Source organism: Puma concolor, chromosome C1 (assembly GCF_028749965.1).
Source record: "Puma concolor isolate L17-30 chromosome C1, mPumCon1.1.hap2, whole genome shotgun sequence".
Classification (NCBI taxonomy): domain Eukaryota; kingdom Metazoa; phylum Chordata; class Mammalia; order Carnivora; family Felidae; genus Puma; species Puma concolor.
Genome location: NC_141674.1, coordinates 31,936,921 through 32,225,278, shown reverse-complemented (window position 1 = coordinate 32,225,278; position 288,358 = coordinate 31,936,921). Strand labels below are relative to the sequence as shown.

Here is a 288,358-nt window from a genome sequence, read left to right as displayed (position 1 = left end):
TGGCTGTGTTTGGTGACAGGGCCTTTAAAGAAGTAATTAAGGTTGAATGATGTCATATGGGTGGGCCCTAATCCAATCTGACTGGTTCCCTTATAAGAAGAAGAAATTTGGACACACAAAGAGACAGGAAAAGACACACAGAGGAAAGGCCATGTGTCTGCAAGCCAAGGAGAGAGGCCTCAGAGAAACCAAACCTGCCAACACTTTTTATTGATCTTGGACTTCTAGCCTCCAGAACCGTGAGGAAATAAATTTCCATTGTTTAAGCCCCCAGCCTGTGGGCTTTGTTATGGTAGCCTGAGCCAGACCGGTGCAGGTAGCAAGACGTACTCTGGAATTTCCGGCCAGTCTGCCTTGTTCGTCTGCAAGGTATGAGGCAGGAGTGACAGGTCCCTGTACAGGACAGTTACAAGCACAGCATGCAGTTTCGTGGAAATAAAAATAGCTTATGTTTCCTGAGTATCTATTATGCTGGACATTGTGCTCTGTTCCTTACAGGCATTCACCGGTTAAAATCTCCCTACAACCCTGGGGCGCCTGGGTGGCTCAGTCGGTTGAGTGTCCCACTCTTGACTTTGGCTCAAGTCATCTTGAGAACTCACGATCTCATGGCTCGTGAGTTCAAGCCCACAGCCGCTCTCTGCGCTGACAGTGCGGAACCTGCTTGGGATTCTCTCTCTTCTTCCCTCTCCGCCCCTCCCTCACTCTCTAAAAATAAATAAATAAACATAAAAAAATCTCACCACAATCCTCTAAGTGCCATTCTCCTTCCCTCAGTAAAGAAAACTGAGGCACAGAGAGGTTAAGTGACTTCCCCAGGATCACCCAGCTGACAAGTGATGGAGCTGGGATCGGAATCCACAGCCGTCTGATTGCAACCCTGAGGAGGAAGGATACTCAGGATCTGGCACCTGCTGGAAGTGGTGGTGGAGGGGACGCTGAGGTTTTGAGCCCAAAAGCCTGGCCCGTGCTGGTGCCACAACTTCCGAGACCTAGCAGGGGTGGGCTTGAGGCGTGGGCAGCAGTGTGACACGAGTTGGTCAGTACCCGAGGCTTGAAGCCGAGCCCTGGGTTCAGATCCCGGCGCTGGTTCTGTGTGAGGCTTTGGACAAGTACCTTTGCCTTTTTGAAACTTGATTTCCTCATGCAGGAGTAATACCGTATTTCTCTCAAAATACTCAACAAATGATAAACTAATACTAGTATTTTCCTGAAAACTACCATCTCAGGGAGGGGGTGGGAGGTGACGTGCTCTTTCGGAGGTGCATTTGACCCCCAAACGTACTTGCTGGCCCTTCCTGGAACTCTTCCCCCAACTCCGACCCCTCCCTGTGGCAAACCTGTGTTCCAGGGCCGCCAGCTTCCTCCCGGAAGCCCTCCCCACGGCTGCTGTTCTGGGTCTTCTGATCCTTGTAGAGCATGTCTCTGAATAACTGGCCTGCCCCCACAGGGTGGTTGATGCAGGGGACAGGAGAGACTCCATTTACCTCCATGGTTTTCCTCCCTCCGCCCTCTTCCCTCCCCCTCCTTCCTGTCACTGTTCCTCTAGAAATCCTTGCAGTGTTACCACCGGGGTGACAAGAGACCCCGGTGCTCACTTCCAAGCACCTTCACTTACCTGAGACCCAAACAGGAGTGGGATAAAGCAATGGGCCAAAGAAGGGGCCTCTGAGGCCTCGGGTGAGTCTAATGGCACCTTAGCCGTTTTGGCTCAGCTCAGACAGCTGCAGCCACTCCTTCCTTTGTTTGTGAGGCCTGGCTTCTGACCCATGGGGCTTCTCCTCCCCTTCATGTGACATTTACAGAGTAAGGACCAGGCTGAACCAATGCACAGACGTTTCCAAGGGCCTGCCTCGCCCTCTATGGAAGAATAGGGGTTGGTTAAGCACAGTGCTAAGCACAGTGGGAGGGAACACAAGAACCAGGCAGTCGTCAGCCCATCCCTGGGAAGAGCTGAGGACGGGACAGGGAGCCGGGCTGGACCCCAGGGAATAGCCTCTTCCCTCCTGCTGCCGGCCTCCATATGGTGACGGGCCCGAGGCCCGCTTCACACCTGCCTGGGTGGCCCTGCTGGGGCACAGTGCACGAGGACTCCAGCCACCCGCCCTCTGCGCCCCTCTCTCACCCTCTCACACGCTGTCACACTTACTAAATGAGATAATCTGAGCGAAGCACTTAGCGTCCTGCCTGACTAACAGTGGGCGCTTGATAAATGTGAGCTTGTACTCACAGCCCCTCCCCCCCCCCACACACTTTCACACACAGTCTTGTCTTGCACACACTCACACATCAGCGCTGCCAGGGGCGCTCTGACACGGGCATGCCATTTGCTCACGGATACACCTGTCATGCTCCAACTTACACAGACACACACTCTCGGGGTACCCTCATCACCGCCCAGACACAACCGCCCACCCTGCCCCACTTTTTCTCTCTGCTGAACTCCCCCTAGCAGGCTCCTGGACGTGGGCCAAGAGGCCAAGTGGCAAAGGCAAGGCACTGAGGGGAAGCCTGCTCTCCATGACCCAGCCCCATCAGAGAGGCCTGACTCAGGAGAAACCTGCAAGAGGGGACCTGAGGCAGGGGGGAGGTGGGCATTGAGGAGGGCGGCCAGGCTGACCTGGGTCTGCTCACAGGGACAGTGAGCTGAGCCATCTGGAGCCCAAGACCAGCCTCGGAGGGAGACACCGAGGAGGGGGGTGGGGGCGTTGCAGACAGGCAAACTGAGCCTCTACCGACCGAGCCAGGCTGGGAGCAGGGCTCTGGAAAGGCCACCCCTGCCCCACAGGGCCTCTCCTGCCCCCGCACTCCAGCTGGAGTGCTCTCAAGGCTGACAAGGACATGGGTTCAAGGACTTGCCCTCCCCCAGCTCCACCTTCAAGTATCATGCGTAAGAAATAGGCACATGTGGGGCGCCTGGTTGGCTCAGTCGGTTAAGTGTCCGAATTCGGCTCAGGTCACGATCTCCCGGTTCATGAGCTCGAGCCCGCGTCAGGCTCTGTGCTGACAGCTCAGAGCCTGGAGCCCGCTTTGGATTCTGTGTCTCCTTCTCTCTCTGCCCCTTCCCTGCCCATGCTCTGTCTCTCTCAAAGATAAATAAACATCAAAAAATCTTAAAAAAAAAAAAAAAAGGGAAAAAATAAACACACATTATGTAGGGTGCAAATGCACAAACACACAGACACGCAAGATCTCAGGGACACACACACTCACAGGCACACTTGTGCCCAGACATGCAGCCTCTGCTCCCCCAACTTGGATAGTCCTGGGGTTCTCCTTCCTTTTCTCCCCACTGCCTTTCCTGGTTTCTCTCTCCATCCTGTGTGTCTCTTCACCTATTAGGCCAGGCCCCTCTGGTCCTTAACGCTGTCCTCTTCCGGGACTCCTTTCTTCACCAAGGATTTGTGCGCATGCACGCATGCGCGCGCGCGCACGTATCCCGCACAGTCATGGGATGCCCTGGGGCGCAGGCTCAGGCCAGAGGGACTTCCCCTTTTTCACTTTGGTCCTTTGAAAGGTTGAGGGCGGGGATTTCAGCGTGGTGACCACCCCACCCCAGTACTTGGCCTCTGCTCCCTTGTTCAGACTCACTGCAAACCCCTCTCCTCAGGTGTCCCTGCTACTCTTGCTACTTGTTTGCGGTTCCAGAATACACTGTGCTTTTCCCTGCACCTTTGTGTTTGCACATGCAGGTCTCTCTGCCAAGAATGCCCTCTCCACGCCAGCTGTCAGTGGTTCTCATAGTTTTGAATTTCATTAACCAGTTAAAAGCTTCAAAAGAAAGTTCGGAGAATGAAAGAAGGTTGCCACGTTTTCATTTCATCGGGAACAATATTTAAAATATAACTACCACTCTCTATCCACCGTGGTTTCACAAAAAGAATCCTTTAATACCAACGAAGTAGGAAGGACATAATCTCAAGAGAAAGTGTAATCCTTTCTTGCCTGGGTGGCTCAGTCGGTTAAGCGTCCTACTCTTGATCTTGGCTCAGGTCATGATCTCACAGGTTCGTGAGTTCCAGCCCTGCATCAGGCTCCGCGCTGACCTTGCAGAGCTTGCTTGGGATTCTCTCACCCTCTCTCTCTCTGCCCCTCCCCTGCATTCTCGCGTGCCTGCGTGAGCGCTCTCTCAAAAATAAATAAACAAACATTAAACAAAGAGAGCAATCCTTTACATTGGAACACATTTGGCGTTACGTAAAACCTATTGCATTGTCCTTTTTCTCATTTGGCCCAGGAGCCACTGGAAACTTCATCACAGACCAGTGTTTGGAACCGCGGAGTCCTCAGCTCACACTACATCTTCTCCAAGAAGCCTGGAGCCCGTCACAACCTTCCCCCGCACCCTTCCCCCGGCAGTGGTCTCACTGACCATAGGACTCCTCTGTGCTCTGCACATACAGCCGCAGTCATCACTGTTGAGCAAGGGCTAAACAAGCACTACCAGGTGCTTAACACAGATTATCTCATTTTATCCTCATAACCCCGAAAGATGAACAATCTACAGACAAGGAACCCTTAAGCGCCTTCCCCTAGTCTTGCACCCCCTGCTGGAGGCACCGGGAGAAGGTAGCAGCTTGGGGTTGGTAGAAAGAACTGCAAAGCCAGGTCTGGCTGCAGAGCCGGGCTCCCTGCTTCCTGCTTATAAGACTGGGACAAGTCAGTTCATCAATCTGAGTCTCAGGAACAATAATACCTACTGCACAAGGTTGTCCTGAGGCAGCGCACGTGAAGGTCCCAAGCCAGTGCCTGGCACATGGAAGATACGGAGCAATGTGAGTTATTCCCCTCCCATGTCTCTCATCTCCCCTCTCCGATCCCCGTGACTTTCCCTGCATCACATTCTCCTGATTGTCCTCCCACCTTTCTTTCCAGACTCCTGAGTTAGGCCTTACTGCTTCTCTTCCCTCTGAAGGTGAGAGTGCTCCAGGGAATAATCTTTGGCCCTCCCTCCTCTTCCTTCTGTCTACTTCCCCAGGCTAGGTGATCTCACCCAGGCCCATATGTATCATCTCTACACTGACTCCAAAATTTATATTTCCAGTTCTTGATCTCTCCCCAGAACTCCAAACCTATATATTTAACAGCCTGTTTGAAACCTCCCCGTATAGGCCTCCTGGGTCTTTCGGACTTAATACACATGGAACAGAGACTCAACACTTCTCCTATTCCATCTCTCTCCACCACTTTTCCCATCTCATTAAGTCACACCATTAGGACCCAGTTGCTCAAGCAAAAATTACATTTAGTTCTTCTCTTTCCATCACTCCTCACTTACAATCATCTACAGATCTCACTGTGCTGCCTCCATCTCCAAAATATAGCTCCAAATTTCCATTTCTCTCCATCGCCTTTACTCTCGCCAGAGTCCCAGTTCCTGTCATCTCTCATCCGGTCCACACCAATAACCCAAAGTGGGTTATGTATAAACTATTTCTTTAGATCAGCTAGGGTGAGTCCTTAAACTTTTTCAAAATTATCTTGGCTATTTAATTCCTGTGAATGTTCCCATAAATTTTAGAATAATCTTGTCATCTTAACAGCAACAAAAAACCGTACTGGGCTTTGACTGAGATTGCCGTGAGCATATAGGTCAATTTAGGCACAACGAACATCTTACTAATATTGAGCTTTTCAATCCATAAACATAGTCTACCAGTCCATTTATTTAGGTCTTCTTCAACACTGATTTATAGTATTTAGTTTAGAGATTTTTGCATGATTTTTCCTATTTTTCCCAGTATTTTGTGCTTTTTATGCTATTATAAGTTTTTTTTTAATTTTCCCTTTTCCAGCTGCTTACTGTTAATATATAGAAATGCAATTAATTTTTGCATATTGACTTTGTATCTTGCAAATATGTCAAATTCTTTTATGAGCTTGGTAGTTGTTTTAAGGATCCCTTATTACAAATAAAAGCAGTTTTACTTCTTCCTTTCCAATCCTTATGCCTTTTATTTCCTTTTCTTGCCTTATTGCACTGGCTATCTAGAATTTCCAGTACAATGTTGAATAGAAGCAATGAAAGCAAGCATCTTTGCCTTGTTCCTAAAGTGGAGAAAAGCATTCATTTTTTTTTCACTAGTAAGTATGGTATTAACTGTAAGTTCAGTATAGATATACTTTATCCCTTCTATTCCTAGTTTGCTAAGAGTTTTTTTTTTTTTTATCATAAATGGGTGTTGGATTTTGTCAAATGTACTTCTACTGCATCTATTGAGACAATGTTATGGTTTTTCCTCTTTATTCTGTTAATGTGGTGAATTAAATGGATTTTTTAAATGTTTATTTTCTTTATTTTGAGAGAGAGAGAGAGAGAGAGAGAGAGAGAGTGAGTGGGTGAGGGGCAGAGAGAGGCAGAGAGAGTATCCCAAGCAGGCTCCACACTGTCAGCACAGAGCCCAATGAGGGGCTCAATCCCACTAACCATGAGATCATGGCCTGAGCTGAAATCAAGAGTTGGACATTTAACCCACTAAGCCACCCAGGCACCCCAAATGGATTGATTTTTTTGTAATGTTAAACTTACATTCCTAGAATAAACCACACTTAGTAATAATGTTTTCTCTTTTATATATGTTGTTGGACTTGATTGGTAATATTTTCTTAAAGAGTTTTACATTTTTTTATGAGTAATATTGCACAATAATTTCCTTCTCTTGTAATGTCTTTGTCAGGTTTTGGCATCAGAGGTGTGTTAGGTTAAAGACTGCCACAAATTGTTTGCTACTTTCCATTGAGAGGTGGAGCCTAATTCTCTTCTTTTTGAATTTGTGCTGACTTGAGCACTTGCTTGACCAACAGAGGTGTCCTTCCAAAGCTAGGTCCTAAGAAGCTTTGCAACTTCTTCCGTTCTTCTTGGAATGCTCACAGCTAGAGCCCCAGTCTGCCATGCAGGAAATGAGACCACCATGCTGTAAGGGGACCCACGCTAACCAAGAGGCCATATGGAGAGAGAGAGAAACATTGCTAAGCTAGCTTCCAGTTGTTATAATCCCTAGACATTTGAGTCATCTCAGCCCAGCTGAGGCCCAGATATTGTGGAGCACAGACAAGCCAACCCCACTGTGTGGCCTGTCTAAATCATGAGATATAATAATAATAAAGTATTGTTTTAAGCCACTACATTTAGGGATAGTTGTGCAGAAATAAATAACCAATAGGAGAATTGGGGTATGTTCTTTTTTTGTCTAGTTTCTGAAAGAGTTTGTGTACAATTGGTATTATTTATTCCTTAAATATTTGATAGAATTTACCAGTGAAACCATCTGGGTGGGAAATTTTTATATTATAAATTCAATTTCTTTAATAGATATAGAGCTACCAAAAAAAGATATAGAGCTATCCAGATTTTCTTTTTTTTTTTTTCTTACAGAATGATCTATTAAAATGTCAATAAATCATCTCACTCCCCTTATGAAAACATCCAACGACTTCTTGCACTAAGAATAAAATCCGAAATCCCCTCCATAACTTATGTGGCTTTTTGTGACCTGGCTTCTTCCTGCTTTTCAGATCTTACTTGGAACCACATTTTTTTTTTTTTTGGATATTTACAAAGATGATTTCTTATTTATTTATTTAATCTCTGCACCCAATGTGGGACTCGAACTCACACACAACACAGATTAAGAGTCACATGCTCCACCGACTGAGTCAGCCAGGGTGCCCACAAGGATGATTTCTTAGTGTTATTTAGATTTTAGCCCAGGTGTCCCCTCCTTAGGAAGGTCTGTTTGACTAACAAGTAAAAACAGTCTCCTCAATTGCTCTACATCATATTATCCATTAAAAAATTTTATAGCATTTATCACTATCTGACATTATCTTCATTATTAGTTGACTCGTTATTTCTAAGTGGTTGCCACACTTTTCTAGAATTTGGGGTCTTTGTGGCTGTGACCTGTTGGTCTTATTCATAATTATGTCCCTAGACCCGATATAACACCTTGTCATAGAAGGAAGTAAATACATATTTACTTAGCTGGAGACTGGTCCTGGAACCCTCAGCCCTCACCTGGGTGTATGTGTTGAGAAACTGCTGTGAAGGGGGACTTAGGAGTCTTGGCCTCGGCTCTGATTGGTCCCCGGAAATGGCCAGCATCAGGTACAAGAATAGTCAGTTTCCAGTGGCCACACCAGACCACAGGGTTTTTTCCTCCTATGAGGATCTGACTCCTACCTGGTGCTCTCTTCCATCACCAGCACCCGGGAGGTAGCTTAGAGTCCATTTAGGAGCAAGGATCCAGGTATAGCACCTGTGAGCAGAGATGTGGTTATGCTGCGTAGTTTTGGTTCCCAAGCCCCTCAGTCTATGTGTGTCTTTGAAAATAAATCGCTTCCTCCCTCTGGCTCTTACCTGGCGCACTGTAGATGCTCGATCATTCTTGAATGAAGGCCCATTCCATGCCTGCATTTCTACGATTCTATCATACCCCCATACGATGGTTACAGATGAGGAAACTGAGACACCGAGAGGCCGAGTGACTCCACCAGTGCCACAGAGTAAGTTACTGGAGGCGCTGGAGCTCATAGATTTTTCCCCTCGATTTATGATCCTACCAACAAGGGCATCAATTTCAGAGATTAACAGCTGCAAATGATGGCTTCAAGTCGGCTGCCCCAGCAGCTCTCTAAAGTGCATCTCCAATTCAGGTTTATCTTCATTAAGCAAGTAATTCATTACCGGGCGGTAAGCATTCGCATCAGAGCAAGAATATTAAAAAAGTAATTATATTTTTCACAGTGCAGCTTTCCGGGTAAATTGTATGCAAATTGCTGTCTAAATCAGGCTGGCAGATCCCATGCAGGTCTTGGCGCTATTCGGGAGGGATATTTTGGAGGCTGGATTGTCACCCTCCCCTCATCTCAGTGAGTGTCCAGCACAGGGTCTTGCATTCAGTCAAGAAAGGCTCAAAAGTATGAGCAATTATTGTCTCTTAACTCCTTCGAGCCTCAGCTTTCTCATCTGTAAAATGGGCTCCCACCAGGATTAAATAAGGGAATGGGAAGAAGAGTCTCGAGCACAGCACCTGCCTGGCATGGACATGCCAGGCATATGACTTCAGGAAATGGCAAGACAGCTTCGGGGAGGCCCATGAGGTTGTGTCAAGAAGTCATTGACACCTATAGGCCCAGAGAGTCCCGGGAGCAGCTCTGGGGTGCAGTGAGGGGGCGTTGGTGAGGAGTCAGGAGGCCTAGCTTCCTTCTCATCCTGATATTGCCACCCGTTCACTGTGTGACCCCAAGTTCACAGCTGTCCCCTCTGGGCTATGCTTAATACTCACCCATAATTAAGCTTTGAATAGTGATCACCCAACAGGTGCACACGACCTCCCAGATTGTACTGACCTCCAGCCTCTAGGACTGATCATGGACCATGCTAGAACAGGGCACTTAAAAAGCAAACCCATCAAGTCTCTCAGTTTATAGGTGAGAAAAAGAAGCTCAGAGAAGGGTATGAATGATCTAAGGTCACATATTAGGTGTGGAGTCAGGACCAGAATTCCAGGCCAGAACAGTTCTAATACCCACTGTTAATACCCATCTGTCAAATGGGCACGTTAAAGCCTGTGTTGGAAACTGTGAAATGCGGTTTCCACATTTGGTATTCTCAGCTTTGTCTCAAGTTTGGAACATAATCCTGGGGTTTGATCTGGGGCAGGTTACTTCCTGTCTGAACCTCAGTTTCTCCATTTGCCAAATGAGGCCATCGGAGGAGATAGCTCTATGACCCCTCCCCGTGAGACCTAGTAGGGAGGGTTAGTGACATCTTTGCCCTTCTCTCCATCTGAGAAAAGCCGTGGAAGGGCCCAGGGACCTAAGGGCAGAAGAGTCTGGGCCTGCCCAAGGTGGTCTTGGTGTTGATTCCCTGCCCATGCGCTGGAAACCAGCTGATGGTGATGGTTTAGGAAGACACACAGTGTCTTGTGATGGAGGGGCTGCCTAGCTACAGAGCCCCAGCAGCCCAGAGCCCTAGGCCATAGGGCCAAGGTTACCTCAGAGACAGTCGCAAATAGGGCCACACAATTCCACACAAATGTGGCTACGAGGGGGCACAGAGCTATGTTAGGGGCCATGGCTATGCCTAGAGCTGTATTCACTAAACACACAGCTGCTTCCAAGTACACACCAGACTAGGGAGGTCAGACAGGAACAGGTGTCCAACCAGCCTGACCAGATATGGCCGCATGGCTGCACCTGCTAACACCTTCACACAGGGACACCCAACCATACTTGGCCACAGCTAAGCCCGGGGGAGTGGTCACCTAGCAGGGCACACCAAGGCGTATGGTGGCTCCACAGTCACACTAGAATACCAGTTACATCCAGACACAGATTCCTCGGGGAGAACCCGCACCTCCTCTCTGACCCAGCTCTTGTTCACAGCCTCCATCTGTGCAGACCCTTGACTCCACTCTTCGGGGCTCTGCAGAGTCTTACCGCTGCCCCCGGACTGCAGGTTCTGGGCAGCACATGTGAGCACCTGCTTCTGTCCACGCCCGGACTCACACACTGCTGCTCCGCTTGTATCTGCGAGGTCCTTCTGTTCTCACGTCTCCCTCAGGTGTCATTTCAGAGCCTGCAGGGCATCCAGGATTTTATTTTTTTTTTTTTAATTTTTTTTTCAACGTTTTATTTATTTTTGGGACAGAGAGAGACAGAGCATGAACGGGGGAGGGGCAGAGAGAGAGGGAGACACAGAATCGGAAACAGGCTCCAGGCTCTGAGCCATCAGCCCAGAGCCTGACGCGGGGCTCGAACTCACGGACCGCGAGATCGTGACCTGGCTGAAGTCGGACGCTTAACCGACTGCGCCACCCAGGCGCCCCAATCCAGGATTTTAGAGAACAGCCAGGCCATAGCTCCTGCTCTCTCCCCATCTTGACATCCCTGACATGAATCTCCTCTCTGGCCAGACTTTCTTTAACTCCTCTTTCTAGAAGAAGCTCAAGGCTCCCCCGGAAGCCTTTTATGGCCGGGCCTGGCAGCCCTGCCCTCTGGGTACCGATGTGGTCAAGCCTTGACCCGGGAGCCCATGTTCATGATCTTGACTCCTGTGCTAACAAACAGAGTGACCCTGGGCCTCTCTCTTCTTCTCTAGCGGCCTTGGTTTCTCCTTCTGCCCCACGAGGGGATGGGGTGAGGTAGGATGGGGAGGATAGTACTGAAGAGAGCTCAGGAGGCCCCTCCAGTCTGTGATTTCTCCACCTCTGCTTTCCCCACGGCAGGGCTGGCGACTGAAGCATACCGAACCAGGCCCCAGTCCCCTGACACCTTCTCTAGCTCTCCCGCCCTCCCCACTCTGGGCTGCCATCCCCAAGCCCCCAGCCAGGGCAGAGCGGAGCAGTGGAAAGAGCAGGGACATCTGAAGGAGAGGGAGCTGTGGGCAGGCATTGTGCTTCTCAAGGGCAGAGACTGCGGTTCGGATCTGCGGCTTTTTCTCCAGGGTCTGCCATGCAGGGGCCACTTCACAAGCATTTGCCAAATCCAATCTGATCCACCCCTTCCTGGTCAGGTAGCCCTGGGCTGGCAACTCCATGTCTCTGAGCTTCTCTAGCATCCCCTGTGAGGCGGGGCTAACCACTCGCTCCTGGTCACAGGTCGTCATGAGGACAGACTGGCAGGGCCCCTGACCCGGGGTGAGCCCCGCCGGTGGGCATCCCCACCCCCTTCCCCTGCCAGCCTCCACTCTCGCTGAAAAGTGGGACTGTCCAGCTTGGGGAGGAAGAGCCCCGGCCGCAGGAGCAGAGCAGGGGCTGCACAATCTAGCATCCTGACAAAGAACTTGGGCTGAGGGGAGCAGCTTTGCTTCTTATTCTTGCCACACTGAGGGCACTACAAAGCCCTGACAGTAAAACAAGGAGAGAAACACACTCAGTGGCTCGCCCACAGATACAGGGAATCCTAGCCCCAGAGGCCATTAGTTGTAAGGTGTCCCCCAGGGGAAGGAATGCCCTCTGCACGAGCCCTGGCAGCCTTTGCTAGGGACGAGTTGCTCACTGGCTCCCTGGGCGGTCTATACTGTGGCCCGGCATGAGTCCCTCCACCGGTCCCAGCCCTGCCCTCCAAGACTGCATGAGCGCGTCTGCTCCCATGAACCAACCCCGTGCCCCACCCCCACGCTTCACCTTCTAGACCTTCTTTACAGGCCAGACAGCAATTCAGCTGTTGCTTCTACAACATGGATCCGAATCTTCTCACCTGTTCAGACCTGTCCCTGTGTATCTAGGCACATGCTCACACAAGCACACACACACATGCACTCATGGCGGCCCCCCCCCCCCCCCCCCCCCCAGGATCCAGTCCATCCCAGAGGGCACATCAACCCTCTCCTACACAGAAGCTGTTTTGCCCTCTCCCACTGCTGCTGGAGCTGCCCCGGGAGATGAGGAGCAGGGAAAGGTGGAGGGACCTGAGAGGACTTGTCTCCCACTGGGAGCCCTTCCTCCTCCCCCACCCCCCTGCCTTCTGCCACTTTCCTATGTCAGGGCCACGCTGATGACACCAGAGAATCCATCAAATGCCACCCCCGTGTCAGGTCATGTCACAACATAATTAAAGCATTAGATCTTCGTGATGAAGCCGTTGCCATCAATTCTGAGAGTGACTGATCCAATCTACAGAAAGGGGAAATTTCTCTCCGCCCGCCACAACTGCTGCCACTGCCTTCCCCTCCCCGAGGAGGGAGACAACATCGCTTGTGCTATTTAGGCCTCTGGACCTCAGGCTGAGCCCAAGGGAGAAGGGCCTGGCCTTGGGGTGTGGGCCCCCCCACTGGCTCTGGGTTAGCTGGGGACCCCTCTGGGCTCAGTCACTGAGTCTGTGACCCTGGGAAAGACACTCCCCACCTCTGGATTTCAGGGCTCCCTTCTAGAAGTGTGATACAGGGCTGAGAGGGAAGAGAGGAGGGTGACTTGATCTCTAAGGACGCTAGAGGTGGAAGAAGCAGGAGCCCTGGGGTCAGAAGACTTGGGTTCAAATTTTGACTAGCTGTGTGGCTGTGGTCAAGCAGGTTCTCTTTTCTCCTGCCCCCCCTCCCCAGAGGAAGGGGAAATTACTCCTGCCTCCCAGGATCACCTGGAGATTAAAGGAGATGGGGGAACATAAGGGCTTTGCACCAAAGAAACGTTCCAACCTCTCAGGGGCCCCGTCCTGATGTTAGGTCCAAGGTGTTGGTCAAGAGACTGGACTGAGGCCTGGTCTTCTTTGCTCAAGACCGCTAAGCACGGGCACTAAGAATGTAGGGACTGAGGTGATAGAGGGCCAACGGAAAAGAGGGGGCAGGAGCACAAGTGTCCTCTCTGTTGCTTCTCAGATGATGTCAGCACCCGGAAATTCGAATAGGAGGAACAGGAGCCAGGCTCTTGGCAACAAAGAGTTGGGGATGACACAAGGGACAGGGTGAGGTGCGGCGGGGTCAGAGGGGTAGGTAAGAACCCAGCAGGGGGCCAGCACCTCGGGTGGGGACAAGGGCAGAAGCAGGGAGAGCAGTCTGAGGCCACTGCAGTGATCCAGGCAAGAGATGAGGGCAGTTCATAGCGAGTCTGAGCAGGAGTTGAGAGATGACCCCAAGGTCTTGGGGCTGAGTGACTGGAAGAGTTACCATTAGTGGAGTTACTATGTATCAAGTTCGAGTAGACTATGGGGACAGAAGGTTGGAGGTGGTAATCAGGAGTTTGTTTAAAGTTTGAGGCTAACAGACATCCGGGTGGAAATGTTGAGCAAGCAGGTAGGGTTCAGGGCAGAGATGTGGGCTGAAGAAACACACCTGAGGCTTGATAGTGGTCAGCACATAAAGGGGTTTTAAAGCCTTGAGCTTGGAGCAGGTCCCTTGGGAAGTGAGGGCAGGCAAAAAGAAGAGGTAAGAGGACAGCACTTGGAGCAATGCATCACTAAGAAGCTGGGGAGATGGTGGGGGTAACTAACGACGGACCCCGAGCAGAGGAAGAGACGAGTCAAGCCAGGGTGGTGCCCTAGAAGGTAAATAAAGAAAGTGTTTCAGAAGGAGGATGTGATCACTGGTTTTAGAGTAATGTCAGCTCTGGGGAGATGAAGACTGGGGACAGCTGGCCACTGGCGACGGGGAGTAAATGTTGGTTGGGTGAATAAACAGGGAATACGCTGAAATTCCATCTAGAACTGTGATGTCAGATGGGTTCTGGGATACGATCTGGCCTCATGAACAGCAAATGAGATGATGCCAGTTAAGCGAAGCCAACACAACTTGGGCTCAAGCAGCCAAAGGCCAAATTGGAGGCTCTAGATCCTTCCAGCTTCAGGTCGGGCAGGATTGTTCCTGGGAACTAGAAGGAGACCCACTGCAGGTAAATCAGGTGGTAGCAGCTATGTGTGGCCTGGAGGTCAAGTCCAGACCCCAGATTCAGAAGCAGAGGCAAAACTGAAATGTCACCGGGAATGTGTTACGTGCCAGGCACTATGCAAAGCCAGAGGGGAGAACGCGAAGACATAAGACGTGGTCTTTCCTGGGGAGGTTCCCCATCTAATAGGAGAGAGACACAAGTGGATGGATGGCCCAGATGCAGAATAGTTAGAGGTAAGTGCTGACATTTTGTGGCTCCTTTAAATACCCAGACAAGCTCCTGGGATACAGATTTTACCAGGCTCCATAAAAAGATTACCTTACTGGGGCGCCTGGGTGGCTCAGTCGGTTAAACATCCGACTTCGGCTCAGGTCACGATCTCGCGGTCTGTGAGTTCGAGCCCCGCGTTGGGCTCTGGGCTGATGGCTCGGAGCCTAGAGCCTGCTTCCGATTCTGTGTCTCCCTCTCTTTCTGCCCCTCCCCCGTTCATGCTCTGTCTCTCTCTGTCCCAAAAATAAATAAACGTTAAAAAAAAAAAAAAAAAAGATTACCTTACTTCTGAAGGGCTCCTCCAGGCCATCTTGGTTTGGGTTTCTGGTACTGACCACGGCTCTTAATTCTCTTGTTTGGGGTATCACCCTATGGATATGACCCTTGGGTTCTGCTTAAGCTCTGACTCTTCAAGGCAGCCATCCATACAGGCTCCTAAAGGTGGGATGCAGACCCCAATAGAGCCCCTGGCCAGAATCCCAGACACCTCTAGCTTAATCTGACCCTGTTCCCATGCCAGTCCTGCTGCGGTCCTTAGTCCTTTGTATGAGGTGTCTCTGGGCCATATGACAAACTCCTCTACTTGAAGCAACTTGACCCACCAGACCCCAGTGTAGCCAGCCCCTTCAGGCTCAGTTCCCATGCCCCAATCACACCATAGTTGAACCTGAGAGTTGTTTTCCCAACTATGCCCTTGGCTCTATCTACACTTTGAGGGACTAGTTCCCCTTCCTGGCTCCTGGGCCTGTCCAGTCAGATCCTGCCCCACCCCCTTGAGCAGCAGGAGCCCTCTGCCTAACCCCGCCCCTTGAGCAGAAGACAGATGGTACACGTCCTCGCAGAGAAAACCAATGACTGTGGGAGGAAGAATGGGGAAAGGATTGATTCTAGCCCAGGGCTCCTGAGGCTGCATGGTGCCTGCAGGGTGGGTGGGTGGGTTTTGAACAAATGCAGGTATCGCTGGGAGCAAGGGGGGAAGGCATCCCACGGTTGGGGGGGTGGCGGTGTGCTTGGGGAGAAAGGTATAGGGAGATGCCCTCCCCCCCCCGCCAGGGTGGAGATGGGTGCCTGGGGAGAGGACGCTGGGCAGGTGGTGAGTTGTGGCCACCGGCTGCAGCCCAGTGGAAGTCCTCATATGCTTTCAAAGCCTGGCCCTGGGACTGATCAGCTGCCTAGTAAAGATCCTTCTGGCTGCCCAGTTCTGGTGACCTAGTGCCTTTCAATCAGGAGATGCCCAGGTCAGTCTCCAAAGGCCCTGCCAGGTCTCTCGGAATAAGGTAGAAGTTGAGTCCCTGAATAACTGCTGGCTTAACTACACCTGTCTCTGCCCCTGGGCCTAGAGTTCGGGTCTCAGACATTTAGGGACAGAGATGGAAAGAAAGCATCAACTGAAAGATGATCTTGGAAGAAATCATGTAAAGGGAGAAGTGGAAGGTCAAGACTGCTGGCTTCTCCTATCTGAAGAGTGGGGTGAAGAAGGGAGTCGTTTAATGGGGCAGGGGTGTGAAAAGAGGACACAAAGGACGTCGGGGCACAGGATGGGGATTGGAATGGACCTGCAGGGCATCGAGTTCACCCCTGTGCCATGCAGGAGTCCCTCTTCATCACCCTTACCAAGTGGCTGTCCAGCCTCCATGGGCATACCTCCACTGACGGAGCGCACACTCCTTCCTGAAGCAGCCATTTCTGCTTGCACAGCTCTGAGTTTTCCTACGTCTAAATCTGCAGGTCCACTCAAGGTCAAGTTCTATGCTGTGAGACTCCACGGAAACAGTTCCATCTCCCCCGTGGTGAGACAGCGTTGCAGGGACTGGAAAATGGAGACCCTGATACCTGGCCCCTGAGGATTTTCTCGGGAGGCCTCCGAACCGTCTCAGAGGCCATCCCTTGAGCTCGTAGTTGAGTCTTGCCTCTTGGGTCACTCTCTGAAGGGGCGTGCAGAGGGGTGCCTAGGGCTGCGTGTGTGCCCGGATGTATCTGTGAATTATACTGCATGCTCACGGCTGGGGGTTGGCAGGGATGCAGACCAGCCCTGTATGTGTAAGGAAAAGCATCACTTCCTTCCCTATGTGCCTGGGCTGTGGTCACGTGTCAGCGTGACCATGTGTGCATGTCTCTGACAGTGACTGCATGTGGGTAGCAGTGCTCCTGATGGCCTGCCAATGAAGGGCTGTGTGTGTGGGACTAACCGTGATCACAAGTGTGAATCTGCACACGAACGGCTTGCTAGGGCTGTACATGACCTGCCAGGTATGTGTGCGTCCTGTGACTCTGGTCAGGTTGTCTCCGAGTGTCTGGTTGTGACCGAAGAGTGTGTGTGTGACAGGTTGCCATCTCACGCATATATGAGACCGTGTTGGTGACAGATCATAATGATGATGTGCATGTCAGAGACTGGCTGAGGCGGTGAGTGTGTGCGAGGTGGTCACATGTGTGCCTATGCACGAGGATGTGGTTGTGTTTGCGTGCGTGGATGCATCAGTGTGGCTGCGTGTCAGCGCTGATGGCTGTGTGTGTGTGGCTGCGGCTCTGTGTGTGACGCAACGTGTGTTTGTGACTCTGTTCTGAGGGGTGTGTGTGTGTGTGTGTGTGTGTGTGTGTGTGTGTGTGCGAGCGTGTGTGTGAATGGCTGTGGCTGAGTGCAAATGAAGGTGCCCGTGTGTGGAGGTGGAGGTGGAAAGGGTGAGGACAAGGCAGGATGAAAAGGGGACTTGCTCGGAAAGGTCTCCCCAACCCCATTTTAATCAGAAACGGAGCAGCTGTTAGTCTGAATAGACACTGCACAACGGCAGACGTCTTAATCTCTTCTGCATTGTGATTCACTCGGCGAAGCCCTATTACTCAGCTTTTGATAGGAGCTTACTTGTCTCAAGTGTTTTCATTATTGCCCTAATACTATCTATTAACATACTGGAGGGAGCTCGCTGCTGTCTGGAGCTGGCATCACTGGGCTTTTAAAGATTATGGGCCTTGCAAATACATAACATTTTACTGCCTTGCAGACGTAATTCATTGGGAAAAAAAAGGCTCACGTAAATAGATAGGTAAATAGATAACTGAGTAGGGGAGAGAGGGCGCTGGAGGGAGAAGGAGAATCTATGATCCAAACGCGGCTGTCATCTCCAGCTCAAATGATTGCCTTTTGGGAGGAAGGGCCAGACAGACATCTGTCTCATTTGGGGCACCTATAGCCCCAAATCCTTCATCTCTGGGTATCCTGGGGTGGGGGTACTGCCTGGTCTCGTGGCTGACAGTAAGACCCTGGGCTTCTCTGAGGGACGCTCCGAGGTGCAGACGGGGGTGAGATGCAGGGAAGCACGTGGTGGAAAGACCGCGGGATTCTGTGGCAGGAGGCACGGGTTTGAACCCCAGTTGTGCTGCTGATGTGTGGGGTGACCTTTGTTCCCATCTCTGTGCCTTGTTTCCGAAACTGCAAACCGAGGAGTCTGAACTAGATTCACTAAAAGGCCAGTTTCAAAGGCCATCCGAGACCCAGATGGCGCTTGAACAAAAATGGTCAGCGGTAACTCATCAACCTGGATTCCCGAGGAAGAAGAGTGCCAGCAAGGCCACCATCTCAGAACTGGCAAACTGCAAGACTGTCCTCTGGTCTAACCACCACCCCTCTTCCGCGTTCCTGCCACACGGGTGCACCCCTACCTACCGGGACAGGAATCCCACTATGTTCTTTTCCTCTTACTAAAAGGATAAACTTTAAACTCTTTTGCTTTTTCCGTGTGCTTCGAGATGATGTTTGAAATACATACAAACCCTTCCCTTCATCAAATTTCGCTGAAATAATAGAAAGGCACATAAAAAGAATATATTCATATCTGCCCAAGAAAATGAGAAATCATGGCTCCAGGAGAACAGAGAAATTTGAAGACTTTCTAGAAGACAAAAAGCAGATAGAATCCAATTTATGGAGAAAACCAGAGTGGTTAAATCAGCATGGAGAAATTGACTAAGGAGATGTAAGCTGTTCTCTCCAACAGAATCTTGGGGAGACTCCCAGTTTAGGGAGCAGGGAGCAGGCCATGGTGTAGACACCAGGCAAAGAACTATTGAATAAACAGGCAGCAGTCTCTTTCTCTCCCGATGTGTACAGAATGATTGGCTGTGGCTTTTGCTCCTGACACAGAAGCCTGGTGGACTGCCTTCTAAACAACATGAAAGATCTACCTTAGGAGGTATGGTAAACTGACACATTGGTGTCAATGAACAACCCCTCTCAGTAGTCAGATCCTTGTGGGATTCCCTACACACTGGGTTTGGACTTGACATTGTAACCTGTTTTGGCCAATGGGACATTAGCAAGTCTGCTGAAATTACTGGGGCTTGTCTGCTTAGAACACTCCCCCTTAGAATGGGACCACCATTCTGTAAGAAAGTCCACCCTATTCTGGAGAAAGAGGTTCTGGAGGATAAAAATCCATGTGGAGAAAGAGCCCACCTGCTGGAGAACCTAGATGTTTTTCTTGTTTTTTTCTTGTTTTTTCTTTTTAATGTTTACTTATTTTTGAGAGACAGAGAGAGTGAGAGAGAGAGGGAGAGCACATGAGCAGGGGACGGGCAGAGAGAGAGGGACACACAGAATCCAAAGCAGGCTCCAGGCTCTGAGCTGTCAGCACAGAGCCTGATGCGGGGCTCAAACTCACAAACCGTGAGATCATGACCTGAGCCAAAGTTGGACACTCAACCTACTGAGCCACCCAGGTGCCCCGAGAAACTAGATGTTTTAGCAGATAGCCAGCACCAAGGCCCCAGACATGAAAGTGAAGCCTTCTGGGCCTTCCAATACAGCCCAGCTGCCCGCCGAGTGCAGCAACATGAGTGGATCTAATCAATACCACATGGAGTAAAAGAATGAGCCCAGGAAACCCATAGAATCACAAGAAATAACAAATTGTTGTTTTAAGACATGAAGCTGTGGGGTGTTTTGTTATGTGGCACTAGATAACTGATACAAGAGAAATGACTATGTAGGGGTTGAGTGAAGCAGAACAGAACTAAATCTTTGCAATGCTCATGGGAAGGGGAAAAGAAAGAAAAGACAATGAGGTAGGCCTGCTCAGCAAAGAAACATATTAAAATACTTCATACACAGAATAAAGTCTACCTTACTTCAGCAGTCATGAGAGTCCCCAGCCTGCCTATGTATGGTCCCCTCATTCTTTCTAACAGGACCCCCCTACAGTGAGCAACCCCTCCTGCTGTCTCACTGACACAGAGCTGCCGACAGCCTCCTTTCCAGGGGAAGGTCCATTTTGTTTTTGTTTTTTTGTTTTTTGTTTGTTTGTTTGTTTGTTTTCAATGTTTATTTATTTTTGGGACAGAGAGAGACAGAGCATGAACGGGGGAGGGGCAGAGAGAGAGGGAGACACAGAATCGGAAACAGGCTCCAGGCTCTGAGCCATCAGCCCAGAGCCTGACGCGGGGCTCGAACTCACGGACCGCGAGATCGTGACCTGGCTGAAGTCGGTCGCTTAACCGACTGCGCCACCCAGGCACCCCGGGAAGGTCCATTTTGGATGCACACCTACACAGCCATGAAAGAAACTCATACCAGTCTCCTGAATATATTAGGCTACCTAATTTTAAATGTATAAATCTGAAATGATCATCATGGATCACCTTTGAGGCAAACCAAAAAGTATGAGAAAGAGTAAGATAAAAAGCCAAAACAACTCATCCTGGAGGAAAGTGAGAGAATGTAGGAACAGAGAGGAACTTTAAAAGAATTCTACGGGCGCCTGGGTGGCGCAGTCGGTTAAGCTTCCGACTTCAGCCAGGTCACGATCTTGCGGTCCGTGAGTTCGAGCCCCGCGTCAGGCTCTGGGCTGATGGCTCAGAGCCTGGAGCCTGTTTCCGATTCTCTGTCTCCCTCTCTCTCTGACCCTCCCCCGTTCATGCTCTGTCTCTCCCTGTCCCAAAAATAAATAAACGTTGAAAAAAAAAATTTAAAAAAAATAAAAAATAAAAAATAAAAAAAATAAATAAATAAATAAAAGAATTCTAGATTGTATCCTCAGAGAGATCCAAAAGAAATTTGCTTTCATAAAATAAGAGTAGATTTCTATTGAAAAGAAGCAATCAAATAAAAAGAAATTATCCTTGAAAATTAAAAACATGAAGATAAAATCAAAGAAATCCCCTAGAAAATAGAGTGGAAACACAAAGAGATACAAAATATGAGAAAATACATGACCTAATACTTATAAACACTCTAGACTAGATAAAAGAGGCAATAGAGGAAATGAAATAATTAAAGATATAATTTCAAAATATTTTCCAGAGCTACAGAAGGACCTGAGTCCTCAAACTATAAAAAGACCCACCCAGTAGTAAGCAGAAAACACAAAAAAATACACATCCTTGTGGCATTTCTAAATTACAAAATGAAAACAGAATTCTCAATGTTTCTGGATTGCTTCAAACCTAAAATTCTACATCAGCCAAACTATCAAGTATGAAAACAAATCCAAGATGTTTTCTGATAAGGAAGAACAAAGAAAATTTACTATTATTCATTCACCCCTTCTGAAGAAATAATTATGTACTATAGGAAAACCAAAATAGAATTCAAAAAGGAGAATGTCATGGATTTTTAAATGTTTTATTTTTATTTTTTTATTTTTTATTTTTTGCATTTTAAAATGTTTTAAAGAAAAGAAACCAGTAAATGTTTAAGAGTCTAAATAATGAATGAAAATGCATCTATAAAACTTTAATTTTAAAGAAATGATTTATTTTAAAAATATGGAAATAAAATAATAACACTTGGAACCAAAGTTTCAACAAAATATGAAACATAGGAAGAGGTCTAAGATACTTGAAAGAAAAAGTGCTTGAATAAGTTTATTAAAAATTTAGAGGGGTGCTGGATGGCTTAGTCAGTTGGACATTCGACTCTTGGTTTCCGCTGGGGTGATGATCTCACAGTTCTGGGTTCAGGCCCTATGTTGGACTCTGTGCTGACAGTGCAGAGTCTGCTGGGGGTTCTCTCTTTCTCTCTCTCTCTCTCTCTCTCTCAAAACAAATGAACTTAAAAAAATAGAGCATTAGAAAAATAGAAATAATACACATAACTTGCCAAAAAATACAGAAAAATAAAAATAAAGAAAACTTGATCAATTGAACAGAAGGTGGGGAGACATCCAAACATACCAAAATCACAATAATTGTAAATGGGTTAAACTCTCTTATTAAATGACAGAGACTTTCAGAATGGGTGAAAGAAATCTCAACAACATATACACATGTCCACACATAATACAATTATTTTGAAGAGTTGCATTTAAAACAATGTACTACAAAAAGGAAGAAAAATAGAAGAATGGAAAAATGAATATATGCTAACAAAACAAAACAAAACGAAAGCATGAAAATATTAGTATAAGATTTAATAGAATTCAAAATAAAGCACCTATAAAAGATACAATGTACCAAGGAATTATGACAATGAAATACATTTTATACTTAAACAACAAAGTATCAAAATATAAAAGAAATAGAACTACAAAGAGAAATTGTCAAACTTGTAATGACACTTCATTCATCCGTGCCTTTCAAAAGCTGATAGATCTGGTAAAGAAAAAGAAGTCAGTTTGATTTGAGATTTATATAAGAAGATTTACTGAACTGAGAATATACATTTACATGTTGTTTTTTAATATCTACGATACAAACAAAAATTGACCATCCATTAAAGTTGGCTTGAAGAAAAATCTTAATTCCAAAAAGTAGACATCATATAGGCTACATTTTCTGACTACAATGTTAAAAAAAAAAAAAACTAGAATCAAAGATGAAAGAGTAGCAAAACAATGTAACAAATACTCAGCAACCTGAAATTTTAAACATTTAAAAAAATTTTTAACGTTTATTTTTTGAGAGAGAGAGAGAGAGAGAGAGAGAGAGACAGAGTGTGAGCAGGGGAGGGGCAGAAAGAGAGAATGAGACACAGAATCCGAGGCAGACTCCAGGCTCTGAGCTGTCAGCACAGAGCCCACACAGAGCCCAACACGGGGCTCAAACTCACAAGCTGTGAGACCATGACCTGAGCTGAAGTCAGACACTTAACTGACTGAGCCACCCATGTGCCCCTCAGCAACCTGAAATTTTAAAACGCTATTCTATATAACTCTCAGGTTAAAGACAAACTCAAAACTGAAATGATTATTTATAAATTAATGACACTGAGAGCACCATATAATGAATTCAATTGTTAAGGCCAATGCAGTATTTACAGAAAAATGTATAGCCTGAACACATTTATTAGAAAACAGGAAAGAGAGTTGAATGCAAGCAATTGGGAATAGGAAAATTAGAGGGGGGGGGACCTTTATAAAAATAAGGAATTAATAGAGATAAAAGCAGAAATTAATGAAATGAGAAACAAATGTTGACTTGGTAAATGAAACCAAATGCTGCTTCTTTAATTTATTTATTCCCCTGGATGGCTCAAGAAGAGGTAAAAAATGCTAACATACACAGAAGAAATTAGATCATCAAAGTATGCTTCTAAAAACAGCATCAGGCCCAAAATGGTTTTAACAGTGAGTTATAGCAAACCTTCAAGGAACCAATAACTTCTGCTATTTAAATAGCTACAAAGCAGAGAACAAAGACGGAAAACTTCCCCAATCCAGTCTGTTGGGCTAGCACTGGAGTGGGCATCTGTGGTTTTTCTCCTCAGTGTTCATTCATCCTTCTAGTAACCACACCCTGATTACCCTCAGCGGGAGCCGTCTCCCTCTCCACCCTGGTCTGTGTCTCTACTTCCAGAGGAGGTGACGCCATCCCTCGTTCCAGGGCTGGGCACATAAACCTCGTTCAGCTTTCCTTTCTCCTGACCACTGTGAATGGTTCAGGAATGGGCATGTGATCCTGTTAAGAACAAATTTTTCAGTGGCTTCTGGGCTATAGATCCTGGAGCCACCATTTGCCTGCTGTGTGGAGCCCTAGACGAAAGCAGACACAAGGGAAAAGCAGAACCAGGACAGAGAGAGAGAACGAGCATTGATTACAGTATCTGAGCCCTGAATGGAGCCCTGCCTCCAGGTATGCCCTACCCCCACCCCGTACCCTCCAGCTCTCAGAACCACTGTTTATTTTTTTTTTTTTTTTAATTTTTTTTTTCAACGTTTATTTATTTTTGGGACAGAGAGAGACAGAGCATGAATGGGGGAGGGGCAGAGAGAGAGGGAGACACAGAATCGGAAACAGGCTCCAGGCTCCGAGCCATCAGCCCAGAGCCCGACGCGGGGCTCGAACTCACGGACCGCGAGATCGTGACCTGGCTGAAGTCGGACGCTTAACCGACTGCGCCACCCAGGCGCCCCAGAACCACTGTTTAAAACAAGCTCAAGTTGAATTTTCTGTCATTTTCAATGGAAGCCACTAACCCCAACAGACCAAAACTGAACTGAGACAACACACACAAGGAAGTGGCCCAATCAAAATTACACTGATGCAAAACTCATAAATAAAATGGTAGCAAATTTAATCTAGCTATGTATTATAAGACCAATAAATCACGAGCAAATAGGTTTCATCCCAAGAATCAAACATAGATTCTAACATTACAAACCAATCTTTATTTTTAAATTCTCTATAGTGATACATTAAAGGAAGAAAACTAAATGGCCGTCTCTAACAAGATGATAAGAATTTGTAATCCGCTTCCTTAACCTGATAAAGGGTCAGTTTTATGTGTCTAATTGGTGAGGCCACAGTCCCCAGTTATGCAAACACTCATCTAGGCATTACTGTGACCATATTTTGTAGTATGATTAAAGTCCATAATCAGGTGACTCTAGTTAAGGGAGATTATCCTGGATAATCTGGGTGTGCCCTGATTCAACGACATGAAAGGCTTTAGGAGCAGAACTGAGACTTTGCAGAAGAAGAAATTCCACCTGTGGGCCACAGCTTCAGCTCTTGTCTGTGAGTTCCACCCACCCTTCCCGACAGCCTGCCGTATGGATTTTGGACCTGCCTAGCCAGCCCCCACAATTGCAATAAAGCTGTTCATATATATTTCCTAGCAGTTCTATTTCTCTGGTAGTGCCCTGACTGATACAGGTTTCTAACTGCAGAAAACATCATACATACCTGTGGACCACAGGAAACATTTCCTCTCAGGCAGGGACGAGACAAGATCCCCACTACTTCCAACGTTTTAAAAGGATGATGGGGACGCGCCTGGGTGGCTCAGTTGATTGAGCGTCCAACTTCGGCTCGGGTCATGATCTCAAAGTTCATGGGTTCAAGCCCCACATAGGGCTCTCTGCTGTCAGCACAGAACCTGCTTCAGATCCTCTGTCTCCCTCTCTCTCTGCCCCTCCCCCTCTCAAGCATGTTCTCTCTCTCTTTCTCAAAAATAAATAAACATTTAAAAACAACAAAAGGATGATAGGGGAGGGTCTTACCAGGAAGATGCAGTAGGCAGAAGAATGCCCCTTCCCCCTAAAGATGTGGGTGATGGGCACTGAGGAGGGCATCTGTTGGGATGAGCACTGGATGTTGTATGGAAACCAATTTGACGATAAATTATATATATATATATATGTGTGTGTATACACACATATATATACACACACACACATATATATGACATATATATCATATATAAAAGATATATAAAAGATCTTTTATATATAGATATATATATGATATATATGATATATATGATATATATCATATATATGGTATATATATATAAAAGATGTTCAGGTCCTACTTCCAGAACCTGTGAATATGTTAGGTTATAGGGCAAAAGGGACTTAGCTGGGATGAGCTGGGATGATTAAATTCAGGATCTTGAGGGAGGAGATGATTCTGGATTTTCCATGTGGGTCCAATGTAATCATAAGGATCCTTATGAGGGGGGTAAAAAAAAAAAAAAAAAAAAGAGGCAGGAGTTTCGGAGTCGGAAGAGAGGTGAGAGACGCAGCTGTGGGCCAGGGAACATGGGCGGCCTCTGGAAACTGGAAAAGGAAAGAAAATGGATTCTTCCTTAGTGCCTGCAGAGGGAATGAAGCCCTGCCAGCCCATTTTGGAATTCTGATCTGCAGAATGATAAGATAATAAATCTGTGTTGTTTTAAGCCACTAAGTTTGTGGTCATTTGTTACAGTCACAATAGGAAGCACATACAGCAGGTGATATTTGAATAAGAACCTGGGGGAAGAGAAGATATAAGATAAGCATCTATCTGGGAGAATTGAGTTTTAGATAGAGGGGAAAGCCAGAGCAAAGGCCCTGTGGTAGGAATGCTAGAGTAAGAGCAAAAGGCCAGGGTGTGTTGAACAGCAGGAGCCAGAGGGAGGGGACCAGAAGGTGGGGTCCGGGAGGAGTGGTGGGGCACCACAGGTGATTGTAAGGATTCGATTTTTTAGGCCTTCTGAGCACATAGAGCAGAGGGGTCCACAATTCAACTTACACTTTGTTAAGGACCACTCTGTCTCTTGTAGGTGTCTACCCACTTCATCCTGAAGAACTCTGCACTTGCCCGGCCCCTTCCAAGTTTCCAACAATGCATTTGTGCGGTCATACACTTTATAAAACTTGCAAAAGCATGATACTATAACCACAATTGGTTAGGACCAGCTGATCTCTTTCTTGATTTTTCTACCATATCAGCTCTCAGTGCTGGAATGGCCACAGGCATTTTTGGGGTCCAGCTGGGGAAAATTGAGCTGGGGTACTTCCAGTGTGAGTTCAGTTTGAGTTCAGGGATATATTCGTGTGGTTCACAGTTCTTCCTATGTTTTTAGAAATTATTGCCGGCTGTCCTGGAGCACGAATGGCTTTTAGGAACCCGCCTACCACCCACCGTGTCGCTGCCCGGGACTGTGATGTGAGAGCTTTACCCGAGTGCTGTCAACTCACAGAATTCTTAAAAAATTAGTCACTTCACAAGAAAACTTGAAAGGCCCAGAAATCTTGCAGTTCACATATGAAAGAAACTTGACACAGCTTTCCCAAACTTGACAGTTCTAAAAATTTACCGTAACCAGTTGGGTAAATGGAGGAAGCTTTTTTAAACCATTAATTAAAAAGAAGGCAATCAAGTGCAATAAAGAACACTTCTGTACTCTTTCTATGAAATGACTTTGTCATGGGAAAAGGTATGACAAAGAATATGAAGCCAAAAAATACAAGGGAGAAAGTAACGTAGAGGGGTGCCTGCGTGGCTCAGTCAGTTGAGCGACAGACTTCGGCTCAGGTCATGATCTCACAGCTTGTGAGTTCGAGCCCCATGTCAGGCTCTGTGCTGACAGCTCGGAGCCTGGAGCCTGCTTCGGATTCTGCGTCTCCCTGTCTCTCTGCCCCTCCCCAGCTCATTCTCTGTCTCTCTCTCTCTCTCAGTCAAAAATAAATAAAACATTAAAAAAAAAAAAAAAAAACTACTTCAGGGGCACCTGAGTGGCTTAGCCTAAGTGTCCGACTTCGGCTCAGGTCATGATCTTGCAGTTTGTGAATTCGAGCCCTGTGTCAGTCTCTGTGCTGACAGCTCAGAGCCTGGAACCTGCATCAGAGTCCGTGTCTCCCTCTCTCTCTGCCCCTCCCCCCACTCATACATTGTCTTTCTCTCAAAAATAAATAAACATTAAAAAAAGAAAAAAAGAAAAGAAAGTAATGTAGAGGTAGGCCAGGCAATCAATTGATAAAAGAGATTGTTATTTTCCCGATCGATGTCATCCGTTTGTGGTATTTATTGGCCTGTTACAACTCTGTGTTTTGCCGTGATTTGTGTTTTCATCTAAATATTTACTTTCATTCCTAACTTAGTATTTCTCGTCTTTTAATTTCTTCCTTACGAGGGCTCCGCAAATTGCATACGCTTCAGGCCCCACGAGACCTGGATCTCCCAGGGATGAATGGACAATGGGGGCTACAGTGAGCTAGTCCTTGGCATCTTTGCCTCAGACTCATTTTTCCATGTCCCCCCTGCCCTGGTCTCTGGCGGGGGAGTGACCCTGCAGGCCATGTCCAGGGATCCTGCGTCAGCTGCCTTCTGGCAGGACCCTGTCAATGAGAAGGCCCGGTGGGAGACAAGAGGCCTGGAAGGAGGGAGAAGCCAGTCCTTCCCACATCACTAACCACCCCTCTGTGCTCCTAGCTCCAGCCCAACAGGCCTATGTTGCTCACAACTTCTTTCAAAGTAACTCTGGCCCCTGGGTGAAGGTAACGCCACCTTTTCCTGTCATGCATACGGTCTACAGGTGGTCACAGCTTCTTGCTGTTGGCAATATGGGGGCTGCCTCCCGGTGTCCTAGTTGCCTTCTCAGCTGTCACTGTGTAGCCGGTGTCAGTATTACCTTCCCTCGTGGACCGCTCTCTGTTGTCATGGGCAGATCCTGCCTGAAAGAAGGAGGTAAGGGCAGAAACGCGGAGGCCTGTTGGGTAGGGGGCTCGTGGAAGCGCCCAGTGGAGGAATGAAGGTGACTTGCTCCAGAGTCATAGTTTTAGACGTAATGAAAAGTGATGGAGACGCGGGTGAGTTTTGCTTGGAGACAGATTGGGCGAAGTGAGGGAAGAAGAGAAGTTGAAGATTAGTGTGGGCTGTGGGACCTTAGCACCTGGAAGAACAGGCCATGGCTGCGGGAGGAGGTGCACCCTGAGGGGATGGGAGGAGGCGAGGAGTCTGGGGGATGTGTTAAGTTTGAGACGCCCATTAAACACCCAAGCAAATTTATCAAGGTGGCGATTGGCGATTGGCGATATGAGGCCTCTCAGGAAAGAGATCCAGGCTGCAGACATAAATTTGGGAATCATGAGTATATAGGTAAAAAAAAAAAAAAAAAAAAAAAAAAAAGCTGAGAAACTCATCAACATACCAGCCAGAGAGTATAGATAAAGAAGGGCCTTGAACTAAACCCTGGAGCACTCCAATGTTTACACAAGAGATGAGGGGCTAGCCCAGGAGTCCAAGATGACTGTCAGAAACCGGGAGAGTGGTGTCCTGGGAGTCAGGTGAAGACAGTTTGCCTAAGAGAAGGGTCATATGTGTTGAATTTGGCTGACAGGTCAAGTTCAATGAGGCCTGAGATTGACCATTGCATTTTGCAATATGGATGTCATTGGTGACACTCACAAGAGCGATTTCAGCAGAACGTTGAGGACAGAAAAACTTGGGAGATCATAAACATGAACAATTTTTTTTTTTTTTTTTTTTTTAGTTTTGCTGTGAAGTGAAGAAGAGAAACAGTATAACAGCTGGAAATAAAAGTGAGGTCAAGAGAGGAATACAAATATATATATATATATATTTATATATACTTATCTATGCATACATACATACACACACATGCGCGCATACATAACAACTTTCCATTATGATATGACATTCGTAGAGAGGACTGCACAAATCATGAGCTTCAAGTCGGTAGGTTTTCACAAGTTCATGTATCCATGTAAATCCTACCTAGATCAGGAAAGAGAGTACTACCAGCACCCCAGAAGGTCCCTCATGCCCAGTCATTATCCAGTTCTTCCTCCCCAAGGTAGCCACTATTCTAACCATAAATTAATTCCGTTGTTTTTGAAACTTGTGTGGTAGAATCATACAATGCGACTTCTTTTGCTCAACATTATTTGTGAGATGTTGAATATAGCAATAGCCCATTCATTTTCATCACCACATAGCATGCCCTTTATGACTATTCCACAAATTCTGCATCCATTCTATTCTTACGGATGGGCACTTAGATTGTTTACTGTCTGTGTATTATACTTAATGTTACCTGAACATGCTTGCATGTATCTTTTGGTACACAAGCATATGCCTTTGTGTTTGGTATATACGGTAGGTGTGGGATAGCTGGATAAGAGGGTAAGCATATATTCAGCTTTAGTAGATATTACCAAGTAGTTTTTCAAAGTGGTTATACCAATCTACACTCCCACCAGCATGGCAATCAGTTGTTCTGCAATCCTTATCAATACCTGGTACTCTCCTAGGTCTTTTTAATTTCAGCCGATCTGAGGCAGGTGTCATGGTGCCCCACCAAGCTTTTCATTTCCATTCTCTTGGTGACTGATAAGGTTGAGCACACTTTCACACAGTCAATGCCCATTTGGATACTTGCTTTTATGAAGTCGCTGTTCAAGTCTTTTGAGGAAATATGAGAAGGTGTTAAATGAGAGAGTAGGAGAGCAAATGACCCAGGATACTTGCCCTCACCTGCAATACCAAGAGTCCACTTGAGCTTCATGGCCATGAATTTAACATGAGATTGGTCAGCATGTCATGTTTTCCCTCAGACCCAGGATCATATGGAGAACGGGGCCTAGTGAGGGTTGAGAGCTTCCCTGATGAGTGAGGAACAAGGAAGTTGAGGGGGTTAGGGTGAGGAACCAAGGGCTCTGGACCGGGCAGGGTACAGAGTAAGGATAGTGAAACTATAGAAGCACCAACAGATTGTAGGTCCTGGTGGGCTAAAGAATTGTTGGAGTAGAAGAACAGAATGAATGAGCTGGAAAGGTTACCAGTGGTGCTCAGAGAGGTGAATTGCTTAAACTGGGCTATGGGGATGTCAGAGTTATTGGTCATGATTCGGTCTGTGGCAGGAGCATGGTCATGAGTGGATGAGAAACCAGATCTTAATAGAAATCAAGTAACTGAGAGACCAGGGTATAGGGAAAATGACCTATTTGAATGTGGACATCACCAAGAATTATGATGGGGTTATTGTTAGAGAGAAGTTATTCTAATTCATCAGTATTAGCAAAAAAAAAAATAAATAAATAAATGAATACATAGAGCAAAGGGCCCAATTACTATAGAGAAACAGACCTGTTTATACATGGAAAGTTACTATGTAGGTCAGAAGGTAATTTCAAATTAGTGCAGAAAGGATAGGTCATGCCATAAATAGTGTCAGGACAACTGTCTATTCCCAGGGAAAATAACATCATTTTACCCCTGCCTCACACCATCTATAAGTGTAACTTTCAAATGGATTAAAAGACTAAACATTCAAAACTAGAAGAAAATAAAGGAGAATATTCTTATAATATTGGGATAGAGGTTTACCTAAAGTAAGATCTGAGATCCCAAGCAATGATAATAGTTAATCTTTATTGTGTGATGCCCTGCAGTGGTTACCAATCTAAGACCTTTTCATGTGTATTAATCCATTTAATCTTCACAACAACCCTATGCAGAGGTACTCAAGGCCTCATTTTACAAATGAAAACTGAGGCACAGAAAGGTTAGGTAATTTGCCTAAGTCACACAGCTAAGATAACTCCAGACCGGAATATAAATAATTGACACGTTAAACTCCTGTATGACAAAAAAGAAGTAAATAAAGTTTAAAGAAAAAGGACAACCGGGAGCAAATATATTACTAACTATGTACTTTCTCTTTTAAACAGCTTTATCGAGGTATGATTGACATACAATAAACGGCACATATTTAAAGTGTACAATTTGATGAGTTTTGACATAAGTATACACCTGTGAAACCATCACCACAATCAAGAATGAACATATCCATCACCCCCAAAAGTTATTTATAACTTTCAAACTGATTATTTCCATATCATACATACACAAGGAGTTCCTACAAATCAGTTAAGACAAAAACATACAACCCCATAAAAACGGGCAAAAGGTAAAACTAGGAATTCACCGTGCAAAACATACAAATAGCTAATAATCGCATGAAAATATGCACAGCCTCAGGGCACAGCCTGGGTCAGTCGGTTAAGCGTTGGACTTTGACTCAGGTCATGATCCCACAGTTGGTGAGTTTGAGCCCCGCATAGGGCTCTCTGCTGTCAGCACAGAGCCCGCTTCTGATCCTCTGTCCCTCTCTCCCTGTCCCTCCCCCAAATGCGTTCACACATGCATTCTCTCTCTCAAAAATAAATGAACATTAAAAAAGAAGACAATATGCCAAGCCTCAGTAATAATGCAGGAAATGCAAATGTAAATGATGAGATAGCATTTTAGCCTGAGTGGTGAAAATTGGCAAGGTTGATTCGCTATCCAGAATTGGTGAGGGTGTGGACACATGGGCTCTCTCATAGAGTGTGGTGACAATATGAATTTGCATACATCTTTTTGGAATAGGATAGATATTCTCTACATCTAAAATACATATAACTTCTTTTCTAACAGCTCAAATTTCTAGAAATCCATCCCTCAGCAATACTCACACATATGTGCCTATGTATAATGCAGCATTTTAAATAAGGAAACACTGAAATATGAGGGGAGGGGGAATCCCTAAATGGCCACTAATGATTAACTCATGTTGAAAATAGTAGAACTGCACTCTGGAATATTACATAGCTATTAAAAAGAATGAGTGAGACTTCTGGGTACCAACAAGAAAAGGCAGAACCTTATTTCTACTTTTAAAATGTGTGCGTGCATGACTTTTACCTTGTACTGTATGTACTTTCAAATCATTTCAATTCTTAACTAGTTTAAAAGTACAAAAAAAAGAAAGAAAGAAGAAAGTGGTGCATCCTTATAAAAAAACAAATTCATGCAGTACGGAACATCCTCCCCACGTTTCTTAATTCATGAAATGTGCCAAGTGCGAACTATGCAGAGATGAACAAAACATCCCCACTGTCCGCACGGAGCTTACTTTCTACAGAAGAAGGAAGAACAAGTTAAAAGGGGATACCGAATTTATATTGGAGAGGGAGAAAAGGCTCTCTGGGAAGTGAGAGTTAGCTGGAAGCCTGAAGGATAGATTAGGAGCTCTCCAGGCGATAAGAGAGGGAGAAGAGTGACCAGGAAAAGACGCAGGGGTGGGGATATGATGTGCTTCGTGTGCAGGTGCACTGGAAACCGGAAACAGCACAGGAGAGAGAAGAGGCTCTGCATATTCAAACTGTTAGCCTCAGGACTGCATGATTTGTGTTCAGGAAAACCCGCCCTTTTTAGGTACACAGTTTGACAGATTTTCACAAACACGTCCAGCCGTGTAACCACCCCCTGGCCGTCGAGTCATAGCACACCTCCATCACCCCACACAGTTCCCTTGTGCCCCTTTGGACTCGACTCCTTCCCCTCCTGCCAGCCCCTGGCAACCACTGATCTGCTTTCTGTCACTATAGCCTTGCCTTTTCCACATTATCATAATGGAATCATGCCATAGATAGCCTTCTACACATAATGCTGTTGACATTCATCCATGAAGTTCTGCGTATCAGCAGTTCATTCTGTTTTATTACTGATTGTATGGATGTGCCACAGTTAGTTTATTCGATCACTAATTGGTGAACATTTGGGTTTGGGTTTTTTTTTTTTTTCTTTTTCTGGCTGTTATGAATAAAGTTTCTGGGAATATTCGTGTACAGGTCTGCGTGAAGGTATCTTTTTATTTCTCTAGGGTAGATACCTGCGAGTGGAATTGCTGGATGCATAGCAATGTCTGCACTTCCTAAGAAACTGCCAAACTCTTTTCCAAAGCGTCTGTAACATTTTGCATTCTCACCAGCAATGAGTGTGAATTCCAGCTGTTCTCATTCTTGCCAGAAGTTGATACTATCAGTTTTTCAAACTTGTTATTATTATTTTAGCCATTCCAGTAGGTGTGTGGTAATATCTCATTGTGGTTTTTTGTGCATTTCCCTAATGATTGACATTGTTGGACATATTTTCATACGCTTATTCGACATCTGTATCTCTTCTCTGTTGAAGTGAGCCTCAGAACTTTTAATTCACATTCTATTCTTTGTGAAAGTCCAAAATATTAAATAAATAAATAAATAAATAAATAAATAAATAAATAAATATTAAATATTAAAATTGGGGGGCTTCAGCAGTTTCACTGCTCCTCCTGTGTCCCAAGCCCTGACCTTTGAGAGGGCTCCTCAGAGCAATGATTCAATCCAGACTATGTTCTTGCTAGCTAGTCTCCAAAGATGGCTCCCAAAGGAACCATGCCTTCCAGGAGCCAGGTCCTTGTGCACTCCCCTACCACACCAAATCTGGGCCATCCCTGTCACCAATAAAATGCAACAACAGTGCCTTCTAACTTCTGTGGCTGGATCAGAAGAAGCCACAAAGCTCCCACCTCAGCCTGGGAGAAGCCAGCTGCCATGTAAAATGGCTAGATACGCTCAAACCCCTAGCTATGAGAAAGCCCCCTCTAGCCATGTAGAGAGGGAGAGAGCATGGAGAGAGATGCCTGGCCAGCTACCAGCTATTCTAGCCATTCCAATCCAGGCACCAGACACGTGAGTAAAGGAAGCCATTTTAGACGTCTCATCCAGGCAAGCCTTTGGATGATTCCAGCCACAGCTGCCCTCTGACTACAACCCTACCAGAGCCCCTGAGTTAGGACTACCTACCCAAGTCAACCCTCAGAACCATGAAAGGTAATAATAGCCTGCTGTTTTAAGACACTAAGTACTGAAGTGGTTTGTTACACAGCCTTAGCTAACTGGAACATGAATGATGCCCAGATTTGGGGTCTGAGAAAGGTGGTGGGGTCATCCCCAAGTAGAGGAATGAGAGAGAGAGAGCTGCTGGTTGTTGTCACGTTTCTTCCTTTTTCTTCTACATTCTCGTTCCCTGGATGTCATCTTATATCCTTAAGCTGTCAGTGCCAGAAACGTGGGTGGCTACAAGAAAACGGAGACTGAGCAAGAAACAGGAACTGGGAAAGTCGGAGCAGATGCCAGGCCCAGGAACGAGCCCAACTCCAACGAAATAATAAGAACAGTGATTCCTTACAGTCCTTTACAGTTTCTAAAGCACCCTACAATGTGTTATCTTATTTGACCCTCACGCCAGCTAGGTGAGGGGGGCACTATGACTCCCATTTCACTGGAAGAAGAAACAGAAGCTCAGAAAGGGTAAGCGTGGTAGAGTACAGCCCCACTGCATCCACACGGGGAGTTTTTGTTGGGGCGAGAAAGAGAACTGGGACGAATTCAGAACTGGCTTGGAATGAGGAATAGGGGCAGTAAATCATTCAGTGTAAGAAGTTGGTAAAGGCAAAGTCAAGGCTTAATTATTTACTGAGACACTAGACTAAGTTCTTGACACGGCTCATCTCATATACCCTTTCTGATGGGAAATAAAATCACCATTCTCACTGTGTGCCAGGTCTCTGGCACCACCACTCAGAGCCATTGCTCCCAACACTCAGCCATTCTAATCCATCTTGTTTCTACAATATCATGGCCAATTCACAAGACACGGTTCCGTGGCTGGAACCTTGTGCCTGGATGATGAGCACAGGGTCCTCAGGGGCCTTCTTACCCATCCTGTGCACACTGGTGTCCTCACTGCCCTTGAGCCCATGGTGGGCATGCCCTTTTTGTGCTTAGAAACCACCAGGGGCTTCCAGTAGAACAGGTTCTTCATTAATCTATCCATTGTCCTGGCCCAAGGCTTAGGTCCACATCTGTTCCTAAGTGTAGGGATTCATTTATTCATACATTCAAAAAAATATTTTCAAATGCCTACTATGTGCCAAGCACTGCGTTAGGAAGGAGTGCATAGTGTACAATAAGATAGATACCTTCCTTGACTGCAAGGAGACTGTAATCTAGCCAGGTAAATAGACAAGTTCCCTGAAGGTACCAAACAGACTTGTAGAGAGCCATGGAATATACTGAAGAAGGAGTGACCTGACTTAAGAGTGAGGGGAAGAAGTAGGTGAATGAAAAAGGGAAAAATTGAGCGAAAGCAGCGTAAGCAAAGGCCCCGAGGCAGAAAGGAGCACTGTATATGAAAGGAGAGGAGAAGAACTCCAAATGGGGCTTTAAAAGCAGACTAGATCATGTAGGATTTTGTAGGGTTTGTGAGGGATTCCAGTTTTGAAGTGGGCATAGGACATGTTGGAGCAGAGATGGCGATAAACGAGTTTTTTAATTAGTAGTTTGACCTGTCTGCTGATTCCACTGGGACGTAGGGCCTCATCTCAAATAACCGGTTCCTAGATTTGGTCTCCCAATATGGAGCTTTTGCAACAACTTCCTGCAGATCTGTCTTGCACCCATCTCTCTGGCACTGGTGGAGGCCTGGTGGAACAGAGATAATTCATTGTCTACCCAACATCCACCTCCTCGTTCCTAAAAGAAGTCTGGTTGTGTGCAGGGGTCCTCCTTCCTCTTTGGGACATATGTTTCAGAGAAGCAGACCCAGCCCTAGGGAAGACTCTTGGCTGACACAAGTTAGTATTGGTCAATGATCAGGAGAGGCAAAGGCATGTAAGGAGGAGCCCAATGGGAGGCTTGGGGGAAAGGTTTCTCACTCAAGAACACCCAGAGGAGAGGGTCTTTTCTTTTACTGGACACTGTGGTGTCTGGATAGGGTGACTGACTCTGGGGCAGCCATTTTGTGACCCCGAGGGAAGCCATTCTGAGGACAAAATCAATACACTCAGTGTAGCAGCAAAAGACAAAGAACCTGGGTCCTTGATGGCATCATTGAGCCACAGCATGGGAGCTTATCTTCCCTTTCTGGAGGGAGCTCCTATTATGTGAGATAATGCATGTTTTTTTTTTTTTTTCACCATTTCAGGCTGCCAAGTTTGAGGTCTTCTGTTACTTCTGGTCCCAGGCAGCCCCTGCTCACAGCCTGTGCCACTGAGGCTGACCTCTTTCTATATCCACCTGTGCAGACCTCAGACTCTGAGAGCCTCTACTTTACCTTTACCTACCGGGACACTCAAGTTGTTCATGATCCGGGTGTGGCACCATAGGCCTCCTTCCCTGTAGCCCCCAGAAATCCGGTTTTAGACCTCTTAGCATGTCTTGGACCTTGGATCCCTCAAATATAACTTGTACCTTTTTGCACTGCATCCATGCCCTGATAGCAGAGGATAAACACGGTCTTCTCAAGTCCTGGGTGTTCTCTAGCTGAGCCTTCCTTTGGTGCCCTGGCGTATTCAGCAAGCGATCAGACAGAAGGCTGCTCCACCCACTGAGCTTGGCAAGTTCGTGATCAGGAAAGTGAGTCAAGGTCACACAGAGGTTGGGAAGATCAGGAGGCAATGTGGCGAGGGGGATTGCAAGGTGATGGTTTCAAACCAACAGCTCTGGAGGCAAGTCATGGAGGAAGCGAATGGGTAGAGCACTGTCTGGGTTTTAAAAATGGAACACGGTATGGCAGATCTGCCGGGCTGAAGGAGCTGGGCAGGGCTGGGCACCCCCTTTAAGTACCTAGCATCCCCATCCCCTCTCCCGTCAGTCCCTACCCAGTGCCTTGTGTCAATTTCAAAGTTCCCCTTCAGTAAACTACCTGGACTCTCTCTAGGTATAGTGGTTCAGACGTTGACTCTGGGTCAACTCAACATCCAGACCACCTACTCCCGCACAAGGTGTTTGAAATGCCATGATGTGTAGTCAACAGCCCCAGCCTCCTAGGGGCTCATTGTCATCAAAATCGTTTGCTCTCCTCGCACCAAATGTTGTGGAATCTATCCCCATGTCCAATCCCTAATGCCAGGGCATTTATCCTTCTCCCTCTGCATTCTCTTCTCCTTATGATTCTGCTGAATAATCACCTCTGCCAGGAAGTTTTCCCTGACTCTCACTATTGGGCACAACTTATGCCATCCCAACAACCCTTGGAAATTTCCTATTGAACTCTGTCCAGCTGGGATTAACACAGCATGTATCCTTTCAGCTTTCAGAGGGGTGTGTGTGTGTGTGTGTGTGTGTGTGTGTGTGTGTGTGTGTTTTGTTCATTCTAGCCAAGCGCCGCATCCCCCAGTGCATTGTCATCTGAATGCATTTGGAAGGCAGCCTGAACCGAGGCCCTCCTGCCCTTCACTCTCCCTTAAGCCCAGCCCTGCCTTTCTAGATGTGTCCCCTCAATGTTCTGCCAAGACCTCAGACTCATCACACCCAAAACTGTCCTTCCCAAACTACTTTCCCTCCTAGTCTGCTATTCTTGGTTGGAGCTACATCAGCTACCCAGACATCCCAAGTTCAGCCCCTCCCTGACCCACTCTCCAACGGACACACACACAAAAAACTCTTGGACTTCCCAGCTCCACGAGATCTTCACCCTGTAAACAGCTCACTGGGTCATATAACACAAAGCCCACACTCCTGCAAAGCTCATGCATGGTCAGCCATGCAAAAATAAAATCAGAAGCACACAGAGAGCTATGCAGAAACTTACCATCCTGCACAGCCACAGCAAGTCATGTATAATGATAAATACATTACACGCTCACACATACACAGTCCTAGGCAGCAAGCTCTTCCCCAGGAACATTCTGGGGAAATGAAACATGGTAAAGTCCAATCATCTTGAACCCAGACCCAGGCCCTGAACCCATAAATCCAACTGGGGGAGGAGGGCAGGCGTTGCCTTTCCCCCGTTCCTGACAGCCCATGATTTGTGCCTGCTCTGTGGACCCTGGTGCCATAATTCACCCGCAGCACCCACGAGATGACTGTCCGGCCTGGTGTTTTGCCTGCCTTAAGCTCCAGGCTGCCTGTGCCTGTCCTCCTGGCCCCAGATCCAAGCTGTGTCAATAAGCTGGGGATGAGAGTGGCGGATAGAGATCACATAAGCCTCTGTCTCCCAGGAAAGAGACCACAAGCTGTATCTACCACTCCCAGCATCTTCCAGGATCCCCTACTTGGCCAGGAACTTCAGGACAAACTCCTCTCTGTGCCCAGACCCAGACCTCAGTCAAAATCCAAGCTGCCTTAAACAAATTGGCAAAGAGGATGCCAGCAGCCAGAATGTGAGTGTAAGCACCGATGGTGAGAATCCAGGCTTCTTGCTGCACAGGCAACCTGGGAGCTACTGCTCTCATCACCTTGTCCTCCCTTTTTCCCACCTCCAAACACACACACAGACTGCCCTAGCTTTGGGGCTGCCATCCAGAGGACAGGATGACGCTCACCGCTAGGGCAGTGGCAGTGTGGATGAAGAAGATGGGATGAATTACTTCTATATTAATGTGGTAGTGTGGAGAGTCTGGGTGAGCGGCCGGAGTGGGTGACGGCAGGGAGGGAACAGGAGAGTAGGCTGACAAAGATCCCAAGTTACATGGCAATTTACTATTAACTCCAAAACAAGAAGGTCAGATTTTCTTCTTAATTGCTGAGAGCTAAGAGCAAGGCTGCACATGTAGAGCTTTCCGGAAAGGGCTCCAATAATAATGCGGGTCTGCCTCAACCCTGTAACATCCTGCCTCTGCCCATTAAGGGCGAGCGGGACCACAGTGAAGAGAGATTCCACAGGGATTCACTGCTAGCAGACTGGGGAATCTTGTCTGAACTGTTCTTTTGACCTATTGGCATCCCTTTCTGTCTTGGAACCTTGTTTATTTACCCTTTTCCCCTCTCTAGTCCTCACTGGGGGAAAGATCGAATAATCAAATTTGTTGTTGAGATAATTGACCAACCGTTTGGAAAACAATAAAGCTGGAGCCTTTACACAGAAATACATTCAAAAGGGTAAAAACATAAAGTGTAAAAAGATGAAACCACACAAGTACTAAAGCAAAGTGTAAATATTGGTATTGTTTAAAGGAAAAGCAGTCTCTCTAAGCATGATATGAAATACAAAAGTTCTAAAGGAAAAGCTTGGCAGACTTGACCACATAAAAATCAAGTATTTATGAAAGACAAAAAATAAATAAGATGGAAGATCAAGATGAAGTAGAAAACCATAAGGAATATTATCTCTAATATGTAAAAAAGGTCCCACAAATAGGAAAAAAAAAAGATAAATATTCCAGTAGAGAAATGGACAAAGAACGTGATCAGACAATTCAAAAATGACATGCGAACGCCCATTAAGAACTGAGTATATGTTCCAGTTCAATAGTGATCAAAGAAATGCAAAGGAAAAGAAGTATCAGTTGTCACCTATCAGGTGGACAAAAGTTTTTTTTTAACTGATAAGGGTGTCTGTCATTGGCAACAGTGTGAGGAAAGGGGCGCTCTCTTCCCAGCGTGTTCATGGATTAGAAGACTCACTAATTGTTAAGATGTCAATACTACCCAAAGCAATCTACAGAGTCAGTGTGATCCCTATCAAAATCCCAATGATCTTTTTTTTTTTTTTTTGTAGAGAAACAGAAAAAGCCATCCTAAAATTCATGTGGAATCTCAAGAGACCCTGAATAGCCAAAACCATCTGGAAAAAGAACAAAGCCAGAGGACTCGTACTTACTGATTCCAAAACATATTAAAAAGCTATAGTACTCAAAACAGTGTGGTAGTAGCATAGAGACAGACGTATGGACCAATGGAATAGAAGAGAGAGCCCAGAAATAAATCCTCAAGTACACGGTCAAATAATTTTTGACAAGGGTGTCAAGACCATTCAGTGCGGAAAGGACAGTTTTTCCAAATATGGAGCTGGGAAAGCTGGATATCCACATGCAGAAGATGAAGTTGGGTCCTTACTCAACACTATGTATTCAAAAGTTAACTCAAAATGCGTCAAAGACCTCAAGGCAAGACTTAAAAAAGAATAAAGCTCTTAGAAGAAAGCACAGGGCAAAAACTTTACATTGGATCCAGCACATTATTTCTCAGGACACCAAAAGCACAAGTGAAGAAAGAAAAATTAGATAAATTGGACTTCATGAAAATTTAAACATTTTGTACTTCAAATGACACCATAAACAGAGTAAAAAGGCCACTCACAGATTGAGACAATATATTTGCAAAGTTTATATCCTCTAAGGGGTTAATGTCTGAACTACGTAAAGAACTCCTACAACTCAATAGGAACAACAAAACAACCAAGTTAAGAAAATGGGCAAAGAACTTGAATAAACGTTTCTCCAAATAATACCCACAGATGGCCAGCAAGCGCATGAAAAGATGTTCAACAGTCATCATTAGGGAAATGCAAATCAAAACCACAATGAGATATGACCTTACACCCTTTAGAATGGCTACTATCAAAACACAACACAACAAAACAAAACAGAAAATAGCAAGTGTTGGTGAGGATGTGGAGAAATTGGAACCCTGGTACACTGTTGAGGAAATGTAAAATGGTGCTGCCACTACAGAAAACAGTGAAGCATTTCCTCAAAAAAATTAAAAATAGAATTACCATACGATCCAGCAATTCCACTTCTGGGTATATATCCAAAAGAATTGAAAGCAAGATCTGGAAAAAATATTTGTACACCCACATTTGTAGTAGCGTTATTTACAATAGCTAAAATGTGAAAGCAACCCGTGTCCGTGGACAGACAGATGCATAAACAAAATATGGGCTATGCATACAATGAAATATTAGCTTTAAAAAGGAAGGAAATTCTGGGGCGCCTAGGTGGCTCCGTCAGTTAAGCATCCAACTCTTGATTTCGGCTCAGGTCATGATCTCACGGTTCATGGGTTCAAGCCCGCATCAGGCTGTGCATGGACAGTGAGGAGCCTGCGTAGGATTCTCTCTGCTGCTCCCCTACTTGCTCTCTCTCTCTCTCTCTCTCTCTCTCTCAAAAATAAATAAACATTTAAAAAGGAAGGAAATTCTGACACAGGCTACAAAATGGATGAGCCTTAAGGGCATTATGCTAAGTGTAATAAACCAGTGAGAAAAAGACAAATATATGACCCCACTCCTATGAGGTAGTTAGCACCGTCAGAAACATAGAGGCAGGAATGAGAATGGCCATTGCAGGGGCTGGGGGGGGGGGGGGGGGAGGGGAAATGGGAGTTAGTGTTTAATGGATACAGAGTTTCAGCTTTACAAGATGAAAGGATTTCTGGAGTTGAATGATAATGGTGGCTGCCCAAGAACTATGCGCTTAAAAATGGTTAATATGGTAAATTTTGTATGTTATATATTTTACCATAATAAAAAAAAATTGAGGGAGAAAAGCTAAAAAAACCCAAAAAACAGAACAAAAAAAACAACAACAAAACCCGAACAACACCTGGCCAGGGTGTCTATTGTTGGCAGTGGTGTAAGGAAAGGGACAATGGGGACAGGTTCAGTGTCTCTGGAGGCCAGTGGGCCAACATACCCACCGCAGTCACTAATACACTCACTCCTTGTTACTCCTCGTTGTAAGTGCTCAGCATGTCATAATCCAAACAGTAATCCCACAAACTAAATCTTATTATTCTCTCCATTTTACAGATGAGGAAACTGAAGCCCAGAGCGGTTCAGTAATTTGCCGAAGGTCCCTTTGCTAGGAAATAGCAGATCGGGTATTGAATCCCAGGCATCCAACTCTGCTTTGCCACATTATACCAAAATGTTAGTTGTGCAAACCCTTTGTCCTAGAAATTCCACTCCTGGGAATCCATCTTAAGGAGTTAATTAGGCAAGTGCGCAGAGATATATACATATACATGGATGTGCTTCTTCATGTCAAATATATCAGCAGGAAAATGGGAACATTATAAATGTCCGTCAGTAGGAGACCCATCGACTGAATTATGATAGGTCCATGAAACAGAATGCTATGTTACCATTAAAAGAGTATGAGTATATTTATATTCACTGATACAGAAAGATCTCAACAACATATTGTTGAGTGGAAAAGCAGGTTGCAAAACAGCATGCGTAGTAAGATCCCATTTAGGTAAAATTATATGTATATCACTCAAGATCTGAGAGGGTGCTCAACAAACGCTAAAGGTTATTATCCTGAGATGGTGGGAATTTCGGGGAATTTTTATGTTCTCCTTTTCTCCTTTCTTGTATTGTTTGGATTTTGTACAGTGAGCATATATTATCTTTGTAAACAGAAAAGGCAATTTAAGAAAAATGTGCCTCCTGGAATTGGCGTCTCTTTCTTTGTATCTCTCCACGCTTCATTCAGCCAACCTGCACTGAGCACCTACTATGTGTTAGGCCTCACACTGGGAGGAAAAACAGAGAAATGGACCCCGAGAAGGTTATCAGGGGCAGAGACAAGGGCACCTTGGGAAACATGGGGGAGAGAGGTGCATACACTCTACTTGGCTGAGGCAGAAACCAGTCCAGAAGCGGAAAGGCACCAAGAAGATGAACCAGTGAGGGGGAAGGATGAGAAGGTGCAGACACAGGTACTTGGTATGGGCGCCCTGTCTCACTCCCAGGTTGGCTAATGCTGTCCTGTTAATGAAGTGAGTGATTAATAGCCAAGGGGATAGAGAGCTGGTATATGAGATTAATCCCAGTTAATGAATCCATTGTTAACGGCATTAAAAAGCAACGGGGGATGGGAAGGCAGCCTCCTCTCAGCACATCCAGGCCCGGCTGCCTCTGCAGGCAGCAGAGAGGAAGGCTTTGGCTTGCTTGATGGGGAGTAGTGAGGACAGGAAGAGACGAACGCAGACCGCATACCTACTGTAGGGCTGGTGCCTTTTTATAGGCATTTCCTGCCAGTGCCCACTGAGCCTTAGGTGGGCAGCGTCAGTACCCACACCTCCCTGGGCCGTGGAAACGACAGCTTGCCCCGGTCCCCGGCTGCCGTGCCCTCGTCGGCCTGACTCCAGGCCAGGCCACACTCCCTTTCAGGGGCGGCTCACCGCCAAGGTCAGGGGAAGGGGGTGGAGGGTGAGAAGTAGCCACTGGTCACCAGGGGCAGGAAGAGATGAAAATCTGCAAGAGTCAGGGCAGGAGGGGCCCTTCGTGGGGCCAGAGAAAACACGGATGGCAGAAGGTGTTTGGAGGACAGCGGGGACCAGGGCTGAGGTTGCCTTTCAGCGCACTGCCTCTTCCCGAGGGACCCAGGTCTCAGGACTGCCCCAGGGGCAGATCATCAAAATGTCTATGTCTTGCTCTCCAGGCCGCCTCTCCCCTGCTTCCAGCTGACCGCCTAGAGCCGCGTGGGTGAATGGAGCCCCAGGGCTTCCCAGGGTGTAGAGATAACATGTCCTGAACCCCAGCTTGTCTAGGACCCATGCTGGAAGCAGAGAAGAGGCTCATCTGTCTGGCCCTCACAATAACCCTGAGTAATGGGTGTTCTTATTCCCGTTTTACAGATAAGGACACTAAGGTTCAAGGATGGGCACTGTCTTGCCCAAGACCACACAGCAAGTTAGTGGCAGAGGCTGGATTTGAAATCAGTTCTACCTGGCTCCAAAATCTATGCCCTCACGGCAACTCTTCCTTCCCCGAGACCAGTAGTTCTCAAAGTACAGTGTCTACACCAGCAGCTGCGGTGGCAGTGGCACCCGGCAGCTCCTGGGACCCACCCTTGACCCACCCAAGTGGGCCCAGCGTGTGTGTTTTAACAACCATGAATGACTCCGGGGGGATGCCGGTGAACCTTCTGAGTCCCCCGCCCTTCTAGCCCTACAAATGCTGAAGCACTCAGGGACCCTTCTCTCTGTCTACACTCTCTCTCTGGGTGATCTCATCCTATCCCCCGGCTTTAAACATTTATATGCTGACAACTTCCCAATTTATATCTTCAGTCCTGACATCGCCCGTGAACTCCCATAGCATACATCCAGCTACCTACCTGACATCTCCATTTGGACGTCTCCGGGATCTCAAAATTAAAGTGAATCCTGATTGTCCCCAACACAGCTCCTCCCCCATCTCCCTCTTCTCAGAAAATGGCATCAACACTGACCCAGCTGCTCAGGCCCAAAGCTTTGGAGTCTTCCTTGACTCCTCTCTTAATCTCATGGCTTCTTGCATCTAATCCAATAGGAAATCCTGTTGGGTCTCTTTTTAAAATATATTTCAGATCTGACTCTGTTTACCACCTCTGCATCTGCCACTATGGTCCACACCGTCTTTCTCCTCTCACCAGGACTAGTATGGCCACATCCTAATTGACCCCCATACTCTCACTCATTCCCCCTACAGTCTTATCTATTCTCAGTGGCCAGAGCGATCCTTTTAAGGCATAAATCTGAGATTAGGCCACTTTTCTGGTCAAACCCCTCTAGTTCTCAACACGTGTAGAATTAAATCCATAGTCCTTGCTTGACCTCCAAAGTCTTATCCAATCTACACCCCTGTATCCCTCAATCCCCTCCATCCTCATCCACTCTCTCATCATACCTGCCCACCACACCACAACCACACCTGCTTCTTGTCCCACCTTGATTACCCCAAACATGTCCCCACCTCAGGGCCTTTGCACCAGCTATTGCTCAGGTGTTCTTATGATTGCTTTATTCAGTCCTCTGCTTGAAGACAGAGCCACCTGCCTACCACTTCCTGTTGCTTACTCAGCTTTGTTTCCTGCACAGCACTCATTATCACCTGACATCATATCATAGATTTGTTTGCTTTGACGTCCATCTCTCCTAACCAGGCTGTAAGCTCCGTGAGGACCGGGACTTTCCATTCGTTTGGCAACTAGAACATTGGATGGGAGCTGCTCAATCAGTGTTTGCTGAATGAATGAATTTCTCTGAACTTCTATTTCCCCACCTGTAAAAATGGGCATACTCACCCCATAAAGTACCTCTGAAGATTGAGTAAATATGTAAAATACATAGCTCATGATTGGCATAATGTGGATCCTAAATAAAGATTTCTTGTCATTTTTGGATCTTACCTTCCTTCCCATGCTTAAGAAGTCCTGCTGGCTCTGTATTTCCTATCACCTCGAGTGTGAGTGTTTCCCAGCTCAGGCTGGTCAAGGGTTGACCATGGCTTGCCAAGGTACTGCAACCCAATATGCCTTCTCCCTGAGACCTGGAAGAAACTGACAATAAATTCCCATCTATCTGCTACTTTACAGTTTGCTCCAAACTGAGGTCAGTCTTCATATCCATCCACTGAGGTCCGTACCACTCTGCCCATTTATAGATGGGGACACTGAACCTATAAGTGATTTGCCCAGGGTGCTAGGTAGCTCCAGGACATGGCCAAGATGAGACTCGCCCCAGTCATAAAAGGCCAATTCTCCTGCTATTTCTCCTACTTCAAGATTCCTCTCCGGTGGCACATGCCCTCGCCTCTGACCTTTCCCTTGTGCCTGGACTGCCCTCTCTCTGCTCCAAATCCAGGGGTCCACTCTTGCTCTGAGATCCAGCTGGCCTTCCTCTTCCTCCTCCTCCTCCTCCTGGAAGCTCTCCTGACTTTTGTTCTCTCCTCCAAGCTTCTCAAGTACGGGATTCTGTACTTTCTTGCCCTCTTCGTTGAGCGTCTCTGGGGTGTTTTCTCTCTTCAACCATAACAATAGTGACACCTAATTTTTGAATTACATTTGCCGTAAAGACAGATCAGAGAGACATAGAAGAAAAAGTCGAAGTTCTCCTTCACTGGCCCCGGCCCAGTCTCATTCCTCCATGTGGGGTAACCACTGCCAACGGTCGGGCCTGACTGCTCCCAGTCCCCCTCCAGACATTTACACACCTACGCTTGCCCCCATGCCAATAGCTGGGTCATATGGCAACCTGTTCTTCAACTGCATTTTTTGACTTAGCAATATGTCTTAGTGATTGTGCCATATCAGCACACGTACTCCCTTCGGAAGAGCTGTAAGGCGGTGGATGGGCCGTGATTCATTTCACCACGTCTCTCTTGCTGGACGTTGGGGTTGTTTCCAGGTTTGCATGGTCACAGAGCCCCCTGCCCCCAGCAGTGTCATGTGCACCGCCCGGAGCACGCCGGCATTTCCGTGGGAGGGAGAGCCAAGGGTGGGGTTGCAGGGGAGAGGCTGCCCCGTTCCAAGAGCCGGTGCCCCCCCCGACCCACCCTGGCGGCCCACGCCCAACCCCGTGCTCGGCACCCACAAAACCCTTCCACAGCTTCCATGGCACTATTTTATTTCTGCTCACGAGAGCCCTGAGAGGTAGTGACATTAGTACCATTTTACAGGCAAGGACTGGAATTCAGCCCATCCTGTCACTCTCCAGAGCTCGTGCTCAGCTCTGGGCCTGTGCCGACAAGACAGGTCCACACACCCCAGGAGTGGTGATGGAGCGCGCACTCCAGGAGTCCCAGTGGGGTCGCGGGTGCCCGAGGAGCAAGGGGGTCGGGGTGCAGAGGTGAGGCGCTTGGTGGGGGCTCAACAGCCTGAGGAGGGGCTTTCTTCCCACCTCCTTCTGTGGCTCAGAGGAGCCTGGGCTCAGGCTGAGAAGCAGGGCTGCTAGGTTGCCATGGAAACGGAGGGTTCCTCTCTCCCTCACAGCAGGAATCACGGTGATTGGGGGTGGGGGGTGGGAGGAGGATGTTTCCCTGGCAGCACCGTGGGTTGGGGCTAGGAGGCCGGTCACTCCTCCCCTCCTCCTCCCTCCTTTGCCCCTCCCCACCCACTGTTGAGGCCAGCAGCCAGCAGGGGAGGCCAATGGGGGTGCTGGCCTAGACCAGGAAAGAAGACTGTCAGTTGATGGTGGTGGGGTGAGGTGAGGAGTCAGGGGATCCTGAAGGAAGCTACAGATGGACCCTCCTTTTAGACACCGCCTCACCTACCAGGGCCCCCTACCCAGGTGTTCTTACAGGACAGAGCCAGGGCTCCTCTCACACCCAGAGAGTCACAGGTCAACCCCACTCACCAGCCCAGCCCGCGCTGACCCCAGGCACACGTGCACATGAACTCTTTACACACACACACACACACACACACACACACACACACACACACCCCAAACCACACACATGCAGAGTCATGCACTGATAACGCTCATACGTTGACAGGTTCTCATGCACACTCATTCACACACAGTCACACCCACACATGCAAACCACATGCACCTGCTACCTGATGAACGCATGTGATCACATATTCAAGCACGCATGCAAATACGCATCCTCTCTCTGCCTCTGTGACTGATTGTCAGTCTTGGAAGCGCCTTCCCTCCTTCGTCACATCTTCTCCTGCTCACTACCCCCCTCTGCTAGGTCTCTCCCCGTCTCCCCCAACCCTCAGCCTGTCCTTGGCAGGAGCCCTGCCCTCTGGGCTCAGCCCTGGAAGGAGACGCTGTCATTTCCAAGGGAGCAGATTCTCAGACACAGACAGCACGCAGCCTTGAAAAAGCAGGAAGGGTTGGGGGAAGGGGGTGTGCAATGTCAAGTTTGATACCCCACCTACCTCCCTCTCCTTCCAGATGATACTCCTGCCTTATCCTGGCTGGATTTAAGAGCAGCAAAATTTACCCCCCTCCCTAAACAAAATAAACAAAACCTCCTACAGGCTTGCCACAGGAAGTAAAATTGTGAATATCCGAATAACCACGGTTAATAATAATAGGCAGCTAAGTGGCTATTGAGGGCTTGAGTACTAAGCACTGTGCTAGGTTCAGGGTCGCACTTATTCCTCATATCAACCTCTCAGGCAGGGGAGAGTATTTCCCTTTCGCAGAGAAGGAAACTAAAGCTTAGAGAGCCCCTGTAACTTGCAGGTGACGGAGATAGGTCTGCCAGACTCCAAGCATTCCCGACCAAGGGACCACTCCCCTTGTATCACCAGGGCTCCGTGCACTGAGGTGCTGCCCTGTGCAAGGGCACTTGGGCAGGAGGTCCAGGCTGTCAGCTGGGTGACTGGCACAGAGAGCAGACACCTGCTGGTCGGAACTAAATACTAGACACCCTTCTCCTTAGGGTCCTTTGGTCCTTCTCTGTCTTCCACTCAGGAAACTTGCAGAGTTGTCTCCAGGCCCTGGAACCACTGCTCTGTGTCCAGACTCTTTTCAGTCTCTCCTCTTTAAGTCACTAGCTTGCTCATCCCCCCCCCTCCCCCCCCCAAGCTGCAAATCAGTTCTTTTGCAGACAGTTCTTCTAGTTCCGTTTCCCCTCTGGTCTGCTCCAGCCAGGCCCACAGAACTGTTAGGCATGAATACAATGGCTCATCAAGGTGTTAGGCTAAACACAACTTAGTTAATTTGTAAGAGGAATTCTGTTCTCAGTTGCAATTTTTCTCTCCCTGCTACACTGTGATTATATCCCCCTAGCTTTTTAAAGGTAAAATGTTGCTTTAAGTACACTTACTTGACAAAATTTTAAGTCGCCAAATTCTATGAGTTCCCCAATTTTTGTTTAAATAAAGGGGTCTGGGAACTACGGATTGCCTACTGATCTAATCCAACCCCTTATTTTCAGATTGGAAGAAAATGAATCCAAGAAAAAAGGCGTGACATGTCAAAAAATTGTCTGTGAGCTGCACAGACTCTGGGGTCAAAAGATCTGGTTTAAAGCCAACCCAGCCACTGTGTGAGCACACATGGGGAAGTCAGTAGACCTAAGAGAGCTTCAGTTTCCTCATCTGTATAATGGGCTGATCTGAATCAAATAAGACACTACAAGATTCATCAGGTTGAGACTATAAAATGCTATCTGGCATTAACCATCACATAACATCCAAAACTGGAGCCAGAATCCAGGCTTCCTGACCCGTGTTCTGTTATTCCTCCCTGCCGTGGGATGTTCAAGTGGGACAAGGACAGGCTTGGATTCAGAGACCTGGGTCAAACCTCAGCTCCTCCATTCACTAGCTCTGCAGTGGTCCTTCATCTGAAAACAGGGCATTATAATACTTCATCCTTGGGTGACAGGGTTAACAGGGTTAATATTCAGGAGGGGGCCCCTGTAGTGCCTAGCATGTGGCTGCCTGACAATGAGTGTTTTCTCCCCTCCCCCTCGGATTTTCCTCCAGCTGTCATTCTCTGAATTTCTTCAGTGGTGACCAATCTCTTGCTTCCTTTGAAGGAACATTTGATTTTGGAAAGAGCCCAAGGTCACTAAGAGGCTCGTCTGGCTGGGGAGTCAGACAGTTAGTAATTCAGCCCAGGAGGGAACACCCTTTGGATGTGCAGATGGGTTTCAGCTCTGCGGGGAAGGAAGGCTTTCTCCTTCAGAGCCTGTGGAAGGAGGCCAGTCTTGCTGAGGGGCCTGCCTTTCCACTTTGCGGGGCCTCTTCTGGAGGCCGTGGAAGGAAGCAGGTCTGCACCTCCCAGAGAGCAGCCATCATGTATTGGCAGCTCAGAGGGGGTGGCTGTGGCCTCTGGGACTGCCTCTCATCCTTGCCAAGCAGATGTCAGAGCCAGAATGACACATCATCTAGTCCACTCCCCGTGTTTTTAAATGAAAGACCTGAAACCCTCTCCTCCCCTCCCCTACCTGTACTCTGATGGACAGAAGTGAAGCTTCAAGTGCAACTCAGAAGGTCCGAGCTACAAACTGACCTTGGTGATACCCAGCCCACCCCTCTCTTTCTTTTCCCACTGCACTTTACGGATAAGGACACGGAAGGCAGGGAGAAAAGAGCCATGTGCCCTGGGCACATGTTCCTAAGGTAATGACAAAGCTGCTGGAACACCCAGTGTACCCTTTAGCCTGTGTTCTTCTGCTGCTCAGAGAACCACTCTTCATATGAGGAGCTAATGACTGCTCTCCCAGCCTTTCCTGAGAGCATCCAGTGAAGCGGAGGAGGAGGGCCAACCCAGGAAGAAATGCTGAGAGGCAAGGAGGCCACCCAAAGGGGTGGCACTTCATGCTGTCATCAAGTGCTCTGTATTTAATCAGCAGAGGGACCAGCTGGGCAGCAGTTCCATCCCTGAGTCCCAGGGTGACCAAGCAAGCCTCCTCCTCTCCACCCTGCAGCTCCCTCATCTGGAAAAGAAAATAGATGCTGCCTGTATACACCTTGGCCCTTCATTCCATGACCCCAAGGACCACAGCCCGTAAGTTTCCACAGTAGGGTCTGATAGAGGGGCCTGGGTGCCCTGCTCTACTAACTCCCATGGCGCCCACTGGAGGATAAGCAGGGTCACCGGCTGCAGAATTCAACCTCAAACACCCACTTTACTGATTTCCAGTATCATCTTTACCCCGCAGTGTCCCCCAAATCTTCTGACCCCTTTTGGCAGCAGCTGCTGGGTTCAGCCTAGGAAAACTGCGCCACCTAGGGGCACATGGCCTCCACTGCAGCTTGGTAGGAAGGAAGATTAGATCTAGGGGTTCCTTCCCCTGCCAGAGCGGGCTCCTGACCCTCTCTGTCCTCACTACAACCTTGAGAATGGCAGGTCAGGAATTTCAAAGAGGAGGGAACTGAGAAGGTCAAGCAGCAACAACGTGGCAGAATCCAAACCAGAGTTCAGGCCTCCAGATTCTAGCACCTTTTTCTGCCTTTTCCTCCCCTGTTTCAAGGTTCTCTCTTCGTGGAGTGATACCTAACACTTAAGAGATGAGTAAGTCTTCAACAACCACTCTTTAGTGGGGCAGAAATAATCTTAAATTGCTGTGAAATGTATTTTTTGTCTGTTTCAACAAGGGTTTGGGGGGACATGGGGACTTGCTATGGGCTGTGGAGTGGCCCTAGCAGAAATACCAGGGGCTGGGACAGACTGGGGGTCAAGTCCTGGCTCTACCAAAGGCTCAGCTGGGCCATTCCCATCCCCCATCTGAGAGAAGTCTCTGAACTACGTGAAAAGCAGGATTGACTTTTTTTTTTTTAATGTTTACTTATTTTTGAGAGAGAGAGAAAGAGAGAGAGAGCAGGGGAGGGGCAGAGAGAGAGGAGACACAGAATCTGAAGTGGGCTCCAGGCTGTCAGCATAGAGCCCAATGTGGGGCTCGAACTCACAAACCACGAGATCATGACCTGAGCCGAAGCATATGCTTAACCGACTGAGCCACCCAGGAGCCCCCAGGATTGACTTTTTTATATTGGGTTCTTGGGAGAACAAAGTATGAGAAATACGTGGCCAGTCTCAGCAAGTCAGTCAGAGCAACCCTGTCCCTCCTGCATCCAGAACCCACCACTGGCCTCTGGACCCAAAGGAAGAGCCAAAGTCCCTAGGGTGGCCTTGAAGTCACTGGGAGTTGCCTCCCCCACCTCCCTTACCATGCTCCCCCTTCTCCACCCCCAACTTCACTTCCCCACCCTGCCGCCAGCCCCCTACCCTGGCCTCCTCCCTGTTCCTAAACATCTGGGTATGGTGTTTGCTGTTCCCCAGTTTGGAGTAACATTGGCATCAGTGCCTTTGAGTTTTTACTCAAATGTCAGCTTCCAGAGGGGGTCTTCCCTTCAACACACACCCCCCGCCCCACAACCTGCACGGTTTTGGTTTCTCTCCTTTCACATTTGTTACCATCTAACATACTATCTATAGGTACCTCACTTCTCTTGTTTATTGTCTCTCTCCTGTTCTGTGTGTTCACTGCTGAGTTCTTGGCACAGAGTCAGGGCTCAATAAATATTTGTTACATGTGCGGTGACAATTCAAATAATACTTTTCAAAGGAAAGAAAAAGCCAGAACACCAACCCTCGAGGTCCCTTGGCAACTCAGAAAATCATTAACATGCATGAGACTTCTGTCTATAAAATTGTCTCCTGTGACGTTTGAGCGTTATCCCTAGGACGCTATGAGGAGCGGGGCAAATGGTGGCCATGCCTACACTGAGGATCAGGAAGCAGAGACCCTGCAGGAGGGCAGCCTTGTGTCGGGGTCACACAGCTGCTGAAGGGTAGAGCTGGGGGAACCCCATCTCCAGGCCCAGAGGCTGCAGAGTTTTGTCCTTCCCACGTTTCAGCGGCTTCTGTGGAGCAGGGAACCTGGAAATGCTTACACTAGAGCACTTGGTTGAAGGATTGTTCTTAGCATAAGCACAGTACTTAAGTGGCCACCCAGCCAGCTTTCAGAGGGCCATCCCAAGGGAAGAGCAGAGCCTTTCTTAACATGCGTGAAAGCTTATTGGGCACCAACTCTACGGCAAGGCCGTGAGACCAGCCCCGGGTAGAGAAAGCCAGATTGCTCAAACCAGTGTGGCTAGCTTCCTAGAGCAGAAGCCACTTCTGGCAGGGGAGTCAGGGGAGTGGACGGATTTGGAGAGCAGCAGTCAGTGTCCAGGAGGGAAGCACTGGGGCAGGGCACAAGGATTCTGAGCTGGAATCCCAACTCCACTGGGAACTTGCCGTACAACCGTGGCCTTGCCACCGTCGGGTCCAGCTTCCCAGAAGCCTCTCCTGTGTTCTGTCCCCCCCATGCTCACCTCGGGCATGGCCTGCAGCCCACTGCACTGATGTGTCAGCCTAAGCCAGAGGTTCTTAACCAGGGGGAGTTTGTCCCCCAGTGGGACATTTGGCAATGTCTGGAGACATGGTCTGGTTGTCATGATTGAGGGGATGTTACTGGCAATTAGCAGGGAGAGAGCAGCAATGCTGCTACATATCCCCCCTATAATGCATAGCCTCCCTAGAGAATCATCTGGCCCCAAGTGTCAAGAGAGCCAGGGTGGACAAACCTTGCTCTAGACTGTGAGTTCTCAGAGGGGTAATTAATGTCAGATTCTTCTCTGCAGGCCCAGGGCACAGTGTGGCATGTATAAGGCCACCTGTTTGCTGACCAATGGGGGCCGGACCAGAGACCTCTGTGTCCCCATGACTCTACCCTGCCGGCACCCCCCATCCCTGCCTTCTCATTGGCAGGGCTGATGGAGCTGGGGTTGGAGGTCAGAAGGAGTCCCCAGGAGAAGGGGGCCAGTTCAAAGGTTCACAGACCCCCAGCTCTGCCCCAGTCATACCTGTCTTAGAACCAGCACCGGGTTTCAGAGTCAGACCAGCTCAGGTTTAAGTCTTAGCTTCCTACGCACTCCCTGTGCCTTTGGGTGAGTCACCTGCCCCCTCTCCCTCGCCTGGAAACCAGGAGCACAGACTCTGACCTGCCCCTGCCAGACTTTTGTGAATATATGCAAGGTGCTGGACTGGCATGAAAAGAGAGTTTCCTGTTGAAGGTGACAAGTTGGCTGGTTTCAGTTGGGAGAATCATGGGTTTCAAGGGCCCAGCTAGAAACGACACTTCCTGGAGAATCTCCGCTTACCACGGCCCCAGTCAACTAGACCATCTGGGTTACCAGAGAAGCAGGATCGAGCCTACATCAGCAACAAGCCAGCCCCAACATGATGACTAGAGATGACATGTGGGGTACCGAAGCAGCCCCTTGAGAACAGGGCCATGTCTACGGTGTTCAAGGGCACATGCCTGGTGCTCACCATCATACGATGTCTGGCGCCTTGTAGAGCAGATGCATAGTCATGTTACTCCTGATGGAGCCCCTACTGTGTCTGGGCCCTGTCCTGGCCTTGTATGTAATCCCATTTAATCTCCTTAACAGCCCTGCCAGGGGGGACTATATCCCACATTCATAGAGGAGCTGAGGTCCACAGGTGAAGCATCATGCCCAGGGTCACATAGCTCACAGGTGGCATCTCTGGGATTTGAGCCCAGGTCAGCCTCTTACCAAAGCCCACCACCTTTCTGCCAAATCACCCTATATCCCCTCTTTCCAGGGGTCAGAAGCTCTTTTGAGAAGCAGTTCCTATGGCCCAAAGGGACTCCATTTTGCCCTGTGGAGAGAAACCAGGAGCCAGCTAGGATTCTTTTTCTTCCATCCCCACCCTCAGTCCTAGCCAGTATGGGGGAGTCACTGGAGCTGGGAGAGACTTCAGCAAGCACCTATCACCATTCTGGGCATAGCCTCTGGAATCAAGGTCCAGGAACTTTCCCTTCTCATCAGCAACCTCTGAACCCTATTCCAGAACCTCGGGGATGCACATAACAATGTGTTCAAGGCCGTGCACCTCCATCTGACAGTCCCTATCCTGTCTCCTGCCAGTGTCTTTAAATACCTAGCGTTCCACCTCCCAGGACAACATGCTCTTGCTAGAACCCGCTGGCACCCTCAGGCCTCTGTGTCTGTGCATACGCTGCTCTCTCTACCTGGGAATGCCTTTCCCGGTCCTGTCAGCCAAGCAAATTCTTCTCAGTCTGGGCTGGTTTACCCAAAAGACATAGCAGGAATCAGGCTGCAGGCCTGAAACACTTTTAGGGACCCATGAAAATGTTTTCATTTCTTTTAAAATCAGAAGAAGAAAAAATAAACTTTCAGGTCAAAGAAAATGTTTTAATATGTAACGTCAATAATTTGCCTTTATACTAGTGTGGCTGCAAAATATATTTTCATGTATATTTCTGTTGTTTTTTTAAATATACTTTAGAGGCACCTGGGTGGCTCAGTCTGTTAAGGGTCTGACTTTGGCTCAGGTCATGATCTCACAGCTAGTGGGTTCGAGCCCCGCATCAGGCTCTGCACTGGCAACATGGAGCCTGCTTAGGATTCTGTCTCCCTCTCTCTGTCTCTGCCCTCCCCAACTCACGCTGTCTCAGTCTTTCTCAAAATAAATAAATAAACTTTACATATACTTTAAAATTTCCTCCGTGTGCATCATTTGCACACCTAATTTTAACAATGTACGTGTGCATGCATGCATTTGTGCATGCACGTGCATGTGTGTGTGTGTGTGTGTGTGTGTGTGTGTGTGTGTGTGTGTAGGAAGGGGCCCATAAAGGCAAAAGTATCTAGGACCACAAAAGTCATAATATAGGCCTGTCCTCCACCTTCAAACCCAGCTGTTGAGTCACTTCCTCTAAGAAATTGTACCACGAGCACACCCCCAACAAAACTGTCTCTCCTCTGTGTCCCCTCTATCCGTTTGCCCTGCTTAGCAGATGGTATTAGGATCATTTGCTAACCTGTTTTTCCATTAGGTGATGAGCTTCATAAGGGAAGGGTCCAGCACATCGTAGGTCTCGGCAAAGGTTACCGAGTACCTTGAGTTCAGCTCAAGTTCCTTCGATACCAGTAAGGAACAGGGGCCTCACGTCCTTGGGTCCCCGACAATGTACATAGCCAAGCTGCCTCTAACCATGTATTCATTCAGATAGGGCCATTACCTTCAGGACACTGTCCCAGGCAGCAGTAAAGAAAACAATTACGGTTCTGCCCTCGTAGGCCTTATATCTGACAGCCCCTCCCCCACCAGTCTCTATCCCTGAAACTCTGCCACCATTTCCCCATCCTGCCCCACGATGCTCCCCTTGGCGGAGGGGCAGGGAGAGAAAACACTGATACCGCAGCCCTCGTCCCCCACCTGCCCCAGCCCCTCAGGGCCCACCACCTTTCCCAAGAGACTGCATCCCTCCTTCTGGGCCCTCCTGGAAGGTGACTACCCCAGCTCCTGCGTGCTCATTAATTTCACGCTCTGTCTCCTGCGTGACTGACCTACTTTCTGCTCTTTCCCCACGTGGCTGCCCAGTAGTGCTGGGTCTCTCCACACCTGGGGCTGGGTTTCCCTCGGCCTCTCCCCCTCCCTGCAGCCGGGTGTCCCCTCCCGAGGCCCCGACCCTCCTTACCCCCACCCCAGAGCAAAGCCATCCCCCCACCCCGGGGAAGGCAGGAGCTGGGGTCTACTGCACAGACAGCACTGGATTCAGACCTTAGCTCTGTCCCTCCCAGTCTCAGGGTCCTGAGCCTAGCCTTGTTTCCTCCTCTATATGCGAATCCACCGGCAGGGTGGTTGTGACAAGACAGCAGCTGCAAATGTACGCTCATCACAACAGCAGACTCAAACCTAGCCTTTGTCCCAGCCCCCTCTGCGGACCCCCGTCCCAGCTGGAACTCCAACCTTTCTAAAGGCGCCCGCTACATCACCCTCTGCTGGCAGAGGCACCCCAGGCTTCCTGGCCAAGCCCCTTTCTCTGCTCCCAGCCTCCTTGGAGGCCAAGCCGGCTGTGCTCCCTGGCCTCCCCACCCCCCACGCTCCCCCCCACACTGAGGCCTGTATTTCTTCATACTCCACTCAGAAGCGGATTTCAGGCAGGGCTTTTAATTGGTAATCCTCATTTGGCATTCATCACAGAGACTTACATCTGGGCTTTTCTGGGAGAGCCCCAATGTCAAGAATCCTGCTTTCCCATTCCCATGACCGCACGGTGGAATAATAAGAATAATGGCTAACATTCACTGTGGACCGCTCCAAGACAGGCCCTGCTCTCAGGACTCAACATGAGTACACTTCTTTACTCCTCACGATGATTCTGTAAAGTAGGTGCCTCCATTTTGCAGTCGAGGGAACTGAGGCACAGAGACGGGAAGAAACTTGCCCAGGGTGGTGGGGCTGGGATTAGAACCAAGGCAGACTGGCCCCAGAGCCCAGCCCTAAGCCATTACTGGAGTAGCCAGACTGAAGACTATCGCTTGCACTTGGAACTGGCTTGAAAATCCCTTGGTCAAAAAAATGTCCCCCAGACACTGTTTGTGACTTTCTGTACTGCAAATGGGACGGTTCTCTTCTCCCAGGGAGGAGTTAATGGCAGAATCGAAGCTTCTAGAAGTCTGTGCTCGTTCTAATACATTGGGCTGGAACCAGGGAGCTGTGAGTTCCATGCATACGTCTGGAAGCCCTGTGCCTATGCCAGTGTCCAGGTGGTCAGACCGCATGGTGGCCTTGCATGAAGGATGTGTGCTGAGTGCATGGGGTACACGGGGCCCATCTAATCCACTTGGAAGCCGTGAGGATGGTCAAGGGCACTGCATCAGGAGAGTGGGGCTGTCCCTGGCTTCAGAAGTGTAGTGCAGGGATGCACATGTCAGGCAGGACCTGCCCACTCTGCTGCAAACTCCCTTTAAAAACACATGGGAGGGGCGCCTGGGTGGCGCAGTCAGTTAAGCGTCCGACTTCAGCCAGGTCACGATCTTGCGGTCCGTGAGTTCGAGCCCTGCGTCAGGCTCTGGGCTGATGGTTTGGAGCCTGGAGCCTGTTTCCGATTCTGTGTCTCCCTCTCTCTCTGCCCCTCCCCCGTTCATGCTCTGTCTCGCTCTGTCTCGCTCTGTCCCAAAAATAAATAAAAAAACGTTGAAAATAAAATTAAAAAAAAAAAAACAAAAACAAAAAAACAAAAACACATGGGAAGTGGGGCACCTGGGTGACTCAGTCAGGTAAGCATTCAACTTTGGTCCAGGTCATGATCTTGAGACTTGTGGGTTCAAGCCCCTATGCTGTCAAGCTCTATGCTGACAGCTTGGAGCCTGGAGCCTGCTTCAGATTCTGTGTCTCCATCACTCTCTGCCCCTCCCCTACTTGCACTCTGTCTCTCTCTTTTTCTCTCTCTCAATAATAAATAAACATTAAACACACACACACACACACACACACACACACACACACACACACACGGAGGAGGAGGGTGGGGACAGGGCAGGCACCACCTGGCCCAGCAGCAGGGACTTGAGCTCAGAGGAAGGTGCCTGGACAAGGGTCCACCATCCCTGGGGAGGGGAGATGCTCTATAACACCACTTGAGCAGAAGGCTATAGAAGTGACTTTTTATCCAGCAGGCTTCATTTAGTGTTAATAATGCATATTTGTTTCTGATTATAAAGATAAAACGTGCTTATTGCCAACATTAAGAACAAATTTAAGTCACCTGTAATCCCACAATCTAGAAATATAAGAACTGTTAGCACTTTGGTGCCTTTTCTCTAAGCCATTTTTCCATACTGAGGTATTTTTACACCATTGGGATTCTAACAGTATACCAGGCATCCTTTCCCATTCTGAAAACTCTCCAAACCATGATTTTTAGTGACTTTTAAATGTTTGATCTCATAGGACATCTCACAATGTGTTTAACTGTTCCCTTCTTGTTGGTATTTAGGTTCTTTTCTCTCAACCGCATTTCAAAACTGCAATGGCCATTGGAGCAAAAAGCCAGACTTTTCCAGTTGTGTATGACTGAAAGCATAAATGAATGAATAGGGGCGGTCCACATGTTCAAGGCTCTGAAGAGCCGGAGGAGGGGGGGTGGGCAGTTCGGCCCCACCGCCACGGTCACCAGCGGTGTGGAGGGTCCTGAGCTGACCATCAGAAGGCTGTGTGGACTCTTCTAAGGCAGGTGCTGACGTCAAGCCTTGGCCTTCTCGCGGGCTGGTAAAGGGGCACTCGCATCGCCCGGGACTGGCCTGGGGGACAAAGCGCTGCAGGAACCCCGGGGAACTTGCCAACCAAGCCTCCCTGGTGGCGCAGGGCTGAAAGAGGCACTCGCTCTACTTTTCACAACATTCAAAGGCAGAACTGTCAAAAGCTGGCCCCCAAATGCTCATATTATGTGGGAGAAAGTCTTGGGGAGAAAATGAGGAAGGAGGGGAATTATGCAATTGAAAACATGTACGGATCCAGACAGAATAATGAAGCACAGACACAAGATTTTGCACTCAATGGAAATTGCATTTAGCCATGTTTTGTGGTTTGAGAAAAAGAGAGACTGACTCAGAGAGACAGATGGAGACACACGGGGCGAGGAGAAAGAGAGGGGAAAAAAGAAAAGAGGGATGCAAAGAGAGAGTCCCAGCAGCCAGCTGGAGTCCCACAGAGGGGAGGAGAGGGAGGAGCAGGGCCTGGGGCCCACAGCTTTGTCTTCTGTCTGGCTCTCCTCTCCCGACTTTGCACCTGGGTTCACAGCCAGGTCCTAGGGCCTAAAACGGGCCTCACCTGGGCAAGGAGGAAATCAGGAGACCTCCCTCCTCCAATCTGGGGGCTTGGGATTTTTTTCCCTATGGTTTTCTGTATATTGTCTGTAATTCTAAGTTTTTAAAAAAACTGACCCCCCCACCCCAATAGCATACTCCTTAACAATAAAAAAGAACCAGCTGTTGATATAGGCAACAACCTGGATGGTGCTCAACAGCATTATCCTGAGTGAAAGAGGTCAATCTCAAAACATTACATACCGTGTGATTCCATTTATATGACATTCTAGGCATGAAAAAAATTATAGAAATGGGAGAAGATTAGTGACTGCCAGGAGTTAGGGAGTGGGAGGAAAGTCCGTGGAAGTGAGGATCAAGGACAGCACGAGGGAGTTTTGTGGGGATAGAATGTTCTGTATCTTGATTACAGTGGTGGTTACACAAACCTAGACATGTGATAAAATGACAGAACTGTGCACACACATTGTATGAATATGGATTTCCTGGTTTTGATATGGTACTATTAGGGGAAACTGGATGAAAGGTCATGGGACCTCTCTGTACTATTTTAGCAACTTCCTGTGTATCTGTAATTATTTTAAAATAAAAAGTTACCCCCAAAAAAGTTAGCAAAGAACAGACTGTACATTACACTCGTAATCAGAAAGGTATCCCCAAATGTTAAGTGCCACACAGGTGAGAGCTAAAATTTGTAACAATGTGTCATCACCTAAGGGTTATAATCCACATAGAAATTCTTGCTTAAGCAGAAACCCTCCCTGAGAAAAGGCGGCCAAACAGAGACCAACTGCAGGATTTGGACAGAATATGGCTGAGAGAGCAAGGCGCTCTGCCTCTTCTTGGCTGTGTGACTTTGGGTAAGTCACTGCACGTCTCTGGGCCCAGATACCTCATCTGTAAAATGGGTCCCAGGATAGATGAAAAGGACAGCACTTGTGAGGGACACAGCACTCAATAAATATGATTCTCTTCCTTCTTCAAGGCAGCCACCAGCAATGACAGGTGCACTGGTCTGCAAGGATCCTGCCGTCACCTGCTGGGGCCAGGAAGGGAGGTGAGCAGTGAAAGGGCCCTTAAGAGAATCCATTCTATGCCACCAGTCATGCTACAAAAACTCTAATATGTTGCCAATCATGCTATTAGCCCTACCAAAATTGGGAGAAAAAATACCCATTTTTCCCTGAGACTCTTTCTGAGGTTATATTTCTCTCTTTGAGTAAATTTTAAGGGCATCGCAAATGTGAGAGCAATGGAAGAAAAATGCTATCGCTTTAAAACACAGACCAAACCAGTAATGCCATTCCTATTTTTAAAGTGTAAAAGATGGCAGCACCTGGGTGGCTTAGTCAATCGAGCATCTGACTTTGGCTCACGTCATGATCTTGAAGTAGTGAGTTGGAGCCCTGTGTTGGGCTCTGTGCTGACAGCTTCCGATTCTGTGTCTCCCTCTCTCTCTGCCCCTCCTCCACTCACACTCTGTCTCTCTCTCTCAAAAATAAATATTAAAAAAAAAATTTTTTTAATTGTAAAAGATGAAGATAAATCTTACCGCTATGGTAACTGTGACACATGAAAGATCATACAGGTTTTGGGGGGACAGTAGCACTGGCAGGTGGGATCACCTCTTCAGAATGGGTCACACAGATGGGAGAACATGGGTGGGGTAGACTGAGGGGGCTGAGCTCTGGGAAGCAGCGGGGAGGCCTCTCATGGCCTGGACTCTGAGATCTGCTGGTGGAGACTCTCAGAATCACCGGGATTGAGTCCAATCCTTTCCTTCACAGGTGAGACCCCAAGAAGGTGAACTACGCGCTCAATTTTCAGGGTGGCAGCGTAGGATATGCTTTTGGAAACGCATCAGTGTGGGGAGTGCGCTGGCTTCAGAACAGTAAGAACATTTTAGTGACGCTTTTCAATGTACAGATGCTTTTGTGGAGTTGTTTCCCTTGCTGCTCCCAGAACCCTCCCTCTTGCTTCAAGACTCCCTCCATCCAGTGCAAGGTCAGCCGTCCACCGCTTGAGTTCCTCCAGTGACAGCAGCCCACACCTTGTTGGACAGCTCCTGTCGTCAGAAAGCTCTTCCCGCCAGCCAGGTGTGATGTCTCTGACCCAGCCAATCGACCCCAAACACCGCCTGTCATCCCGCCATTTGAATTCCATTCCTGTACATTTTAAAGATGAAAACATCTTTATGAGTCCCTTGTTGAAATTCAAATATGGCCATGAACACCTGAAGCCCCACGTCAGTGAAGACCTTTGAGGTGGAGTGTTGGCAGGAAGCCCTGTGATGGAGTGACTTGGGAGAGTCAGGGAGCAATGAACCAGGGGGCCGGGGGGCCAGGAGGCCCAAAGATGCTTTATTTGGGGTGTGGGGGGGGCCTCTTTGGATCCTCCAGGGCCTGCATCTCCTTGGAGAAGGAAACAGAAGCATCCAGAAGGGCAGATTCCTTCCTTTCCCATATCTGCATGCCTGGTTGCTGGAAACAGTCTTACAACAGGCAGGGTGTCTCCACCCTGGGGAGATCCGAAGTGTCCAGAGACTTCTGGTCAAGATGGTACTGTAAGTTTGTGTTCTGAATCCCACCTCCACGCACTAAACTCATAGCAAGGATTTAAAACACACGCGGGCGCGCGCGCGCACACACACACACGCACACACCAGGTAAATTCAAGACAGGAAAAGCCCTGCTCAAATCCAGGATAGACATTTTCGTGGACCAGAAATGGAATAGTCATGCAAAGGGCTCGATAAAACGGAAGCTAGGGATGTGTGTACAGAAGCAGGGAGGACAGCCAGGAATTTGACTCCCTCGGGGTGTAGGGGGCTCAAGGAGCCCCAGTGAGGCCTGAGTCCACTCAGGTTCAGCGACTGGATGTGTGAAACCCCCACCAGCATCACAGGATGAGAGCCTTGAGGCATCAGCATAAAATCTGGTTCTGGATGAGGTCCCAGGAAGCCGGGGTGTCTTTGCAGTAGCTTTTATGTTTTCTCTTTATCCTCGATATGCTGTCGTTTCACTACAGTGCATCTGGGTGTGAATTTACTTTTATTTGCTCTGTTCAGCATTGAGTATGCACTTTGAATTTGAGCTCTCATGTCTGTCTTTAATTCTGGAAAATTCTCAGCCCTTATTTCTTTAATCTTGCTTCTTCTACACTCCCTATGTGCTCTCCTGGAACCCCTATATGGGATCCTGTCAACCTATACTCCACGTTTCTTAACTGCTTGGGGCATAAAATGCTAGTTGTTTCCCAGTATCTATTTTCCCCTTTTCCTTAGAAACAGAATCTCTGACTTTTAATTAGGCACGTGGCTGCTGGGAATAAAGACTCTACTTCTCTGTCTTCCCTTTACCTACATACAGATAAATAACTGAGTTCTGCACAGTGGACACAAACATGAGTCATATGGAACTTCCTTGGAATGTCTTTAACGCAGAGGAATGTGCTATTTGACTTGTCTTTCTTCCTGCTATCTGGAAAATGCACGGGATGGCTGGAGTGGTGGAGCCACCTCAGACCATAAAGTAGAATTGAGATGCCTGGGCGGCTCAACCAGTTAAGCATCCGATTTCAGATCCAGTCATGCTCTCACGGTTCGTGAATTCGAGCCCCGAGTTGGGCTCTGAGCTATCAGCTCAAAGCCTGGAGCCTGCTTCAGATTCTATGTCTCCCTCTCTCTCTCTCCCCCTCCCCAGCTCGCACTCTGTCACACTCAAAAATAAACATTTAAAATATGCTGAATTCTAAAAAAGAAAGGAAGAAAGAAAGAAAGAAAGAAAGAAAGAAAGAAAGAAAGAAAGAATTGAGATAGAAGGAGCTTAGGTCTCAGTGACTTTATAAGGTTGTTCTAAGCTTCCTAAAGATGAACCACTATGAGAGAGAAATGGACTTGTATCTTGTGTAAGCCATGGTTATTTTCCTGTCTTAGTTTCGGTTTCCCAAAAACAGATCCTGAGACAAGGACCTGGATGCAAGTACAGTAAAACCTTGGATGGTGAGTAACTTGTTCTATGGGTGTTCCTCAAGAAGAGCAAACATTTCTCATAAACTTTAACTTGATAAATGAGTGATGCCTTACAATACGAGTAGTACGTGATGCTAAACGTCACATGATCACAACTGAGCCGATGTTTTTTTTTCTCTCTCACTGCACGATTGTAGGTGATCGTCAATGCAATGTGGCATTTCCACAAAATCCTCAAAAGGAGGCAAAAGCAAGTGTCATTGGATAGGTTCCTTGTTAAAGTTGCATGAAAAGAAAAAGATTCCGTTGAGCCAATAGGTAGCCGTGATACCGTGAGTGATAGTGAAAGTCGTCCGACACAATAACCCTCCTCTCTCGTGTCTCCTTCAGTCCGACACAATAACCCTCCTCTCTCGTGTCTCCTTCACACCAGCCACGAAGGTTTTCAAGGTAAGTGCAGGTTAATTTGTTTATTTTTCACTCTGCTTTTGTATTTTCTCTATTATTTTGTCTTATATTACAGTGCTGTAATCATTTTTATATGAGTATTTTTGGGTGTGGAGCAAATCATCTGAGTTTCTGTTATTTCTTGTGGGGAAATTTGCTTTGATATATAAGTGCTTGGGATTACAAGTATGCTTCTGGAATGAATCGTGCTCGCAAAGCAAGGTTTTACTGTGGTTTATTTGGGAAATGATGCCAGGGAGCACAGTGAAGAAGTAGGGAAATGAGTCAGGGAAGAGACAAAAGATTTGATCAGGAGCAGTTCCTGTTGGGGGTGATTGAGGCTCTATCCCACTGTGGGAAACGGAATGTGTAATTGTCCCACCAAGGCGCAAGGAAGGTGGAGCATTTAGCCATGAACTATTGCTTGAGGGTCTTTCCTGGGGCTAACTCCCCCAGTACTCTGCCTGCCCCTTGTACAAACTGAGCACGCTCCGGCAGCCAGAGCATGCCCTCACGTCAACATGCAGGAAGCTGTTGTCCTGTACAGAGCTGTCTTCAGGTGAGTGCTGGGATCAGCCAAGGGAATGTGAGCAGCCATCAACCCTATCTGCAACCTCTCTATGCCTTACAGCTTCTCCGGCTTCTCCACTGCTCTTTATCTCGTCGCATCCTGAGTGAGATCCCTAATTCTCTCTTCCAAATAATTAATTCTATCTTCTACTGTGTCCAATCCAGATATATTCTGTCTCCTCAGTTTATTTCGATGACCTTATTTCTCATCTCCAGAGTTTATAAATGGTTTTCATTTCTGCCTGTATTAAATTTATAATTTGTTTTTCTCTTTTTCTGGGTGGATGTTATTTGGAGAGCTTCAACATTGATTTTGAAGTCGTTTTTAGATAATGATATTATTTTGCTTTTGTCTGTAGGGGAGTCATTCTGCCAGTTACTGATTTTGTTGGCATTACCAGCTTCAGCTTTCCTCATGTATTTTGGGATTTTAGTCTGTAGGCTTTTCTTAAGTGGGATTAATTTTTCTGTACTTAACCACCTTGCCTCATGGTTTCTCCCTAGACCTCAGGGGCCTTATCCAGCAGCAGGTTTCACACTGATGACTCAAGATTCTCATCCTGTGACATCTCATCAGTGACGCCCAGTCACTGAACCTGAGTGGGACGTAGCCCTGGCCTCATATGGGGCTCCTTCCAGGTAGATGAAAGACAGTTATTCATTTATTAATTCAGTAACTATATATTGAGTGCATTCTTTGAGCCCTGTCTTTTCTAGGGGGTGGGAATACAATAAGGACCTAGACAGATAAGTATAAAAAAGTCTATCATTTATTATCAGTTAGTGACGAGTGCCAGTAGAGAAACATAAAGCAGAGTAAGGGAGTAAAAGTGATGGAGGGAGGGGGTTCATATATATTAGGTTAAGTTGCTCGGGGAAGGCCTCTCAGTAACATTTGAGCAGAGAACTGGTCCAGCAAGTTATTCACAGACATGGGGGAAGAGCATCCCAAACCGAGAGAAGCACAAGTGCAAAGGCCCTGAGGTAGAAGTGTGCTTGCTACATTCAAGAAACAGCGAGAAGTTCAGGGATCCGGCAGAGTGGGCAGGGGGAGAGGGATAAGCAGTTCTTCTTGAGAAGTGGTCTGGGGCCAGTTCCTACATATGGGGCCTTGGCACAGCAGTGTCTGGAGCCAACTCAGACTGGCTCTGGAGCACTTATTGTTTAAGCGATGTCATGTTGGAAGCTTGGAATTGGCCTTGGAGGGAGAATGCACACTACCATTAGCAAATGCTACAAATCAGGGCTCCCCACCCCTGAGAACCTATCGTTAAGTATTTACCAGCACACTGCTACTTGTAGGCTCGGTGATAAATTTGTTCTAATTGGCATAAGAAGCCATTGGAGGGTTTTGAACGGGGGAATAATGTGATGTGGCTTTGTTTTAATAAAATCACTTGGAGAACAGGCTGTAAGGGTGTAAGAACAGAAGCAAGGAAATAGATTAGGAAGCTATTGCAGAAGACCAGGTGAAAAAGGATGGGGAATTTATGCAGAAAGGTCACAGGGGAGGAAGCAGTTTTAATTCTGTTTTCTATTTTCTGGTGTTACCTCCCCCAACATCCTGTTTAGCCTGTCGATAAAGTGGGATGCCACTGGCTGGTAGCAACATATTTTCCTAGAAAGAGGATGGGCTTTGCAATCAGTGGGGCTGGATTCACATCTGGGATCCACTTCTTAATAGTATCTCTTGGGGAAATTATTTAATTTCTCTGAGTCACAGTGCCTTATGCGTAAAACTGAGAGAACACGTGGCAGAGTGGCTGTTAATGAGTGAGAAGTTCCTGTTTATCCTTCTTTCCTGGGGCACAGCACCCTGCCCCTCAGCACAGCACGCATTGTCCCTCTCTCTGTTGGCCAACGTCCTAGCAGCCACCAGAAGGAAACCGGGTCACCGGGTTCTCTGCTACCTGCTGGGTTCTCCCAGTTCCCAAGTGGGCCGCCAGTGCCACCTAGTGTCGAGTCAGGTTCCTGCAGGCCAGCCTTTTCCGTAGCATCTCTTCATTGCGCCTTAGCTCAAGGTTAAAGACTCCTTTGCCAGACAGAGTCAACAGCCGGTTAATTGTCCTAAAATACATTGTCTGGCCTGACAAACAAGCCTACTCTCTGCTGTCCCCCAACCCTCCTTGCATGTTAGTCTTGCTTCCATATCCAGATTGTGAAGGGCAGGACCTGCGTCTTCAGAATCCATTCCTGTTTCTTGAGCAATTACTTTGTGCTAAGCATTCTACTTTAATCCTTAAGGTGCTTATATCTTTGTTCCTTATCTGGAGAAATTGAGGCTGAGATGTAAATTGACTTGCTCAAGGTCCCTGGGTAAGCAGCTGAGGTAAGATTTGATTCCCGGGCGTCTCTCTGTTAAGTCAAGGTTTTTTTCCACCAAAGTATCCAGCACAAGTTGGGCAACCAGAAGATGCTCAGGGGTCATTTTAATTATTCACTCCTTTATTTTTTTTACGTTTATTTTTGAGAGCGAGAAAGAGAGAGTGAGCAAAAGCGGGGGAGTTAGACACTTGACTGACTGAGGCACCCAGGCACCCCCATTGTCTCTTTTAAAGTAGTAAAGCAAAGAGAACATCGAACAGGAGTCAGGAGACCCACAGGTTCAAAGTCTGTCACAAAAAGCTTTCTAAGTAGCCGTGGGCAGATCAATGCCCCTCTGTGGTCTTCGGCATCCCCATGATCATTGTACATAAGCGATGAATCACAGGAATCTACCCCCAAAACCAAGAGCACACTGTATACACTGTATGTTAGCCAAACGACAATAAATTATATTTAAAAAATAAAATAAAGAAATGGATTGGACTGGATGGTCCAGTAGCCTCCCTCAAGTCCTCATATTCAGCACTGGCAGGTTGAGAGGGCTGGTTAACATTCTGGACACTGAGGCCACTGCCTGTATGAGACCCAGCTCAACCGCTCAATAGTTGCGGAGTCTTGGGCAAGTCCGTATTCCTGTCTCCATCCCCTTGTGTGCAGAGTGACGATAACGAGCCTGCTCACCCCCTGCCTCACAGGCTGTTATCTATTAGACCCTCTCAAACACTGCTTGGTACAGAGTAGGCAGGAAATTCCTATTCTTAAAAAAAAAAAAATTGATTCTACCTGCTACTGAATTCTTTCTATTAAACCGTGGAACCAGATCACATGAAAGTCTTGTGCGTTGCAAACAGGGTTTTCCATTATTCAGTTCCTGCTAGCCCCAGCCCACATTCACACATGCGGCCCCAGATAAGGCAACACTAGAGGTCACACATCTGACAGTTTCCTCCTAAGATCACTTGGATTACAACTTAAACAAAACTTAGGCGCTTAGGACAAAATGAGGCCCTTGGACCATCGATGTGCCCTAAATCCCATCGTTCAAGATAGCTTGAAATCTGGAGATCTGAGTCCTAAACAAGGCCGCTATGGGCTTCAGCTTCCCCAGGAGGAAACTGGGAGGTGGTCTAGTTGAACATTTATGGGCCAGGTACTGTGATAGGTTTTCCCACAGGTAAACCAGAAAATAGTGTACATTGACTGAGGGGCAAAGAACCCTTGCCCTCTCAGCCAGGTCATCGTGTGACAGGAGCCAGGCTGGCAGTGGAATGGCATGTCCTCTCTATCCCATTCTTTGGGATCTCCTCCTGAACGGGCAGGTGAGGAGGCTGGAGAGTTTGCTCTGTGACAGGAAAAATTCCCTTCCCTTCTCCGAACCCAGAGGCCTCTGGAGCAGCACTGCCCAATAGAACTTTCTGGGATGATGGAAGTATTCAATATCTGTGCTGTCCAATACAGTGACCACTAGCCACAGGTGCCTTTGAAGGGCTTGAAATGTGGCTAGTGCAATGGAGGAACTGAATTTTAAATTTTATTTAATTTTAATGAATTTAAATTGAAATAGTGCCTTGTGGCTAGTGGTTACCATATTGGACAGAGCAGCTTTACGACTACACAGCCTTTGGGCCTCTTCCTGGAGAGACGAGGAGGTAATTGAGACACAGGGAGACTAAGCAATTTGCTTTAAAGGCATCCGGCAACTCCATGGCAGGACTGAAATCAGAACCTAAGTTTTTTCTTATTCTAGGACCATTTTTTTCTGCATCACCACTGCGTACTTGGGGACTCCTGCCATGCTTTTCAATGGCTCATGACTTCCTACGGGTTAAGTAGCCACCCCTGACTGCAATGCTCTTCTGCCCTACATCGGCTCTCTGCCTGGGAAACTCCTACCCATTCTTCAAGATCCAGTGCAAATGTCATGACCTTCTCTCCATCCCTAGCAGTCCCTTGGTCCCTCCCCATCTTCCTGCAGCATTCTGTCTACCTAGTTTCCAGAGCACTCATAGCGTGATTAGCTATTTATTTGTCTCCTCACTTGACTAGAATTCCCTAGAGGCACAGACAGTGTTTTATTCTTCTCCTCGTCTCCAGAATCCAGCACAGGAGACTGGTCAACAAACATGTGTGGAATCAACATACTGAATGGACTACAACCGGCAGCCTTCAAATGAAAACAGACCTTTCCCAGGAGATAAGGATGTAGGACTAGGAATCAGGATGCTTGGGTTCTTTTTTTCTTTTTAATTTTTTTTGTTGTGAATTTATTTTTGAGAGAGAGAGAAAGACAGAGTATGAGTTGGGGGAGGGGCAGAGAGAGTGGGAGACACAGAATCCGAAGCAGGCTCCAGGCTCTGAGCTGTCAGCACAGAGCCCGACGCGGGGCTCGAACTCGCGGACCGTGAGATCATGACCTGAGCCGAAGTCGGACGCTTAGCCGACGGAGCCTCCCAGGTGTCCCAGGATGCCTGGGTTCTGTTTGTGATGGGCTCAGTTGCTATGTGACCATGTGTAAACACTGCCCCCTCTCTGGGCCTGAGGTGGGTGGATCTGGTCATTTCTAAGGCAGGACACAGCCCCTTCTCAGAGTCTGAGGGTGAGCAGACCTGGAGGGGGTTTGCAGGAAGCAGTGTTTGGGGGTGGCTGCAGATTGGCAGGAGCAGCTGGAAATGAGGGCTGAGGTCACTGAGACTGAGGGGCTGCCAGGAGACGTCACCACGTCAGCAGCCACTGCTGGACCACTGGGCTGGGAGAGTACGTGGGAGCCCCGGACACGGAGGAGGGAGGCCTGGGACGGGAGCAGAGGTTGGAACCATACAAACCAGAAAGAGGAGAAAGACGGAACAAAACAAAATACTGACTGTAGAAAATCAATTTCTGGTCAGCCTCCCATTCATTCATTCATTCATTCATTCATTCATTTCACACATTCACTCACTGTTTATTCACAGATTTCCTGAGTTCAGGGGCTCTTAGATCATTAGAGAGGTTGAGGCCCAAAGTCAGGAGATGACTGACTCCAGGTCACATGGGGAGTTACTGGCAGGTCTAGAACAAACAGCCCAAGCGCCTGCCTTCTCAGTTATGCCAAACTGCTGTGCAACTGACAGCCAGTTGTGTGCCTCGCTGGCTGGCCCAGCACCCCCTCTGCGCTGTCACCTCCTTGGCGGGGGACCTGGAAAGCCCAGCAGTCCTGCCAGGAACAGCGATCTCTTTCAGGTAGCAAAAGAGCACTAGGGTGATCCTCAGCCGTGTCAGAACCTGGCTCCTTGTGGAGTGGGTTGATTGGATGAGCCTCGGACTCGGAGAAGATGGTTCTGAATTCAAGTCCCTAGAGACTATCTTTTTTTTTTTTTTTTCCCGGATGAATTTAGAAAGTCATTCATCTTTCAGAGTCTGTTTCCTCATCCATAAAATGGAGATAGATAATTATCCCTCACAGGATGATGTGGTGAGGTTTAGATGAGATGATATGTGTGATCATGCATAAAAGGCATCAGTAACTGTCTTGTGAATAAATAAGATGGGACGTAAAATAGCAGCCCTGTCAGCGGCCGGCTGGCCTGGCACTCACAGCTAGGCCATGGCATTCTCCGAGCGAACATGAACGTCAACACTAGACAAGGTCGCAGTAACCGTGACACGGCAAGACAAAGATATACCACTCCACAATCACGCCTGAATACAGACAAAATCGTAAAAATGACCAACATCCTCCTCTCTCGGGAACACGAGTGATGAGGCGGCTTCTTTACCAATTATAGACTTAGTTCTCCATTCTTCCCTGTCTTAGATAAAAAGATACCTAATCACGGGATTGCCTCTGCCTTCCGACAGCACTTGGGGAGAGCCAAACTCCTGCTTGCAACCAGCCCCTGTCAGCACCCTCTGACCCACCCCAAGCTGCCACAAGGGGCTCCATGTCCTTCAAGCAGCAAGTAATACAAATCCAACTTTGCTTGATTACAGATGTGCTCCTAGTGGTCTTTTGCTATGGGGCATTAACAAAGATTTAAATAATGGGAGTTCAGCCCCCATGATAGAACAGCGGAGGAACACTCACACACACACACACACACACACACACACACACACACACACACACACCATGTATGTATCTGTATATGCATATGCATATACATTAAATATATTTTAGCTTTTGGTCTGAAGGATCTTTCCCTCAAATCATACAGTATGGGTGACTTACTACTCTGTTTATAAGTGAAATTGGCCATTTGGTCTCACAAGGCTCTGGTAAAATTTGGAAAATAACCATCATAGGCAAGGAATGGAGACACGGGAGTCAATATTTATGGAAATTTTACCATGTGCCAGACTTCATCTCATTTAGTCCTTACAGCCATTCTGTGTGTGTGCGTGTTGGGGCGGGGGGGGGGAGGTACAGTATTGTTCCCTGCAGTTTACAGATCGGGAAACTGAGGCTTGCAGAAGCTCGGTAAATGTTTGGCCAGGATTTGAAGCCCATGCTCCTTACACCCAGCCAGTGAGCTCCTCTACCCTCCCAAGGAAAAAGGGATGAGCAGAGCTGGGCCCACTCTGGCCCCCTGTCTCTGCATGCCCTGGCAACCAGGCCCCCTAAACCTCACTTTTCTCAACCCAGAGACCCCACAGTCAGGCCTAATAATTAGTCTAAGTAAAGCATAATCCATTAGCGATCAGAAGCCCTTAGTGCATTCTCATTTTATTAGTGGGGAAACTGAGGCCCAGGGAAGTAAGTCCCCTCCCCTACCTGGGCTTCCTCTGGCGGTTGCCATAGGGACAATGCCACATGTCCCCTCCCAACTCAGTTTTCAGTGATATCCCTTTGGTAGCTTGACATCATCGATGGTATGAGTATTTACACCGTGGATATTGGAAAATGCTATAAATCAGGGTTTTTGTTTGTTTGTTTTTATTCCTTCTGAAGAGAGCCAGTTAAGACATTTACTAGCACACCACCGGCTTCCTCCTTTCTATAAGGAAAAGGAATCGTAAACATGAGTGGGGATCTGTTTGGGAACAGCTCCCATCAGACTGCAGGTGAACTGAACCTCAGCCTGGCATGGCTGTGATCTTATCACTAACATCCATATGCTTTGTGATTTATTTGTGTCAGAACGATCTGAGGGTCTTGATGAAAATGCTTCCTGGGCACCACTGAATCAGGCGCTCTGGAGGTAGGGCTCCAGAATCTGCGTTTCAACAGGTCTCCTCAGGTGACTTACTGGCTCCTGAGTTTGAGTACCACAGCTCCACATCCCCACTGCCATATCACATGATGCCTCAGACACAGAGGGCAGAGTTTACGCCCACAAAAATATGCAGTTCAGCCTCTGTACTTGAATGCTCACCATGTGCTAGCTGAGGGCGCGTGAAGACAGTCCCAGGTCTTCTTCCGGCTTCCCTGTCTCTGAGGCGATGTAGACAGCGCATGGGTGCATTGACACTGGAATCGGGCAGAATTCCAGCCATGTCACCTCCCAGAGACTTCCACGTAAGTTTGCTGGAAAGTTCCAGTAGAATCTATTAATACATAGAAAATGTATAGCTAATTGTTAATCATCCCAACGATTTGAAGCAGAAGAATTGAGTTACAGTCCTGGATATGGTCTCCACTAGATGTGTGATCTAAGGCAAGTCCCTTCACCTCTCTGATGTACAGCATCTTTCCTAGAGGTTTGTAAGACTCAAAGGAAATAACACTGGGAAAATGGACTCATTTAAATAATGCTAGATACACATTTATTTCCTTAGCTCCCTCACCTTTGCAGGTGTGCTTGGGACTGTCTCCGTCACCAGCCTTTGAGCACCTCAGAGCGAGCCCTGGGCTCACCCATCTGTCTGTGTCCCACACATAATAAGTATTTCCCACAGGTCTGTGACTGAATATGAAGGTATGACCTACAGATTGATATAGACAGATAAAGCCTCTCTCACACAGATGCACATCGATACTGGTATACAATTATTCATAAAGAGGTGACATGGAATTATAAATAGAGCACAGGGCTTGAGGTCAGGAGTTTCGAGTACTAGGGTGGGAAACTGTATCTACCACTGCATAATAAATTATCACAAATTTAGGGGCTTAAAACAATACATATTTACGATCTCACAGATCCTGTAGAGCAGGAATCCGACTGTAGCTTAGTTGAGCCCTCTACCTAGGGTCTCACAAATCTGCAGTCAAGGAGTTATCCAGGGCTGCCATTTCATCTGAGGCTCAACTGGGGAAGGATCTGTTTCCTCACTCACTCATTCATTAACAGAATTCAGTTCCCTGCAGCTGTAACACCGAGAGCTTCACCTTCTTGCTATCAGTCAAAGGCTGCCCTCAGCAACTGGACTTGCCTGCAGTTCCTTGCCATGTGGGCCTCCCAACATAGGCATCCCACAAGACGGCGGCTTGTTTCTTCAAAGCCAGCCGGGGACTTAGAAGAGACAGACTCCAGTGAGATGGGTGCTACAGTTTTTAAGTCATGTAACCGTGTAGCCACTCGTGATAATGTATATTCCATCCTTTCCATCACCTTTGCTATATTCTTTCAGTTAGAAGCAAGTCCCAGACCCTGCCCACACTCAGGCGGGGGGAATTACACAAAGCCGTGAATGCCAGCAGGTCCCTCCGCCACAGGAATTCAGATGAACCTTATGAAGGATCTTCCTTGTAAAGCTGGCAGACAGTAGAAGTCTGAGAAACCTTCTAACCATTTCACTTTCCAAAGGAGAGAATGGAAGCCCAGAGAGACTGAGTCACCAATAAGTACACAGCAGAATCAGACTGGAATCTAGACCCCCTGACTGCCAATGTCCACTATACTGCTTCTCTCCCTGCTTATTGTCAGGACTTTGGGGCCAACAGACAAAAATTTACGATGCTTTGAAGATGTAGCTCAGTGGACATTGGAATGTCATGGAACACCTACAGAATAAATCCAAATTCTTAGCATGACATTCAAGATCTTTGGACTACCTGGCCCCACAAAGCTTTCTCATCTCACCTTTTACTATCCCCCCTGGTATGTTCCATCACAGAACTATTTGCAGCTTTTCTACCCAGAATGCCATTCTCTTTCTATGCCTGGAAAACAAACAAACAAACAAACAATGAATAAGTAAACCTAGAGTCCCAGCTCAAATGCCACCTTCTCTGTGAAACCCTCCTCAATTCTTGTAGGCAGAATTAACCACTCCCTCCAATCCGCTCTCTTAGGATTTTGTTCAGGCTCCTGTGCACCCCTTTGCATAGGTATGAAAGTTGCTTTGAGTTCTATTTTCTCCTGTGAAACTAGGATCATAGAGAAGGGTGATTAGAAAGATGTGAAACAAATGTGGTTAAACGAATCTATCCTGCCAGCTGGCCTTGTCAAGAGACCACCACAGCCTGTCCTGCCGAAACACCACCAAGGCTAATGAGAGTATTTATTTCAAAGTAGATGTCTCCAGAAGCTCACTGCAAGTCAAGAAAAGGCTAGCTAGATCCCCACCCAATTACATTTTCCTCGGTAGTTCTCTTAGCCCTGTGCTCTGATGGGTAAAGCTTTACTGACTGATTGAACAGAATTGGGCAGAATTCAACAGTTGTACTTGATGTATACCAAAGGCTAGCCTATTGTAAGAGTTCAGGTTACAGAGACAAATAAGACAAGAAGAGGGCATGGAAAATCTAAAGCACATGGGCTTTAGAATCAAAAAAGTTTGATTCATCTCAGTTCTATGACCTGGAGCAAGTAATTTAACTTCTCTGACCTTAGTTTCCACAGCTAAACAGGGGATAACAATGTATACTTCCTAAACAGTGCTGTGTGGATTACATGAAAGGATATATATGCCTGGCACATGGCCGGTGCAGTGCCCCTGACCCATCCACAGGGAATCACTAGCTACACGGCAATGCTTCTCATCGGCTATGATGAACGCTGATAGGAAGTGCTGGGAGAGCAGAGTGAATTGAGCGACTCATTCTACTGTGCAGAAAAGGAGGGAGGGGCACCTGGGTGGCTCACTGGCTTAAGCTTCCCGCTCTTGATTCCGGCTCAGGTCATGGTCTCACAGTTGGTGAGATTGAGCCTGTGTGGGGCTCTGTGCTGTCAGCACACAGCTCGCATGGGATTCTCCCTCTCCCTCTCTCTCTCTCTGCCCCTCCAACTCGTGCATGCTCTCTCTCTCTCTCTCTCTCTCTCTCTCAGAATAAATAAATAAACTTTAAAAAAAAAAAAAAAAAAAAAAGGAGGAAGAGGCTTCAAACAGGATGAGCAGGAATGACCAGGAGGACATTCCAGGCAAAAGGCACAGCGAGCACAGAAGCAGGCTGTCCTAATACCCAGTCTTGGTTTTGTCTGCTTCCAGATTAGGCAGCCTCTAGACCCTGAAGTTAACAGAGAGGTAAGACAGCATCTTCCTTCTGTGACAGATGACTGACATTTTTATTTCTTTGCCATACCGGGGAAAGTGCCTTCTCTCTCAACCAGAAATATGAGATAATCCAATTTGCAGCTAACTTAATGCTGAGAATTGAAATGCACTGAATTCTAAAGTTCTGATTCTAAGAAGAATGTCAAATGAGGCTCACTCCCAGTGCCTGCGATACAATTTTAAAATATATTTTACGGACTGTGATGCCATTAAATTGAGACATATTAGAACCTGTGTGTGATCGAGTTGCTGTGGGAATGCTTAGAACCTTCCAACATTTTACATCCATAATTGCATGACCTTAATCTCTTACACCCCCAGAATTGTAGAATGTTAGCTATGGAAGACCCCACTGAAGTTCGACCTCCACATCTTCCTGATGGAGAAACCCGGGCCAAGACATGGGGAATGAAACTGCCTCAGACCATACAGCAAAATCCTTAATCTCTGACACTGGAATGTAGGCCTCTCATCATTAAGCCCAGAGCTCTTTCTCCTGCATGATCATGGTTACCTACTCCAGAGGGGCTGTTAAAAGTTTAGGGTGGGTCTTTTCAAGTTGTGTATTTCAGTATGTTTTGAAAAGGTTTCATTTCCTTTGGGTCCAATTGGCTGTTTTTAACAAGGTCGATACTAAAAAGGTTTTATCATACCTCAGGCTCTTGACCATATCCTTAGTACTTAGGTCCTGAAGGTGATAGAATCTTAAAGTAGAAAGGGATTTTAGAGGTTTATCTTGTTGTCTCCCCTTCCACCAGAGAAATAGCCTTCTTGAGCACTTCCTGTAGTATGTTCAGTTCTCCCAAGGAAATTTATCCTGTCGTGTGGCCAGGACTCCATGTTTCAGCGAGAACTCTGTTTCTCTGTCTACTCTGCCCAGAAGAGAAAGAGAAGGAAGGAGAGGGTGCTTACTTACTAAGCACTGTTTGGGTACCAGGCATATGTATGGGGGGCTTAAATATATCACCTCATTTAGTTCTTAAAACATCTCTGTAAAGTAGATGTGATCATCCCAATACATGAATGGGAAAAAAAAAAACAACTCAGTGAGTTTAAATAATGTGCTCAAGTTCATCCACAGTAAGTGGAAGAGCCAAGCCCATATGTAACTCTTTGGAATGTCCCGTCTCCCCTGCCTTCTGTCTCTCTTCCATAAAGCCTTTCAGCACGCCACACTACAACATCCTTTCATAAAAAAAAAAAACAAAAAAACAAAAACAACAACAACAACAACAAAAAAACCCTGCTTAAATGCCTTTGATGGCTCTTCAATACCCACTCGAGGTAAATCGTCCGAGCTCTTTAGCTTAACATCCAAGGCCCTTGACGATCTGGCTCCAGCTGGACTTTGCAGGCTCGCTTCCCTCCGCTCTGCCAGCACATCCAAGGTTTTCCTTGAGGATGCCTTTCTGCCTGCACATGTCGCGCTCGCTGCCTGCCTGCCCTTCCCTTCTTCCTCTGCCTAAAGCTCCACTCAGCTGTCCCCTCCCTGGTGAGGCCTTCCAGGCTCTCTGCAGCATTATTCTTCTCCGCTTTCCCCCAGCACGGCATACACACCCCTTTCACACCATTCTGGTCCTGCAGGGGCGGGGACTGTATTTTACTTTGCTTTGCATTCTCTGCTCTTGACATGTGATGGTAAATACTACAGATATTCATGGAACCGAACTGAGGCTTAATCCTTTCCCGGATGTGAGTCCTTCAGTTACTTGATGACCTCTCTAAAGCCTGCCCATGCCATTTTTTTCCTAGTTATTTCTTCTCCAGGCCAAATATTTCCAGCTCCTCCAGCTGTTTCTTATAAAGTCTGATTTCCAGATTCTTATCATAGTGGTCATTTGCTTCTGGGTGACAATGTCAACATCCCTGTTTTAAAATGTGATGCCTATGGGGCACCTGGGTAGTTCAGTCGATTAAGCATCTGACTTCAGCTCAGCTCATGATCTCACAGTATGTGGTTTGAGCCCTACATGGGGCTCTGTGCTGACAGCTCAGAGCCTGGAGCCTGCTTCGGGTTCTGTGTCCCCTCTCTCTCTCTGCTCCTCATGTTCTGTCTCTCTGTCTCTCAAGAATGAATAAACATTAAAAAAAAATTTTTTTTTTAAATGTGATGCCTAGGACAAAACTTAGAAGCCTGGATGAAGTCTGGTTACAGCAGAACAAGGTAAGAGGATTCCACCCTCTGATTTAGATGTAACATTTCTTTAACCATTACTGTGTGCCAGGAACCTCTCCCTAGTTTATTTTCTTGCACTCCTGCAATGATGTGACAAGGTGAGTGCTATTTTTCGTGTCTTATAGATGAGGATACTAGCCGTCTGGTAAGGTACTTTGAAAGCACATTAACTTAAAGTCACAAGCCCAGAGCACAAAGTGAGCTTGTGGCCAACTGATACCTTTAGCTCATTTTTATGTCTACTGTGGGCAAGTTTTTTGTTTTTGTTTTTGTTTTTTCTTTTTTTTTTTTAATTTTTTTTTCAACGTTTTTTACTTATTTTTGGGACAGAGAGAGACAGAGCATGAACGGGGGAGGGGCAGAGAGAGAGGGAGACACAGAATCGGAAACAGCCTCCAGGCTCCGAGCCATCAGCCCAGAGCCCGATGCGGGGCTCGAACTCACGGACCGCGAGATCGTGACCTGGCTGAGGTTGGACGCTTAACCGACTGCGCCACCCAGGCGCCCCTGTTTTTGTTTTTTCTAGTTGTAACCAGCTAGTAACAGGCTTAAGAGCAACTGAGGACAGAAAGAACCAGTACCTCTAGAAGGCTGTGGAATCAAGCACAGAGAAAAGACAGGTTGGATTAATGACCAACTTCCTAACAATAACAGCCTTTATCTAGGAGCTCAGACAGAGCCTGGAATTTCTCAGCACGTAACTTCCTGGAACCATTTTTATTTGGTATTTAACGGAAGGAAAAAGAGAAGAAGTGTCTTACTAAACAGTGAGATTTGGGTTCAGCACTCTTCCGCAAAGCCCTGAGACCACCAGAATCGGAGCGGCCAGCCTGGTTGGGGCCCTGTGAGTTACAGAGGAGGCAGTAAGGAGGCTGGTCTACGGCCTGGGCCTGTGAGGACCCCACTGCACACATCATTCCATAAATGTCTACTGAGAATTCCTGTGTTCCAGGTATGGTGAGGGGCTGGGCATGAAATGAAGAATGCAGAGTCAGTTCCAACCTTCTGGAGCTTATCATCAGGGAAGACAGGCACAGAAGCAGATGTGCACACGAGGTGGTAAGTATAACGAGGAAAGGATGTGCCCAGGCCACAAGGGGAGCACAAGGAGGGACATTTAACCTGTCCTGGGTGAGGGTGGAAGACAAGGGATCAGGGAAACTGTGGCTTAACTGATGAGCAGGAGTTAACCTGGTGAGGCAGGAGGAGGAGTCAGAAGAAGTTCCAGGCATGAGCAGAGGCAGATGCATAAAGTTCCCATAAAGTGGAAAATATTACAAGTAGTTTCGTGTTTAATTACACTTCAAGAGGCTGGGGAGTATCCGGGATTATTAGGTGTATGTTGTGTGTTAGACACTCCAATAAAACACTCACATACCAAACACATTATTTCAGATCATTAACTCACTGTGTGACCTTGAGTGAGTGAATGCCCTTCTCTGGGCCTCACTAGTAAAATGAAGACTAGATGAATTCCAAGGTGCCATCTCATCTCGGGTCTGGCATGACCTGAGGGGCAGGCATTCTAATCTATGGTCTGTCTGCCATGTTTACAGAAACGCTAGTCGGGTTAATGGAGCACAATGGCCCGGCTTTCCCAAGCTACAGGCAGCATATTCAGCAGGAAGTAAATTCTGTTCGTCTTGAAAATGTTTACCAAGCATCTAATGTGTGCAGGATTCAGAAAAGACAAAGATTAAACTTGCTGTCTGGCAGGGTGGGCTACGATAAATGCCATTGGCAAGGGTCAGATGGTGAGCTGTAGGGAGCTCAGGGTTGGGAGAGATCAGAGCCAGCTTGGCTTCCTGGAGGAGAAGGCATTTGTGATGGGCCCAGGGTGCACAGATTGTCAGGGAAGAGGCTGAGCAGAGGCATTCCAGGCAAGGGAAGCCGCAAGAGCCTGACAAGCCAATCAACAACAGTACTTCCGCATCCCCCACCAACTGCCCCACTCCCCCCTGCGTGTCCTCTGCTCACCCCACCCTACCCACTCTCAGGATTCTTAACTGACAGTTGAGACTCTCCAGAACAAAGCCTCCTTCTCTCTGTCCAGCTCACTGACCCATTTTGCTCCTACGTAAACCTCTGCTCCAGCCACACAAAGCTACCTGCCATTTCTTAAATGCTCCCTCAGTTTTCTGTCCCTATCTCACTCTGCATTTCCAGACAAAGCCCCTTCCCCAATACTCTCTCCTCTGCCTCTCACTTTCCTACCCATCATTCAAGGTCCACCTAGAATACCACCTCCTCTATAAATCTGCAAGTCTATAAATCTACAAAGCCTCCCTGAATCTCTTCCAAACACTGCAACATTTTGACTGCATTTCCCTCCTGGCACTGAGCCCTTCCTGCCTTGTACTGTAATACCTTTCCTTGTGAACCGTAAGCTCTGTGAGGGGAATGCCATGCCATGTGGGTGTCTCTCCCAAGGGTCTTGCACAGGGGCACTCAGTGACAGACCAGATGGGCAGCTCCCCGGCACACGCACAGGCCGTGAACAAAGTGGTCAGAGGGAGAGGTTAAACAAACCTGCGCTTTGACCGGCATTTAAGGGGACCCGGAGTTCTGTCACCATTGGCTATCCAGCCAGCATCATTGCCCTAGACTTAGGTGAGGCATGGAGCTTGCCAACAGCCCCCGCAGCTCGCTCTATTATCCGGTCCTCGTAATTGCTTCCAGGACGTTCAGGGCTCCTGGTGAGTCTGATCAGAAAATTTCCAACCATTCTTCTGATGCCAAACTTAGTATGCAGATGAAATCTGTGTAAAGTGCCCATTTAATGATCTTAGGCGGCCTCGAAGCCGAAAAGGAGTCACAAAGGGCCAACAACCAAAAGAAGGTTTGAAAGGGAAAACATCCACATCGAGAAGGAGACGAAGAGTCTGACGCGTCTCAGTACCCCCCACCCCAGCCCACCCCCACTTTCTTTAAGCACCAGAAGCCATCTCTTCCCTTTCCTTCACCAACTCTCCCTTGGGGCCGCTGTCCTCCCAACAGTGAAAATAAAATGTCAGACTGTGAAAGTAGACAACTGTTCCCTTGATTGTCAGTCCTGAAACAAGCATTCTTTCCTGCGGTCCCTTATGGAGGGCTCTGCCAGGTTCATTCCTTAATGTAATATATAAAACAGCAGGCTTGGGGTTTGCTAGCATTCCTTCTTAAAAAAAATTTTTTTTTTTTTTGCCGATTTTCTTCCCTCTCTGTTACTGCTGCACCTTTGGCCTTCTGCCCCTGTGAGACCTTTTCCAAGGGTGTCCTCACAGCCCAAACCTACTGTCCATCTGCCTCTTGGTTTGAAAACTCCTTAGATCTCCTTTTTTGAAATTCCAACTTGAAACAATGAAACCTGTGATGCGCTGTGCCCTGGGGCACTGAGTGGAATAAACGGGAAGTGTTCCCCTAAGGTGCTACAATGTGATATACTTCATACAGAGATAGTCAGCAAGTGCCAGCACAGAGGAGGCAGCAATGAACTCTTCCTGGAAAGTTTCAGAGAAGTTTTGACCTGGAGATAAATAGAAGCAGGAATCCAAGAGATGATAGATGCCCTTTTTTTTTTTTATTTTCTTGACAAACATGCAGGGAGAGCTCCCTCCGAAGAAGTCTTGTCTGGGACATTGGAGCTACAGGTGTGAATAAGGTTCCTAATCCCAAGAAACTTTCAGCCTAGAAAAGGAATTTCGAAATGTACCCTAATAACGGCAAGACCACCACGTATCATGCCATGGAGTTACGGAACAAACCGTCAGCGGAGTTCACAGAGACTGTTTAAGAGAACGTTTCTCCCTGGATGGAGCACGCAGAATTCTAAGATGGCCCCCAAGACTCCCAGCCCCTGGTCCATGCATCCTGCATAATCAGAGACAGAGCATCTGATAAATTTTACTCCTGAGGTTAGGTTTATGTAATGTGGCACGGTTGCCCTCGGTTAGGGAGGCTACCTGGGCTGGCCTGACCTAATGACAAGTTTTGTAAAAGCTCAGAGTTTTCTCTGACTGTTGAAGAATCAGAGAGATTGAAAGAGTGAGCAGGATTCAATGTGAAAGAGATTCTCTGTTGATGAGATAGAAGGGGGGCCATGTGGCAAGGACCTGAAAACAGTCCCCAGTTGACAGCCAGCAAGGCAATGGGGACCTCAGTCCTACAACCATAGAGAAAGGAATTCTGTCAAGGAGCTGAAGGCACTTGTGGCACACACTTCCTTAGTCAAGCCTCCACATAACAAGGTAACCGGCCAACGCTTTGACTTTAGCCATCCGGTACTCTGAGCAGAGAACCCGGCCACACCACTCCACTCCAGGCTTCAGACCCACAGAACTGTGAGCTAATCAATGGTGGTGTTTTAAACTAAGTTTGTGGTAATTTGCTATGAAGCAATAGGCACTTTCAGGACTGTCCTCTTGTTGGCTGTTTACATCCCAGCTTCCCAAACTGTGGGCTCTTTGGATTCAGGCCGTTATCTAATTATCCTTGTAAACTTAGGCTACTGATAAGACGGGTACTCCTTAAAATTCCATCAAATGAATGTTTAAAGGAGACTCCGGGATGCAGATCAGGATCTGAATACACTCTGTGCATTCCCTCCTCCCAGAGATGGGGAGACTGATCCCAAGCCCAATGCTCAGACGAGCGGGACCCGAAAGTTACCATGTTTTAAGTAATACCCACACCCTTCTCCGCAGGGCTCTTGGGATTTATATTTCACCAAAGATCTTAGCTATAGGTGAAAGCCAAATATATTTCAAGTCCTTGAACCTCATCTATTCATTTCCTGTGAAACATTGTTTTTAATATGAGATTAAAAAATAACACGATGAACACTTGTATACCCTCCACCTAGCTAGCAAATAGTCAAAACTCCCTGCTTACTCTCCCTGATGGCTTTCCCAACCCCAGGCCCCTAGAGATCACCACTCCCTGGAATTTGTTACTGTTTCCGCGGTTGTCTTTATATTCTCCTACATGTGTATGTGTGTCCCTCAACAAAATTGATCCCGTTTTGCTTATTTTTAAACTTTATATAAATGGCAACATACTGCTTATCCTTTTTTTGTTATGCTATTTCTAAGCTGTTTTCATGTTATTACATGTAGCTCTAGATCAGGGGGTTGGCAAATTTTTCTATGAATGGCCAGAGAGTCAGTATTTTAGGCTTTGCAGGCCATAAGCCCACTGTAGCACAAAAGCAGCCCATAGATAACCTGACTGGGTTCCAATAGACTTTTATTTTCATATAAGTTGCATGTGTCATGAAAATATTAGTCTTCTTTTGATTTTTTTTCAACCATTTGAAAATGTAAAAATCATTCTCACTTTCTGGGTCATACACAAAGAGAAGATCAGGCCAGATTTGGCCTAAGGACCAAAGATTGTTTGTCAATCTTGCTTTAGATCATTCATTCTTTTTTTTTTTTTTTAAGTTTACTCATTTATTTTTTGAGAGAGAGTGAAAGAGAGTGCTCATGAATGCACATAATGGAGGGGCAGACAGAGAATCCCAAGCAGGCTCCACACTGTCAGCACGGAGCCTGACGTGGGCTTCAATCTCACGAACTGTGAGATCATGACCTGAGCCGAAATCAACAGTCAGATGTTCAACCGACTGAGTCCAGGTGCCCCTAGATCATTCATTCTTATTGCTATAGAATATTCTGTTGATTTTACACCCATTAAAAAAATTACCAAATATTTACCAGGCTCAAGAAATATAGTAGGCACTGTTTTAGAGCAGACATTGGTCCTGCTCCTAAGAAATTTACCGTGTAAGTAGGCAAGATAAGACTTGTTAACTGATAATGAGGTAGAAAGTGAGAAAGACCCTAATAGAGGTTTGAATGGCCTGCCACGAGAGCCAACAGGAATGGAAGCAGGAGAGCTCATTTCATATATGACCAGTGGTTGAGAAAATGGGCTCTAGAGACAGGCGACCTGGGTTCCCATCCTGACTCCACAATTTCCTAGCTGTGTGACCTTGGACAAGTTTCTTTACCTTTCTGTGCCTCAGTTTTCTCACCTGTGAGATGCAAATTATAGTCATGTTTACTGCGTAGGTTAGGAAAATTAAATTGTCACAAGAATTAAGACAGTACATGTAAAGCATGTGGAAAAGTGCCTGATTCACAGTAAATATTACATAAATGTTATTTTTTTATTATTCAAGCTGGAAGATCATGGAAGGTTTTGTGGAGACTGTATTAAATTAAAAGATGGGTAGAATAAGGACATAGAGAAATGGAGAGGGAGGCATTTTAGAAGACAGGGCAGTACATGGAAAAGCCCAGAATAGCAAAGGACAAGTGTAGAAAACTACCAGTGAACCATATAAAGGAGAATGGAGACAAATGGATTTAGAAAGGAAAGTTGTGGCCAGATGATGGAGAGTCCTGAGTTCAAGGTTAAGGCGTTGGACTTGTCCTGTAAGTACTGAGGACTTACTAAGTTTTAGGATCTGGGGACTGACATGATGCTTCCCGTTCCTGGCAGCTGCAGGAGACAGGTTTGAGAGAAGAGTCAGAATTACATTACAATTCAGGTTGCCTGGGTGGCTCAGTCTGGTGGGCATCCGACTTTGGCTCAGGTCATGATCTCATGGTTCATGAGTTCGAGCCCTGTGTTGGTCTCTGTGCTGATAGCTCAGAGCCTGGAGCCTGTTTCAGATTCTGTATGTCCCTCTCTCTCTGCCTCTCCCCCGCTCATGCTCTGTTTCTCTCAAAAATAAACAAACATTAAAAAAAAAAAAATTAAAAAAATAAGAATTACGTTACCACTCCAACAGTCCAGAGAATGAGGCCTTGACTAGGGAAGGTAAGGGTACTTTGGAAATGGATTGGATATGGAGGACAGGGAGGCATTTTAAAAAGTATTACCATGATGGGGCACCTGGGTGGCTCAGTCGGTTGAGCGCCTGTCTCTTTATTTTGGCTCAGGTCGTGATTCCAGGGTCTTGGGATCAAGCCCCATGTCAGGCTCTGTGCTGAGAGTGTGGAGCCTGCGTGGGATTCTCTCTCTCTCTCTCTCTCTCTCTCTCTCGGGATTCTCTCTCTCACCCTCTGCACCTCCCCTTCTCACATGTATGCTCTCCCTCTCAAAAAAAATTTTTTTGAACTAAAAAAGAAAAAGCACTACCATGGCTTTAAGACTGGGTAATTGGGAGGATGGCCATGCCATTGTCTGAAACAGGGGACACAGATAGAAAAGGTTTAGGATGGAGAGTCATGATTTTGGTTTGTAACCCATGAAGTTTAAGGACTCCATATGGAATTGACTAAAGGAACTGGGGCTGAGAACAAAAAGTGTTGGGGGAGAGGGCTGATGATCTAGACTAAAAGCTTTGGGTTAATCCTTCCAACAACTTGACGTGATTGGTACGTGATTATCCCCCCTTCTATTCTACAGAGGAAGAGACTGAAACCAGAGAAGTTAAGGCTAACCCCACAGTTCATAATCAACCACCCCACTCTACTGCCACTGCAGCTGGCTTCTCAGGGCTTCACCCTAGGACAGTCCCCCAGGGCCTTACTCAGAGACTATATGATGCAATTCCAGGAAGCCTGGACTATCTACCTTCCTGACTTTAGCAAATGAGAAGCAGGTATGAAGGGGATGGACATAATGACAGCAAGATAAGTGGCAGCTAAAACCCAGAAACTTTAAGAAACCATCTTGAGAACCCGGAAAGCATAGCATTCTGGGGCCATTTGTTAAGGTCCTTCACTCTTCAAAGAGTCCTTCACTCTTCAATAGTCCAAGAGGATTTCTAAATAATAAAGCCTGATACTGCTACCAATTCATGTTCATAATGAATCAAGAAAATAATTTTTTTTCTGTATACTTAGGATGGCTAAGAGGTTTCTAATACACCTTTAAAAGATTTTCATCTGGTATGGATACTTTTTGCTTTTTCTTTTCTTTTTTTCTTTTCTTTTCTTTCGAGAGGGAGAGAGAGAGAACACGACTGGGGAAGAGGGGCAGAGGGAGAGAGAGAGAGAGAAAATTCTGAGCAGGATTTACACTCAGCGTGGAGCCTGATGCCGGGCTCGTGACCCAGGATCATGACCCCAGCCAAAATCAAGAGTCTGACACTCAACTGACTGAGCCACCCAGGTGCCCCACTTTCCTTTTCTAATGTTAAAGGAACAGACTCTCAGCACTCTGGGGGAACTTCTCTTCAAAAGCAGCTTTGCTGACAGCAGAGGTTTTGAGGTTTTGATTCGATTGTTTCTCCTCTCACTGTCTAAAGAACTCCACAAGTATGTGAAGGATACCCTTTAGAGGACCCTCTGCCAGGATTCCCAGGCCTACTCAGTCTGTCATAGGAACTCCTTCCCTTCCTCTCATCTTCCTCCCTGACTTGCTTCTCAGAAAATAGGCAATAAGAGGTACCAGCGTGCTGGGGTCAGAAGGAGTGGTAGCATCCACAGCAAACATGAGCAAAATCCTCGGGACACAGGGCCCGGTGGAAATAAAGGAATAAAACACTTGCCGTCAGGTGGTGAGGCGATACCAAATTAGGAATAAAAAGACCAGAGTCATCTGTGTCCCAGCGCTGCTGCTTAGCTGCCCTGCACGCTCCTGTTATTATACCTCTGCCTGGAATGCCAGTGCCTTGTGAACATACCCCTCAAGGCCTGGCTTGGGTCTTGAGAGCTCCTTCTGAACCGCAAATCTGATTAAGTTACTCCCCTCTTTAACACTTTAATAACTTCTCAGTGCCTGTAGCAGGGGTATTTGTGAACCTTGTGGTCTCAAGACCCCTTTCCACTCTGAAAAATTATTGAGGACCTCTAAGGGGCTTTTTTATGTGCAGTTTGTTGCTTCCATCAATATTTACCATATTAGAAATTAAAACTGAGAAATTTCTAAATCTGTAATTAATTTAAAAATTACAATAATCAACCCATTACGTTAACATAAACACACTTTTTACAAGTGTTTATTTCTTTTTGAGAGAGAGAGAGAGAGACAGAGCGTGAGCACGGGAGGGGCAGAGAGACAGACACAGAGTCCGAAGCAGGCTCCAGGTTCTGAGCTGTCAGCACAGAGCCCGATGTGGGGCTTAAACTCACAAACCATTAGATCATGACCTGAGCGGAAGTCAGAGGGTTAACTGACTGAGCCACCCAGGCATCCCATCATAAACACATTTTTAATGAAAATTATATTTTCTGCAAAAAAAAAAAATATTAATGAGAAGAGTAGAATCTTACATTCATGCAAATCTCTTTAACGCCTGGCTTAAAAGAAGACATCTGGATCCTAAAGTCTGGTTCTGCATTTAAGTTGTTGCAATATCGTATGTCCTATATTCTATGGAATACTTCTCTGTACACTCGTGAGAGAATGGGTGGAAAAAGCAAACTACATTTAGCATTATTCTGGAAGTAATTGGGAGCTCACGGACCTGGGAAAGGATCTGAGGGACACCCAGGGGTGCCAGGACCAGACGATGAAAACCACTGGCCTACAAGGTAAATTCTAAGGTCGACATACAAGGACATCCAGTGTCATTCTAGATCGACAAGACCTCGTCCCAGGTTCTGGCTTCCTCTACCTGTCTAGCTTCAGCTGCATCATCACCATTCCCGCGTGTCTCCCACACTCCTGTCACACCACTCACACCAGCCAGTCATACGGTGTCATGTCTTTATGCCTTTGCATACAACCTTCTCTCCGCCCGAAATTAGCTTTCCCCTTGCAGGCTCTTTCAAAAGCCAACTTGGATGTGTCGCGCCTCCTGTGACCCACCAGGAACAGAGCTGACCGCTCCCTGCAGGCAGAGCACAGGCTTCGATCAATGTCCACGACTGAGTCATTCACTGGCTGGGTGACCTTGGACAAGTGGTTTCACCTCACTCTAGGTATTATCCGGGCCGGATGCGGCTGTTAACCCAGAGGAGTGTAGCAGAGGGCTAGTGGGCACTGAAAGAATGACCTGGCTCAATGCGGGCTTGTTGAATGGGTGAGCCATGAGGGGACAGTGGGAGCTTATACTTAACTAAGCATCTACTTACCAGGTCCCTGCACTGTCCCGTGGGCTTTACAAGCATGAACCTCAAGCCAGCCCCCCTGGATGAGAGATGAGAACCCTGGGGGAGAGGAGCGAGGTCACTCGCTCAAGGTCATCCATCACACAGCGGGTCAGCAGCAGAGCGGGGACTCGAGCCCCGGGGCGCCTCCTCTGCGCCAGAGGCGGCGCCCTGCGTTAGCAGGGCTTCGGGGACGAGACCTGGCGGCTCTTGGGCCCACCGTGCCGCCCACGGGCGCCTGCGCCGCCTCGGAGCCGGTGACCGGCGGCGGAAGGACTCGAACCCGAGCACTCAGCCTTCGCTGGGCCTCAGTTTACCCGTCCGGGAGATGCGGCGCGGAGAGACGGGCCCGGCGCGGGCCGGGCCCCCGGGCGGAGGGCGGGAGGCGGCCGGGACTAGCGGGGCCGGGCCGCTCGGTGGCGCCCTCCCCGCGCAGCCCCGCCCCGCCCCCCGCGCGCGGGCCCAACGGCCGCGGCGCGCGCCACCCCGCGACGGGAGGGGAGGGGCGGAAGCGGGGGGCGGGGCCGGGGAGCCGCCGCCGCCGCCGCCGCCGCCGCCGCCGTCGTCGCCGCAGCCGCCGCTGCGGTCAAGCCCCCCGCCGCCAGCCCGCCGGCCCGCCCGCCCGCCGCCCTCCGGAGCCGCCCCCGCCCGCCCCCTTCGCGCGTCGGCTCGGGCTCCCTGCGCAGCGGAAACATGGCGGCGGGAAGGGAGTGAGCCGCCCCGCGCCGCCGCTGCGCCCGCAGGTAAGCGCCTCGGCCGCCGCCTCCGCTCCCCGGGCCAGTCCGCGCGCCCTCGGGGGCCTGGGCCGGCGGGGGCCGCCCCCGGCGAGGAGGCGGCGGCGGGACCTGCCCGGCCGCCGCCCCCGCCCCTCGGGGCCCGCCGGCCGGCCGGCCGGCTGCTGGCTGTCGGGCCGGGGGCCTGTCTGCGGTCCGAGCGCGGCCGCGGCCCTTCGCGGCCGTGTCAGCCCGGCCCCCCGCGGCCCCGGCGGCCCGCTGCGCCTGGGCGGCCGGCCGGGCGGGGCCCGGTGACCGGCCGCGGGCCTGACGCCGTAGGACGGGGACACGTCTGGAGGATCCGAGCGGCGGCCGCTCTGTCCGGGCCGGCGGGGTCGCGGGGGGCGGGGGAAGGGGGCCGGGGGTGCTGTCAGTGCGCGGCGGCGGGTCAGAGGCTCCGCTCGGCCGCGAGAGCGGGGGGATGCCTGGGGGTCGGGGCCGGCTCGGACCCTGGGCGGCGGGCGTGCGCGGGCCCGAACTGTCAGCCGCGGCGCTCGGGCTGGCTCCGGCGGGGCGGCCGGAGCTGCGCCGGGACCGCTCACGTGGGCCGCCGGAAGCGGGCGGGGAAAGCCGGCTTGGAACCTCGGGGCCGCGGGGCACCGCGGAGGGCCGGCGGCCGGGCGGGCTGGGACGCCGGCCCCGGGACGGGCGCGAGGGGTTTCCGGGGGACGGGTGGACCCCGGAACACCTCCAGGCTGGAAGGGAATTTGAAAGTCTTCTAGGGCTCCTTTCTCCCGTCGCATGCCGAAGTCCCTTTGAAAATCCCTAAATCCACCCTGATCGTTTGGCCACCTCCTCCAGTGATGACAAACCCCGTTTCTCCCCATTCCGTTCCTGGACGGCTTTGATTTTTAGAAATTTTTTTTTTTTTTTTTTTTTGGTTGAAAGAAATCGCTGCCTCCCATTCTTCCTTGTTCTTCTCCCTTATGGGCAGCTGTTGAGTGATGAGAAGATAGTAGTCCTTCCTCGGAGGCTCGTCTTCTCGTCGCTTGTTTTAGTTCCTTCAGTTGTTTCTCGTACACTGAGGTTCTCTGATCCCTTCTCTGAAAGAGGTGGCCCATATCCTTTTTAAAGGAGAGAGCTTCTTAGTATGAGGACACAAAACCTGTTAAGTTTCTCCAAGAAGATGCCTTGGCTTCAAGGATTGACCTGCTTAAATAAAAAGTATTACCTTCCTCATTTCTGTGCTGCGTTTTGAACTTAAAAAACAAAACAAAACAAAAAAACAGTCCAGTACTGTGTTCAAACGACCTAAAAGAGATCCTATTTTGTGAAAACGTTTAGATTTCCTCTCATTAAAAAAAAAGTCTATAAACACTTTATCAGCTGAGTTGATATATCAAAGTGTGGCAATGCACTATGCAAAGAGGAAAGCTTATTATTTCTACTCTGAAAAAGGATTGAGACCTAATTTGGGGCTAGACTGCAATTTAATATTTAGTTGGAGAGGGAAATGCTTATTACATTGAACTCTTTGTGTCTAACTGCCAGAAGGCCCAAAATTACTATGAAAAAGAACATTTTTTGTTGTTCACTTACCAGCATTATTTTTTTTGCCAGCTTTTTCATCACTTAGCCTTGGTATGTGGGGGTTAAGTTTTTCAAAAGTGCCTGTTACCAATGTCCTAAATAACCCAAAGCAACCCTGCAGGTTAGAAACTTTTCAAGTCCAGCAGAGATACCATGGCCTTGTGGATAAAATGCCAAGCTCTTGTATCTGGGACCCTGTTCCAATTCTAACCAAAGTTTCACTGTTTTTAGAACATAGACAAGCACGTACCAGCAGTCAGAATTGGCTATCTTTGTTCTTATGTCTTTATTTTTTAAATTGGTCAGTGGTTTTGAAGTTTGTAGCACACTTGTCAAGTTTTGACTTCTGGTTTGTTTGTGCACATGCTATTTCCCTTTTATGTAAGTTGGGTAAAAATTTGTATAGGGCCGTTCTTTGTAGAACTGTACAGGCTCAGGAACGGCTCTGGTCCCTTCCCCTCAAAGAACTTGAAGTTAATGGTAGGGAATACTGAAAACTCTGAGAAGGAACTGGTGTGAATATCCCGCTGCAAATTTAAACTCAAGTTCCAAACTTTAAGCCTGTGTATCTACTATGTATCAGGCACTTTGGTATGCACTGTTACAAAGACGAATAAGATACATTTTCAGTTCCTGTGGGGCTGGTAAATTAGATGCCCAAATAGGTCAGAATAAAAGGTGAGAGGGTTGGATGATGTTGTGGCTGCCCCAAGGTGGGTGTGTGACTAGGGGAATGGTGGTGCCATTAACCGAGACAGGAAACAATGGATGATAAGTTTGGTTTCAGACTTGAAGATTTTTCAGTAGCTTGAGTTAAATCAATGAACAAACGTGGTAGAAGTAAACTAGAAAAAAGGGAGGTTGTGGTCCGAAAGTGGAATATTGGTGTTAACTTGTCTGATGTGGAGCTCCTCCAGGTGACAGCTAGGTCTCTCTGTGGGTATCTGAGGTGCACTAGAGCTGAAGGTCAGCGAAGCGGAGTGTGACAGGAGCTGCGAGGCTGTTGTATTGGATGGGTCATCTGTGTCGAGAATGAAGTGATTTAGGATGCTGGGGTGTGGGGAGGAGAGGATGTGACCCAGGTGCAGTGAATAGAGGGGATTAATCGGGAGGGTGGCAGATGACAGATGAGGAGGAGGGGTAGAAAGTGATGTAGCCAGATGGTGAACACCTCAAAGGAGGAGGAGGTTTTAAACAGAGAGTGGAAAAGTAGTGGTTTTTTACTTTTCCTTCTTGGGAGCAGGGTTCTGAACTCTCCAGCCTTATTCAGGACTCATATTCTTTTTGTTCTGAAGAGTTTGTTCTTAGTCTTGGAAAGTAAGAGGGCAAGCCTTGGAAAGTAGGAGGGCAAGAAAAGATATCGAATCTTTTCTGCTGATGCTTAATGACAAAGAGCAATCGAGGAGGGTTCCCCGCTGGTGATTAGTAGGCGGAGAGGAGACAGATAAAGCAGCGAGGCTGCACCCATGGTTTCTGGGAAGAGCCTCCATTCTGAATTAGAAAGACCAGGGTTCAAATCTAGGCTCCGTCACTTGCTAACCTTAGGACTGTAAGCAAATTGTCTGGCCTCTGTGACTTTCAGTGTCCTTACCTGTAAACAAATACATTCCTACTTCATAGGGTGTCACAAAGATTACATGGAATTATGTGTATAAAATCACTAGAAAAGCAGTTGGTGCTTCCTAGATGCAAAGGAATCGTTAGTTCTCTTTCAGCTACCTTTAAGGGACTTAAGCCCTGCATGCTGACCTTTTTTCAGGTTTACCTAAATTATGAGGCAAGACGTACTCTAAGAGAAAGCCAAGGGATATAGGAGTTCAGAGGAGAGAACCATCATTTCTCAAAATTTGGAAACAAGGTTAGGCTTCACATTCAAAATAAATTTCATTTGGGCCTTGGTGAACAGATTTCAATAGATTAAATAATTTAGGTGGAGATACAAAGAGGGGAAAGTGTAAGGTATGTTTGTTAAAAATTGATAGTTTTTTTTTTTGTTGTTTTTTTTTTTTTGGTGCAAGACTGTAGTTCTCTTCCTGCCTCAGCCATGGAAGCCCATACAGAAACAGGGGCCAGAAACTCAAAGTTGTCTGGAATACTGAGCCCCCCACATGGAGTGCAGCTGTTCTGGATGGACTTCACAGGAATGACAAATAAACTTTTGTTAAACCACCAAAAAAAAAAAAAAAATTAGTTGCCACAGGTTTGAGTATTGTGTAAGTCAGAAGTGAGCCATATGGCTGGAGAGATGGCCTGGGGCCATAGTATTAAAGACCTGGAACTATGGGGGGGGGCACCTGGGTGTCTCAGGTAAGCATCAGACTCTTGGTTTTGGCTCAGGTCATGATCTCACTGTTGGTGGGTTCGAGCTGTGTCCAGCTCTGCTGACAGAGCAGAGTCTGCTTGGGATTCTCTCTCTCCCTCTCTCTCTCTGCCCCTCCCCTGCTCACTCTGTCTCTCTCTCAAAATAGATAAATAAATAAACTTAAAAATTTTTAATGGAAAAAAAAAAAAAGACCTGGAACTATGGAGTTTGGACTTGATTCTAGGTAGACTAGGGAGCCATAGCTTGTACATGCTCTCTCCCCACCTCAGTTTCCTGTCTATAAAATTTGTAGTTTCAGAAACTTTGGATTTTTGTTTGAAGTAAACCAAGTAAGAAATTCCACATTTGGAAACAAGTTCCTACATAGGCCAGTTTTAGTTATAGATTTATAGTTGTAGTTTGATCTCTGCAATAGCCTTGTTTGGTAGATAGGCTTAGTGGAGTTAAGAAACATAGGTGATCTTACAGAAAGTGACTAGGGATGCTCCGATTTTAAGTTTTGTCTTTTCTATACTAAATGTCACCAGTTATTAATTATACAATCCTGGGCTCGTCACTTTACCTCTCTGGTCCTCAGTTCCCTCATTTTTGTTAGGTGTAGGTTTAACTAAGATAGTAAGTGTAAAGCACTTTGCATAATGTCAGTTGTATAACCATCCCTCCGATGTTGTCCTTCCCCTCACACCGTTGCCAAGGCCTTAGTGCTAACTCCCTAGCCAGCAGGAACTGCTAGAGCTAATTATTTTGATAACCTTATGGCCACATAAAGCAGCTAGTCTTATCATCTGTTATCTTTGTCCTGTCTTCTCCAGTCACTGTCTTCCAAACTGCTTTTCCTGTGCTGACTCAGCTTCCTCCTCCTGTCTCCCAACCCTGCTTGTTTGTTCCCTCATACCTTTCCATAGGCTCTCTGAAACCCGTTTCCTACCCTGCTAACCATTTTACTAGATTTGTGTGTGTGTTATGGAGAGCACCTATAGGTGTCTGCTCTGTAGTTCTTTTGAATGGGTGCAGCGCATTCTCCCACGCCCTATGCACAACGAGGAAGATAAGGATGTTTGTAGTTTTCTGTGCACCACTGTTTTGTCCATCTTCTTGAAATCGGTGTGCTCTGTGGTACAAGGGCTACTCTTGTCTTCTTGTGTATAGATCTTCTCCATCATTTAGGACCTGACATGTACGGTCTTCCTTTCCACCGCAATTTCCGTCCTCACCCTGAGTAACTGCAGTTTTCACACAGATGATTGTTTCCCCGAACAATTGCGCCTTCAACTCAAGCGATCATCCTTTTAGCTTATCAACTCCCATAGTCACACCATGGACCTTGTTATCACCCCGAGATGGCCTGCCTCTGCAATTATAAACGAAGACTTGCAGCTTTATTCAAAATGTCTCCGACTTGACCTTCGACAGCTCTGTTGTTTGATCTCTTTGAAGCCTGCCTTCACGTCCTTCCCTATCCAGGAAGGATGATTAATTTTCTTAGTCTGCCGTTTATTCGGTTTGCTTTCTTGCCGTCCTCCTCCATTCCCTTGCTCTGCTGTTCTTCTGCCCTTGTCTGGGCAAAATCTCGAACCTCGTTGGATCAGACCTCTCTTTTGGCAGTCGTAGCCCAGAGCCCTGCTGGAGATCACACGCTTCTCTGCAGATTGCTGCCGTTGTGCCTTGAGTACCTAGTCATTTCTTTGCCCTAGTCTTCATGAGGTCTTATGTCACATGTTTCTCAAAATCCTATCTGTATTTTCTTGCTTCCTCCTCTTTCTCAAGACTAAATCTCTGACTCTTGTCAACCTCTTTCTCTCTTCTGACTCCTTTTCTTTTATTTAAATCTGCTTAGAAATCTCCCATCTTGAAGTAAATCTTGTAAATAAAATCTTAAATGCATGTCTCCCTCCAGGCACCACCTAGTCTCCTACCTATCTCCTTTACTCGAACTTGTTGAGTTGTATACATTTAATATGTAAACTTTCTCACTCTTACCTCTTCGTTGCATTCTGGTTTTAGTCTCCATCACTGAATAAGCTTCAGTTTCCTTATCTGAAGATGAGGCTAATGGTAGCTATTAAGTACTATAATACCTTAAGATTTTTGTGATTTTAGGTGAGGTAATCTATATGAAAGAGCCCTGCACAGTGACTAGCACATTGTAGCAATGCTATATATGTTACATTCATGTGTTCCTTTTGTTATTATTGCTACTTATTTAATCTTCAAAAGACTCATGAGGGGATAAGCCTCCTTATTTTGCAATAAGGGAAACAGACTTAAAGTTTTAGAAATTTGCCCAGATCTTACAGAGTCTCTGAACTGCTCTGAGCGGGGTCACCAGCCTTGTCCTTATTGGTAACAACAGGGGGAGGCAGGCAATTTTAAGGCCTCAGCAGCAGCATTTCACATTTATGATTATCCCCTCTTCTCAAAACTTTCTTTTCCCCCTTTGGCTGTGGTGCCTGTCAGCGTGTTAGTTCCTCCTTGGCCACTTTACCCCAAGTGTTTTTTGGATGAGAACCTCCCTTCTCTTGCCTGTCTTTGGTCCTAAGCCTTCTTCTGTACATTCCCTTAGCAATCTCAGCCACTCACTTGGCTTACGGTAATGACTGTTAGCTCATGACTCAAATTTCTATCTGTAGTCAAGATAATCTCCACTGAGTGTTAGAGCTGTGTACTTAGCTCCCTGTAGTCAGCTTCACAAACAGCTATGTATCATATCTGCTTTAAAGTCAATATGGCCCATCACCATAGGTCCTAGCGTGCCGTGTGAAAACCTTCTGAAATTGAAACGGACCTAATAAAAAGTTGTCTTGAGTTTTGTTTTGTTTTGTTTTGTTTGAGAGAGAGAGCATGCATGCACAAGAGTGATCCTGGGAGGGCAGAGAAAGAGGGAGAGAGAGAATCTTAGGCAGGGCTCAATCTCACCACTGTGAGATCATGACCTGAGCCGAAATCAGGAGTCGGATGCTTAACTGACTGAGCCACCCAGGCTCCCCAAGAGATATTTCTTAAAATAAAGTCAGCGTGTCCCAAATTGAACCTAACATCCTTGCCACTTTTCCTGCCCCTCCTTCTTCATTTAAGAAAAGTTGTTTTCCTCACGAGTGATTCTGGTTTAGAGAAATTTCTGTTTATTCAGTAAATAGTTATTGTTGATCACTTAGAGATATTTAAGGCATAGTTGTTTCTCTCAGGGAGCTCACTGTTTATGAGGGGAAGGTAAGACACGTACTTAACTAATTCGTATACATAACTCTAAAAACTCCAGAAATTCAGAGGTGGAAGGCGAGGTCACTGACTTCTGGGGTGGTCTTGTAAAATCTCCAGGTTCATTGCTTAAGGAAAGCTCGACATAGGTGATTTGAGAGTAGAGGCTGAGGGTGCCCGGGGGGTTCAGTTAAGAGAGTAGAGGCTGAGATGGAAAGGATGAGAATCTGGGAACAGAATTGCTTTTGGAAAGCTAAAAGTGAAAATTTTGTCCTTTCTCTTAAACCCTTGGAATATTACACACTTCATTAAAACCAAAATTCTTGTAGGATGGTTTTAATTGTTCTTTGACAAAAAGTGTCATAGGCTCAGTTAGCAGTTTGTTGGAGCATTGTATTGAACATATACTCTTGTTAGACACTTGGAAGATACAGATTAATAGGAAATATTCAGTGCTGTGTAGGCATTTGTAGCCTGCTAGTGAAGACACTAGTGATAATTATATTACAGTGTAGTAAGTGCTGTAGCAGTGGTAGGTGCAGTATGGTAGGATTGCTATATATTGCTAAGGGCTGAATTATGTCTCTTGCCTGCCCTCAAAATTGGTATGTTGAAGTCCTAACCTCCAGTATTTCAGAATATTTCAGTATCTCCCATTTGGAGATAGGGCCTTTAAAAAGGTAATTAAGCTAGAATGAGGTCGTATGGATGGGCCCTCATCCAATATGACTTGTGTCATAGTATAAGAAGAGGTTAGGACACCTACGAAGGAAAGACCATATGAAGAGAGGGAGAAAACAGCCATCTATATAAGCCTAGGTGAGAGGCCTGGGAAGAAATCAACCCTGTTGACACCTTGATCTTGAACTTCTAGCCTGTGTAACTGTGAGGAAACACATTTCTGTTGTTTCAGCCACCCAGTCTGTGGTTGGTCTTTGTTATGGCAGCCCAGCAAACAAATACAATAACCATTCCAGAGGACTTTGTATCTAGTTCTGCCTCAGAGTTTCAGGGATGATGTAAATGACACTGGGGCGATGGGAAGGTGAGAAGGAATATATAATTATAGTTGGGTATTATTGAAGGATGCCACATACATTTTCTTATTTAATTTGAAACATCTTACCCATGGGGTAGGATGCCAGGTCATTATACACTCCATGACTGATAAGGAACTGAGGTGCGGGTGGAATAAATGATGTACCCGATATCAAACGGCTAATAAATGTCAGAACAACAACTCAGAACCAGGTCTTCTTACTCCACATTTTGTGCTTTGTCCAGAATGATTCATTCCCTCCTGTGACCTCCTTTTTAAGACCCTGTGCTGTCTGAACTTCCTGCTGTTTCTGTTGCAAGTAATCATGTATTAATTTCTGTATATTTTGAAACATATAAAGGCTTCTGTCTTATTTTTTTCCTCTGATTTGTTGTAAATGTTACAGTTGTTAGCTTTTAAAATGAAAGCATATGCATATTGTATATTCATTTTAATTGCTATGTCTATTGCTCATTGGCATATTATAGCATATTTCCAAGTGTTTTGTTATTTATTATAATTGCTTTACACTCATGCTTATGTAGACTTTCCTCAGGGGCATTCAAACATGATGGAAATAAAGGCTATTTTTGTTATCATGTCTTGTAAAGTATAATAGAAAACATGAGAGCCAGTATACTTGTTCTTGGAGATATTTAACAAGAGAGCAGACAACCATTTGTCTTAGATGATTTAGAATATTAGACTCCCAACCTTGATTTTTTTGGTTCTGTCTTATCTCCACAGTTACTTCGAGAGACTGCCAGAAACTCTTCAAACTAGATTAAATTTTTTAAAAAATAAATGAATTTTTTGGGCACATGGGTGACTCAGTCACTTAAGCGTTTGACTTGGGCTCAGGTCATGATCTCACAGTTCGGGAGTTCAAGCCCTACGTTGGGCTCTGTGCTGACAGCTCAGAGCCTGGAGCCTGCCTCAGATTCTGTGTCTCCCTCTCTCTCCGCCTCTCCCCTGCTCAAGCTCGCTCGCTCTCTCTCCCTCTCTCTCTCAAAAATAAATAAATATTAAAAAATAAAAATAAATGAATTTTAAAGGTGAATTTGGTAGTATAAAAGTTTATAAAGACTAATAGGCATAGAGAGTCATAATTCCAAATGAAGGGAATGCAGGAGTTTAAAAATGTCTAATTTCTTTATGTGTATTTGTTCAGTTTTTCATTCATTCATTCAACAAATATTTAATTATGTCTACTAACTGCCAGACAGTGTGCTATGTGCAGTGACAAAAAAGAATGCCATAATTTTTAAAATGCAAAGACAAGCCACAGAGTTAAAGAATATATATGTGGTACATGTATCAGCCAAATATCACAATCTGTAATAATAAAGGATTTCTACAAATAGATTAGAAAAAGACAAATTCATAGAAAAATGACAAGGCATAAATGAGGCAACCTAAATATTTATTACCCATTGACCAATAATTAAAGGCAAATTAAAGCTCTAATGAGATGTCTTTTCATACCTATTAGATTATCAAAAATTAAGAAGTCTGGTAATACCAAATATTGTCAGGATGTGGAGTTAAGGGAACTCTTGGACACTCTTGATGGGAATAGAAATTGTACAACCATGGTAAAGAATAATTTGTCAGTGTCTAGTAAAACTAAAGTACATATAACCTGTAGTCCAACAGTTCTGCTCCTAGGTCAGTACCCTTTAGAAACTCTCGAATGTATGCATGAAGAGATACACAAAAATATTCATGCAAGGGGCACCTGGGTGGCTCAGTAAGCTGGGCCTCCGACTTTGGCCCAGGTCATGATCTCACGTTTTGTGGGTTTGAGCCCCATGTACGGCTTTGTGCTGACAGCATGGAGCCTGCTTTGAATTCTGTCTCCTTCTCTCTGTGTCCCTCCCCCACTCATGTGCACACGTGTGCACCTGTGCTCACTCTTTGAAAAGTAAACATTTAGAAAAATCTTTTAAAAAATTAATGCGTTATTATAGCAAAAATTTCAAACTACTCCAAATGTCTATCAATAAAAGAATGAAAATATTACAGTACATTTATCTAATGGAATTCTATACAATAACGAACGTGGACTAGAACTATCTAGTAACTTGAGTGAATCTGAAAAAGAAAAGGTTGAGTGAATAAAGCAAGTGACAGAACACGTTTACATAAAATTTAACATGTATGTATTATTTAGGGAAGTATACTTAAGCAATAATTGTTTAAGCAATTGCATGGTTATAATAAACATCAAATTAAGGATAGTGGGTTTCTCTGAATGTCAGGGCAGGGAGAACAGACCGGAAGGATGCTGGGAAGAGCACACGGGGGAGCTTACATTGTACAGTAGTCCTCCCTTAACTCCTGTTTTGGTTACCCATGGTCAACCACAGTCAGAAAGCTGATTGAGGACCCTCCTTCTGATGGATGTATGGTCAGATCAGTAGTAGCCTAAAGCTCTATCACAATGCCTCCATCATGCTCCTCACTTCATCTCGTCACACAGGGATTTTATCATCTCACACTGCAAAGAAGGGTGAATGCAGTACAATAAGATAATTTGAGAGAGGAAGGGACCACATTCACATAACTTTTCTATAGTTTACTTATTTATTTTGAGAGAGAGAGGGAGAAAGACAGTGTGAGTGGGGGAGGGGCAGAGAGAGAAAGAGAGAGAATCCAGCACTTAGAGCGCAGAGCCTGATGCGGGGCTCCAACTCACGAACCATGAGATCATGCCCTGAGCTGAAATCAAGAGTCAGATGCTTAACCGACTGAGCCACCTGGGTGCCCCTCACATAACTGTCATTACAGTATAATTTTTCTGTTTTATTAGTTACTATTGTTAATCTCTTGTGCCTAATTTTTAAATTAAACTTTATCATAGGTATGTATGTACAGGAAAAGACAGTATATATAGGTTTTGGTACTATCCACAGTTTTAGGCATCCACTGGGGGTCTTAGAACACATCCCCCACAGCTAAGGGAGACTACTGTATTAGTAGCTATCTTTTTCAACTAGGTTGTGGTTATATGGTTATGTGGTATATTCTTATACCTTTGTATCTATCTGAAATATTATATGGGTATTTTTAAAGAATAATAGATGTAGCCCTCATTATGAGTGTAATGCAGGGAGGGAGGGAGTAGCAGAAATATAAAGAGATGTTATTATGATGAATCATGTAAAATTGCTGTTTTTATAGGTCTTAAATGGTCTAATACGAGCAATTTCAAGTGGCTCCACCTCATTCAGTCTAATGTAAATTGTGCTCTCACTTGGATACATTCAGAGGACTGTGGGAACACAAGGGTAAGGACAGCTGAGTGCTGAGGCAGGAGGAGCAGGATGATCTTTGGAAAGTCTTCAGATATTGAGAATGGCATTGAAACTGCATCTTAGAAGCTGAGAAGGAATTCACTAGGTAGAGAGGAGAAAAAAGAGGGCCTTCCAGATAGAAGTCAAGCCCCTTGGAGTGAATTGAATCCCTCAGGAGGAATATGTGGAGGTCAAAGAAATGCAAGGAGGGGGAGACTAAGAAGAGGGACAACATGTGCAACTACGTGGATGGAACTGGAGGGTATTATGCTAAGGGAAATTAGTCAGAGAAAGATAAATATCGTATGACTTCACTCATATGAGGACTTCAAGAGACAAAACAGGTGAACACAAAGGAAGGGAAGCAAAAAGAAAAACAGGGAGGGGGACAAAACAGAAGAGACTCTTAAACATGGAGAACAAAGAGGGTGACTGGAGGGGTTGTGGGAGGGGGGATGGGCTAAATGGGTAAGGGGCACTAAGGAATCTACTCCTGAAATCATTGTTGCACTGTATGCTAACTAATTTGGATGTAAATTAAAAAAAAATAAAATTAAAAAAAAAGAGGGACAACATAATAGCAAATATCTGTATAGTGTTTACTATGCATTTTAATATGCATATAAACTCATGTGATCTTCCCAGATGGGGAAACAGGCACATAAAAGTTAGTAACCTGACCAAGGTCATGGGGCTAACGACTGGTGCAACTAGGATTTGAACTCTGGCAGTCCAAGTCCAGAGTCTGTGCTCTTGGCCAGTACGCTATACTGACTCACTACACTATAAGCACTTCACACACACACACAGATATACATATTATACATATATATATATAATATATATATGTACAGCATATATATAATATAGTACATGTATATATGCATATATATAATATATATATGTGTGTGTGTATATATATATATATATATATACAGCATATATATATATATGTATATATATAATATATATATATAGCATTGTCCTCTAAGGTAGAGTAAGGGATAGCAAGATAACAGAGATGTGACTAACTCAGAAGAGTAGTGATTCTACTAGTTCTGTGTGCCAGTAATTATAATTCCATTTAATAATGAAAAAGATGGAGTCAGGGAGACTATTGAAAATCGATCCTAAGTATTTGATGTATCAACATAATTGAAAATTTTAATCCTCTGCTGTCTGTATCATAGTCTCTCTAACATGCTGACTGGGATTAATATGGACAGTTTTGTTTATTCTTCTTTATTTTCTGGTTTTAATAAAGGTAGAACGAAGGATATTGTTGATTTAGTGGATTTCCAGAAATGGATGATATTCTAAAGATCAGTACTTCAGTCTTCAATATTTCATAGACAGGAAGGTAAAAGAGACCATATGGTTTGTGGAAAGAATTGTGGCTTGGTGGTCGAGATTCCCAGTCAAGTCCCAGTCTGCACCTCACTCTGTGATTTAGGCAAGGGGGTGCAGTCGGTGATCTCTAAGATTTCTTCCAGTGCATAGGTTCCAGGACTATTAGGTTAAATATTCAATGAAGAAATTGAGGCTTAAGGAAGGGATGTGGTTTATCCAGCTCATAAAACTGGAATTTCATTCTCTTGACTTTTGGTCCAAAAAACCTAGTGGAAGAATCACCATTTGTGTGGCTTCTTTATGTCAGGCACATATTAACTACCTAAAAAAACATAAAGGCATGTGAAATTGTTTCAGAATTTATTTATCCAATATAAAAGTAACAACATAGCATCTCCTATGTTTATTTATACATATCTTGCTTTTTTCCAGAATGTATTTAAAGCATACTTACTTTGTGTAACATACCATACTAAGAAAGGGAATAACTTGAGTATTTTTCAGATACATTGCAACATGCAGATATATATTATTTGCACCTACCTGCATATAGGTATCATTAACTCCACTTTATACATAAACAAACGGAGACTTAAAGATACCTGACCAAAATCGTAAAATGTGTAAGTGATAGAACTCAATTTCAAACTAAGACCAGCCTGACTTCAACCATAGAGCCCTTTGTGTTTCACCTGTACACTCCCCCAAGCAGTGTTACAGACACTGTACAGGAGGCAAGACAAAAGCATTGACTCTCTTTTTTCTCTAAGTTTATTTATTGATTTTGAGAGAGAGAAGGGGAGGGGCAGAGAGAGAGAGGGAGAGAGAATCACAAGCAGACTCCATCTGCATTGCCAGCGCAGAGCCGGACATGGGGCTTGAACTCACAACCTGTGAGATTATGACCTGAGCTGAAATCAACAGTCAGACGCTTAATTGCCTGAGCCACCCATTCACCCCTCCTTTTCGTTTTCTTCTTTTTAACTGAAACCACGACTAAGGGAGGTCTGCTGTGCAGTGTAATCCCTCTGTGTGCTCTTCCTGGCAGTATTTCCAGTCTTCTCCCCACCTTGCTGGTCAGAGATACCCACTATCCATGTAAACTCTTTTCACCTCAGTGCCTTCCACCTGTAGATGACAAAAATACACCAAATTCTATTCTCGACAGAGAGGACTCAGACAAATGTAAAAGGTTCTTCCCACATGATATTGCCTGTTAATTGAAAGCACCATACCATTATTTGGTAGGATTTTTGTAGCTGAGTTCCCATATTTGCTTCTGAACAAAAGTGATTCTGTTCGTATAGGAATGGTATTTTATTTGAGCTGTTTGTGCAGCACTAAAATAGTGCTAATGCCTGTTGCCATTATATATGAGTTGCGTAGTTATTTTTTCTACAAATGCTTTGAAAGGTTGATATGACTCTTGGAGTGATATTAATTTAGAAATCCGGGATTTAAGTGCTCGCTTCAGCAGCACATACACTAGAAGTCTTGGATTTCGTTTCTCAAGAATAAACTTTGCGATAAGTCTATTAATCACAGAGTTTATAGGTCTTCTACTAAGTATATTTTCATCATCAGTTGTAGTTGTGCCTACATTTAAAGGAAACCATTTAGGGGTGCCTGGGCGGCTCAGTCGGTCAAGCATCTGACTCGGTTTCGGCTCAGGTCATGAGCTCACAGTTTGTGAGTTTGAGCCCCGCATTGGGCTCATGCTGACAGTGCAGAGCCTGCTTGGAATTCTCTCTCTCCCTTTCTTTGCCCCTCCCCTGCTTGCTTTCTCTGTCTCTGTCTCAAAATAAATAAATACACTTTAAAAAAATAGAAATAAAGGAAACCATTTATAGAAATTGATCTTCAAGGAAGCATTCTGTAAATAGTTATTATTGACCCTAGATATCCTCTTTCTATAGAAAGCTTAGAAAATATTACTAAACAAATACCAGTAGAGCCAGAAATTCTCTTGCTTCTTTCTTGCTCCAGAATTTACTCTCCAAATGATCCAACTATGTTCCCTCAGATTTCCACAACTCCAACTTAATTACTTAATGCAATTTAGTGACTAAACAAGGATTGGTTGTTTGGCCTGAATTCTATTAGCTGCCTTAACAGTGAATAGATTTTGTTTTTTATGCTAACCTGGACACTTAAGTGTCAAAGTTGTCTTTTTAAGAACTGCTGTTTGAATTTGGTAAAATATTTTTGTTAACTTCCTTATTTTCAACACTAACAATTTTCTTTTGATATGTTAAAATCCTTAATGATGGTATTTAAATAAACCATTAGGCTGAAAAGAGAAATGTCAGTTCAGACAATTTACTAATTTGCTGGTGTTTCTGATTATTAGTTATCAATGAAAACCTGTATTTAGGTGCCTCATATAGTAAATGTTTACATAGTAAGTGCTCAAATACATGTTGATTAAATCCAAATTTGAATTAATGGACTATTTTCATTGCACATATTTTTTTTTTCTTTTTTGTGCTCCTTTGTGTTGTATTAAGAGGGAAATGTATTTTACACTGACCATATTTTGGAAATAGATTTGTTGTTTGATGGGTAGGGGGTTTAAATCCCACGTCTTTTACCCCTAAGCTACCAAAAAGATACTTTATTCTATTTATCAGACAGGTTTAGCAATCCCTGGTGTATTTGTAGGTCTTGCCTTTTTTAGGAATTAAAGGTCACAAGACCTGGTAGGCAAGGCAGCGTCTCACACTTTTCCTGCCCCTTTGTATGCATACTATGGTAGATTCTGGTAAGGTGGTGGGCTCGTAAATGTCATTATAACGTTTTTTTCTCTGTATTACTGGGAAATAACAATTACCATTTCATCAGTATGGAAGGAGACAGCCAGACTTTTGTTTCCCCAATTTGCTAGATCATCTGGAACACACATTAAGAATATAGATACCTTGGGGCGCCTTGGTGGCTCTGTCGGTTGGGCATCCGACTTCGGCTCAGGTCATGATCTTTAAGTTTGTGAGTTCGAGCCCTGCGTTGGGCTCTGTGCTGAAAGCTTAGAGCCTGGAGCCTGCTTCGGATTCTGTGTCTCCCTCTCTCTCTGCCTCTCCCCTGCTCATGCTCTCTCTCTCTCTCAAAAATAAACATTTAAAAAAATAATAAAAAAAGAATACAGATACCTTGACTTAGAGATTCTGTTTCAGTAGATTTGGGGTAGTGCCTCTGGTGATCCTTTTGGGGAAAAAAAAAATCAGTGCTCTAATTTTTTAAAATGTTGGTACTACATTTATACTTCTTGGTTATAAAGAACAGAAACTCAATATAAATGGATTGAAGCAAAAAAGGAATTTATTGGCTCATTTAATTTGAAATAAAACCTGGTGAAGGGAGTTATTAATAAACTTCTTCTTGCTTCTAGATTGTTTCCCAACTTTATCAGGCAAGGAATGCATAACAGAGGTGCTTGAAAGGACCATAGGGGAATCAAGACTCTGGTATGTCTCAGTCTCATCCATAGTTGTAGGTCCTGCCTTTCTGCCTTTACTTGTTCCATGTTTAGCCCTGTGTAATTTTCCAACTCAGCAAGGCTCCTGTGCTGGCCCTGGGCAGAGTGAAACTTTTTTAGAAAAGCCCTGTTTTATACCCAGTGTTTTCAGATTGACCAGCTTAACTCAGGATTCATGTTCTCCATTATGCACTGGTATGGCCATACAGGCTATTCAGGATTTTGAGTATCTCCCCTGTTTCATATTAAGCAATTTTTTTTAATGTTTGTTTATTTTTGAGAGAGAGAGAGAGAGAGAGACAGAACATGAGTCGGGGAGGGGCAGAGAGAAAGGAAGACAGAATCTGAAGCAGGCTCCAGGCTCTGAGCTGTCAACACAGAGCCCGATGCAAGGCTCAAACCCACAAACCGTGAGACCATGACCTGAGCCTAAGTCAAATGTTTAACTGACTCACCCGGGTGCCCCAGCAATTTCTTTTTTGTAGGAACTGATTAAAGGCTACCTATGTGGCCAATACACATCACATCCTGCGTTTTCCCTACTACATCTCTTTGCAATGTACCTCAGTAGTAGTGAGTCCTGATACAAAACAGACCACAGTGGGATCACCTTTCTCATACCACATAGGGATGGCCAACCTCTTGGCATGAAATAGAGGTCTGTACTGTTCTGTTCCTAACCATAATCCAGTCAGTTCTACATTTTAGGGACCCCTCTACCACATACTGGTTTCTGTATCGTAAGGGTACATGGGATGGCAAGCAATAGAAACCAACTCTGGTTAACTGTGTCTACAGCGGTGATTCCCAAACCTTGCTGACTACCTGGAAAGGTTTTTAAGTTAAAAATCCCCATGTACACCACCCCACCTCAAAAAAAAAAAAAAAAAAAAAGATTGAATTAGGATTTCCAAGGAAATGGAACATAGGAATTCGTATTTTTTTTTTTAATTTTTTTTTAACGTTTATTTATTTTTTTGGGACAGAGAGAGACAGAGCATGAACGGGGGAGGGGCAGAGAGAGAGGGAGACACAGAATCAGAAACAGGCTCCAGGCTCTGAGCCATCAGCCCAGAGCCCGACGCGGGGCTCGAACTCACGGACCGCGAGATCGTGACCTGGCTGAAGTCGGACGCTTAACCGACTGCGCCACCCAGGCGCCCCTGGAATTCGTATTTTTAAAAAGCTCTCTAGATGATTGTGATGCTTGCCCATTGTTGCCTATTTCAGTGAATATCCTCCAAACTCATCTGTTTGCCTTGGCCTAAACACTGGCACTCATTTCTGAAACGACTTTTTCTCCATTTACAGTTCATTGCTAATACCCATTAGGTCTGTATCCTAAATATCTTATGAGTCTTTCCAGCTGTATCTTTTGTTCTAGTGTTGGGCACCATAATTCTTTGGGACCATCATATTAACCCCGTAAGTAGTTTTCATGCTTCTACTTTTACATGTCCCCCCACCTCCATCAATATAGTCACCACAGATCATGCCGTCTCTTCACCTAAGATCTTTCGGTGGCTTCCCATTGAGCTGAAAATACAAACAATATTTTCCCTGCAATCTACATGATACAGAGGCTACTTTCTTAGCCAGACTCACCTGGTGCTACCATCCCCTAGCTAAATTCCAGTCACACTGGCACCTTTTTTGGTCCTTAAATATTTGAAGCTCTTTCCTATCTCTGAGACTTTTTGCACATGCTGTTTTCTCTGTCTGGGAAGTCTTCCCCTGATGCTTGGTTAGTTCTTTCTCAGCGTGAAACCACATCCCCAGAGATAGCCTCCCTGACTTCCCTTCCACAGTCACTGTTTATTTCTGTTTTAGCACTTAATAACAAAAGGTAATTATTTATTTGTTTGTTTATAAGTTCCACGGGTGTGGGATCTTGCCAGTCCTATATTTAACGTCTATCACAGTGCATGGCATATAATGGCATACATTAAATATTTGTTGAATGAATGAGTGACTCTTCATTGCCACCATCTTGGTCCAAGCTTCTGCCCTCTTTCCCCTGAATTACTACAATTGTAACCTAACTACTCTGCCTAAACTGTTCTGGCTCCCGTTAATCCTTTAAACATTAAACAATCCCGTTAAACATTTTCCATGTTGTTTCCAGGGTTAATGTTTTAAAGACTTGAAATCATAAAAATAAAAACTTGAAGTCTGATAATTATACTGTATTTAAATTATTTTTTTTAATGTTTATTCATTTGAGAGAGAGTGTGCGAGCAAGCAGGGGAGGGTCAGAAAGAGACAGTGTCAGAGGATCCAAAGCAGGCTCTGCTCTGACAGCACAGAGCCCAATGTGGGGCTCAAACCCACGAACCGTGAGATCATGACCTGAGTCGAAGTCAGCCACTCGACTGACTGAGCCACCCAGGTGCCCCAACAATATTTAAATTCTTCACATGCTTCCCGTTGATCTTAATGTAGCTTATAGAACTTTTAAAAAATAACTTTTTAAAATTATGGTAAAATATATGTAACAATTTATCATTTTTACCATTTTTAATTGTACAATTCATTGGCATTATGTATATTCACGTTGTGCAACCTTCAGCACCATCCATATCCAGAACTTTTTTGATCTTGCAAAACTGAAACCCTGTACTCACTAAACAGTAACTGCCCATTTCTCTCTCCCTCCATCCCCTCCAACCACCATCCTACTTTCTGTCCCTATGACAGAGTACGTATTTTGCCTGTTCCAGGTACCTCATATGAGCGGAATCATACAGTATTTGTCCTTTATGACTGACTTATTTCATTTAGCATGATGTCTTCAAGATTCCTCTGTGTTGTCGTTTATAGAACTTGTAATGATTTAGCCCATCTACCTCTGTGACCTCTTTTCACCTTGCTTTGCTTTCTGTATATTAGTTCTACTTTCTTTGTTTCTATTCTGTGCACTGTCGATGCCCCGTCTCACCTCGCATGTTTTTCTCATGCCTGTTCCCTCTGCCTAGAATGCTCTTTCCCCTTCTTTTCCGGTTAATTTCCATGTGTTCTTCAGATTTCAACTAAGACATCACTTCTTTAGGGTATACTGCTTTCATTTCCCAGAATCTGCTTAGTCTCCATGGTACCATGTGACTTTCTTTTGTAGTACTTGTTTTAGTTCCAAATGACACCTCTATCTGTATTTTTTTTGGTGGACTAGTATTTGTCATGATGGCAGGGGTCACACCTTATGTTCAGTATTGCATCCCCAGTACCTAATATGGAGTAGGTGTTTCAGCAAATAACACTTCATGTGTAATAAATAATACTAAAATCTGTTGACTTAATGAATTTAGGTCTGGAAATTGATGGTTTAAGGTCTTTCTCTGAAAATCTCCTACCATGTCTGAGACTTCTTGACTACTTTAGCTTGTAGAGATCTTCCTTTTCTGTGAATTTAAATGTCCTTATTTATTTGCCAGATGTTTAACATTTACGCAGGTAATTCTTAGGTCATCTGAAATGTTCTATTTTGTAATATTATTTATGCTTTATATTTGCCAATTGGTCTTCCTCCTCTAAACAGTCACTAGAATTATTGTTCTAACTTTCTAAATTACAAATCTTATCATTTTGGAACCTCTAGGGCAGCGCTTCTTATTAAAGTACATGTGTTGAAGGAGCTGTATTTTTTTTTTTTTTTATGTTTTTATTTATTTTTGAGAGACACACACAGCATGAGCAGGGGAGGGGCAGAGAGAGAGGGAGACACAGAATCCGAAGCAGGCTCCAGGCTCCGAGCTGTCAGCACAGAGCCCGGACATGGGCGGGTCTCGAACCCATGAACCACGAGATCACAACCTGAGCCAAAGTCAGACGCTTAACTGACTGAAGCCACCCAGGCGCCCCTCAACTCCTTTAAGCAAAATTGGTCTCCACTTTTCACGTACCTATAATAGCTACATATTACATTCTGTTGTAATGTGTTTGCTTATCTGTCTCCACATCTAAATTAACATGGTTTACGTCCTATTCACCCTTATATCTCTAGCCCAGGGACTGACACATAGAGTATTCAATAAGTATTGATTGGATAAATTGGGAAAGTCATCAATATTTGGCACATATGTCAGAGAAGCTTTTAATTTGGTCTTGGACAAGCTGGATGATTTTTGCCTCACTAGCGAACCAATTCCTGGATGTCGAATATGATGTATAGAATAAGGGTTGATATGTGTCTTAGAAAATACAAATAATGAGCCTCCTGGCCAGATACCTTATGTGGACATGCTTTGAAGCTCTGAGGCAGAGGGTGGGAGGTATACAGAGAAGGAGGTTAAAATTGAATTAGCCTCGAAACAGGTTTAATTGAAAAGTTTGGAATCTGACTTTTTAAATAGCACTTTTTTTTTGTTTTCTCTTCATTGCATTTGTTCTTTCAGTTTTATGAGTGACCTTTCAGTGATCTCTTATTGGCAAGAAAGACTATTTGGCCTATGGAAAAAGTACAAGATTTGAAGCCACATAATCTAAATATTCTAATCCTGGATCTAGCACTTACTAGCTGTATAACCATCATCAGTTATTTAAACTCTCCGAGTCTCATTTTCTTCATTTGTAATGCATGGATACTAGTGTTTGCCATTTGTACCTCCCAAGCTCATGAGAACCAAATGAAGTAGAAAATGTAGTAGGAAAGTGCAGGTGAACCCCAGAAAAATTTTTATCAGCTATTTGTCATCAGCTTCTTGACTTCAGAGGAGTTAAAAATCTTTGTACCTCAGCTTAGTCCCCTCTGAAATGGGAAGAATGATAATACTGGTATCATTAGGTTTATTGTGCAAATTAAAATAATTCATAAGAAAGTACCTAATATACAGTTGTGTGGCATTAAGTACGTTCATTTGTTGGGCAACTATCACCACTATCCATCTGCGGAACTTTTTCGACTTCCCCAACTGAAACTCTGTACCCAGAAAAAATAACTCCCCACACCTCTTCCTTGCCTGTCCCCAGAAACTACCATTTTACTTTCTGCCTCTAGGAATTTAAACTCTGGGAACCTCATATAAGAGGAATCAAGCAATATATGTCCTTTTGTAGCTGCATGGCCTGTTGAATTTTGAAATAACGGTATTGATGATGATAATTCTAATGATTACCATTTATTTAGTACTGTGAGGAAGGGTAGGCACATTGTTTATTTAATCTGCAGTGTTGGCCAACAAATGACCTTATCCATCCTCATGTGACAGTTGAAGAAGGTGAGGGTAAGGAGATTAATTTACCTAAGGCCACAGGTCTGTGAAGCATCAGATGCAGAATTTACTCCATGTTTGTCTTGACAAGGCTGCAGGTATGCCTACTACACCAAAAGTTGATGAAGTAGGCCTGACTCCAGCCCATGTTGAGATGGCATCAGAAAGGGAATGACTGTGTTTCATGGCCTCCTTTTCTTCTTACATACCAGTTTACTTTGTTCAGATTTCCAAAAAAATAGCGCAAAGAAAGTTCCAGTAAGAAGACATGAACTTTTATTTTGGACTCCTTTAAATTATGAGCTCTTATCAAAAATGACCATCTTTTCTTCTTGTATTCCTAGCCTCTAATACGAGCTTGGCATTTAGAAGTCACATGAACATTTGTTAACAAATTGTATGCCCTCAACCTGCCCCTTTTTTCATATCCAAGTAAGCTGGGCTTTGAGATGGAGACAGCTATATAGTTCCTGCTTTCACAGAGCTTAGAGTCTAGTTTGAAAGGACACATATAAAAAATTACCACCACCAAAATAGATTCTTACTTGAATCAGTTATGGCACATGTTGACTTTAAATTGGCTCATTTAAAGTCACGTTGTATTTTAATTATTTATAAGGCTTAATTAGTTCATATAAAAACATTTGGGGGGGGAATTAACTATTGTTATTTCATGAGTTGAGTTGGAAGCAGTCCCTCCAAACACATGTACACACCCCCTTGCGACATCCCCCAGCTGCTGCCTGTCCACGACCCGGTGGTGCCTGCCACTCTGTGAGGTCAGTGAGGAGTGACTGAGTCGGGCAAGGAGTCCTCCAGCTGAGGACTGTGTCGTTGCCTTGCATGAGCAAATGAGCCTCAATCCCCAGATACCTAGCAAATGCCCCAATGCTTCCCTCGTGGACATGCCTTTCTTTACACATTAGCTCAAAATCAGTATTTCTCAAGTGAAATAATGAAAAGCCTGATTTTGCATATGAGAAAAAGCTTAAGAGTGTTGATTGATATATAATGTATGAAGGAATAATATATGAAAGTCAAATAGCTAAAAGATCAAATGACTTCTTATATAGCATATTTTCTGTTTTCTGTCACTGGTCACTGTCGGGTATACCAGGCCACCATAGGATTCAGTTATGGTGTTCTGTTTTAACCCAACTGTTCTGACACCACGTGGTATAATCTAATTCAGTTCTGACGCTAACCACCCGGAGTTAGTGTTAGATTGCGTAGACTTAAGGGAACATGGTTCCCGACAAGACTGCCCCCACTTCAGATCCAACCTCAGGTGAGGGTCCTCAGGCCACCAACACTTCTAACCAACAGGCTGCAAATCTGATGGTTCCTGTGACCTCCCTCTCAGGTTCAGTAGTTCACTAGAGCAACTCAGAACTCAGGAAAGGGCCATACTTATGATTATAGGCCTATTATAAAAGATACAAATCAGGTATAGCCAAACGAAGAGACCTGTAGGGTGAGGTCTGGAAGAATCCCAAACAGAGCTTCCATGCCCTCTCTCCAGGGAATCAGGGCATCCTCCTGGCACATTGATGTGTTTACCAGTTAGCAAGTTCTGCTGAGCATCAGTGTTCACAGTGTTGATTGGGGCTTTTTTATATAGACCCTGAAGGTGGGCTGGTCCACAGCCCCAGTCCTCTAATCCGGTGATTGATCTTTCTGGCACCCAGCCCCCATCCTGAGTCATCTCATTAGCACACACTCATGTGTGATCCAAGGGGCTTATGAATAACAAAGATATCCCTGTCACTTGGAAAATTCCAGGGGTTTTAGAAGTTCTATGCCAATATTCTGGTTTCTCTTCAGATCGCATAAATCTTTCGCCTTTTACTAGAAGTTCTATGCCAAGAACTTAGGACAAAGATCAAATTATTATACAGCATATGGTACCTGAGAGAAAGTTTAGTATAATGGTTAAGAGTAGTGTATAGAAAGTTATTTTATTTCTTTTCCTCATGAGGTACAAGACACTTAACACAGTACCTTGTATATAGTAAGTCTTGAATATAAGTTAGTTCTAAGTATCTTCAGTTTCTTAGGACTGCTGTAACAAAATACCACAAAAGGGTGATTTATAACAATGGAAATTTATTGTCTCACAGTCTGGAGGGTAGAACTCTAAAATCAAGGTGTCAGCTGGGCCATGCTCCCTCTGAGACTGAATACAGTCTCTTCCTAGCTTGCGGTGGCTGTCGATCCTTGACATTCCTTGACTTGCAGCTCCATCACCCCAATCTCTGCCTGTCATCATGTGGTGTTCTCCCTGCGTGTGTCTGTCTCCACATGTTGTTTTCCTCTTCTTATAGGGACACCAGTCCTATTGGATGAGGGCTTACCCTGTGACCTCATTTAGCTTAACTATATCTACAATTTCCACATATTGTCATATTCAGAGGTACCAAGAGTACATAATTTTGGTGAATCCAACCCATAACATGAACGGTGAATTTAACACATAACAGTCCACCCTCTGGCCCCTCAAAGTTCATGACCTTCCATTGTGCAGGATGCATTCGCTCCATCCCAATATCCTTCCAAAGTTTTAACCCATTTCAGCAATAACTCTTAAGTCCAGAATCTCATATAAATACAGTCAACTCAAAGTCCCAAATCACATTTTCTAAATCAGGTACATGCGAGACCCTGGTATGGTCCATCCTGATGCGAAATTCTCCATCTGTGTACCTGTGAAACATAGAAAACAAGTTACCTGCTTCCAAGATACAAGGTAGGACAACTGTAGGAAAGATACTTCCATTACAAAGGGGAGCAAATAGAGGGAATAAAAGGGTCACTGGTCTAATTCACAATCAGGGCAGATTCCATTAGATTTCGAGGCCTGACAATAATCCTCCGTGACCAGGTGCTCTGTCCTCTGGCCTAATAGGGCAGCCCCACCCTTTCACACCTCGAGGGTTCCATTGGCCCAGGCCTCTGCATCTGTGGCTTTGCCCTTGGTGTCATTCATTTTGTTCAGTCTTTGTTCCCTTCCATCCAGACTGGTATATTCTGCTGGTATAAATTCTCAAAAACCTTGTCAGGCTTTCATGCAGTTCATGAGGATTCACACCATCTGATAAGAGAGTCCAAATCTTTCCTGGATAACCATATCTCTGTTCCTAGCTATGGAATAGCTAGATGGTTGATTGTATCTATGAGTCACAGGCAAAGGATTGTCCAGCCACACCACACCCTTGGCCCTATTTCCAGAGCATGTAGTCTGGTTAGGCAGAGAATTTTCCAAATCATCAAGTGCTGGTTCCTTCTTGCTTAACAGTTCATTCCTCAATTTATCTTTGCTCATATTTTACTATAAGCACCAAGGAGAAACTAGGCCACACTTCAACACTTCGCAAATTTTCTCGGCTAAATATCCAGGTTTATCACTTACAAGAGTTTACCCAATGACTAAACGCAATTCAGACAAGTTTTCTGCCACTTTGTAACAAGAATTGCTTTTCCTCCAATGTCCAATCATATGTTCATCATTTCTAGCACCTCACCAGAAGTATCTTTAATGTTCATATTTCTACTAAACATCTCCAAGGCAAACTAGGTTGTTGTTTTTTTTTTTCTATTAAGCCTCTATCCATTACCCAATTCCAAAGCCACTTTCTCATTTCTAACTATTTGTTAGAGCAGGACCCCCCTCCTGTCAGGACCCAAATCTGTTAGTTTTCTGAGGCTACCAGAAGCTGAAAGAGGCAAGGAGGTATCTTTACTTGCAGGCTTCAGCGAGAGCATTGACTCTGCCAACACCCAACACCCTGATTTCAGACATTTAGCCTCTAGAACTGTGAGAGAATAAATTTCTTTTGCTTATTACATCCAGTTGGTGTACTTTGTTATGGTAGCCCGAAGATGTCCAGTCGGGGTTCCGTGGAAAGACTAGACTCACCAGTGAAAGATGGTGTGTGTGTAGTATCTGCCTGTATCCGCGGGGTTTCTTGCTACTTCCGTTTATCTTTTCTTTTTTCAATTGTTTTTAACGTTTATTTATTTTTGAGAGAGGGAGAGAGACAGAGACAGCGTGAGTTGGGGAGCGGCAGAGAGAGAGGGAGAGAGAGGGAGAGTCCCAAGCAGGCTCTGCACCGTCGGGGCAGAGCCCCACACGGGGCCTGAACTCATGCACAGTTGAGATCATGACCTGAGCTGAAAGCAAGAGGCAGATGCTTAACTGACTGAGCCACCCAGGCTCTTTATCTTTTTGAAACCATATTTATATCTAGTTGCACTTAAAGTTTACTCTTATATGTTAACAGCTTATGATTTGCCTTTGTTTTATCTCAGGAGAGCAACTTGAAACCATTGGTAGGAATGCTGTGGTACCAAAAAGCCTTCAAACTTTTGGAGGGGTGGTGGCTTTAGTTTTCAGAACCTTCCTTCTGCCAGAATGCCCAATACTGGTTCTTGGTTTCTTTCTCATGCACACTGCCTCCGTCAGGGTGAAGCACGAGCAACCCCAGTGGTACTTCAATTAGCTCTTAGAGAGGTAATTGACCCATAAATGATGAATTACATGAGTCCTTTACCATCACTTCTAATGGATATCTATGTTTTTCAGTTTTGAGTTATTTTTCGAGAACACATTCTTTTCTTATCCTAATGAGGACCTACACTTTTTTGGATTCCCCTTAGTGCCAACCACAGTGTTTGTAGGTCTCTTAGAAGATACTCTGTAAATATTGTTTTGCATTGAAGAAGGCTTATCCATGGCCCTGCTAGTGAGAGACTAGCTCTAGTGATAAATAAGAGATGTTAGCTGCCAGGACTGTCATTTCAATTTGTCTTGCTTGTGTTGAGCTCATTAATAAATTGCCACAGTGATAATATGAAAGTAATGAACCTTCTGGAGGCCCAGCTGGGGCACAGAGTACTAGCAGGGACCTTCAGGGCAGTTGCCATTGTTATGCACAATTCTGTTACAGAATTTAAGGCTTATTTTTTTCCCCTTTATTTATATTTTGCAAAATCCAAATCCTGTGTTACCATTTGTGTCCTTCCTAAGTGAGTTTATTTGAATTCAGCTCAACAAACATGTATGTATCTGATGCCTGCTACTGTCAGGCACTGTATTAGACCCTAGGGATGTAAAGGTGACTAAGACATCCCTTAGGGATTCTCCATCAAATAGGCAGGAAAGGTATGTACAAATAATTGTACAAATAACTGTAATACAGCATTTAAACGCTGCAAATACAAGCCAGATATAAACATAGAAGAGAAAGGAAAATGATCATCTAGGGAAAAGAGCTAAGAGGACTGAGGAAGAAGAGAGTCATTGATTGCTGAGTTAAATTTTGAAGGATGGTTTGTTAAGTTGACAAGTTGTGTGTATAATGGGAAAAGGGACTTGCAGATGAGTTGAGGGACCGCAGGTCATTTAGAATAACTTAAGGGAAGAAGGTAAAGGGAAGGAGAAGATGGTTAGATGAAGCTAGAGAAGTAGTCAGAGGCCAAATCTTAAAGAATTTAGGATTTGAAAGGCTGTGTATGCAATGCCAAGGACTTTGGTGCTTTTCATTCTACAGGCTACATGGCTCCATTGAAGGATTTCAAGCAGAGAAGCAACATGATGAAATTCTTATAAAAAACTTTTTTTTAAGGTTTATTCATTTCTCAGAGACAGAGAGACAGAGTGTGAGTGGGGGAGGGGCAGAGAGAGAGAGAGAGGGAGACACAGAATCTGAAACAGGCTTCAGGCTCTGAGCTGTCAGCACAGATCCTGATGTGGGGCTTGAACTCATGGACTGCGAGATCATGACCTGAGCCGAAGTCGGACGCTTAACCGACTGAGCCACCTAGGTGCCCCGATGGAATTCTTATTTTAAAGGGATTACGCCAGTTGCCACGCACATGACAGAGTGGAGGTAGAGAGAGACCAGTTAGAAAGCTATTGACTGGTTTTGTGCAAGCAAGCAACAACATAGTATACTGCAAAGAGCATGACCTAGGTTGTTTCAGATCCCTGTTCAGTCACCTGCTAACTCTCTAACTCTGAAATTTCCTCATCCATGAAGTGGGAGTAATAATAATCTTTTCACTGTGTATTATGGAAAGTCATATGAAATAACACGTATACATAGAATTGCCCCAAAGAGCTGAGTATAAATGTTAGCTGTTATATATCAACTTCTGGTTTTGTTGAGTTTTAGGTAACTTATAACCAAGTTTAGAATTTTCAAGAAGCACTTTCGTTTTGTTTCTATCATGGTCCTAATAAAGAAATCAAGAGGTTTACAAACCTTTTTTACTTACATTAGGATCCATCTTTCAGCATTTCTCAGCACTTAAAAAATAACATAACTAAAGCTTTTTCCTTTGGACATCCTGCCAGACTCCGAGTTGGAGAATCAGGTTTAATGTCTTTTTTGAGTCATTGGTGCAGTAGGAAAAGACTGGAACCCTAGTTCAAAAAAGGAGCTTTTTAGCTAAAACATAGGATCAGAGTTTACTCTGCCTCTGTTTCTTCAAGTGTTTAATAAGAATAATGTGAACAGGTGTCCTAGTCACCTTGCATATCTTTTGTGAAGATCACATTGTTTCCTTAAGTAAACATTCACTAAACTACCATTCAAAGTATTATTATAAAAAATGTAGAAATGAGGGGCGCCCGGGTGGCTCAGTCGGTTAAGCATCCGACTTCGGCTCAGGTCATGATCTCACGGTCCGTGAGTTCGAGCCCCGCGTCAGGCTCTGTGCTGACAGCTCGGAGCCTGGAGCCTGTTTCCGATTCTGTGTCTCCCTCTCTCTCTGCCCCTCCCCCGTTCATGCTCTGTCTCTCTGTCTCAAAAATAAATAAACGTTGAAAAAAAAAATTAAAAAAAAAAAAATGTAGAAATGAATCAGATATGGATCCTAATTTCAAGGGAATTACAGCATTAAAAGAACTGTAAAAGATGTACACAAATAATGTAATACAAATAAGATAGTGTGTCGGTCAGTTAGCATTGAAAGTTATAAAGAACTTTGGGGGTGCCTGGGTGGCTCATTTGATTAAGTGTTTGACTCTTGATTTTCGCTCAAGTCATGATCTCAGGGTTGTGAGATCAAGCCCCACATTGGGCTTCTCACTGGGTGTGGAGCCTGCTTAAGATTCTCTCTCTCTCCCTTTCCCTCTACCCCTTCCCTGCGCTCCTGTGCACACACTCTCTCTCTCTTTAAAAAAAAAAAAAAATTATAAAGGACTTTGAAACTGGAAGTCCATTATATTTTGTATAATGTCTTGTAAAAACATTGTTTTAAAAAGTATATTTCAGGGGCGCCTGGGTGGCGCAGTCGGTTAAGCGTCCGACTTCAGCCAGGTCACGATCTCGCGGTCCGTGAGTTCGAGCCCCGCGTCGGGCTCTGGGCTGATGGCTCAGAGCCTGGAGCCTGTTTCTGATTCTGTGTCTCCCTCTCTCTCTGCCCCTCCCCCGTTCATGCTCTGTCTCTCTCTGTCCCAAAAATAAATAAACGTTGAAAAAAAATTTAAAAAAAAATAAAATAAAAAGTATATTTCACATGTTCTCATTATTTTTAAAGTGCTTCACTGTCTTGGATATCTGTGGAAAATAAATAATAAAGATGGATTAAGATTTTAGGTAGATTTTTTTTTTTAACCAACTGAGCCACCCAGGCGCCCCTTGGTAGATTTTTTTTTTAATGTTTACTTTTGAGAGAGAGAGAGACAGAGCGTGAGTGGGGGAGGGACAGAGAAAGAAGACACAGAATCTGAAGCAGGTTCCAGGCTCTGAGCTGTCAGCACAGAGCCCGATGTGGGGCTCAAACCCACCAACCACGAGATCATGACCTGAGCTGAATACAGACATTTGACTGACTGAGCCACCCAGGCGCCCCAAGATTTTAGGTAGATTTTTAAGTGTATATGAATATTTTGATCCCAGGCTTAATATTCACTGATATCCAAGTTGACTTTGTTAAAGTACTCTTTGAGCCTCGTGTGTGTGTGTACGTGTGTGTGTACGTGCGCGTGCACACGCACGTGGTATAGTGTAGGGTATGTAATGAAGATAATGCCACATATCCCTCAGGTTTGTTGTGATGAATGGTCATTATATGTAGAAGTACTAAAAACCAATGTTCATTCTTTCTATAACACCACCTACCTTTTCACTATTGCCTCATGTTAAGCTTTGAGACAGCAGCTTCTTTGAGATATTTTCAAGTTTATTTTTACTTACAAAAAATGTTAAGCATACAACAAAGTTGAAAAGGCTTTGTGGTAAAAACCCTTATGTCCGCCACCTAAATTTTACCATTACTTGTAAATGTGACTTTCCTATTTATCTGTCCCTCTACCCACCCAGCTACATTGAAATTTTTCGGATAATTCTTTAGGAGTTTTCTGAATCAGGTTTTTTTTTTTTTTTTTTTTTTTTTTTTTTTTTTTTTTTTTTTAATTTTTTTTCAACGTTTATTTATTTTTGGGACAGAGAGAGACAGAGCATGAACGGGGGAGGGGCAGAGAGAGAGGGAGACACAGAATCGGAAACAGGCTCCAGGCTCCGAGCCATCAGCCCAGAGCCCGACGTGGGGCTCGAACTCACGGACCGCGAGATCGTGACCTGGCTGAAGTCGGACGCTTAACCGACTGCGCCACCCAGGCGCCCCCTGAATCAGGTTTTTTAAAACGAATTTGGAAACCAGGAGTGCAAATACATTTCAAATATTTGTAATTAAATTACAGTTTTCTTATTTACAGTTCTTTGTACCCATGAAAAATTTTTTACTGAGTTATTCATTATTTGAATCTGTTTTTGCTCCTTCTGTTTGCACTATTTGTGCTCCTACATTATTGTTCCCAACCTTAAATCATCCCATTGCATTTTCCTGAGAATGCCTTCAGTTAGTCTTTTTTCAGTGTCACATTTAGAGTAGGCATTTATAGTCATCCTTATTGTCTCTTTCTCTTTTGAAAGTATCTTTAAAATTAAATCAGAAACGATAGTGTACATTCTGTGCTTGTTAGCGAACACTGCAGCCAGAAGCTTTGTTTGCCCGGAGCAGGGGTGCCCGCGGCGATCCTCAGAGCCCAGGTGTGTCAGCACTTCCATCAACACCCATGTTTTGTTTCTGAGTGCCGGTTTTTCCCCAGGACAGTGGCCTACTTAGTATGCCCTGCCGGTAAATTTAGTATGCCCTCCCCGTTACCTTTGTTTGGCTACAGCGTCTCAGCGTTGATTGATTTTCTCCATTACATAGCCACGTTTAGATTATATGTTACAGAAATTCTGCAACGATTCTGCAGCCCTTCCCTATTTTCCAGGGCTGTGCCAAGTGTCAGGTGGATTTCCTTAATGAGCTGTGCGGACTGTATTCAGAAAAGTCTTTGAGAAGCTAAGGTATAGTCATAATTATGTGTCTCAACCCCCTTCACCCTCTCATTTCCTGTTGGTAATGATCCTGTCAGATTTGAGACTGACTTATATATACTAAAGGACCCAGCTTGTTTTGTTTCATTTTGAGAGATTGGCCTTAAACTGTTTCCCTCATAAATCACCTATAAGTTCTACTTACAAACCATCCAAATGTTTTTTTAAATTCAGAAAGCAGTCACTGTGTTCCGGTTATGTAATTTTAAAATTTTATGTTTTTGTTTTTTCTTAATGATTAGCACTCATTCATTTCATTCAAAAATACTTAACTGAGTGCCTCCTCTATACCAGGCGCTATTCCAAGTGCTGGGATGTAGTGCTGAATGGATAACACAGATAAAGCCCCAGTGGAGCAGACAAATAAATAGACAAAGAAATATTAAATGGTGCTGACTGCTGCGGAGAACTAAGAGTGGTATGATAGAGGGAGTCTGGGTGACTACTTTATTTGTTTTTTAAATGTTTATTTATTTTTGAGAGCCAGAGAGAGAGACAGAGTGTGAACAGGGAGAGGCAGAGAGAGAGGGAGAATTGAAGCAGGCTCCAAGCTTTCAACACAGACCCTGACTCAGGGCTAGAACCCATGAACAGCAAGATCCTGACCTGAGCCAAAGTTGGATGATTAACCGACTGAGCCACCCAGATGCCCGTACTCTCTCTCTCTCTCTCTCTCTCTCTCTCTCTCTCTATCAGAGAGAGAGAGAGAGAGAGAGAGAGAGAGAGAATGTGTGTGTGTACAGAGGATCTGAAGCGGGCTCCGTGCTAACAGTAGAAATCCCGATGCAGGGCTTGAACTCATGAACTGCGAGATCATGGCCTGAGCCAAAGTCGGACACTTAACTGACTGAGCCACCCAGACGTCCCTGGGTGACTACTTTAGATAAAGTGGTCAGGGAAGAGATGACATTTAAGCGGAGACTTAAGTGGTAAGAAGCCAGCCTTATGAATACGGGGTAGAGCATTCCAGGTAGTGCAGAGGCCCTCAGATAGTGAGGAGTTTGGCCTGAATCTGGAGCAGAGGAGGATGGTGTGGCTGGAGCAGTGGTAAGGATGAGCGCTTTAAGAGAGGAGGGCTGGGGGGGGGGGGGGGGGGTCAGGTCATGTAGGATGATGATGTGGGTCAGGGTAAAGGACTTGGATTTAAGTGCTAGGAGGAGCATTTGGGAGGTTTTAAGCAGAGGCGTGACATGATCTAACCTACATTAGCAAATAACCAGGATAGGGCCATATGATGGAGAAAATCAGCCAGTGTTGAGAGCCTCTAACCTGAGACAGAAGATTGCACTTATGCCTGAGGCATATAAATAGTCTAGTTTTCCTGGAAAACCCCGAGCCTTAGAGACAAGAAATTGGCTAAGTTACCTTGCTTTGAATCCCAGCTCCACCATTTACTGTGTAATTTTGGGCAAATTGTGAGACATCTCTCTGGATTTTCTCATCAATAAAATGAAGATAATAATACCTACCTTATTGGATTGTGAGAATTGAACAACTTATTGCAAGTAAAGTGCTTAGAACATATTAAGTACTTAATATTTAAGTTAATAATGTACGCCTTCTAAACATGGGTGGTCTAATATGATAGCCACATGGTTAGTGGGACTGAAGTACTGAATTGTAAATTTTATTTAACTTTAATTATTTGTAAGTTTACAAACTGATTCTCAATACGGTTGTTGGGAAATTTTAAAGTATGTTTTGAATATCTTGGGTATGTGAATCTTCTATTTCAACTTTAAATTTTATGAAATTTAAATTCAAATCAAATAATTCTGATGAAAATTTAGCATCTGAATTGAGATAATCTATAATTGTAAATACACACTAGATTTTGAAGACTTAATAGAAGAATATAAAGCATTTTAATTGATTTTTATAATGATTACTGGCTGAAAAAAATTTATGATAATTACTGGCTGAAATGATAATAGTTCAGTATACTGGGTTAAATAAAATACATTATTAAAATTATTTCCATCTCTTTTTTTTTCTGTTTTTACTTTTTAAAATGTGACTACTAGAAGCTTAAAATGACATAAATATCTTGAATTATATTTCTTTTGGGTGGCCCTGCTTAAGACCCTGGGTCAGGGGCAGGGCAGTGGAAGAAGCCCTTAGACTGAGGGAGGTGTTTTTCCCAATTACACAAATATCCTTGGAGATTCCAAACACCTTCAGTGAAGCCTCTCTTCCCATCAAATAAGTGCTGCCTTCTACTCTCTTGCCCAAAATCAGTGCCTTTACTGAGCCTGCTGTCACTGATAAGAGGGTTTTGTACTCTTCAGGTATGTCAGGGTGGGAAAAAAAAGTTACAAGTCACCGCTCTGTGTTAGAGTATTGCCCGGGTTTTACACCCATCAGTAATCTTGATGAAATAAATCTCTGGGGCTCTCTGAACTAGTACCACCATATAAGACTGTTCTCTGACATAAAATCTGCCACTAGTCCTGGCCCAGTGAACCCCAGGGACTCAAAATAAAGAAAAATTAGATTTTAATTAAGGAATGAATTGCTGGGTCAAAAGCTGAGGAAGTTGAGAAAGGCATCTTGTGTCCTAAAAGCTAAATTTCTAAGATTAAAAAAAAAAAAAAAAAAACACTCAAAAAGCTAAGCTATCACTAACTTTTATCTCTGAAGTGAAACTGGACATGCATATTTTTCTTCTCATGCCTCTTGGTTCCTGCTGGCTCTGTGGTTCTATGGAAAGGTTTTCTGACTTGGTAGAGTGAAGAAAGTTCCTAGTAAAAAGAGAATGACTGTTAGTTAGCAAATGGCACCACTCTTCTGCCTTTGCTGTGTGGAATGTTTGTATATATATTCTTTATCATCCCCAAATGTTTTTTAAATGTTTACTTACTTATTTTGAGAGAGAGAGAGTGAGACAGTATGTGCACATGTGAGCACAGGCAGGGGAGGAGCAGAGAGAGGGGGAGAGAGAGAGTCCCAAGCAGGCTCCTTGCTGCCTCCTTGCTGTCAGCACAGAGCACAACACAGGGCTCCATCCCATGAACCATGAGATCTTGACTTGAGCTGAAATCAAGAGTCTAACGCTTAACAGACTGAGCCACCCAGGTGCCCCATCCCCAAATATTTTTTTTTTTAACTTACCATACGCCTTAGCTTAATACTACATCTCAAAGATTATTGCATGCCCTTTCAGTCAAGTTTGCTTTCTAGGGGAAGAGAGCCCTTTCCTGAGATTGCTGTACTGTTTGACTCATATAAGACACATTCCATTGGAAGCCCCTTTGTAGTCTCTGGCCTTACTGATGCAGGGAAGAAAGAGGTAGTCTCAAAGATTCCCAGCCAGAAATGGGTGTTGGGACAGTTGCCTGAGGAGCTCACAGGAAGACAACTGATATCACTTGATAAATTTCCCATATTTCAGTAACATTAGGATTTTCTATGAAGCCATAAAATCAGACGCTTGTAGAGGTGGTTGATGGGGAAACAAGCATGTAGCTTGTTTATGGTAAATATGGGACCTGCCTGGGAATGCAGTGTAGAGTTGTAACCCCCTGGTTTTCTGGTGAAGAATTTGAAGCCCAGTGGAAGTGACTCCTTGGTGACATGGAATGAACCAGGCCAAGTTTGAGTCTAAGTTGCAGCTTTCTTCTTACAGAGAAGCCGTAATTGCCCCAGGCTTGTAATTCTGTAAGATTCATACAAGACCCTGGACAATGCCAGGGAGTCATAACTCATTTCTTTTAGGCTAAGAACCTGAGACTTTGGGGGTGGTTATAGAATGGTTTATAGATACCACTCTGTCAGTGAGCCGAAATTATGTGACCTAAGCAGGTGAAGATTTAATTGACTCTCAGGGCTCTATGTCTGAGGAAGGTAGTTTTCTATACAGGACTCTAAAGTATTAGACTCTAATTTTATTAACTTAATTCTAAGTTGATCTTGAGATCTCTGGTACCTGGTAACAGACATTTTTCAAAGATCAGCTTGGGTCGTGTGAACAGTTAAAAAGTGGTAAATGGGTTAATAGTCTCTTACCGGTCCCCAAAGCCATACGAATCTGACCTCAGATTTTAATTTTCCCACCATGAAAAGCTTTTATTAAGTGTTTCCTGTCTGCAGATGGTGACGTGCATTCAAATCTTCACTCCAGGAAACCTTGGGGAAATAAGTCATTCTTAGAAGCTTAATGTTCTGCTTAGCTACAGGTTTGTTCAATTACACATTAAATCTTTATTTTTAAAAATCATTTTAGTTGGAAATTATTCTAAAATGAATTGTACCCTTTCTTTTTAATTTAGTTTATTGAGCTGAATTTAACCTTTTCTTAATGACTCAGATCTGCGTGTGTGTGTGTGTGTGTGTGTGTGTGTGTGTGTGTGTGAAGAATACAGAGTTCCATGGGCTTTTTAGTATATTCATAACATTGTTTTTCCCACAAGGCCATTTTTAGTGCATAATTTTTACAAAGTGCAGGGTTTTAGGAATGCATATTGTATAAAAATGCCTAGAGTTAAGTCTGTGGATCACAATCATAAAACCTTTAAAAGCCACTGCACTCAGGTAGCTCCGTCCTGTGCTACCAGTACTTCCTTATGCTTGCGTAGTACTTGACTGTTTGCCAAGCCTCAATACGTATATACGGCCTATGATAAGTAAACCAGGGAAGGGACTGACTTTTTGTTAGTTTTAAATACAACAAGCAAGCATAATGGAGCCAAAAAGAGCATGGACTTTCATATTAGACACTCTTTAATTTTAGCCTTTCCATTTAGTAGCTGTGTGACCTTGGATGTCTTACTTAATCTCGGTTAACTTCAGAACCTCAGTTTTGTTTGTTTGTTTGGTTTTTGTTTTCGTGTTGTTTTTTTGTTTTGTTTTGTTTTGTTTTTGAGCTAAATGGGAAATACCAGAATTGTTGGGTTATTTAAATCAAGTAATGAAGGTAAAAGTGCCTGCTTGGGCAGCATGGATGAACTTCTCAAAACAAAGTGTTGAGTGGAAGGAAGCGGACATGAAAGGGGGCATGGAATATAGTAGTATTCGTATGAAGTTCAAAGCAGGCCAAACTAATCTACAATGACAGAAGTCAAGACAGTTTCTTCTTGGGTGGAGTGGTGACTTGGGAGAGGACACGAAGGACTGCCTCTTTGGGTGCCAGTAACAAGCTCTTTCTTGATTGGGAGACACACTGTAGAAGCTCACTGAGCTTCATACTTAGGATTTATGTACTTTTCAGTATCCATATTATACTTCAATAAAAAGTCATTTTTGAAGTGCTTAGCACAGAGCCCAGCACATAGTTGATTCCCTTCTCCTATTATAGTTCCCTAAGTTAACAATGTGAATGTCTATTTAACAAAATGATCCTAGCCTCTTTTCCTTGTAACCTTTCAGTTTCTTTGTTCTGCCTTGGTTCTCTGTCTCCTGATTCCAGTCTTATCCCTAGACGTGATTAATAAATAAATACGATGGTAATCCCAATGGGTGCAGCTGAAGGAGTTTAGGTCAGTCAGATAAGATGAAATTGAACATCTGACTGTGGTGATTTAGGAGGAAATCAGGAATATGAATTTTTTTTTTAATGTTTATTTATTTATTTTGAGGGAAAGAGAGACAGAGCAAGCAGGGGAGCGACAGAGAGAAAGGAAGAGAGAGAATCCCAAGCAGGCTCCCCCAAAGCGGGGCTCGATCTCATGAACTGTGAGATCATGACCTGAGTGGTAATTAAGAGTTGGATGCTTAACTGACTGAGCCACCCAGGCACCTCAGGAATATGAATTTTGATATGTTATTCTCTGATCATTGCTTGATGTTTTGCTTTTTAAGTGGAGATTAAACAGGCTTTTTTTCTGATTTGTATAATATAATTTTGCCTGACATCAGATCAACTTCATTATTGGGTTTTTTTCATAGCGGAACATTGTACAATTATTCTTTTACTTCTGGCACTTTTAATACAAGCCAATTATAGTATAGCAGGCTTTGAAATAGTCATTATCGCACCCTGTACACCTTGCATATTTTGCTTGGGTACTTATCACTGAAAGAGAACCATACTTATTGTTTTTACCTTACTGTTTTGTACTACAAGTATAGAAATAGGACTTATATATTTGGAAATTTATGCAAGATCCTGTTACAGAAAACTTAGAATTGTTGAAAATTCAATTTAAAAAACACCAAGTTATTTTTTCTAATATAGGCAATGTGTGGGATATAAAATATCTCTGCCCTTAGGGAGGGTAGTAGATTCCTGTAGGAGAGTTTTGTGAGATGGACAGAAAATGAATTTGTCTACATTTGCTTTTGGTCTTTTGGATGTCATTGGTTTTGGAGAAAAGGCTTCTGACGGAGATACTAGCAAGACCCTCTAATCCGAGAGCTGTGGCGATGTTTGTACGGATGCCGATAGAGCTAGAGGCAGGAACCTGATGGACAAAAAGTGAGGGAGGTGGAGAAGGATCCCCTAGTTATCAGATACTTACTTATATCCATTCATTAAAATAGATAATGCCATTCAACCCTCAGAAACCCCTTGGCATAGACACTATAATTTCCACATTAGAGGTGCAGAAATTGTGGCTCAGAGACATGTAGCAACTTGTCCCAAGTTTGCGAAGCTGGTGACAAAGTTGTTATTCAAACCCAAAGCTCATCAGTACCACATGCTATATGTAGATAGTAAGGTTATCCAAAGAGAGGATGTGTTTATCAGAAGATAGCTTGGAAACCTGCAAAATGGGAGGTCATAAAGAAAGTTGATGGCTTGGTTGCATCTAAGATTACCCAGGAAAAGGAATGCTATGACTTAATTTCTTAATTTCTTTTAAGTCTCTGTGAAGCTTTCTGTGTTCCTCTTGTGAGATGGTTGAATGGGACTGTCAAACCTTGATGCAGATCCACCTGTTACCTGTTTCTTTTTTCTTCTTTCTTCCTTCCTCCCCCCGCTCCCCCCCCCCCCCCCCCCCCCCCGTCTTTGTGGTAAAATATATGTAACATAAAATTTACCGTTGTAACCATTTTAAGGCATTAAGTATATTTACAATGTTGTGTAGCCTTCACTATTATCTGTCTCCAGAACTTTTTGATCATCCCAGGCAGAAACTCTGTACCCATTAAATTGTAACTCTCCATTCCGCCCTCTGCCCTGCCCCTCGTTTTTCTGTTCTATGTTGCATCTCTGTGAATTTGCCTAGTTAACAAGTATAAGTGGAATCATACAATATTTGTGCTTTTGCAGTTTGGCTTATTTTGCTTAGAATAATGTTTTCAGGATGTGTCTATGTTGTAGCAAGTGTCAGATTTTATTCCTTTTTATGGCTGAGTAATACTCCATTGTGTATTTATTTGTATATTGTGTATTTAAATGTATACATTTATTTATCCATTTATTTACTGATGGATACTTGGATTGTTCCTATCCTTTGGCTATCGTGAATGATATTTCTCTGAACGTTAGTGTGCAAGTATTTGTTTTAGTCCCTGCTTTCGGTTCTTTTGGACAATACCCAGGAGTGGGGTTGCAGGATCATATGGTAATTTTATGTTTATCCTTTTGAGATTTTTCACAGCATCTACATCACTTTTCATTCCTAGGAGCAGTTCACAAGGGTTCTAATTTCCCCATATCTTGGCAACACTTGTTATTTTTCTTTTCTTTTCTTCCTTTATGATAACCACCTGAATGGGTGTGAAGTGGTATCTCATTGTGTTGTTGATTCGCATTATTATTGATTAATGATGCTGAGTATCTTTTCAAGTGCTTATTGGCGGTCTGTAGAGCTAAATGGAGAAATGTCTATTCAAGTCCCTTGCCTGTTTTTTAATTGGGTTGTTTGAGGGCTTTTTGTTGTGGAATTATAGGAGTTCTTTATATACTCTAGATGTTAATCCCTTATTGGATATATAATTTGCCAGTATTTTCTCCCATTCTGTAGGTTGTCTCTCACTCTCACGACAGTATCTTCTGATGTGCAAATGTTTTTCATTTTGATGAAATCTAATTTGTCTGTTTTTCTTTCATTGCCTGTGGTTTATGTATTATATCCAAGAATCATTGTCAAACCCAGAGTCATGATGATTTTCCCTTCTGTTCTAAGAGTTTTAATCTTAGCTCTTGTATTTAGGTCTTTGATGCATTTTGAGTTTATTTTTTTTTATACACTATAAGGTATCCAGTTTTCCCAGCATCATTTGTTGAAAAGAATATCCTTTCCCCATTAAATGGTTTTGGCACTTTTCTCAAAAAATCATTTGACCATATATATCAGAGTTTGTTTCTCAGCCCTTTATTCTATTCCATTGATCTGTATGTCTGTCCTTACGCCAATACCACACTGATTACTCTAGCTTTGTAGTAAGTTTTGAAATAAAGAAATGTGAATCTTCCAACTTTATTCTTCATTTTCAAAACCGTTTCAGCTATTTGTGGTCCTTTGAAATTCCATGTGATTTTAAGAGGGATTGCATTTAGTCTGTAAATCACTTCCGGTAGTATTGTCATCTTAACAATGTTAGTCTTTCAATTCATGAAAGAATTCCATTTATTTATTTATTTTTTAATTTCTGTCAGCGATGTTTTATAGTTTCCAGCCTACAATATTTTACTCCTTGTGACCGTTATATTTCTCACAGTAAATTAATAAGTTAGCGTTCTAATTTGCCTACTCATCATTGTTTAATGACCTATAGAACTGCCCTCAAGAATCTATTCTGTTTTTAACAGAATCTGTGTTCTGAACCCACAAAACTTAGGGAAGGGTCTTGATAATTGAAAACCTATCCAAATTGCTGTCCTTGGGAAGCCCTGTCTGGTTGTCCAGCCTGTTGGTTTCCTCTGATAAAAATCTAATTTCACTGCATGTCTTCTACAGTAGTTTACATTTCTAATTTTTTCTATCTTTTGCTTCTAGATTTCTCCATCTCATTAAGGAGGAACGGTTTCCTATTTGATATAGCTGATGGTACCATGCAAAAATCAGATCTTCGGAAAGGTCAGAACCTGTATTTATACATAACGGAAATAGTTTCACTCTGTTAGGCTGTATATGAATGTATGTGTCACAAAAAGCAATTAGAGGGAATAAAAGAATCCCACCGTTTCTTGCCAGCTTATCCTACCATTTTAATAAGGCTTGTGTGTCATTTATACAACTCTTTATAGTTTGCAAAGTACTCTTCACAGAGTTGTCTTAACACAGCCTTTACAGTAATCTTGTGAAGTAGGTACTGTCGCTATTCCTGTTTTATGGAAACAGTGAGGCATTTGAACAAAGGGACTTATTCAAAATCTTGTTACTATGTGCTGGAAGAGTCAGTCCTAGATCTTTTGCCTTTAAATCTCATTCTTCTCACTACATTACAAGTTCATGATCAGTGTCAGAATTTAGAAGCCATGTAAGTGTGGAAAGTGTATGAACATTGGAAATAATGTATGTAAAAGTCTGTGAAAAAAGTTAGAACCCTTTTATGGATGTAAAATAGCATTAATAAGTCAGATCTTGATATTGAATGTCTAACATAATCTTTGAGATGATACCATTGCCTTAGAATGGCAGATGAGGCTCTTTGTTTGCTGTTTGCCTGCTTTTCTGTTCTTATCCCACTTCATCCCTGTAGCCTACCCTACCCTTTTCCGTCTGTAACAAGCTGCTGGCTCTTGTCCAAACACACTGTCCATTTCCATGCCTTAGTACCTTTGTACTATATTCCCTTTGCCTAAAATGCCTATTCATCTTCCTTCTGCCAATCCTAGCTCAACTTCATCTCTGTGAAGCTTTCCTCAATTCCCCAAGCAAAGTTAATCATTCCTTTCTGTTTTCCCAGAGCATTTTGTATATCAAATCTCTATTAGAGCGAAAGTCATGTTGTGTTATGATTATGTAATTGAATCGCTATCTATCCTACTAATCTGTGAGTTCTTTGTGAGCATAGGCTAGGACTTCTTTGTCTTTGTGTCCTTAACACCCCACATCACTCCTAGGCTTAGATACATTTTCTTTAAAGAATAGCTCTTCTTAAAGGATCTGTGCATTAGTCTAAGTGGGAGACTGACCACATACAAATACTTACAAGCTTATGAATAAGTATAGTACATGCTTGAAGTAGAACAGAGAGATGATCACAGGCAGAATTATTTAGGGAAGGATTCCTCTATATCAGAGATTGACAAACTGTGGCTTATAGGTCCAATCCTGTCTGCTGCCTATTTTTGTAAATAAAGGTTTTTTGGAACATAAGCCTTTCCATTGTTCATTGTTAATGTGTTATCTATGGCTGCTTTCATGCTACAGTGGCAGAGTTGAGAAGCTGCAACAGAAACTACATGTCCCATAAAACTGAAATTATTTACTCTCTGGCCCTTTACAGAAGAAATTTTCCAAACCCTGCTCTTAGAGATGGGTTTTGAATAGAGGTTTGAAAAGAAAAGGAACATAAATTGGTGAAGCATGAGTGTGTATCATAATTTAATGAAAACAGGCTGTAGTTGGGGCACCTGGGTGGCTCAGTCATTTAAGCAACCGACTCTTGATTTCAGCTCAGGGTGTGATCTCACAGTTTCTGAGGTTGACCCCACCCCACCACATCAGGGCTGTGTGCTGAGAGCATGGAGCCTGCTTGGAATTCTTTCTCTCCCTCTCTTTTTGCTTCTCCCCTGCTCGTGCATGCATGCGTGTATGCATGCTCTCTCCTAATCTCTCTCAAAATAAAGAAATAAACATTAAAACAAACAAACAAAAAAAAACAGGCTATAGTAGTAGGTATGCTAAGTGAGAAATTCCTCTTTAATCCAGTTCATCAGGGAGAGCTATGTTGAAGAGATGAAATGTCAAGAATGCTTTGGATTGATTAAGAGGGAACCTAGAAAACCAGTAGAAAGAAATTGCCAAGTAAATGTTCTGCGTCTGTAGTAAGAGGGTTTCATAATTAGTGGCAGGGCAGGAGCTTGCTGATGACACAGAAGAAGGAGGCAACAATGCAGATTACCATTGATGAGTGTCTTCGATGACCAAGTACTGGTCTAAATGCCTTTATGTGTGTCCTGTTTAATTCTTCCAGCACCTATGTCAGCTTATTGCTGTAATTGTCTTTATTTTGCAGATGAGGAAACAAAAGTACAGGGGGTTAAGTTACTTGGCCAATGTTATACAGCTAGTAAGTGATAGAACCGAATCTGAATCCAGGCAAGATTGCTGCAGAATCTTCAAAACAGAAGAGAGACATCTAGGGATATTTGGTAAAAAATACCCTTGAGCTTGCAATAAGGTAATTAATCTGAATAATTAGGAGGTATGCTAACCCTTCATGGTAAAGAGAAAATAAACAAACCATAGAGGAGTGATGTCAGAAGGCAGAGTGTCCAATCAGAACAATATACTGTGGATTAGGTCGAATGGGAGAGAACAGGAGCAGATAGATACATTATACAGTGAGACATGTCATATAGCTAGTCATTGAATTTCATCTTGATGAGACCATAAAGCAGTTAACTTTCCCTGCATGCTTGAAAGCTGCCCCCAAGTGCCTAAAGGGCAGGCATACTCAATTGAAGTAGAGATTAGCAGTGATTTTCAAGGAGGTAGGTGACATTTCAACAATTACCCCCCCCCCCCCCACACACACCCAGTACATTTTTAGAGTCCATGGAGGTGTCACATCAAACACATGTCATTCTCTCTCTTTCTGTCTTGTTCCCCTAAGGGATTTGTTCCTGTCTAACTCCCTACCACTGCTGCGATAAACATTTACCCCCCATGGACCACTTCTTTTTAATGTATGTATGTATTAAAGTTATATATATACACTGTGAAAAATTTGGCAACAGAAGTATACCGAATGAAAAGGGAAAGTTTTCCTCCCATTACTCTCTTGCTCTCTTGAGAGACCTCTTTTAAAAGTTCAGCTGTAGATAAAACTCCCATTACTAATGAAAGTATGCTGGGATTCCCTCGTGGTTATTGAGATAGAAAAAATACCGAGAATCACTTTCCTAAGGCCAAGATCCACAGCCAAGAATGGAAGGAACTTCCTGGGAAGATATGGCATCTTCATCAATGGAGGCATAAGCAGAGTTTTGGTAGGGATGTTAAGAAGAAGATTCAGGCACTGGATAGGGTTGGTGGAATTGGAGGCAGGACAGGAGGAGGCATTGAACTAAATGGGTTTTACTATTCCTTCCAAACCTGTAATTCTATAGTATACCATCTGACTGATTACCAAGCACAAAGGAAAAGACTCCAACGTGACTGGCCTGGATGACGTGGATGGAATACAAAGTAATATACGAGAAAATCCAATGTATAAAGTCCCGAATTTATAGAACAAGTTACTTTGCAGTAAAACACTGAGCTTATTTTAATAAAGATTTCTTTTAACTAGCCATCTTGGTGTGCTTAAAGTAGACTTCATTTTTTACAGAAAATTCCATTTACACTAAATTTTCAAGGCTGTATTTACTATGTAAAGGAAAAGTGGCACACGGTGTTCATTATTTCAAAGAAAAGAGATATTTCAGGTTATCTGCCTGGTTTTAAGTTGTGGTGGATGTGGAGGAACTAATTGGGCTGTTACCTTGCTGCTGCTACTGCCCGTAGACTTAAAATGGCATAAAACTTAAAAGCGACCTTACAGATCATGAGTCAAGTTCAGCCTCTTTATTTTTCAATTGAGGAAAGTAAAAACCAGAGATGATGTGTTACTGACTCAGTCTCATGATAGCCTAGCTGAACTTGACTCTCAAAGATTAGAGATAAGTTATGTAAACTGCCTGCCATGGTGCCAGTATGTGGTAGATGAAGAAGCAGAAAGGAAGGAAGATGATGGTGATATTTCTTGGGCCCCCATATCACACTTCTGTAAGGATTCAGAGAGAAAGTTGGTATTGTGGAGATAGAGCCATAGCTATAGATACAGATACAGATATACAGACACATATACCATCTATGCTACGAACTTAAAGTTGTACAGTGTTGAGATGATGAAATCGGGAGGTCCATAACCCCTTAAATTGTAGGACCTTAGATTTGGAAAGGCCTTTTAAGGTTACCTAGTCTAATCTCCTTCTTTCTTTTCATGATGTAATATCTCCACTAAGAGGTTATCTTACCTTTGCTTCCATTCCCTCAATGATGGCAGATTCATACCTTACCTTCCCCAGAATTCACCCGATGGTTGGATACCTCTGACTGCCAGAAAGTTCTTTCTGGTAATGAGCTGAAGCCTGTCTCCCTGTAGCTTCCACCCACCAGTCCTAGTTCTGTCCCTTGGGGTAATGTTGAACAGGTAGAGCAAATTTCATCTCTCCTCTACATGAGGACATGGCACGTATTTGCAAACAGCTCTCCTGTTTCCTTTGAGTCTTCTCTTCTCCTAGTTAAACCTCGACAGTTTCTTAAACTTTTAGTATCCTTGTTGCTTTCCTTTGAATAAAGTTGTGTGCCTGTGTCGCATTCAGAGTATAGGATCTAGATGTGAACATAAAACTCTACCTCCAAAGTGTTCTGACTGGCAGAGTAGATCATCCAGGATTGTTACCACCTTCTTTCCGGATATGATGGGAATGACCATGGTGGTGGTGGTGCGTTACTTATTTCATGACCTCAGATCCATTTATGTCTGCCAGGAAGTATGATGTAGCACCACTGGTACCACTAAACTTCTTCCCTGATCGAGAAACATGAGCCAGAAGCTTTGTAGAAAGAATTAACCTCTCTTATGCTCTGGATCACACCTCTGGAAAGGGTACACATTGTACACAGTTGTAGTCTGCTGGGAGTGCCTGCAAGACAGAGGGAGTTACGGCTTCTCTGCATTTTCATTAGCCATTCATTGCCAACTGCTTTGCTTGTTAAAGGAAATACTGATGTTCTCTGGGGTTCTTCTCTCTGTGTGCACGTGCAGAAACATATAATTGCTACGGAGGGAGTGGGGGCAGGGATGATTGCCAAGGAGAGATCTGTTACATCTTCTTTGTTCACATCTGCTGCATGCACAAGACAGGATTTATTGCTGTCTTTGAAAAAGGGATTGCCTAGTTTGCTTCCCCTTCCCCCTCCTCTGGCAGATCATCCCAGAGGGATATTACCATCTCTTCACACTTATCTCGGAACAGAGTAAAAGTAAATGAAGGAGAGCTGGAGGCAGAGAATCAGCTAAAAGGCCCTAGGAATAGTTGCTAATAAGAGAGAGTGGCTAATCAATGGTACCTCCCAGCCTAGTCCCTTGTCTGTCTCCTGCCTCCTGTGGGTTGTCCTCCATGACCACAGTGGGGCAGGTGTTCCGCTCCCACCTTTTCCTTTTTGATCTCTATGCATATCAGCACAGGATTGCAGTTTATTAAAATCACAACTGCCTTCTAACATTGAAAGAGTTCTGTCTTGTCTTAATGGGTTTTCAGAAGTACATCTGATGCTTCTTTTTTCTATTTTCCAGTTTCTATTTCTGAGAGAAGCATCCCTCCTTTCCTGCTCTCCTCTTCCCTTCCTCCCCACTCTCTCTCTCTCTCTCTCTCTCTCTCTCTCTCTCTCATTGATATGTACATGTACTTGCATTACTTCTTTTGTGTTTTCCAAGCTCTATGAATATTTAAAACATGGTACCTATGGACGTCCTCCATTTAATCTAGTTTTGCCTCATTGAATCCCAGACTATGTTTAATATTAATTTAGTGTTCAGATCAAGCTAATAAGCATCAGTGCTTCAATTTTTACTGTAGTAAAGTGGGTAGAATATCTAAATTGGGTTATTTTATGTTAGAAGCATTGTAAGGTTTCTTATGAATATTTTTGTCTTTTTTTTTTTTTTTTTTTTTGCAGAGGGTCAGTGTAGTTAAGAGCATAGTTTGAGTTCAGATCCTGGCTTTTCTACTGATTATAACCTTTTAGAAAGTTACTCAACATCTCTGGGTATTATTTCCTCATTAGGGAAAAAGGGGTGTCATACTGGGGAGGAGGAGGATTTAAGAAGATGGTTTTATTGAAATGATTAGCACAACATCTGGAATATAGTAAACACTTAAAAATAGCTATATAATGTTAATAATTATTATTGCTATTGTTAGTATATAAGTGATAATTTATAACTAAATTTTTTTTCTTAATATAACATATGAAGAATTTCTTCTACTTTTCCTTGCTTCAGGGGATGGCCTATTATGATTCCTTTGTGAAAGGAAGTTTCCACATAGCCTTGTAGATTTTTCTACCACATATTATTTTTCTCTCAAGAATTTCTAGAAACACCAGAATCTTTACAGCCTCTGGATATTGCATTATCCAGTGTAGTCACTGCTGGCCACATGTGTCTATTTAAATTTAATAAAAACTACAAACAAAAATGCAACTCTTCAGTCATGCTGGCCACATTTCAAGTGCTGAAGAGCCACATGTGGCTAACGGCTACCCGTTAGATGGCACAGAACATACCTGGCATCACAGAAAGTCCTGTAGGATAGCACTGGTCGATGCTCTTGTGCTCTTTCTTGGAAATCAGAGAGGATATGTTTTCTGGGATATTGTACAAACTACTCTCTTAATGTTTCAGGACTCCAGACATGCATTTCTGAGGATTCAGTTTATTCTTCTTATCCCAGCCTCTTAGTGTCATTCGTCTTTTGGAATAAATATAAGCACTTTCACTTCCCCCAAGAAGATTGCATTACAATAATGTTTAAAGGTTGCATTCGATAGTAAGAGGAGCCAAAGGGAGAAGAGGCAAAGTAGAAGCGATTCTAGCGAATATTCACTAGAGTCGTTACTCAAAAATGGAGTATTCGAATCCTTAGGGGGCTAACTAGTAATGGGAGGCTCTGATGTCCTGTGTCCTTTGTAATAAGCACATTGTATTAATCAGGATCTCAGTTTTCCCTCTGAGAAAGGTAGCAAACAGCACATTTTTCCTTAATAATCCTTGTTATCTGTATTACGTGCTTTTGAAACCATTTTTTCATTAGTTCTTCACAACAACCTTGTAAAGCAAGTAGCATTGGGATTGTCATCCCTATTTTACTGATAAGAAAACTGAGGCTCAGTACAGTTAAGTTATTGCCTAAAGTCTTTAAGGGAAAATAGTCTCTAAGGGAAAATAGAGTTGACATTCAAAATAGGATAGGGACCCATTCAAAATAGGATAGGGTGGCTCAGTCAGTTGAGCATCTGACTCTTGATATTGGCTCAGGTCTTGATCTCGGGGTTGTGAGTTCAGGACCCGCATTGGGCTCCATGCTGGGCATGGAGCCTACTTTAAAACAACAACAACAACAAGACAAACAAACAAACAAACAAACCAGGATAAAATTTTGACTTCCAATTTGATATTTTCGGTTTCATTTTGTTTTGCTTTGTTTTACTACCAATCAGACTGTAGTAAAAGAGAGAGTGAAGATTCTTTAGAGCAACTTGGAAACTGAGTAGGGTTGCATGAGGTAGGTACCCTAAAAGAATCGTTACAGCTTCATTTGTCCTATGACCATGTATATTAGTCTGCTCAGATTTTATAACAAAATACCCCTGGCTGGGTGAGTTAAACAGTAGAAATTTATTTTCTCGCAGTCTGAGTCTGGAAGTCCAAGATCAAGATGCTAGCAGGGTTTGTTTCTGGTCAGGCCTCTCCTCAGCTTACAGACAGGCACTTTTTTGGCCATGTCCTCACCTAGACTTTTTCTGTGTATGTGTTTGTGGAGACAGAGAGGGTGAAGTTGAGGGAGAGAGATATATCTGGTGTCTTGTCCTTGTCTTGTAAGGACACCAATCCTTTCAAATTAAGGCCCTACCCTTATGATCTCATTTAACCTTAGTTACCTCCTTGAGAGTCCTGTCTCCAAATACAGCCACACTGGGGATTAGGACTTTAACATATGAATTTGGAGGGAACACATTCAGTCCATAGTACCATGTTAATGGAGTTTTAGTATCTTTTAGTTTTTGGCTTAACCTGGTTAGTTGGAAATTACATTTATATGCAGTATTTGCTTGGGACCAAATATAGCAAATATCTGTATTCTTTATTTCTGTGAATATTGAGGCTTAGTTAAATTAAACCTGTGGTACTTGCTGTAAGGTACTATCCAATGCTGAGTTATTTTAATAAGCAAAAAAAGGTATATCTAAATGTCCTACTTTTTAAGTAATGTAGTCAATTTGGTAATACTTAAGTCTCATGGTTTAAGGGGTAATAAGTGTCCTCCTTCCTCCCACCCCCATTCTACAGATGGAGAAATTAACATACAGAGAAACTGACTTGTCAGAGGTCAGAGTAAGGTATTGGTGGATCCAGGGATAAATCCCAAACTTCTTAACTCCTTGACCAGTTTTAAGTCCATTGACTATGCAGCCTAGTGGTAAGTATCTTTTTACCCTATTCTGGAGGCATGAGGGATTAAGATCTTTAGCAAAGACTGACTTTAAGGAACTCCTCATTACTAACTATGTCATTCATTATCCATTTCTTTTAGCCATAATGTCTTTTTTGCCATTTTGTCATCAATTTTTTAGGTTGTGGAAGGAATTGGAAGTTTTGCTTTTTAAATACTTGAAGATATTTCTGTAACAGTTCAGCCACACTATAGATTATTATTAAGAAAAGAAAGAAAAACTTATTATTTAATGAATTTTTTCTCTATGTTAGGCACCATGCTAGACACTTTGTTTAGCATTTAAATATTATTTAAATGTTGGGGCACTTGGGTGGCTCAGTTGGTTGAGTGTCTGACTCCTGCTTTAGGCTCAGGTCATGATCCCTTGAGCCCCATGTCAGGCTCCACTCTGAGCATGGAGCCTGCTTAAGATTCTCTTTCTCTCTTTCTCTCACCCTCTTCCCCTCTTTCTCGCTCATGCACTCTCTCTCTCAAATAAAAAAATAAGTATTATTTAAATGTCTTATTGAAACTTAGAGCCATTTCTAGAGGGTATGTGTTCTTGCCATTTTTAATAGTGATTTTTAAGTCTATTTATTTATTTTTGAGAGAGAGAGAGAGAGAGAGAACGAGTGCGAGAGAGAGGAAGAGAGAGGATCCCAAGCAGGCTCCGCACTGTCAGTGCAGAGCCCAACGTGGGGCTCAAAGTCACAAACTGTGAGATCAGGACCTGAGCCAAAACCAAGAGTTAGATGCTCAATCAACTGAGCCATCCAGGTGCCACAGTAGTGATATTTTTAATAGTATTAGTTGACTTGAATAGAAAAATATCTCATAAATTTCAGAGTTTAGATTCTAAATGAAGTTTTAGCTTTGTAGAAACTGAGAATCTTATCAGGAATCTTTAAAGGTAAAATCTCTATGTTAAGCATAGTTTTCTAGTTTATTATGTCTTATCCTTTTTTCATCCTTTGTTTGGGATTTCCTGAGGTGGGATGATTTGTCTGAGATGAAGTTAAGCTTGCTCTTCCAGTTGACACTAAAATCATGTCCAGTTTAGTTTCTCTAAAGCCTTTTCTTCTGTCTCTACATCTGAAATTGTTTGGATTCTCTTAATTACTAGGGAGGTTGAACAACTAAGCCATGTGAGAAGCAAGAGCGTAATGAGCCTCCAGAGCCAAGGTCCCATAGACAATTAGTATATTCTCTCCTCTGCCCCTCACCTCTACTTCTCTGCCCACTGGGTTCTTCTTTCTTATTCTGCTTTCTCCATTATAGTAAAATAGATAGGCATTGACATTGACCACTTTTTACTTTTCTTGTCATACCCCCTAACATACCTTCTACTCCAGCCACATTGAACTACAAGTTGCCCAACATGGCACCGTCCAGTAGAAATACAATGCAAGTCACACACAGAATTGTAAATTTTCTAGTAACCACACTGAAAAAGGTAAGGAAGAAATAGGGGGATTTAATTTTAATAATACATTTTATTTAACCAAATATATCTCCAACACTATTTTGACATGTAACCAATATAAAAATACATAAGGAGCTATTCTGCATTCCTTTTTTCATACTCAGTCTTCAGAATCTGGTATATGTTTTACAGTTATAGCACATCTCAATTCAGACACTAAGTTTTGTCAGAAGTGATTGATTTGTATTTAGATTTCAACAATTTTCAACTGAAAAAGTAGATTCTCATATCCAGCTTTGTTCCAAATGTACTTTAAAAGTTTTCCCCATAACTGTACTGAATGTCAGTTATGAATTTATATTAACAAAAAAGTTAAAACAAAATTAAATATTCACTTTCTTAGTCACACTTGCCAGAATTCAGGTGCTACATATGGCTAGTGGCTACCATACTAGAGCAGGTCTAACATAGTGGTTTATGGCATCATTTCTCTCTTTATATTATTCCCCCTCTGTGATATACTTTTCTTATTACTCCACCCCCAAGACTCAATTCCTTTTCCATTAAAGTCTTAATTTCTCCCCAGACAAAACTGTCTCCTCCCTTCTCTGAGCCCCCATTTACTTTTAATGCAGCATCTATAATACTTTATCACATTTACTTCTGTATCTTTCTCCCTCTTTTAGACTAAAGGGAGAGTACCTTGTTATTTTTTGAATCCCCCATTACCTAGCACAAAGCTGGAACCTGTGTGTAGTCAAAGAATTTTTGTTTAAAGACTATATTAATGTCATTTCAATCTGGAAATAAAAAAGGCTTTAGAGGGTTATTTTGAAAATAGCAAGTTGGAAATGGAATTTAAATGTCAAATTGAGCAAGATTTAATAGGGAGCAATCCACTGTGTTTTAAGCCTGTGACATTGTATTCACTCACTTGTTTCATGGACTTAGACACATGAGATATAAAGAAGAATGAGACATAATTTATACTGGTAAATAGTTCATAGTCAGGATATATACGTGCGCGTGCACACACACACACACAAGTTATGTGTGCACACAAGTTATGGACACGTTTCTGTCTCAGCCCCCATAATAATGGTTGTTGCTTATTGAAATAGAACTCCAGGGTTGAATAATTAATCCCTTTTCCAACCCATAAATTCCTTCTCAGTTGGAAAAGTTTCAGCATCTTTGGTGATAGGTGGTCATCCAGGCTTTCTGCTTATTCAGGAAATGAATAACCCATCCTCTGCAGGATAGTTCTCATTGCCAAGAAGATGTCTTATTTGGGGCGCCTGGGTGGCGCAGTCGGTTAAGCGTCCGACTTCAGCCAGGTCACGATCTCGCGGTCCGTGAGTTCGAGCCCCGCGTCGGGCTCTGGGCTGATGGCTCAGAGCCTGGAGCCTGTTTCCGATTCTGTGTCTCCCTCTCTCTCTGTCCCTCCCCCGTTCATGCTCTGTCTCTCTCTGTCCCAAAAATAAATAAACGTTGAAAAAAAAATTAAAAAAAAAAAAAAAAAGAAGATGTCTTATTCTGACATCTGCTCCCCTGCAATGAATGCTATTTCAAATGCCTCCTGTCAAAAGATCACATTTTGTGAAACCTTTGGAATAGAATGTAAACTTCATGAGAAGCAGGAGTTTTTCTCTGTTTTGTCCAATGACGTATCTTCAGTGCCCAGAGTAGTACCTGACAAACAGCAGATTATAAATGTTTACTGAATAAATACATCTATATAAATAGGATTCAGGACATTAATTCAGTTTGGTTTTTCATTTGTGAACTATTGCTACTGCATATTTTTCATTGCTGTTGCCTAACCAGGCCTTCTACTCCATGGCACTGTTAAACTTTCTGAGTCCCAGATTCTTACTCTTCACCTATAGATACATATTGGTAATACCCAAGATGATACATAATAAAACTGCCTGGCCCTGGGCTTGGTATATGGTAATGATAGGTGTTAGTTGAATCTGAAATGAAATCAGTATGGCAACTTCTGAGCCTTCTGACATCCCAAAATGCAAGTTCATGTTTTTAATTAATTGAATTTTAAAAATTGTGACAAAAGATATATAACTTAAAATTTACCACTTTAACCATTTTTAAGTATACAGTTTAGTGACATTGAATACATTCACATTGTTGTGCAACCATTTCCACCATCCATCTCCGGAACTTTTCTTATCTTGCAACATTGAAACGGAAAGTGTACTCGGTAAATGGTAGCAAGTACATTTTTAATATTAGCCTAGGTATTCAAAGAATACATCTGTAGTGGAAGAAAACTCCAAAATCAATATATAAATGACTTTTATCTGCACTATTAGAAGATCTGTTTTTGATTATTCCTTATTTAACATGAATAATTGATAGATAATCTAACTATAGTGGGTTCTGTATATGTGTCAAAATTGTTTTGATGAAAGCTTGCATTTAAATATTCGTGGGGCCGCCTGGGTGGCTCAGTCGGTTGAGCAAACTTTTTCTTTCTTCTTTTCTTTTCTTTTCTTTTCTTTTCTTTTCTTTTCTTTTCTTTTCTTTTCTTTTCTTTTCTCTTCTCTTCTCTTTTCTGTTCTTTTTTTTCTTTTTTTTAGTGTTTGCTGTGTGTTAAGCCCCAGGAATAATGACTGGGTTAGCAGTATTTACCTTTAACACCTGGAACAGGCATAGAAGTAGGAGGTGGAAATAGTGCTGTGCTTAGGGATGCTGCCAGAAAGATATTAGAAAGTAACATTACTCCTGGACCATGATGAATAAATAGGAATCTCCCAAATAGAGAAGGGACGGAAAGTCCAGACACATGTGACATGTTTATTATGGAGACAGTTTAGGTTTTGACCTTTGAAGACTTAAAAGATAGTGAGATGTTTTGTCTAATCTTAGAATTAAGATACATAAATATAAGTATTTTAGAAACTGAATGCTAAAGTGTGGATTGGAAAGGAGTGAGGTCACACACAGGAATGAAGTAGCTGTTTCTGTTGGTCAAGGTGAGAGAGAATGAAATCTTAAACACAGAATAGGAGCAGAGGAGACAGTCATTTTGAAGGTAGAATGGACAGATTTTGATAACTGGTTAGATTTGGAGGATAAGAGAGAGCAGACAGTTAAAGAGGACTCCAGGTTTCTGATTTATTACTAACTGGGAGAAGGACTATGGGAGAAGAAATATACAGCCTGAGGAGAGAGAATAAAATAAAACCGTCTATTTAAATATAGTAGCTACATATCATAATATGTTTTGAAACATGGCCATTAATCTGAGAATACTTTGAAAAATTACAGGTAACCAGTTTCTGTTTTTACATGTGGAATTCTATCAGGCTACATTCTGTTCATTTAAGAATTGATACAGGGATGAGGGGCGCCTGGGTGGCTCAGTCGGTTGAGCATTTATCTGTGTTTGGCTCAAGTCATGATCTCGTGGTTCAAGAGTTCAAGCCCCGAGTTGGGCTCTGTGCTGACAGCTGGGAGCCTGGAGCCTGCTTCAGATTCTGTGTCTCCCTCTCTCTCCGCCCTTCCCCCACTCATGCTCTGTCTTTGTCTCTCTCAAAAGTAAATAGATAAATACTTAAAAAAAAAAAAAAAAAAGAATTGATACAGGGATGGTGACCTTGTCCACTGGGTAATTTATGGTGATGCTTAAAATAAAATTTAAGCAATTTGTAATGAATGTGGTTGCTGTCTCCTTTTCTTTTTTGGGCACTGCTTTCCCAGTTCCGCTTGTTTGTGCCAGGAGTTTCAAGTATTTCTTCTCAGAAGTTCCTTTTCCATTGTTGTGGAACCTTATTTCGATGCCTTTCTGCCCAGCTAAATTTGTTAATTATTTTGTTCATTTTACTTCATCATTGGGTCTGGCTTTTGTTTTTTTCTCTGTATTAGAGTATTTTCCCCCTAACTTGTATTGGTTGATTTTGAATTGTTTTGTTAGTTTTATTAGTGATCTTACAGCCTGGTTTCAATTTATTGTAGCTTCCTGAGTCCATTTTGTGTATGCTGGTAGCTCATCTTTACTTAAGTGATATGATATTGAAAACTTGTACATAAATGGAATATGTACTGTGTATTTAATTTTTGAGAATATATTATTTCTAATTATAAAAAATAATTTAAAAATAATTGTGAAAAATTTCAAACACAAATTCATTTATGATACCCTAAATCTTTTGTCTCTTGTCAGCAGTTTTTTAGCCTAATCAGGTTTATAATCTTTATTCATGATTTAGAGAACAAACATGGCAGGTACTAGAAAGACAGGGGACATCCAACCAGGAGAGAAGGCAAACACTTGGGGTGGGACACTGGCCAGTGTGACTGGAGTGGAATGGAAAAGAGAAAAGTCATGGGGCGCCTGGGTGGCTCAGTCAGTTAAGGGTCCAACTCTTGATTTCGGCTCAGGTCATGATCTCATGGTTCATAGGATGGAGCCTCAGGTAGGGCTCTGCGCTGAGCATGCAGCCTGCCTGGGATTCTCTGCTTCCCTCTCTCTTTGCCCCTCCCCTGCTAAGGTGCTCTCTTGCTCTCTCTCTCCTGCCCTCCCTCCCTCAAAATAAATAAGTTTACTTTAAAAATGTTGGAGGGGGGTATCATATGGGACAAGATCAGAGACATGGCAGCAGCTGAATCCTGCATATCTGTGCAAGGCATCCTTAATTCAGTGGGAAGCCATTTATCCTTAAGCAGATGAATGACATGATCTTTTTTGTGTTTTCAAATGCTCACTCTGACCTCTGTATGGTGAGTAAGTTGGAGTAGGGCAAGAGGGGAAGCAGGGCTTTCAGTCAGGAGGCTATCCTAATGGCCCAGGTAAGAAGGACAGTGACTGGAAGTAGAGTGTGAGCAGTGGGATGAGTGGTGGATGAGTTGGGGACATGGTCCAGCAGAACTTACTGAGTGGATGTGAGTGTAAAGGAAATAGAAGCATCAAGGATAACTTCAGGGATTTTTGGCTTGAACAGCTCGGTGATAGAGATGCCATTTACTGGTTTGGGAAAGACAAGAAGAGGACAGATTGTCTTCCCCAAACCAGTAAATGTCATCTCCATCACATATGATTTCATTCGCATGTGGAATTTAAGAAACAAAACAAATGAGCAAAGGGGGGACAAAAAGAGAGAGAGGCAAACCAGGAAACAGACTCTTAACTACAGACAACAGACTGATGGTTACCAGAGGGGAGGTGGGGGGATGAACTAAATAGCCATTGGGATTAAGGAGTGCAGTTGTGCGATGAGCACTGGGTGATGGATGGAACTGTTGAATCACTATATTGTACACCTGAAACTAATATTACACTGTATGTCAACTAACTGGAATTTAAATCAAAACTTAAAAAAAAAAGAGGAACAGGTTGACAAGAGGTGGCATTCTGTTTTAGCCATGTTAAGTTTCAAATGTCTGATTTGATAACTATGTAGAGATTATATGTAAGTGTGGAATTCCAAGAGGAGGCCAATGCTAGAAATATGAATTTGGGGGTGATCTCAGTGGAATAGTAGACAGAAGAACCCTGTTTGAATGAGGAGATAATTGTGAAGAAGTGAGGAGGCAATGGCTATAGATAACTCTTAAAATACATTTTCCTGGGAAAGAGAAGGCAAGAGGGATATACATGGGATTAAGAGAGGGTTGGAGAGGGGGTATTTGTTTTGTGTGTTGATGTTTGATAGGAGATTATGGGGCAGTAAGGATGCGGATGCAAATGGCCTATTAGAAAGGAAATACTTGCAAAGTCCTTGAGAGGATGAGAGGAAATGGGATGTGGAGCAAAACTGGAGAGTTGCCTTTTGATAAAAACAGACACTTCATCCACAGCAATAGAAGAGCAGTCAGAAAGAATGATGAATGAGTAGATTCATTCATTCACCAAACACTAACTGAGCACCTGCTACTATACTGTGGATGGGAGATGTACCACTAAACATGATGGAGTCTGTACCTTCCTGAGTGGCATATAGAAGGTTCCTGTCCCTTATTTCTGTTTTCTCAATGAACCCTAAATTAACATCATACCTAAGAGTGAGGGAGAGGGAGAGAATATTTGGAGTATGAGGAGAAAGAAAAATAAATGAAAAAAATTTTTGGAAGGTGGAAAAGCAAACACAGTAGGGAAATACAGTATGATTTCTAGACCATGTTAAATAGCGTTTGAAAATTATGGTCATGAGTTTAAAGTGAGACCAGTAAGCTTGCATTTGGTTTTCGTCAGCACTTGTGAGCTGTTGGGGTAGGCATGGTATAGGTGGATAAGTGGCTTTAACCAGAGTTAAGACTGAGGCTTTATTAGACAAATTTGGCAAAAAAGAGGTAGGAGGGAGTTAAGAGTGTTTGTCAGTGAGTGATTTAAATGAGAGACCCTGGAATCTGAGCTGGGTAAGAAGAGAAGTAAAAACATGATGGGTAATTGATGGTGAGAAAGTGGTAGAGTCAGTAGATTTAATCTAAATTTTCAAACAAGGAAAATGTATTTCCATTATGTAAGTAACTTATCTTTATGAAAAAAATTGAAAATACATGAGATTAGAAAATTGGGGTAGGGGGAATAGGACACTACCTAAAGATAACCAGATGTTTATATTTGCTGTGTTTGCGTCTTATTTTTTTTTTCTTTTTTCTAGTGATAACTTTTTAGGGTTGTATTAGTTTGCTAGGGCTGCAAGGATTACATACAGACCTGGTGATTTAAACAGAAATTTATTTTCTCGGGGCACCTGGGTGGCTCAGTTGGTTAAGTGTCCAGCTCCGATCTCAGCTCAGGTCATGATCTCATGGTTCATGAGCTCAAGCCCTGCATCCGGCTCTGTGCAGATGGTGCGGAGCCTGCTTGGGATTCTGTCTCTCCCTTGCTCTCTGCCCCTCCCCCACTTGCTCTCTCTCTCTCTCTCTCTCTCTCTCTCTCTCTCTCTCTCTCTCTCTCTGAAAATAAATAAATAAACTTTAGAAAAAAGAAACTTATTTTCTCATGATTCTGGAGGCTGGAAGTCAGAGATCAAGATCTGAGGCCTCTCTCCTTGGCTTTTAGATGCCCATCTCTGTCTTCACATACTCTTTCGTCTGTCCCCGTATGTGTCCAAATTTCCTCTTATAATAAGGACACCAGTCTCTTTGGATTAGAGCTCACCCTAATGACCTCATTTTAATGTAGTTACTTCTTTATAGACCCTATCTCCAAATACAGTCACATTAGAATGGGCAGAGGGGGACACACAATTCAGCCCAGAGCAAGGGTGTTCTTTGTTTTCAGTTTTTTACATAATTTCGATTATTCCATGAATATAATTTTTGCTCTGATATTTTACCAGACAACATCATAACCTTAAACAGTTTCCTATTTTGTTGTGTAGCCTTTGTAAAAATTTAAAGCTGCAAAATCCGTTGTCAACTGATAAATGTATTGTAGTATCTTAATCAGTCTTCTGAGCATTTACGTATCCTCCCTCCCTTTTTGTTATTATAAACAATACTAAAGCTCTTTAAATAAAACCGTTTTTCTGTAGCTTGGGTTGTTTCCTTAGAATACAATCTCAGAAGTGGATTACTTTATCAAAAACTATTGATGCCTGCTGTTAAATTAGAGAAGTATTGAATCTTGCATTTTCTTTTCATATGACTGTTTTCTCTTCTCCTGCAGTGATAGACTGGAATGATGTTAGGAAACACAAGTATGGTCACCTTTCCGAGTCTGCATCCCAATATCAAGGTAAGAAAAAAACCCCTCTGTTTGGCATGGAAAAATTTAATTTGACATCTCTTCTCATAAAACCTTTGTTCTGAGAGGTCTGAGGTATAAAGAACTCACTGATGGACGCACAAGCAAATATTTTAGTTTGTAGAGGTATCTGTTAGAAGCGGTATGTTTTGTTTTGAACTGGAAGTCAGGAGACTTTCACTCTGAGTACAGATAATCTTGAAGTAGCCTCACAGCTTCAAGCCCGGTTGGCCTGTCTGCATCTCCAGTGTTGAAGAGTTTAGGCTTAGGAGTGAGGCAGAATTAGGTGGTATATCCCACAACTACCGGTAACACACTCAGTACCTTTTAAAAGGAGAGGGTTGGGTTACACAAACTCTCAAGCCTTCGTTTTACCCCAGAACTTCACCTTTCTTTCATTTTGGTATGTTTGTCCTGATGACTTACACTGTAACATTTTTTTCTTTAATAGAAGCTACTGACATCCTGGAACTAGGTAAGATTTCTTTCTTGTATTTCTGTTAAATATAGGTAATAACCAAACCAGAGATTAGAGTGTGACTAGGAACAGAATGCCGTGTTGTCTGTCCCATGGCCCCGTGTGTCCTGTGCTCGTCTGCCTCAGCAGCCCGTATAGCCAGTCCTGTCAGCTGTCCGGCCCAGCCATCCTTATCAGGAGGTGCAGACCAAGCCAACAGGGTGGGGAGGGGGGGTTGATTACACAGAGTACAAGGAGGAACAGGGGCTGATCCAAACTGGAAGCTACTCTTAATTCAGTGAATCCAGAACAAAAACAAACCCCCACTCTCCATCAGTCAGAATTTGCTGGGATTTCCCCAAAAGAAATTATTCATGAGATGTAGCAAACTGAAATTAAACCTAAAGATTTTGTAAAATCTTTAACTAAATGCAATCTGAAATATTAACAATTCAAATAACAAGAGTCAGACTGCTAACTGCATTCGGTTTTCATCCCTACAGAGTGTATGTACCTCAGGACTAGGATTTGAGAAGTAATGCTAATGTTAATATTTCTTAATCAGCCTTCAGGGTTTCTACATAAACGTCAGTCTTAACTTCTTAGTTCTTTAAAATCTTTCTATATGTTACACAAATATTGATATCCTAATGGCTCTATCAGTTTTTGTTCAAATGTTTTTATATATTATGTTCTGTGACTTCATGTGTTCACCTCTGTTATTATCACTGTCTTTTTGCTCCCTCTTGCCTTTTCTTCCCAAAACATTACTTTTACTGCCCACTGACAAAGAAGGTAATGTAGAAGAGTAGAATGCTAGACTAGGAGTCAGAGCTCCTGGGTTCTTTGAAAGCCAGCTGGGCTTAAAAACTTTGTGATGCTGATCCTCAGTTTTCTGGCTTGGAAAATGGGGATAATTATCCCATTCTGCCTACTTCACAAGGTTGTTAAGAAGATTACAAGAGCTAATGGATGTGAAAACATCTTAAAACCTCTCAAATACTTTTCAACTTTTGAGGATTGTTATTTTCATTCTGTTGCGGGACCATCCTCAGACATTATTCTAAGTCAAATCTTGGAACGTTCTTTGGAGTGTTCTCTGAATGTGAGCTGAAGAAGTGAAGGAATTGAAATGATGGAGGTAAAGGGCCTAGCACTTAATAAACAATAAATGATAGTCCCTTTTTAATGACTTAAAACTTACCTCAAGCTTTCTAAGGCACTAGCGTATAATAGAAAAATCATGGACGTATGAATCAGACAGGCCTTGGTTCAAATTTCTGTTGCCCACTCACAAATTTAGTGATTTTGGGAAAGTTACTTAATCTTTCGAGTCTATTTCCTCATCTTTAAAATGGGAATAAAATCTACTTTTCAGGTTATGAAGAATTTGGGAGATATTGAACATGGTGTAGGCAGACAGAAGATACTCTGTGAGAGCTGTTGCTGGTTTTGGTTTTGTTGCTAATATGAATGATAACAATTACATATAGTTCAGTAACAAGTTAAGGTATGTTGTGAATAGTCCGTTTTGTTGATAGGGAATTGGAAAAAGTGGATACTCAGTTTAACACAAAGTATGTACAAGAAGTGATGTTAAATTTTGGAAGTATATTTTTCCTGTGTGAGGAGTAAAGGCTGTGATAACATAGCACCAGCATAGCCAGGCACAGCCTCTGATGAGTTAATCCTGCATATTTCATTTTGCCCATCAAGCATAGAGAGCAGCCCCAAATATCAAATTGAAATGAAATTCAGGGGGTGCCTGGGTGGCTCAGTTGGTTAAGTGTCCAACTTCCAACTTCAGCTCAGGTCATGATCTCACGGTGCCTGGGTTCGAGCCCTGTGTTGGGATCTGTGCTGACAGCTCAAAGCCTGGAGTCTGCTTCGGATTCTGTCTCCCTCTCTCTCTGCCCCTCCCCTGCTTGCTCTCTGTGTCTCTCTCTCTAAATGAATAAACAAAAAAAAAAAAAATTTTTTTTTAAAGAAATGAGATTCAGTAGATTTTTAGAATCTGAGTTTGGAAGAGGCTTTAAAATAATCTAACTTGGCCCAGCATTTCAAAATTCGACGTTTTGAATGTCTTATAAAATGCCTTGTCTTAACTTTTCAACGTTGCTGGGGACTTACAGCCACCTCAGGAACTCACTCCATAGTCAGACAGTTTTACTTATTGGGCCAACATCTGTTTCTTTGTCAATTCTATCAGTCATACTTTGAACTTTTAGGGCAATATGGAATAATTTAGCCAGTTTTTCACTGACCAGCTTCCAGTTATTAGAAAGCAGCTATAGGGACTGCCTGCTCACTGCCACTCTTCCCGTCCTAGTTGAAGCACTATGATCTCATATAGATTATTAGAATAGCTTCCTAACTAGTCTTCCTGCCTCCAGCCCTGCACTCCTCCAGCCCATCCTTCACACTACACACAGAATGACTCCTGCCCCAGAGCCTTTAGTGCTTCTTTTTCTCATTAATGTGGTTGAGGAGGCTCTCTGATACCTGCACACTCTTTTATCTAAAATCTCCTTTCTAAACTACCTTTTGTTTGTGTTTAACTCTACCTGGTAGCCATACCAAAATATTCCATTTTTAGAAGTGGTTTTTCTTACTTCTGGACCTTTATACATGTTTTTCTTTCAGTCTGAAACAAAAGATTCTAAAAACAGAATTTTCTCTCTTCTTGACTGACTTCCTGCTTATCCTTTTACACCTTAACTTAGAAGCGTAGAGGTTACTTCCCCTGGGAATCCTTCCGCAGACCCTCCTATAGCAGCCTCCGTAGCCAAGCATAGCACTTACCACACTTTATGTAGTTGGCTGTCTAGCCTCTGGCCTTACTAAAGCTCCATGAGGGCAAGAACAGTATTTGACCACGGTTGTTTCTCCGGCACCTGGCACAATGCTTTGATACACACGATAAATACTTGTTGGATTGGTGGATGGATGGCAAATTGGCTCTAAGACTTGGCTTTCTTCTTCAAGCTGAGTGTCAGTGTTCCTTCAGCCACTCCTCAGGTGACATGGTTTTGTGTCCCCTTGCCACTTAGGCCACCATTTAGACTTTGGTTTGTTCTATCTCAACGTGTAACTCCCAGAACTAAATTTGAAGACCACCGGTGTGATTGTATTGGTCCAGAAAAGAGAAGCACTGGTGCTCACTCCCTTCTTCTTTTCACCCCTCACTTTTCATTCACTACACTTCTGTGGACCCTGAGTTCAGTTTCAGGCACTGTGGTAAACGGTGAAGATTAAAAATAATAGTAAGAAAGATACCCACTGTCTGTAAATAGCTTGCATAAATAATGATGATATGATGTGAAGATATGAAAATAAAGGTATGAACAGGATGTTATAGGAGCTGGGAAATGGTGGGATTTGTTCTGAGAAATTGGAAGAGTCAGAAATCCTTTTTTTTTTTTTTTTTTTTGACTTGGTGTTTTATCTTTAGATGATTCATTAAAAAATATCAAGCTACTGATCTGAAAGGCCCATGGACAATATTTTGAGAATGAGCCACTGTGTATCTCATAAACTTAAGCTTTGTACATTTTCTGATAACAGGGTTTTATTAGCACTGGATATGCCACAACTTATTAATCATTTGAAAGTGCCAAGAAAACATGGTTGAGGGTATGCCTTATGAAAAATTAAAATTGGCTAAATTGGTTTTGAAATTACATGAAACAAAATGCTCCTCGTCTTGGAATAGACTGACTGATGAGGGGAACAGAAGGCAGAGTCCAGAGATAGGTCTAAATGTATATAAGAAATTCACATGTGATCACAGTGACATTTCCAATCAGCGGGGAGAAGGTGATTTATTCAAAAATGGTGGTGAGCACATTTATTGAATAGAAGGTGAGAAGGAAAGCTTTATTTTTGCCTTATTTGTCTCACAGAATAAATTCGAAATAGATCATTTAAATGTAAAAAAATAATTAAACCTGAGAAATACTAGAAGAACACATGGGTTAATATCTCTTGTAATACTGAAGTGAAGAAAGCATGATTGAAAGCCAGGAAATCATAAAAGACAAGATAGAGGAATTTAAGGGCAAATCCTAGCAGACTGAGACAAATGTCTACAACATATATGACAGGCAAAGGACTAATAACATCCTTAATCTACATAGAACTCTTAGAATCTGAGAAAACAAAAGAATACCTCAGTGAAAAATGACAAAAATAAAATATAAATGGACTAATAAGCCTAAAAATATCTTCAACTTTGTTAGTCATCAAAGAATTGCATATAAAAGTATAATAGTCTTTTGCTTTTTCACTTGTAAGATTTAACAAAAGTATAGAGATTGTTAAAGCAGTTTTAGCAAGGACGTAAGAAACATATTCTCATGCACTGTTGGTGGGAATTATATCAAAATATAAAGTATGCCTGTTCTTTGTCCATTCATCCCACTCTTAGGAATTTGCCCTAAAGTGATCATCTTAAAAGTGTTAAAAGATATGTGCACAAAGATACTCATCAAAAATTAGAAAACACTTACGTGACCACCAAGAGTATTTAACAAATACTGTTGTTAATGTATATAAATTATGTCACATATAAACAACAGAACAGTTTTCAGACAGGAATCTTGGAGTCGAATTTCTGATCTAAAGACTGTGATTGTCTGTATCTCTCAGGAATTTGGGTTCCACACTTCAGGTGGTATGAAATAGAGTTCTTGTAGAGAAGTGCTGTCAGAATAGTAGCCACCACGAATGGAGGTGCCTCATGTAGCTGGGTCAAATTAGCAGCATTGACATTTAATGATATATATAATCTCTCTCATATATTATGTCCAGGACCAATGGGTAGAAGTTAGAAGGAGTCAGACTTTGGCCGACTATGTAGTTCAAAGTCTATCTGTTTGTACTATTGAATAATAACTGAATAAGAAGTTTCTCATTGTTGCAAGTGTTCAAGCAGGGGCTGGAGGGAGCTTCAGGTCTCAACTTTTATATCACCCCATCAAGATGCCTTTCTTGACCATCCTGCCTGAAATAGCACACACATACCTTCGGCACTCTTTCCCTCTTACTTTGCTTTATTTTTTCTTTATTTGAAAAAGGCCAGAAATTGTATATTATCTGGTGTCTCTTGTTGCCCTCTGCACCATCCGACATATATTTATGTTTGTTTATTGTTTTTCTTTCCCCTTAGAAAGTAAGCTCCATATCAGCAGAGACTTTGCTATTTCATTCTTTGCTCTAGATCACCAGTGCCTAGAACTAGGGTTGGTATATGGCAGTGTGCAGTAAGTATTTGTTGAATGAATGAGTATTGGAGAAAGGGATTCATGCATTCAACTTCGTGGATCTCTTCTGCTTTACATTATTAGGGACTTTTAATTTTTTTTTTTTTAATTTTTTTTTTTTCCACGTTTATTTATTTTTGGGACAGAGAGAGACAGAGCATGAACGGGGGAGGGGCAGAGAGAGAGGGAGACACAGAATCGGAAACAGGCTCCAGGCTCTGAGCCATCAGCCCAGAGCCTGACGCGGGGCTCGAACTCACGGACCGCGAGATCGTGACCTGGCTGAAGTCGGACGCTTAACCGACTGCGCCACCCAGGCGCCCCGGGACTTTTAATTTTTTAAAGCTACTTCTATGTAGTGTGTAACTCTCTTCAGGGCAGGGATTTTATTTTCTAATAATAAGTGTAACTATAAAGTGGTATGCATTAGAGTTTATAAAATACTTTCATAAGCATTATTCAGTAATATAAATGAGATGACTGTAAAGTCTCAGCTCAAGTGTTTCCTCCATAGAGTATCTGTCCATAACTTTGCCATCTAAGATAGTTCCCAGCCTCTATCACATTATTTTGTTTCCTTCAAATGCTTACCACTCATTACCTTATTTATTTGGTTATGTGTTAATTGTGCCTCATGATGCACCAGAATGTAAATTCCATGAGAGCAGGGACCTCCTGCCTTATCCCAGCACTGAGAATACTGCCTGGCACGTAGAGGAATACTCAAACATCAGTTGAATAAAGAATTGAAATCATTCTGTAAAGTATAAAACATTATATTTATAAAACATTACATTATAATGTTAATCTTCACAGTAATCCTTGATCCCAGTAACAAATTAGATTTTCCTGTTCTGCATCCTCAAGGCAACCTGTACTACCTCATTAACTTACATTTATCATAATTGTACCAGTTTATTTGTGTTATTATTTATTTAATGTCTCTACTTAATATTTCTAAACTGCAAGCTCCATGTATTTAGGAATCATGTATATCATGTTCCTCTTATATTTAACGTAGTGCTTTTGTACTTGGAAGGAGTTTAATAAATATTTACTGAATGAATGAGTGGGTGTACAATCTTGCATGATAGACATTATCTCTGTCTTTCAGATGAATAAACTGATACTTAGAAGGATTAAGTAACTTATCTAAGATAATTAGAGAAATAAGACTTTATCCAGCATCTTCTGACTCTCAATATTGCATTCTTTTAACTCCACCAATAATTTCTAGACACAGATGTGAATCAGAATTACTTAGGGAGCCTTTGAAAATACAGATTTTCAGACCACACTCAAAGCCTGCTGAATGAGAACCTCTGAGGATGGGGCCCAGAACGCTATTTAAAGAAATGAGAAAAATTCTTTAGGAGATTCTGATGATAAGTAACATTTGGGAATCAGTGCTATATGCCAAGGCAAACTACTGTTTGGGGGCAGATCCAGCCCACTGCCTATTTCTGTATATAAAGTTTTAGTGGAACACAGCCATGTTCATTTATGTGCGTATTGTCTCTGGCGGGTTTCAGGCTACAGTGCAGAGTTGAGTATTTGTGACAGAGACTGGATGACCCACAAACCATAACATTTTACTGTCTGGTCCTTTACAGAGAGTTTGCCAACCCCTCCCTGATGTATACCTTGCTGCCTGTCCCGTTTTTGTATGTGTGGTTATTTCAGTTGTTTGGAGATACAGTAGATATGACATTTGGCTCCGTTATGGGCATTACAGTAGGTGCTCAAACATTCTTCCTGAGTCCATAAAAATTAACGCAATTTACTGAAATTATGAGACTAAGTCTCAGATAGCCTAAGCAGTCAAATTTAAGAAAAATATTAATCTAGGTATGGTTCAATTCAGTCAACCCTCACAGTGGGTGGACTGCTTTTAAAAAAGAGATTCCAGGGCGCCTGGGTGGCACAGTCGGTTCAGTGTGTAACTTCAGCTTAGGTCATAATCTCGTGCTTCATGAGTTCAAGCCCCACATCAGGCTCTGTGCTGATAGCTCAAAACCTGGAGCCTGCTTCGAATTCTGTGTCTCCTTCTCTGTCTGCCCCTCCCCCACTCACATTCTGTCTCTCTCAAAAAGAAATTTAAAAAAATTTTTAATAAATAATAAAAAAAAATAAAAAAGAGATTCCAGGGGTGCCTGGGTGGCTCAGTTGGTTAAGCGTCTGACTCTTTGTTTCAGAGGTCTCATGGTTTGTGAGTTTGAGTCCCACCTCTGGCTCTGTGCTGACAGTGTGGAGCCTGCTTGAGATTCTCCCTCTCTCTCTCTCTCTCTCTGCCCCTCACCCTTCACTCTCTCTGTCTCTCAAAAATAAATAAATAAACTGAAATGTTTTTTTATTTTTTTTTAAATTTTTTTTTTTTTTTTCAACGTTTATTTATTTTTGGGACAGAGAGAGACAGAGCATGAACGGGGGAGGGGCAGAGAGAGAGGGAGACACAGAATCGGAAACAGGCTCCAGGCTCTGAGCCATCAGCCCAGAGCCCGACGCGGGGCTCGAACTCACGGACCGCGAGATCGTGACCTGGCTGAAGCCGGACGCTTAACTGACTGCGCCACCCAGGCGCCCCTGAAATGTTTTTTTAAAAGACATTCCTGGGGCGCCTGGGTGGTTCAGCTGGTTAAGCATCCGACTTTGGCTCAGGTCATGATCTTCATAGTCTGTGAGTTCGAGCCCTGCATCAGGCTTTGTGCTGACAGCTCAGAGCTTGGAGCCCATTTCGGATTCTGTGTGTCTCTCTCTCTGCCCCTCCCCTGCTCAAGTTCTGTCTCTCTCTCCTTCAGAAATAAACATTAAAAAAAAAAAAAGAGAGAGAGGAGATTCCTTTTCATTCAGTTGGCAATAGGGTGTTCTCTAAATGGAGAAAGATGTGAGGTTGCTTGCCTATGTAATAGGGATTGATTACCATAATTGATGTGTAATAGAGAACTGTAATTAATGCCCCAGTTATTTTGGTACCCCTAATGCTGCCATAATTTTTAAAACCAAAGTCTCTTGGATGCTTGTGGTCAAAACGCAAGCTACTACAAGCAATTACCCAGACTGAGCAAACCTCTAGACCTGTGCTGTCTGATACAGTAGCTGTTAACCACATGTAGGAATTTATATTTAAATAAAATTAATTAAATTAAACTAATTAAAATTTAAATTCTTCTCTCACGCATTTCAAGTGTTCCGTGGTTACATGTGGCTAGCGACTTTTTTTTTTTTTTTAACGTTTATTTATTTTTGAGACAGAGAGAGACAGAGCATGAACGGGGGAGGGTCAGAGAGAGAGAGAGAGGGAGACACAGAATCCGAAACAGGCTCCAGGCTCTGAGCTGTCAGCACAGAGCCCGACGTGGGGCTCGAACTCAAAAACCGTGAGATCATGACCTGAGCCGAGGTCGGAGGCTTAACCGACTGAGCCACCCAGGCGCCCCCGGCTAGTGGCTTTCTTATTGGACACCACAGACACAAAACATTTCTGTCATTACAGAAAGTTTTAGTGGACAGTGCTGTTGTAGATGCTGGAGTGCAAAAGTTGCAGTTCACTCAAATCCAAGACTTGCTATTTGACTTAATTCTTTATTTGTAAGAATGGAATGGTAATTTTTAATGCTTTTTTTTTCTAACAGCAAATAGCGGTGAAATGTATTCATTCCTTGCTTTAGGGACATCTCCGCTAAGAGATGAGTCTTTATTCTGATAAGCTCTTAAATCTTGATTCCAGGTAATATCCATCTCATCTACCCTGTGGACTCTGTATTCAAGATAATTAATCATTGGCCAGTTCGTGGAGTGGTTCAGAACAGACTGTGATTTCTGGCCAAATCTATTTGGCTTGCTTAAGGATGGTGGGAAAGGGACAAGTTTTAAAACAGAAACTATAAAGTCAATAGAGTATAAAGCCTTGGCATCATCTTTGAAGTGATTTAGATTTTATCATTCAGTAAATCATTTTTATTCCCAGCATCTAGTGCTTTTTGCATGGTCCAAAAGGGCCCTGTGCTGCTCCACTGCAGAGGAAACTTCAAGAAATGCTGGTTTGCTACAGTGTTTTAGCTTGTGAGAGTCTCTGGGACCTTCCCTGCACCATCATGGGGTCACCTCTAGGTGGGTATTAGGGGGAGATTGGTAATTGATTTAACCTTTAATAAAGAACTTAGTCATCTTTTGTGGTTTAATAACATATATATGTAATAGTTTGTTCCTTAAAATGTTTTCTCTGACCCTAGCAGCGTCACCTTGAAGACTGTTTCTCTAGCACAGTGTTGCTCTAAAGGCTACTTCAAGAGGCTACAAGATCCTGTAGGCCCCCTAACTCATTCATAGTTACTATCATAAGAAATGCTACCGAGGACCTACTTTTCTGTAAATTACCAGATCTTTGTCATTTTGCACCTCAGGCAGTGCAGCTGGAATGGGAGTGGGTTCGGGGTGGGTGAGAGAGAGTGAGAATTCAAGTATAATCTCACTCATTCTGGTTTTTCCTACCATCAGATCATCTTACCGTATGTCTGTCCTTCATTCTTTCTGAGCTGAGATGGTGGGATCCGACCATATTGAGTGTTAAAAGCTATTATTTGATGGCATTAAGGTACCTCTTCAGGAGTCAGGTTGTTCAGAAGGAATCTCCTCACCCATTTTCTATGTCTTCTATTCTGTTTTCCAAGAGCTTCCTGGACGCTTCTGTGAGATACTGGTACATGTTGCTCTGGCATTTTGGATCACTTTAGGGACTAACATGTAAAACGTAGTAAGGTCATCTTTAGACCATAATTTTAATACATTGATCTAAAATGATCCACTCAGGTCACATAGATTTCTACCCGTAATACTCTCTTGAGCCCAAACAGGGAAAAATAAGTTTTTTCTTATGCTCAGAACGAGTCAAAAAATGTCCTAATGTTTAGTGTAGATTGCATCCTGAAAGCACTTTTTAGGAAGTTGACTGTGATAGAGATTTCTATTTCCTTTTCAGGTCATTTTACCTGGGACAAATACCTAAAAGAAACATGTTCAGTCCCAGCGCCTGTCCATTGCTTCAAGCAGGTAATTGATTCTCAACATCTTTAGTAGGTGGGAGGCAAGTAGGTTTGTTCTGATCCTTAGATAAGCAAAACATGAGGTAGGAGCCCTTGGACTTCTCACCTGAAGGCCCTAGAGTAAACTTCTATGGGAAGAATACAGCTCAAGGCTCAAAACTCATGAATTTTGGTAGGACACCTTCCTTCCAACATCATCCCAAGTGACACCTTTTCCTTTCTTCGCCTCCTTGAGGATATGTTTTGTTACTGAGAATAGTAGCTGGTTGTTTTTTGTTTTTTGTTTTTTAAAATAGTCCTTAATTCAGACAGAGAGGAAACAGTTATATCCCTTAGACAATTCTTGAAAGTCGGTCAGTATTCATTTCTCTATACACAGCACCCCTGCCACATATTTATAAGAATGCTGGCACTGAGTTCCATTGGAGAGTATGTTAGGACCTTATTAGAGGTCATTCAGAGCTTCCCACATAGGATTAAGTGTTGCACGCAATGCATAGATAATGTTGACTATATCAGCACATGATAGGCTGGTAAGCAAACAAGTGTACTGCTGCTAAGCAGAGCTAAACATCAGGAAATTATGTATACTTCCCTCCCTTTATTCTTCAGTGTTTATTTCCTCAAATTGTCAACATTTCACTTTGAATTTTGTCTGTGCTCTAAATAAAAATACAAATCCAGGACTTTTGCTCATTTGAAATAATAGGGACTAAATCCATACTCTCACCTGAAATAATAATAAAAGGACAGAGTATATTATATTAAACAGTGGTTTTCAAGTTACTGAAGATCAGGCAGCCAAGCACAGTGATCTCCGAGAGATGAAAAACAATGAGTTGAGCCTCTTATGATTTCCCAGCTTACTCCCTTAAGAGAGTTTTGAGACCATGGCCCAGAGAAGGGGAGCCTAGGGTAGAACCCAGCAGAATCCCTAATTTGAATGGTTGGAGCTAAGAGGGGAAACCAAGGTGGCTAGAATTTGTAGGACAGAATGCCTACGAGGAGAGAGCTGCACAGAAAGAAAACCACAGGGATCTGCAGAGAGCCCTCTTCAAGTATTCAGCAAAGTGCTGTTGTTGTTCCATGTATGCGTATGAGGAAATGACCTAAAGCCAAGAGAAAAACCATCAGATCTATAGAAGGAACAGAATCTAACACTCCCACAGGGCTGGAAATAATGCCTGATTCCACCAGTTAGACTGGAAAATCTCATAATTCATGTGGCATAAGGTGGAAAACTTGGGAAGATCTTAGTAGCGGGGAATAATTAGCCTTAGAATGAGCACTTCTCTGGACCTGCCTAACACATCATAAAAGCAAGACTCAAAATGATCAAACTGTTTGCAGGTAATTTAAGTGCATCTAAGAACAAAGCACAAAAGAAGATGTGATATATGTTACATATATTATATATATTACATATATATATATAAGGGACTATTGGCATTCAAAAAGAAGAAAATCTTGCCATTTGCAACAACATGGATGGAACTAGGATGTGTTATGCTAAGCAGAATAAGTCAGTCACAGAAAATAAATATTATAAGATTTCATTCATATGTGGAATTTAAGAAACAGAATAGGTGAACACGGGAAGGGAAGGAAAAATAAGATAAAAACAGAGGAAGGCAAATCATAAGAGACTCTTAAATACAGAGAACAAACTGAGGGTTGCTGGAGGGGTGTTGGGTAGGGGGATGGGCTAAATGGGTGGTGGGCACTAAGGAGGGCACTTGTTGGGATGAGCACTGGGTGTTACATGTAAGTGATGAATCACTAAATTTGGTTCCTGAAACCATTGTTACACTGTATATTAACTAGCTTGGATATAAATTTAAAAAAAGAAAAAGAAATTAAAAAAAGAAACACAGCTGTCACTAAAAAATCATAAAAATGTATATTAAAAGAAGAACAAAGTATAATAAGGGAATGCAAAAACATCCAGCAGCCAACAGCTAAAAGTCAAAATGTCTGACATCCAGTGAAAGATTACCAAGAATGAGAAGAGGCAGGAAAACATAATCATCGTGAGCAGAATAATCAACCAATTGAAATAGACTCAAAACCTATATAGGTCTTAGAATAGCAAACAAAAACATTAAAACAATTATTTTAATTGTATTCCATGTGTTTGAAAGTTAAACAGAGACATAGAAGATATAAAAAAAAAGACTCATATTGAACTACTATGTGCGAAATGAAAAATACACTGGATGAGATTAATGACAGAAGAAAAGACCGGTAAACTTGAAGACATAGCAGTAGAAACTATCATGAAACACAATGAGAGAAAAGAATGCTCAAAAGATGAAAAAGATTATCAGTGAGCCAAAGGATAACTTCAGTTTCCATGGGATAACTTCGCAGACTATGTAATTAGAGTGCCCAAAGGAGAATAGAGATGAGGGACAGAAAAAGTACTTGAAGATACAATGGCTAAAAATTTTCCAAAATGGAGGAAAACTGTAAATCCACAGATTAAAGAAACTCTGTGAATCCCCTTCTCCCCCCCAAATCAACGACAAGAAGAAAACTACATTAACACATGATCATAAATGCTCAAAGCTAGTGATAAAGAACATCTTAAAAGCAGCCAGAAAAGAAAGACACCTTATATACAGGGAAACTAAGACAAGAATGACATTATATGTTCTTGTCAGAAACAATGCAAACAAGAAAGTTGAGTAACATGTTTAAAGTACCAAAAGCAAAACCTGTCAATCTAGCATTCTATACCCACTAAAAAGATCTTCCAAAAACAAAAGGCAAAATATATTTTCAGACATACAAAAACCAAAAGAATTCATCACCAGAAGACTCAATACAAGAAATGTTAAAGGAAGTGTGTCAGGCAAAAGGAAAATATTACCAGGTAGAATTACAGATCTATAAAAAGGAATGAAAATCCCTGGTAATTGTAATTAGAAGGGTGGGGTGTCTGGGTGGCTCAGACAGTTGAGCGTCCGACTTCGGCTCAGGTCATGATCTTGTGGTTTGTGAGTTCGAGCGCCGTGTCAGGCTCTGTGCTGACAGCTCAGACCTTGGAGCCTGCTTTGGATTCTGTGTCTCCTTCTCTCCCTTCCCATCCTCCGCTTGTGCTCTCTCTCTGTCTCCAATAAATAAATAAATAAATGTGAAAAAAAATAATAAAAAAATTGTAATTACAAGGGTAAATACATAAGATGTAAATACATAAGGGTAAAAACATATGTTTTTTCTTATTTAAATCTCTACAAAGGGTAATTATGTAAACAGTAATAATCATATTGCATTATTGAGGTGATAACAGATGTATAAATAAAATGTATAACAAAAGCATAAATGCCCAGTAGAGGAGAAATCTTAAATATACTACTGTAAGATTCTTTTACATGAAGTAGTATACTTGAAGATAGACTGATGAGGTAAACATGTTTACTATAAAGACCAAAACAACTACTAAAATAATAGAAAATAAATAGCAGATGGTAGACTTAAATCCAACCATATCAGTAATCAAATTAATTATAAATGGTCTAAATGCCTCAGTTAAAAGGTTGAGATTGTCACATTGAAAAAAAAAAAAAAACAGACCCAATTGTATACTGCTTGCAAGAAATTATACTTTAAATATAAAGACATAAACAGGTTAAAAGTAAAAGGATGGAAAATGATATACTCCACTGACATTAGCCATAATAAAACTAAAATGACTATGTTAATATCAAAATATATCTCCGAGTAAAGAATACTACCAGGGATTTAAAAAAAAAAAAAAAGGCAGTTTCATCATGAAAGGGGTCAGACATTTTTATGTGAAGCAAATAGAAATGTAAGGAGAAATGAATAAATCTAAATTTATTTGTAGGTGGGAGTTCTAACACTCCCCTCTATGATTAAAGAACAAGTAGTAAGAAATCAGCAAGTGAATAGTAGACATTGGCAACACTGTCAGTGTTTGTCAGTTGGACCTAATTGACAGGTATAGAGCATCCCCAGCAACAGTAGAGTGTACATTCTTTTCAAGTGCACACAGACAGTTTACCAAGTTAGGCCATATTCTGGACCATAAAATAAGTTTTGGTAAATTTAAAAGCTGTGAGTAATATAAAGTATGCTAAGTTAAATTAAAAATTAATAGCAGAAAATCTCTAAATATTTGGAAACTAACACATTTCTAAATACCCCCTTGGGTATGGAGAAATTAAAAGGGACATTAACAAATATTTTCAACTAGGGGAGCCTGGGTGACCCAGTTGATTAAGTGTCCCACTCTTGATTTTGGCTCAGGTCATGATCTCATGGGTTGTGAGATTGAGCCCAGCATTTGGGCTCTGCACTGACAGCATGGAACCTGCTTGGATTTCTCTTCTCTCTGCCCCTCCTCCATTTGTGCTCTCTTTCCCAAAATAAATAAATAAACTTTAAACAATATTTTCAACTAAATGGAAGTGAAAATAGAACATTTCAGAGTTGTGGATTGCTGCTAAAGCAGTCCTTACAAGGAGCTTATAGTACTAAACACCAATACTAGAAAAGAAGAAAAGTTTCATTTAGTGACTTCAGCTTCCATTTTAAATAACTAGGGGGACAAAAAGAGCAAATTATCCCCAAAGTAAGCAGAGAAAAGGAAATAATAAAAATCAGAGCATAAACCAATGATATAAAAAAAAAAAAACAACACGAAAATCATTGAAGCCAAAAGCTGAGTCTTTGCAAAGATCAATAGAAACGATGAACTTCTAGCCAGATTAATCAAGAAGAAAAGACGACACAGATTACTAATAGCAGAACTGGAAGGAGTAACATCACTGTTGATTCTACAAATATTAAAAAGATAATAAAAGAATATTACGAACAAATTTATGCCTTTAAGTTTGATAACTTAGTTGCAATGGATATCTGAACAGCACTATTTCTGTTACAGAAGCTGAATTCGTAGTTAAGAAATTTCACACAAAGAAAACTTCAGGCCCAGATGACTTCACTGGTGAATTTTTCCAAACATTTAAGGAGAAAGTAACACAAATTCTACACAGACTTTTCCAGAAAATTTAAGAAAAGGGAATACATTCCAGATCATTCTTTGAAGCAAGTATTACTCTGATATCAAAATCAGGTAAAGATACTGAAAGAAAAAACTACAAAGCAACATCCCACATAAAGATATGTGTAAAAAATCTAAAGGAAATTCTAGGAAATTGATTTTAACAACATATAATAGTAATTCATCATGACTAGGTGGAGCTTAATTCCAAGAATTTTAGGTTGATTAAACATTCAAAAATCAATCAATGTTTCACCATGTGAACATACTAATGAAGAAAAAGTATGATCATCTCAATAGATGCACCAAAAGCATTGACCAAATCCAATGTCCGTTACAAATCAAGACTCTCACAACAAGAAATAGAAGGGAATTTCCTAAATCCTAAAAGGCATCTATGAAAAACTTATAGTTATCATACTTAATGGTAAAAGTTTAAACGTTTTCCCCTTAACATCAAGAATAAGGATGTCTGCTTTTACCACTTCCATTCAACATTGTACTCCCAATGTGACCAGGCCAAAACAAAAAAAACAAAACAAAGGATGGAAAGGAGGAAGGGAGGGAGTGAGGGAGGAAGGAAAGGGATTCAGATTGAAAGAGTAAAGCAACCACTAAAGAAAATATGTGGGTAGCAAATAAGTACATGAATTGATGGTTAACATTTTTATTAGGGAAATACAAAGCAAAATCATAATGAGCTATCTCTATACATTTATTTATACACTTATTTAAATGTCTCTGATAGAAAGGACTGACCATACCTAATAGTGGCAAGGATGTGGAGTAAATGGAACTTTCATAAACTACTGGTGAAAACATACTTTAAAATATAGTTTGGCAGAGCACCTGGGTGGCTTAGTTAGGTAAGCGTCTGACTTTGGCTTAGGTCATGATCTCACAGCTCGTCAGTTCGAGCTCCAAGTCACTTTGGTGCTGACAGCTCAGAGCCTAGAGCCTAGATTCTGTGCCTCCCTCTCTCTCTGCCCCTGCTTGTGCTCGACTCTCTGTCCCTCTCTCTCTGAAAAACAAATAAACATTTTTAAAAAGTTTTTTAAGATACAGTTTCGCAAAAACAAACTTCAACAGACTACTGAGCCAAAAAAAAAAAAAAAATCACTAAATTAGGAATTGAATAATACATCTTTAACCTGAAAAAAAAAAATGTTTATACCTCAGTAACATGGTTAAAAGTAACTTAATAGAAGACATAATGGAAGAGAAACTCTCATTTACAATAGCAGAAAAAAAATTAGGAATAAACTGACAAACATGAAAAACTGACATAAAGAAATCATAAAGCAGATTTTGTCAAAGTTAAGGACATCTGCCCTCCAAACTGGTAAAAGAAGGAAATATAAGCCATAGTCTTGGAAAATATTGGCAAATCACATAGCTGACAGCAGTGCTCTCCTAATTAATCTAACAATTTGATGTAATTCCTATCAAAATCCCAGGTACCTATGTTGCAGAAATTGACAAGTTGATTCTAAAATCCATAAAGAAACACAAGGGAACCAAAATAGCCAAAACAATGTTGGAAAAGAAGAACAAAGGTAGAGAACTCACATTTCCTGATTTCAAAACTTACTATGAAGCTACAATACTCAAGACACTGTGGTACTGGCATAAAGATAGACTTATACGTCAGTGGATTAGACTTGAGAGTCTGGAAATAAACTCATACATTTATGCTTAATTGATTTTGGACAAAGTTAAGTGGGATTTTTAATAACTAGTGCGGGGAGAATTGGATATACACATACAAAAGGATGTAGTTGCACCCTACCTCCATACCATATACAAAAATTAAGTTCAAGTAGCTGATAGTCCTAAATGTAAGAGCTAAAACTATAGAACTCTTAGAAGAAAACATAGGAGTAAATCTTCATGCCCTTGGATTAGGCAGTGGTTTTTTAGATATGGCACCAAAAGCACAAGCCACAAAAGAAAAACTAGATAGATTAGACTTCATAAAAATTAAAAAAATTGTGCTTCCAAGAACACTATCAAGAAAGTGAAAGGATGACCCACAAAGTGGGAGAAAATGTTCACAAATCATGTATCTGATAAGGAACTTGTATCTAGAATATATGAAGAACCAAAATTTTTTAATTTTTTCTTTTACATTTATTCATTTTTGAGAGACAGAGAGAGAGAAGAAGCGGGAAAGGGGCCGAGAGAGAGGGAGACACAGAATCCGAAGCAGGATCTCAGAGCCAGACACGGGTCTCAAAACCACAAACCGCGAGATCATGACCTGAGTCGAAGTCAGACACTTAACTGACTGAGCCACCCAGGTGCCCCTGAAGAACCTAATTTTTAAATTAATAAGACAACCTAAGTTTTAAATGGGCAAAGACAACCTAATTTTTAAATGGGCAAAAAATTTCAATAGATATTTCTCCAAATATACACAACTGGCCAATAAGCACATAACAGATGCTTAATATCATTAATCTTGAGGGAAATGCAAATGAAAAGTGCTGTGAGATACCACTTCATATCTACTAGGATAGTTGAAATTAAAAAGACAGACCATGGGGCGCCTGGGTGGCTCAGTTGGTTGAGTGTCTGACTTCGGCTCAGGTCATTATATTGCTGTTCGTGAGTTCAAGCCCCTAATCAGGCTCTGGGCAGATGACTCAAAGCCTGAAGCCTGCCTTAGATTCTGTGTTGCCCTCTCTCTCTGCCCCTCCCTGGCTCTCACTGTGTCTCTCTCTCAGAAATAAATAAACATTAATAAATAAGTTAAATAAATGATAAAAAGGCAGACAGTAACAAGGATGGTGAGGATATGAAGAAATTGGAACCTTCATACATTGCTGGTAAGATTGTAAAATGTTGTAATCACGTTAGAAAACAGTTTAGAAGCTACTCAAAATGTTAAACATAGAATTAGCACATGAACCAGGATTCCCACCCCTAGGTAAGGAAAACACATGACCACACAAAACTTATACACAAATGGCATCATTATACATAATAGCCAAAAAGAGAAAACTCAGTGTCCATCAATTGATGAATGGTTAAGCAAAATGTAGTATATTCACACAATGGAATATTACTCATCAGTGAAAATGAATGAAATACAACACACATTAACCTTGAAAACATTATGCTAAGTGAAGGAAGGAACCACTCACATACTGTATAATTCCATTTATAGTAAACCTTTAATCCATAGAAACAGAAGATTAATTGTTTCTAGGCTGGGCTGAGAGCTGAATGGGGAGAGACTGCTAATGGGTATGGGAATTCTTTTGGGGATGATGAAAATGTTCTAAATTTAAATCGAGTGATGTTTGCACAACTCTATGAATATACTAAAAAACTACCAAGGTATATACTATAAAAAGGTAAATTTTCTGGTATGTGAGTTAAACAAATAAATACCTACCATATGATCATCCATTTCACCTTTAGATATTTACGCAAGAGAAAAGAAAGTATATTCCCATACAAAGATTTATACATGGGCGTTCATTAACAATTTATTTGTAATCATCAAAAACTGGAAAAAACAAAAAACAAAACAAAAAAACTCCAAAAAACGGGATGCCTGGATGGCTCAGTCAGTTGAGCATCTGACTCTTGGTTTCAGCTCAGATCATGATCTCATGGTTTGTGGGATTGAGCCCTCCTTTAGGCTCTGCACTTGGAATTCTCTCTCTCCCACTTTCTCTCTCTGCCCTCCCCTGTGCTCGCTCTCTCTCTTTCTCTCTCAAACATTTAAAAAAAACTGGAAACACCCCAAATGTTTATCAACATGATTTACTACTCAGCAATAAAGAGAAATGAATTATTAATGCATTCAGCAATAGGATGACTATCAGAATAGTTATGCTGAGAGATACTATCTACTAATCTTATAGCCAGCATCATACTTAATGGTGAGAAACTGGAAGCTTTCCCACTAAGATCAGGAAAAAGGCAAGATGTCTCCTCTCACCTCTTTTTTTCAGTATCATAGTGGAAGTTTTAGATACTGCAATAAGACAAGAAAAGGAAATAAAAGATATACAGCTTAGGAAGGAAAAAATAAAACTCTTTGTTTGCAGATGACATAATTGTCTTTGTAGAAAATCTGAATTGACAAAAAAACAAACAAACAAAAAACCTGGAATTAATAAGCAATTACAGCAAGGTTTCAGGATACAAGGTTAATAAAGTCAGTGGCTTTCCTTTATACTGTAATGAACAAGTGGATTCTGAAATTAAAAATACAGTACCATTGAGGACCTCCAAAAATGAAGCACTTAAGTATAAATCTAACAGAATATATACAAGCTTTCTATGAGGAAAACTACAGAATCTGGTGAAACCAATGAACAACAAAAACAAAAAACGGAAAAATAGTCCATGTTCAAGAATAGGAAGATTCAATATTATAAAGATGTCGGTTCTTCCCATCATGATCTATAGATTCAGTGCAAGCCTAATGAAAATTACAGCAAGTTATTTTGTGGAAAAATTGATTTTAGAGTTTACATGGAGAGGCAAAGATCTAGAATAGCCAACACAGTATTGAAGGAGAACAGGGTTGGGGGACTGACACCACCCGACTTCAAGGCTCACTATAAAGAAACAGGAATCAAGACAGTGTGCTGTTTGCAAAAGAAGAACCAGATGGATCAATGGAACAGAACAGAGAGCCAAGGAATAGCCCCACATAAGTATAGGCAACTGATCTTTGACAAAGGAGCAAAAGCAATACCATGGACCTAAGATAGTTTCTTCAGCAAATAGTGCTTAACTGGACAGCCACATGCAAAAAAAAAAAAAAAAAGGAACCTAGACTGAAACCTTATATCCTTCACAAAAGTTAGTGCAAAACAGACCACAGACTAAATATATAACCCAAAACTATAAAACTAGAAGATAACCTAGGGGAAAAACAAGATGACCTTGGGTGTGGCGATGACTTTTTGGATGTGACACTAAAGACATGATCCATAAAAGAAATCATTGATAAGCTGGACTTCGTTAAAATTAAAACCTGCCTCCGTGAATGACACTGTCAAGAGAATAAGAGGACAAGCCACAGACTGGGAGAAAATATTTGGAAAAGGCATATCTGGTAAAGGAATGTTATCCAAAACCTACAAAGAACACTTAAAGTGTCAAGAAATGAAACAACTTGATTTAAAAAATGGGCCAAAGATCTTAGACTTCTCACGAAAGAGGACATGCAGATGACAAAAAAAGCATGTGAAGAGATACTCCACATCATATGTCATCAGAGAAATACGAATTAACAGTAGTGGGATGCCACTACACACCTATTAGAATGGCCAAAATCCAGAAAACACTGATACCGACAAATGTGAGCAAGGATGTGGGCAACAGGAATTCATTTATTGTGGTAACGCGAAATCGCATAACCATTTTTTAAGATAGTGTGGTGATTTCTTACGAAACAAAACATACTCTTACTATGAGATCGAGCAACCATATTCTTTGGTATTTACTCAAATGACTTAAAAACTTACACCAGCAAAAAAACCTGCACGTAGATGTTTGTTGCACTTTTATTCATAACTGCCAAAACTTGGAAGCAACCAAGATGTCCTTCAGTAGGTGAATGAAAAAAATGTGGTATAGCCAAACAACAGAATATAAGCCCCAAAAAGAAATGAGCTATCAAGCCATGAACAGACATGGAGGAAACTTAAATGCCTATTACTAACGGAAAGAAGCCAGTCTGAAAAGGCTGCAAAACTATAGAGACCCTAAGAAGATCAGTGGCTGCCAGTGGGTGGGTGAGTGAGGGATGAATTGACAGAACACCGAGGATTTTTAAGACAGTTAAACTATTTTGTATGATCCTATAATGATAAACACATGCCATTATACATTTGACCAAACCCACAGAAGGTACAACACCAGGAGAGAATCCTAATGTGACGTGTGGACTTTGGATAATTATGATGTGTCAATATAAGTTCATCATTTGTAACAAATGTACCACTGTGGTGAGGGGCGTCGATAACAGGGGAGACTATGCATGTGTTGGGGCTGAGTATATATGGAAAATCTCTTTACCTTCCTGTCGGTTTTCTTCTGAACCTAAAACTGCTTTGAAAAAATAAAGTGTTTGAAAAAATAAAGTTTAAAAAAAATTGAGTATACATTAAAAAAAATTAATTTTTATTTTTATATAATTTATTGTCAAATTGGTTTCCATACAACACCCAGTGCTCACCCCAACAGGTGCCCTCCTCAATACCCATCACCCAATTTCCCCTCTCTCCCAACCCCCATCAACCCTCAGTTAGTTCTCAGTATTTAAGAGTCTCTTATGGTTTGCCTCCTTCCCTCTCTGTAACTTTTTTTTTCCCCCTTCCCCTCCCCCATGGTCTTCTGTTAAGTTTCTCAGGATCCACATAGGAGTGAAAACATAAGATATCTGTCTTTCTCTGCCTGACTTATTTTACTTAGCATAACACCCTCCAGTTCCATCCACGTTGCTACAAATGGCCAGATTTCATTCTAAAAAAATTTTTTTTTAAATGAGTTATTGATACATTCAACAATAGGGATGAATATCAGAATAATTATGCTGGGTGAAAGAAGCTAGACAAACACAAACAGAGTTTATTCTGATTCCATTTAAGAGGAAGAAATGCAAACCAGTCAATCTACAGTGAGAGAAAGTAATCAATGTTTGTCTGGGGACAGGGGTCTGGGAAGGGCCAGACAGAAGAATTATAAAGGGACATGAAAAAACTTGGGAGTGTGTCCATGTTCATTATCTTGATTATGATGATGGTTTCAAGGTGTATGTGATATATATGGTGTCATGGGTGTATACGTATGTCAAGATTTAACAGTGTATAGTTTATGGTATGTCAATTATAACTTAAAATTGTTTTTAAAACTGTGAATTGATTTCTAAGTTAATGTCAAAATAAGAAAAATAGTCTTTGGGCCTGTGTGATGAATACACAAACCTGCATACTGAAACGCTCCATGAAGAGACATTAAGGATGTGCAAGTTTAATAGGATGATTTCTGAGAAGAAAATGTTATGAACACCTGGAGAGTTAGGATGTTAGAGAAGACAGGATGAAGAAGCATTTAAGTCAGGACCATTTGAGACACTGCTGTGCTTTTCTTACTGGTGTGAGTCAATATTTGATGCTTTTGTGGAAAGTAAATTTTTTCCCCTTCATCTTACCTTCCAGTGTTTCTTTTACATGAAACCCTGCCTAAGTATCAGGGAATAGTTCAAGGTGCTTGTCCTGGGCCCCACTGTAACCAATTTCAGTACAAAGAATAAATTTTCAGGCTCCATCTCTTAACATCTTTACTGAAAATGCCATATACTCTTAGTCTGCCTAATCCCCATGGCTTGTTTTTCTCAGTCCTACACACCTCCAAGCAACGAGTTCAAGATCAGCATGAAATTGGAAGCGCAGGACCCCAGGAATACCACATCCACGTGTATTGCGACAGTAGTTGGACTGACAGGTGCCCGGCTCCGCCTTCGCCTTGATGGCAGTGACAACAAGAATGACTTCTGGCGGCTGGTTGACTCATCTGAAATCCAGCCTATTGGGAACTGTGAGAAGAATGGGGGTATGCTGCAGCCCCCTCTGGGTGAGTAACTAGATCCAAGCCTTCCTTAGCCAATTAGTTATCTTCCCAGAATGCTACATCCTGTTACAGGAAAGCCTAGGGTCCCCTGCCTATTCTTCTCTTTCATATGGCCAAAAGAAAAGGCCTACCAAAATGAAATGTGCTATAAAATATGGACATGTCCATCTCTACATTAACTTATGATATCCAAGCTTATTTCTTAAGCTCTCCTTTTTCTAACTCGAAACCACACCTTTCATCAGTTCCCAGTTACCCTGAGAGAGTGGAAGGAGGTTTTACCATTTAGCCTGCCTCAAAAAACCATAAAGGATTTTACCAAATCCTACAAGGATAACCAGAGGTGAGAGAAAAATCTTTCAGTAACAAGATGACTGACACAGAGGTTCCTTATCTCCTTTTCCTTAAATTCTCACTTGGTCCTTGTAATTTTCTCACTTTGAATCAGTTGTTAAGTAAAATGTGTTATTTTACTTAAACTAATAACCCCACTAGAATTTTCTTCTCAAGATCAGATTTATCTTTTTGTTTTTTCCCCTCAGTATAAGTGACTCAGCCCATCTCATCAATTACTATCAGTCACTATTGCAATGAGTCTCAACAGAGAATAGAGAGAGATGGGTTATGAGCTGTGGGCTATGTTCCCCTCAGGGGGTTGTGCTAAATTAATTGAGCATTAGAGGACAGATGACATTTGCAGGAAATCCCCAGGTGGTTACTGAATTATCCCCCATTTAAAAAATTTATTTGTAATAAAATTCCAAACACATACAGAAGTCACAAGAATAGCACAGTGAATGTCCATGTACTCTTTATCCTTGATAATTATCAGCACATAATTGATCATGTTTTATTTGTATCTGCACATATTTCCTGCCCCCTCCTGCCCTGTTGCCCCAACATAGTATCATTCTGTCATTAAATATTTGGTATCTATGTCTCGTAGATAATATTTTTAAAACAATCATAATAACATTATCATGTGTTTATAAACTAACGATAATTCCTTAATACCAACTAATATTTACTCAGTGTTTAAATTTTCCCTGTTGTCTGTCTGTCTGTCTCCTCTCTCTTTCTCTTTATTAGTTCCTTTGAATCAGGATTCAAATAAGATGCACATATTGCACTTGGTTGACATGTCCTTTAAGTCTCTTTTAACCTATGGGTTCTCTTTCTCTCTTATTTTTTTCTTGCAATTTATTTGTTGAAAAATCTAAGTAATTTGTCTTTAATTATCTCCCACAATTAGATTTTGCTGATTGTATCTCTATGGTAACATTTGACACATTTCCATGTTCTCTCTTTTCTAGAAATTGTCAGCTAGATCTTGAGGCTTGATCAGGTTCAGGTTCAATTTTTTCATAAGAACATTTCATAGGTAGTGGTGTTTACTTCTATTGGGAAGGATATATATATATGGTCTCATTTCTCTCATTTTATAATGTAGCAGCTGTTACTGCTTGTGGTCTAGATCAAGGGTTGACAGATTTTCTTAAAGAGTTAGACAGTAAAACTTTCAGGTTTATGGGCCATACATTCTCTGTTACAACTAGTCAGCTTTGTTATTGTAATACAAAAATAGCCACAGACAATACATAAATACATGGGCAAGCCTGTGTTCCAATAAAATCTTACATTTACAAAAACAGATGACTGGCCTGCTGGCTATAATTTGCTGACTCCTGATATAGAGCAATCAATTCATTATGGTTGCAAAATGGGAAATTTTAATCTTACAGTTCTGTCCACATAAATTAAATGGAATATATCTATTAAACTTCCATCACACTTTTGGTTATTGTGAGGTTATAGTTCATGGAAGAAAGCTTAAATGCTTGATTCTTTACCAATTTTCAAAATAATGAATTAGTTTACTACCATCCTCCAAAAATATTTAAGGACGTTTTTGTTGTTACTGTTATTTAGTATCATAAACCCAAGGATTCTTACATATTTGACATGTTTCATTCCATTACACTAATTGTCCTTACTGATTCTTGATTTGTCCCATCGGCTGCATAGGAGCCTCATCAAATGGTTTCCTGACACTTTTTTTTTCCTTTTCTTTCTTTCTTTCTTTTCTTTTTTAGAGAGAGAGAGAGAGTGCACCAGTGGCAGCACGGTGCAGCGGGGGAGGGTAGAGGGAGAGAGAGTGAGAATCTCAAGCAGGCTCCACACCCAGTGCAGAGCCCGACACGGTGCTCGATCTCATGATCCTGAGATCATGAGTCGGGTGCTTGACGGACTGAGCCACCCAGGCATCCAGTCTTCTGACACTTCATTGTTTGATAGCTGTCTTGGATTTTTGAAATTTCAAAATCTTCCAGACTCATCTTTTTTTTTTTTTTTTTTTTTTAATTCAAGTTAGTTCACATACAATGTAGTATTAGTTTCCGGAGTAGGACCCAGTGATTCATCACTTACATATAATAATGTCCAGTGCTCATTTCAACAAGTGCCAGGCTCATCTTTTAAATTATCTGCCTCAAATATGGAATCAGCTATTTCTTTTAGATGCCCAGTTCTTCCGGTTCTTCTAAGTGGGAAATGGTATTTAGAGACTATTATCTGAATCCTAGAGTACTCAGTGCTACTGGGTTGGTCATTCTTTCTACATCTTTTTGATATAGAGAGATAGGAACTGCCTTATTGTTATTATTACTGTTATTATTATTATTATTAAGAGAAAATCATTAGTTCATATTGATACTTCCTACTAAAGTTCAGGACAAATGGTGCTTTTATTTACTTTATCTTTGCTGTCTTTAATCTGTATCTCCTTTATACCACAACAAAACCCTAGTTCTCTATGTCACTAGCAAAATAACTCAGTTGTTTTATCCTATTATAGTACACAGGACAACAGTCTCAGAATAACAGTAACAACACTTACCACCATTATCATTACTGATGGTGTTTGAGTTACTTGCATTTCTTGTTTTCCTACCCTCCAATGAAGGATAGTCAATATATTATAAGTTTGCTTGGATTAGTTTCTTTCTGGGTGGCAGTGCCACCAACTTGGTATAAACCTGGGTTCATTTGTTGTATTGTTTTTTATTTTTAGAGATTGCTTCTTGGAAACTTTCCTCTATAAACATATATGTGATACACATCATTCTTAAAGTCCAATCTGTAAAGTGAAGTATATTGAGAGAAATCCCCGTCACTTTCTTCCCTTCTTCTGCCATAGGTAGCCCCTGTCTATATTCCCATTTTTTAAAAATACAAATATCCGTGTGTGTGTCTGTGTGTGTACATATATACATAAGGTATTTCCCACCTTCTTATATAAATGACAGCATACTATACATATTGGTCTTAACCTTACTTTTTGCCACTTAATGAAATACCCTAAAGATGACTTCTTAGTAGCATGGAGATATTCTTCATTCCTTTTTATAGCTAAATAGTACTGTATTATTCTCAACCTGCTTGATGAATTGCTATTTGGAAACATCTTGATAGGCTATTAAAAAGTAGAGTTGACCCTTGAACAACACAGGTTTGAAATACACAGCTCCACTTATACACAAATTTATTTCTGTAAATACAGTACAGTACTATAAATGTATTTTCTCTTCCTTAATATTTTCTTAATAACATTTTCTTTTTTCTACCTTCCTTTATTATAAGAATACACTATATAATACATATAGCACACAAAATATGTGTTAATCAACTCTTCACATTATCATTAAGGCTCTGGTCAACAGTAGGCTATTAGTAAAGTTTGGGGGAAGTCTACGCAATTTTTGACTGCATGAGGGGGTGCATGTCAGTGCCCCTAACCCTCACATCAATCTTTCAGTAACTTCTCTAGAAATGTACAAATCCAAAAGGAAACCAAACCACCCCTAATTCATGTTTAAACATAACTGAGAGCCAAGAACACCACAGATTTTAATTACATTTTCAGATATAAAGATCTGAAACCATTAGAGCTAATACCTGACTCATACCAGAATGAATAGTTTTATGTAGTTAGAAATTGCATTTAAAAGGGGGAGGGGCAGTGGAGACCTAACACAGTCAAAATCACCTCCAGGAAAATATAGGCCCATTTAGAGTGGGAAATACTGAGAACAGAACTAAGACCTAATTCCCTACTGGGGAATCCAAAGGAAGCCAGTGGTTCGAAAGTCTGGATTGAGGGACTAGAGATAGCACTCTTGAGAAGACAACTACCTTTGGGGGAGGGTAGACATATTGAAGGAAAAGCAGGGGATTGTAATTCAGAATTATACAGAAACAGAAGAGAATCATAAAGCCAAAAGACACATCAGACACTTCCCATCCCAACAGCCTCGTCTGCTAAAGAAACTGCATTTCATTAGGTCAACAGAAAATTCATAACCCGAGATCCCTGCCAAAATAGAACCTCCTGTTTTTGCTGGTCCAGGAAAATATCAGACATTTCAAATGATTAGGAAATAGCAATCGACACCTATAAAAAGCTTCTATCTGACAAAAAGCAAAGATGAGGCTAAAACCATTTTAACTGTTAAAAATTCTGCCAAAATCAGTGACTAACCAGAAGAAAACTATTGCACAACAACCCAACTTGAATTAAACAAGTATTGACAGATATGAAAAAAATACCATGAATCATAAATTTTAAAAGACTAGAAATGCACAATAGACAGGAAGATGTAAAAATGGAATCGTCCAAACTCAAGAAAAAAATTGAAGAAAGACAAAATAATCTCAATTGACTCAATTCCAAGGTGCCCAATGGACACAGGTTTAACTGAAAATGTAATAAGGGACATTGAGAAGAGAAATAAAAACAGCCAAGAGAATAAAAATAAATATTAGAAAAGGTTAAAAAGTATCAGAAAGGAACTGTTGGATATAGAACATAGTCAACAAAGATTCAATGTGTATGTGTAAATGTATGTATGCATGTATTATTGGAGTCTCTGAAGAAGATAAAGCAATGAACCAGAATTAATACTTAAATTTTTCAAAAATTAAAACCCAAACTTCTATTTTGAAAGGGCCTACCTTATTCCTGGAAAAATTGATTCAGATTGGTTACTCTAAGATCTATTCTAGTAAAACTATTACATTCTAAGAATAAAGAAAAATTTCCTCTAAGCCTCAAGAAAAAAGGCCAAATTATTTACAAGGGAAAGAAAGTCAAGTTTGCATCATCCTTTGCTTTAGCAAAGTACAAAGCAAGACAAAGTGAGTGGTGTTTTTAAGAAATTCAAGGAAAGAAAATAAGATCATGGGGTTTTGTACAAGCTGTTTTTTGGGTATTGAGATCATACTGAAATGTGTTCAGCATGCAGGAGCTTAGGAAATGCTGTAACCCAAGCCCTACCGGAGGAATGAGTTACATACAGAAAGAGCTTCATCCAAACAAGGAATGATCAATCTAAGACAAAAACAAAGGTGGAGACGGGATAGAACAGTATGGTATCAGTCTGGGTCCAATGAAAAGAGAGAACCCACACAGTAATTTGAACACAGAAAGTTTAATATAATTATTAACTGTAACACAGGCTTGGGGTATTGGTGTGTTTGGCTAGTCAGAAGGAAAGAGAACTCTAATGAATACAAGAGCAGACGCAAGGGCAGTCCACTACACTGGAGCTGAGATAGAGGGCCCAAGGAGGAGCCTCCCCTCCCCTCTCCCATCCTCAGGGCTGAGATGTAGACCTTGTTGGAGGGGACGCAGCTGTGGCTCACTGTACGAGAGAAGTCACTGTGGTGCCACAGCAGTGGGCCTTGCTAGAAATTTGCCTTCAGGGGTGCCTCTGGGGAAAGCTGTTCATGGAGAGATGTTTCTCTCGAGTGCTATAAAGCCATTTAAGTGGAGCAAGGTGGTGATGGTCGTGGTGCTGGCTGCTGATATTACTGGCTGTCGTGAACTGCAGAATATGGTCAAGAGAGAAGGTGGGATTGCTGCAGGAGCCCACCAAGCATTCACACCGGAAGCAGGAAGCAAACCTCCTCCCTCCTGTAATATCCTTAGATGGGATCAAAGGATGTCACCTAAAACTGATAAACCAAATAGAAGCCTAAATGAGGAAAAGGTAGATTAAGGATACTATAAAATATGTTAGTATAAAGGTAACTACTCAAATAAAATTCCAAAACTTCCTTAATAACAAAGGAGCAAAAAGATCAAGAAACAGACCACACAGAGAAGGAGATGAACTAAATATGGAAAACACAGTCAATAAAACCTAATGTGACAGGGTTGAAACCAAATGTGTGATTTATATTAATAAATATAAATAGTCTTAACTGACCTATTCAAAGAAAAAAAATTCAGATTGGTACTCAGAGTCAAACCCAGCTTTATACTGTGTACAGGAAACATACCTAAAGTCAAATAAATGAGAAAGACTAAAAATAAAAGGATGGTTAAGGGTATGAAAAGGAAAGTCAAACAATACAATAACAGATACTACAATTCTGACATTAGACAAGGCAGAATTCAGACCAAGAGGGGTGCCTGGGTGGCTCAGTCAGTTGAGTGTCCAGCTTTGGCTGAGGTCATGATTTCACAGTTCGTAAGTTTGAGCCCCGCATCGGACTCACTGATGTCAGCACAGCCTGTTTGGGATCCTCTGTCCACCCGCCCCCCCCCGCCCCTCCCCCACTCATGCTTGCACTCTCTCTTTGTCTCTCTCTCTCTCTCTCTCTCTCTCTCTCTCTTTCTCACACAAAAATAAATTTAAAAAAAAAAAAAAGAATTCAGACCAGGATGCATTCAACAAGACAAAAGAAGCCACTTTATAATGCTTAATGGTGACACAATTCACAATGAAAATGTAATAATTAAAAATATTTTGGAACCAAATTACAAAGAATGTGTCTTCGTAAAATGGAAATGATTGTAGGTGCAAAGAGATAGAGACAAACACACTGATAGATTTAACACACCTCTCAAGGCAAGGCAGGCCAAGAGGACAAAAGTTAAAGGTATTGAAGTCTTTAATGAATAAGGTAGATCACGTATGTGTACACATATCACACTCTGTTTCCTGGTGAATATCCTTCTACATTGAAATCTAAAACTCTAAACAACTCTTGTGTGAAAAGGGAAATATAAACCAAAATTGCAAAACTCCTAAAAAATAATTAATAAACACGTATCAGAATTTTGAGATCAGTTAAAGCAATGGTTGAAAGAAAACTGATAGATTTAAATACTTGACATCAATAAAAATGGAAGGATAAAAATTAAGGATTTAAATTCCCAATTCAAAAAGCTAGAAGAAGAGTCACGACACAAAACAAAAAGGAAAAAGAAAAAAGAAAGGTAAAAGCAAAAGTTAACGAGGTGGAAAATAGAAAAGCAATAAGTCAAAATGCCGGTCGTTTGGGAGGAAAATACACAAGATACACAAACTAAGTAGTTAGCCTACTAAAGAAAAGGAATAAGCACAGATACACAAAAGTAGAGATGACAAAGGGGGGAAATAACTCTGTGTAAATTAGAAAAGTGAGGTGAAGTAGGAAAATACTATTTGTAAAATCTGAACCCAATAGCATTACAATATTTAAACAGGTATGTAGAAAACATATGAAAAATTTCAAAGAACTACACCTGCAGCAGAGCACTTAAGTGCAGATTATTCTACAGGGGAGTCCTACAAAACTTTAAAGACCAGATAATCTACTACTTAAATTGCTAGAGGTCAGTGATACCCAACAGAACTTCTGTGACGATGGAAATGTTTTATATCTGTGCTGTCTAGCCACATATGGCTACTGCAACTAAGGATTTTTAATTTTGTGTAATTGTAATTTAAAGTTAAAAAGCCTTATGTGGCTGGTGACTGTCTACTGGACAGTTCAGCTCCATACATATCATAGAAAAATAGGAAAACATACAGATTTCTTTTTATGAAGTAGGTAGAATTTTGATACCTAAGCCTGATTTAAACACACACACACACACACACACACACACACACACACACACACACACACAGTTTCATGTATAAATTTTGTTACAAAAATCCTAAGTAAAATGAGAAGTGAGAATTCAACACATTTAAAACAATAATTTATCAAAGCAAATTAGTGGGGTTTTTTTTTCTGGAATAAAAAGATTTAACTTTAGAAAAATCATTAATGAAATTCACCATATTAAGATAGTTATAACAGGGATGCTTGGGTGGCTCAGTCAGTTAAGCATTTGACTCTTGATTACAGTTCAGGTCATGATCTCACAGTTCATGAGATTGAGCCCCAGTTGGGCTCTGGGCTGACAGCAAGGAGCCTACTTGGGATTCATATTCTCTCTCTCTCTCTCCCTCTCCCTCTCCCTCTCTCCTCCTCTTCCTCCCGGCTCATGCTCTCATGTACTCTTTCTCTCTCTAAATAAACTTAAAAAAAAACAAAAACAAACAAAAAAGATAGCTATAAGGAAGAAAGTCGTCTGACCTTTGACGAAAATTAGCACACTACTAAAGACTCAACATTTCCTGATTTCAAAACTTACTACAGAGCAACAATAAGACATGTAGTACTGGCATAAAGATATACTTATAGGGGCGCCTGGGTGGCTCAGTCAGTTAAGTGTCTGACTTCAGCACAGGTCATGATCTCACGGTCCATGAGTTCGAGCCCCACGTCGGGCTCTGTGCTGACAGCTCAGAGCCTGGAGCCTGCTTCGGATTCTGTGTCTCCCTCTCTCTCTGCCCCTCCCCTGCTCACACTCTGTCTCTCTCTGTCTTTCAATAATAAATAAACATTAAAAAAAATTTTTTTAAGTTAAAAATAGAATTACCATATGATTCATCATTTCCACTTCTGGGTATATAGACAAAACAATTAAAAGTAGGGATTCAAGCAGATATTAGTATACCTATGTTTAGCAGCATTATTCACAATAGCCAAAAGGTTGAAGCAACCGAAGTGTCTATCCGTGGAAGAATGGGTCAACAAAATGTGGTATATGCATACAACAGAATATTACTGAACCTTAAAAAGGAAGGAGATTCTACCCCGTGCGACAATGTAGATGAATCTTGAAGACATTATGCTAAGTGAAATAAGCCAGTTGCAAGAGGACAGACACTGTATGATCCCACTTATAGGAGATACATAATACAGGCAAACTTATAGAGACAGAAAACAGAATGGTGGTTGTCAGGAGCTGGTGGGGAGGGAGGAATGGCAAATTACTGTTTAATGGGTACAGAGTTCACTTGGGGAAGATGAAAAAGTTCTGGAGATGGATGGTGGTGATGGTTGCACAACAATGTGAATGTACTTAATACCACTTACTTTTGAGAAAGAGAAGGGGAAATATGTATACACACACGTTTTATAATATACATGAAATTACATATTTTATATACTTATTTTTATGAGAAGAAACACAGGAATGTTAAACCAGAAAATAAGGAAAAGGTCACCTATTGAGAGTATCTAGGAATAGTGTGGCAAGTATAGCAATGAGAGTGAGACTTCTCTGAGAATACTCTTTTATATTCTCTTGACTTTTGCATTATGTAAATGTTTTACTTTAAAAATAAAACTAAACCAGAGAAAAGAACAAATCATATTCTGAAATTGATTACAAACAGAAACAAACTGAACTATGTATCAAATGGATATCATAACATTGGGACACACTTCAAAGAAAAAATGGAACTTCAAATAAATCCTGATGTTTTATTAACAATGTTAGTAGTTTTACCTTAATCTGAAGCTATTTTGCGTGTATCGAGGATAGGGCAAGTGAGTAAAGAAGATACAAATATAGGATGGGGGAAGATGAAGAAGAACCCTGTAGTATAGAATTTGAATTGGAGGTATCTATTATGAACTCTTAACTTTAAAAAGTGTATATAATTATTTATATATATATATACACACACACACACACACACACACATATACATATACATATACATATACATATACATATACATATACATATATATGTATATGTATATATATTTGTATTATAATGATATAAGGTCTGTTCATTGAAAAGGCCTAAAAGTAATGACACCTCAGTAGCAATGTGGTTTCTAAATCCCATTCTCCACTAAAAGGAATCATGGCTCCTTGGAGAAATGACTGATTCCAGGGCTGAGCAGAAGAGAAAATGTAAGGTGAATTTGGAACATTCTATTATGCCAGAAAGAAAAGAAGTCTTAAAGAACAGAAACATATCAGAAGGACACAGGAGCCAGCTTGAAGGGGCTCTGATCAGCCAAAACTGGAACAATAAGAGTAACAAACAGAATAATGAAAACAAGAGAACAATGGTATTGGCATCCATAGGTCCCTAGTGATACACATAAAAAACTTTAGAGTTGCAGGGAAAGGTCTAATTGCAGAATGTCAGCTAATAAGTATAGAGAGAATGATGGAAAATTACCATTTTGCAACCACCATTTTAATTGATTCAGGCAAGGATAATCAGTGAGTGCTAAAACCACAGGGTAAAAAAGCTTATTGGAGAATAGGGTGTTCACGTAGTCTCAATGTTTCCTATTAATTACAAAGGGAAATTATAATGGAGAAGTCTGTCAGTCACTCCTTAACAAGTGATCAAATTCAGTATCATCGATAATTAGATAAACCACATATGTGCTTCTTAAAGTAATGAAGTGAGAAGTACTCAACATCACTTGTATTTTTGTCAGAACTGTTTAGCATGAATGTAATCATAAGGAAACAATCAGAAAAAAAAATCCAAATTGTGGGATATTCTATTAAACAGCTAGCCCACAGTCTTCAAAAATATCAGTTTCATGAAAAACCAGCAAAAGACAACAGGGTTGGCCTAGATTAAAGGAGGCCAAAGAAACAGGACAACCAAATACAATATGTAATTCTCGTTCCGCTCCTGTACTTAAAAAATTCAACTGCTATAAAGGACATTTGGGGGACAGTTGAGGATATTTTAAATTAAATTTCTTGGGAATGACAGTATTACAGTTTTAAAGGAGAACGTCCTTGTTCTGAGGACAAATGTACTGATGTATATTTAGGGGTGAAGTGTCACTATGTTTCTGACTTTCTCATAGTTCAGAGGAAAAAGTGTGTGTAGATAGATGGAAAGCAAATATGGTGAAATGTTATTAGTTGTTGAATCTGGGTGAAGGATACATAGTTGTTCATGTACTGTTTTTGCTACTTTTCTCTAGGTTTAAGATTTTTCAAAATAAAGTTTAAATAAATTATGTACATAATTATACATATATATGTGTGTGTGTTCATGTTCCCCAGGCCTCCTCTGGACCTCTCCCCAGAGTTGCTGAATCAGAATCTCTAGGTAATGGGGCTTGGGATTCTGCATGGTAAAATGACTCTCCCGAGACTCTAATGAAATTGGTCTATATTTGGGAAATATTGCTCTAGAAGAGCCTTCTTCTCCTGTAAAATCTTGTATGGTTTTTGTGTGTATGTGTGTGTGTTCTGTTCACATAGGAACATTCGTACCCCCCTGCCAGAGTCTTCCGGGGGGAAAGGTGGAAAGGTAGAATGATTTTCAGGTGACATTATTATCTCAATGCTGCCAACCTTTTCCTCACACCCTGTTGTTTTACTAACCTATTCTACTACTCAAGACTGTGATTATTTCTTCTAAAAAAAAAAAAAAAGACTGTCTGGATCACTGGTTCTCAAACTTGGCTGCCAGTTAGAATCACCCAGAGAGCTCTTAAAATTTTCAGTGCGTAGGCCTTTCCTCAGATCAGTTAAATCTGAATTTCTGGGGTTGGGACCAATGTATTCTTTAATGCTCCCCAGGGGATCCCAGTGTCCATGTTGGATTGTCCCTGGTCTAAAACAGAACCTGGCTTCTCGTGAGGCTCCTAGTCAAGTGTGTCAGGATCCCAGCACAGAGTGCCTGGTCAGCAAACTTGGTCACATGCTCTGGGGTGGGTATATGTGGTACCTTGACTTGAAAGGCACCCTTTGTATATTCCTGTCACTGATCTGTCTTTTCATTTGCTAAGTAGCCTCCAGGGCCTGACAGTAGAAAGGGGGATTTAAAAAGATAAACGTCTCATTTATCACAGAAATATAAGCTCTTTATAGAAACCCGTGGGGGTGGGGCGCCTGGGTGGCTCAGTCAGTTGAGAGTCGGACTTCGGTTCAGGTCATGATCTCACGGTTCGTGGGTTCGAGTCCCGCATTGGGTTCTGTGCTGCCAGCTCAGAGCCTGGAGCCAGTTTCAGATGATGTGTCTCCCTCTCTCTCTGCCCCTCCCTCGCGCTCTGTCTCAAAAGGAAATAAACATTAAAAAAATTTTTTTTAAATAAATAAAAATAAAAAAAGAAACTTGTGGGGGTGGAAATAACCCAAAATCTTAGAGAGAGATTACTTTAACTGTTGGTGTCTTAAATGCTTATTTTGCAGAGATAATTTTAAAAGTACTCATTAGGGGCACCTGGGTGGCTCAGTTGGTTATGAATCCAACCTTGGCTCAGGTCATGATCTCATGGTTCATGAGTTCAAGCCCCACATCAGGCTCTGTGCTGACAGCTAAGAGCCTGGAGCCTGCTTCAGATTCTGTGTCTCCCTCTCTCTCTGCCCCTCCCTTGCTCATGCTCTGTCTCTGTCTCTCAAAAATAAATAAATGTTAAAAAAAATTTTTTTTAAGTATTCATTAAACTCCTTCTTCTCTACAGCAAGGACCCTGCCAGACCCATGCATACATATATCATCTCAAGATTAGTCACAACCGCCCATTAAATTAATCTGAATTAACTTGAGTTTGAGTGTGTATATGGGGTTGTAACAGTGACTTGGGGATGGAGTCCTATGAGAACTATAAGGAATCCAATCTCCCCAAATGGTCAGGTTGGGTATTCACTTCTTCCTCGGGGAAGACAGTGTGTTCAGCACCTCTCTGCCAGTTTCACTTGTGTGTTCTTTCATGCATGGGGTAAAACTGAGATAGTGTACTCAACCTCAGTTTGGAAGCCTGGCTTTAGTTCAGTGTCCTCATCTGACAAATACAGAAACAGGGAAAGGGAAGTGAGTTGTCCAGGATTGTACAGTGACTTAGTGGCATATTTCTGTACATGTATTTGTGGATGTACATGTATGTAAAGCTCCTCTGGGAGAAGAGAATGAGTTTGGAATCATCTTGACGGCCACAGAGTCTAATAACTTCACAAAGCTTTGAATTATTATATGGGACAATGAATGGTGGGGTGGGGAGTGGGGACCCACAACCATGTGGTTCCTGGTGTGAGTGCTATTCTGTTACTTGCCACCAGAGGGCATGAGCTCTGATTCAATTCTAGACCTGCTGATCTACATCTCGTTCCAGAGCTTCCTCAGGTCAAGGTTAAACAAATGAATCCTAACTTCTTCAGTAATCCCACAGTCTTGGGAATATCTGGAAGCTCTTTATAACTGGTTCCATATAAATATTTTTAAAGAAATCCTAGGTAAGCACAGAAAACTCGCAGCATGCCTGGGTTTAGAATTAAAGAGACCTGACTTTGTAATATTAGCTCAGCCACTTACAAGTTTAGTTATGTGGCCATTGGTAAGTTAATCTACCTTGACTTTTAACGTTGAATTTCAGTCGCCTGCCAGATCCTTCATCAACTCTGCCATACCTGGTTTTTGAGTATTAAGTGGAATAACATAATAAAGTATCCAGCAAGTGTTGGTACCTGTTTAATAAGTGGAGATTTTTCCTTTGTTCAATAAAACTCTCACGGAAATTAAATTCTAGTTGGAAAAGACATACACATTACAAGGAAAAAAGAGAGAAAATTCAGGCAATGATAAGAGCTAAGGATAAATAAGGGATCAGGGGGTGCCTGGGTGGTTCAGTCAGTTAAGTGTCCGACTCTTGATCTCAGCTCAGGTCTTGATCTCAGGTTCATGAGTTCAAGCCCCACCTTGGGCTCCATGTTGGGCATGAAGCCTACTTAAAAATATATATAAATAAGAAGGGAGCAGGATTTAGGAGGCTGTTTTAGGTAGGATGGTCTAGGAACACCTCTCTGAGGAGATGATATTTCAGCAAAGAACTAACAAAGATTTGAGAAAAGGGGGGAGTCTTTGAGGCAGAGGGACACAGCTTGGTTTCAGGAACAGAAAGACCAGTGAATGAGGGGCAGATGAGTTATGAGAAGTAAGTTCATTCCAGACCGCATGAGCTTTGTTAACATGCCTAAAGACTAGATTTATTTGTGTTGTGTATGGGATGTAAGCACAACAGTGATGTGGTCTGATTTATATTTAAAAAAACATGCAAACCTATCATTCTGGCTGTTATGTGGAGAACAGACAGTAGGGAGGCAAAAGTAGAGACAGTCTGCTAGAAGGCTGTTGAGCATTCGAGGCAGAGTGTGACTGTGCCTTAGATCAGGGCGGTCACTGGTGGGTGAGAAATCTCAAATGGCGAGAAATGGTTTGATTCAGCGTATATTATTAGATGCGTGTGCCATCAAGCCTTGCTGACGAATTGTATTTGAGGGGTGCTAGGAAGGGAGGAATCACAGGTGGCTTCTAGGCATTTTGATCTGAGCACCTGGGTTTTAATAAGTGGTGTCATTAAGTGAGCTGAGATACTGGAGAAAAGAGCAAGTTGGGGGCAGGCAGCAAAATCCAGAGTTCTTCTTGAGACTTACTCATCTTGAGGCCTCTTAGCATCCAAGTGGACTTACAGAAAAAGGCAGATGGAAATACAAGCATGAAACTCAAGGCAGAGGTTTGAGCTGGAGATATAAATTGGCAGTCCTATTTGCCAGGGGGAGACTGGGGACCAAGAGGAAGAGAACCAGTGGCCAAGCACTGAGGTGCTCCCACTTTCAGAGGTCAAGATTTCTGACACACCTGTTCTTTTCTTCACAAGCAAGCCATTGTTTAATTGGAGGAGATCCTCAAGTAACTGTTTTTAATCTTCTTCTCTTCCCTCTTTCTTCAATATATGACCCAAAACTCTTTTTACCAATAAAAACAGTAAGGTAGGGCTGAGTGATGAAATATCTGAAGACATTAACATGCAGATTAATAATGAACGTTCTGGAGACAGAGGAATTGGTCTTAAATCCTGCCTCTGCTATTTACTAACAGAGTGGCCTTAGATATTTAATTTCTCTAACCTCAGTCCTTCCATCTACAATGGCCAGCGTGTATGTTATATCTATTATATATATTATTATATACCAAGCTGTGTTTTAAGTCTTTCACATGTATTAACCTATTTTAATCCTTAGAACAACCCATCGAGGTAGTTACTATTTTTATCTCACTTTATTTTTGAAGAAACTAAAGCCAGAGAGAGGTTTTTGTAATTTGCCATACGTTACACATCAGGGAGGTGGCAGACTAGATTTAAATCAAGGCAGCTGGTGTCTGGACCAGTGCTACGTTTCTCGTATCTAATTCACAGAGTTGTAGTAGTGATTAAATGAGATAACCCACTTAAAGTGCTTGGCACATAGAGCCTGGAACATCATCTGTGCATAATGTTTTCTTTGGAAGCAGCATAGTGTAGTGAAAGAGAACCAGATGAGAGGGCTTAGGGCTCCAGCCTCATTCTATAAGAGCAACTTATGTGACCACAAATAAGTTTCTTAGCCCCTCTGGACTTAAGTTTTGTAATCTGCAACATAAAATTTTTGTACTGTATGGTCTCTGAGGGCCCTTTCAATATTAAAACGCTATCTATGACTTCCCAATACAAATTATAGATACATTTGAATTTGGAAGGGGGGGTTCCACCTCACTTAGGGGGCTGGGGAATAAAGTACCTTAATAATTCCTTGGGCTGGTAACATTTCTGTGTTGCCCTTCTACTCTTGAAGGAGCTTGCTAGGAGGTAGTGAAACGGAATAGTTAAGAACCATGAGGTTTGGAGTAGGACCACCATTTATTGGAATCTTCATCACTTACTACCTTGGACAAGATGCTTGAGTTTCCATTTCATCTTCTGCAAACTAAGAAGAATAATACTGTGTACCTCATGGTAGTATTTCAAATATCCGGAAAGAAATTGCATGTAGAGAATTTAATACATAATAAGCAGTCAGTGCGTATTAGCTATTATAATATTACTCTAAGTGTTCCCAGAGCTGAGGGAACTTTTTTTTATTTTTTATTTTTTAGTTCTTTAAGTTCCATGTGACATGGAAGCTCCTGAGTAACCCTTTTCTAAGAAATGGAATTGGTGATTACATGGCGAGGCACTTGCTGGGAACTGAGGGCATGAATCTGAGTGTTCTGACTGAGCAGTCATTCCTTCTACTCCTCTCTTTTACCAGGGATAGCAAGCATTTCTCTCGAATAGTTGTGTCTTGCCACGTCTTGCCCATAAGTGTAGTGAACCATTCATGGACCATCTGCTCTAGGTTTGACTTGCGTCAGTCCTTGACGAACCTAAGGAGAGTTGTTTTCCTCACACACAGACCGGGCCTGAGTTTCTGGAGAAATTTATTTATTTTTTTCTTTTACCCTGATCAAAGGAAAAGTAGTAGTCAAGAATCCTTTGGCCGTGATTGCAAAAACTCAACTCAAAATAGGTTAGAGGAGAGGAAAAGGAGGAAGCAGGAATGACTAAGACCGTATAACCAAGAAGGTAAGGCCTGCTGCTGAGTGGGTTTGAACACAGAGTTGTAAACCCTCTCATGATTCCCCACATCTTGCTCTACGTTGGCTTTATTCTCAGTTGTTCTCCCTGTAGCAGTGCCAAGCCTACAAACAGCCTTATAGCCATGACCTCAGGGAAAGACTCTTCTTCAGCGTGTCTGTCATGTCGGAAAACAGTTGACCCAACTGGGGGGACACACACACACACACACACACTCTTGGTGTAGGGGAGTCTGATGCCCTTAAATGGCATTATTTTGCATTCCATGGCCAGGTTGGTAGTCATGTGATAGACATCCCCACCAAATCACATAGAATTTTTCCAAAAGGAAAAAAACTAGGCAAGCAAAAAAGTAAACAATAGCAATTTTAGATTAAGTGATAGGAGCATCCGCATTGCTGTCACCATTGTTGATGTGAAGGAGCTATCAAGACATCTTCTGACCTTGGGGAACTTGGCTTAGCCTAGCCAGCTTTGAGACAGTTTAAATCATACAGGGTGATGACTCTCTGATTTCCATTTTCTTCTCTCTCTCTCCATGCCCTCCCCCTTAATTATAGCTATTAATTAATACTCCCCAAAGCTGATTCTTCCCTTTTTCATTTTACCTGCACGCTGATAGTTTAGCATAGTAGTTAGCAGTGTGGACTTAAGGATCAGACTGCCTGGGTTTCAATCCTGTCTTTCTCATTTGCTCATTTTGAAATCATAAGTTTACTTTATACCTCTTTTCTCGTCTATAAAAGGAAGACAGTAGCTACCTTCCTGAGTTGTCTTGAGTAGATAGACTGTGGAAGGTGACTGGCTTAATATCTAGTCAAATGGTCAGTAATAACAGATGTCATTGTTGTTGTTATTTCCAGCTCTACAGCTTTGAGGCAGCCTATCTGTTCTTTTGTCAAGAATAGGAAAGCTGAGGGCAATTGGGAGACTATCAAAAAGCACAAGATTTGGGCATCTCAGGATAGAGAGTTGAAGCCAAATCTGAAGGAGGCCTTTGGAACTCTAGCTGGAAGACCTAACTCCGATAACAATCTTATTTTTACAATTTACTAGTTAAATGGTACATTCTTATTGGCTTTTACTTGCTGAACGACAATGGACAATTAATCTCTCTAGGCTTCTTTTTATTCTTTTGGAAAATGAATATTTTTGGATAGGATTATCCCTTCCATGATCATCATTGTCTGATCCTTAATTGTTTAAGTAAAAATGAATATTGGAAAGCGTTCTGTAGTCGTGTGTGTGTGTGCGCACGCACACACGCGCACGTGCATGTGTGTGAGAGGAAGAGAAATAGTGAGTTAGTTTATATTATGATAAACCGAAAAGATTTACTTGTTTATTGGGTGTAGCATGTTACGTACCTGGTTTCTTCATAAGAGATTATCATATCCCCTTTCATACCCCACTGTCTAGATCATTTCTAAGTATTTGTTGATCCTATCTCACATCTCTTTTGGACTTGTCAAGGAAAGATTTTTAGACATTATAATACATATTTTATAATACTTGTCGTAGAGCCCGAAAACTTGGTTGGGGATTTTGTTCCACTACTTACTTTGCAACATTACCTTGGGCAAGTTACATTCCCTCTCACGTGCCTCATTTCCATGTCTGTCTAATGAGGCATTTCTTCTATTTAACCTGTAAGTCCTTTCCTAACAGTCTGTGACTCTGTAACTATCACAGCATAGGTTGTGGCAGGAGTAGCTGGATTCCAAAGGGAAAACTTGGTATCACCAGTCCCTTTGAAACCTATTTTTTTATCTGTCGCCCATTATGTTTGCTGCAGGATTTCGGCTGAATGCCTCTTCTTGGCCCATGTTCCTTTTGAAGACACTAAATGGAGCAGAGATGGCTCCCATCAGGATTTTCCACAAGGTATGGTGTCCTTCAGATATCACCACTGCAGACTGCTAAGGTCAAATGCTTACATTCTTTCATTTACTAAGCCCCTGATGTCTACTTTATATTTATGGCCTGAGGATGCCTTCTCAGAAACTAGTTCAGTGGAAGGATTTTTTAGTACCTTATGAAGCAGCAAGGATCCCTGGAGGAAATTACACCGTAAGTTAGGATTTCTGGTTTTTGGGTCCCAGCTCCACCATTAATAAGCTATGTCCTTTTGTCCTCATCTGTGAGTGGGAGTCTGTCTACCTCACAGGATCGTTAGGAAGTTAAAATGTGTTTATCAATAAAACATAAAATATGATATAAATCTAATGGAGCTCTTCTTATCCTAGATCTTGGAATTCCCTAAGTTCCATATGCTAAACAGAGAGAAAGGAAGGAGACTACTTTTTGAGTGTCTACAGGATGTTTGGAGTTGATATACACCATCTCATTTAATATTCACAGTTAACTTTCTGAAGCAAGAATTATGATTTCCACTTAACAGCTAAGAAAATGAATACTTTTGAATAAAGAACTTGCCCAAGATCACATGGCTAGTGAGTGGTGGAACAGGGATGTAGAACCCGTATCCATCCTTTCTTGTCTCCCAAAGGATGAGGCAGTCGGTCTGCTCTCAGCTGAACTCTTTTAATGAGGTCAAGGGGCCTGAACTAGAGTTGCCTATGCTGCTAGTTAAGTCTAAACCCTAAGAGCACCTTGGTTCCCGGAATATAGTGTACTGGGCAACCTAGAAACCCTTTCGCTATAGAATATATCAAATTGGTGGTGGGGCGGGGGGAGGGAGACCCACAAATATTCTTTTAAATGCTTTGCTGAGCTACCAGAAAGTTAGAAAACTCTCCAGAGGCCAGAATGAAGAAGGAGAACCAGTGTTAAGTGTGACGTACCGTACCTGCAGGTCCCTTAAGGGGCTTTGCCAGTCTCACTTTCTAAGGATCTTGTCTTTTAGCAGCCGTGGTAGGATAGATGAGCACTTGGGCCTGCGCAGGGCAGTGAAACAGGCCCTGAGACTGCCACGCAGACAAGTAGGTCAGGTCCCTCAGGTGGTCCCTCCTAGTGAAAAGACTGTTGATACTGCTGAGGAAGGTGTCTGCCTCAGCTCTGCAGTGGGATGCAAATGGGAGTCACTGCCCCTGATAAATCAGCCTAACCCGTGCAAGTCCAGATACACCGCATGTGTTGTCTAGGAACTTCAGGGCTGTATGGAGCTCTTTCTGAGTGCCTGCAGAAGCAAACCCAAAGTCTCTCTAGAGGGTTTGGTTGCTTTCAACACAATGCCATAGGAGTCCCAAAGGCGAAGCACCACTGAAGAGGAGTATTCTGTTCAGAATTCCAGAGCCCTCAAATACTCTCAGAATAAACCCAACATGATGAGACATCAGTGGACCCAACAAAACAGTAAGGCTATAACCAAAGGGCTTCCAGATAATAGAAATAGCAGGTAGAGATTATAAATTAAGTATTTGAAAATGATTAAGGAACAAAAAGAAGGAATTTAAAAGTTGAGAGATGTACAAAACCCTATTTTTAAAAATATTTTAAAAAATTGAAATGAAACTTAATGGTTAAAAGTACAAATTAGTAGGTAAGTATATAAGAAACTAGGACTTAGATAAAGAAGAATTAACTGAAAGATGTATGTAAGGAATTTCCCCAGAATGCAGCACAGAGAGATAAAGAGGTAGAAAACATTAAGGAAAAGAGACCAGGAGAATAATACTAGAAGGTCCAACGTATGCTGAACACAAACTTCGGAAAGACTAATTAGAAAGAATAGAGAATAGGAATATTCAAGAAGGTATTAACAGAATTTTCCAGAGTGTGCAATAAAGGCAAATACATACCTTAAAACATCACAGTATTAATTGAAGTCCAGAGAAAAGATCCGAGCAAGTAATCACACAGGGTACCTTCCAGAGGGTTACAGGTAGCGTGACAGCACATTTCCAGACAGCAACCGTACAAACCAAAAGATCATAGAACAGTATCTTCCAAGTACTGAGAATAAAATTATTGTCCACCTAGAATTTTATATCTAGCTGTACTATTATTTCAGAACAAATACAAAACCAAGACATTTCCAAACAAACTAGTACAAGTAGATACTTTCAGCCACTGAAAGAACAACTGAAAAATCTATTTCAGGAGGAGGATCATTGAACCCAGAAAATAAGAATGGACGTAATAGTGATGAGGAAAGATTGCTTAACATGTGGGTAAAACTAAGCAAGCAGTGCCTGTAACTGTATAAACTAAGTATAATAACAATGTGGAACTAAATTATCAAATACCTATTAACTCAGGAGTAGGTAAATTTCAGGAGTAGAGATTGTTTGGGACTGTACATATAATGAGTTTTAGACTGAATTATGTCAACTACACAGCTACAGTCTCAAGGCAATCTGCTAAAAGATTCTAAATAGAATGGTTAACGTCTGAATCAATGGAGGGGGTAAAAAGGGAAGAAAATTCAATTTACTGTAAAGGAGAAAAAGGAACCCAGAAAAATCAAGTTACATAGAAATGTAGGCAAGATAATTGTAATAAATTTAAATATCTCAGTTATCGCAAAAAAGGTTAAACTCATCAGTTCAGTCAGATACCCATTAGATTGTTTTTAAATCTAGCTCTATGCTGTTTATAAGAGACCCTGCTAAAATATACACCAAATGTTGAAAGGGAAGGAAAAGACACACCAGGCAAATCTTTGTCAAGAAAGCCAATGCTAACTATACTGACATTAGGCAAAGGAGACTTTGTCGCTGAAAGACTTCATTAAAGAGGCCACAATCTAATAAAAAAAAGTACATGCTCCTGAAAAACAGTGCCTCAGATATGAAAGCAAAATTTGACAGAATTTAGACAAATTGGAAAATCCACAGTTGTTGACGAATATTTCAGTATATGTCACTCAGTAATTGATCAATAAAGCAGACAAGGAAATTGGTGTATCAGCATAAGCTACTCGGTATTAAATCAGCTGATAAGTTTTTTGTTTTTTGGTTTTTTTTTTAGGTTTATTTGTTTTGAGAGAGAGAGTGCATGTGTGTGCCACTTGTGAGCCAGGGAGGGGCAGAAAGAGAAGGAGAGAGAGTCCAAGCAGGCCCTATGCTGTCAGTGCAGAACCCGATGCGGGACTTGATCTCACAGTGAGATCATGACCTGAGCTGAGATCAAGAGTCAGACACTTAACCGACTGAGCCACCCAGGGGCCCCAAGCTGATCAGTTTTTAAGAGTCAGTTGCAGGGGCGCCTGGGTGACTCAGTCGGTTAAGCATCTGACTTAGGCTCAGGTGGTGATCTCACAGTTTATGGGTTTGAGCCCTGCGTCAGGCTCTATGCTGACAGCTCGGAGCCTGGAGCCTGCTTCGGATTCTGTGTCTCCCTTGCTCTCTGCCCCTCCCTTGTTCACACTGTCTCTGTCTCTGTGTCTCTCTCTGTCTCAGAAATAAATAAACATTAAATTTTTTAAAGAAAAATAAATCAGTTGCATTTCTATTTAACAGCAGCAAGTGGCTTGAAAATAAAAATTTTTTTTTAATTTTTTTTCTTTTAATGTTTATTTATTTTTGAGAGAGAGACAGAGCACGAGCAGGGGAGGAGCAGAGAGAAAAGGAGACACAGAATCCGAAACAGGCTCCAGGCTCTGAGCTGTCAGCACAAAGCCCGACACGGGGCTCGAACTCACAAACCATGAGATCATGACCTGAGCCGAAGCCAGACGCTCGACCGACTGAGCCACCCAGGCGCCCCTAAAAATTTTTAAAGATAGCACTTATGATAACAATAAAATAATATGCCTAGAAAATGTTAATAAAAGCATGAGATACTTATAAAGAAAAATTAAAAATCTATATTAAAAATCTACATTAAAGAATACTTAAATGGAAAAGACTATTATGTTCATGGATGAGAAGGCTAAATATCATTTATACAAAGGTTATTTCTTTCTAAATTAATCTATAAATTCATTGGGATTCCACTCAAAATCCAAAGAGGGGTTTTCTCTGGACTTGAAAAGCTGATTCCATGGTATCAGCTTTCATACAAAAGATCATATGAAATTCATAATGAAAGATCAGGGAGAAAGAATAGCCAAAAACATACTAAAAAATGACAAAGTAGGGGACTTTTTCTACCAGATACCCATTTAATAAGACCATGTTAGTAAGACCCTGTTATTGGTGCAGGATCAGAGTGTAAGACCAGAGAAAGAATAGAGTGTATAACACTTTTTGAGAACTTTATCTTTGCAACTACACTGCAGATCCACACCGTTGGACAGAGTGAGCAATGTTACGAGCACTTAGGAGGGCAATTTGACAATACTTAATAAAGCATAGGATGTATATATCTGTCCTATAATCCAGCAATTCTACTCCTACTTACATACCCTAAAGTAACCCTTCCACATGTGTGCAAAAGAACAAGTGCAAGAATGGTCACTGAAACTCTTGAAACAGTGAACAATTAGAAATGATCTTCAATGTCCATCTGAATAGAATGAATATGTTGTGATATATACATATAATGGAATATGAACTATTAGCACTTGAAATATATTGGAGCTAAATTTATCAACATAGGTAAATTTCAAAAGTGTAACATTAACCACACACAAAAAAGTTGTAGAATGATATGTATGGTATAATACCATTTATATAAAATTTTGAAGTATGCAAATGGATGCATATATATATATATATATATATATATATATATACACACATATATGTATATATACACCCACACACATACATACATAGTAAAGTATGAAAACATGCATGAGGAATGGGCACAAAAGGGATTCAGCTTTAAAAATGTTACCTTTTATTTCTTAAAAAAAATCAGAATCAAAATGGTAAAATGTCAGGACATAAAAAGTAATACTTTGGTATACTCTGAAATTCATTTAAAAGAAAGACTACACTTTCATTATAAATCTTCGGTAGCAGCCAGTGACTTTTTCATCGTTCCAAATTTGGTAGCAGTCTCTTGGGGCACACAGACTCTGTGTTTGCATCTAGGTCTGTATGTTTCTGTTTCTCATCTAGGAACCACCCTCGCCTTCCCACAACTTCTTCAAAATGGGAATGAAGCTAGAAGCTGTGGACAGGAAGAACCCTCATTTCATTTGCCCAGCCACTATTGGGGAGGTGCGGGGCTCAGAGGTGCTTGTCACTTTTGATGGGTGGCGAGGGGCCTTTGACTACTGGTGCCGCTTCGACTCCCGGGACATCTTCCCTGTGGGCTGGTGTTCCCTGACTGGAGACAACCTACAGCCACCTGGCACTAAAGGTAAAGGCTCATCCTTGAGCTCTTGAAATCAGGACCCAGGTTGGTAAGGGAGGTTACCTGGGTCTCCCACGGTCAGCGTATCTTCAGTAAACCTCACTAGTAGGCAGCTTAGGTAAACACCAGTGTCTACCCGAGAGCAATCAGGAACAATAAGAATTTAATGTCCAAGGAAGCTAGATGTGGAGTTTGGGATAAAGTAAAAGTTCCTTACTCTAAATATCGTAGTTTATTCTCAGGCAACTAGCTTTTCCTCCCTGTCACTTTTGTTCCTAACCTGTTTCAGAGTTTGAGTAGCATTGATTGTCTCAAGGTGCACCTCTCTCTCGGGTCCCAGGGGCTTTGCATATGAGCTGGAGTAGCAGTGTGGCATCAGGATACTGGAGAAGCACCGTAGCACAATGGGAAAAGCATGAACTTTGAAGCAGAGTAGACTTAGGTTTGAGTTCCAGCTCTGCCTTTTTTTTTTTTTTTTTTGCCAGCCGTGTGGCTTTGGGCAGTTAGTTTGCCTCTCTAAACCTCAAATTCTCTGTCTGTAAAAGAACACCTGCTTCATAAAGTTATTGTGAGGAATAAATGAGATGATATGGGTAAAGTGCTTACATAATATCTGGCAAATAGCAAGTGCTAAACAAATGTTTTTATTATATTACTGCTGCTCTTATAGTTATTACATCCTGTATTATATTTATTATAATTACTAGATAATATATAATATGCCACATTATTGGTATTATAATGCTATTATTATAAAAATAACCACTACTAATGGAAGAGTATATATAAAATGCTAGAATAGTGCCACAGAGTAATTGAACAGTAAATTATGTTTCTAATGATGATGGTGTTGGACATCATCCAGAATAGAATTTGAGATAGCTGCTCTAAATAGAAGAAATACTAAGAATCTCATCCCTGAAGTCTAAAAGTGCTAGTTAATCTGAAGGCGTAGAAAGTCACCCTTCCTATTGTCTGTCAGTCCCTTTTCTAAACCTCTGTCAGTTTCATTCATTCAGTTAGCCTGGTATTTATTGAGCACTTAACTGTGAGCCAAGCTGAAGATACAGCAGTTACAAGGATGAAAAACACTTCTGCCCTCCTGGAACTTCTATTCTAGTGGGATGAGATAGGTGATAAACATCGAAATCACGAAATAAACAAGATGATTTCAGATCCAGTTTCTCCTCAGGAATAAAGTATAATGAAATAGTGGCAGCAAAGGTGGACTGAGAAGGGGTTTTTTGTTTAACACTTTATCAAAGTGTAAGACAAGTGAAACAGACGGCACATATTTAAAATATACCATTTGAAAAGTGTTGACATATGTGTGCATCCATGAAACCATGACCCACAATCAAGATAATGAACATATCCATCATGCTCAAAAGTTTCCTCATTCCTCTTGGCAGAGGGAGGAGATTATTTTTTTTAATGTTTACTTATTTTTGAGAGAGAGAGAGCGAGCATGCACAAGTGGGGGAGGGGCAGAGAGAGAGAGAGAGAGAGAGACACACACACACACACACAGACTACGAAGCAGGCTCCAGGCTGTGAGCTGTCAGCACAGAGCCCATTGCGGGACTTAAACCCACATACTGTAAGATCATGACCTGAGCCAAAGTCAGATGCTCAACCCACTGAACCACCCAGGCACCCTGGGAGGAGATTGTTTAGATACAATTTCTTTTCAGGAAAATTTGTCTGAAAAGGTGATATTTGAATTGAATGATCAGAAAGAATTCCAAGCAAGGACAGGGCATACATATCATGGTGCTGAGATGTGCGTGAGCATATGTGTTTCAGGGGCAGAGAGAAGACTGCTCCTACTCTAGAGTGCTGTGTGGGAAGGAAAGTGGCAAAACCCTGTAGGACCTGGAAAGCCAGAGTGAGAATTTGGATTTTATTCTAAACATGTGGGGAATTGTTAGAGGGTACTATGTAGGGGAGTGACAAGATCCGATTTACTTTTAAAAAGTCACTTGCGCTTGTATCCAGAATTCAACTCAACAATAAAAAAGGCAACCCAATTAAAAAATGGGCAAAGGGTTTGAATGGACATTTCTGCAGAGAAGATAATATAAAAGGCCCATAAGCACTTGAAAAGATACTCCCATGTCGTTAGCCATTAGGGAAATGCTAATCAAAGCCACAAGGAGATACCGGTTCACATCCATGGGTAAGATATAATCAAAAGTCAATAACAAGTGTTGGTGAGAATGTGGAGGAATTGGATACATGGCTAGTGAGATTGTAAAATGGTGCAGCCACTTTGGAAACAGTTTGGAAGTTACTCAAAGTATTAAGCATGGAGGTACCCGTGACCTAGCAATTCCACTCATGGGTATACACCCAAAAGAACGGAAAACATGTCCATAGAAAAATGTATCATGTATGTTCATGACAACATTATTCATTGTAGCCAAAAAGTGGAAATAGCCCAAGTGTTCATCATGTGATGAACAGATAAATAAAAGGTGGTATATTCATATGAAATCTTGTTTGGCAATAAAAAGGAATGAGTCCTGAAACAGACTACACCACAGATGTACCTTAAAAGACATGAGACTGAGAGGAAAAAGCCAATCACAAAAGCCCACACGTGGCATGATTGCTTTTGTATGGGCTATCCAGAAGAGGCAAAAACACAGAGACAAAAGTAAATTAGTGGTTGTCAGTAGCACGGGGGAGAGGGAAATGGGAGGTCACTTTGATCAATATGGTAAATATTCTCTGCAATTAGATCGGGAAGGTGTTTGCACATCTGTGTATCTACTAAAAACACCGAATTGTACACATTAAAGGGGTGAAGCTTATGGCATATGAAGTATATATCAATAAAGCTGTTATTTGAAAACTCCCTCGGACTGCTTATGGAGAATGGATTGTGCTGTGCTGACTGTGGACGAGGAAGAGGGGAGAGTTGCTGGGATTAGGTTGGTGGCACTGGGGTGGGGAAAACTTGAGATGGGGCAGGGCAGCGGTCAGACACACTTCTTGCCTCAGGAAAGTGCTATTCCTCCATATGCTTCAAGAAACAAGCGCCTGAGATTGCTATGAGAAACAACCCGTTGCTGTCCCTCGGCAAGCCCTGTGAGGCAGTATCTTCTGTGGAAGCAGGGAGAAGAGAAGTGCCTTGGAGATAGTAGCGGAGTCATTTTTGCTTACTTGAGACAAGTAGGATAAACCTCGGTGCTCCTGGCTATGTTCAGTGAGTAGGTTGGTCTTCTCACTTTCTTGCCTAGGCAATTTCATCATGCTTACTGTAAATCTCGTAGCGTTTCTCCACAGCCACAAGACCAGGGAGTCTTTGTGTCCAGGAGTTGCTGGGCAGGTATTCCTTTGTGACTGGGCACCATGCTGATAAGAAATACGACTATGTGGTTGATGCTTCCAGAGGCGTTTGCTGACTGTTTTCATCCTCCTCTTTGCGTATCTGGGGACAGCTGCGATTTTTAACAGCAGATGACCAGATCAGCAGATGGCTCAGAGGTGGAGAGAGACCTTCTTCTGGTTGGCATTTCCAGACCAGATCCTTTGGCCATCATTCCAGCAGCCAGGGTTCCTCCAACAGTTCCCTTGCCCCCCTCCCCTCCCCCTCCGTAGGTTCTCCAGTGTGGCTGTTCAGTAACAGCAGAACTTCAGCCACCTCAGTGTCCTGGCTAGGGCGCAAGTGATCCAATGTGGAAAAAATGTGGTTACTCAATTCTTTTCTCAAAACAAGATGTTCTCTCTGTGTAAGCCTGTTCTCTTTCTAATCATGCTGTCTCCTCCTCCCTTCCTACCTTCTGGCCATTCGTGTGCAAATGGTAAAAATTCAAAGTAATATGAGATTGTTTCTTGCTCTCAGCAAATAGGAAAAAACACCGATTTTATTCAGTGTTTTTTACATGCGTTATTTCACTTTATATTCCTGGTAACTCTCAACTAGGCATAATTATTTTCAGATACATTTTATTTTTGAGAAAAATAAATTTCAGAGGATTAAGTGACTTAGTTCTGTTGATATTTGAGTCTAGAGGGAGAAGTCATGGAGATCTTCCAGTAGGACCAGCTGTCAAGGCCATTTAGAGCCATATTGCCTTCACACATGTCCCCCCTGTACTCTCCCCATTCTCCTTCAGGCTTTCTTCAAAGCTTCGTTTGAGACCCTGGATTTTGGCTTCCAGATCCTGATACGAAATAGGAAAGAAGCAGTGTTGGGGAGTATCAGAGCTTTGAACGAGGGTCTAGTCCCAGCTGGGCCACAAACTTCTGTCTGTGAGCAAGTGATTCCTAATGAGAGGTTGAACTAGGTGACCCTCGATGGCCCTCCCACCCTTGTGATACTGTCCATTCCTGCTCCTGGGGATGGGTAACAAGGGACCCCTGTGACTGTCTCCTGCTCGATTCTGGGTCCGGCTCACCTACCACTTTGCTCTGCCCTCCAGCCACCTAGGGCTCTGCCTCTCTCAGGGACTCCTGCACCCTGGCCGTTTTCTCCTCTGCTAAGAGGTAGTAATCCTTTTTAGCTCTTAAACTCCTGGCGCCCAGCCAACTGTCATAAGAGCAAATACAAAGCTTACAGCTAATCCAGGGTACTTGGTTATAAAAGGCAAGCGTTGTTTTTGTTTTTTAAGCTCATCACTTTTTTTGTGTGTGACTTAACATAAAACTGAAACAGGCAAGTTTTACTTTTTAAACTTTAAAAAACAGAGAGTTCGGTCCATTTGGCTCGACTGTAACGCTTAACTAGGCTTCTCACCATCCTGACATGCACACTGATTTCAATCTGGGTGAGCCCATTTTAGATTACAGTTTAGCTTCCTATGCAACTTTTACAGTAGGAAGAGAATGTGAGCTGTGAGCTACCGCGCATTTACGTTTTTATTATAAATTAATATGTTGCTGTCTGGATTATATTCCCAAGTTCTTGTGACTTCATAGTGTAACTGGGTCTGGCTGCTCTCAATATGCTGATACAAATATGGGGTCCAGGAGAGGTGCTGCCCTTGAGCACACCTGTTGGAGTAAAAGGTCAGCCGGGCCTCCTCTACCTTTTCATTCCACCCCTTCTACCTGTGGCATCATACAAAGAGAATGCTTCATAATCTGACTCGGTGCTATGGTTGAGGGGAATAGTAGTTTTACTCTAGTCTAGAGAGTAAGAATTTGATGCTTCAAAACACAACTTTCAGAATATCTCTTCACATTGTTTCTGTGAAACATTTAAAAAGTATTTTCCATACTTTATGGATGGCCTCTTCCTCTTATAAAACTATCTAGGAAACTATACTATAGCCACTTTGGGATTCTGGGTCAGAAAGAGGATTGGTTAAATTGTAATCCTAAACTGTACACGGAAAAACCGGGGTAGAGGCGAGAATAACACAAGCCAGGCTAAACTGTAGGTCACAGCATGTACACAGCACGTAGGTCAACTAATGGGTTGATTTTCTTCAGCCATCCGTCCATTCATTCAAGTTCTAAGCCCTAAGCCACAGCTGAGTGCTAGTCATTGGCTTAATTGAGGGAGCGTCTGCCTTTAGAGTTTACAGTTTGGGGAGTGTATAGACAAATAGAAAATTACAGCTTCAAAGTGATAAAGTACAGAAGGGCCCCTACCTAGTTTGAAGACTAGAAGGTGGAGGTCAGAGGAGGCTTCCAAAGAAAGTGACATCAGACTGAAACCGGAAGAAAAATTCTAGGTAGCCATGGAAACAGAGAAGTAGAGGCCCAAGATTAAAAAAAAAAAAAAAAAAAAAATGTGTTGAGGAACTGAAAGATGCTTAGACAACTAGACTGTAGCATGGAGAGAGAGGAATGGAAAGCGGAAAGGCTGGAGAAGAGCCCTTTTAGACTGTTTTAAAGATTGGGGTCTTTGCCCTAAAAGCAGTGAGAGACATTGAATGGGCTTTGTAGAGTCGCTGGTCAGATTTGTGTTTTAGAAGACCATTCTGGTAACAGTGAAAGGATAGGTGGCTTCCAGAAGGTGGAGGCAGATGTGCCTATTAACAAGCTGTTATAATATGCCAGTGAAAGAATTGAGGCAGTGACATTGTGGTGAAAAGGATAAAAAGATTGGCGGGGGGGGGGGGGGGGGGGGGGACATATTCTTTGAATAAAGAACCCAAAATATGAGTTCTTACAGTCGAACACCTGTCGCAACTACTTTACTTCTTTAACAAATAATTACCCCTACAACACGGAAATTTTGCTAGTTTTTCCGTATAAGCCTTAATGAGAAAGCTAAAATTCTCCTTTTCATTTTGTCTAGGAAGTTAGGGTTTCTTACTGCCTGGACTCCCTGTTAAATGGAACTAAGTTATTCATCTTCATCTCCCCAGCACTTGGCACCTGGTAGTTACTCAGTAATAATTTGCTGAGTGAAGTAGATCACGCTGAATGTTCTGATTCCATTTCTGTTCATCAACATCTAAAGCCACTACTCCCTTAATTACCAAAGTGAGAGTCCTACTCCCATTTTCACAGCAGAGTGAAATCCATTTAAACTACGTTCTGTCTTATAAATTTTGGAAACCTTATGGCCAAAAGTCAGGATGGCAAAGGCCACTCGTCTCCAGAAACATTTGTGCAGCTCTGCACCTGCCCTTCCATCCAACTTCTTTTGCTACTCAGCCACAGCAAGCAGGAGAGCGTCCTCTCCATAGGAAACTTCTGGCAACCAACATGCCGTGCCTATCTCTGAGAAGGCGTGTTCACTATGTCACGAGCAGTGTGGGCACATTGATCAACGAGCGAAACAAATTTTTTTGGTGCCCTTAATGAGGACAGCTACTTGGTTGTTTGGCTGTTTTCCTTTTTACCTTCTCAGATATCCTAATTCCAGGCCTCGCCTTTATTTAATATGCCGTTTCCTCCCTCCTCCACACGTGTGCATGCACACACACACAATCCCTGTCATCATCGCAGATGTGGCCTTGTACTCTACTCACATCTAGAAACTCCAGCCTTTATTCATCCGTGTGGCCGACAGTTGTAGAGCCACACTTTTGGTGGTGCTAGGCTTGGTGGAGGTTAGAGACAGGTGCCTGCTTCCCAGGTTGAGTGAGTAATTGAAAGAAAATGAGCATGTGCTCATGTGCTATGCACCAGGTAGCGCAGGGAGATGCCTGCTATGGGTCCCATCTGAATTAGATGCCTGGACATCTCAAGAAAACTGTGCCAGAAGTGTTTAAATGCTCTATTTTGGTCCAAAAACATACATGTATTTATGAGATGAGGCTTTCTCTTGATTGTATGCTGATGGTACACAAATAGAAATAGGAAAATGGGGCAGTGACATGAGACACTAGATTATGAAGCGGGGATCTAGGTTCTCCCACTGATTGTAATTATGTCTGCCTAAAGGACATTAAAGTCCTGTCCCATACCTCTCTTCCAGCTCCCATAAGCTGCCCCTTCGGCTCTGCCCAGTTCCCTTGCCTTCACCAGCCACAGATGCCTGAGAATGGTAGCAGTTTTTTGGCACATGTAATGAAACAACTGGCATCTGTCAAACTCCTGGAAGTAGTGAGATGTGACTTAAACAGTTCATAGATTTGACCACACCTACTGTTTTCTTTAGAATTCTTAGACCCATGTAGTTTTCTTTGGCAGCCTTTTATTGAACACCTACTATGTGCCAGCATCAGTACATATCAACTTGCAAAATCCCCTAGTTAAAAAAAAATTTTTTTAACGTTTATTTACTTTTGAGAGAGAGAGAGACAGAGCGTGAGCGGGGAATGGTCAGAGAGAGAGAGGGAGACGCAGAATCCGAAGCAGGCTCTGGGCTCCGAGCTGTCAGCCCAGAGCCTGACGCGGGGCTCGAACTCACAAGCTGTGAGATCATGACCCGAGCCGAAGTCGGACGCTCAACCAACTGAGCCACCCAGGCGCCCCAGCAAAATCCCCTAGTGTATGTGGTTTTTAGGAAAGCCGGACTGGAAATCAATAATATAAACTCTATGTAGTTACATTTTCTCCCTTAATTATATGATTTTTTTCAGGAAATATTGCAGGTGTAATCTCAATAGTGACTTACTAAGTACACCATAAACATCCATGTATGTGAAAGAAGACGAGGAAAACTTGGCAAACTCTTTGACAGAGCAAAGAAAAAGCAAGAGTATGAGGGTGATACAGCAAGAAGGCAGGAGTTTCAAGCTTTTGGGATTCACTGTCTTACGCTATGGAAAGCTGGACTGCGCTCGTGTGACTGTGTGGCTGACCAGCATGCGCTTCATCACAGGGTGCTTTCACCGAGGGCCCTCGGTTTCATCAGACACATTCACAGATCTTCTGAGAACACATAGCCCTACACCTGCAGAAATTGCTCCCAAATCCTCTTGCCTATTACCCTCAACAGCTAAGGCCAGTCACTCCTTTGTCAGTAGTAGAAGGTTCTTAAAGTTGGCTTGTGGTCCTGTCATGCACGGTCTTATTTTCCTGTTTTCCCCCACTCTCTGTAGATTTATCAGTTTAAAAACTCACAGGAAAAATGAAACATCTTTATAGTTGTAGACGTCTTCCCCCCATGCTGTAGGAATTAGAGTCCAGCAGGAAAGAAGGAGCTAGATCTGGAGTACCGAAAGTGTTAACCGAGCTGGATCAGAACAAGAGGCAACCCATGCTGCATTAAGTGAACTTGATTTAGAGGAGTGGAGTTTCAGCCTTGGCATCAGCCCAGCTGGCAGCACATAGCTGAACCCAGCCAAGTTGAGCAAAGCTAATAAAGAACACATCCTCTAAATTACAATGCCAAGCCAACGATACACTGCTGTGAGTGAAAACAAGATCCCAGTCCAGGAAACTGGTAAACCAAATGGGTTTCCCCCTGCTCCTTTTTTCCCCCCATTGTTCATGTTCTATGTCATGTAGACACACACAAGTTGGGCTTACTTAACATTTTGTACATCAGTTTTCAATTCCATATACTGTGTTGTTGCCAGAGAGAGGAGAGATCTGATAATGAATTTTTTTTGGCAAATAAGACTCTTAAGGATTATTGGAGAAACCTAGAAGTCAAAAATACTCTGACACCCTTCATTATTATAAGTAGGCATGTTTAGTTCATTATCTTCCTTCCTTTACTTGGGGATACACTCTTGTTTATCAGTTTCAAGGTAAAATAGTGGGAAGAGCATGAACTTTAGAGACCAAACGATCTAGGTTCAAATAACCTCTGTGTGTTCAGTTTCTCCATCTTTAACATATCCAAGTATAATGGTTGTCTCAGGAAAAGGCACTTGTGGGATTGTTTGAGTTGCAAGCTAAAGTAGCCACTTTTTCATGGAACATCATGTGTAATTAAAAGAAAAACCGACTTGGATATTTGGCAGACTCTTTCTCCAAAATTAAGTGAGCTGGTCACTTTAAAGAAGACAACCTATAAGCATTTGCTGTAAATGATCAATTTAAACTTTCAAGTGAAAATCAGAATCTTGGGAAACTTGTATCCATCGTGAGCTTATCTTCGCAACATGTGAAGGCTTCAGAGTCACTCGTTGCCATGTTCTCGTCTATCTAGAAGTTGTTTTGGTTAAGGTTTATTTATTTGCCCTAACATTAAATATAAGATGTCAGGAAGGTAAATAAAGTCATAGAAGTCTAGAATCTCAGGGTTAGAGGGAACTTCAGAAGTTATCAAATTTAACCCTCGACCTAATTCAGGCCTCTCCCTGAGAGCGTCCCCATAACTACATATCCAGCCCTTACTCAAATTCTTCCAGAGACAGGGAGATTATAACCTCCCAGAGGTGAACATTTTTCATTTGTGATAGCGCTAATGACTAAAAGTGTTCTTGCTAAATTTGAGCTGAAATCTGCTCTCCCCCAGTATCTATCGCTTGGCTCTAATTTTGTTTCTTGTTTCACCCAAAGCCTTCTTCAGACACCTCTTGATACTCTTGTTCCTCCAGGCCTTTTTCCTTCAGTTATATCTGAAATTGGATAGTTTCTAAGCCCCTCAGCTTGGATCTCTTCTTGACCCATTTCAGCTTACCGTGTTGTGCCCAGAGCAAACTCCGCACATCAGGGATGGTCTGACTAGTGCAGAGAGGATTGGCACTCTCGCTTCCCTTAAGAGAGCATTATACTGCCTAGCATGTTGAAAATGAGGGATTGCATTTCCTCTGTTTTTATATACTTAAAATGGTTATAGTAGTTTCTTACCATTACCCCTTATCTAGGTTTAGCACAAGTTGAACCAAACTTCAGGACATAATGGCCATGTTAGAAAGGAGGATTTTCTGGCACCTTTTTTTTTTTTTTTTTTTTTTTAATTTCTCTGCTACTGAAGGGTAGGGATGATAAATCACAAGATTTGGAAAGTGCTTTTACAGTTCTTTTTTATCATACTGTCCAGGTTGTGACACACCCAAGTATTTTCCTCGGGAAAAGTTTTCATTAGATAAGAGGATTCCTTCTCTTTCCCAAAGATAGCTTTTCTTCATTCAAACCAATAGGGATCATATAGTATCAGCTGAATAGAAACATGGAAGCCTGCCTTAGAGCTGAGTTCTCCCACATACCCATGGTCAGTAGTCAGAGTATACTTTAAAGGCAGTCTCATTTGTAACTTGCCATGGAAAAGAATGTAGATCATAAAAATGCTTAACCTTTTGTGTATCTACTATTTTGGTATTACATTAAACTAACCACCTTTTATAATGTTGTTTAGAAAGATGTTCAGTGAGCACCTTTTAATAAGAAAGGAAGTTAACCTTTTCAGTGCCACATAGAAGGTTCCAAACCACCTGCGGGGTTTGCAGGATCATAATCCCCCCTTCCCCCCACCATCCACTTATCAGAAATACAGTCCAAGATCCCCGTGGATGCCTGGAAACCACAGATGATACTGAATCCTATCAGTATATGTATTATGCTTTTTCCTATACATATGTATCTATGGTAAAGTTAGACATAGTAAGAAATTAACAATCAGTACTAATTTAATAGAACTAATTTAATAGAACAGTTTTAACACTAATTTAATAGAACAGTTTTAATAGAACAGTTTTAATTAACAGTTTTAATACTGTAATTAAAGTTATGTGAATATGGTGTCTCTAAGTATCTTCTTGTACTGTACTCACCCTTCTTGTGATGGTGTGAGATGATAAAATACCTACTTAATGAAATGAAGTGAATAAAGGGGACGTTGTGACGGTGTTAGGTACTGTAGACTTTGGTACATCAGAAGAAGGATCATTTGCCTCCAGCCTGCATGGATAGTTGAAACCATGGAAAGCAGAACCATGGAGAAAGGGGAACTACCGTATTTGACCTTGGTTTACATAGGAAGAAACTGAAGCTCAGAAAGTTTACCAACAGGAATAAGAAGTAAAATTTGTTAAGTCCCTAAATTATAGCAGACACAGTGCTTATCATATCCACATCCTCAAGCAGTATCTCAACCAAACCTAATAATAACCCATAGCTCAAAGGGGTTAAATGATTTGCAAGGACCTGAACCTAGCTCCATGGGTTTCTAACGTCAAAATCCATGTTTTTTCTACTATACCACGCTTCATTTCTCTTGTGCCTCAAATGAGGTTTAGAGATAGCCATTAGGTAAATGAGTCTGAGATAATTGTGAATGAGATTGAGTTAATGAATGTGAAAGTAATTTGAGAATTGTGAAGTGTGATTCTCACGTGAGAGGTTTCCATCAGTGATTTTGGAAATGCATGGTGACACCTACCGCAAACTTCAGGGCCCTTTTTCATGAGGTGGGGATGAGTTTGTGATACGTGTTGGAGGTAGAAGGAGAAGGATCGAGAGTGGGAGATAGACCCTTCAAAGCACCAATAGCTAGTTACTGTACATCTGGACAAAAGAAGTCCATTTTCCAGGCTAGTCACAACCAGCTGTTCAGTCATAGAAAATGAAATACAGTAGCTCTCACAGGGGAAGTCATTCATAATTGAGTAGAGTAGAGCCACCTGTATATATTATATAATTGTGCAGTCAACTAGGCCAATTGAGATATTCCTAAGAAATTTAACATTCATGGAAGTAAAAGGGAAGAAGAAAGCCGTCTGGGGCACTGGGCAGGATCCCCCAAGGATATTTTGAATACATGCAAGTTTGCCTGTCTTTTCTTCCCACTCTTGGAATAGCTCTCAGTAGCCTGTCTCTCTGCTTTATACCACCTGGAAGCCTATTTGGATAAGGGCTTATAGTGCCTATCTAGTTACTTGTACTTTTTTTTTTTTTTAATGTTTACTTATTTTTGAGAGAGAGAAAGAGCATGAGCAGGGGAGGGGCAGAGAGAGAGAGAGGGAGACATGGGCTCTGAGCTGTCAGCACAGAGCCCAACACAGGGCTCAAACACATGAACTGAGAGATCATGACCTGAGCTGAAGTCAGACGCTTAACCAGCTGAGCCACCCAGGCGCCCCGTTTGTACTTTTTAAAAAATGTTTATTTATTTATTTTGAGAGAGCATACACAGGGTGGGGGTGGGGGGAGGCCAAGAGCGGGGAGAGAGGGAATTCCAAGCAAGTTGCACGCTGTCAGTGAAGAGGCCAACTCAGGGTTTAGTCTCACAAACCGTGAGATCATGACCTGAGGTGAAATCAAGAATCAGACATTTAACCTACTGAGCTACCCAGGTGTCCCTGGTTACTTGTACTTTTTAGTGACAGTGTATCACCACACTTTTTCTTCTTTTGGCTTTCATTTGTTTATGTGTGTCTTTGTTTTCAGAATTATGTTACTATATCTCAAATAAAATAATATTCTCATCTTGCTTAACTTGGCAGGAGCTAGCCCCAACCCTATTGAAATTTTTAAATAGTATTATATTTATATATAATAAAAATTATAAATTTATATAAAAATTATAAATTTATATAAAAATAAAAATTATAAATTTTTATAAAATAAAAATTAATTTTATTTTCCACATTAACATGGAGAAGCAGTTGGATTTCCTTTATCTTATTACTTATCCCAGTAATGTCTGTTGACCTATACCTGGCCTTTTAGTGTAATATATGAGGCTAAAAATGGAAAATTCAGCAGTCTATTCAGAAATATTTAATGAGTTCCTACTGTGTATTCGCAAGTATGCTAGGTATAACAGGGAATATAGTTTCATTAGGGGAGATGAGATATGAATAAATAGAATGTAAAGTAGAAACAATTGTTGCTGATTTGACTTTCTTCTGCATTTAGTTTAGATTTGAATATTTTTTAGAACCATAGAATTCTCATAGAACTTCCAAAATAGAAGGATCTTTTTAGAGATTTACTAGCTGTGTGACTTAGAACAACTTATGTTAACCTCCCTTAGCCTTAGTTTCTTCATCTGTAAAATGGAGGCAATAATATTTCTTACTCACAGAGTTGTTGTAAGGAGTTAAATGAGTTCATATATTAGAGCAACAGCCAGCACATTCTAAGCTCTCCAAAAAATGTGAGTGATTAGTCATTCTAGTCTGATGCTGTTATTTTAATAAACAAGGAAATTGATGCATAGTAAGAGTAAGTCACTTCTTCGAGTTTTATTTGGGTTTGCTATTAGATGATATGTGTTTTTCATAGGGTGATAAAGAAGGAGAGTCTTTCATGGGTCATATTAAAACAGTTTAAGTTTATGTGTATTACATAAATACTTGTAAGTTATGTGTTACATAAGTGCTTATAAAATAGTTGTTGTTAAACTTAGAGTGAAATATTTAAGAGTTGCCCAGAAACAAATGAAGTTTCAAAATAATGCCGTTCAGATTGAATCGGTGAAAAGAGGGAAGTTGGGGAGGGCTTCTTGAGATTTGTGTTATTTGCCAAAGGACACTTAGAGTTGATAGCCACCTGAAGAAGTGCTTGGAAGGGGCATTCGAGGGGAGCTCACATGTACAAGGCACAAGCCAGGGAGAGATAATCCTGAAAACTGACACACAGGGCATATGTCAGAAAACTAAAATCAGATGAGGTAAGGTAAGAAGCAGGGCCTGTTCAGAGGGACCTAACCCAGCAAGTAAGAAGAGACCATTCAAGTGCTTTAACCAAAGCAGTGACATGATCATGTTTGTGTTGTAAACAGATCCCTATGACCTGTCAGGTAAGGGATAGAGGTAATGGTGGGAGTGGGTAACTTAGAGGCTGGGAAACCAGCTAGTTGGCCATTTCAGTGATTAAGGCAAGAGATGATGAGAATCATATTTAAGGTAGTGGCAGGCAGGATTGGAGCAAAAGAAGTGAGTTTGAAATATTCAAGGGACAATTTCTCTGGGAAAAGCCGTGCTCTTTTAAAACCACTTTCCTTTAATCTTTCAATGCTAGGGAATCGTAGAACTGGAAGCAGTCTAAGATAAGATGCTGGGGAAATCATGGACTTGATGTCAAACTAAATAAATGGAATAAATGCTAAGTTAGAGATAGACATGTTGTCAGCCGAATATGGCAGATCTAAGCATAAGCAGATACAGAAACTAGAAAACTAAATCTGAAATCAGTCAACAGTTGCAAATCAGGAAGACCAGTTGTTCAGATGAATTTGTGACAAAAGATACGATTTCTTCCAACCTTAAAGGCACAGCACTCTGAGCCAGCTCCTGACAGGTCTCCTTGATGTCTAAACATACCTTTTGTTTCAAAGACACTAAAATAACTACTGTACATCCATTGTTTTAGGTAAAGTATACTTGCCCTTTTGTATCCTTAGACATACTGCAGATTGCCAGAGTTGGAGCAGAACTGAAGGTTCCCATAGTGATTAAAAACTAGCATGTGAAGACATGGCATTTCTTTGGACTAGGTTAAAAGGCCAGAAATTACTGCTAATGTGTGCATCGCCAAAAGCAGCTGGTCCCAGATACGGCCCAAATTACTCTCTATGAAGTAGAAAGCTTTAGAATGGTTTCATACTAATTATCAGCGTGAGAGGAATGAGCACATACAGCAGGGGAGAGGGAGACAGGACAATGGCCTGTCTTGTGCTCTTTAGTCTTTAGTGGGCCCACTTTAGTCTTCGGACAGGACTCCCATTGGCTGTTATCTTCTGCTATAACAGCAATGCCGGGTCCCAAAACCATCAGGATCGCAAGTACTGTTCTGCCAGAGGGGCCCATTGGCTGCTGTCCTCTTTTCTTTTGTTTCCAACCCTCTCCAACCTGCTCTGCCCCTCAACCTCCCATGTAGCAGCACAGTAACAGTTCACCAGAGTCAGAAGGGAAAGAGGCTAATGTTTATTGAATACCATGCAGCCAGTGCTGTAGTGGTCCCATCCTGTGTTATTTCATGTTACCTTGACAATAGCCCCTTAGGTAAGTACTACTATATATTTTACGAAGGAAGAAACCACAGCGTATTTCAGAATCACACATCAGATATTCAAATATCCATGGGTCCAGCTCCGGCTTTGTCGTTAACTTCCTGGGAGATTTTTTTTTTTTTAATTTATTTATTTATTTTTTTTATTTTAAAACTAGCTTTTCTTGATTTCTCTTTTTTTTTTTTTTTCAACGTTTTTTATTTATTTTTGGGACAGAGAGAGACAGAGCATGAATGGGGGAGGGGCAGAGAGAGAGGGAGACACAGAATCAGAAACAGGCTCCAGGCTCCGAGCCATCAGCCCAGAGTCATCAGCCCAGAACCATCAGCCCAGAGCCATCAGCCCAGAGCCTGACGTGGGGCTCGAACTCACAGACCATGAGATCATGACCTGGCTGAAGTCGGACGCTTAACCGACTGCGCCACCCAGGCGCCCCTCCTGGGAGATTTTTAAGCAAACATTTTTTTCCCTACAATGTTTAGTTTCTCCATCTTTAAAAAAAAAAAAAAAAAAAAAAAAGTCGTAATACTCTAACATTCTGTTTTGGGTAAATCATCCAGTTAGTAATTGGAATAAGGCATAAAAGGTTAGTGTCTGTTTGTCCATACAGTTGTCTTTGTTATTGGACCTGATCTGTTCATCTGAGCCTCCCATCTTCCTCCTCTCCTTTGCCACTGTTAACAACTTGTATATTTTATTCTGATTTTTATTCTTTACAAATAATTTTTTGAAATATAATTTAATCACACTGAATATTATATTTTTATAGTTTTTTGCTTAACGTTTTATCATCTGCCTGGTTCTGTGTTATTATACAGTCTTTATAGCCATCATTTTTAATGATTACATAATTTGAATAGATATGTAACTCTTTGCGTAATTATTCCCCTACTTTGATGATCCAAATTTTCTTTAATAATGATGCTATGATAAACCTATTTAAGACATTTTTTTCAATACTGAGGAACATATCCTTAAGTTAGCCTCCCAGAAATGCAACATTAAGTGAAAGATAGAGAATGTGTTTAAGGATGGGGCACCTGGGTGTCTCAGTTGGTTAAGCGACTGACTTCGGCTCAGGTCATAATCTTACAGTCCATGAGGTCGAACCCCACGCCGGGCTCTGTGCTGACAGCTTGGAGCCTGGAGCCAGCTTCGGATTCTGTGTCTCCCTCCCTCTCTGCTCCTCTCCTGCTCATTCTCTGTCTCTGTCTCTGTCTCTTAAAAATAAATAAAGGTTAAAAAAAATTTTTTAATTTGAAATATGTTTAAGGATCTTGGCTGCACTGAGCCAATTGTGTTCATTTTAAAAATAAGCCTTTGCATGTTAAACCAAGAACCTTCTGCTTAAAACCAACCAGAAAACAGCATCAGAATGGCAATTTTTTTTTTTTCTGCTTCCCACATGTTTTGGGGTAGGAAACAGAGCCAGTGAGTTGAGGTCATGATTGTTATATACCAATTACAGTGTTTATACAATAGAAATTGTTGCAAACCAGAAAGAAGTAGCTAAAAATTTTTGTCAATTTTCTGTCATTCCACATATATACATACTGGCGATACCCAGAGTTGACTCTGGAACTGCAAATAATCTCTAGAGAAGAGAATATGCATAGTATGTCCAAGACAAGTGCCAGAAGCTTTGGGGATTACATGGAATGTAGATTAACCTCTGCTCTTGGAGTTAGGGAAGTAAGACATGAACCACTAAGAAAGCAGTCTAAGCAAACCAGAATCTTGGAATCAAATGCTAGATTATGAGTTACATTCATTCACTCAACTGAGATTTATTGAGCATCTACCATGTGTAAAGGGCAATTCTAGGAGGTGGCAATAACAGCATTGCCCTTAGGAATCTCTATGCTAGTTGGGAGAGGTGGAAAATAGTGAGTGATAGTTTCTCTGTAGAAAGATTGAGTAGAACAAAAGGAAGGAGGGGGATGGAGTGTGCCAGGGGGTGGGAGGAGGCAGAGGGTGAGTGGAGGTATTATTTTATATAGGATGATCGGGGAAAATCTCACTGAAAGGTTCCATATGGATAGCTGAGCAAAAAAGAAAAAATTCTTCCCTGGCAAAGGGAGCTTCAGGTTTAAGTGCAGAAGAGCAAGAGAGTGTTTAGTGCAGTTCTCAAACTGTGATCCTTGGATCCTTGGCATCCCCAAGATGCTTTCACAGGATCTGAGCTCAAAAGTATTTTTAGAATAACACTGACTCTATTTACCTTTTTCACTAAGCTGATATTTGCATTGATGGTGCAAAAGCGATGGTGAGCAAAACTGCTGGCTCCTTGGCACAAGTTAAGGCCGTGGCACCAAACCATAGTGATAGTAATATCTTTCACTGCCACCTTTTGGGATGAGGTGGGGAGAAGCCAGGCTCACTTACCAGTGCTCTTGATGAAACAGTAAAATTTATTAATTTTGTCAAATTCCAAGCTGTGAGTACCTCTCTTTTTAATATTCTGTGTGAGGAAATGGGAAGTATGAATAAAGCAGTTCTGTTGCACACCAGAGTACTTGGTCGCCTCTAGAAAAAGCCCTTGTAAAATTGAGCCGTCAGCTGAACTATCTCCTTTTTTTATGGATCACCATTTTCACTTGGAAGAATGACCCAACAGGCAAACTGTGGTTGTTCAGCTTTGGTATTGGCAGACATTTTCTCAAAAATGAACTGAGTGAGTCTGTCACTTCAAGGAAAACAACTAATAGCATTTGTTGACAGTGATAAAATTCAAGCTTTCAAATGTAAATTCAAATTTTGGAAAACTTGTGTCTGCCATCAAGATCTTGACAGCTTCTTAATACCGATTTTTCTGATAGGATTATGATGATGTCGAGTATTGTGAATTTTTGATATTGCATAATAAATGTGCCAACATTGGAAAATCTGCATAACTCAGTGAAACGATATTTTCCAAATGACCGGTACGTGATGTTACAAAATCATGCATGTGTACTTTGGAAGGAAGATCCGTTCAAAGTATAAGATTGACCAGTGGATTTTAACATTAACAGAGTTCATTGGTAAGGTTTCAGATTCCATGTTTCAACTGACATTTAAGAAACTACCACTTGTTGAGTTTTGGTATAATATTAAAGAGAATATCCACAATTACTTGAAAATTCCTTTTAAATATACCTCCCTTTTCTAACTACATATCTCCATGAATATATATTTTCTTCACGTACTTCATATAGTTCAATTAAAGTGATATATAGCAACTAAAGAGCCTGGGTGGCTCAGTCAGGTAAACGTCCGACTTCAGCTCAGGTCATGATCTCGTGGTTCACGAGTTTGAGCTTCGTGCCGGGCTCTGTGCTGACAGCTCAGGGCCTGGAGCCTGCTTCGGATTCTGGGTCTCCTCTCTCTCTGCCCCTCCCCCACACTCGCACTCTGTCTTGCTCTCTCTCTCAAAACTAAATAAACATTTAAAAATGATAATCATGATAATAAAATGCTAAAATGATATACAGCAACAAATTAAATGCAGAAGCAGAGAATCCAGCTGTCTTCTATATTCAGACATGAAAGAGATCTGCAAAAATGTAAAACAATGCTATTCTCACTAAATTTTTTTCTTTTGGAAGATACAGTAATTTTTATAAAAATATATTGTATAAACATGTTTTATTAAGTTTAAAATGAATATGTTTAGGGGCACTTGGGTGGCTCAGTCAATTAAGTGTCTGACTTTGGCTCAGGTCACGATCTCGCGGTTCTTCTCTCTCTGCCCCTCCCCTGCTCACGCTCTGTTTCTCAAAAATAAATAAATATTTAAAAAATTAATATGTTTAAAATTTCTCAGTTTTAATTTCTAATATCATAGATATAACCCACATAACAAAAGCTCCTTGTGATCTCCCAAAATTGTAAGAATGTAAAGCGGTCCTGAGACCAGATAGTTTGAAAATCCCTAGGTTAGTGTATACAGCAGGAAGGACAGTATTATTCAAGTAGAGTAATGGAGGGAAGGTGGTAGGAAATTAGGTCAGAGAAGTAATGAGGAATCAGATCTTACGGGGTTCAGTAGGTCTGCATAAGGACTTGGCTTTAACTCTGGGTAAGACAGGAAGGTGTTGCAGGTTTTGAGCACAGGAATGCTGATACCTGAGATATGTTTTAAAAGACTCACTCTGGTAGCTATGTTGAAATTAGACAAGAGAGGCAGGGACAAACCATTTAGGAGGCTATTGCATTAACCCAGGTTAGAGGTAATGGTGACCTAACCCAGGAAGTTGGAGAGGGAATGGTGAGCAATGGCCTGAATTTGGACGTATTTGAAATTATGGCTGGTGGAATTTACTGCTCATGGGACATGGAATATGTATGAGAAGAAGAGAGGAGTCAAGGATGACTGCATCCTTGAACCATTTGAGAGGATAGAATGAGGCAGAAAAGACCAAGAGGAACAAGTTTGAAGGCAAGAGATGGGAGAATCAGGAGCTTAGGTGTAGACATCTATTTAGAATGACTAATAGACTTTCAGATGATTGTGTTGTTTAGGTCTTCTTTATCTTATGTTTTGTCCTCTTGTCTTATTCCGAGAATAGTGTTAAAGTATTATTATCATTACTCTGTTTCCCCCTGCATTTCCTATAGTTTCTACTCTGTATAAGTAATCACTATTTTGGCAGGGGTATAGAGATATTTATAACTCAGTATGACAAGTTTATTATGGTTATCTATAATAGTACCCTTATTCTGAAGAGATGCATGTTGAAGAAATGGCAGACCATAAAAAATGGAGGACAGAGAAATTTGCCAAAGTGATGTAACACTTCAGTTTCAGAAACACAACTATGTTTGCTATGTCCTGGGCCACTGTTCTTTTTACCATGCCACAGTTCATTGGAATGTGAATAATGGGGATTTATTTTATTCCTTCCTTACCTGATTTCTTTTCATCTTTTGGTTTGGGATCTTCCAGAATACTGGCTTTACAAAATAGTTTTCCTAAGACCCGTCCCCCACCCCCCACCCCCCCCGCAGGTCTCTTGGTCTTTTCCTCCAATATATTTGGTTTTATTTAATTGGTTGGTTATGTAATGAATACCAAAGAGACCCATCACTTGTTTTCATGGAAACAGCTATAAACTTTCATTCCTTGTGTCTTATTCCTCAGGAAAGTGTTAGTGAGTAGTTCTGCCGTTTCTAGACCAGTTTTAGGCTGACTTGACACGCTGACTTTACACTTTGTACTATTGCCGAGAGGCTGGGCAAGCTCCACTTTAATGTATACACCCTCTCTTCTTCCCCCCACCACCAATTTGGTACGCTTTAATGAATTATTAATATGCGCTCAGCGTGATTCAGGGTGCTAGGACACATGCCATATCACTTTGGCCATAGAGTCCCTTTGGGGTATCAACATAGACAAGAGAGTGATATGGCTGAAAACAAAATACAGGCCAAAATCAGATCTTAGGGACTCTAGGCCGGTTACCAAAGCTGAATGTTGAAGAGTAGATCAGAGAGCAAGCCAAGAGCATAAATCAGGCATCAGCAAGGTCTAGATTCCAAGGGCTAATGACAAATTTCAAAGAACATATAAAACATACGGAGGAAGTCCAGATGGTGTTTCCCAGACATTGCTCTGCTGTTATGGGTCCAGTGGGCCTGCTGTTGCAGGTTTGAAATGGGTGGGGGGTCTCCTAGCACTAAAAAAGTATGCTCTGGTTAAGTTATATAACTAGTTGGAGAGATAAGACTTACAACAATGAAAGTAATTAGAGAATGAACAGCTCCCCTCCTATTCCCCCAAGATGTGAAGTTATGCTAATGTAGTATTTAGCCAAAATACAATTAGATTAATGAGCCCATCATGCAAATTAAAGTTTGGAACAATTAAGAGTTTGATTGATAGGAAACAGAGCTGGGAAGTTAAAAAAAAAAAAGTAGAATGGATTTGGAACCAATATACCAAAGGGAAAGATGCGTGTTTGTGTGTGCATGTGTGCACACGTGTGAGTTCAAAAAGAGTATCGGATAAGGAGTCAAGAGACCTGGATTATCTATCCACTTTTGCCATTACTTCCCTCCTCCTGGCGGTAGTGCCTAGTACTAGCAATGAAAACAAAAACAAAACACCAACTTTATTTTATCAGAAGTCTAGGACCTCAAGAGAAAACTAGTAAGAACGTGTATATGTTTGTTCATTTGCTCTGAGGGTTGAGAACTGAAGAAAATAAACATTGGTTGTGGAGCTCAGATGTCCTGAGCACTTTACTATAGCTTCACATATAATTTTCAGACAGTGCTGTGAGTGAGATTATCCCCATTTCCCAAAGGAGATAGTAAGCTCAGAAATGTTAAATGACTTGTACAAAATTAAACCGCTTGGAGATGGCAGATTCAAGGTAGGAACCAGATCATTCTGATTCCAAAGCCCATGAACTTTCCAATAAGTCTGATTTTCAAATCATGCCAGTCTTACTAGTAGGCTCTATCAGTGTATTATTTGCCAGTATTTTTGCACCGTAGAAGAGTACTGCTAAAAAGTAAAAGAATGGGCTGAGTAGGAGCATCTGCTCTGTGATAGGTACTGTATAAGGTAATTTACATGATCCGTGATTCTTACAGTGCTGTTAGGTAGATATTATAATCCCAGTTTTTAAAAAAATGCCCAGAGCTTGTGACTTGTCCGGTGTCCCATACCTACTATGTAGTGGATTTAAATCCAAGTCTTTATGACTCCAAAACACATGCATTAGCTGGCCACCCAGGTTTAACTGGAATGATTCACTATGAAGAAAGCCCTAAAAGAGATGTTGAGTATACTCCCACATCCATGTTCCAAAGAGGTCTTTGGAATCTGAATGAATTACATTTAAGGAGCCAAAAGAACATTTCAAAGAGAAGGGTTCAGTATCACCATCGATTGCCCAGTGACAAGCTGGTACAGAGCAGTGTAGGGAGGCCACAGCACAGTTTATGGTGCTTGCTTGTTACCGCAGTAGATGAAGAGTCCCTGCCCTTATCAAAGACCAGCCCTCCACTTGTTCTCTTTGTTACATCCTGTCTTGCCTCTCCTTCATCTACTTCACGGGTTTTCTCCTTCAACCCCGCCTTTCTGAAACATCCTTATCAGCATACAGACGTGTTCTGATGACCCCCATCTTTCAAAACTCTCCCTTGACTGTGTCTGCCCTGCATCTCTGAAGTTTCACAGCAGATTAATTTCCTATGGCTGCTGTAGCAAATGACCACAAACTTGGTGGCTTACAACAACACAAATTTATTACATCACAGTTCTGTAAGTCAGAAGTCTGGTGAGATCATTGGTTCTCTGCTCCAGTCACACACGGCCAGAGTCTAGCCAGCCTGAATTCTTATTAACTGAAAGCTCTGAGGAAGAATCTGCTTTCAGGATCATTTGGGTTGTTGGAAGGATTCAGTTCCATGCAGTTGTAGGCTTGGAACTCCCATTTCCTTGCTAGCTGATGTCTGGCAGGGAGGGCAGAATCTTAGCTTCTAGAAACTTCTTACGTCCCCTGGCTGGTGGCCCCTTTCACCTTCAAAGTGAAAACAGAAGGTTGAGTCCTTCACACACTTTGTTTGCATCCCTCTCATCTCCCCCTTCTGCCTCATCTCCCCTACTTCCAGCCAAAGAACGTCCTTAGCTTGTAAGGATTCATGTGATTAGACTGGGCCCACTTGAATAATTTATGATAATCTCCCTATTTTAAGAGTTCAACCTTGGGGCACCTGGGTGGCTCAGTCAGTTAAGCATCCGACTTCGGCTCAGGTCATGATCTTGCGGTCCCATGAGTTTGAGCCCCACATCAGGCCCTGTGCTGACAGTTCAGAACCTGGAGCCTGCTTTGGAATCTGTGTCTCCCTCTGTCCCTCTCTCTCACTGCCCTCCCTTGCTTGTGCTGTTTCTCTCTCTCCCTCAAAAATAAATAAACATTAAAAAAAAAAAGAGTTCAACATTAATTACACCTGCAAAATTTCTTTTGCCATGTAACATTTATAGGTTCCAAGATTAAGGTATAAACCTATCTGAAGACCATTCTGCCTACTACACACAATAAAATGTCTAAAAAAACAAAACTCCTGGGGTGCCTGGGTGGTTCAGTTGGTTGAGTGTCCGACTTCGGCTCAGGTCATGATCTTGCAGTCCGTGAGTTCGAGCCCCGCGTTGGGCTCTGTGCTGACAGCTCAGCGCCTGGAGCCTGCTTCAGATTCTGTGTCCCCCCTCTCTCTCTGCCCCTCCCCTGCTCATGCTCTATCTCTCTCTGTCTCAAAAATAAATAAACATTAAAAAAATAAAATAAAATAAAATAAATAAACAAAACTCCTCTATAAGCACTCTTTCTACCTTCCATTCACTCTTCAGCCCTCTCCAACTAGTCTTCAGCCCCCACTGTTCTAGTGAGCTGTTCTTACCAAGTACACATCGACCTCCGAGATAACAAAGCCTTCTCTGACTTCATTTTGCTGTGTCTCTAACTTCCAGCACAATTGATCACTCCCTCCTTCTTGAACCACTACCTTCTCTTGGCTCCTGGGATGTTACACTCTCTGGATTTTCAGTTCTTATCCCACTCTCTATGACTTCTCAGTCTCTTTTGGCTGGCCTTCACTTTTCAGCCTCTATTTTTTGGAGTGCTCCAAGGCTCAGTCTTAGGCCTTCTCCTGTACTGTGCTATATAGTCTTCTCTCCTCCCAAGTGATTTCAATCAGTCCCCTGTCTTTGTATATGGTCTATATGCTAATTACTACCAAAATTATATCTCTACCCTTGACCTTTCTGTAGAACTCCAGACTCATTTATTTGACTATCTACTTGTTATCTCTAATATCTAAAAGTCATTTAGCACATGATATGGCCAGAACAGATTCTCCAGTCCCAACCTGTCTCCTCCCAAACCTTCTACTCCTTTAGTCTTCCCTGTTCGGAAAATGATCGAAACCCTAAAATTCATCTTCAGTTATTCTTTACCTCCCCCTGCTTACAAAACCCATCTTGTGTTTATCCACTTATTTGTACCCCCACAGCTGTCACATTAACCTCTGCCATTGTTACCTGCATGGGCTTCTACAGACCATCATCCTAACTGATGTCTCTGTTTCCATTCTCTGCAGACCGTCCAGGGAGCTCTTTTTCAAAAGGAAATTATATCATGTTCTTACCATGACCCAGAAGGCCCTGCATGATCTGACCCCACCTATTTTTCTGACTCCCTCTTGTGCCATTTTATTTCTTCGATTCACCCTGCTGCAGTCTCTCTGGCCTTCTTTTTGTTTCTTAAACAAGTCAAGCTCATTATTTTCTTAGGCCTTTACACCTGCTGTCTCTTCTGCTGGGACACTCTGCCCTAGATCCTCACATGGCTGATTCCTTCCTGTCACACCAGTCTCAGGTCAAATGTCACCTGCTCAAAGAGCCTTTCTTGACTATCTTTCTGTCTTCTCTGTCACATTGCTCTGTTTTTTCTTCATAGCACTTATCACCATCAGAGATTAATTTATATACTTTATACCCCTGGTTCATACTGTGGAGCCTCCCTACCATGCAATATATTCCTCATACAGAATGTTTTCTGGATGAATGAATGAACAAATGAGTGAATGGTATGAGGGAAAGAGCAAGGATTTTGGAGTCAGACATTCTGGATTTGAATTCCAGCCTCGCCTCCTTACTTACGTGGCCTTGGCCAAGTTACTCAGGTTTCAGTAGCTTCATCCGTTAAATAGAAATAATATTTGCCTCGTAGGCAAGACTTCAAAACCCATTGTTTTAACTGCCAGTATATACCGCATCTTACGCACCGAACCAAATGTTATTGATGATGATGATTGTCCATAGCTGTACTGTGTGTTTTACAGTAAGCGCCCAATAAATATCAGTTCCTTTTAAGCAAATTTAACTCCGTCATTAGGGGCATCCAGTTGTAAACTGCTTCGTTTCTCCATTCTTAGTCTTAACAGTTTGTCTGCCTTTTAGCAACATTATTAGGCATTATTATAGCAAGGGAGTAAGAATTAGATACACACCTATGTGCACATATCAGAAGAAATTTTTCAAGGAGGGGAGACCAGTTCTACACAACTTTATGTGCTACTGCCCTGCCTTAGATGTACTTTTGTCTTTACGATGAACCTCACCATTACTTTTTCCAGATGGAGGGCCATAGTACCCACTGCATCTCTTGGCAGAGTCTTTGTGCGTTAGAGCTCCTCAAATGTCCTATGGACTCTTCTCAAGCTAGCTTCAGTCTCTGCCTCCAACCTTCTCTGCTTCTCCTTTGTATGGACTTAAGCCATACAGAACTACCCATGGGTTCTCATATAACCATCCCTTTTTTACAGCTCTATGCCTTTCTACATCCTGTCTCCTATTTGAAGTACCCTTACTCACCCTCCACCCTTGCCCTTTTCCTAATGCAAGATCTGTTCATTCTTCAAAGATTTGTTAAATTGTCTCCTTGAAATCTTGCCTGACAAGTCTCACTTGCCTGTCTCCCTAGCCCCCTGTCCCTTCCCTTGCAGAGTTAGGCACTCCCCACTCCAGGTTCTTATATCCCCTGTGTATGTGTATATTTTCGTACCACACTCATGAATCTCTTTTAAAACTTTATTTTGATGTAATTTCAGCTTTACAGAAAAATTACAGTAGTAATACAAAGAATTTTCCAGGGGCGCCTGTTGAGCATCTGACTCTTTTTTTTTCCAATTGATAAGCAGCTTTAATTCCTTGAGTTTTTTTAATATGAAATTTATTGTCAAATTGGTTTCCATACAACACCCTGTGCTTATCCCAACAGGTGCCCTCCTCAATGCCCATCACCCACTTTCCCCTCCCTCCCACCCCCCATCAACCCTCAGTTTATTCTCAGTTTTTAAGAGTCTCTTATAGTTTGCCTCCCTCCCTCTCTAACTTTTTTTTCCCCTTCCCCTCCCCCATGGTCTTCTGTTAAGTTTCTCAGGATCCACATAAGAGTGAAAACGTATGGTATCTGTCTTTTTCCGTATGACTTATTTCACTTAGCATAACACTCTCCAGTTCCATCCATGTTGCTACAAAAGGCCATATTTCATTCTTTCTCATTGCCAAGTAGTATTCCATTGTGTATGTAAACCACAATTTCTTTATCCATTCATCAATTGATGGACATTTAGGCTCTTTCCATAATTTGGCTATTGTTGAAAGTGCTGCTATAAACATTGGGGTACAAGTGCCCCTATGCATCAGCACTCCTGTATCCCTTGGGTAAATTCCTAGCAGTGCTATTGCTGGGTCATAGGCTATATCTATTTTTAATTTTTTGAGGAACCTCCACACTGTTTTCCAGAGTGGCTGCACCAGTTTGCATTCCCACCAACAGTGCAAGAGGGTTCCCGTTTCTCCACATCCTCTCCAGCATCTATAGTCTCCTGATTTGTTCATTTTAGCCACTCTCACTGGCGTGAGGTGATATCTCAGTGTGGTTTTGATTTGTATTTCCCTGATGAGGAGTGACGTTGAGCATCTTTTCATGTGCCTGTTGGCCATCTGGATGTCTTCTTTAGAGAAGTGTCTATTCATGTTTTCTGCCCATCTCTTCACTGGATTATTTGTTTTCTGGGTGTGGAGTTTGGCAAGTTCTTTACAGATTGAGCATCTGACTCTTGATTTTGGCTCAAGTCATGATCTTGCAGTTCAGGAGATGGAGCCCCATAATGGGCTCCACACTGTCAGTGCATCAAGCACCATCAGTGCTTGGGATTCTCTCCATGTCTCTCTGCCCCTGTTCCCTCTCTCTCAAGATAAATAAATAAACTTAAAAAATTTTTTAAAGAAAGAATTCTCCAAATACTAACACTTATCACATTTGCACTATTAGGCTCTCTAAATAAGTAATACATATTTCTGAACCATTTGACCATGACTTGTGTAATAATGTCCCTTTACTATTAAAGACTTCAGTGTATATTTTCCAAAAGCAAGGGCATGCTCTTCTATAAGCATAGTACTATTATTAAAATCAGAAAATTAGGGGTGCATGGCTGACTCAGTGAAGCACGTGACTCTTGATCTTGGGGTTGTGAGTTCAAGCCTCATGGGGTGTGGAGATTACTTAAAAATAAAATCTTAGAAAAAAATCAGAAAACTAACACTGATATGGTGTTTAGAGCTAATCTGTAGGCCTTTTAACATTATTAAAACCAGAAAATTAATATCAATACAATACCAGTAGCTAATTTATAAACTTTATTCCTATTTTGCCAATCATCCCAATAATGCCCTTTTGGGAAAAGAAAATTTGGGTTCATGAGTTGCACTTAATTGTCATGTCTTTTTAGTCTCCATTAATCTGGAACAGTCTTTCCATCATTCTTCCTTGTCTCTCATGACCTCAATATTTCTTTATAAATGTTTGTTCAGTTATCTTATAGACAGAGGCTCAATTTGGGTTTGTCTGATATTATCTCACGGTTAGGCTATATATTTTTGGTTATACATTTCAAGTTATACATTTTTTAATGTTTAATTTATTTTTGAGAAAGAGAGAGACAGAGAGAGTGAGGGAGAGAGAGTGTGTGAGCCGGGGAGGGGCAGAGAGACAGGGAGACGCAGAATCCAAAGCAGAGCTGTCAGCACAGAGCTTGAGGTGACATTCTTCTCAAAGTATCACATTTGGAGATACAGGATATGTGTTTGTCCCATTACCGCAGTAACTTTGGTTACTTGGTTAAGGCGGTGTCTACCAAGTTTTTCAGTTCATTCCTTTGTAATTAATTAATAATCTTGTGGAGAAATTCCTCCAGTGGAGAAATACTTTGAGACTATAAATTTCCTGTTTCTCACCAAATTTTCACCCAATCGTTTTAGCATCTGTTGATGAGTCTTGCCTGAATCAGTTATTACCCAAATGGCTATTTTCTAATTCCCCCACTTCTTCCACATTTATTAGTTGGGGTTCTACTATAAGCAACAGCTTTCCCTTCTCGTCTGTGTTTTATTTATGCATTAGTTACATCAGGATGGACCCACACTTAGTTGATTCAGTAATAATTTATTATCATTATTTGTTTTGATGCTCAAAATGTTCCAGATTTGGCCAGTGGAAACCCCTTGAAGTTGGCTCCTGTGTCCTCTTGGCATGACCCCATCATTTTCTGAGCATCCCTATTACTTACTGATCAGTGTGTTCCAGGTTTGTCTTGTGCCTTCTCTACACCAGTCCATACCCACTGAATCGTGATTAATTGTGTAAAGATTAGTAACCTTCTCAACATTGTGCTTTTCTAGGACAACAATCCTGTTGGGGTTTTTTTCACTTGAGATAATTTACTAAATTTTCAACTGATATGGTCAACTAATTAACATATGAATTGCCCCATCCCGGGCTCCTGAAGGAAGAGAGATTGCTTTCTTCCTCCTAGGCTGTATGGCAGAATGTGTGCCAGTGAAGACTCCAAAGACTAGAATCTTGCCTGGCTCTGCCCCTTCACTTCTCCAAGGCTTGCTCTCCTTAGTTGTCAAAGGAGAATAATATGCAGCTTTCACAGGTTGTTAGGAAGGCCACATGAATGTCCAAGAATTTTGTCAGTTAAGGGTATGATGCTGTCAAACTCAGTAGCATCAAAATGTGTTGGAGAATATTCTGATCTTTCATTTCTCTCTGAAGTAGGGCAGTCATTAAATTATTTAATTATTTACATTTGGAAAAATAAGAAAAGATTTTGCTTAAATGACACACTCAAGGTCATACCATAAGGGACAGAACTAGAATTAGATCCCCAGTCCCCTGATAGCACTCTAATTTTTTTTTTTCCAACTAGGATAATTAAGTTAGAATGTGGCAGAATAGGGCTTCCTGATGGGAAGAACTTCCAAATCCTGGAATCCCTAAGGACAGCTTAAGAAATCCATTATCAAGAAGCTTTTAAATTAGTATGAAGTTTAATCTCAGTGCTAGCTTCTCACACATGACCTGCATGCCCTGATTTTTCTGAACTGTTAAATATAATTGGTTAGTTTCTTCTGCCCAGATCTTTCAGGCTGGAGAGGGCAACCTCTTTAGCAGTTGGCATCATGGACTTTTATATCTAGCCTTAAGGGAAAAGAGAAGAAGGAGGAAAAACAACTATTTTCTGACTGTTAGAAGGCCAGGTAAAGCCCTGTTCAGTTCATCTTTTATATCCGTTTTCTTTTTTTTATTCTACAAACATGTGCTAGGCCCCAGCTAGGAACTTGGCACCTTGTCATGTGATGGCAGGAACTCCAAAGTAAATAAATGACTTACCTCCCTGCCCAGCTCAGGTTCCATAGTCTGTTACTAGAGATATAGGGGGCAATCTTAGGGTTTACAGTAATCAGTTTAAACATTTGGCATGTTAAGTTACTGAGGTTTGGGTGTGGAACAGGTAGAGAATTAGATTGGGGTTTTTTCTAGGTAAGTGTGTTGGAAAAAGAAAGGCAAGGAAGTGATTATAATTAGAGATCAGTGGTTCTCAAATCCTTTGGTATCAGGAAACTTTTGTATCCCTTAAGACCCCAAGGTCTTTCTGGGGGTTATCCATATCACTGTGTTAGAAATTAAAACCTAGAACTTTTTAAAACATAAGAATATACTTGTATATTATGCAAATACATACTCCATTAGCTGTCAGAATGAAGATATCACACATATAGCCTCTGGAAAACTCCATGTGACAGAGTGAGAGTGAAAAGAGGAGATAATGGTTTAGTATCATGAAAATAATTTTCATCTTACAGACCCCCAAAAGGATTTCAAGGAAGGAGTTCTCAGACCATACTCTGAAAACTACGTTTTTTTAAAAGTACATTTTACTGATAATGGGCATTGGATCATGTCAGGTTTTCAGTTACTACAGATAACACGGCTATAACCATTCATTTACATGTATGTTAAGTGTACATGCTCAAGAATGTCTCTGGAGTTTATACCTGAGATCGGAATTGCTGAATCATAGAGTATGTCTATCTTCAGACCTTTTAGATAATGCCTGAAATCCCTCCCAGGGAGTCTTCTGAAAAATGCTGCTGTGAACATTCTAGTACATGTCTTTTGGTGGTTGTGCCACTCGTTCCTCTTGGGTATATCCCAAGGTGTGGGATTGCCGGGGGAGAGCATAAAGCTAAGTGGTTTTTCAGAGTGATTTCCATTGGCATCAGCGATGCACGAGTGTGCTAGTTGCTTAGTACTCCTCACCGATTCAGGTACTGTCAGACCTTCCATTTTAGCAGTGTTGGGGGAGATGTAGTGTCTCACAGCTTTAATTTGCACTTTACTTGGTAACCAATAATGTTCAGCAACTTTTCATGTCCTTATCGGCTATTTGTGTATTCAGTTTTGTGACATGGCTCTTCCAGTGTCATCTTTTTACAAGTGGAATGTCATTCTTTTTATTCCATACTTTTAGGAGATTTTGAATATTTTCTGGATATTACTTTTCTGACCTACGTGTTTTGTGTATCCTTTCCCACTCCCTAGGTTTCACTTTTGCTTTCTTAATGTTGTCTTTTGAGGAACAGGAATTTTTTATTTTAATGAAGTCATATGGGTCAGTTTTTTTGTAATTAATGCTTTGCGTGCCATGTGTAATCTTGCTTCCCCCAAAGTTTTGAAGATAGTGCCCTCTGTATTCTTGGAAAAGTTTGATGTTTTAGATTTCATGTTAATTTTTGTATCTAATATGAAGTGTAGGGTTCAAGTCTCATTCTTTTCCATGTGGATATCTATTTGACTCAGCACAATTTTATTGAAGAAGTCGTGTTGTCCTCTACCACCACCACAACCATACAGTTTCAGGGGCACCTTTGTCATAAATAAGATGACTGTGTATATGTAGGTCTAATTCTGGACTCTGTTTTGTTCCATTGATCCATTTGACTATCTGTCTTTAACACCAGTATCACATGTCTTCATTACTCTATTATAACGAGTCTTGATATCTAATGATGTAAGTATTCCCTCCAGCTTTGCTGTTACTTATCAAGATTGACTTGGCTATTCTAGATCCTTTGCATTTCCTAATAAAATTTAGAATTAACTTGGTAATTTGGACACACACACATTACAGAAAAACTGCTGGGATTTTGATTGGAATTGCATTGACTCTTTAAATCAATTTGATGAGCATTGAGAGGGCAATTTGAGTCTTCTAAACCCTGAAAGTGACAGATCTCTTCATGACCATGTGCTATCTAGATCTTCTTTAATTTCTCTTAGAATGTGTTACAGTTTTTAGTGTGATTGTATTGCATATCTTTCACTGAGTATTTGATTTAGGGTTTTTAAATTTCATTTTCTTTTTTTTTCAACGTTTTATTTTTATTTTTTGGGACAGAGAGAGACAGAGCATGAACGGGGGAGGGGCAGAGAGAGAGGGAGACACAGAATCGGAAACAGGCTCCAGGCTCTGAGCCATCAGCCCAGAGCCCGACGTGGGGCTCGAACTCACGGACCGCGAGATCGTGACCTGGCTGAAGTCGGATGCTTAACTGACTGCGCCACCCAGGCGCCCCTAAATTTCATTTTCTAATTATTAGTATATATAGAAATAGATTTTTGTATATTGGATTATATCTAGTGACCTTTCCAATTTTTTTAAAGTTTATTTCTTTATTTTGATAGAGGGAAAGAGAGAGAGAGACAGAGCGCACAAGTGGGGAAGGGGCAGAGAAAAAGTAATAGAGAGAGAAACCTAAGCAGGCTCCGCACTGTCACACAGAGCCCATTGTGGGGTTCGATCTCACAAACCGTGAGATCATGACCTGATCCAAAGTCAAGAGCCAGATCTGTAACCAACTAAGATGCCCAGGTGCCCTCATTTTTTAATTTTAAGTAGATTTTGTAGGTGGGAGGGGAATGGTTTATGTAAAAAATCATGTCATGTGCAAATAATGCTCTTTTTTACAACCTATATTTGTAGCTTTTATTTCTTTTTCTTGTTACATTGGCCTGCAATACAATGTTGAATAGAAGTGATGATGGTGAATATTTTTATCTTGTTCCATGATTCAGTAATAAAGTATTCAATATTTCACCATTAAGTGTGCTGTTGCCTCTGCTGTTTATAGATGCCCTTGCCTTAAGGAAATTCCAAATTTGCTGATAATTTTATCATGAATGAGTATTAAAGTTTGTCAAATGATTTTTTTCTGCATCTATTGAGATGATATATGGGTTCTCTTCTTTATTTTGTATATGTGGTAAGTTCAGCTGATTTTTTTTCTGTTGGTAAACAATCTGTATATCTGGGATACAAACTACTTAGTCACAATATATTATCCTTTTTATATATTGCTGCGTTCAGTTTGCTAATGTTTGTTAAAGATTGTGCATCTATCCTCATGAGGGATATTAGTCTATAGTTTTGTTTTCTTGTAATATCTTTGTCATGCTTTGGTATGAGGATTACATTGGCCTCATAAAATGAGTTGGGGAGTGTCCCTCTTCCATTTATCTGAAGAGACTTTGTACACTCTGTTGTTATTTTTATTTCTTCTTTAAATGTTTGCTAGAATTCGCCAGTGAAGGCATCTGGGCCTGGAATTTTCTTTGCAGAAAGGTTTTTCATTTCAATTTCAATCTCTTTATTATGTACACAGCCCTTCATGTTCTATTTGGTCTTGTGTCCATTTTAATAAGTCATCTTTTCAAGGAAGTTTCCCATTACATCTGAATTTTCAAATGTAGTTGCATTAAGTTATTCATTATGTCCTATTATTATCTTTTTAATGTCTGGGTTATCTATAATGAAATCCACTCTTTTATTCTTGATATTTGTAGATTGTGTTTCCTTTTTACATTCCTTAATCAGGCTTGTCAAGGGGTTATCTTTTCAAAGAACCAACCTTTGATGATTTTCTCTGTAATATGTCTGCTTTCTTTTTTCCATTGACTTATCCACTCACATTATTTCCTTATTTCTACTTTTTTTGAGTTCAGTTTGCTGTTCTTTTCCTAGCTTTTTGAAGTAGAAGCTTAGATCACTATTTAACCTTTCTTCTCTTCTAATATAAACATTGAAAGCTATACATTTCCCTCTGAACACCGCTTTAGCTAAATCTCACGCATTTGGATCTGTCATATTTTCATGAATTTTAAGTTCCAAGAATTTTCTTATTTCTATTTTTATGGTGTTTGAGTTATTTCTTAGCATTTGGGATTTTTCCAGTTAATTTCCTGTTATTGATTCCTATTTAAATTCCACTGTGGTTGGACGAAAGGGAGTGGGAGATACAGGCTTCCAGTTATGGAATGGATAAGGTGTGAAAATAAAAGCTACATCATAGGGAATATACTTAATGATATTATAATAACATTGTGTGGTGACAGATGTCAGCTACACTTGTTGTGAGTATAGCATAACATATAATGGGATGTTGAATCACTGTGTTGTACATCTGAAACTAATGTAACAATGTATGTCAACTATACTCAAATAAAAAAATTTTTAAAAAGGAAAAAAGACTGAAGGTATCAAAGCAGAAAAATATAAGAATCTTCCTTTTCACTTCTAAGACACAGTTTATTAAGCAGTGATTAGAATAAACAAATGAATGCAGATGTATAAGTTCAATCAGCTGGTACAGAAGAATCTGCAATTCCTTAAGTTCCTGCCTGCAGGTCTGTGTTTTTAGAGCTGTAAATATTTCTGTGTTACTGGTAGTGGAACTGAACACACTAACTTGTTTATCTTCCTGCTGCATTAGAATTTATTAATATAGAGGGATTTGTAAAAGTTTTCCTAAAACACCAAAGCAACAGTGTTTTCTAAAAATAAATGTTATTGGGACGCCTGGGTGGCTCAGTCGGTTAAGCGCCTGACTTCGGCTCAGGTCATGATCTCACGGTTCATGAGTTCAAGCCCCACGTCGGGCTCTGTGCTGACAGCTCAGAGCCTGGAGCCTGCTTCCGATTCTGTGTCTCCCTCTCTCTCTGCCCCATCCCCAGCTTGCGCTCTCTGTCTCTCTCTTTCTCAGAAATAAAACATTAAAAAAATTTTTTTTTAATAAAAATAAATGTTATTGAAGACTGTGGCTGAGACTAAAACTGTAATTAATTAATTATTTAATGCTGCTGTGGTTAGAGAACTTGTTCTGTGTGATTTTAATTCTTTGAACTTTATTCAGGATTGCTTGTTCACCCAGCATATTCCATAAGTATTTGAAAAGAAAGTGAATTCTGTACACATTGGGTGTAGTGTTCTATATATGTCAATTAAGTTGGTTGGTTAATTGATTATTTTATGTTGTTAGTTAATTGAGTTATTCACATCTTCCCTACCCTTACCGTTTTGTTTTGTTTTGTTTTTTTCAGCTTCTTAACCTATCAGTTACTGAGAGAGATATGTTGAAATCTCCAATTCATAATTTGTATTTGTCTATTTGTTCTTTTCGTTTTCTAAACTTTCGCTTTATACATTTTGTATTATTAGGTATATATAAATTTAAGGTTATTATAGTTTCCTTTTGAATTGACTATTTTATCTTGATGAAATGTTCCTTTTTTAGTCTAATCATACGTCTTGCCTTAGAGACTGACTTGTCTGACATTAATATAGCCACAAGAGCTTTCTTTTGTTTAATGTTTACAGGGTATATGTTTTCACATCTGTTTGTATCTTTTTATCTATGTTATATTTCACGTGTCCTTGTATTTCAAGGCCCTCATGTAAACAGATCTAATTGGGGTACTGGGACGGGGGAAGTTTGGTGCAGTATGTTAATTTTTTCCTATTAATTGTTTTACTTAATCCACTTGTATTTAATATAATCATTCATTTGGATTTAAGTCACTATTTTGCATTTCGCTTTCTGTTTTCTCTTTGAGTTCTTCCACATTTCTTTATTCTTCCTTTCTTGACTTCTTTTGGATTAATCAGATATATTTTATTCTTCGATTTCTCTCTCCATAGCTTTTAGTATACATTCTTGTATAATTATTTAACCACAACAGAATTTATTTATTTTAGTTAGCTATACTATGCAAATATGTATCATGGACTTTGATCAAAGTCTTCCTTAAATAAGTGTTTTGTAACCAGTCCCCAAATAATGCAAAATTCTTAACAAAGTTTAACTCCTTTTGTCCCCTACTTCCATCCTGTGTGCTATTGGTTTCATATAATTTACTAATACATATATTGTAAACTCTACAAACCATTTTATTTTATTTTTTTTTTAATTTTTTTTTTCAACGTTTATTTATTTTTGGGACAGAGAGAGACAGAGCATGAATGGGGGAGGGGCAGAGAGAGAGGGAGACACAGAATCGGAAACAGGCTCCAGGCTCTGAGCCATCAGCCCAGAGCCTGACGCGGGGCTCGAACTCACGGACCGCGAGATCGTGACCTGGCTGAAGTCGGCCGCTTAACCGACTGCGCCAACCAGGCGCCCCATCTACAAACCATTTTATAACTTCTTGTTCTACATAGTCAGTTCTTGTTCTAAATTCTTTTATATCTAGCCACATAGTTACCCTTTCTTAGGCTCTTCATTTCTTTCTGCAGTTTCATCATTCTATCTGGGATTACTTTTCTGCAGCCTGAAGAACTTCCGTTTTATTTCCCGTAGTTTAGATCTGCTAGTAACAAGTTCTCTCAGCTTTGATTTATCTGAAAATAATTATTTCACCTTCACTTTTGAAGGAAATTTTCACTGGGTATAGAACTGTAGGTTGGCAGTTTGTATATCTTAGCCCCTTAATATATCATTCTGTTGCTTCTGGCTTCTATAGTTTCTGTTAAAAAGTCAGCCATCAATCTTACTGATGCTCCGATAAGATGCCTCTTTTCTCTCTGACTGCTTTAAAAAATTTATCTCTGTCTTTCATTGTATTTGTATTTTATATTTTATTTTCAGCAGTTTAACAGTTATGTGTCTTGGTATAGTTTGAGGTATTTTTTTAGATTTTTGCTGCTTGTCAATTGCTGAGCTCTTTCTTCTTTCATTGGTTTCTAAATATTACTTTTGCCTCATTCTCTCTGTCTTCTTGCTCTGGGATTATAGTAACTCATATTTTGGATCCATTGACTATACCCACATGTCTCTAATGCTCTAATCTGTTTTTTCCATACTTTTGCTTCATTTTTGGATGTTTTCTATTGATTTTTCTTCAAGTTCATTCATCCTTTTTTCTGCTGGATCTTGTCTTCCCTTAAATCCATCCAACGAGTTCTTAATATCTCATGTTTTTAATTCCAATATGTTCATTTAATTTTTCATATAGATTCCAGTTTTCTGTGGGTGTTACCTTTTCTTACATTTTGTTCATCTTTTCCTCTACTTTCTTTACATATTAATTATGATTACTTTAAAGTCTCTGTTCCTCTATCTGGATCATATATAAATCTCCTATTGTCTGTATTTTCTCTTGATTACCACTTTTTTCTGCCTCTTATTATATCTAATATTTTTTGTGTGATATACTGGATATTTTATATAAAAGAACCGTTAAGGCTCCCACTAGTATCTTCCATCAGATATAATTCTTCCTTACTTCTGTTAATCTAATTAGGATAAGGACCTGATTCTCTGAATCTAATCATGGATTGAGGTACTCCAGGTCTGGATTGTACCTGTAGCTTATCCCTGTTTCTTGGACATGGGCCCTCCTGGGCTCTTGATTGAGAACCTAATAGGTCTCTATCTCCTTAGCCCTGAAAAATTGCAAGAGATTGTCCTACTTTTGAGAGGTTAGGGTTTTGGCTCTTTAACCTCTTACTCCTTACAATTTCAAAATATGGCATTTATCTTGAGGAGGTATGTTTGAGGTACACCTCCTCCTTCTAGTGGGACCTCATTTATCCCCTAAAACCACAAAATTATGAGAGATTTCTTCTGCCTTGTTATAAGCTCTCGGCCTAGCTTCACATCTCCATTGTGCAGACTCAGAACTCAGCAAATGCCCCATGGGGAAAATTGGACACATGAATGGAGCTCAAATACCAATCAGTCATAGCAGCCTATTGGATTTCTCTTTCCTCCGGTAGAGGTCCTCTGCATAGGCCAAGCCTGAGCCTCAGTTCATGCCCCAAACTGACAAATGCCCTCAGGAAACAAAACAGCATCAGCTACCTCGGAAGCCCTTCCCCCACTCAGGGGTGGAGTTCCAGTTCATCTAGTCCCTGTGATTTCTACAACACTGCAGTGTCTCTTCAAGAATGTATCTGACTTTTCATCATAATTTATTATATCCTACCTAGAAGCATAAACAGCATTATCCTCTACCTGCCCACTGGAATTAGCTTATGAACTAGCCTGCCTAGTTCTACTCCTGCTCCCTCCCGCCAGAAGGTTCCTTTCAAGTACATCCTGCCACTCCCCTGCTCATAATCCTCCAGCAGCTTCTCTTCATACTTAGAAAGTTCAAATTCATTTTCATCCTCTGCAAAGGCCTGCACGATCTTATTGCTACTCCCTTTCTAACCTGAACCTCCGACACTCTTCACTCACTCAATTCTAGCTATACTGACCTCCTTACTGTTTCTCAGACACACTAACATGTCCCCATCTCTGGATCTTTGCACTTGTTATGTGCCCCCTACCTGGAAGGCCCTTTCCTCACATGTTCATAATGCTTTGCCTTTATTTCATTGGGGAGCTCTCAGTGTAAATATCACCTCCTCAGAGTGGGCTTTCCTCACCCGCCTTTAGTTTTAATCACAGCACTTACCTGCCCTTATGTTATGTATTTATTTGTCTGTTTTCTGTCTCCCCAACGAGGAGGTAAGCTCCATGAGAGTGAAAACTGTGTTTTGCTAACCTATAGTAAGTGCTTAGTAACTATTTGTGGAGTGAATTAGATGTCCCTTAAGGAGAAGATGGATAGTTAGATATAAAATGGAAAGTGTACTGACATAGATATGTATAGAATGCTTGGGGTGTGGGGGGAAGTGGCACTGACTTAACTTGGGGAATAGTCACACAAGGCCTCAATGAGGAGGTGGCCCTGGAGCAGAGTGTTGAAAACTGAGTATTGATGTTTGCTTGAATGAAATGGTGTGCAGAAAACAATTGGGCTACGGGGGCAGAACATTTGACTGTGGGAAACAATTGGGCTAGAGCATGGGGGTGGGGGTGGGGAATGTGTGTCAGAGAATGACATCGGACATAACTGGAGAGCAAGTCATGGGTAAGGTCGCAAAAGTGCTTGGATATCAGAGTAAAGAATTTGGACTTCACCTTGAAGGTAATATGGAGAAACAATTTTTAAAGTAAGGGTGTAAGGAGAGGTGCTGTCAGATGTGTGTATGTATGTCCATGTGTTTCAATACTCCTCATTGCAATGATCACACTAAAACTTTAAGTGAATTGATGTAGAAAATTCCTAACTTGGTTGTCCGGGCCCAGTTTAAAACATAAGTCTTTATCCCCTGTTCACTGTGTAACCTGAAGGTATCATTTCCTCTTTTGAGCCTTGGATCTTCATTCTTAGCAGGAAGAGATTGTAGGCTTCTAAAAGTCATTCCATCTCTGAGCCTATGGGTTCTGTTTATATGCTTTAACTAGATGCCTTGGGGAGAAAAATTTAATATTTTCTCTGCATCTGCCAGAAATAATTAAAACTTCCAATTCTAACCAATCTAAATTCAGTTCTCCTGTGAGATTTTCTAACATTTAGGTCAGATGCCAGGAAACTAGCTTCTTGGGATAAAACTACCCAAGCAGAAGTAGCAAGTCTTTTTTTTTTCCCCCTCTGTTTGGGATGGGAATGCAGGTGGGTGGAGGGGGTGATAGAATGAGTCTTTTTCTTGCAGTTGTGATTCCAAAGAATCCCTATCCTGCATCTGATGTGAACACTGAGAAGCCCAGCATCCACAGCAGCACCAAAACTATCTTGGACCATCAACCAGGGCAGAGGGGGCGTAAACCAGGAAAGAAGCGGGGCCGGACACCCAAGCCCCTAATTCCCCACCCCATCTCTACCCCATCCAAGTCAGCTGAACCTTTGAAATTCCCAAAGAAGAGGGGTCCCAAACCTGGCAGTAAGGTAGGTAAAAATGTGGGTTTCCCAGAAAGGGATAAAGGGTTATAAAGGGGTAACTCACCCATATCCATCCATCTTGGAAAGGGGCATGTCTGGCCCTATTTTCCACCTTGTGTATACTTTTAAACAGGAATCTCCTACATTGTCATCCCTGCTTAGCTAACTTACCTGGGAATTGGTAATGTAGAGTAGGATGGTGTGGATAAGAAACACATTTTGACTGTGAGAGTTACATTTGAGGAAATTCTGGTCTAATGTCTTCCCTCAATGAAAGGCCCTGCTCCTAATTGTTAACCTACCCAGAATGAATGCCCAAGCACATGAACAGAAACAGAAAATTGACTCTGTACATGTATTTCTTTTTCTAATCCTGCCCCTTCTTTTAAGAAGAAGGAAAGAACATTACTGAATACCTAGCAAGTATAAGGTTCTGTTATCAGACACCATAACATACATATCACGTGATGATCACAAGAACCTAGGAGATGAATGATGTTAATGTCATTTCATAGTGAAGTAAATTGAGACTTAAGAGATGTGAAAGGACTTCCCTAAGGTCACATAGCTAATAAATGGCAAAGGTTCCAGAGATGGGGCCCCACATGTTCTAGTTCCAGGGTCACTGCTGCCTTACCATGGGCACCATGGGTACTCTCCCACATCTCCTGAAGGAGCTAACGCTTACATCTAGTACAGGACAAGACCGCGGAGTCAAGCGTCACTGAGCACCATTACTGCAAGAACCACCTTTTTTTAGTCATGACCAATTCTTCATGCGTGTCTTCCTTAGGGAAACCATTGATAAGAAAGTTCCTCAGCTGCTTCTATAGGGCTTCCTTTGGCATCATCTTCTCCACTCACTTTTTGTCAGGGGATTTTCTGCATCTCCCTCCTGAACTAGACCACCTGAGTTTCAATGTAGAAATGATACCTAGTTCTCCCTGGGCACTCCATTCTAATCTCATGAGTTCTTCCCTAAGTTTGGTTGGTTGACTGATTGTTTTGGCTTTGTGTATTAGCTCCAGTTGACTTCAGTTCTTCTAGAATACAAGCTCCTTAAGGTCAGGAACCTAGTCTTGTTCTTTTCTCTTTTTTCCTGTAGTGCCTTATATCTTAGTCTCTTGGGAAATGTTCAATATTTGCAGGATGGATGATTTTACTTATGATGTTCTAATTGAGATGATCTTATTTATTGGCTTTGAATTCTTGATATCACATCCTCATCTTCTATGTAATATATGTGCTCTTGATCTATCTATCACTAACCCCTAGCCCAAGTCCTCGTTCATTTTTGTCTCCACTACTCTCTTCTTATTCTCCTGCTATGGAGAGACACTGAAGGCTCTAAAGATTCCAAGGCCAAGAAGCCATGCTTTTGATGATGTGAAGACATTTTAAGGGCATCAGATTAACCTTGAAAGTTTGCAAAGACAAAATTAAAAAGTAGAAACTCAAGCAGATAGACTTTGTCTCAACATAAAAGGAACGGTTAAATCTATCCCAAAACAGAAGTAGTGATCTGCCAAGAAGAAGAAGAAGAAGAAGAAGAAGAAGAAGAAGAAGAAGAAGAAGAAGAAGAAGAAGAAGAAGAAGAAGAAAAGAAAAAGAACGAGGAAGTAGTGATCTTCCATCACTAGAGGCATTTTGTCAGGGACTAGATGACTATATGGGAGGGATATTTTCAGGAGAGGGAAGTAGGAGAGAGATGGTTGGATTAAGTGGCCTTTGAGATCCTTCAAAACCTAAACACTGCGATTCTATGATCGCTGCTGCTCTGCTTCCTTGGGAAGTCCTAAACATAGTAATAACCAAAGTCCCCATTCTTTCCAACCCTCTTGAAAACAATAATTCTCATCTTATCCTGTATTTTATGGGCTGGCATTTGACTCGCTAATTCCCCCTCCTGTCCTTATGCCTACTTCTGTAAATGTATATGCCTTCCACTTAACCCATGACCCTTCTGTTCCCTTCTAAAGTGAAGTGGTCTCATGACTAGAGCAGAGGCTTTGAAGCCAGACAAACAGGTTTATACCTCATTTCCATTTCTTACCACTTGTGTGACTGTGAGAAACATCTTTGAGTAAGGCTCTGAGCTCCAGTTTTCTCACCAATAAAATGGAGATGAGGTAATATATGAATAGATATGATACATGTATCTCAAATAATAATGATGTCTTCCATCTCTCTGCTTTCTGCTACAATATTTGGGGTCCTAACCTACCAGGCTTGTTACTCCAGGGACCCCGTGAAATCCCACCACTAACTCAGTGAAGTTGAACTGATGTTTCCTTTCTTTCCTGGCTCCTTGTTTATTTAAACTTTTATTTTAAGCAGTGTCCAAAAAAAAAAAGAAAGAAAAAAGAAATGTCCATGTCCCATGTATGCTTTGAATGTTTCATGTTTGTATGATAACTTCCACAGACAAGGCCATCTTATATATGCCTGCTGTCACTGGTGCTGTCACTTTAGATAATATACTCCTAGAAGGCAGACAGGTTTATGTAGCTCCCAGCAGTGGAAACATGGGACATTTAGTAAAAAGGGATTTCTGAACCTCAGTGATGATTATAATTTCCTTGCATTTAGAAAGGCTTTTAGAAAACTATTTCTTGGAAAGAACCTTCTGAGATCTTTCTCTCCTACAGACTGCCCTGAACAGCATAGAGGAGATATTCGATTTTTCTTAAATCATTTGTAATCCTTCCCCCCATTATTGGTATTCCGTACTGCGTGCTTCATTCAAAATATTTATTGAGACTTATTATATGGCAATTGCCATACTAGGAACAGTACTCAGAATCAGACCCTCAAGGAGCTCCAGGCTAATAGGGGACCCCAGTATGTAAATACATATGACAATACATTGTGACAGATGCAATACAAAGTACAGAGATAGCACAAAAGAGACAGTATCTAGAGGAAATCTAGAAAAAAATTCCTGGATAAACATATCTATAAGGTAAAAAAAAAAAAAAAAAGAAAGGCCATTCCAGGCATAAGGGACAGATATTACTGTAAAAGCAGAGCCCAGGTAAAATTGCAGAGCTTTTAGAGAAGTAATTTAGTTAGAGATTCAAATCTTAGGGTAGAAAGTTTAAGATAAGAAATGGCAGATGATAAGCTGAAGAGGTAGATAGAGGAACGAATTGGTAGTTAGGGGAAGGAACGTTTCCATTTTTAAAGAGAGATGCAAAGTACAAAATAATGTCAAAGTAGACTTAAGCCTTTTGTACTTTTGTGTGCCCAGCTGATGAAGAACCTGGAATTTCAAATGATAACATTGAATCTAGTATAAATTACAGTGAATTAAGCGCTGGCTCTGTAGAAGCCCAGAGTCTTGTACATAGATTCAGAAAATATTTACTAAGCATCTACTGTATGTAAAGTTTGGGGCAAGATTCTGTGTGGAAAACAAAGTGAAAACACAGCCCTATCCACAAATACATATTTCGTTTCATGGGTGAATTGAGTACTAGGAATAGAGGAATCAGAAGACAAGTTACCTGTCATGGGTAGCAAACTTTTCCCCATCCGTTTTGACAGAGGAAACCTCGGACTTTGCTGAACCCACCACCCACCTCACCAACAACCAGCACCCCTGAACCGGACACCAGCACTGTACCCCAAGATGCTGCCACCATCCCCAGCTCAGCCATGCAGGCCCCCACAGGTAAGAGCAGATCATGGTATTAGCTACAACAAGGCCCAGGCCCCAGTATCTGTACTTTCTCTTGTCTTGCACCAGCAATTAGACCCCTGTCCATTTGTAAACCTAAATCAGATCTTTAAAAAAAAATTTTTTTTATCTTTGGCACTTGAAATAGTTTCAGAGAAACCTTCATCCTTTCCAAGCAATTGAAGAAACTTGGATAGATATTCTGTGAACTCAGGGCTGGGGAGCTGGGGCATGGGGTGGGGTGGAGGCAGGGCCAGCACCAGGAGCCCCCCGCCCACTTTGTGTTAATACTCATCCTTTCCATTTGGGGGTGCTCCCTGTTTACTGATCCCTTGCAGAATCCTTCCAGCATTACAGTAATCCTGCCACCACTCAAATACGTGTGCAACTGCTCTGATTTTTTTTTTTTTTCTAGTGAAAATAGTCTTTCTTGGATATTTAGAAAACAGGATTGTGGGGGATATTTCTCATTAAGAACTTTGGTACACTATAACACATGAGGAAGAGTCAGTAACTGCCCCGGGTCCCACAGGGCTATTCGCTCAGCACGACTGTAACCCGATAAGCTGCCTAAGAAAACCTTAGCAATTTAAAATCGTTTATATACCTTATAGCTAAATTTTTTTTCCATAAGTTATATTTTATAGTAGAACTTAATTACTCTTTTCTGACTGTTCAAGAAATGGCACAAAATTAAGCTAATCAACTTGGGTATTTGTATTTATTTTCTTCTCTCCTGGGGAGTAAATTCAGCCTTTCCACAGCCACTTGGTTGCACAGAGCTCTTAGTCAAACGCACACGGCTCTTCCTCGGAGAAACCAGAGCTGTGAGCCTCTTCACTGCCTGGGACTCTCAGCCGCCACTCAAGGAAGGGCTCACACTTGAGTTAGCACAGGCTGGAAAAAGAGCTCCTGGAAGGGCAAAAACAGGGTGCTCCGGTGGTTTTTATCTGTGGAGCCTGCTGTTGAGGTATTAGTTTGATTTTTTTTTTTCCTTAAAGGAATCCTTTTTCCTACAGTGTAACCGCCACACATTGTCACCAGTACCGTCTTCCTAGTTCGACTTCCCTTCCCCTCCCCAGCCTTCAGACTCTCCCGCAGTAATTTCTGCTGCAGCAAAGTTTGAGGAAAGCTGCATCATTGGTGGGACATCATCTTATTGGGAACCATCATCTCTGTCCTCAGTTCAGGTAAAATAAGAATAGTGGCTGCAGGCTTCATTTCCAGGATCATATCAACAAACCCATCCAACTCAAGATCTTGTAGTGGCTTCTTTTTTACTTGAATTGGCAAGCTCTCCTCAACCCAGTTCTGATGGAACCTTAAACCTCCTTCCTTGTGACACTTCTGGCAGCTTGGTTTGGTCTGGCTCGTCCCCACTCTGTGCAAGACTGGTCTTTTGGGGTGGGCTTGATTTCAAAGGCTTGGACTCTTCGGTGAGTGGAAGCAGAATAGGAATGGCCTTTTGCTCCCCTGAGGTGACAGGTCTCTTGCAGAGTGAGCAGTGGTTCCACTCCAGGGTTTCTCTTAGGATCTTAGCTGCTCGGTGCTAAGTCATCCCACAGTTCCCCCTCTGCACTAGTGAGTGAGTGGGGCCTTGGCAGCATCCAAGGGTTCTGTAGGACAGATCTGTGCTTTGACAGTTTGGTTTGCAGACTCCTTGGCTTGCTCCACTGAGGCAACTTTTTACAACTGGATGGGAAGTTTTCACTGTCTTCTGAGGTATTTTTTACATCTGAGGTTCTGTTTGTGGGAAATTCAATAGGCTGAGAAAATCACTCACTTTCTGAAGAAAGGTCAATACTTGTAGTCGAACTTGAGGCAGTGCGTTTGAAGACGTTGGTTCTTTCCTCCTCCCACAATCACCTCTGGTCCAAGTAAAGAGACCACCATTGTCAGGCTGTGACGAGTAACTGCCACAGTGGAATCACGGGTAGCATGCCGGCCTGGTAATACCTGTGACGAGGTGACTTTCTTCAGCTGCTCCTGAGTGAAGTGCTCCACATAAGCCTCCAGGTGAGACAGCAGCACTTTCCACGTGTGCTCATCGTGACCCTCAAACAGCTGGAGCGGCACGGGGATCACCTGTGACTGGAACGGGGCCAGCAAGAGCCAGCAAGGGAGTTCTGGGGTTTCTCCCTGTGCACTGTCTTTTACGGAGCCAAGCAGATGCGGAAGAAAACTTTTAAAGGCTGCTGGCTCTGCACACACCAACTGGTTAAGCAGAAGAGGCACCAACCATGATGCTATTAATTCCTCTCACGAGCAGCTGAAACTCGAAGAATTCTGATTTTTTTTCCTCTTTACTCTTCAACATTAAACTTTTCAAGAAATTCACAACTTCTAGACCATCGTTCCTGAGGAGGTCATGGGCAAGGTGCAGAGTGCTGGCTGACATCTTGGAATGGGATAAAGCAAGATCTGTTGAAAGCTGAGGAGAACATCCACCAAAACGGAGACCCAGAGCTACAGTTATTTTCCAGAGAGTGCCTTCTCCCTCTTCTCAGGACCCTTGTAGCTGCAGACTGACCAAAGCAAACACCAGCCCATACAAACCCAAACAAAGCCCAGGCTGATTTTTTAGCGTCATTGGTGGTGGCAAACTTGGTGCTGTGAGAGTGAACATGATTTTTGGAGACCAACCAATGAACATTTGATTCAGAACAAAGTGTGGTGACTATTTTTTTATCTGTCTCCATTTCATAAACCAGCCATCTATGAAGGTAACTGAAAGAGCTACACCAGTAGAATAGATTAACAGTCTCCCAGTGGGGTAACTATAAAGAATAATTCTCATTTCTTTCTTTTTTTTTTTTTTTTTTAATTTATTTCGAGAGAGAGAGCCTGAGCAGGGGAGAGGCAGAGAGAGAGAATCCCAAGCGGGCTTTGCATATCAGTGCGGAGCCTGAGGCCTGGCTCGATCCCACAAACCACGAGATCATGACCTGAGCCGAAACCAAAAGTCGGACACTTAACTGACTGAGCCACCCAGGTGCTCCTCTTTTTTTTTTTTTTTTTTAAGTTTATTTATTTTGAGAGAGAGAGAGAGGGAGGGAGGGGCAGGAGAAAGGCAGAGAGAGAATCCTAAGCAGGCTCCACACTGAGACCACAGACCGATGTAGGGCTCGATCCCACAAACCATGAGATCATGACCTGAGCCAAAACCAAGAGTTGGATGCTTAACTGACTGAGCATGTACCCATGTACCCCATGAATAACACTCATTTCTTAGGTGTAAAGTAAAGATACGTGTGTGAAACCTTACTCTGCTTACTCTGCAGATTCTCTACCTTCTTTAGAGATATTTAAGCAATTGGAATAGTCCCCAGGGAAGTTAGCATAGTCTTTTTCTTAGAGTTAACTATGTCTCCACCCAAATCCTGGAATGTTAGAGCTTGAAGGGAAGGCCAGCTATAGTTTCTTCTCCAGCTAACCATTGGAAGACAACATAGCCTACCTGTGGTATTTATGTCCAGTTCTAGTCAGGGTCTTATCACATATTTCTCCAAATACATCATCTGCATCTAGCCCCAGCCAATGACTGGGTTTGCTTAGTCTAAAAGAGTGTCATTAGATTAATGAAACAGTGGCCTTTGCCCCTAAGCTCCATGGATGAGGAAGAAAAACACAGATGAACACTTTTCTATGAATCAATAGAAATATTGATTATGTTTTCCAACCCCTAGATGCCTGTATATTTGCTTGGTTTGCCCCATATCATTCTGGATACCTCTAAGGTGCCTAGTTGTCTTTTCAACATTACCTGGAAGACCCACATTAGTGGATCGCTTTGGCAATATTAAGAGTCTTTTCTGGTTCCATACAAATTTGAGGATTGTTTGTTTTAGCTCTGTAAAGAATGCTGGTGTTATTTTGATAGGGACTGCATTGAATATTTAGATTGCTTTGGGTAGTATTGACATTTTAATGATATTTGTTTGTCCAATCCATGAGTATGGAATGTTTTTCCAGTTTTTTGTGTCTTCTTCAATTTCTTTCATAAACTTTCTATAGTTTTCATTGTATAGATTTTTCACTTCTTTGGTTAGGTTTATTCCTAGGTATCTCATGGTTTTTGGTGCAATTGTAAATGGGATCGATTCCTTGATTTCTCTTTCTGCTGCTTTGTTATTGGTGTATAGAAATGCAACTGATTTCTGTACATTGATTTTATGTCCTGCGACTTTGCTGAATTCATGGATCAGTTCTAGCAGTTTTTTTGGTGGAGTCTTTTGGGTTTTGCACATAGTGTCATGTTGTCTGCAAAGAGTGAAAGTTTGGCTTCCTCCTTGCCAATTTGGATACGTTTTATTTCTTTGTGTGACAACCCACTTTAGAAGCTGAAGATTTAACTCTTCTTAATCTCCTTGTCACTTACCCAACCACACACACTTCCCTATCTTAATACCATGATATTATAATTTTGATTAGATTGAAAGTCAGTATTTTGTCATTGTAATTTGTGGAATGCTATTCTCAATTGAACCAAGTAGTGTACTATGATTATTCTTCCTTTGTTGCACATTTTGTTTTCAGAGTAAATCTTGTTGATTTCTTTATGTGTTTATTTTGCTAGATAGTTATTAATTCAACCTTAAGCTCTCTTACTACTATGTATATCTCTCTTTATGTTCAAGCACATTATATATTCTATCCATTTCAAACCCTTAAAAAGAAGTCTCTTCTGGAGCCTTCTGAGTTTCTCAACATCCTCTTCTCCCACCATTTGTGTTATTCCCGGTTTGCTCCTTCCCATGCCTTTATTTTCCCATGTAAGTCTTTCATAGATATGCATGTTTAATTTTGCATGAAACCTATTTGTTCTCTTTGAAGCTTCTCTTCATCAGTAGTATTCTGCAATCTCACCTGAGATGTGAGTATTTTTACTTGCCATGCTGGACACTTCATGTGCCCATCCATTCTTTAGTTTCTTGAAATTTTCTTAAATTCTTTTTTCAGTGACTTTGTCCCACTTCTTTGTCTCCCTTCACTCCTTCTGGCACACGTGTTATTCAAATGTTGAACCTCTTGAACTCGTAGTGTAATATTATTAATCCTCTTTATTCTTATCCCTATTCTTGACGTTTTGCTCAACTTTTGTCAAAGCTTACCTCAACTGTATCTTCCAGACTTTGTATTTAGTTTCTTGTGTCTAGCATCTTACTTTTAAAGTATCCTTATTCATTATTCTAGTGGCATTTTCCAAAGGGTGTTTGGTGGAAAACCAGTCCTGCAAAATTATGTGCCTAAAAAGATCCTACATACATTTAGGACATTGGTCATATACACTTAGTGTATGTGACTTCCCCACTCTTGGATATTCGCATCTGCTGTGAACTCTTTTTTGTTTTCTGAATTTTTTACTAGACTGGTTTTTTTTTTTTTTTTTTAGGTTCACAACAAAATTGAGCAGAAGGTCCAGAAATTTTCCATATACCCCTGCCTCCACACATGCACAGCCTTCTCTATTATCAGCATTCCCCCAACCAGAGTAGTAAGTACATCTGTTTCAAGTGATCAACCTCTATTGAAACATCATTATCACCCAGGGCCCGTAGTTTACATTAGGGTTCTCGTGTGGGGTTGTACATTTTGTGGGTCTTCACAAATGTATAATGGCATGTATCCACCATCAGAGGGTAATACAAAATATTTTAACCGCCCTAAAAAAACGTCCATGCTTTGCCTATTCATCCCACCTTCCCCCCTAACTTCTGGCAACCACTCATCTTTTTGCTGTCTCTGTAATTTTACCTTTTCCAGAATGTCATGTATTTGAAATTATGCAGTATGTAGCCTTTTCACACTGACCTTTTCACTTAGTAATGTGCATTTAAATTTTCTTCATGTCTTTTCATGGCTCATTTCTTTTTAGGGCTGAATGATATACCATTGTCTGGCTGTATCACAGTTTATCTATTCACCTACTGAAGGACACCTTGTTTGCTTCCAAGTTTGGGCAATTATGAATTAAGCGGCTGTAAACATCCATGTGCAGATTTTTGTGTGGACATAAATTTTAAATTCCTTTGGGTAAATACCAAGGAATGAGATTGCTGGTCATATGGTGAGAGCGTGTTTAGTTTTGTAAAGTATGGCCAAACTGGCTTCCAAAGTGGCTGTACCATTTTGCACTCCCACAAGCAATGAATGAGAGTTGCTTTTGCGCCACATCCTCGCCAGCATTTGGTGGTATTAGTGTTCTGGATTTTGGCCATTCTAATAGGTGTGCAGTGGCATTTCATTGTTGTTTTATTTTGCATATCCCTAATGATATACACACACACAAGGGAAAGCGTCTTGTCATATGTTTATTTGCTATTTGTGTATCTTCTTTGCTGAGATAGCTAACAGTTTTTAATTGGGTTCATTTTCTTATTGCTGGCTTTTTAAAAATTCTTTGCATATTTTGGAAAACAGTTCTTTATCAGGTGTACCTTTTGCAGATTTTTCTCTCCCTCTGTGGCTTTTCTTCTCATTATCTTGATTGTGTCTTTCACAGAGCAGAAGATTTCAATTTTAATGAATCCAGCTTATCAACTATTTCTTTCATGGATCACACCTTTGGTGTTATATCTAAAAAGCCATTGCCACACCCCAAGGTCATTCTCATTTTTTCTCCTGTTTTATTTTCTAGGAGTCTTATAGTTTTGAATTTTACATTTAGGTCTGTGACCTATTTTGAGTTAATTTTTGTGAAGGGTATAAAGTCTGTATCTAGATTCCTTTTTTTTTTTTTTGCATGCAGCTGTCCAATTGTATCAGTGCCACTTGTTGAAATGACCGTGTTTTTCTCTATTGTATTGCCTTCGTTCCTTTATCAAAGATCAGTTCACTGTATTTATGTGGGACTGTTCTTCAGCTTTCTGTCTGTTCCTTGATCTATTTGTCTATTCTTTCACCAATACTATACTGTCTTGATTACTGTAGCTTTCCAATGAGTCTTGAAGTTAGGTAGTTTCAGTCCTTGTTCTTCTCCTTCAATATTGTGTTGACTATTTAGATGTTTTTTGCCTCTCCATATAAACTTTAGATTCATTTTCTCAGTAGCCACAAAATAACTTGCTGGGATTTTGATTGGGATTGCATCGAATTGTAGATCAAGTTGGAAAAAACTGACATCTTGACAATATTGGGTCTTCCTGTCTGTGAACATGAGATATCTCTTCATTTGTTTAGTTTCCTCTTTCTTATTTTATTTTTTTATTATGATAAGTGTACTCTTTAATTCCCATCACCTATTTCACCCATCCCCCTACCCAACTCCCCTCTGGTAACTATTAGTTTGTTCTCTGTAGTTAAGAGGGGTTTTTTTTTATTATTATTCATCAGACTTTGTAGTTGTCCTTATGTAAGTTCTACATATTGTGTTAGGTTTATTCCCAGTATTTTATTTTTGGAGGTACTAGTGTGAATGTATTGTGTTTTTAATTTCAGATTTCACTTGTTTCTTGCAATTTGACTTTTGTATATTTACCTTGTATCCTGCAACTTTGCTATAATTGTTTATTAGTTTCAGGATTTTTTTGTTTTGTCAATTCTTTTGCATTCTCTACATAGACATTTGTGTCATCTGTGAAAAAGAGAATTTTATTTCTTCTTTCTCAATCTGTGTACCTTTTATTTCCTTTTCTTATTACATTAGTCAGGACTTCTGGTACAATAATGAAAAGTTGTAGTGAGAGGGAACATGCTTACCCTGTTCCTGATCTTAATGGGAAAGCTTCTGGTTTCTCACCATTAAGTGATGTCAGCTGAAGTTTTTTTTGTAAATATTCTTTATCAAGCTCAGGAAGTTCCCCTCTAGTCCTTATTTGCTGAGAGTTTTTATCATGAATCAGTCTTGGATTTTGTCAGATGTTTTTTCTGCATCTATTAATATGAACATGTAATAGTTTTTTTTTTTAGCCTGCTTATGTGATGTATTACATTAATTGATTTTTTAATGTTTTGAACCAGCCTTGCACACCTGAAATTAATCTCATTTGGTTGTAGTGTATATATATATTTTTTAATGTATTGTTGGATCGGATTTGCTACTAATTTGTTGAGGATTTTTACATCTACAGACACTGGTCTGTAATTTTCTTTTCTTGTAATGTTTTTCTCTGGTTTTGGTATTAGGGTAATGCCAGTCTCCTAGAATGAATTATGAAGTATTCTCACTGCTTCTGTTTTCTAAAAGAGCTTATAGGTAATTGGTAAAATGTATTTTTTAAATACTTAGTAGAATTCACCAGTGAATCCATCTGAGTCTGGTGCTTTCTATTTTGGAAGAATATTAATTATTGATTCAATTTCTTTAATAGTTATTGGCATATTCAGATGATCTTTTTCTTCTTGTGTGAGTTTTGGCAGACTGTGGATTTCATGGATTCGTCCATTTTATCTAGATTATCAAATTTGTGGGCCTAGAACTATTCATAGTATTGCTATGTTATCCTTTTAATGACTATGGATCCGTAGTGGTGTCCCCTCTTTTATTTCTGATAGTAGTGATTTGTGTCATTTTTTTTTAATTTGGCCTGTCTAAAGTAAAGGCTTTTGATACTATTGATCTCTTCAAAGAACCAGCTTTTGGTTTCATTGATTTTGTTGTTCGATTGACTTCTTGTTTTCAGTGTCATTGATTTCTGCTATTCTTTATTATTACTTTTCTTATGCTCACTTTAGATTTAATATGCTCTTTTTTTCTAGTTTCCTAAAGTAGAAGCTTAGATTTTTTTTTTTTAATGCTTATTTATTTTTGAGGGAGAAAGAGACAGAGTGCGAGCAGAGGAAGGGCAAAGAGAGAGGGAGACACAGAATCCGAAGCAGGCTCCAGGCTCTGAGCTGTCAGCACAGAGCCCAAAGCGGGGCTCAGACCCACAAGCTGCAAGATCATGACCTGAGCTGAAGTCGGCCATTCGACTGACTTAGCCACCCAGGTGCCCCAAAGCTTAGATTATTGATTTCAGATCTTTCTTCTTTTCTAATATGTACATTCAATGCTATATATTTCCCTCTATCCACAGCTTTTGCTGCACCCCAGAAATTTTGATAAGTTGCATTTTTATTTTCATTTAGTTCAAAATATTTTTAAATTTATCTGGAGATTTATTCTTTGACACATGTGTTATTTATATATATATATTGTTTAACCTCCAAGTATTGGGGGGATTTTCCACCTATATTTCTATTACGGATTTTTTGTTTATTCCATTGTGGTTTAAGAGCAAACATTGTATGATTTCTGTTCTTTTAAATTTATTAAGGTTTATTTTATAGCCCAGTGTGTGGTCTGTCTTCATGAATGTTTCATGCGAGCTTGAGAAGAATGTGTGTTCTGCTGTTGCCGAGTGAAATAACCTACAGATATCAATTATATCCAATTGATTGATGGTGCTATTGTCTTCAACAATGTACTTACTATTTTCTGCCTGCTGGTTCTGTCCATTTCTGAGAGAGAGATGATGAAATCTCCAATTAAAATAGTGGATTCATCTGTTTATCTTTGGAGTTCTATTAATTTTTACCTCGGACTTTTTTTTTGTTTTTTGATGTATTTGTTTTTAATAGAGAGAGACAGAGCACACGTGGGGGAGGGGCAGAGAGAGAAGGAGACACAGAATCCAGAGCAGGCTCCAGGCTCTGAGCTGTCAGCACAGAGCCTGACATGGGGCTCGAACTCACAAACCATGAGATCATGACCTGAACCGAAGTCGGATGCTTAACTGACTAAGCCACCCAGGTGTCCCTTTACCTCTGACATTTTGATGGTCTGTTGTTAGGTGCATATACCATAAGAATTGATATATCTTCTTAGATAAATGATGATTATATCATTATGTAATGCCCATCTTCATCTGCAATAACTTTCCTTGCTCTGTAGTTTGCTCTGTCTGAAATTAATATAGTTATCTTTCTTTCTTTTAATTAGTGTTAGTATGGTATATCTTTATCTCTTTGCTTTTCATCTATATGCCTCTTTATAGTTAAAGTGAGTGTCTTGTAGACAACATAGAGTTGGGTCTTATTTTTTGATCCACTTTCAGAATCCCTTTTAACTAATGTATTTAGACCATTGATATTTAAAGTGATTATTGACATAGTTTGATAAGTACCATATTTGTTGAGTTTCCTATTTGTTGCCTTTGTTCTTTGTGCCTATTTTTGTCTTCCACTTTTTCTCTGCCTTTGGTGGTTTTAAATGAGCATTTTATATGATTCCATTTTTTTCTCTTTTAGAATATGTTATAATTTATTAGGGTTTGTTTTTTTTTTAAGTTTATTTATTTGAGACAAAGTGTGAGTTGGCGGGGCAAGGGGCTGGGGGGAGGTGGGCAGGGAGAAAGGGAGACATAAAATCCCAAGCAGGCTCCCCACTGTCAGCACAGAGCCCGAGGCAGGGTCAAACTCATGAAACTGTGAGATCGTGACCTGAGCTGAAACCAAGAGTTGTATGCTTAACCAACTGAGCCACCCAGGTGCCCCTCTTTTTTAGTGATTTCCCTAGAATTTACAATATGCATTTATAATTAATCCAAGTCTACTTTCAAATAGCACTATACCGCTTCACAGATACAATAACAAGAAATCCTAATTCCTCTTTTCCATCCCTTGTATGATTGCTGTCATTCATTTCACTTACACATAAGTGTTAGTAAGTATATACATAACACGTACAAATATATTGTTATTTCTATTTTGAACAAACTGTTATCTGTTAGATCAGTTAAGAATAAGAAAAATAAGTTTCTATTTGCCTTCGTGTATGTCTTCTACAGTGCTCTTTATGTAGAGTTGAGTTTCTGATTGATACTATTTTCCTTCTCTTCAAGGAACTTCTTGAACCTTTTTTGCAAGATAATCTACTAGTAATAAAGCGACAAACTCCCTCTTTTTTGTGTGTGTGTGTGTCTGAGAAAGTCTTTATTTCTCCATCACTTTTGAAGGATAATTTTTCAAGGTACAGAATTCTAGGTTCGTGGATGTTTTCCCTCAACACTTTATTTCACTCCAGTGTTTTCTTGCTCACTGGTTTCTAAGGATGTAAGTTTTGCTGTTGCTCCTCTATAGGTGAGGGGGGTTTTCAAGATTTTTTTCTTCATTTTTTGATTTTCTGCATTTTTATATAATATGCTTAGTTGTAGCATTGTTTTTGGTATTTCTCATGCTTTATGTTCTCTGATCTTCCTAGATCTATGGTTTGGTGTGTGATATTAATTTGCAGAAATTCTTCTGTCCTTATCCCTTCAAAAATTTCTTTTGTTCCTTTCTTTATTCTCCTTCTGATATTCCTGTTATGTGTATACTGCACCTTTTATAGTTATCCCACAGTTCCTGGATAGTCCCTTGGGAGTTTTTGTTTTGTTTAGTTTTTTCAGTTTTTTTTTTTTTTTTTCTCCTTGCTTTTCAGTTTGGGAAATTTCTATTGAGATATCATCAAGCCCAGTGATTCTTTTCTTGGCTATGCCCACTGATAAGTCTACTAATGAGTCCATCAAAGGCAGTCATTTCTGTTGCAGTAAACATTGCAACAGATCTCTAGCATTTCTTTTTGATTCTTTCTTAGAATTTCCATCTCTTCATTTACATTGCATATCTGTTTTGCATGCTGTCTACTTTATTCATTAGAGCCCTTAGAAAAAATCATAGTTTTAAATTCCCAATCTAATAATTCCAACATCCCTGCCTTGTCTGAGTCTGGTTTTTACGCTTTCTAGTCTAAGGCTAGTTTCTTATGTGTATGCTTTAGTCTTATGCTCTGTCTCTTAAAACTGCAGTTTTTGCCTTTTAGTATACCTTGTAATTTTTCTCTTGATAACCAGACATGATGTACTAGGTAAAAGGAGTTGTTGTAAATAGGCCTTTACTAATGTGATGGTAAGGTTCTGGGAAAGGAGGAAGTGTTCTATAGTCCTATGATTAGGTCTCAGTCTTTGCGGGGGGTGGGGGGGCGTGGGGAAGGGCTGTGCCCCTAAAGTATGAACTTCACCAGTATTTCTTATCCTCCTTGCCCTTAGGTGGGACAGGATGGCTGGAGGAGGCTAGAATTGGGCATTTCCCTTTCTCCCAGGTAGGTTAGGCTCTATCAAATCCCAGCAGGTTAAGCTCTGGTAAAATAGTTTTACCTGAGGGCAGGCCTTGTTAAGGCCAGTCTACTCTTCTGTAGACTCTTGCATGTTTTTAAAATGGTTCCTTTTCTGCACTCACTGATGGAAGCATGAGGGGATTTTTCTGTAAGGCTGTGAGAATGTGGTTGAGCTCCTAAAGGTAAAACTCACAAAAGTGTGGGACACCTCCCCCTCAATGACTGGGTTTCTCTAGAGTTTTTAACTCTCAGACTTGTCCACACTAAACTTCCAGCAATTCATCAGTTACATTTAGATTTTCCTGCCTTGGCATTGGTTACTGTGGAAAGTGTCTGCTCATGGGTTTCTGCTTGGTAAAATGTGGTTTTCTGTATTCTCCCATTTGTCTCCAAACTTGGGTGGCATCAGTTTGCCCTGTGACCTCACTTCTTTGAAGGATCTAAAAAGGATTGTTAATTTTTCATTTTGTTCAGCTTTTCACTTGTTGTTAGGATAGAATAGCCACTTCCAAGCATTTAACATACTGAACCCGTCTCCAATTTTTTTACAGCCTCTGATTTCATGGATGCAGTAGAAAACCAAAACATGACAATTATAAATTTTAATATTTTAATATTTAATATAAAATTTATACATTTTAAAAACAGGGCAAAAGCATAAACTATGAAAGAAAGGCATATAACCTTTTATATACCAGAAAAAGGTGATACCTTATTAAAATTAAGACAACTCATCTCTCTTCTACATGGCATCATTTGGAGTAGCTCATTTGGGACTAGAGGATCCAGTTCCAAGATGGTTCATTCACATGGCTAGCAAAATTGGTGCCGGCTATTGGTTCTTCTCTACACGGACCTCTCCAGAGGGTAGTTTGGGCTTCCTCATACCATGGTAGGTGAGTTCCAAGAGCAATTGTCCCAAGAGACAAGAAGTAGAGACTTCCATTTTCTTAAGACTCAAGGCCCCTAATTAGCATAGCATCATTTCTACCATATTTTACTGATTAAGCAGTCATAGAGCTCAGATTCAAGAGAAGGAGAATAGACCCCACTCTTCTATAGGAAGAGGGTCAAAGAATTATGGACCATATTTTAAAGTCACCTCAGTCTACTCTCTGGACATAATTCATTTACATTTTTCCTGCCTGGGAAATTTATTCTTCCCCTTGCAAGAGTCTCCATTAAAAGTCTCTTACCTTTACAAATCAGGCTCTGGATCTGGGATCTCATCATCTAAATCAGATGCAGGTGCAGATGAGACCTCCCAGGTGCAGATTGTCAGGCACAGCTCCTTGAGTGTCGTTCCTCTCAATCTGAAGACCTGTGAACTAAAGAAAAATGCTGTCTGCTCCCCACATAGCCCACCTACAGTGGTGGGACAGGCATTGGGTAACTTACAGATACACCCATCCAACCGGGAGTAGTCCCTGGCCTGTAGAAATTCTGAAATCCAGCCGGGCGCATGTTGCCAGCTCCTTAATTAGACCCAATATTACTTTCTTGGGACTGTTTTCCATGGCTCTCAGCTTTGTCCTCTGAATCATCCTTCCTTTTCCACAGAAAACTGAGATTGCTTTCTTGGTCTTCATCCCGTCTGTGAAAGGTTTGGGTCTAAAGGCTTCTTCTGTTCATTCTGTACCATTTCTGTCCCTTTTAGTCTGAGCTGCCAATGCTTCCACCACAATGAGTCTCTTAGAAACTTGAGGGGTTTACTAGGAATATTATTGGGATTTTCTTCATTAGACAAAGGCACAACCAAAATCTCTTGAAGATAAGCTCTTCTCTACTTTGGGCTTCCTCTGTGGCTGCTGTGAGACAATGCTCTTAAGAGTCTTAGGAACTCCTACAGTTTAAGGGAAAAAATCTGCAAGACTGACCCCTAAGATTCTTAGAGGGCCCTTTGGTCAGAAAGAGTCTACGAAGCATAGTCTTAATCATTCTGGCACTTTAATAAAATATTTTATTGCCCCATCTGGATTTGACCCTTTCATAACTTAGAATTATTTGCCTTCTGGAAGGACTAGAAATGAGAAGCAATTTTATTTGTGGGCTTTTTAAATTTTTATATATTTTTTAAGCTCATCTTTCTCATTCTGCATTTTTATCATAGGCAATGAGAAGCCACCTTGCACTTTCATTACTTTGTCTAGAAGTCTCTTTAGCTATTTCACGAAGCTCACCAGGTACATTTATTTCCTAGTCCCCTGTTACTGCAGATGACAGTGTCATCAAACTCTAAATCACTACCTACCCACGTGGCCCCTGTCCTCCATCTTCCAATAAGATTTTCCTCTCTTGCCTTAGGCTTTCACTGACAGCCTTCTCAAGATCTTATAGGCTTCCATTCTCGAAGCATTGCCAGCTCAGACTAATGAGGACAGAGATGGTACAAAATGAAAAGAACTGCTTGACCCCCCCCTTCCCCCCGCCGCCTTTTACAGGCTTCTGTTCAAGCCCCTTTCTGCTTTCGCTCACACCCGTTTTGTGGCCCTTCATGCTTCTTTCTGCTTTCCAGTCTCAAAGCCAATGCCATGTGTGTTAGGTTTTTGTTACTGCGGTACCCTATTTCTGGCACCACTGTCTCTTCCAATAATCTTTTGCTACATAGCAAACCACCACAAAACTTCATGGCTTAAAACAACGGTGTGGGCAGGCTAGGTGGCAGCAGCTTGTACCCGTCCGCTGAGGTGACTTGACTAGGGTTGGAGGACCCTCTTCTACACGTGGCTGACAAGTTGGCTGTTGGTTTCTCTCCACACAGACCTTGCCACAGGGTAGCTTTGGCTCCTCACGTGTGGTAGTTGGGTTCTAAGAGTGAATGTCCCGAGAAAGAGGAAATGGAAACTGTCAGCTTCTTAAGTAAGCAAGCCCTGGGCCCAGAAACTGGCACAGGGTCATTTCTACATAGTCTGTTGGTCAAGTATCACACAGATCGATGGAAGGGAGGTCAGAGGTGTGGGAGTCATGTTTTTAAACTGCCACAGTCTTCTCAAGGTTTTGTAGTTTGCCTTTTATCTTTCACCCTTTAATCCATGTTAGAATTTCTTTTTGTAATCATCACAGGACTGGTTATATATGTTTTTCCTTTTGTGTAAACACACAAATCAAATAAAATTTACGTGCAGTGAAACATACATATCTTAAAGTACAATTAAATGAGTTTTAATCTTTGTAAGCACCACGTAACCAGAACTCCAGGCAAGATGAAAGTCATTTCTACCACCCCTGGAAGTTACGTCATGCCTCCTTGTAAGTCGGCCTTCTCTCCCACCTTCATCCTGATTTCTCTCACTGTAGATTCGATTTTCCTGTTTTGAACTTAATATAGAAATAGAATTATACTATATGTACATTTTATATTTGGTTTCTTTCACTAAAAGTCATGTTTTTTTTTTCTTTTTTTTGTTTTTTTTGTTTTTTGTTTTTTGTTTTTTAATTTTTTTTTTTCAACGTTTATTTATTTTTGGGACAGAGAGAGACAGAGCATGAACGGGTGAGGGGCAGAGAGAGAGGGAGACACAGAATCGGAAACAGGCTCCAGGCTCTGAGCCATCAGCCCAGAGCCCGACGCGGGGCTCGAACTCACGGACCGTGAGATCGTGACCTGGTTGAAGTCGGACGCTTAACCGACTGCGCCACCCAGGCGCCCCAAAAGTCATGTTTTTGAGAAGCACCCTATCAATAGTTCATTCTTTTTTACTGCCGAATGCTCTCCCAATAAATGAATATACCACAATTTGTATATGCATTCTCTCATTGTGGACGTTTGGGTTGGTTCTAGTTTTAGGCTGTTATGACTAAGCTGCTATGAACATTCTTCTGAGTGTCTTTTCATAGATATATGTCTTCATTTATTTTAACTACTCTTCTTATCTCTTTGAGTTTTTGAATTTTTACTTTCGTGTTCAATGAAAGAGTCATATCATGACATGGAAGTCCTAACTATTTAACAGACTTCACCCAATCCTTCTTTCATTAGATCTGCCTTCACACCCACCTCCAGGGGCCCCTGCCCATTCTTGGGCCTTTTGTGAATTTTAAGATGAAACAGCTTGGTTCTCATCATTGCCCATTCTTGGTTAAGGATTTGGCTTTTTTGGGTCTGCTCAGTCAGTTGCTGCTTTGCTTATCTGCTTTCCAGCTTCCAAAATTTTAAGCTGTCTCCTTTATTGTCTGACTCATGTTAGAGGGTTTTAGCAGAGAACAGAGTTGAATGTGTATTTCAATGCATCTGGTTTATTCTTTACCTTTTTCCCTTCTTTCTTTCCTACCTGTCACCTTCCACATCCTGCCACTCTTACTATTTCCATTTCCGTCTCTCCATCTCCCTTTCCCTTCGAATTAGGTGAGGAATCCTCAGAGAGCATGCGACTCAACCCCCTTGTTTTACATCTGCTAAACTTGAAGCCCCACGGACGAGCATGGCAGTCCATCCATGGCCACCACAGCTACTGCTCTTCTCTATTTTGCCTTTAATGGCAAAAAAGACCTTTTGCTCACCTGTTCTTTCTTCCATTAGCGATCCATGACAGTGTGAGAAAGCAGAGTACCCTCTTCAAGTGGGTCCTAGAAGGCATACCAGAAGAATGTCATAGCTGACCAGGCTGCCATGGGTTCTCTCTGGAGATCAAGGAAGCACCTCAGTTTCGGACTGCTTCTTACTCATGTGCCTTCCCTGTTCCCCGCCCAGCACAGTGCCAGGTAGAGAGTTGCAGCAGGAGAGTGCCCAGCTGCCATGACCTGATAAACTACTGAAACAGACAACTCTCCAGATGGGACCCTCGGGTCCTTTCCATTGTTTTCTTTGGTCCCATATTTCTCTGTTTTACTACTTTCTTTGGATCTGAGTGTTAATGCAAAAGATAGCAAAGGGACTCTACCACCCAAAACAGAAATCAAGGCAGGTCACAGTGGTGTGACCATTCTAAGTGCAAGCCCAAACACACACTAGCACACTCTGGCTAATGTTGCCATGGCCCCTACCATCCCTTACACATATAAGACCTACAGGAATGTGTGAGGCAACCAAGTACTGAACATGAAAGTACATACACCTAGGGAGTTGTTTAGATTCTCTTTTCAGTGCACAGAAGACCAAGTATAAGTTCTGTGCCTTGGCTTTTGGTCTGGGCTGTTCTTCCAGCAGGCTCTGTTCCCAGAGCCTTTGGTCATGCAATCTGGGCTGGTTGCAGCTGGATACAGCCACCCTCTGCCCCCTCCCAATGTTTCACCGGCCTAGCAGCTGAGAATCCTGCTAGGGGCAAGAGCCCAGAGGATGAGACACAGAAGAGAGCACCGTTCTGTCACTTCTCTACCCTGGACGCTCTTCAAGCTGTTTTGACTCTTTGTCTCCCGCAGTTTGTATTTACTTGAACAAGAATGGCAGCACAGGCCCCCACTTAGATAAGAAGAAGGTCCAGCTGCTTCCTGACCATTTTGGGCCAGCCCGCGCCTCCGTGGTGTTGCAGCAGGCTGTCCAGGCTTGCATCGACTGTGCTTATCATCAGAAAACCGTCTTCAGCTTCCTCAAACAGGGCCATGGTGGTGAAGTGATCTCAGGTAAGCACACTTGGGCTGGTGTGGCCTCCTCACCAGAGGGGCAGGCCTTCTCAACTGGCTCATTTCTGGCAAAGCATCCTGGTTCCTACGACAGTCACGCCTGTAGGGTCTGGAGAAATGTGAAGGGATTCTGTTCCTTTTCAACAACCAGAACCCCTCTGAGCCTTATGCACCCCTCTGCCAAGTAGAATACCATGCAGACTCTGCTTAACCAAGCTTCTAAGCAGACTCCTGTCCTGTCTACCTGCTTAGCCTCTGCATACAGAAAATGTATGTGTGTTGCTTTAAAGGCATTCCAGAAGAAAGAATCCAGAGGGACTGCATTGTGGCAACAGGAGTTTCTCCAGATCACCATAGCCTCCCACCTGGCCTCAGGGGACCAGAGAACTCTTAGGTTCTTCCGGCTCCTTAGCTGCCCAGTCCTAAGCCAGCCCTGTTACCAGGAAGTTGAATCCCAGAGCAGAGTGGGGAAAAACCATTCCCTCTCTCTTTCCTGCTATGAGAGTTTGATTCAACTATGCTGTTTTTTGTTTTCACTGAGAATGTTCACTTTTTCTGCTGTGCCCTAGTTCTGTTTCCGTGTTCCCAAGTCCAAAACCCCATTCTATACCCACCAAGTCTATGAAGACTTGACCTGGAGCCTTTCAGTCTTAACTGCATGATCCTGCATAGTCTCCCGCCCCTTTCCTCTAACAAGTTGCAGTATCCAGTCTCAGGGAACCCAGCTGACTTGGCAGACCCTCACGGATACTTATATTCTTTTAGAAGACCCCATAAATAACTGTATTTTGTTAGCAAACATTTTTTGAGCCTTTATCTGACGTCAGAGGTTATTGCCAGGCACTGGCCGGGGAGGAAGAGAAAAGATGACAGGAGAGAAGTATTCTCATGTGCGAGAAATGTGTAAAGGGTGACGTGGGAGCCCTGGCGAGGGAGTAATTGGCTGTGTGGAGGGTGAGGGCACGCACGGAAGACATTGTTCTAGAAGTCGGAGGACTGCTGGGGACTCCAGCTTTCCTTTCCTTGGGAGGCCGAGGCTTCCGGGCAGTAGTCTGCAGGGATGAGGCCTTCTTTGCGCCTCTGTGGGGTTGCTGTCACCCACACCTTTCCTAGGGTTCTTCTGTCCCAAATTTGATTCCCGGGACCAGCCTATCTCCCCATTTCCTTGCTGCCCTCAGAGACAAATGCAAAGGCCTGCTTTTTAAGGATTATACAGATATTTTTTGAATAGAGATAGATAGGGAGGAAAATAAAACCAAGCATGGAATATTTCCAAATGCTGCTGAAACTCTAGTGCCCTAACACAGATCACATTGTGCACCCAAACCATTGCCGGCAATAGCTGTATTCTCCTCATCTGCCCGGTTTCTCTGTTCTTGGGCAGTTCTTATGGAAATAGAACCCAAAATGAGCAGATCTCCCCGAGGAGGCCCAGCCAACTGATGGAGCAGATAGAGTTGTGTTCACAGTTGTTTTCACAAGTTGAGTAAAATCGCCTCAGAGCCCCAGGTGCAACAGGCCTGGCCTGGCCACTCCCATTACTGCAAGCCCTTTGGAGGTGGAGGCAAAAATCAAACCCTTGAGGGAGGGAGGGGAGGGGAGGAAACCTGGGCACCGACTGCTTTGTGTAACCAGGTGAGCCTGAGGCAAGCAGTGGGCTGGGCTCCTCCGCCCGGCCTGCCCTGCACTGCCGGGCTGACGCGCTCGCCCCGTTTCCTTCATTCCACAGCCGTGTTTGACCGCGAACAGCACACCCTCAACCTCCCGGCAGTCAACAGCATCACCTACGTCCTCCGCTTCCTGGAGAAGCTCTGCCACAACCTTCGCAGTGACAATCTGTTTGGCAGCCAACCCTTTACACAGACTCACTTGCCTCTCACCACCACCGAGTACAGCCACAGCCACAGCCACGACAGGTACCTACCAGGTAGGAGCTGGGATGGGGCCGGGGCTGAGAAAGGGGCACAGGGCTCGCAGCAGCGCCAGTGGGGGCCCGGGGCTGGCCCTCACACCCTCTAGCCCGGCACCTACTCTCTGGACTCCTGGCTTTCTGCGCCTTACCTTTGCCGCAGGCGCAGCCAGGGACTCCTTGGTCTCCTCCCATCTCTGCTCTCTCCAGGATTTTGTTTTCCTATCTCTAGGATTAACCTTCTGTCCTCTGGATTTTTATCCCTAGAAAACGGTGGTTCAGAGTTCCCCTCCTGAGCCCCCACGGCGTGTGGCACGTGGAGCCACCATGAGGTCACAGCACGCCTCCCAGTGTGAAGCTGGCGGCAGAGGCCTAAGGTAGCTCTCCCTTGCCAACAGGAAGGTTTAGTCTCAGGCTACAGAGTGAGAAGTGTGCTCCCCCGTGATTGGCTGTCCACTCTTTCCTTTGGCACGTGGCCCGAACTCCTCCAGCACTGCCAGTCTAGCAAGTCAATTCAAGTTCCTGCCATTTCCAACGAGGCTGGAAAATAACTTTCTTAGTTAGCATAGCAGACCCGCAGCGGGAAAGCGGATGCCACGTGGCCGGATCAATGACTAAGCACTTCCAAGAGAGGTTAAAGAGTGAGTGGAACTCAGCATCTGGAGCCCCGGGACACAGAACGACAGGGAGCGGAGGAAAGCTCGATCCCAGTAGCGAGGTAGGTCGTGGTCAAGAGAGGAAGCAGAGGCCCTTTAGAAGAGTCTCATGGACTCCTCCTGGCCGGAGGAGCAGAGAGGTGGTGCTGTGAGTGCTGGGGCTGTGCTGTCCTTTGGCGAGGGAGCCCAAGTCTGAAAGGTGCCCATTTCTGACCTACACAAGTCTTGTCACCACACTGCCTCCCCTGGCATCTCTTTATCGTTGGCTTAACAGAGTCCACTTCCGGAGAACGCGCTCAGCAACATGACTACTCACCCAGCACCCCCACCCTCACCTCTGTCTGTACCTCTGCACCCCAGTGAGCACTGCCTGTGTGACTTGTGTGCAGGGCAAAAAGACCACCTGAATTTCAAATACTCCTTGTGAGGGCCAGACCATCTGGTCCCTGTAGGCATGTCTGTGCCCCCCTCACTGATCTGTTGCTTGGGAGGGATCTTCTCTAAACCTTTTCTCCTGCTTTCTTTTATCATCAGAATCCAAGAACAAAAAGAAGTGTCCTTAGTATGTTGCACTGGGGGTCCGGGCTGGGTATGGCAGACATGGGGCAGACAAAGGCAGGTTGTCAAATACCCCAGCTGTTGGCCTTCAGGAACTCTGAGCAGCACTTAAGTGATGAAAGCAAAGCCTACCTGAGATTCTGGAAGAATGCGTACACGAGAGGGGGTAGTGAACATTGAGGTTAGCTGCTCGTCTAAAGAGAGATTTCTCCACAAACCAGGAGCCCAGAATTCTTAAAGGGAATAATCATCACTGAGGACTAAGAGAAAACTTACTGGTAGCAGCATGCAGGGACTGGCAGGGATGTACGTCATGGGCCCGCAGTCACGGAGGGGGTTTGGAATTGAGGCCTGATGTGCCCTGGGAATTCTGTTCCAGTTTGCATCTCTCTGATTCAGCTACCAGACGAGAGGAAGCAAGCTTTAGCCACTCTTCCTTCTTGCCTCACCAACTAAGAAAGAGACAAAGACCAGGGTTATCACATACCGTCCCCACTCCTTCCCTCATTTTCAGACAGATTCAGCCAGCTCTCTGCACCTTCTGGTGCTCACTGTCTAGCTTTTGTTTCCCATCCTGGGTGCTCAGCAACTTGGCTGCTCTTTCCCCAGTTTGTTTGCTTCTCTGAAGTGTTCTAACTGTGCCCAGACAAGCCAGAGCTTTGCCTAGATTTCTCACTCCTCTGTGCTCCTTTGCTTATCTTGCCTGCCTGCCTTCCTGCCTTCCTGCCTGCCTGCTAGCCTGCCTTGCTGACCCTTTGCTCCACCTCTGATCATCTATCATTTCCTGCACTTCCCTGATGACTTACCCAACCCTCTGCCAAATAGCTGGATATGCACAGGGCTTGGTCTGCCCTTTGGATCTGGGGTTTATCACTCCCACCCTCCTGCGTGGCTATGCGCTTCTATTTCAGCATCCAAAGCTACCACTCCTCTTATCTAGGTACTTCCTGAGGTGCCTTCTCCCTTCCCTACAGCCTGCCTCCACACTTCCCTGGCCCTTAGGGTCGTGGCCTAACTGACCGCACAATTCCAGTATAGCAGATCCCATTAGGGTTCCTTACCTGAGTTGAGACTTAACTTTTTTTGAAAAACTCCAAACCTACAGAAGAGTGTGCAAATAGGATAGTGAGCAACCATGTACTCTTCATCTAGATTTCCCACTTAACTTTGTGATATTTACTATACCTATTTCTCTTAGGCATACGTACATATGTTTGTGTCTGTGGATTTTTGTTTACTGAACCATCTGAGAGTTAACTGCAGCTGAGAGACGTGATCCTTAATAAACTTTCCTATGTATCTCCTAAGAGTAGGAGTATTATCACACTCAAGAAATTTAACATGAGTAAAATCTACTAGCTGATATAGATAGATACATAGATAGATAGATGGATCGATAGATGTTCTGTCTCTTTAGTTTTCTTTTATCTACAGCAGTTTTCCACACTTTTGTCTCTGCCTTTCCTGACATGACATTGACATTTTGGAGACTCCAGACCAGTTGTCAGACGCTCTGTGCCAGATGCTATACTAGCCTCTGGGGAGCCAGAGATGGAACAGACCGCAATCCCTGCTCTGGGAGCATGCCAGCTGAGAGAGGACAGACATGCACACGGTGTGAGCCTGGAACGGGCCCTGTGGCCAGCCAGGAGTGATGAAAGACGAGGACAGGAAGGGTTCATGGCGGAGGGTGGAGGGGGACAGTGTCAGATTAGGATCACTTCTTCAAAACTCCACACGTGGCCATGTCAGGTGAGAGGCCTGTGAAGGTCATGTGAGAGGGAGTTCCTTCCGGCCCTCAGCACTGACAGCATTAACAGGAGACAATTAATGTAGCTGGTTCCAGGGACTATTATCTTAGCCGTAATTGAAACCACCCAGCATTAACCTCTAGGTCTGCCATTTGGGGATTGCCCAGAATCCTCTCTGCTCAAGGAGGTTCATTTGTCCCAAGGTGGTAAGTTCCTTGTGCCTGTTTTTCTAGCTGCCGTCCAGGGTCATCTGAGCTTATAAAGTGGTCCTCCTGCCAGAATCCTAAAATGTATAGGATTCAATAAAGCCAAATAAGAAGTGTGAAATCTGTTAGGATGCATCCCTCTGTGGGGATGAAACCCTTCGTCCCCATGTGGGGTTTCCTCATAGAACTGTCAGAGTTCCAAGATGATGCAGATGCTCATAATTAATTGAACCTGTGTCGAGTCTATTATTCAGTCGGCCAACCCAGAAGTTACTGGTTGCACAACACCAAGGTCTGGTTTAGGCATATGGGCAGGGGGCATTTCCATAGTAAACTAGGGGCCCAGGTCCTCACACTCACAGAGTTTACAACCTGGTAAAGAGGAACAAATAAGCAAACAGTTCATTCGTGATGATGCATACTTTCAGAGGACACGTTCAGATTTCAGAAGTTCAAACCAGGTGTCAGGAGAGGCTTTCCAGAAGAAATTATATCTAAGCTTGGACCTGAAGGAGCAGGATAATCAGGTGGAGATGCCGCAGACCCAAGGAGATGGAGGAGGGGAGTGATGAAGAATGTTCCTGTTGACTGAATAGCATGTGAGACTGTGAGGGACAAAGGGGAGCGTGACCCGTGTCAGAGGAACCGGATGTGTGGTACAGCTGACATACACAGTGGAAGAGAGGCATGTGAGAGACGAGGCTGGAGCGGAGGCAGCAGCCTGGTCAGGAAAGCTCTAACTGACCGTATTGCCAGCTTTTTATCATTGAGCAGTGAGGACCCAGGGAAGGGACACAGTCACAGCGCTTCAGAGAGGTCACTCAGGATCCTGTGTGGGAGAATGGATTGGTACAGGGTGAGACAGTAGGCAGGGAGGCTGTCTGGAGGTTTGTGTGGGACTCCATGAGTCCTCTTAGATTTGGGGATAATCCTTTCCTTCGATACCCAAATCTAAATAACATCGAATGAACCCCCATCCCACATCATTCAGACTAGGGTTCCTGCTCTGACTCAGACTCCTGCAGACTCCTGCTCCTTCTTTCCCAGACCACTCTTATAGCTGACCATCCCTCCCTTAGGTGCTTTGCCCCAAACATTTGGTCCAATTCTTCATCCTTCATTTCCCTAAGGAAAATGAATACAAAAATGAATACAATTGTAATAAACTTGTACTGGAGTTTAGGGGGGTGGGGGAGAACTGCCACAAAGAACAGGAGGCATTTTAACATTTCTGTTTTATCTTAATGTTTATCTGCTGTTACAGGATGTATCCTATTGGCCTCATTCACCTTCGGCCTCAGCCTGCTGCCATTTCTGGGGCCCACTCTAGGTTTGGGGGATTTTCTTCTCTGTTCTCTATTCCGTCCATCCCATACCTCCTCCTTTTCCAGCTATCAGCAGGCAACTCCAGCTTAATACATTATGCAAAATAATTTTGTTTCCTCTTATCTCCAATTTCCCAGACTTTGTCTTTCAAAACCAAAACTATATAAATGTAACAATGTAATTATATAAATGAAAGAACCACATAGCCCACCCAGATCTTTACTTTCAACTCAAAGAACAAAGACAAAAGCTGTTGGTAGAGAGATTTGTTCCATCTATCCCGTGTTCTCTTTTTTCTGCCTTCATGTGGATTAATCCAGTTTTTTTATGATTTCTATTTCCTTATTGGCTTATTAGCTATAACGAATTTAATTCTTTGTTTTAGTTTAGTGATTGCTTTAGTTTATATTATACATTTTTTACATATCACAGTCTACCTAGGAGCCATAGTCTTACCACTTCACATATCGCATAAGAACCTTACAGCTGGTACACTCTCCCCGTCTTCTGGCCTTTGTGCTATTGTTACCATACATTTTACTTTTACATATATTGTAAATCCCACTATACATTATTATTTTACTTTAAATAGGTAATCCTCTTTTAAATTTTTCAATATAAAAAATATATTCTTTTAACATAAAAGAAAAAATTATTTTATATTTACCCTTTCATAGTTACCCTTTCTGGTATTCTGGTACTTTCCATTTTTTTAGTGTAGAGCCAGAGTTTCGTATCTTCTCCCTGCTGAAGGACTTTCCTTAACATTTCTCAGAGTTACAGTCTACTGGACACAAATTCTTTCAGTTTTGTATCTTTGAAAACGTCTTTTGTTTTTTGGGGGGTTTTTTTGGTCTTTGTTTCTGAAAGATACTTTTAAAATTGACTCTTTTTTTGTTCAGCACTTTTTAAAAGATGTCACTCCATTGTTTTCTGGTTTGCATTGTCTCAGATGAGAAGTCTGCTGTCATTCTTCTTTTTGGTCTCATGCTGTTCCCACCCCCCTCCACACCCCCCCAGGGTGCTTTTAAGGTTTTCTGTTTATTATTGGTTTTTAGCCATTTGACTATGCTGTGCTTTGGTGAGGTTTTCTTCATGCCTCTCGTGCTGAGAGTCCCCTGAGCTTCTTGGACATGTGGGTTTACAGCTTTTTATCAAATGTGAAAAACTTTCTACCATTCTTTCTTCATATATATTTTCTTCACCTCTTCTTTGGAGACTCCAATTAGACATATATGAGTCTCCTTGAAGGTTTCCCACTGTTTAGTGATGCTTTTTAAATATTTTCAGCCTTTTTTCTGTGCGTTATTTTGGATAAATTCTGTAGCTGTGTTTAAGTTAGCTAATCTTTTCTTCTACAGTGTCTAATCCACTGTTAATCCATCTCATGTATTTTTATCTCAGACATTGTGTTTTCATTTCTAGAAGTTTGACTTGGGTCTTTTTATGTCTTTGGTATTTTTGCTTAACCTACATAGTCTTTGCTCTGTCTTCCTGAGCATTTGAAATCTAGTTGTAATCACCTCTCCAGAGCTCTGACCCATGAACTATAGCTGCCTTGGCCTATCTGGACTCAGCCCCATCTCCTCAGCTCAGGGAGCTCACCGGCTCTGTCTAATCTTCCCCTGCCTCCACTGTGGCCTGGAAACACTCTAGACAGTGAGCTGAGAGCAAGCCTAGGGCTCACCTTTTTTTTTTTTTTTAATTTTTTTTTTTTTGCAACGTTTATTTATTTTTGGGACAGAGAGAGACAGAGCATGAACGGGCGAGGGGCAGAGAGAGAGGGAGACACAGAATCGGAAACAGGCTCCAGGCTCTGAGCCATCAGCCCAGAGCCCGACGCGGGGCTCGAACTCACGGACCGCAAGATCATGACCTGGCTGAAGTCGGACGCTTAACCAACTGCGCCACCCAGGCGCCCCGGGCTCACCTTTTTTGTTACCCCTTTTCAGGAATCACTGTCCTGCACTACCTGATGCCCAGTGTCTGAAAATGGTTATTTCATGTATTTTGTCTTTTTGTTTTCAGTTCCAAGAAATCAGATATGCCTAGACCCTGCTACTCTGCCTTAGTGGAAATCCAAAATGTATCCTAAAGCCAGGTACATCTTATCAGTCTACTGCCTTTGCCATTATCCTCTCTCTCTTGGCCTGAGAGGTCCTTTCTGGCCTATCTGGTCTCCTCTCTCGTTCCTCTCTGCTCCATTTTCTACCTAATAGCCCAAAGGGTATTCTTCAGGCATAAAGGAGCTTATGGCATGCCCTAACCTAAAACTCTGTAGTGGCATTCTAATACACTGACAGTAAAATCCAGGTGTCCTACTCTGGTTTGCAGTATTCTGCATCATCTGGTTCTTGCCTACCGTGCCAGATTCATCTCTTCCTTCCATATATTTTAGCTACACTGTTTTTCCTCATTTCCCCAAATATTCCAAGCTGTTTTTCTACTCAAGGTCTTTCTATAAGTTACCAGGCAGCAGCCCTTAGCCATTGTACCAGGAGACCTACAGCAGATGATTAAGTTCTACCTAAGCCGTGTCAGCTCCTTGGCCCTTTCCACAGAATTCTCTGCGGGTGAGGGGCATCCTGGGTCATGTTCCTATCCTTTGCAGTTTTGCAATTTTTCTTGGAGATCAAATGTTTAGATAATGCTTGGGATTCATCGGGGCTGCCAGCGAACCCTAAAACCAAGCACATTGTTTAGCATACCTCTACTTGGACTCTTCAGACCACAGCTGTTTAAACATCATCTTGTCGGGGTGCCTGGGTGGCTCAGTCGGTTAAGCGTCCGACTTCGGCTCAGGTCACGATCTCGCGGTATGTGAGTTCGAGCCCCGCGTCGGGCTCTGTGCTGACTGCTCAGAGCCTGGAGCCTGTTTCAGATTCTGTGTCTCCCTCTCTCTCTCTGACCCTCCCCCGTTCATGCTCTGTCTCTCTCTGTCTCAAAAATAAATAAATGTTAAACATCATCTTGTCAAGGAGACCTCTCAAGGTCTCCTCATCTAAAAAAGCCCCCCTTGTTATTTTCTGTCTTAATACCCTATTTGCTTAGTAATATTTACAATAGTTTCTAATTTTTTATAAGCTTGTATTTTGTCATCCTTCCCACTAGATTAATTATCCCTTGAGGGAAGGGACAATATCTGTCTTTTTCATCGTTCACAGTATCCGTCTCCCTGTCACGTAGCAAATATCTGATAATATTTGCTGAATTAAAGTGTAATAGAGGGTGTAGGACACGTAGTTCAGAGGACTTTTTTTTCATGAGGCAGACTTAAGCATACACAGGAACTGTAGTAGTCTCTGGGTCTTGTGTTGGCATAAGAATTTTCCTAGAAAATTCTAGAAATTCTTAGAAAATTCTAGTTTCTTTCATTTGTTTCACCCCAGGAAGGGGAAAGCACAGTTGTGAGCACAGATTCCTTGAATCCCAGAAATGGAAAGTGGTCTAGAGATGATCTAGTGTCTAGCCCAACAGATCGGGTGGTCATCTGACTTCTGCTTAAGTGCTCCCAATGACAGGTTGCTCACCATCACCTTTGGCAACCGATTTTATTGCTGGGCATTTCTGATTGCTACAGTGCCTTCACTTTTGAGCCCAAATCTGTCTTCTTATAACTCCTGCCCCCTGTTTTACTGGCTGCCTTTCAGAAGATCCAATCTGCCTCCAGTTCTCTTCCCTTCCCATGACTGTCCTCAGGTTATTTGTCACCCCTGACTTTTCTCCAGATCATGCATTCGTGGGCTCTTTCTCCTTTGCATGATTTCTAGACCTCCCCCCACCATTCTTGCCATCCTCCCCTAGGAACTCTTGTTTTTAGGGTAGCCTTACAAGGTGAGACTCCAAAAAAATCTGCTTCTGACTGGAAATCAGTGCATAATGAAAGGCCTTTATCTGTCTGTTTACCTCTGCATACCCCCTCCCTAGCACAGGAGCTAGTACTCAAAGGATGCTCAACAGATGTTTGCTGAATGAAGGAATGAGCTCCTTCCCATGCTGACTGTTCTTATATCTCTAACACATGCACAGCAAATTTCATTTAAATTGACCATATGAGATTGTCTTTTTAAAAAATTTTTCTTAATGTTTTATTTATTTTGAGAGAGAGAGAGACAGAGAGACAGAGTACAAGCAGGGGAGAGGCAGGGAGAGAAGGAGACACAGAGTCTGAAGCAGTCTCCAGGCACTGAGCTGTCAGCACAGAGCCCGACGTGGGACTTAAACTCGTGAACTGCAAGATCATGACCTGAGCCAAAGTCAGACACTTAACCGATTGAGCCACCCAGGTGCTCCTTAGCGTCTTTTTATAGATGGGCAAACTGAATCCCAAGAAAAAGGCAGAGATCAGTGACCAGTGGTAATGCCAGAAATAGAACTCAAGTCTTGCAGCCCTAACTTCTGACCCTGGGCCAATGGTTGCAAAGCTCCTTTTAGTAGTAGAACTCCTTTTTGCAAAGGCAGGATTATATGAAAACTCTGGGGTATAAAAGTTAAAACCAGAGCTGTTTTGCTAGAACCTGGGGTGAGACCCAGAGGCCTACTCACTTGGCCTCCCTCTGGAGGCCCTCGGGGATCTGTGGAGCACAGTTTGAGAGCACTGCAGTCTTCTTTGCTGCACTGTCTTGCTGAGGCAGCCTGGCCCTCGTCTGATCAGCCTTAAGTAGACGAGGCTCTCCCAGGGCCCTCCCAGGCATGATTCCTCATCTGTCCACTGCCTCTCTTTAGGAGAGCTTTAATGACCTGGCCTGGTGCCGTTGCCCCTGTCCCAGTGTTCAGGCCCCTCAACTCAGACTCCAGGCCTCCACTGCCATTCGCAGTGTCGCTGAGAGGAAGAGACGCTGACTTGCATCAGCAGCTGGTGAGCCCCCCATACTGTCCTGCTGACGCTTCACACGCTAGTTCGGGTGAGGCAAGTTGTGCTGTCCGCGGTTTTCGCCAGGTAATGAGGGCTCGAAAGGTGCATGCAGAAACTAGATTTCATCCTTTTCCCGAGTTACTGCAGAGAATGTAGGCTTGCCGTAACTCTGAGTGAAGGATAAATAAAATAACTCCCCACCTTGGTAAAGTCCATCTCATTCCATTTTCTCATTTGATGTTCTCAGCATGAGAGAGAGGGATTCCCCCCCCCCCCCCCCCCACCTTTTACAGATGAAGCTGGCGCTGAGAGGACAGACAGCTTGCACGGGGTCAAATACCTGGAGAAGGGCAGGAGCCCAGGTGTAGAACCCAGGCCTCCTGTTTGCTGGCTTGGAGTCCTGTGCTTGTCTCAAAAGTGGGACACTGCTGTGGTCCCCTCTCCTGGAAGATAGGAATCTGAAGGCTCGTCTGCCTAAAGGGGTGGGCTGCGGTCCAGGTCCCCAGAGACTTCTCTCTCCGGGACCATTGCCGGGGTAGGGCTTTGTCAGTCACACTCCCGAGATTAAGGGCAAATAGCTGGATTTGACTCTAAGCCCCCGGTTACCCCGCAAGTTCAGGTAGTAGAAAGTAGTCCTAAAATCCTAACCCATCTTGCCATAGAAGTCTTATCGTGTGCCAGACCGTGTGTTTGACTGTAGTGTTGATCACAGGCCTGAGTGAATCCCAAACGTTACCTGAACAGCCGACCTCTAAGAAAAGCTACAAAGGATGGGGGCGGGGGGTGGCCCAGGACCCAGCACTCCTCCTTTAGGCAGAGATGATGTGAGCAGGGCTGAGGAACTGACTGAGTGTGGGCAGAGCCCAGTCACGAGAGGGAGTCTGCTTCAGGTTCTGGAGTGCACTCATTAGGGGCTGCTGCCCAGCTGAGGGGCTGGGCCTCAGAGGAAGGGGGCTTCCCATGTTCTAAATGAGGAGAGTGCGGTTCTGAGAGAAGCACCTTGTCTACCCAGTGCCAGAGCCAAGTTCTAATCCAGATTCTGGTCTCCACGGCCCTATTCTCACCGCCGCATAAGCCCAGCTTCCTTGGGGTAGTTCTGTTCCACAAGGCAAGTACGAAAGGAGGGAGGGAACCAAGGAGCAGACCCTTCATAGACAGGCTGTTAGTTGGGCACTGAGGAGCGTTTCTGAGATGTCTTGCTGGCTGAGGGAGGTCACCTATTAAAGTGTCCTCATCTAAGTAACCATACCTCTTCTCCAGCACCCCTGTCCCCTGCACTAGCATCTCGTGTGTAGGGAGGCAGCCTCTTCCTAAAATAGTTCTATTTGTTTTAAGGTTCTCCTTATCCAGAAAAAGCTTAAGACATCCAGACCACAAGAAACTTCAAAGACTGTCTAATCTAAAAGGAAGAGTCCCTAAGGAGATACAAGTCCAGAGAATGGCACTGGGCTTGACTAAGGTCACCTAGTGAGAGCCAGAGCCATGCCTAGTACACAGGCCTCCTGAGATAGCCTAGAACTTTCTGTCTTGCTGCCTCTTGCTCCATCCAAACAGGTACCTGGGAGGCCAGCGCCCCGGCAGTCCTTCTAGACTAGTTCCTGCTCTAACTCTGGTTTTACCGTTTTCCAGGTGAAAGCTTTGTCCTGGGGAATAGTCTGACCCGGTCCTTGGAACCACACTCAGACTCCATGGACTCCGCCTTGACTCCCACCAACCTTGTCAGCAGCTCCCAAAACCTTCGAACCCACGGGTACCGGCCTCTGCTTCCATCTTGTGGCCTCCCACTGAGTCCTGCCTCGGCTGTGCGCAGGCTGTGCTCCAGGGGTAAGCTGACTGCAGTTCTGGCCCTCGCTCTTCCCTTCCTTCCTCACTGAGCGCTGGCTGCCCCCTGCCTGGCAGTTGGACGGGGTCCAGACTTACCATTTGTGTCTAGCTAGGCACCAGGGAGGCATCTGGAGCTCTGGGATTGGCTTGACAACAGTGGAAACTAAGAGCCAAAGACTCGAGCCAAAGGGACAGGGAAAGGTACACCCATTCATTTATTAGCCATTCATTCGAAGACCATCTGTGTTCAGCATGGGGATGCAAAAGTCAATCGCTTCTGGTCCTCAGAGTGTTCACAGTCTTAAGGGAGAGACAAATACTTCAACACAGTTGTAAGACATATCTTGAGTACAGAGATGTGCTTTGGATTGTATGAAAACTGCAGAAAGAAGAACACCTAACCCAAGCTCGGTATCCAGGGGAAGCTTCCTTGAATTTTTTTTTTTTTTAACGTTTATTTATTTTTGAGAGAGAGAGAGAGAGACAGCATGAGCAGGGAAGGGGCAGGGAGAGAGAGGGAGATACAGAATCCGAAGCAGGCTCCGCGCTCTGAGCTGTCAGCACAGAGCCCGACGTGGGGCTCAAACTCACAAACCATGAGATCATGACCTGAGCCGAAGTCGGACACTTAACCGACTGAGCCACCCAGGCGCTCCTAGGGGAAGCTTCCTTGAGAAGGTGACACCACCCTGTCCGAGACTTCAAAGCTGTGAGCGGTGAGATCAGGAGTAGTAGGGGAGGGAGAGCTTTCCAGGAAGAGAGCATAGCGGAACAAGGACAGAGGGGTAAGAACTGGTACAGATGGTGCACATGGAACTGCATGCACTTCGGTATCGCTGAACATAAAGTGTGATACTGGGACTTGAAACAGAAAAGCCTGGAAAGGTCAGGGGGCTGCTTCACAGAGGACCCAAAGCTGTGGAGCATGATGGAGTCTGGAGCGGATCCTGCAGGCAGTGTGAAGCTGCCGAAGGCTTTTAATTAGCGGCGAGACCTAAAGAGTCTTGGGTTTTCAACAGATCATGTACTACTGTGTTGAGGACACATTTGAGGAAGGACAGACTAGAGAGGCCACTTAGGAGGTTGGGGAGTGGGCCAAACCAGAACAGATAAAGGCCTGGATTAGAAAAGTGGTAGATAGTTTATAGAAGAGCAAATGGGTTAAAAAACTATTCACGAGGGAGATACAGTCAGATTTGAGGATAGTGAGAAAGAAGGGAGGAGGAATGTCTCCTTGGTTTCTAGATGGGGTGGCAGGGTGCCATTCAGTGAGAGAGGGGACCAGCCGTAGAAAGACAGGGAGGGAGCCCACAGGTCATCTAGGTGACCTCCACCAGGCAGTGGCTCTGCAGGTCTGATTCTCAGGGAAGACAACTGAACTGAAGATAAATGTTTGGGAGTCATCGGCATACAGATGGTAGTTGAAGCTGTAGGGTGAATGCCAGCCACTTCCCAGGAGTGTATGGGTAGAATGAAAAGAACAGTTGACCAAAGGTGGAGTCCTGGGGACCAACAAAGTTCAGGAGGTGGGAGCAGGAAGAAGATCCCAGGAGACGACAAAGAAGTAGTCAAATGCGAGGAAAAACAAAATCTGATGTTGCAGTGGCCAGGATTACAGAGAGCATTTCAAAGAGAGCGCACCACAACAAAGATTTGGCAACTATCTGTCGGAGGTGGTGATTAGTGGGTAATTGACGACCTTAGCAAGAGCAGCCTCAGAGGTTGTGGAGGGCGATGAGGGCAGATAGCATGGTGAGGTACTAAAGAGGGCTTAAGAAAAAGAAAAATGGTGACCTACAAAAGAAGGTCTTCAAGAGTGGGAGCGCCCCGATGTGTTTATCAGCAGACAAGTTGTGCCTTCCAAGAAGAAGAAATGAAGAATATAGGAAAGAGAAGAGAGTAAGGCTGTGGGTGTGGTGCGGTGGGAAGGGTTAGGGACCCAGGGCATAGAAAAATGGGTTGGCCTTAAGCCTTGTTCTTTGAGACTGGAGGAAAGATTGATGGTGGCCATGAGTGAATGGGGAGAGGGCGAGTAGAGAAGGGCTTAGGGCAGCTCCCAGACTGGACTGGTCAAGAGCAGACAGGGGGAGGGGCGCCTGGGTGGCGCAGTCAGTTAAGCGTCCGGCTTCAGCCAGGTCACGATCTCGCGGTCTGTGAGTTCGAGCCCCGCGTCAGGCTCTGGGCTGACGGCTCAGAGCCTGGAGCCTGTTTCCGATTCTGTGTCTCCCTCTCTCTCTGCCCCTCCCCCGTTCATGCTCTGTCTCTCTCTGTCCCAAAAATAAATAAACGTTGAAAAAAAAAAAATTAAAAAAAAAAAAAAGAGCAGACAGGGAGAAATGGAGCAAGGAGAAGGGACTGGCTTTCGGGAAACACTGAAGGCCCCGCTGTGCTTGGAGACTTGTCTGCCATTTTGCCAGAGATGTGGTTTTCTTCTGTGGTCTTAGAAACCTAGATGTGGGAATGAGAAAAGACTGTCTGTGGATGAAAGTTTCACATTGAGGTAGAAGGGCAAGAGGGCCAGGGAGTGGGGGAGCTGGAGGGACAGCCGTTTAGACCATCAGCACTGGACCGGGCCAGGTAGGGAAGAAGAAGCAAGGCTGGGACAAGGCTGAAGGATGGGGAATTGTGAGTCTGCTGGGCTAAATGTCTCTGTGACATAATGGGTTTAGTGGACTGAAGTCCAGGACAGTTACAGACATGGGAGGTTGGGGTCAGAGAAAGGGATGTTTACGTTTCTGAAGTGGATTTGTTCCAAGTGATGGCAGGAAGCAGGCAGTGGCCTTGGCGGGAGGTATTTGAAGCAGAGTGGAGGTGAAGGTCACTGGAGGCCAGGTGGGTGACTGAGTGCCTCTGAGGATGAGGACAGGAACCGGCTGGAGCAGGAGGCTGTGACCGACATACCGAGCAATCTCCATCTCACAAGGGGTAGAAGCCCAGAGGTCTGTAGGCGACAGTGAACAGGACGAGCAGGTGGCTGGGCACATATCTGGCCTCTGATGAACATGAGCTTTCATAGGAGAAAGGCCTAAAAGTGGCCATGGAGAGACGGGAAAGTGCCACCTCCACACTCCCAGCCCCCGGCGTGTGGAACAATAAGAAGATTCCATTGACAGGGCCTGCCGTGGAGAGAAGTGGCCTCAGGAGAGAGAGTTTTAGGGAGACCGAGTGGGGGGAAGAAGCCAGGCCGTCACCCAGCAAGGCGGTGCGGGGCATGGGCAGCGCTAAAGTCCAGGCAGAGCCGCCAGCTGATTTCCCGCCTTGAGTCTTGGGGGAGTCGTCTCACCTCTCAGGTCTCCACACCCCTCTTTTGTGCACTGGACATGGTGATAGGGACCTGGTCTTTTCACAGGAGTGTGACAAGGATCAGATGGAAGCGGGGATAAGGGATCACTTGGGAAGCTTAATCACCCCCCAGGTGTGAAGGGATTCCGTCACCGTCCTCCCTCCCGAGGCCCTCTCTGTTGGGAGTGCTGCTTGATGGCTGCCCCATGCGCCACTGGCCTGAGATGTCACTCTTGTCTCCGGGCACCTCCTCTCTTCCTTTGGAATGCGTGTGAGCCTGTTGGCCAGGTCACGGTCTAAATCTCTTGTGATCCCGTAGAACCTCATACGGCTATGAAGGATTCCATTTGGCACTAGAACTGTTTGTCCCGAAGAATTCACATGTTGAGTCTGTCCCCTCTTATTTCACTAATCGAGGATGAGTAGGCACCGGTTTACTAGTCTGGCCACCTGCCTTAGATGTGCCTCACCTGCCTTAGTCATTCTCAGACTGAGACCCTCTGCCTTCCTTGAGGGGTAACCACCAGCTCTCATCGGGCAGTGGGAGAGAATCCCGCTGTCGTCTGTGTGCAGAAATGGGGATAGGAGAAGACAGATCCAGGGCACTGACTTGTCTTCTTCCTAGCTGTGTGGTCTTGGGAAAGTCACTTCACTTCTCCGGGCCTCAGCTCCCTCATCTCTAAACAGAAGATGCTGCTGCTTCCCTCAAAGGCTGTTTTAAGGGTCAGATGAGCTGACAGTGGCAGGTGGTGGGGGTTCTTCCTACTGTTCACTCTTCCCGACATCCACCACTACCACCTGCTGCACGCCACAGTCGTCTCTTGCTTGGACTGGTCTCCCTTCTGCCCTCCCCCGAAGCCCAAGTCTATTCACACGGGCTCTGAGAGCGATCCTTTCCACTGTAAGTTGGTTCCAGTCACTCCTCTGCACAAAACCGACCTACTTCGCTCAGAAAAGCCAATGGTGGGGCGCCTGGGTGGCGCAGTCGGTTAAGCGTCCGACTTCAGCCAGGTCACGATCTCGCGGTCCGTGAGTTCGAGCCCCACGTTGGGCTCTGGGCTGATGGCTCAGAGCCTGGAGCCTGTTTCCGATTCTGTGTCTCCCTCTCTCTCTGCCCCTCCCCCGTTCATGCTCTGTCTCTCTCTGTCCCAAAAATAAATAAACGTTGAAAAAAAAATTTAAAAAAAAAAAAAAAAAGAAAAGCCAATGGTTTTTTCGGTGGCATCGAGGTCCTGTTATGTGCACCACCATGCCCCCTAGCCCATCACACACACTACCTCTCAGAGGTTATCTCCTACCACTCTCTCCTCATTCGCTCAGCTCTGGCCCACAGGCCTCCCGGCTTCACCGTAAACATGCCAGTCACCCTTCTGCCTCACGGTCTGTGCTCAGGTGTCATCATTTCAGAGCTGTCTCTCCCGACCACCATATAAATTAGCAACTTCCTGCCACTTGTCCTCCTGGGGTGTGTTGGAACAGGAGGAGGCTGCCAGACAAACTCAGAAATACGTAGTAGCATCAGATGTGTGAATATGTGCGTGCGTTTATGTTTATACGTGTATAATGTCATTGTGTGTGTGTTTGGTTCTTAGCTCCCCTAGGTCAAGGAATTGGCCGAGATGGTCCAGGGACACGTCCATGAGTATATCTTCTCTCAGTTGTCCGTAATCTCTGCAGCCGGTCTCTCTGTCAGTGTCACAGTGCACTGTCAGGGCAGGGAGAGGTGGCTGACTCAGAGCCCTCTCCAACTTCCTGTCTACCACCGCCTCTAAAAAGCCATTGGAATTTCTGTGGCGATCGTCACCCTGCTTGCCCTGGCACACTTCTCCCCTCATCTGGTCAGTGCCCAGCTACGAGTTGGAGATGTAACTCCCCGGAGTCTCTTCCCCAGGGAGCAGGGGCTGGGCCAAGCCAAATGTGCTTTGACTTTTAGACCTGGGACCCACCCAGAGTGAAGGGAAATGGAGGAGATTTTTAGCCTTTGCAAGAGACAGTTGCCGAGTACAGCCTTCTGCCCTCCTAGGTGGGTTTCAGCTCGCCTCTCAGCTGTGTGACAGGCATCTCCTGAGTGGTGAGGATACAGACGTGAACGAGGCAAGGTCCCTGCCTCAAGACAGACAGTCTGGTGGGGGAGCCAGAAAAATACACAAGTAACTATTATGTAGGGTCATTCGTTCATTTAACAAACCTGTCTGAGCGTCCACTATGGCTGCCCAGGCCCTCTTTTATGTCCTGGAGACTGTGAAAGGAAACCACCGCCCCCCTGTGTGTCTGTCTCCCTTACGCCCAGTACTCCATTCAACATGACTTCCCCTCTGACACCACACGTGCAGCTCTCCCCACACCAAACAATTGTGCCACACCACCTGGGTGTCCTACAATTTAACTCAACTCTGACACTGTGTGAAGAGAGCATCAGATCCCATCGGCTAAGGGTTCGGTCCCACAAGCCCCCTGCCCCACGCCACCAGAGGCCAGTCGAAGGTCCGGGATGTCACCCGTGCTTCTGACTGGCCGACTAAATCAAGGGTTCCCACAGTCACCTCCTTGGGTTCACTCACGAAAACTTACTAGGTTACCAGCTTTCTGTAACCAGAGACAACTCAGGAACAGCCGGATGGCAGAGCTGCCCAGGGCGAGGCATGTGGGAGGGGGCACCAGCTTCCATGCCCTCTCCAGACACACAGATCCCACACCTCCATGTGTCCACCAACCAGGGGTTCTTGCCCTCCGAACCCCATTGTTTGGGGTTTTTACAGAACCTTGATTACAGAGGCACAATCAGTTAAGTCATTGGCCACTCTCCTCCCCAGGGAGGTTGGCAGGCAACCCCCATCCTTTAGGGACTTTCCAGAAGTGACCTCAGGAACATGCTCAGGTGTGGCTAGAAAAGGCTTGTTGTGAATAACAAAAGGCACCTTTCTTTCTCTCACCATTTAGGAAATTCCAAGAATTTTAGGAGTTCTTGCCAGGGAACAGGACAAAGACCAAATATGTGTGTTTTTCTTATTAAAAGTCACAATATCACAAAGAAATAGGGCAGAAAATAGGAGAAGACAGTAAACATAAATACATGAAAATATTTTAGGTAGTGATATGTGCTGAGGGAAAAGGAGATAATTGGATTGATAGTGGCTGTGTGGGGAATGGAATATTTTTGCTAGAAGGTTGGTGAAGGTCTGTGAGGAATTGATGTTTGAGAGAAGACCCAAATATTGAGAAGGAATCAGGTATGCAAAGTCCTGGGAAAAGCACATTCCGGACCGAGGAAATTACAGGTCAAAGGATAAAGGCATAGCCTATTCGAGAAGCAGAAAGCAAGCTAGTGTGTCTGGAGCGTGACAAGGAAGGGGTGGGGTTAGGGGGTTGAGATGCAGTCAGAGGCAGAAAGGGCCAGATGCTGCAGTACTTTCTAGACCATGCATGGTAAGGAGTTCAGATTTCGGAGAGTCCAGATCCCACGGGGGAAATGGGAGGAACTGTATTTGAGCCAAGGTTGAGATAAAAGCTCTAAGCAGTGCACTAAATTAACTGAGATTCCTAGCAGCCAAGGCAAGACTATTTTCTGCCTGTGCACTATTAGGCTGTAGCAAGGTTAGCTATTCTCCAGGCCTTGGAAGAGGCACAGAGTATTTTCCACCACTTTTTTTCTCCCTAGACCCCAAATTAGATTTGGCTCTAATCTTGCCCATCTGCCAAAGTCTATCTAGAAATGGTCCCCAGAGCCAAGGTAAAAGCAGCCTTACCCACCAGAACCCCAGCGAGCCCAAGTAATCCCCTCACTCATTGTTCCCGCTGACTTTGGTCCAGGCTGAACCACAGCCTTAATGTAAAATTTCTTCTGGCCCTTTCCAAAATCAGATCTACTCTTAAAGAACAAAGATTTGACTTAAGAAGAGTCTCAGATCCTCATCCCTTTGTGGAAAAACCCTTCCCTCCCTCAGCCACCTCCAGTTGCTCTGCTCTGGCACTAACGTGAGCCTCACCCACAGGGCCATCGGGACGTGCCAAGGAGAGTGGGGATGCGTTACAAACCAGTCCCCACCCGTTATGGCAGGTGCCCTCCTGTCCTGCAGGGTCGGACCGATACCTGGAAAGCCGGGATGCCTCGCGACTGAGTGGCCGGGACCCCTCCTCGTGGACAGTAGAGGACGTGATGCAGTTTGTCCGGGAAGCTGATCCCCAGCTTGGACCCCACGCTGACCTCTTTCGCAAACACGTAGGTGCCCCCGCCTGACCTCTCCTGTGTCCACTGGGAGTCTTGCTTCGGCAATTTGTAGACTCTTAAAGGCCCCTCGAGACTAAGCACGGGAGACACCATGAAAACAGAGACGATATCTCAGGTCTCCAGCCGCCCTTGTCCGGCACTGAGCTCAGCCCCCTCCTGCAGTGTACGTCTGACTCAGCCACATTCCTGCTGGGTGCGTGGCCTGTGGGCTCAGGCCTGGGGAAAGGACTCTCCTCTTTTCCTAGACGTGTGTGCTCTCCCATCTGCCTGCCTTGGCCTGAGAATCGGGGGCCTCAGCCCAGGTTAGAGTCCCCTGCCACCTGGCCCCTACTCTCCAACCTCATCAGCCCCCATCATGTCCTTGTTCCTCTGGGAACCGCCACCATCTCTTCAAGTGACCATTTGGCTGTGTAGCCAAGCACCGCTCCTGACTCGCCTGCGGTGACCATACTCCTGATTTGGGCACAAACCCGTTTCCCAGCAGCCCCTGCTGCTGGGTGCTGTTCTACCCATTGGGTGCTCAGAACAGATGTGCTCCCTTTCATCAATCATTCCAGTCTTTCATGCCATTGGGTCTGGGGGTGCTCTTAGGTCCGGCCTGAAGGTCTCACAGTGGCTCAGCAAGTGCCTGCTCTGGGTCTGTTTCACACAGAGGGGCCCCTGCTGCTCAGGAAGGAAGATGACTCACGGAGTGACAGTTGAGGGCCAGTTTATAAAACCAGTCTGGGAGAGGGGACGAGCACAGGATGGGGGAGGCTTACTGGGAGACATGGAACCTACCCGGGCCGGGCCGTCAGCAGCTGCGAGGGTGGGGAAGCACCTCAGGCAGCAGGGAAGGGAAGCCAGCATGAGCTCCTGTGAAGAGCGCACCTGCTGGGCTCAGTAGCAGATGTGGGGCCGGCAGCAGAAGCTGTGGGAACAGGTAGGCTTTAGCGGCACAGCGTGCTCACTGGGCCCCGCGTGCCTGGGTGGCTTTCATCAGAACCTGGGTGGTCAGACCCACCAGGCCTCTGATGGTGCCTCCCCCCACCCCCGCCAGGAGATCGATGGCAAGGCCCTGCTTCTGCTGCGCAGCGACATGATGATGAAGTACATGGGGCTGAAGCTGGGGCCCGCGCTCAAGCTCTCCTTCCACATTGACCGGCTGAAGCAGGGCAAGTTCTGAACCGGGAGACGCCGCCCAGACAACTGCGGGGTCCTCCGGAAGGGGTCGACATTCTTCTCCCCGGAAGGAGGGCCAACAGTCTGCTCCGGGCGCCTCAGTGGGGCTCAGGGCCGCCTCAGGACTCCAGGAGGCTGTGTGGAGCCACCACTGCTCCCCCTCCTGCCAGGATACGTCCTTCCATGAAGGACTGAGGAGGGGGGAGTGTGGGGCCCAGGGCTGGCGCTGCTCTTGCCCTCAGCCCTGCCTCGGCTCTGAGGCCCCTCTGTATTTATTTCTCAAGCCCGCTGGCCTTTCAGCGGGCGTTTAGACTGAACACCTTCCGGGTGATGGAGGAAGGGGCTGACCTCTGAGGCCCCAGAAGACTGGGCCCTGAATTGACACTCGTGCCCAGTTCCCCTGCCACCTGCCGGGCCTGGTGTGGCACCCCATTGCCCCACAGCTCCCGCCACCTCCTCACAAGAGCTCCAGACTCCAAACTCATGGTGCAGACCTCTACCTTTTTTAAAAAAAGATCTTTTCTTACTGTTAATTTATTGTTTCTGGCACTCGGGCAAGCCCTCCGGTTCATACTCCTCCCGCTCCAGACACCGGGTTTCAGGAGGTGAGAGACTGCCCTGCCCCGGTCCCAGAGAGGCATGGGCTCTTCTCAGACCACATCACCCTGGAGCGCTTGCTCTGTGGGGTGGACAGATCCCTCAGGCCTTGACCGTGTACCCCTCAGCTTGGGGAGAAGAGAGTGTCTGCCACCTTCCCCTCCGCCTCCAGGGGCGCTCTGCAGCCCCAGGCCTCCTCTGTGGGGATGGGAGTCCCCCGCCCACACCCGCCCCCACACAGCTCCCTGCCCTGGCCAGAACTGCTGCCGAAGAAGGTCAGGCCCCCGGATTTTAGGCCACAAAGCCCGTAAGGCAGATGGGAGGGAAGGGTCTCCCGGCTGGAGTCTGGTTGTCCCCTCTCCATTATCCAGATGCTTCCTTTGTGAGCAGGTCAGCTGCGCCCGCTGCCATCTGGACTTCTTTTATGTCAATTTGTTTATAAATAAAAACCAATATAGATGCCTGTGTGGTTTTAATCAGTCGGCGGCGCACTGCACCTCCAGTGGTGGAGCACTCACCGTTCTTGGTCCTGGCTCCCTCGTCCTTAAGTGAGGCATGTAGACAAGGTGATCCCCAAGAGTTCTCCCGACCCCAGCAGTCCCTGAAGAGCAGGCCGCCTGCCAGATGCCCACTGGGAAGGCGGCGTGGAGTCCGTTCTCTGCCCTCAGAGGGCTCCGCTCTGGTGTGGCTAGACAGCAGGGAACGCGGCAGCTACGCGGAGCCCAGGGGGAAGAGCCGTGTTTGGGTCAACAGCTCCAAGAGCCTCCATGGCCGGGTTCGTCCTCCTCCTCCTCGTCGTGGGGCGAGGAGATGTGCGGGCCAGCCAGCTGGCATGGTACCCGTTGTGCCGACGTGGGACCCCGTTTCTATGGGGGTCACAGGAGGGGGCAGCAGCGACATGCAGGAAAACCTCACGATAGCTGCCACTCTTACGTCACCGAGGGTCCCGGGAACTACTCCACAGGAATTAGAATCGTCTCGTTAAATCTTCACGGCAAACCCATTTTACAGATGAGGAAGCGCCAAAGCAATCGTTTGAAGCCAAGTAATCTGACGCCGAGGCCAAGGCTGAGGTTCTAGCCAGTCTCTTTATTGTGACGCTTTGGGCGGGTCACTTCACTTCTTTGGGCCCATGTGGTATGAGGGTTTCAGATGAGACCAGAGGGCCCTCCCAGCGCTCACCATGGCTGGTTCAGACGTGGTGACTGACTTGTAACCTGTCTTCCACTTGGCTCCTGTGGGTTCTAACCGTGGTCCCTGGGATGCCGTCACGGCCAGGGCTGCCGAACCAGAACAGGACCGTTCTCCACAGGCTCCTGGGCACCGGGGTGGCAAGCTGTGCTGTTCATTCACTGCCAAAGAGGGCCTCACTGAACCCCCACAATGAACTTAACGGTGTGCCCCTTCCCCACGAGACACGGGGACAAGCCAGGCACACTGCGGGGTTGCACCTTACGGAGCGAATCGGCGTCCACCCCACTTGCCTCCCAGTCTCCAAGAGCGTACGCTTGTGCTGACACACTTGGGCTGAGTGGTTTATGTCCTGCATCTCACTTCAACCTCCCTACAACCCTCTAGAACGACCGTGTTCCTCCCATCTACAAGTGCGAAACTGAAGCTTGGAGAGAGCTCCTTGGCCCAAACTCCACAGCTAATTAGGGGTGCCTGTCACACCCTCCTGGGGCCACCGTCTCGGATCCTGCTGACCAGAGTCAAGACCCACCTTGAAGTCTGTCAGGCACCATCACCCGCCCGCAGGACAGCATGAAGCAGTCCTCCTCGGTGGGGTAGTCCTGGCAAGGCCCGCCATCATCCAGGTGACAGCCCAGGTGGCAAGAGGATGGGGCACATCGGGGAGCCATGGGGTTCACCTTGGCTTAGCATCACACCCCGAGGGAGCAAGAACTCCCCAGTTCGTCGGCACAGCTACTCCACAGGCATCGCTTCCGGGTCCCTACAAGGGACGTGCCCCATTGAGTCACGGCACTGAGGAGGCCCAAAGTGGCTGGTCCAGATAATTTACAGTCCGTTCCTGCCATGAGCAACATTGCCTTGAGACAGCTGACATTCCCCTTTCATCCGGCTTCCCGAGGAACAGAACTAGAAAGGTACCCGTGTGTCAGATTCTGTAGGAGGTGAGAAGATGGTTACCCCTTCGCTCTACTGCCCTAACTTCTGGGGTCAGGACTGCAAAAAAGACTTTTGAAGTTGTTTCCCAAAGCCAAGCCTTTTTTTTTTTTTTTTTAATATTATTTATTTTTGAGAGAGCAGGGGAGGGACTGAAAGAGACAAAGGATCCAAAGCAGGCTCTGCACTGACAGCAGATGTGGGGCTCAACCCCACCAACCGTGAGATCATGACCGGAGCCAAAGTCAGCTGCTTTAACCGACTGAGCCACCCTGGTGCCCCCCAAAGCCAAGCCTTCTGATAGTGACCCAGAGTCCTGCGGAGAAGCTGAAGTGGCCTCTGGCATCCCCAAACACCTGCCGGGCAGGCGAGACCACTCCATGAACCCCCAGTAGTCCAGCTGCCCACAAAATGAGAACACATCTGGGACTGGGGGGGGGGGGGGGGGTCACAGGCCCCCCGGCACCAGCTTCACGTGCCACACTCGCCACCACAAGGAGAGGGCATTGACTCCGGTGCTGAGGAGCAGCAGGAGGTTCATGTGCTTCAGGAGAGGACGGAAGAGTCCTGGCTCTACTGAGGGCTGAATGGTTTCAGGAACTGTCTGCCCCCTCCCCACCTGTGGCCCCTCCCTGCTGCTGGCCACACGGTCCCTGTCACCTCCGCGTTGTCAGGCCGTTAGTCCTGAGCAGGAGCCTCCGCAGCATCCCTCGGTGACATCTTTGTGAAACAACCTGAGATCTCTGGGGTGTGGCTCTGGTCGTCCGAGTGGACACTGTTTCTACCCTCACACCGATGCCATGATCCCTGCTCAGGAAGAGCCGTAAGGTGACTCCCCCCTCCTCCCTGCAACTAACGCTAAAACCTTGGAGAACATTCTTGCCTCGGAGAGCCCAGACACCCCTCCCCTCATCGTCCCTCAGCTTTTGGCAGCCTCCTTGCCCTAAGTCACCTCATTCTATCAGGAAGCTCCACAGCTGGAAACCTCTAGACCAGGGACCACGACAGCCACGTGTCACACACTGTGCATCTGTGCCGGGCCTGCGACACCAAAGCCACTGCAGGTGCTTCCAGCGACCCACAGCTGACAAGTCCCAGGGTAAAGACACAGGACCCAAGACACCTGTGGGTAGCTGGGGCTGGACCCCGCCAGAGGTGGGCGGGAATCAGCAGGCAGATGCCCACACGCAAGGGGAAGGTTCCAGATGGGCTGGAGCGCCACCGTGGGGCCCAGATGGCAAAGGCTGGGTCCATACCACTTCTCCCCCGAGCTCCCGAGTTTGCTCTCCGGACATCCTGTCCTCTCCCACATGATGGCTGAGCTCAGTTCTGGCCTCTGCCCCTGCCCCTCTGCTCCTTGGCTGGCCTCCCTGGGCAGTCAGCGCAGACACCCGTTGTTGATGTGGTTTCGGGGATCGTGGCCGTGTGGGGCCACCAAGTGGACACTCTCCGGATAACACGGGAAGAACCTTATCCATAGCTTCCCTCTCCCCCTCATCTTTGGGTCCACCTCACATTCTTAATCTTAGATTCAAGAGTTTTTTCCCTCTAGTGCAAAGTAGGGTTTGTCAATAAGGCCACAGACATCCAGTGAGGGGACTACAAGGGGCTGCTTATCCCTAACACCGGACCTGTGTCTGCCACCGGCCGGGCCACCTGCGAAGTGCCATCAGTACTGTTAGAAAGCCCGATGCTGTAAGTAACCCAGTGATATTGCAGCACATTTCAGTATTTAAGACATCACTTTGTAAATGTATTCAGTGCTTACAATGACAGTTTTTACTCCCCCCCCCCCCAAAGGAAGTGGAACGGATGTTCATTTCACGTAAGGTGGTTAAAGATCCCAGGGAAATTAGTAATGCAGGTGTTTAAAGAGACCCCCAGTAAGAGTGGGGAGAGCTTGGGCACAGATCAGCCTGGAAAACCTCACGCAAAAGGCTGCCTGATAGCAAGGCCCCTGGAGAAGTGAGTCACGTCCTCTGGTTCACATGTTCACATGTTCCGTCCGTCAGGGCGCCTCTCCTGGCCAGCCACGACCCCACGTAGCCTTCTTCTTCGGCAGCTACAGCCCCTGCTGCGTGGTTGCCGTGAGAGCAGCTCGTGTTGGCAGAGTCTAGACAGGCCTGAAAGAGAGGAGGGGGAGCATGGGGAGCTCACAGCCGTCATGTCGGGGTGGGCACGGGGAGGGCACCTGCCAGGCTCTTCCAGAGCCTCACGCTGCGCCTGACGGCCTCGGTCTCCTCTCTGGGCTTCCCCAGCCAAGCCTCTGCCTCAGTGTCCCTGAGGGAAACAAAACTCCATTAGCATCTCCAGAACGGCTGCTCAGAGAAGGGAAGCACCCTGCTGCCCCCAGCCTCCCCAGTCTGGAGCATCTGCCTCCACACTCACCACCCCCCAACTCAGGACTTCCAGAAGCCGCGTGGGAACGAGCTACCTACATCTGCATAATGAAAGCATTTACCAAACCCCCCCACCCACTGCAGAACAGATTTCTGCTTTTAATAAAGGCTGTGTATCACCCATGTCTTGGCCCCCATCAAACAGTAGGTGACAACCCTGTCCTTGAAAAGAAGTGGCAAATCTTGACCTATTTTTCAGGGCTCCGGCCGGACAGCAACCTCCGTCTCTGGCATGGAGCAGGGGGCCTGGGGTCCGGGGCAGCCCTGGGCCCAGCGGCGTGTGCTCAGATCCGTCTTGGGAGTAGCTGGGTCATCAGTGCTCAGTGGAGCCTGGGATTGGTCACGAAGGGGAAGATGCGGACTCGTGGCACCGGAGGACCTGCGTGGTCACGGTTTGGGGCAGGGACAGGAGAGACATTACAGAAGGAGGAAGTACGTTCTCAGCCCCTGGACTCTGGGAGCTGCCCAGACGGAGCCACACAGCCCAGCCATAGTGTGTGATAGTGTGTGTTCACTACCTTGGGGGTCGGGAACGGGGCGGGGGGGGGGGGGGGGGAGGAGTTTTCCTGATTGACTTCCCAACCTGGGGGCCTGAGGCCGGCCAGGAAGTCATTGTTGACTCCTGTGAGATCACAGAGGTGGTTGTGCAGGCCCCGCCCACTTCCTGCAGCCCCTGTTCTCCCTGCCTGCCACGGAGCCCCCAAGATCCCCCCCAAACCAGGGAGCTGCTGGCCAGGGGTCAGGAGTCTGTGGGAGCTGAGGGCGGGCACCCCCCACACTCCACCAGGAACCCTCAGGACATGAGGGTCATAGGCCTCCCTTTTCCTCCTGTTCCTGTTTGCCCTGAATGCCCCCACCCAGCCGTGCTGGTCGCCAGGCCCTGACTGTCTCAAGGATCCAATCTGAAAAGATGCAGGCGGGTGGTAGCTGCCACCCAGAACGGAGGCCGGGTGTGTGGGGGTGAGTGGAGGGCTCCTGTAGGTTCCGTCTGTGCACAACTCGGGCATGAGGCCCCTGGCCCTGCGGGAGCGGGCGTCCTTAAGGGCGCCAGCTCTGCCCCTCCTCACTTCTGCTCTCTGGACCCAAATCAGAGGATTCGGTCTTAGATCAGGAGTTCTTAAGAAGGGCCGTGAGCCTCCTCAAACTGGAAGGCCGTTTTTCTGGGGAGGGGCCAAAGCTTTCATCAGTGTCCCCTGCTCTAAAAACCCTCTGGCCCAGCCCTGTTTCAGAGCCTCTGCTGGGCTCACACCAGGCTCAGACGGGGCAAGAAGCTTCGGTGTGGCTGCTGCTGGTCCTCCAAGCCCCGGGTTAAAGCTTCCTCTCCAGAGTCCCCTTGAAAAGGTTTCCCTGGGGCCTGGAGGCAGCAGGGACCCCTGGGGGGCAGGAAACCCTGGGAGGCCTCCAGCCTGTGGACTGGAAGAGGAAAGACAGGACGTCTGGGGCCCACGAAGGGTTGTGGTGGGGCCCTCAAAGACCTGAGTTCTGGTCCCCTCGGCCCCTCTTTGGGCATATCCCCTCGGTCTTCCCTCCTGTAGAATGGAGGGGCAGGCCCACATGCTCTGCTGTCTGCCTCAGCCCTGGTTGACTCCCTTCTTTCCTGTCCTAGGCCTTGGGCTTGGGTGGGTGGCAGGCCCCTTCCGGCTGGCCCTCTGCCCTCCCTCCCTCCCTCTGGCTCTGCCCAGCCCCTGCCAATCTGTGAACCTCCCAGGAGCCTCTGCACCCCCTGAGTCCCCTGGGAGGCCCTGGGAAGAACAGCCAGCAGTAAGGAATCCCGGAAGCCCTTCTGAGGGAGACCTCTCCAGGGACCCCCCCCCCAGGAAGAGATCACCGCAAATGCAGGTGCAGCAGCCCCTCATGGAGCTCCCGGGCACGCCGCCCCTGCAAGAGGTCCCCAGGGAAGAGTCCCTGCCTGAGGACTCAGGCCTGCAGGTGACGCCCAGCACGCACATTCTCTACGTGGGCCACCTGAACCCCCAGTTCTCAGTGCCTGTGCTCACCTGCCTGCTGCGAGACGCCCTGGAACGGCTGGGGCTGCCGGTGGCACGGGAGCACATCGAGGTGGTGAGGCGACCGCGGAAGGCCTACGCACTGGTGCAGGTGACCACCCACAGGGACAGCCTGGCCTCCCTCCCCTGGCGCCTGCAGACGGCCGTGGAGGAGCACCAGATCCTCAAGGAGCTGGTGGCCCGCGGGAAGGAGCTGGTGTTGGGTGACGGCCGAGGGCCCTCGCGCGGCAGAGAGGTAAAGGGGGCGCTTCTGGAGCCACCGAGCCTGCAAGCCCCAGAGCCTCACCCGGGGGCGGGGAGAAGCCTGGGCAGGGGTGGAGGTGCGTCTTTGAGGAGCCAGGGGCAGATCTGCAAACCTGCGGGCTGCTACTCAAATGAGCATAGCCTGAGGCTGGCACTGCCTGCTGACTCTGGGGAGGCTCGCTGACCTTCACAGTTTGCCTCCAGCCTGGAAGCGTTTGGAGAAGGGCCAAAGTGTGGGGACTGCTCCCTGGGCCCTTCTGTATTCCATCCTCTGGGTCTGGGCCAGCCCGGGCCTTCAGGGTTTTCTCTTTGGCCCACCTCATCCACTCGGCTGGCCAACATCAGTGCCCGCTCCAGGCCAGGCTGCACAGCAGAAAGCAAAGGCTCGGCCCTGCCTTAAAGAGCCCTCATCTTTGAGCAGAGCCAGACAGAGCCAGTTACAGCGCTTCGGCAGCCTGGAGCCGTGGGAGGACACAGAGCTGTGGGGACAGATTCACAGAAGGGCTGAAGTCTAAGCTGGGACTCGGGGAGCGCAAGGTCGTTCTAGGCAGGGGGACACGGTGAGGGAGGATGTTGCATTTGCAGAAGGGCAAGCCTTTTGGTGCCGCTGGAGCTCGGGTTGAAGGCTGCTGGGGAGCTGAGGAAGAAAGCTGGGCCAGAGGGCAGGGGCCAGGAAGGGCTTCGAGACCGAAGCAGGGGGAGGGAGGGAAGGTGGGCCTTTATGGGGGATGGGAGGACGCAGTCAACTCACTGCAGCTGTGGCAGGACACTCTGTGAGACAGGTGATCTTGGTTTTCCTTTTCTTTCGGGATGAAAACTCCGTGGTGTTCAAATGGTTGCAGAACTGAACAGCTCTGTGACTGACATTTCAAGACCTGTGAGCCTGACTTCATGTTTGTGTGGCAGTTTCTCGTGTTTCTGAGAAACTGTTTCCTTTGGGAACTGCAGGGCTGGTAGGGATGCGCCCCTCACCACCATGCCCCAGCCCGCACGGCACTCCCAGCCCCGGAAGCCCCTGCTGGAGACTGGGAGGCAGCAAGGAGCCGGGGACAGCAGCAGAGAACCCAGTAAGGGAGGAGTGAGAATCTTCTTGCGTCCAGGGTCAGCAAGGAGGGTGGATGGGAGGCACGGAGGCCGTGATGAGGCCCAGAAGAGGCCGGTGGCCATGAGTCTGCTCATGCACAGAGCCCGAGAACAAAACAGAAACCACGGAAAGGGTCTCAGGAGGGCCAGAGGAGGGTTGAGATTCAGGACTGATCAGTGGTCCAGAAAGCGATAGGCAGGCATTTCAGGGAGACAAGAAGGGGGTTATCTGTTGGAATGATCTTGGCCCCGAGCCTCAGAGGCCAGTCTACAACCTAAGTGGGAAGAGATTGGCCTCCGGGGTTCTGGCCCCCGACCTGAGAAGGAGAACTCCTTGTCCTCACCATGCATACCATAGCCCAGCAGGAAGGAGCAGGGGCGGCTCAAACCCTTGACTCAGCAGGTTTCCAGCACTGGCTGCAGGACGGTGGGCAGTTAGGCCCTTCCGCCTGGGACGGGGCATTAGGATGCCCCAGCGGGCTGGGCCCCAGGCGGAAGGAGGTGTGTCCCGTCCCTCTTGTCCTGTCCCCCGAGGCTCCTTACTCTCACCCCTCACCCCAGCGGGAGGACAACAGCAGCCGGAGCCCGAGCCCCAGCCCTGCCAACGGCCCCCCGGCACGGGCCCCGCAGAGGTCCCAGGACCGGCCCAGCGGCGCACGCTCCGACAGCGCCATCGTGCACCAGGAGGTCCCGGGCCAGGAGCGCCTCTTCCAGGGCGCCTTCCTGGGCAGCGAGACGCGCAGCGTGGAGTTCAAGCGCGGCGGCGGCGAGTACCTGAGCCTGGCCTTCAAGCACCACCTGCGGCGCTACGCGTGCGCCTTCCTCAACGGCGAGGGCGGCAGCCTGTTCGTGGGCGTCGAGGACAGCGGCCTGGTGCGGGGCGTCCCCTGCAGCCACCGCGACGAGGACCGCGTGCGCCTGCTGGTGGACTCCATCCTGCAGGGTTTCCAGCCCCAGGTCTTCCCCGACGCCTACACACTCTCTTTCATCCCCGTGGTCAGCACCATCGCCTCCCCCACCCCCCTCAAGGTGAGCCCTGGGTCTGTCTGGCCCCCGCGTGATGGCCCCATTCGGCTCTGCTGAGCAGGGCTGGGGGGTGGAGGGTGGGGGCAGAGGGGGGCCGGGCAGAGTGACCGGAGAGGCCAGAAGTGCCCCCTTGCCCCCACGCCCACCAGGCTGCCCCAGGAGCCCGGAAGAGCCAGCCAGGTGGGATTAGCGACCAGAGTCACTGTCGCCCTGACCAAGGTGATCCGCCTGAGGGTGCACGCCCCCAGGGCCCAGGCCGAGCCGCAGCTCTATGAGACTGACCAGGGGGAGGTGTTCTTGCGGCGGGACGGGAGCATCCAGGGCCCGCTGTCTGTCCACGCCATCCAGGAGTGGTGCAAGCAGGTAAGCGGCTGGGGCGGGGGCAGGCCAGCAGTCCTGGCCATGCCATCGGGTTTCCCTCAGTGCTCCATCACCCGCAGGTACACGGGGGGGTGGGGGGAGCACTGAAGTAACCCCGCTACACCCCATGTTCCACCGCCGTGGGCTGGGGGAGCCGGGGCAGGGGGGTGGATGGAATCTTGAGAAGCTTTAAGACCACCCTGAAGACGGGGCCGTACTATACTGTATTTAGGGGAAGGCCCTTACAATGGGGGGCAGTTAGTGCTGGACAGAGTCCTAAGAAAAAGCCTTTCAAGAGGGAAACAGATGGCAGAAAAGCAGAGGAGAGCAAGGGGCTGGCGGAGAGAGGGAGGGACATGCCCGGGCGGCTCCTACCCAACCCTTGAGGAGGCCGGGCCCGGACGCTGGGATGCTGGCAGGCCCCTCAGGTCAAGCGGCTTCCCTCAGCCCCCAGGGTTGATTTGTCAGGGGTGATGGCATGGCCAGGAACCCGGCTCCCACCAAGCAGGGAGGGCTATGTGGTCCCCAGTGGCCTTGAGTAGGCCCCCCCCACCCCGGGCCCTCCGGGGCTTGCCTTCCTCCGTCAGTTCAACCCTGGGTGGAGGGGGCAAACCCGAGGCGGCACCACCTCAGGCCTCTGCTTGTGGGGTGACCCCACCCCCCCCACACACACCGCAGAAGTGGGTGGCGGAGTTGCGCACGCTGCAGGAGAGGGTGAAGGTGCTGACGGCGGAGAAGGAGCAGCTCCGGCAGCAGCTGAAGCAGCAAGGACCCGGCTCCCGCACCTGCTGCGTCCTGTGAGGGCCCCGGTCGGCGAGCAGGGCCGGGCACCGACAGGCCAGCTCTCCCTGGCAGATGCAGGATTTCCTGTCTGAGCCGAAGTCCTCCCTTTAAAACCCATCTGGGCTGTTCAGAGGTGGACGGGAGCGCGACCATCCTCGCTCCTTGGACAACCGCACACGCACGGGCTTCAATCCCGAGCGGACCCCCGTCTGTGTAGCTGGGAAACTGCTCTTAGCACGATCCGCAAGGAACCTTCCTTCCGGAAAGAACTGGTAGAAACTTGGCCAGGGCGATCGGAGGGCTGAGCTGTGAGGGACGGTCCTACTTCCTCAGAAGCTCCCTTTGCCCAGCCCGGGGTCTGCGACTCCAGTGGCGAGACGGGGCCAGAAAGGAATGCGTCATACGGGGAAAGCCCTTCTGCAGATGGCCAGGCACGCTCAGTAACCGTGCCTGTAGGGCAAACAGGCCACCCTGCAGCCACCACCCCGGGCTTGCTGGAACTTGTGACTGTCAAAGCTCTTTAATAAATTACATGCACCCTGGGGCAAGAATGGTTCTTTTCCGGCCGGCCAGCTGGCTGCAGCTGAGCCCTGAGCCCCGTGCCCAGACCACCTCTGTCCAGGAGGCTGAGCCAGCCCCGAGCTCCTCCCACACGGAGCTATGGAGCCTGGATGGTTGCAATCCATTCCAGCTTTGCCTTAAAGACCGGGTCCCCTGAGGCAAATTGCTACCTCTGTTCAGTTTCTTCATCTATAAGACAGTGAAATGGACTGGGGGCAGGAGCACTTATCATCAGAGCCACGCCCTGTCTCCCCAGCACCTGTACAGGAAGAGTTTGACTTCCATCCCAAGCACCCTCCAGCCACTGGCGAGGATTCCTGCTCTGGCCATTTCCCCTGTCATCTCCACCAGCCGAGCCAGAGACTAGAAAGCCAATGTCTGATCATGCCCTCCTCGGGCTCAAAGACCTCAAAAGAACTCCCCATTTCATCAGAAGCCAAATCCAAACAGTGGTCTATACAATTGGCAAGTTGGCCCATCTGACCTCAACCCCTCCTGCCCCTTGCTCCTGTGTTCCAGCTACACCCACCAGCTTGTTTCATGAACACACTTGCTTCAGGGCCTTTGCACTGGCTGCTCCCCACCCCCCACCCCCCGCCCCGAATGCTCCTCCCCCGGAGAGCTGCAGGACTATTTCCTCTCTGCTCCACTTTCAAGTGACAGGGAAGGATATTCGCTACCCAGCCCACTTCAAATTATACCTCCTTCCCCAGCACCCCCCTTCCCCCTTTCCTGCTTCCAACCTTTTTCCCCAGTGCACTTGTCAGTCACTTTCCGTAGCTTTTATTTATAGCTGTCCCCTCCCCTGCAGTGGAATCCATGCTCCGGGGGACAGCGGTCTGGATCTGTTTTGTTCATGGCTGTTAAGTTCAAAATCTCAGACATGGTGAGCACGTAGTGGCTGCCAAATAAATATCTGCTGGTGAAACAAGGAGCCGCCTAGACTTAGGTCTGAGCCACTAGAAAACCATGGAATCTTGTCAGACGGCATTTCACAGGAGGGCCTGCAAAACACGCTTCCCTTGGGGCGCCTGGGTGGCTCAGTCGGTTAAGCATCTGACTTCGGCTCAGGTCATGACCTGCCGGTTCATGGGTTCGAGCCCCGCGTCGGGCTCTGTGCTGATGACTCCTCAACCGCTCTCACTCATCAGTCACCCAAACCCGGGGCCCGAATCACGTTTCCAGAGGCCACTGGGAACCAGCACAGAGGTTGTGCTGATCAAGAAGTCAGGAGAGGGGCCATTTCTGAGCATCTTCCACGTGCCGAGCGCGTGCTGGATGCTGGTCCAGGCAGCACGACCCTCAGACGTGCTCTCCCTGGGAACGAGCCAGTTTCTGCCAAGGCAAGCGCTGTCATGTCGCTGAGCTGCTGCAGACTAAGAACTGGCGTGGACCACCTGGGTTGAAGCGAAGGACGCCCGAGGAACTTCTCCCCCAGAAGCTCTGGACACCGGTCGGTCACCACTGGGTGCGGAAAGCCATCCTCCGGTCCCGGCGTCAGCCCGGCATGGTCCCCACTGCCACAGCCAGGGTGGCAGGGCGGGTCAGGCTTTGTAAGCCCCGGAAGGCCAGTCCTGGTCCCTTCTCTAGGAAGGTCACCCGAGCGGGCAGCACTCAACGACTCGTCCGCCGAGGCGCTCTCCGATGCAGGGGCGGGAGATCGCCCCGCCGCGGGGCCTTTGCAAACCGCCCCACACCCGGCCGAGTCCTCGCGGTTGTGGGGAGCGCTGCTGTCACCAGTGGGCACGTCGGAATCCTCCGTTGGGGGAAGGCTATTGCGAAAATGATTTAGACGGTCTGCTGAGACCACCAGGTGGAGACCGCGGTTAGGATTCACCCCATCGGCCGCATTCAAAGTCCCGAGACTGGGATGAAGGCCTCTGCGAGTGAACACATTTTACTTTGGTCCATGAGAACCGGAGACAGACAAAGGCAGCGAGGTTGCTCGTGCCTGGTCGGGGGCAGGAACACCAGCTTCTGGGCTTTGGCCGTGATGGGTGAGTGGAAGCGTGCAAGGAAAAGGAGCCCCACTTCTCCGGATCTCCCCGATGGAGGGGCTGGGCTAAATGGTGACATTTTCCCCCCCAACCCAGTTTCTCGAGGGTCGGGGAGGAAAGGCTGTGGACCACTGATGGGCAATCCAGGCCGAGCCTCTGCCTCAGGCTGTAGAGAGGAGCCAGCTCACGAGTGGGTGAGTCAGCAGCCAGAGGGGGGGCGGGCGGGCACCAGTGTCCCCAACAAGGACGGATGCAGTATTGCTCGTTGCACTCTGGAGGACACAGCCCGCAGGACGCTGCCGTGGTAGTGGCCAGGGTAGGAGAAGACCACCCTGCGGATAAAGCGGTCCTGCTGGCTAACGGTCGTGGGTCCGCTGCTCCCTGGCCACACACGTGAGGGAGGGACCGCCATAAACAACACACCCATCCCCCCTTTCCCAAGATCAAGCAGCACTCATGCTGAGTGAATCTCTACATGCCGAGAACCTAAATGTGAAGCCTTTTGGGGAAATTCTGGTTTCCCGTTGAAAATGAGGGTGGCTTAGTCAGTGAGGCGTCCGACTTCGGCTCAGGTCATGATCTCACAGTCCGTGAGCTCGATCCCTGTGTTGGGCTCTGTGCTGACAGCTCAGAGCCTGGAGCCTGTTTTAGATTCTGTGTTGCCCTCTCTCTCTGCCCCTCCCCTGCTCATGCTTTGTCCCTGTCTCTCTCAAAAATAAATAAATGTTAAAAAAAAATGTTTTTTAAAAAAGAAAGGCTCCTCTGGGCACCTGAATGGCTCAGTCAGTTAAGCATCTGACTTCAGCTCAGGTCATGATCTCTCAGTTCAAGTCCCGCGTTGGGCTCTGTGCTGACAGCGTGGAGCCTACTTCGGATTTTGTGTCTCCCTTTCTCTCTGCCCCTCCCCCACTCATGCTGTTTCTATCAAAAATGAATGTTAAAAAGAAAAAAAAAAAAAGAGCTTCTCAAGGCGCCTGGGTGGCTCAGTCGGTTAAATGTCTGACTTCGGCTCAGGTCATGAATGACCTTGCAGTTTGTGGATTCGAGC

The 288,358-nt window shown here is 43.6% G+C and overlaps 2 protein-coding genes, 4 long non-coding RNA genes and 1 pseudogene across 26 annotated transcripts; 4 read left to right on the top strand and 3 right to left on the bottom strand.

Annotated features, from left to right (window-relative positions):
- The first annotated feature begins 14,161 nt into the window (after positions 1-14,161).
- On the top strand, positions 14,162-18,328 carry LOC147577957 (uncharacterized). Its single transcript, XR_015254166.1, has 3 exons — positions 14,162-14,557; positions 16,323-16,384; positions 18,037-18,328. It is a non-coding gene; the product is annotated as an uncharacterized LOC147577957 (long non-coding RNA).
- A 52,406-nt stretch (positions 18,329-70,734) lies between these two features.
- Positions 70,735-87,095, bottom strand: LOC147577955 (uncharacterized). Its single transcript, XR_015254640.1, has 3 exons — positions 86,654-87,095; positions 75,121-75,339; positions 70,735-71,575 (listed from the first exon to the last, which is right to left on the bottom strand). It is a non-coding gene; the product is annotated as an uncharacterized LOC147577955 (long non-coding RNA).
- Positions 76,584-79,679, top strand: LOC147577956 (uncharacterized). The gene is made up of 3 exons (XR_015254639.1): positions 76,584-76,631; positions 77,596-77,702; positions 79,433-79,679. It is a non-coding gene; the product is annotated as an uncharacterized LOC147577956 (long non-coding RNA).
- Positions 87,096-87,291: 196 nt separating the features above from the next.
- On the top strand, positions 87,292-275,184 carry SCMH1 (Scm polycomb group protein homolog 1). Of its 18 annotated transcripts, XM_086716622.1 has the most exons (17): positions 103,600-103,638; positions 127,131-127,211; positions 129,319-129,483; positions 135,424-135,553; positions 144,628-144,696; positions 145,157-145,180; positions 155,402-155,472; positions 167,862-168,096; positions 186,438-186,526; positions 191,614-191,857; positions 230,835-231,067; positions 234,608-234,734; positions 252,172-252,372; positions 254,102-254,299; positions 265,263-265,457; positions 272,732-272,958; positions 274,007-275,184. In XM_086716622.1, exons 4-17 carry the CDS (start codon positions 135,541-135,543, stop codon positions 274,130-274,132), a joined length of 2,052 nt encoding a protein of 683 aa, XP_086572748.1. In that variant the 5' UTR covers positions 103,600-103,638; positions 127,131-127,211; positions 129,319-129,483; positions 135,424-135,540; the 3' UTR covers positions 274,133-275,184. The 18 variants fall into 18 exon arrangements, with proteins under 18 accessions (XP_086572756.1, XP_086572758.1, XP_086572746.1 ...); XM_086716620.1 differs by lacking the exons at positions 103,600-103,638; positions 129,319-129,483 and adding an exon at positions 87,354-87,411; XM_086716618.1 differs by lacking the exons at positions 129,319-129,483; positions 135,424-135,553 and adding an exon at positions 87,394-87,411 and having other exon boundaries at positions 103,563-103,638.
- Positions 235,795-248,402, bottom strand: LOC112872140 (protein-associating with the carboxyl-terminal domain of ezrin pseudogene; annotated as a pseudogene).
- A 3,528-nt stretch (positions 275,185-278,712) lies between the features above and the next one.
- Positions 278,713-283,509, bottom strand: LOC147577954 (uncharacterized). Its single transcript, XR_015254638.1, has 3 exons — positions 281,249-283,509; positions 279,440-279,630; positions 278,713-279,132 (listed from the first exon to the last, which is right to left on the bottom strand). It is a non-coding gene; the product is annotated as an uncharacterized LOC147577954 (long non-coding RNA).
- SLFNL1 (schlafen like 1) lies at positions 279,827-285,294 on the top strand. Of its 4 annotated transcripts, XM_086716635.1 has the most exons (6): positions 279,827-281,549; positions 281,787-281,800; positions 282,052-282,060; positions 283,162-283,612; positions 283,829-283,972; positions 284,648-285,294. In XM_086716635.1, exons 1-6 carry the CDS (start codon positions 280,788-280,790, stop codon positions 284,768-284,770), a joined length of 1,503 nt encoding a protein of 500 aa, XP_086572761.1. In that variant the 5' UTR covers positions 279,827-280,787; the 3' UTR covers positions 284,771-285,294. The 4 variants fall into 4 exon arrangements, 3 of the variants coding, with proteins under 3 accessions (XP_086572761.1, XP_086572760.1, XP_086572759.1); XM_086716634.1 differs by lacking the exons at positions 281,787-281,800; positions 282,052-282,060 and having other exon boundaries at positions 279,827-280,211; positions 280,960-281,492; positions 283,145-283,612; XR_015254637.1 differs by lacking the exons at positions 281,787-281,800; positions 282,052-282,060 and having other exon boundaries at positions 279,827-281,492; positions 283,145-283,612; positions 283,759-283,972; positions 284,648-284,754.
- Positions 285,295-288,358: the final 3,064 nt, after the last annotated feature.

Excerpts from the sequence above, each read along its gene's own strand:
- SCMH1 (XM_086716617.1), top strand. Across the intron at positions 127,212-144,627 it reads AAAATCAGATCTTCGGAAAG|TGATAGACTGGAATGATGTT; the intron begins GTCAGAACCTGT and ends CTTCTCCTGCAG. Across the intron at positions 265,458-272,731 it reads GCGCAGGCTGTGCTCCAGGG|GGCCATCGGGACGTGCCAAG; the intron begins GTAAGCTGACTG and ends CCTCACCCACAG.
- SLFNL1 (XM_086716635.1), top strand. The coding sequence starts at position 280,788 with ATGGAGGGGCAGGCCCACATGCTCTGCTGTCTGCCTCAGCCCTGGTTG. Across the intron at positions 283,613-283,828 it reads CCTCCCCCACCCCCCTCAAG|GTGATCCGCCTGAGGGTGCA; the intron begins GTGAGCCCTGGG and ends GCCCTGACCAAG. Across the intron at positions 283,973-284,647 it reads TCCAGGAGTGGTGCAAGCAG|AAGTGGGTGGCGGAGTTGCG; the intron begins GTAAGCGGCTGG and ends CACACACCGCAG.